Genomic DNA, 288,358 nt, shown 5'->3' with positions numbered 1-288,358 from the left:
TGTGTGTGTGTGTGTGTGTGTGTGTGTGTGTGCTTTATACTTCTTTATTCATTCATCCATCAATGGACATCTGGGCTCTTTCTATATTTTGGCTATTGTGGACATTTCTGCTATAAATATTGAAGTGCTTGTGGGCCCTTCGAATCACTCTTTTTGTATCCTTTAGATATATACCCAGTAGTGCAATTACTGTGTCATAGGGCACGTCTATTTTTAACTTTCTGAGGAACCTCCAGATTGTTTTTCAGAATGGGTGCACAAATTTGCATTTCCACCAACAGTGTAAGAGGGTTCCCCTTTTTCCACATCCTCACCAACAATCTGCTGTTTCCTGACTTGTTAATTTTAGCCATTTTGACTGGTGTGAAGTGGTTTCTTACTGCAATTTTTATTTGTATTTCCCTGATGCTGAGTGATGTTGAGCTTTTTTTCGTGTCTGTTGGCCATTTGTATGTCTTTTTTGGAGAAATGTCTGTTCATATATTCTGCCCATTTCTTGACTGGAATTTTTTTTTGGCATTGAGTTTGAGAAGTTGCTTATAGATTTTGGATGCTAGAACTTTATCTGATATATCATTTGCAAATATCTTCTTCCATTTCATAGGTTGCCTTTTAGTTTTGTTGATTCCTTGCTGTGCAAAAGCTTTTTATCTCAGTGAAGTCCCAACAGTTCATTTTTGCTTTTGTCTCTCATGCCTTTGCAGACATGTCTTGCAAGAAGTTGCTATGGCCAAGGTCAAAGAACTTGTTGCCTGTGTTCTCCTCTAGGATTTTGATGGATTCCTGTAGAAAAGCTTTTTAATATGAAAAGAATTGGGGATGCCTGGGTGGCTCAGGGGTTGTACATCTGCCTTCAGCTTAAGGCATGATCCTGGAGTTCCAGGATCGAGTCCCACATTGGGCTCCCTAAAGGGAGCCTGCTTCTCCCTCTGCCTATGTCTCTACTTCTCTCTGTCTCTCTCATGAATAAATAAATAAAATCTTGAAAAAAATATAAAAAAGAAAAGAATTGAAGAGTCCTGGAGGATTAACTAAAATGTTCCAACATGAGAATAATTAGAATTACAGACATAAAGAACAGTGATAATGAATAAGAATCAACAACTGAAAAGGCAATGCTGATAATTTTATGAATTGCAGAAAAATGTAACCTCTACATAAAATGTGCACAATGACTCTTGAGTAGCATAGCATAAATAGAAGTAAATCCACACATGAATACACCTGCTATAAAGACAGACAAATATAGCAGTAAAACAGATAAAAAGGGCCCTCAAACAGTTCCATTCCTACGTGGGCACTTGGTATGTGCCCATAGGGAGTGGTACAAATCAGCTAATTATTTCTAGGCTTACATAGTTTGGCAACAGTTCTATGAAGAGAGGAGCTTCCCTTCCATATTTCAATAGATGTGCTTTCAGAGCTTTTTGAGATTAAAAGAAATGAAAATAAATAGTACAGTCACTTTCCTATAGCCTCCCTGTAATACTCATTATGAGAGCCTTTTAAATACTTTATGAAACAGCCATCCTAAAATTAAAAAAAAAACTCACATCAATAAAACTCTTTGAGTCATCTGAGGAAATATCTCCTGTTTTTCTAAATGATGATTAAATAGAGGGTATGATGCCTGGACACAATTGTGAGTAGAAGAAATCTTAACTATAAGTAAAAAAGATAAAAACCCATTCTGTGTGTTGTTAAATGTTATTATACTTTCTAAAAAAGAAAGATAATCAATCTATGAAAATGTAAGTCCCAATTAAAATAATTAAAGCATCAAATTATTCTAACTAATGAATAATTATTTTCATTAGAAAACTACTCTAATGAAGCATTAATCCTAAAAGCTAAAACAAATAATAAATTTCCTTTCAATGGGACAAAAATTAAACTAACAGTGAATATAGAAACTTCATTACTATACTAGAAAAGAGCAAAATAAAAAATAGAAAATTATAGACCAATTATACTCATAAACATAAATGTAAAAATCCTTTTAAAATATAGCAAACAATTGAATTCAGCAGTTTTAGAAAAAAATAAATAAATAAAATTTGCCCAAAGAATGCAAAGATGGTTTATCTTCAAGAAGCCTATTAAATTTAATATACCCCATTAACAGAATTTTTTAAAAGTAACACAGACACCTCTCAATAGTTGCTCATGTATAGCACCTCAATACCAAAAAGTATTTGGTAAACATAATGCTTAGTTTGTTATTAAGACAAAACAAAACAAGTAAACAAAACCATTTAAAAAGCAAGAACTTTACTAACTTGATGTACTAGTCAGGGTACAGTCAGAAATATAGTCCTATTTAAGGAATTTAACCTAAAAAACTAGTTACAAAGATGTGGGAAGAGCCGAAAGCTGAAAAAGTGACAGAAATTAGTGAAGCAGGCAGTTATTACATCCCTACAGGAGGAACAAAATGAAGAAGTGTAAGTTGAGTCCAAGACTTAATGCCATCAAGCAGCTAGATCTACATGGAAACTATCTAGTTTAAACTAGGATCACAAAACAAGGGACCGTCTAGTAGGAGGTGATACCATTGAGTAGATGGAGCACAAAGAGTACATTTTATTGGCCCAAAGTAGCCAAATGCTAGTTGGGAGTATCTGGGATATGTAGGTTTACAGGAAAGTGGTAGAGATCTGAAAACAAAGACACAGATGACCAGCATACCTGATATTTATCAACAACACAAACTTTAAAGATCTTCCTTTAATGTCAGAAGCAATACAAGAATACACTCACCACAAAACATGAGAGACACCTAACTCCGGGAAATGAATAAGGGGCAGTGGAAGGAGAGGTGGGCAGGGGGTTGGGGTGACTGGGTGATGGGCACTGAGGGGATCACTGGCAGGATGAGCACTGGGTGTTATGCTATATGTTGGCAAATTAAACTCCAATAAAAAATTAAAAAAAAAAAAAGAAATTGTGGCTAAAAAAAAAAAAAAAAAAGAATACACTCACCACCACTTCTATTCAACATCCTATTGAAACACCTAGAAAAATAATTAAGAATGTAATAATTGGAAAGAAGTATACAAAACTAGTCTTATCTACTGACAATATGATTGTCTACATGGAAAATCCAAGAGAAAGAATGCCTGGGTGGCTCTGTTGGTTGAGATCGCTTTGTTTAAGACAGAACAAAACAAGCAAACAAAGCCATCAGGAAAACAAGAATGGACTGGAACTTCACTAACTTGATGTATTGGTCAGAGTACAGTCAGAAATATAGCAAGAAAATCTAAAAGGTATCCAAAATAAAACTAATAAAAATTGTGCAAGATCTTTATGGAGAAAGTTGGAAGTTATCGTTAAATATCTGAATAAAAGAACAGCAACACTATGTTTATGGGTGCCAAGGCTCAAGACCTAAAACAGTGTTGTGTCCACAAATTCACATTTAAATTTAATGTAATTCCAGTCTAAATCCCAACAGGGTTTTATTTTAAAAAAACTAAACCTGAAATAATATGAAAAATCAAAGGAGGAAGAATAACAAAGAAAATTTTAAAGAATAAGGAGTAAAGGGCCAATATTAAGATATTTATTTTAAGGTGTTATTCTTTAAGGTAGAAGAGCATTACCACAGGGAAAAGCTAACAGACCAGGAACAGAATACAGTCTAGAAACAGATATAGAAACATATGGACTTGATATATGATAGAGGTGGCATTGTAAATAATTCCATAAATGGGACTAAATGGTTATCCAAAGAGACAAAATGAAACCATATGCCTGCCTTATACCATATACCAAAATAAACCCCAAAGGATTAAAAAATATATCTAAAAATTTTTGTAAATATTTGACCTCATATTTAGACCTTATTTTAAGAAAATATTCCTTAAATAAGACATAAATTGCACAAAACCTAAAGGAAGTTATGAATAAATTTGACATTAACAAAAACTTCAACATAACAAAGGTTAAAAGCTAGAAGAAGATTATTAGCAATACACATAACTGAAAAAAGGCTGGTATCCAGAATAAATATGAGAATTCCTAAAAATTAATAAAAATGTTATTAAAATTCAAGCCTAAAAATAGGTAAAAGATTGGAACAGATACTAGTCACAGAATAGGAAATTTAAATGGCCAACAAACACGTGAAAAGATAAACTGACAAACAATGAGAGAATGCAAACTAAAATAGTAAGATTAACAAAACTTGCTAACTACCCATCATATTAAAAATGTGACAATCTGGGCAGCCTGAGTGGCTCAGCGGTTTAGCACCGTCTTCTGCCCAGGGCCTGATCCTGGAGACCAGGGATAGAGTCCCTGTGAGGCTCCCTGCACGGAGCCTGCTTCTCCCTCTGCCTGTGCCTCTGCCTCTCTTTCTCTCTCTCTCTCTCTCTCTCTCTCTCTCTCTTTCTCCGTGTGTCTCATGAATAAATAAATAAAATCTTAAAAAGAAAAAAGTTTTTAAAAAATGTAACAATCTAAATAACAGGTTTTGGCCAGTATGCTGAGAACCAATCAGAAGACTGTAAAACAGGTACAAACACCTTGAGAAGCCATTTGGCAATAAAGTTAGTGTACATATCTTGTGTATTAGTTAGCTATTGCATCATAAGGCTGTATAACAAACAAACCACCCCAACAGCCAGTGGTATGGAGTGAAAATTATTCTCATGCTCACAGCTCAATGAGAGAATGGATGAATGTCACAGTATATTCATATAACAACAGCCTAGTATGTGACACTTTAAATGAATGAACTAAAGCTACATGCATCAATATAAATAAATGTCTATCACACAACGTGGAGAGAAATAATCAAGTTACAAAAGAATAGCATGTAGTACAATAGCATTTATACTTAATGAAATTTTAAATTCAAACCAAATATGGCAAGAGCATTTTTATGGCCCTGCCTGTTTATTACAATAGTCTGTCCGAAGAGTAGATTAGCTGACACAGAAACATCCCTTCCAGAAACGTTATTTTGAGAAAGCACATGGATATTCTGATGGTTTCAAATTCCACATGTAGTCCCTCTAGACAGTTAATCTGCAACATATTTTATGTCATTCCTTTAGGCATCTGGACTAGAACCTGCAAGAAGCCAAGAGTCTGTTTGCTTTTATAAAGACCTAAGTACTAGTTTGAGGTCATGCTGGGAAAACTGAGAGCCAATAAATTGCAGCCCCACTGTACTTATGTCATAGCCTCCAGATGATTGCACTGGTCTCCGGCGCCCATTTAGAGTCCAACTGTACAGCAGACACATAAGAAAATACTGCAGACCTAAAAATACCCCTACTGTTATATGTTTTCTTACAACACAGTCACCACACTTGAAAAGTCAACCATATGGCAAAGAGGAGACTGCTTAGTTTGAAACAAGTACTGGGTGTGCCCAGTGGCACCGGGCTGTTACCAGATGGGAAGCTGTGCCTGACTTCAGAAAAAAAAAGTCTGTCAGGAATTAGCAGAACCCTCACTAAAGACTGAGATTCAAGGGCACAGCTCAAAGCCCAGTGATGGAGCCAGGATCTAGGAGAAGAAGAAAACTGAACACCAGGCGGTTTGTAAGGCACAACTGGGGTCCAGGTGTGAAGGCACTCAGGCATCAGTCATCTTACATCCCCTGACAGGCCTACTATGTGTCAGGCTCTGCGCTGGGAGTTAGGCACCAGGGCCAGCACTCATTGCTACCTGGGCCGAAGAATTCCCATGCTAATCTATGCACATAATATTATTGAAAGTGTACAAGTTCTTGGTAAAAAGAGATTGTAACCGGTGAATAAGAAATAAGAATTGGGGACTAAAGAATCAAGTATTTCACCTTTGCAATTTTAGTACTACTTAAGTTTATTATTATGAGTTTACTTTAATAATTTATAATCGTGTAATTTCTTAAAAACAAAGTAATAGAATGGCTGTTTTACTATCAGCTTTACAGATATAAACGGAGGCCCCGAGACATTAAGTGACTTGAACAAATTCACGTGTCCAAATAGTACTAGAGCCAGTGGCATAATTTAGGTCTCCCATGTTTCAATAAGCGTTTTTGTTTTTTTTAGGCTATATTTTCTGATCAGGATATATACTATAAACACACATACATACTTAACTGGATGTAGCCAGAATTCCAAGAAAATATAACCACTTTAAGTTTTGAGAATTAGTGAAAGAAACTACTTGATTGATAAGTTTGATAAAAAGCTTTTAAGGCATATTTTCACAATGTTCTCTTTCACAGCCAAAAATCTGCTTTGGGTTTAATAACCATACTGCTATCTAAATTCTATAAATACTCCAATGTAATGGGGACAGCATGGAGCCAATGTTTCAAAAACATATTATTTAAGATTTGATAGCTTTGATTTTATAAGAAAAACATAAGCAGCAGCATCAAAGTCTAGTTCACTAAAATTTTTTTTTCCAAATTGCTTCAAAAGTTATCTCTAGGGCAGCCCGGGTGGCTTAGCGGTTTAGCGGCGCCTTCAGTCCAGGGCGTGATCCCGGAGACCCAGGATCGAGTCCCACGTTGGGCTCCCTGCATGGAGCCTGCTTCTCCCTCTGCCTGTGTCTCTGCCTCTCTTTCTCTCTGTGTGTGTCTCTCATGAATAAATAAATAAAATATTTAATTTTTTTTTAAAGTTATCTCTAAAATGACAGAAACAAGCCTAGCTGACCAAGTCTTGATTCCAGCTGGGATCTCACACCATTGTTTTCTCCTGACTTATCCTTCCTGGGACATATCAACCTTCATACTTTCCCCCTGGACTTTCCACTCTACTTCTTCTGCCGAATTCAGTCAATAACTATTGCATTCAAGAAACCCTGTCCATATTAGGTTCTTAGTAATTAGCTATTGATTTGAGATTCTTATTACTGCCTTAGCTTTATATCTTTAGTCTTAATTTACCTACTCTTTTGTTGCCTATCTCATCTTATTTCTTGATTATCACATTTAGTCAGGTGAGATTATAATTTTGATCATCTATATTTAACATTCACAATAATAACATTACATTTTTCTTTCACTCAGTATTGGTCAAAATTAAATGGGGATATTAGAAATGACTAGAATGTATAAACTCCTTGCTCCACAGCCAGGCAATCAGAAAACTCCAGCAGAGAGCAAGAGATGACACAAAGGAAACATGGCAAAAGGCAACAAGTAGGAAATCTGGCAAGGAGATAAACTTCAGTATCAGAGTTTTAGTAGCCAGAAATAGAAATAGCAAAAGCCAAAAAAGATAGGATGTCAGAGATATTCACTGACTATTACACCAAAGATATGACAGTACAATATAACAAAAGATGACTGTCAATATTGGCTGCCTACTCAATATCCATTGGTACCACTTCCCTTACAAAAAGAAGAAGGGGGAAGAGAAGAGGAAAGAGAAGGAAGAGGAGGGGAAAGAAGAAGAGCATGAGAAGAAAAAAAAAAAGAAGAGAGAAGAAAGAAACAAAGGCAGAAATAAGTGTTATTTCAATGTCAATGTATCCAGCTAAATACTTTTATTGTCCAGCCTCCCATATAGCTAGGAATAGTGTGGCATCTTTCAATCAGTGGAAAATTTCATTAAAGGCTCCAATTCTTCACTCTCCCTATGGCCATGTGATTTTCCATGTACATTTGCTGTGCTCTCTTATTCCAACTTTGAGCTCATCCATGTGATTTACTGTGGCCAATAAGATGATCCTTGCCACTTCTAAGGCTTGGCCTCAAGAGTTCTTGAACATTTTTGCTTATACTTTTTACTCTTACACTTCTGTTCTACCTGTGATGGTTCACTAGTTCCAAAAAGAGGAAAATAAAGCAATGATGTAGAGCTGCCTCAGCGAAGGTGCTCTGCCTAACCTGCAGATACATAAGTGAGCTCAGCAAAACTTAGCAGAACCACCCAAATGAGCCCATTCCTGATTAGCTAAGTCCCATAGCATGATAGATAAGTGTATGTACTCATTGTTGTATGCAAGTAAGGTTCTGTAGTTATCTGTTATGCACCAAAAACCACTACACTAACCAGCGAGACACATGTTGATGTCTGAAGGCAAGGAAAGGAGAGACACTGAGAAAGTTTCTGCTTTCATAAAACAACAATACCTTATTCATTCTCCTACCTCCCCTAAGCTTAAAATGAGTAAATGAAAGTGTGACAGCTATCTCGCAACCAAGTAGTATGCACATAAAGATGCTAAAGATGCTCAAACAAAAAGAAAAGGGCTAAATGTCTAACGCATTGTTAAGCAACATACCAGTCCTAGATTGTCTCACTCTGGATTTCATGTTATGTGAGGCATGATAGACATAATACAAACTCCTAATTTTCAAGCCATTGTATTCAGAAATTCTGTTATATGTAGTCAAAATTGTCCTTGATACTAGAACCGAAGAATGGCCCAGTTTCTAGAGCTGGACGTATAGGAGAAAAACATGGTAAGATTTCAGCTAGTGGAAATAAAGACAGACTCAGGATACAGTAAGAAGCAGGGCTGACCTGAAACCTGACCATTGCTACTCTCCTAGAATTCATCCCTTCCAGTTTACAATAATGAGATTAAAGCCAGAGAAAGAAAGGGGTTGAGTGAAAACGTTGAGAATCCTACAGTGATAGGATCCGAACAAATAGTGGCAATGACATTTTAAGGTTTAATTTGACCCAATGGCCACATGTTTTAGGTTCCTAGACATTTGGAGGGCTTCAAACTTTTCCATTTTCTTTTTTAAAACATTTCATTTTTCTTTTGTTTCTAATAGTCTTCCTTTCCATATTTTTTTATATCTATACCCCTTTGAATTGGCATTCCTTTCATAACATAACTTTTGTAGCCATCAGCCTTGTTAACATCCAACAAAACATCCATTTTTGCCTTGAAATATATACTTTACCAAATGGGATTTAACTTTTTAAAGTAAAGCCAAAATTGCACGAATTGTTTCTAAAGTAAGTTGTAAAAAGGACAAACCAACTTATAGTAACCTTAGAAAAGATACATTCTTCTGAAAAATCAGCTGAAATTTCACATAATCTTTGTACAAATTATAGCTATCCATTATTCCTAAAAAGCAATCTTAAGATATCACCAATGTGGTGTGAATGTGTGAAAATACAAGTTAAATATAGAGAAACATCTGAGAAATGCCACAATATAAGGAAAACCTTGCTTGTCCCCTTTACAAACAAGGTATGTTTACAACATACCTTCCTGGAATTGGCTTGCCTGAAACTAATGGACAAATATTTCTAACTTTCAAATGTGGTACTAGTTTTTCAAAATACCAAATGATTTAATAATTCCTTTCCAAACATGGTTAACATACAAAAAACATGGAGTTGACCTCCATATCTTTTTGTTGGTGATGGTCAAACCTACTGTTTGGTATTTCATTAACACAAAAAATAAAATTTATTGAAAATTCCCTTTGTGTTACCATTTGAGCACTGATCAGTTATCAAAACAAGTACTGGGGGCAGGGGTAACTTGGCAAAGTCCAGCTGAATTCTTACTGCCTAGGGACATCAGGGCCTTTGAGGATAGTAACATGATAAATATAGGATAACTTTAGTGGATATAGAATTGAATTTAATTTGTATATAGTTAAATGAATACGTCAATTGGATTCTTTGACTGCAGGCAAAGGAAAGTAACTTGAAGGGTAAAAAAGAAATATACGGAAAGCCTACAAGGAGAGTTCAAATTGAAGGTAAAGCTGAAGAGCAAGGCAACAGCAAAGGCAGGAACCTGGGACACTCTAGAGATCTTAGCAGTAGTAATTATTAGGCTATTTCTTAAGAGTATCAGGACCAGGAATAAATCAGTCTCAACTAGTTTTTGTCCAGGAAGAGAGCATCTGATGCCTTAAGGAAGACTAAGGCACTGGTAAAAGGTGTGAGGGAGCTCCCCAAGGGAAATTCAATGATTATTGTGAAAAGAACAGGCCATATATGCTGGGGAAAGTCAAGAAATGCTCACCACAATGACAAAATTACAAAGTCCTAGGTTCCATTTCCCTGGGAAGAATAAGGCACCAATTAGGGGAATTAAATATTACAAAGAGATTCAGGGTCAAAACAGAGCTTGCATTCTATTCAACAGATTCATCTACTTTATTCCTCCTAATATAATATGGATAGGAAGTAAAATAGATAAGAGAATTTCCACTTTTTAAATTAGCATAAACCATCTTTAGAGAATAAAGGGTAAAAAGTTAGGTTTCTGCAATTGTTCTTCCTTGAAAAGTAAAATATTATTTTTAAAAAATTGTCCTTTGGGCACAAATGGTCACATAACTTTCACATTGGACATGGCTAGTGTTATTATTACATCTATATCATGAAACTATTTCTGAACCTTTATTTTTCAAGTGTAAGTTAAAATGCAAGGTGGTTTTCCTTTTATAAAAGCAAAGTTATTTCATTCAACAAATGGGAGGGAATTAAATGCAGAGATTAGCACAATCAGAATCAATTAATAATTATTTAATATTCATCTAAATCCAAATCAGTATTTCCATATAATAATGGAACACAAGTACAATCATGTATTAAATGGCAAGTCAATTAATCATGTTAGAAGTGCTGATTTAAATGCCAAAAGCATTAACATGACCTTTTATTTATCAAGAACCGTTGGCATTTTGAAAAGAAAAGATTTAGCAACATTTTGTACATACTTCAAGACTCTTAGTAACTGGGATGCCTGGTGGCTCAGCAGTTGGGCATCTGCCTTAGGCTCAGGGCATGATCCCGGGATCTGGGATCGAGTCTGACACCGGGCTCCCTGCATGGAGCTTGCTTCTCCCTCTGCCTGTGTCTCTGCCTCTCTGTGCATCTCTCATTAATAAATAAAATCTTTTTTTTTTTAAAGACTCTCAGTAACCATTTGAACCTATTTCTGTCAATAACAGTCTTCTCAAATGCAATATTATAAAAAGAGCTTAAAGTTTTTATAGAGGAAGATTTAAGCACTCCTCTAAGTAAAAGAATCATATTAACACTCAAAAACTCTTTTGACATATGTATCTACCTTCATATATATGAAGTATATGTCTCTACTATAGTGGAATTTGCAATCCTAATACATATGGAAATCTTCAAGCCAGAGGGGAAGAGTCCACCAGAAGCCTATATTTCAGAACATTTTTAAAGCTAACTCATCCTAAAGGCAAAAGTGAAGTAAAACTAAGCATGACCATGATAGTTATGACCCTAAGATGGCTCCTAAGAATGTCTGGACCCTAATCTTCACACGTATAAATATGAACGAGTACATCTGCCATTATGTTATTTTATGTGGCAAAGGGATTGTGCAGAAGTAGTTGAAGTTACTCGTCAGTTGGTTTTGAATTAATCAAAACTAAGGTCAGCTATGTGGGCCTAATCTAATCATATAAACCTTTAAAGGTAGACAAGTTTGTCTAGTAGTGGTAGGAGAGGAAGTCAGAGAGATTCAAAGCACAAGCAGGATTTTAAGCAACACTGCTGGCTGTGAAGATGGAAAGGATCATGTTTGAGGTCAAGAGAGAGGCCCCTAGGAGTGAGAGTGGCCCCCAGCTGACAGCCACCAAGCAAATATGGACCTCAGTACTACAGTCACCAGGAACGAAATTATACCAATAGTCTAGATGATCTGGAAGTGGATTCCTACCTACAGCTTTCAGATAAGAGCCCAGTTTGGCTGATACTTTTTGCAACTTTGTGAAACCTAAACAGAGAACCCAGTCAAGACTGCCTCGGCTCCTAATCTACAGAACCATGAAATAATAAGTGAGTGTTGTTTTATGTTACTAAATGTGTGGCAATTTGTTATGTAGCAATACAAACTAGTATATGGACCTAGGATGAAAATGTTCTTTATCAAGGAGGATCACAGCCTTCTGGACTGCTGAACTCATGTTTCTGTAAGATATCCCATTACACGGCCCAGATAGTACATATTTATACAAAAACAAACAAATAAACAAAAACCTGCATACCATTTGTTATAAAATAATCCAGAAAAAAAGGTTGGAGTGGGGTATAAAACAAGATTACCACAATTCTTGAATATATGTTAAATATACATTTAAAATTTCCATATGATTACATAAGACATATTTCTTTATGCTACCATATTATATATTTCCAAATGACAGTATATGTTTCCATATGATAACATATACATTTAAATACATATTTTATAGTAAACACATGATATGAATTTAAAATTTCCAAAGGAAAAACAGGAATAGTAGAGGACCAAAAATAATAAGTTACTGAAAGGTAGAAGGTAAATATGATTGAATTGAAAGATGAAAGCAAAAAAAAAAAAAAAAAAAAAAAAAGAAAGATGAAAGCACAACCCAAAAGAGGCAAAAGAGAGATCTACTACAAATAATGCTTCCCCCAAGCTTCCCAATGGTGAGCTAACTCTGGGACAATGATCAGAGCAACTGATTGGGAGACTGCTGAGGTACCAACCAGCCAGTTTGCTACGTGCCACCATAGCCCTCACTCCTCCTTTTTGCTTGGGCCAATCATGGGACAGTATGCCACAGACACAGGTAGGAATGAAGCCTGGAGATGCTAGGACTAAAATGGCAGACACCCAGGTGTCTACTAAGACCCATAAGGAAAATGGAAATCTTTCTAGCTCCTGGCATATCATGCCCTGCTGTATATGCTGTATCTGCCCACAATTACTCAAGATAGGCTGAAGTAAGCAGTATGGCGCTTATACTCACAGTATAAAAGGGAATCCCCAATACAAAGATGAGTTTTTGTTGTTGTTGCTGTTGCTGTTTTAAGAAAATCAACTATGGAAGTGAAGTATCAAAAAAAAAAAAAAAAAAGTAGAAGAGGCTCAGCAATTGAGTGTCTGCCTTCAGCTCAGGCCCTGATCCCAGATTCCGTGGATCAAGTCCCACATCGGGCTCCTTGCATGGAACCTGCTTCTCTTCCCTCTGCCTCTTTCTGTGTCTCTCGTGAATAAATAAATAAAATCTTTTTAAAAAGAAGTAGAAGAAATAGTACCTGATGCAGTAAAGTTAACAGAAAAAAGAAAGAAAATTTTAAATGAAGTATAACATTCTGAAATGAATATGAGATGATACCACTTCCATGAGAAAATAACGTTCATTATAAAAACATAATTATTACAAAATAACATAAAAATATACATAATTTAATGGTAATTTTGGAATAAATATACATGATGGGAAAAGCAAATCAGAAATTAAGATAATGGAATTAATAATTAAGATTTTAGTGGAAGAGAAAATAAAACCAAATAATTAAGTTAAAAATCTGTAGTATTCTCCTAAAAAATATCCAGTAAAAATCCCTTTTAAACTGGAAATATCAGTAGATACATATTTTTTACCTCTTTCTACTGAAGATCATGGAAGCAATGATAAAGCAGTAGCAATGAGTACTTCTAATACCAGATCATGGTCTCTAAACTAGATCTTTTCCTTGAATGATGCCCAGTATAAGCCTGGACAGAAAATACACTAGATAAGCCTGGGACATCCTATTGTGCTAGAAAGAATGGCAGCTATCCGGGGTGATTAGTGTCATTTTTAAAAAGAAACAAAGCCAGCTTTGAATACCACTAGCTAAAGAATAGAAATTTGAACATGAAAAATGAATCATGACTCTAATGGATAGAAATATTTCAAATATATAAAAATCCATGAGTTTGTAATAAAACTCCTAAAGTCTACGCCTAACAACCTTTGAACTTTGTTAGTGCATCATTTTTTTTATCCCAAAAGCTGAAAAATAAAGTGAAATAATTAGCATTTATTTTATCTTTTATGAACAAACTATTTTAGGGTAACTAAAATTTGATGAGGGAAAGTTCTCTTTGTAGAATAATCATTTCTATTATTAAAAAAATCAACATCTTTTTGCCCCTAATAATGGTTAATACGACATTCCTTAATGGTTGCTAAAAACACTAGATAAAGGGTTGATAAGGATCTTTATAATGGGTGGATCAGGCACACAAGTCCTGCACCCATTAAATGATCTTAACTTCACTACAAGATAGTGCACTTTCATTACATATCTAATACAACTCATGTATTAATCTTGCTAAAAATTCTACCTAAATCTCATCAAAATGCTATATCAAAATGTTAATTTATAGGAAATTCAAGTGACAGAAAAACATATTAATACCATGAGGATACAATCCACAAAACCCAAAATATAGGACGTTCTAAAGGATAAACAACTTCATTTCTTCAATAAAAAAATAGTATTTTTAAAATAAGTGGGGACTTTTAAAATGAGTTCTCATAGCCAGTGGGACTTAAAACCTGGAATTTTAAAAACACAGCAGGCTTGGCTCTGGGAAAGCTGGTGCACAAAAGGAAACTGAGTCCACCCTTAAAGAGACAGCACAACAAACAACCCAGGGAGATACAGCATAGAAGCAGAAGTTTGAAAGGGACCTGGGACATCCTGGAGGCAGTTATTTACTCTTCCCCATGTTCTAGAGGATGTCCTAGAGGGTCAGAAATCTCTAGGGAACTCTTCCAGGGACAAAGAACTGGCAGGAATCATTCTCTTCCCCCATCCCCCATCTTTAGCATGGCAACCTACAGGATTCACACCTAATTAGCTAGCACAGCCACCCCCACCACCATCCATCCCCACCCCCCAGCTGCCCTTCCACCCGCCTCCATGCTATGCTTTCTCTAGTCCACCCCTCCCAAGAGCCCACCTCAGTACAGGAGCTGCAGGTCTCCTCCTACAGAAGACCAGGGGCATGAAAAGCTTGCTAGTACTGCCACCTCAGTGCACTATGCTTCCAGGGATCCATCCTTCCCGATGGCCTGCATCAGTCCTGGCACTGTAGAGCCTTTCCAGCACAGGACCAATGGCATGCAAAGCATGCTAGTACCCTTTCTCACAGTGTTGGCCATTGCAGAGAAACCCGGCCCTTCTTGGCGCCCTCGCTCCCCAACCCCCATCAGTTCCATTTGGAGTTATTTTCAACCACAGTTGCTTCATCAGTTTAGCAGAGTAGAACCTTGCATCTCATTCATGACCAGCTGTGGCAATAAGTGACACAACTGCCCAAAGTAATTCCTCCAGAAGGATTCTTTTATTTCTAAACCCATCTCCTCTATTTGTTTGCTTGAGGTCATTATGGAGCAGCATGTTACTTAATTAATGCTGTTGATTATTTAGATCCTAAAGCTTATCTAAGGCTTCAATGGCTGGAAAACATCTCCCCCCCCCCCCCGACCCAGGGACTAAAATTCTAATTTAGGTTTCATTTGAGATCCTTGCAAGAGAGTAGAAGAACTTGGTATCAAATGCTATTGAAGGAGATTTCTAAACCCATCTCCTCTATTTATTCAGACAAATAGAGGTACACTCTCGTACCATGAGAAGTGTATGTACTGGAACTGATAAAAGGCATTTTAAAGAGACTTTTTATTTTTTTATTTTATTTTATTTTATTTTATTTTTAAATTTCTTTTTATTGGAGTTCAATCTGCCAACATATAGCATAACACCCAGTGCTCATCCCATCCAGTGCCCCCCTCAGTGCCTGTCACCCAGTCACCCCAACCCCCCGCCCACCTCCCCTTCTACCACCCCTTGTTTGTTTCCCAGAGTTAGGAGTCTCTCATGTTCTGTCTCCCTCTCTGATATTTCCCACTCGTTTTCTTAAAGAGACTTAAGAAAAAAAAAAAATTTGGTTGCCCCACCAAACAGCCCCACTGTGCTTTGGCAGATCCACCCTCTCCACTAGGCTCTGGCCACCATCCATAGAGGGCAGTGCCACAGGCCTGGCAGTATGCAAGTAGCCCCTACAGTGGCCAGCACCTCCAAAGGGACTCAGCCCCAGAGAGAGGGAAAGATAGCTACACACACCAGTGAAACAGAGGCCCTAGCAGTGGACTGGCAACAGACACCTGGTCTGACTACAAGCTCCACCCACCCCAATGAAAGTTTCTCAGGGGACAAAACAGAAAGAGTCCCCTGCAGTTTGGCACTACTGCATCTCTGGCAAATGACTGGTCTGACTCAACTCAAGCCAAGGCATCCCCAGACTGGCCCACTAACACCACAGGGACCTAACCCTGTCCACAACAGGCAAAGAGAGCCACTGCAGATGACTGGACTAAAGGAAAATGCAGCTTAGTCTCAACAGAAGGGCAGACACATCACACATAGGGGACATTCCTGAAATACCAGGTTCTGGTGAAAAGGGGACAACACATAGCAGGGCATACTGGATCTCCTTTACAAGGTCATTACTTTAAAATGCAGGAGACATAGCTGTCTATTTCAGCACACAGAAATAGACACAGAGAGACAAAATTAAAAGCAGAGGACTATGTCCCAAAGAAAGAATAGGAAAAAAATCACAAGACCCAAGTGAAACAGAGATAAGTAATATTTTTTTATTTTATTTTATTTTTAAATTCTGATAGAGAATTTAAACAAATGATCATAACTATACTCACCAGACTTGAGAAAAGAGTGAAGGACATCTGTAAGACCATAAACAATGAAATAAAAGAGAACTAATCAGAGATGAAGAACACAATAAATGAAATTAAAAATACAATAAAGGGAATAAATAATAGACCAGAGGAAGCAGAAGAATGAATCAGCAACCTGGAGAACAGAGTATTGGAAAAGTAATCCAGCTGAGCTGATGAGAGAAAAAAAAAAAAAGTGTGTGTGTGTGTATATATATATATATACATACATATGTGTGTGTATATATATATATATGTATGTATGCACATAATGTGTGTATAATATATATTATACACACATACATAGAATGAGAACAGACAGGGATCTCAGCAACACCATCAAGCACAACATCTGCATTATAAGCATCCTGAAAGGAGAAAGAAAGAAAACGTGAAAGAAAATCTATTTGAGGCAATAATAGCTGAAAACTTCCCAAATCCGAAACTACAAGAAGGAAAACTACAAAACTACAAGAAGGAAACAGGAATCTAGATCTAGGAGGTACAGAAAGCCTCCCAAAAATCAACACAAGGTGGTCCACACCAAGATACATAGTAATTAAGATATAAAAACTAGTGATAAAGAATTTTAAAAGCAGCAAGGGTTACATACAAAGGAAACCTCATAAGGCCATGAGCTGACTCCGGCAAAAATGCTACAGGCCAGAAGAGAGTGGAAAAATATATTCAAAGTGCTGAAAGGAAAAAAGTCTGCAACCACGAATACTCTATCCAGCAGAGCTATCATTCAAAATAGAAGAAGTAGTTTCCCATACCAAAAAAAAAAAAAAAAGGTTAACAGAATTATCGACCACTAAAGTCATACAAGAAATGTTAAAGGGGACTTTTTAAATGGAAAGGAAAGATCATAAACAGGAGTAAGGAAAATAGGAAGCCAAAAGCAATAAAAATAAGAATTTCTGTAAAAATCAATCAAGGGATTCACAAAATGAAAAGATGTAAAGTATGACACTATATTCATAAAACATTAGGGGAAGAGGATTAAAAAATGGGCTCAAAATTAAGTGACCATTCATTTAATATAGACTGCTATATACAGAAGATATTATACACAAACCAAATGGTAGCCACAAATCAAAAACCAGTAATAGACATGCAAAAAATAAAGAGAAAAAGTACATCACTAAAGAAAGCCAACTCATGGTGAGAGAAGAAAGTAAGAAAAGAAAGAAAGGAATGAAAAGAAAACTACAAAAACAAGTATAAAACAAGTAACAAAATGGCTATATATATACACATATATATGTATATATATATTTATCAATAATCACTTTCAATGTAAATGAACTAAGTGTTTCAATCAAAAGACATAGGGTGATGGAATGGATATAAAAAAAATACTCATCTACATGCTGCCTACAAGAGACTCACTTCAGACTTAATGACACATGCAGATTGAAAGTGAAGGGATGAAGAAGCATTTGTCAGAAAAATGGGTGTGAAAAGGAAGTTGGGATAGTAATACTTCTAGCAGAGAAAATAGACTTTAAAACAAAGACTGTAACAAGAGATACAAGGATACTATATAATCATAAAGGAAAAAATCTAACAAGAGGATATAACAATTATAAATATTTATGCATCCAACATGGGAGACTCAAATACACAAAACAGTTAACAACAAACATAAGGTAAATCAATACTAATATGATAGTAAGAGACTTTAACACTCTACCTCCATCAAGGGGCAGATCATCCAAATAGAAAATAAACAAGGAAACGGTGGCTTTGAATAATAAACTGGACCAGATAGATTAGCAGACATATTTGGAACATTCCATCCCTAAACAGTAGAACATATATTCTTTTCAAATGCCCATGGAATATTCTCCAGAATAGATCATATATTGGGCCACAAAACAAGTCTCAATAAATTCAAAAAAATCAAAGTCACATCATGCATATTTTCTAACCACAACACTATGAAACAAGAAATTAACTACAAGAAAAGTCTGGAAAGATCACAAATACATGGAGGTTAAATAACGTGCTACTAAACAATGAATGGGTCAACCAAGAAGGGAAAGAGGAAATCAAAAATTACATGGAAACAAAAGAAAATACAATGATCTAAAATCTTTGGGATATAGAAAAAATGGTTATAAGAAGAAAGCATATAGTGATAAAAGCCTAAACCAAGAAGAAAGAAAAATCTCAGATAAACAACTTAAACTCATACCTCAAGGGCTAGAAAAAGAAGAACAAACAAGACCCAAGCCCAGCAAAAGGAAGAAAATAATAAAGATTAGAACAGAAATAAATGATACTGATACTAAACAAACAAATAAACAAACAAAAACCAGGAGATGGTTCTTTGAAAAGGTCAATAAAATTGATAAACCTCTAGCCAGACTCATTTAAAAAAAAAGTAAGAGAGAGGACCCAAATAAACAAAATCATTAATGCAAAAGGAGAAATAACAACTAAAACCACAGAAACACTAGCAATTTCAACAGAATATAATGAAAACCTACATGCCAATAAATTTGACAACCTGGGAGAAATGGATACAATTCCTAGAAACATATAACCTGGCAAAACTAAATCAGGAAGAGGCAGAAAATCTAAATAGAAAAATTACCAGCAATGAAACTGACTCAGTAATAAAAAATTAAATTAAATTAAATTAAAAACAAAAACAAAAACAAAAAAATACCTCCAAACAAACGAAAGTCCAGGACCAGGCAGTTTCACAGGAAAATTCTACCAAACATTTAAAGAGTTAATATCTATTTTCAAATTATTCCAAAAACTAAAAAAGGAAGGAAAACTTCCAAATTCATTCTATAAGGCCAGCATTACCATGAAAGAACCAGATAAAGATACCATGATAAAAGAGATCTAAAAAAAAAAAAAAAAAAAAGAGAGAGAGAGAGAGATCTATAGGCCAATATCTGTCATGAACATAGATACAAAAATCATCAAAAAATACAGAATCCAATAATATTCTAAAAAATTATATGCCACAATCAGTAAACCCAGAAATAAACCCACAATATTATGGCCAATTAATCTTTGACAAAACAGAAAAGAATATGCAATGGGAAAAAGACACTCTCTTCAAAATTTGGTGTTGGGAAAACTGGACAACAACATGCAAAAGAATGAAACTGGACCATTTTCTTTTACCACATATGAAAATAAACTCAAAATGGATTAAAGACCTAAATTTGAAACTTGAAACCATAAACATCCTCGAAGAGAAGACAGGCAATAATAATAATCTCTCTGAATCAGCCACGTTTACACGTAGTTAGATATTTTTCTAGATATTACATAAATTATTTACATGAAAAGGCAAAATATAGTTTCAGTTATTAAAATGTAATTCTCACAAACCTTGAAAAATTAACCAGGGAATTAAGAAAAAAATCAATAATGAAATAAAAGCAGAAACAGTAATTGTTCAGTATTGTTTACAAGGAGTAATATTAATAAAAATATGTAACTAAAATCTCTGATGATCTCCATTTAGACAAAAAGGGGGAGAAATTTGGATGTTATGGATAGGCTTAACCCAACATTTATAAAACTGTTTAAATAAGTGTTAAAATTTTAAGATTTAAAATATAAGTGCTAAATAAAAAAAAAAAAGGACATGCAATATCAAGTGTTGACAAGGATGTGGAACAACTAGAATATACAGTTTGGTTGGAGTTCAAATTGGTACAATCACTATGGGAAATTGTCCATGTCCAATGTTGAATATACATATAGTATACAACCCAGTAATTTCATTTATAGAAATAAAATCAACAGAAATGAGCAATAAGGTAAGTCAAAAGATTTGTCTTAAAATATTCAGCTGCATTGCATCTAATTATCAAACCCTGGAAACTACCCAAATGCTTATCAACAATAGAATGGAAAAATAAATTTTGATATACAATGAAGTACTATACAATAGTACAAACTAAAGCTGCATGCAATAGTATGTATGAATCTCACAAACATTAACGTTAGCAAAAAAAAAAAAAAAAAGATACTGCATGATTCCATTTATACAGAGGTCAAAAGGAGGCAAAACTATACATTATAAGTCATTATAGGTTGCTATTCCTAGTAAAGAGATTGGAAATGCAAGAGAAGCTCAGGGAACCTCTGGGATGCTGGTTGTTTTCAGTCTTGCCCTGGCTGTGAAAAATCAAGTTGAAGAACTCTTAAAACTCAACAATAAGAAAACAAACAATCTGATTGAAAAATGGGCCAAATATCTTAAGACACCTCAAACAAAGGGCAAATAATCATATGAATCAATGCCCCACGTGATACATTAGTGAATTGCAAATCAAAACAAGATACCACAACACACGATTAGAATGGCCAAAACCAGAACTATACACCACAGCCATTTGGGAAGCCAGCTGGAAAACTGGCTCCTTACAAAACTAAATATATTCTTAATATGATTAAGTAATCATATCTCTTGGTATTTACCCAAAGAAGTTGAAAACTAGGGTGTCTGGGTGGCTCAGTCTGTTTAAGCATCTGACTTTGATTCAGGTCATGATCTCAGGGTCCTGAGATCAAGCCCTGTATCTGGCTCTGTGCTCAGCGTGGAGTCAGCTTGTCCTTCTGCCCCTCTCCCAACTTGTACACATTCAGGCACATGCTCTCCCTCTCTCTCAAATAAATAAAATCTTAAAAAAAAAAAAAAAGTTAAAAATGTATGCCCACACAAAAACCTGCACATGCATGTTTATAGCAGCTTTCTTCATAATTGGCAAAATTTGGAAGCAATTAAGATAACCTTCAGTAAGTGAATGGATACATAAACTGTGCTATATTCAGAGAATGAAATATTCAGTACTAAAAATAAATGAACTATCAAGCCATGAAAAAACAGAGAGGAAACTTAACTGTATATTCAATGTAAAAGAAGTCAATTCAAAAAGGCTACACACTATTTGATTCCAATTATATGACATTCTGGGAAATGCAAAACTATGGAAACCATAAAAAGATCAGTGGTTGCTGAGGGGTAGGGGGTTTGAAAAGGCAGAGCATAAGCATTTTAGGGCAGTAAAAAATACTCTGTATAATATTATATTGATAGATATTAGTCATTATACTTTTGTCCAAACCCATAGGATGCAAGACACTAAGAGTGAAATCTAAAGTAAATTATGGACTTTAGGTGATTATGATGTGTTCTTATAGGATACATCATAATAATCCTTGCAATAAATGTCCCATTCTGGTAAATGATGTGAATAATGGAAAAGGCCATGTGTGAGACGGGAGCCATATGGAAAATCTCTATACTTTCTCTACTTAATTTTGTTATAAACCTAAAATTGCTCTTTAAAAAATTATCTTTCAAAAAAAATCACCAAGTTGCACGTTTATGACTTCTTGCCTTAAAATTAGTAAAATTTTGGGGGTACTTGAGTGGCTCAGCTGGTTAAGCGTCTGCCTTCAGCTCAGGTCATGATCCTGGGGTCCTGGGATCCAGCCCTGTGTCAGGCTCCCTGTTTAGCAGGAAATCTGCCTTTCCCTCTCCCTCTCCTCACCTCACGCTCATGCACGCTCTCTCTCTCTCAAATGAATAAATAAAATATTTTTTAAAAATCAATAGAGTTTTCAAAAATTTAGGGAGCCCCTAAAAAAATAGAACTTATTTTTAAAAATGTAGAACTTCCAAGCTATGGATGGCAGTGAAAATAGAATAACTGATCAACCCAAAAATAAGTAGATAAGGAAACATCAAGGAATAAAAAGGGTGGTAAACAGACTACAAAACATGATGTGGCAAAAATAAGTCCAAACCTAAGAGTAATCAAAAAAAACAAAAAAAACAAAAAAACCCACTTTTTAAAAATGTGAGTGATTTAAATTTACATCTAAAAGACAGAAGTTCTCAGTTTTAATAAAACTGAATATATATATTGAATATAATTCAGTTTTAAATTTAGTTTATGATTTATAAAAGACCCATTTAAATAAAATTGCACAAAAGATTTGAGATAGTAGATGAAAAATGTAACAGGCAAACATTAACAAAAGAAATCTGGTATATTAATATTTAATAGCAAAAGAGTAGATTTCAAGACATTAAAAAGGACCTTGATATTTCAGACTTCTTAAAGGAAATAATCCACCAAGAAGTAAAGACAGTCAAATATGTCTTCAAAATATAGAAATGAATAGAGAAAATGACAAGACCATAATCATATGAGGAAACCTTAATATAGGCTCTCTCAAACAGAAAATATACATTCTGTTCAAAAATAAATGGAACGTTTACAAAATGTAATTATACCATACATAATTTTATTTCAAATCCTATAAAATGAAATTTAAAAGTCCTTTACTAGAGATAAGAAGACAAATTATCATAAAATTATAGGCGGCTGTATCAATCATGAGTGAAAAATTTATTACCATAATAATTACATGAATTTTTCTGTTATACCTACAATCTGGTTTATTAAAGAATAAAATTATGCAAGACCCCAATAAAGCTCCAGTTATTTTTGCTCAAGGAAATCTGTGTGAAAAAACAACAAATGTTGAATGAACAGAAAAATGACCTAAGTCTTACAAGTTTTCTTAATAAACAGCCCAGTGATAGAATCTTGGACTGCAGGGCTCTGTGTATCAATCCAGAAGTCGCTAAAATCAAAGACTTTTACCATGTGAACTCTGGGTCAGAAGAGAGGCATCTCTGCATTAACTTCCGAAGGTTATTTAGGGAGACTAGCTGCTAATGTCAGCTACTTCACACAATCCTGTTGCACCTAACTGTCCAGGCAGCAAATGTGTTCAGCTCGTACTACCACTACCAACACTGGCTCCTTACTTTCCTTGTGAGTGTATTACATCGGTACAATAGAGGCCCTTATAACTGGGGACAATATAAGCAACAGTATTTGGAACAGAGTGCCTTGAGGCTAATTCTATACTGGCAGAGTAGCGCTACAATTATCTTGCTTTGCCAAGAAACATTGCCTCACATTAAATGAGAATTGAGTCTAAGTTTGGGTTCCTTTTTGAGGCAAGAGGAAGAATCTTATAAGACATTTCCCCGAAAAAAAGGCAGTTGCTCCGTTGTAAATGGAGCCCTTGTTTACTAAGATAATAAACCAGTTATTCGTTTTCACTGAACATGATTTCAATTGGAGAGAAAATCTAGAACTGTATGTTCTAATACCAATTCATAAATTTTCTGTTAGACATTCATCTTTTGTCCAGTCTTCATCTTTTTCCTCCAAAGAATATAGTGTATTTGATTCACAACTTGTAGGGAATTTTAATAGCCAGTTGAATATTTTTTTTTTAGCCAGTTGAATATTAATCATTTACCCAGTCATACAAATTCTGTGTGTGTGTGTGTGTGTGTGTGTGTGTGTGTGCCTGGTACACATATAGGTAGTGATATTCTGGTTAATGTTTAAGAACTGGCCTATCTGGGGGAAAAAAAAAGTCTTGGTTTGTAATGTTTGCTGGTTTCCATGGTATAAATACCCCTTCCATGATCAATGTCAAGCTACCCAGATTCCTGAAAATGTAACAATCAGCTCTCACAAGCCAGAGCCAGCCAGTTCCAGCACACTAGGGGGGCGGAAATGCTTTTGAACCATCAAAACTGAATTGGTGGCAATATCTGTGTCTTGCTATTCTGAGGATGTAGTTTAGGATATATGACTTATGGTAAATGTTATGTTTGATGCTTTGGTCAATTATATTTTTACTTATGCAAAATTCTGGAGCACAGATATCATCCTTTTAAACTATCAGACTTCAGAGACAGATGGCTAAATGTAATAGCACAAGAAAAAAATTAACACTTAAAGTAGTAGGCAACATTGCAGAATAAAGGCAGATTTTAAAGAAATATTTCCAGGGCTCTTTAAAGCACAGCCTAAAGACAATAAATAGGTCTTTGTACTGGTTTGCTTCATTTTTAAAACTGTGAAGTAGATAATAACCATTACCTTCGTGCTCTCTTCAGTCCTGAGAAGAGCTTTTCAAGCTGTATTTCAGAAATGCAACATTAAAGTCATGCTGAGAGCTTTTCCTTTTAAAGCAGACAACAGCTTTTATAGATGTGAGAAGTCATTGAGCTGCACTCCTGACTCCTGGCCTATGTGACTCTGAAAAGCTTTGTATGATTTTCACATAGGAGAAATGATCTTACTGACATTTTCTCCCAACCTCAAAATGGGCTCCTTTTAATTAGAAAACTAGAGAGCATGAAGCCTCATTTTTTCCCTAAGTTATTGTACCACCTAATTGTTATTCAAATTTTTGAAATAAGACATCACTTTCCAAACATCAGTATATTTTGCTCTATTCAGTTTTATGCATTATACCAAAAAATACACACACATGAAAAAAATTAGAATTCTTTCTATTCACATTAACTCTCCAAAGAAATTGCAGTGCTTAAACAATTTTAAGAATGAAAGGAATTCAGATGATGCCTCAAACATCAATCAGCACTCCCAGTTCAACTGACACAGCCACGGAAATTTGGTCATTAGGACAATAGCCCCCTAAGAAAAGAACAAAACAAACTAGCAGGTAAGAATCACAGTAAATGATAACTAACACTAAACACTTTTGCATATTAATTTGCTTAAGGGTTTTTAGATTATATTTTATAAAGTTCATTAATTACAGTTATCTTTCACTAGTAAGAATACTCCACAGTACTGGCAATATTAACAATCCAACTGAAATAAAACAGCTTATATAACGGTTATCAAGCTTTTGTTACTAGAGGGCCCTTTTTTCAGTTTCTCATTATGTTCTAACATCTTCCAAGTAAATCTATAAAAAGAGTTATTTTCATGAAAGTGATTTTTTTTTCAAATACCCACAATCATAATTTTGAGTACTTAATACTTGAGAATCTATTTTGCACTTCTAATCAATTCATCAGATGTTTATAAACTCCCACCATGTGTCAAATACTATGCTAAGTCTGGGAGAAATCTTAGTCTATAACACAAAAAATACTTGGGTTAAGTGTCATGAAATGTTATTTCTAACCCTTTTCCTGACTTATGACTTGAAAGACAGTTTTCGGTTCAATGTTGCACCAAATAGTAATTCCAAAGCATAACTTGAGGCAATTACTCAGGTCAGTGTGATGTATCAAGGAAAAATATGTAAAGATGAACAATGAAGTTGTAAATGAATCATAAGGAATTTGATCAAAGAGCTCAGATTTGCTTAAATATGTATAACTTAATATCAAGAACATCATTAATACCATTAAAATATCACTTTTCAAACAAATGATCAGCATTGATTTTTCCTTTTTCTGAGCTTAATCATTTTAGTATACTTGATTTCTGCCATAGTCAAAATGCTATCCATAAATAAGTAGCAGGAGAAAAAATATTTAAGAATGTACACAGCAAGATGGTTTACATCAGCTGTTTTCAGACTAGGATATAGCAGCTCTAAGGCAATACCTTCCAATAAGGTATTAGAACAAAAACAGTTTTACCGAAATCCATTTAAAATGGGTTTCCAACACCAAAAAAAATGAATAATCTGATTTAAAAATGGCCAGAGGACATGAATAGATATTTTTTCAAAAGACACAAATGGCCAGCAGACATATGAAAAAATATTTAACATCACTAAACTCCAGGGAAATGCAACTCAAAACCACAATAATTTATCACCTTAAACCTCTCAGAATGGCTAAAATAAAAAAGATTAGAAATAATAAGTGTTGGGGATCCCTGGGTGGGTTTGGTGCCTGCCTTTGGCCCAGGGCGCGATCCTGGAGACCTGGGATCGAATCCCACGTCGGGCTCCCGGTGCATGGAGCCTGCTTCTCCCTCTGCCTGTGTCTCTGCCTCTCTCTCTCTCTCTCTCTCTCTGTGTGTGTGACTATCATAAATAAATAAAAATTTTAAAAAAAAGAAATAATAAGTGTTGGCAAGGATGTGGAGAAAAAAGGAACCCTTGTGCACTGTTGGAGGGAATGTAAATTGGTATAGCCGATATAGCCATTGTGGAAAGCAATATGAAGTTTCCTCAAAAAGTTAAAAATACAAATACCATATCCAATAATTCCTCTACTGGGTATTTATTCGCCCTCCCCCCAAAAAAACCAAAAATATTAATTCAAAAAGATAAATGTACCCCTATGTTTACTGCAGCATTATTTATAATTACAAGAATTGGGAGCATCCGAAGTGTCCATTGGTAGTTGAATGGATAAAGAAGATGCTATACACACATGTGCGGATGCACGCGGGCAGGAGGAATATTACTCAGCCATAAAAAAGGATAAGATCTTGCCATTTGCAATAACATCAATGCTAAGTAAAATAAGTCAGAAAGAGAAAGACAAATACCATATGATTTCAGTTATATGTGGAATCTAAAAAACAAAACAAATGAATAAGCAAACAAACAAAAGCAGAATCAGACATATAAATACAGAAAACAAACTGATGGTTGCCAGACAGGAGAGGGGTAGGAGGATGGACAAATGGGTAAAGGGGAGTGGGAGATAGAGATTTCAAGTTAGGGAATGAATAAGTCACAGAAATAAAAGACACAGTGTAGGGAATATAGTCAATGGTATAATGGCGTTGTATGACAACAGAGGGTAGGTACACTTGTGAGCATAGCATAACATATAGAGCTGTTGAATCAATATGTTGTACTCCTGAAACTAATATAACATCATATGTCAACTCTACTGAAATTAAATTAAGTTAGGGACGCCTGTGTGGCTCAGCATTTAAGCATCTGCCTTCGGCTCAGGGCATGACCCTGGGGTCCCAGGATCAAGTGCTACATCGGGCTCCCTGCATGGAGCCTGCTTCTGCCTGTGTCTCTGCCTCTCTCTCTCTCTCTCTCTCTCTCTCTGTGTGTGTCTCATGAAGAAATAAATAAAATCTTTAAATTAAATTAAATTAAATGGTTCTCTTTCATGACAGTCCTCCTTCTACTTCACAATAACATTGCCTTAGGGATGTAAAAACCTCTGGGGCACCAAACACACTATTTGGAATGTTGGTGTTAAGAAAGCTAAGAACTGGATAAAAAATCTTTTTTTTTTTTTAATCAATGAGTATTCAATTCTTTGCCTTGAAAAAATTTAAGAAGAAATTAAGCCAACTGTCAAATGGTAGATGATTAAAAATATTTTTAATAAGAGATTGTATTAGGCTCCTCCAGAGAAATAGAATCAATAAAATCAAATTGAGTGACACTGCTATCATAAGACTTCCATTCCCATTTATTTAAATAGACATAATCTTTCCATCTGTAAATATAAAAATTAAAGCAGAATTAATACCCAATATGGTCTTATTCTAGCGGTAAGTTAATATTCATCCATGTCTATGTAAGATCATTTGTAAAAAATTCCATCCATCTCCCTAAGAAATGTATTTCCTCAATAATTTCTTGTCAAAATGTGCAATATATTTGTGCTATTTATAGTTCAATTACATAATAATAACTGTAATAAAAACTCACTTCAAAAAAAATTTTAATAGAAGCTTATGAACACAAATCTTTTAAAAAATTTTCCAAATAGTACACATATTTTTATTAAAAGTAATCTAAGGATTAATAAAGTATTTTGAAGCATAAAAATGTAATTTAGGATGAAATTCTGTTGAGGAATAGAACTACCGGTAAAAAAAAGAAAAAGAAAAGTGAACCTTCTGGTTTGAAAAGTTTATAGATCAATTTTGGGCAGGGAAGGACAGAGGGAAAAGAAGAGTGAGATAATCCATGCTGGACATGGAGCCTGAAGTGGGGCTCAATCTCACGACCCTGAGATCATGACCTAAGCTGAAATCAAGAGTCAGATGCTTAACTGACAGAGCCACCCACGTGCCCCTATTCACCAATTTTGGAATGGATTATAGTTGGTAACACACTCTTGTGGCCTTTAGGTAATATTGAGGGCTTTTTAAACAGTTTTTAAAGGTCAATATTTACATTATGCTGGAAATTATACCGTTTGTGACTATTTATAATTATGATAAGATTTTTAAAATGTACATTTAGATGGGCAAGAGGATATGTAGTTTTCAAAAATTCTTTCAGCAGATATTTAAGAAAAAAAATATTAACCCACTAGTGTCATGTCTTGAGAACACAAAAGATATTTTTGTCAAAAATAAGTATATTACATCAAGGAGACTTCAAGTTTTCAACTCTACATATTCTATTGCTAAAATATGACTGAGCCTTAGATCATGTAAGGTTCTAATAATTCAGTTACATTATTACAAATGAAGAAACTGGATTGATCCAAAAAGGGTAATTAGAGGGTCACTCCACCTACTCCAGTATCTTTGACTACATTATGTAGAGATGTCTTGACAAGGCAATTTGACACATCATCTCATTATTTAGACAAAAATGTAGAAGCAAATATACAACATAATGTTAACTATATGAAAAATATCAATATTACAATGGTTTCTCATTAAGAAATTATTTTTAAGTACTTTTAAGATTATCTTTTTATCTAAAGATAAATTTAGACTTTGACTCTGGATTTTCAGAATTTAACAGATATTAACATGAACTTATTTGACAGCCTAACATATAAACTCTTGAAGCACTTAAAATAGCTACTGAATAATCATTCATCTTAGATCTGAAATGCCCTGAGAGCCACTGAGTTAGTGTGAAAGGAGAATATGAGGTAAAGTACCCCAAAAATAATTAATAGGTTTTTATTAAGCAAAAACATGGAAACAAAATAGATGAAACAGTATATTTGCTTACAGCTATTTATATCAGGATAATGCTATTATGGGTAGTATTTTTTCCTCCTTTTTTCTGAATTTTCTACAATGTGATATTATTGCTTTTACAACGGAATTCTGTTTTTAGGAATGCTCAGAGAATATATACTGTTCCAGGTTCACAACATTTTTGGAGTTTAGATAAAAGATCGATATCGGTGGGGTGCCTGAGGGGCTCAGTCAAGTTTAACATCTGCCTTTGGTTCAGGTCATAATCCCAAGGTCCTGGGATCCAGTGTCAGGCTTCCTGCTCAGCAGGGAGTCTGCTTCTCCCCCTGCCCCTCACACCTGCTTGTGCATACACTGTCTCTCTCTTTTTCCCTCAATTAAATAAAATCTTAAATTAAAAAAAAAATTTAAAGATCAATATTGGGAGGAAAAGGACAGATTTCAGAGTTTTAAATAGAGCTACACTAAGGGATATAAGGTATGGTAAGAAATAAATGAGTACTAAATGCATTTATGTCTTCAGTCTTCGTTTTTTTTTTTCTTAATACAATTATTTCATGCATTCAGTTGAAGAAGAGATGAAGTCTAACTCTGTTGGATTGTAATTTATGAGAGTTAGCCCCAGAGTAGCATCTGTCAAAGATTCACAGTTCAAACTTACAAAAAGAGACTTAAATGGAATCCTATTCCTTAGTTAAACCTCTGTAAAGACAGTAAAGGCAATCCATTTCCAAGCACTCAGCAAATCATCCCATCTTTCCTCTCCAGTTCTCTTAAATTCTATACCTCCAAGAGTCTTTTATTTCCTCCAGGGAGGGGGAAATCAAAACAATAAACAAAGAAAGAAATATTTTCTCTTCAATTTCTGGTCCGCAACTATTTCTGTTTCTGCCCCTAGTCTTTAGAAAGTAGAAACTCTAACTTTTCGCTGGGTCCCCTACCTTCCTCATAGTAGTGATGGATATAAGTATGGGTAGAAGAGTGAAAGCAGGTTGGGAGTTCCAGGATTCTTGAATAGTTTTGTTTCAATTGAAGTCATTCAAGTTTACCTTTAGAAAAGAGGGGTACGTGGGTGGCCCTGCTTGTGCTCGCTCTCTCTGTCAAATAAACAAATAAAATCTTTAAAAAAAGAAAAGAAAAACACTAAATGTTAACTTGCTAAACCATAACAAATGCACTTTACTTACCATTTTTGCAACAAAAATAAAAATTTGTAGTGAACATTTACTTCCTAAAAAACAGTACTAATAAAAAAAAAAAAACCCACAGTCATTGAAGCTCTATAAAGTGTGTACTTTGGGAGAAGTGTGTCTTGATGTGCACATGCAATGTGCCAGAATCACTTACTACAGGAATATAAATACATCACTACAGAAGCCTATGGAAACCATGATGCAGTTCTTGGAAAGATCCAGCAGCACCAGCCATTTGCTCTCCCTCACCTTTGTTGAGCAAATTTCTCCTTCCGCTTCGACAACTGGGGTACCTCTGCTCGTGATCTGTCACTTTTATTTCATAAAATGGCCTCTTAGAGTACCTTTGATCTATGCGTGACAATCTGCTTAATCACACCCATGTTTTGAAGGCAATGACACCTGCTGTGTGGTTCTCAGCCTCCTGGATGACACCATTGCCTGACACCACCACAGCTACACAGGAGCAAATAGCAAACCAACTTACAATGATTTAAAAATTTTCACAATAAAAAAAAATTTAAAACTTTTAAAACAATTTTCATCTTCCAGATAAATGATCTCTCTATATAAAATTCATGGTTTGTTTTTAAAGATATGGAGAGTATGTATGAAAGAGGAGGTAGTTCTAAAGAGAACTATTCAGGCAAGACATTCTGTAGATTGGTCCTTTGACCAAAATATAGTCCTCCAGTCTGCCTAAACTCCACTATTCGAGATACTTTCAGATTAATATATACCTTCCCCTAAAGTATGCACAATCTTGGAGTATAGTATTTAAATCAGATTACTACTGTTATATTAAAATGTGCATAGGAAGAGTTTCAAAAAATATGGATTGCATTGGAGAAGTTTGAAGAATCTGAGTAGGGAAGAAATAGTCAAGAGTGAAGGAAGGAGGCCTTCCATGAGAAAGATAAGGTTAAAAAAAGAAACTATGGTTAGGAACCTAGGAGGATACTGTAGAGAGGTCTTGAAGAGTTTGAAAAGAAATATACATAGGGAGGTATGATACAAAAAACTTTTGTGAGGTGCCTGGGTGGCTCAGTGGTGGAGCGTCTGCCTTTGGCCCAGGGTCCTGGGATCAAGTCCCGCATCAGGTTCCCTGCAGGAAGCCTGCTTCTCCCTCTGCCTGTGTCTCTGCCTCTCTCTGTGTGTCTCTCATGAATAAATTTTTAAAAATCCTAAAAAAAAAAAAAAAAAGACTTCTGAGCATTATAATTTTGCCAAGGGTCAGTGTTTTGCCCAGGATTAGAGAAAAATGCTTTCTAGCACTAAATATCATCGTCAGATCCCCTCTGTGGACCAGCCCTCCTTTCTGCCTAATATGTATTCAGCTATTCGCTTATGCAGTATTTATTCAAAGTCCTGTTTATATAGTACAAGAAGAGTTAAATGGGTTTGTTTTTTTTTGTGTTTTTTTTGGGGGGGGGTACTGATTTATCAGCTAATAGCCCCTCTTCATGAAGAAATGCACACCAACTACCCCAAAATATAAACTGAACTTGTTTTAATAAATTAATATAGGAAAATACACTTAAGACTCTTTGCAGAGAATATGAAAAGAAAAAGCACTATAAGTAGCTAAATAGAATGCATAATGTGATTATCTTATTCAAACAACATAATCAATTAGTCATTTATACAGTAATGTAAATTAATTAAATCTGATTGTTTTCCTCTCAATTTTTAGCTGATACCGTTGTCAGGAAAGACAATTCGTCTTTGGGAATGAAATGTAGGTAAAGAACATTATTTTGCAACATTATCACTTGTGAGGGTCCTACAGGCTGAGATGCAGGGATGCAGGGATGCAGGGAAAAAACCAACCCAACAAACCATATAAATCTTAAGGGTCTGCTGAAGACCCAGTAGGAATTCAATCATGTTTTAGACAAATAAGCTGTATGTGAGTAATTCAGGAATTAATGTTAAGTGCCGAGATGGTCCCTCTCATTTATATTTACTAGGAAGTATTCCATACAAGAAGGGAAAGAACAATTAAGGGAAAGAAGGACTGTCAGTTGGCAAGTTTGAGGAAAAGGTGCACCAGAGTGTTGTGGAAAGGGCACGTATACTATGTCCTGCCTGATGCATTAACCCAGACAGGGCAAACAGAGAAGACAGAGGTGAGAGGGTTTTTACTGGGTTATATTTCTTAAAGTAATTCAATGCTGGTATTAAGGCCTTAAAGGATTTTGTTCTTAAAGGGCATGAGAAACTGAGTTGTAAAATAACTTAACAAAACAACATCTCGCACCTTGAACTAGGCCTATCTATTTCAGACAAGTTGTATATCCCTCAAATTGTTCCCATTTATAGACAGAAGAACACACTGAATTAGGTCATTAGCAAGACACACCCAATGCAGTGCCTCCCCATCCTACAAAACCATGAAAATTCTTTCTGGGAAAAGTAACCCTGTCCTTCAACATGTGGGTTGCTGGACGTTGTACTGGATTAGATTGCAAAGATTACATAATCTCTCTGAGGGCTGCAGGCCTTTCATCCTCTCAGCTGGCATAAAAGCAGCTCAGCACTGTCAAACAGCACTGGAAGAAATATGTGGGTATGTTCTATCACTTCATTTATACCACAAATCCTTGGCTTTTAAAACATGAACTTGATTTATCCTTCCTCTGAGTAATGTTCTATCATGATCCAAGACTGAGGGGGAAGTAGGTTCTGATTTCAAGAGCTTTTAATCCCTTGAAAGAATAATTCTTCAGCAGGATCAGGATTGCAGACTATCAAACTTCAATAGATCTTGGAGTTTTCTAGTCTAAGCCCTACTTTCCTATAGACAAAGCCATCGAAGATCAGAAAATTACTTATCCAAGATCACACACCTAGCTGATGGAAAAAGAGAGACCAGGTCCTGGGCTTTTGAGTCTCGGGTTTACATACATGAAAACTGAAACTAAAATAGCTAACCTCAAACTAAGGTGTCGTGTTTCTCCAATCTGGCTAATGGAATGGAATCACCAGAGGAATTTTTTTTATATTTATTTAAGTGGAATTCCCAGATCCCACCATAGACAATTCAATCAAAATCCCTGGGTGGAAAGACCTGGCTTCTATGTTTTTATTGTTTTCTTGAATTTTCCCAGACAAATCCAAGATGGAATCCGTTTGAAAACTACTAGTCTGGACAAAGAGCCAATCGTCTTTGGCTAGAAGGACCATCCCAATGACATCCCAAAATGTTCCTGGTGTGCATCTGTGGTCCCAGGTCTAATTATTAATAGAAGCTCCTTTCACTTTTAAAAGTGTCCCAGAATGTATGACAAGCTAACCTTATCTTTAATTCATCTGACTTGTAAGCACTGAAATAACATCTCCAATGGCAAACGCAAAGTTCCCCCTAAAGTATTAAAAACTAGAGCTAGAGATCATGGGACTGCCCTAAGAAAGTGAATCTGTTCAGCTACTCGGCAATTCTCCCCTTAATAAAGAGACATGTCTGTTTCCATAATGATTTTTTACTTAACGTGACCATGTAGCCAAGTTATAAAAGACTTTGGGAAGGCTGTTTTACCAGGATCTGATTAAACTTAATAATATAAGAATTCCCTATATCTCTAATCAAGATATAGCAATTTATTAATGTCAGATACATGAGGAGTAATAGAATCCTGACAAGAAAACTAACTCATTAAAGAAAATGCCTAGGCCTGCAACATATCCAAAAAAAATCATTTATGTAATTTAAGGGATTACTAAACTGCTGCATTTTAAAAAAATCTCCATTTCTGTTTGTTGTTGCTGATTTTAGTCTGGACATTTTGAGCTACAAGTAATGGAAACCCAATTAAACTAGCTTAAAGTAAAAAAAAAAGAAAAAACATATTGACTTATATACTTGAGAAAGGAAGGAATGGCCCCAGCAAGCATAAATATATCCAGGACAAGGTCAAGATCCTTACTTACACATGGGCCTCATTCCCTCCTATTGTTCACAGACTCCATCAACATTATAAGCTAGACAGTGGTCAGTGGTCTAAACTTCGTATCCTCCAAGCAAGGGGACCACAGAAGCAAGAGACAATTTTCTACACTTGTCCTAGTAGAAATATACCAAGGAGTCTGAATGGTTGGCTGATATCATTAAGTAACCTTCTGAACAAATCTATTAGCCAAGGGAGTGGTTGCTCCAATTACATAAGACTGTGTCTCATTCCTACCCACTAATATCAGAGTGAATAAAGAAGGGGTCTATTATATGAAGTTAGGAGGGACACAAAGGAAAGCTATTGTATGACTAAAACCTGTAACAACCATTCTTATAGACCCTCAAAAAGTAGATGCTTCAATTCAGTAGATTAGTACAGAAAATCTTACAACAGCTTTGGGGAAACACTTGCACCTTTTAACACTAAAATAAGAAGATATACTGAGTGAAAGTGTATACTTTACTCTCCTAAATGCATTATTCCAAATTCAAGATGCAGTAAGAATGACCCTTCTTCACAAAAGCACCTACACCTCTATTGGGAAGTTGCTATTAGAAATGCAGTTACATACCAATGGAAGAGAGTGACTGAAATATCTCCTTTATTCTATATAGGACACTGAATACAAATGGAGAAGCATAAAATTACACAGGAAGTCTAGAAAACAATGAAATCCAGATTCAGGATGTCCTACCCCTTTACTGACCCCTACAAACAAAATATTTGCAAACAACACTTTAATGCTTTTTATTCAAGTATCAGGTGGTAGCAAGAATTTGTGGATTACTGAAATGGAAACTCAGAAAACAGGTCAACAGAAAATAGTCATGAGGTTAGGTAGTTAATTTTCTTTCTGATCAATTTTAGAATATGTTTCTTAGCCCTCTGTTTCCAGGTTGGGACTATATTCAAACGTGAAAAGAAATAAATATTGATTGAACACAGATGGTGAGTATATTAATACTGCAAATCCAAGAGAATGAAGCATGTCCCCATGAGCTCCTCTCCATTGTAATCTCTATTTATTATCAGATGTTTTAATGTATTCAGTTCTGCTCCAGGAATACACTTTTAGCACTCTGTAAACATGAAATAGTAAGTATGAGTACATAATTTATAACAAAGAAGAAAATCAAGGCATGAAGATGTTGGGCTTTTTCTGGAAATTCTAGTCATTATGAAGGTTAGAAACTGGATGCTGAAGGAGAATATACACTGGTCAGTGTAATCACAATTTTCATAGAGGAAAATGTTTTCCATACTCAGCTACTAACTACTCAATGCTATGCTTCAGGGAGCAAATTGTTATTCTTCAGACCAAGGTTTTCCAAGTTTGAGATGTTAGTATAAAGTGTACATTACTGGGTATCACTTCATCTTTGGTGACTTAGAATCTATGAAGAAAAGGACTGACCAGGAACCTTTATTTTATTAAGCATTCTCAGGTAATTCTTAAAAAACTAAACTTTTAAAGCTTCTGCTTTACTATTCACTAATTACTAGTATAATATTCACCAGCTGTAATAGATCACTGTTTTTCCCCTTTATACTTGAATCTTAATAAAAACAATACATAATCAGTCTTGACTTATATTCCTTAAGGAACTCAGAAAAGCATTCCTTAAACAGATTTGAACCTACAACTAGCCTCTCTCAGGAACGCAGATTAGGTCCCCCATCACTCCCTTAACAAATATGACAGCTGCCACTTTCTATGTTGAGGGTAGAAAAATGAGCACAATAGAAAAATGTCTGCTTCCGTGGACCTTACATTTTAGATGAAAGAGAGCCATCAATTAAGACTTTTTATACAACGAAAATATACAGTGGTTCAGATAGTAATATTTGCTATGAAAAGAGATGAAACAGAATACAGGCAACAGACAGTATATCAAAAGAGAGGGAAACAGTGTTTGAAATTTCACGTGACAGCTGACTCCCCGAAAGCAACAATGGAAGCTTAAAGAATAAAGTATCTTTAACACACTGAGAGAAAAATAACTGCCAATGTAGAATTTTATACACAATAATACTGTTCTGTAAAAACAAAGTCAAACAACTACATTCTCAGGTAATAAAAAACCCGAGGGGGTATTCAAGGTTAATTCAAGCTCAACTTTCAGTAATAGTGGAAGAAAGAGTGGTGCCATAAGCCCACAGCAGATAACAAAGATAAAATAGATAAAATATGGAAAAAAATATATAAATAAAACTATTGAGATTCACTAAGAAATATCTAAAAATACAAATAAACTCAAAAACCTATGCCGGAAAGGCTAAGAATTTTGAATTCACAGCATGAAAACAACAGAACTAAAATCAGAATCTAAACTGCCCTAAAAGTCCTGACAGCTAAACTATGTATTACTGGATGCCAATGGACACTACAGAGAAGCAGGTGGAAAGCAGACAGAAATCTGTTCTTGAAGAAAAGCAGTGATGCAGAGCTGAATATGTGAATTTGATATTCTTCTTAAAAAAATACATTCCAAACTGTGGGAAAATCAAGTAGCAGAAAACCTAAAGGTGAGAATACAGGGTAGCAGAAAACCTAAAGGTGAGAATACAGGGCTCAAAGTAAACAAAACAGCAGTTAATTGCATGTATCCTTAGAAGTTACCCTTGCTTTTTTGCTCTGTTTTTATGTCATTGTTCTGCTTTTCAAACCTGGTCCTCTGTGGGTTTCCCCTATACCTAAAAACCTTGGCAGTGAACCAAGTACTCAAGCATAGATGGGGCTCGCCACAGTGAGGGTTATCATGTCTATAAATATGTTCAAAGAATTGAAGAAAATATGGTATCAGTGAATAAACAGATAAGTAATCTCCAACCAGAAATAAACATTATTTTTAGATGATAATTTTAAATCTGTAGAATTTAAATATAAAAGTTCTATAATCTCTATTTGGGCACTACAATAGACTGGAGATAGCAGAAAGACAAGGAGAATTTAAAGGCAGCTACCGAAATTACCCTATCTGAAAAAGAGAAAAAAGTAAGACTGAAGAAAAGTAAACAGAACCACAAAAACGTAGAACAACAAAAAGCAGTCAAGCACATGAGTAGTTGGAATCCTAGGAAAAGGCAGAAAAAAAGTATTTGAAAAAATATTGATCGAAAACTGAAAATTTGATTAAAAATTTTTCATTACATATCTACAAAACTCAACAAGAAAATACAAAGAAATCCCCTCCCACATACATCATGGTCAAATTGCTGAAAGTCAAAGATAAAGAGGAAATCTTGAAAGCAAACTGACCCCCTAAATAGGATAATAATATGAAGAGCTGACTTCTCAGAAAACCATGAAAGTCAGAAGACATTGGATGACCTATTCAAAGGGCAGAAGAAAAATGCTATTAACCAAGAATTTTAAGTGTAGTGAAGCATTTCTTTAAAACTGCAGGTTAAAAACCATACAAATATCTCAATCATTGCAAAAAAAGAGAGAGAGAGAGAGAGAGAGAGAGAGAGAAAGCCCTTGATAAACTTCAATATCCAATCAAAAAAAAAACTATTTGCAAAGTAAAAGTAGAAGATGACGTCTTTAATCATATACAGAAAATAATGCACATAATGGAGAGGAGGCCGTGTTAAGAATACAGCACTGTGTCATATTCCAAAATGGTCCTTTTTCCCTCCCACTGCTGGAAACATGAGGAGATTTTTCTCTGACATTTACTGTGAAAACCTGTGTGAGCTCCTGGAGGTAAAACCACAAAAGTATGTCCCCCAACTATGACTGAGTCCCCTGGAGTTTTTAACTCTCAGATTTGTCCACTGTCCTAGCTGCCAGTAATTCACCAATGACAGTTCACATTTTCCTTCCACAGCTCTGGTTCCCAGAGAGATTTCTGCTCTGGTATGTTGTGAGTCTCTGTATCCTTCTGTCTGTCTCCCCAATTTGGGGGAGAGTCATTTGCCTTGTGGCTCTACTTTTCTTACAGATCTAAGAACAGTTGTCAATTTTTCAGTTTGTTCAGCTTTTACTTGTTAGGACAGAGTGCTGACTTCTAACATCCTTACATGTGGAACTGAAAGTACACTTTCTTTTTGAAATTGACAACAAGACAGAGGTATCTGCTGTCACTGCTTCTATTTAACAGTATTTAGGCTGACCTAGTCAAAGTTAAAAAAAGAGAAATAAATAAAATAAAATAATTAATAAATTAAATGAAGAACTTCCATTAATAAAAAAAAAACTCCATTATAGAGCAAAAATGCTAGTCATAGAGTGATAAAAAAAAATGCATAATTGTAACCAAGGGCTCAGATCCAGAATACATTAAAAACTTCTGCAAATCCATAAGAAATGAGATGACCACAGTAGAAAAAATGGACGGGAGACTTAAACAAAAATTTAAAAATAAACTAAAATTAAATTAAATTAATATTTTAATAAAGGACATCCAAACGGCCAGTAGATAGAAGAAAGTTTCTCAACCTTATCAGTAATCAGAGATATGGAAATTAAAAACACAGTAAGTTCTCACTACATATTTATCAGAATGACTAGAATAAATACAATGAAAAACTTACACTCCATCAATAGGAATATAAATTGATCAACACTTTGAAAAATCAGTTGACATTATCTAAGTTAAGCATACATATATCTTGTCACTTAGCAATTCCACTCTTAGGTATGTCCCCTACATGAACTTCAAGAGACATGTGCCAAGTGTTCATAGAAACATTATTCCTAAGAGCCAAATACTGAAAACAACTCAAGTGTTCATAAACAATAAATGGATGAATAAATTGTAATATTTTCATTCAGCTGAATAGCAAAAAAAAAAAAAGAAGAAGAAGAAGAAGAAGAAGAAAAGAAAAAAAAAGAAAAGAAAGAAAAGAAAATGAAGAACTGCAAAACAATTACAATTCAATGAACTAAAATTCCAAAGACAGAAGAGTCCTTCCTAGGTGAGACGTTGATCATGGTCATTGGCTATTTTCTGCTCTGGGGGCTTTTGCCAAATCCTGGGAGAACAAAGCCTGATTCAGGGAAAGACTATTAGCAAAGATGCTGAGAAGGAAATCAGGAAAGGTCCAACGGTTTTGAAGTACTTCTGTAAAAGATTAAAAACTACAGGAGCCCAATTTTTAGCACATGATATTTTTTAAGATACATCCAACTTGAACATGTTTTTGTATTTTTACATTATGTTTTTCACTTTGCTGGAATCTGTTTGCTGGAGTTTGTTTAGTAGGAGTTTTTGAACATGTGTTCTTGAACGAGATTGTCCTATAATTTTCTTTCATTATAATATCCTAGTCTGGTTTTAGTTTCAGAGTTTACTAGCCTCATAAAATGAGTTGATGAGTGTTCACTCTTTTCATATTCTCTAGAAAAGCTTTAAATTGCATTTTTAAAAACATCTTAAATTGCATCACAATTAATTCCTCCATGAAGGCTTGATAGAATTCACTAAAGTGTTGGTGTCTAGTATTTTCTTTGTTGTTGTTGTTTTTAAAATTTTATTTATCTATTCATGAGAGAGACAGAGCAAGAGGCAGAGACACAGGCAGAGGGAGAAGCAGATTCCTTGCAAGGAGCCTGATGCAGGACTCAATCCCAGGACCCTGGGATCACGACCTGAACCAAAGGCAGATGCTCAACTACTAAGCCACCCAGGTGTCACTAGTATTTTCTTTGTGAGGACATTTTTTTAAACTGCTGCATCAATGATGGAATAGTTATATACTAAGGTATTATTATTATTATTATTTTGAGTTTTTCCAAGTTATGTTTAGTTTTCTAGGAAATTGTAATTTATTTATTTATTGGCATGGATTCGTCCACAGAAATCTCTTTATTTTAAATATCTGTCATTCTTCTGACAATATCTTTTTTCTTTGATTTGCCTTTTTATTATGAACATTTTCATACAATCACAAAGCAAAAAGACTGGTGCAAACCAAAATGGTTAATCATTTTGCAATTGTTTCTGTATTTTCATTTTGAACTTTTTGTGTCTTTTGGCTTTTGAGATTCCCCTTAGAGATAGCATATATTAGACTTTTTCTTTTTAACTTGACAATCTCTGCCTTCTAATGGAAAATTTAACCTCTTCTTTTTTAAGTTTAATTTTTTAAATTCTATTTTTTACACAGCTTTGAAAAATATATATGCTATTTCTATTAATTGAATTGTTAATCTTAAATTTTTAACCTGTAAAATTATTTTAACATCTAAATTTTTTTCAATATTTCTCTCTCACAAACTCAAATACATTTAACTCCTATCACATCCCTCTCATCCTATATGTTAATTTTGCTAAATAGTTATTTTCTGTCTTAACTACCCAAATCAATATTAATATTTATACCATAAAATTATATTTTCTAGATTTACTCACATATTTGCCAAGTTCCTTGCCCATCTGTCCATCCTTGCATATCAGAATTCCTTTGAGGTCAATTTACTTTCTTCTTCAAAAATATCATATATATTAGTTTTGATGAGCTATAATTCACAGACAGGGTTAGTTTCCTAGGGCTGCTATAACAAATTACCACAAATTTCATGACTTAAATCAATGGAAATTTATTCTCTCATAGCTATAGAGGCCAGAAGTCTGAAGTCAAAGTATTGGGAGGGCTGCACTCCCTTCAAAGGCAGAAGGGGAGAAACCTTGCTTGCTTCTTCCAGCTTCTGATGGCTTCCAGCATTCTTTGGCTTGTGGCAACATAACTCACTGTCTGCCTTAAGGTCTTCTCTCTGTGTCTCTGTTGTCTTCTCTTTTTATTAAGACACCAGTCATTGAATTTGAGGCTCACCTTAAACACAGAATGATTTCAGCTTGAACTCTAATTACATCTGAAAAGACCCTATTCCCAAATAGCCACCTTCTGAGGTTCCAGGGAAACACTACACAAACCTCTACACACACCATATAATTTACCCATTTGTAGACAATGGTTTTTAGAATATAGATGTGCAATCATGACCACAATCAACTTTAAAACATTTCTATCAATCCCCTGCCAAAAGGAATACCATACTCCTAAGCACATGTTCTAAATCTTTCTATAGTACCTATTGGTTGCAGTTGTTTTCAGGGGTTTTCTTTGTTTGTTTGTTTTAATGTCTGAAAGGGTCTTTATTTTGTATTCATTCTTTAAAATTTAGCAAAGTTTAAAATTCTAGATGAACATTTATTTTCTCTCAAGTTTAAATAAATTATCCCACCATTTTCTGAATCTTTTACTATTGTTGAGAAGTCTGCTATTAAAATAATTGTCATTTCTCAACAAAAAGAAAAGACATTCAAAATTGACAAAGAAGTAGTCAAACTCTCCCTCTTTGCAGATGACATGATGTCATATATAGAAAACCCAAAAAACTTTATCCCAAGATTGCTAGCTCTCATACAGGAATTCAGCAATGTGGCAGGATACAAAATCAATGCACGGAAATCAGTGGCATTTGTGTACACTAACAAAGAGACTGAAAAAAGAGAAATTAAGGAATCAATCCTATTTACAATTGCACCCAAAACCGTAAGATACCTAGGAATAAACCTAACCAAAGAGGTAAAGGATCTATACCCTAAAAACTACAGAACACTTATGAAAGACATTGTGGAAGACACAAAGAAATGGAAAAACATTCCATGCTCATGGATTGGAAGAATAAATATTGTAAAAAATGTCTATGCTCCCCAGGGCAATTTACACATTCAATGCAATCCCTATCAAAATACCATGGACTTTCTTCACAGAGTTGGAACAAATAATCTTAAGATTTTTAAAATTATTAGTTTTTAATTATTATTTTAATTATTTAAATAATTATTATAATTATTTTAATTATTATTATAAATTTCTTTATATATAAATATATAAACATATATTTTTATATATTTATATATAAATTTAATTATTATAAAATAGTTATTTTAATTATTATTATTTTATTAAGATTTGTAAGGAATCAGAAAAGACCCCAAATAGCCAAAGGAATATTGAAAAAGAAAACCAATGCTGGGGGCATCACAATGCCGGATTTCAAGCCATACTACAAGGCTGTGATCATCAAGACAGTGTGGTATTGGCACAAAAACAGACACACAGATCAATGGAACGGAATAGAGAACCCAGAAATGGATCCTCAACTCTATGGTCAACTAATATTCAACAAAGCAGGAAATAATATCCACTGGAAAAAGCACAGTCTCTTCAATAAACGGTGTTGGGAAAATTGGACAGTGATGTGCAGAAGAATGAAACTAGACCATTCTCTTACACCAGACACAAAGATAAACTCAAAATGGTTGCAATATCTAAATGTGAGATAAGAATCCATCAAAATCCTAGAGGAGAACACAGGCAACAACTTTTTTGAACTTGACCACAGCAACTTCTTGCAAGATACATCTAATGCAGGCAAGGAAACCAAAGCAAAAATGAACTATTGGCACCTCATCAAAATAAAGAGCTTCTGCACATCAAAGAAAACAGTCAACAAAACTAAAAGACAACCTACAGAATGGGAGAAGATATTTGCAAGTGACATATCAAATAAAGGGCTAGTATCCAAGATCCATAAAGAACTTATCAAACTCAACATCCAAGAAACAAACAGTCCAGTCAAGAAATGGGCAGAAGACATGAACAGACATTTCTCCAAAGAAGATATAGACATGGCCAACAAACACATGAGAAAATGCTCCGCATCACTTGCCATCAGGGAAATACAAATCAAAACCACGATGAGATACCACCTCACACCAGTGAGAATGGGGAAAATTAACAAGGCAGGAAACCACAAATGTTGGAGAGGATGTGGAGAAAGGGGAACCCTTTTGTACTGTTAGTGGGAATGTGAACTGGTGCAGCCACTCTGGAAAACAGTGTGGAGGCTCCTCAAGAAGTTAAAAATAGAGCTACCCTACAACCCAGCAATTATATACTGGGTATTTACCCCAAAGATACTGACATAGTGAAACACCAGGACACCTGCACCCCAATGTGCAGCAATGTCCACAACAGCCAAACTATGGAAGGAGCCACAATGTCCTTCAACAGATGAATGGATACAGAAGATGTGGTCTATATATACAATGGACTCGTTACTCAGCCATCAAAAACAATGAATACCCACCATTTGCTTTGATGCGGGTGGAACTGGAGAGTATTATGTTGAATGAAATAAGTCAATCAGAAAAAGACAATCATCATATGGTTTCACTCATATGTGGAATGTAAGAAATAGTGAAAGGGATTATAAGGGAAAGGAGAGGACTGAGTGGGAAAAATTAGAGAAGGAGACAAACCATGAGAGACTCCTAACTCTGGGAAACAAAGGGTTGCAGAAGGGGAGATGGGCACTGAGGAGCGCATGCATGGGGTATTATGCTATACGTTGGCAAATTGAATTTGAATAAATCTAAAAATTAAAAATAGAAAAAAAGAATCATTGTCATTTCTTTGTGTCATCTGTGGTTCTGTTTTAAAAATCTCTTTATTTTTAGACTTCTTCAGTTTCCCTGTGATGTATTCAAGTATGATTAGAATTTGTTGTAATTATTAAATCTGTAAGTTTGTACATTTCATCACCTTTAATGATTATCAACCATCATCTTTTTACATAGTGATTCTTTTTCATTCTTCATACTCTCTGCCCTTCAGGAGATTTACATCAGAGGGAAAATTTAACTTCCAGTTAGTTCAAAAGACTGCCGTGTTCTGGTCCCTTTCTTAGTAGAGAGACTTTCAGGGACAGCATTATGACCTACAGCCAACTCATAGATATGTAAGATTAGTCACAGGAGAAGCTGTGGGGAAACATGAATTTCTCAATATAAAGCCATTTCCATGCCATCTGAGGAAAAACTCAAAGTCCATGCCTTACTGAGAATGGTGAGTACATTAAGCATCATTTCATATTAAGGACTGTGCTGCTATATCATAAATTTTAAAAAAGTATGTTAATTATTTAAAAAGACTAGAAATAATTGCCTAGTTTGTAGAAAAATATTTGAGCTTGGAAACTCTCTATTATTTCCTTAAATGTTCCAGAGTAAAGGTGCTACAGAAATCTAATCAATCATACTTTGCTGTTTTCAAAGAAAACACAAAATACCGATTGAGCAATGATTGTAGCCAATAACCTAGTATATAATTCCAGTTAATTATAATTTTTGACAATACTTTTCTTTCAGTGAGCAAAGCTCAGACTCCAAGTTAAGACATTATCTTATTCATTATGCCAGAAATGGATTCCTAAAATAGATGATTAAAATAAACTACTACAAATCCAACTGTCTAAATGGAAGTTATGTCTTTGTCATAAAACTTACTCAGGGTATTTGGAAACTATAATTTGAAAAACAGAAATCAAATATGTCCGAGGGCAACCGCGCATTTATCAGAGTATTTCCACATACATACTTTAATTTGCTCTCCTACACAGTAAAATATATATGTTTGGCAGAAGTTATTGCTGCACCAATGTGTGGTTTTTTTCTTCTGTATTTCCCTTCCCCCTTTCCAAGAAGGTAGACAGGATCTTTTTTTAATATTTTTCCCTCGGTGTGGTGGCCACTGCCAGGCCTGTCCACAGAAAGTCCCTAAGCAGACTTAAATGAGAAATTCAGATAAGGAGAGAAAGTCCCCATGCTGGCAAAGCAACAATTTCAAGGCCTGAAACCCAGATTTTTTTTTTTTAAATCTGGTTCACATGGCCTCTTGGAGAAGCCGAAGTATGGCCTTTTATGGTAATAGGTTATTTCAGGGTGCTGATGTGGCTGGAAATATAAAGGGCAGTGAGCCTACATCCCACCTGAAGGACATTTCCCTTTCCTCATTTCCTTTTTCAGGGATTGCCAAGACCCCAGAGATTGGCTGTATGGCAGTTAGATACAAGGGAGTCAGGAAAGAGCCATACCTATATACTCGTATCTTTGTATTTATGTTTATACCCTGCTCCAGGAGCAAACATAGTCCATATTATAGTTTTCATCTGCCCTTAAACCTGAACCAGACTCCATGGGGATAATTGTAGAAGCAAAAGCTATTTGAAGGTAATCTTTTGTGAAAGTCTACACTTATCACATATATCATACTAATTCTTCTGAAGTCCCTTTGAAGTATGAGTCTGTGTGTTGGGAGGTAGTGCATGGATTTTGGGTGGGTAGCTTAGGTGGAGAGAGAGTCTAGAAGATCTACAGCGGGCTCCCTAGGGCAAGTGACAAGCCTATGGATGATGAGTTTTGTCCAAGACATGGCATAGAAGAAAAGAACTGTGGATTTTCAAGGGTCTGTGGGTGCTTGGGTCATGAGAATATCAGCAGCAACAACAACGGATTAGAGAGTCAAGACCCTGCCTTTGTTTCTAAGCACTGTATGAGACTCTGGATTTCTGGATAATTCTGGAGAGGGGTGAGAACTGCCATCAGGATTGATACCGCATTCCTCAGCAACTTCTCAGAGTGGGGAAACCAGGTTAGGGTCTACGTTGATTTAAAGGAAGTAAAGTAATGCATTATTTCTGACTATGTGACTTAATATTAATACCTACTACCTATGGTATATATTTACAACTTAGCTTTCAAACTGAAAACATTTCAAAATATTATCTTTCACTTTCTTATAAAACACACATGTATACCCACCCAAAGACATATACACACATGCACACACATATTCCTCTTATTCTATTTCTCTTTCATACATGTATCACTTTTTGTATATTTTTCATTTTCTACAGCATTAGATTTAGTGTAATTGTGATTCTCCTGTCGACCTTTTTCTCTTTGTTTGGCATCGAATCTTTACGAACTCTTTGCTGATGCATTTCATTCACCCTATATCCATACTTTTATCTCTACCTCTTTCACCTAGCTCCACTGTTTTCATCTTTGGCTAAGGTACAGTAAGAATTCTAAGTCTTTAAGAAATTAATTAATTTTTTTAAAAAAAGACTTTATTTATTTCTTTGAGAGAGAGCAGGAGGGGCAGAGAGGGAGGGAGAAAGAATCTGAAGCAGACTCAGCACTGGGCATGGAGCTCCATTCAGGGCTCAATCTCATGACCACCATCAGACTGTGTGACCTGAGCCGAAACCAAGAGTCAGATGCTTCACTGATTGAGCCACCCAGATGCTCTGAATTAATTTTTAAAAAATAAATGCTCCTGAATCATATCCTTTTCTTTTGAAGTACGACCTTTTTATCTTCCCTGCTTTAAAACTTTAAATATTTAACCTGTGGATAGAATAGACTCAGACTTCTTTCGCAAGCATAGCAGAGAAATGAAAGAATAAAAATGTATAGTCCTTAATAATAGCAAATAGAGGGACAAGATATTTTCAGCACAAAACAGACACAAAAGTGATTCTCCTCAGAAGGAAAGAAGTCAGAAGAATAGGAGGCACTGAATAGGTGAGAAAGAAAATGGATAAAGAAGCAATTGCTACAAGAGGCAAGAAAAAGTGGCATGAAGGGTACCCTGAAAAGGAAGAGACGTTTTATAATTAGAATAAAGAAAGGAGACATTACAAAATCCACAATCTGATATATACTTGAAAAAAGTGAATGGTGCCACTCACCATCTTATTCTTCACAACAGAACAGGAGATGCTGTCACTGGCTCAGGACAATATTGAAGCTCAGAGAGTAAAAAAAAAATAAAAAAATAAAAAAAATTAAAAAAAGGTTTGAAGTACCTGCTCTGGACAAGCACAAGTGACAATAACAATAAATACAACAATAAAAAAAAGAATGACACTATAAACATAATAACTAACTGTCAGTCCTCTATTTTGCCCCTCCAGATAGCTTCTCGGGCCCTCGATCTGTCTGCCCCATCCTGTTGGCCTCCCTTGTTCTGGTCTTTCTGTCCACAGGTTCCTCTGGAATCTTTGCCCTCTTCCTTCCCTCTCCTATTCACAAAGCTAAGTTTCACTGTTTCCTTTTACCTACAGGAGCTGCCTTCTTACATTCTTGCTACATCTCACATTCAATTCCACCTTCGCTTTTCCCCACGTCCATTCCGAAATCCAGAACTTACCTGTATTAATTCTTAGAACTAAATCTACTGTTTTTCTTCCTTTCTCTTCAAGCCACAAAATAGTGCCTCTCATTCATTTGGTAGCTGTCAACAACTTGGTTGTTTCAATGTACCTTCCATTTTACATTCGTAAAGATAGGCTACCTCTTCCTACCGCCTCTCTTTCCAGGGAAATCCTGAGCGTTCATATAACTAGTCCTCTCTTCTCAGGAGTTAGCACAGTCCCATCTTTTAAAGAAGACACTGGAATATGTTTTCCTCCATATCAAGACCTCAATACTTGACAGTTAGGTAATTCCTTAACCCACAGTAAGAGTATTTACCCCTCAACTTTCTCTGCCCTAAAATGATATATATCTTGCTCTTCTGACCTTGCCATAGTTATTTTATTCAAGCTAGTTTCCCACTTTCCTTGGGACTAGTGATTTCTTTAAATAGGCCCCTGCATTCCCTATATTCAGATTTTCCTTCTCAAAGATAAAGAACAACATTCATACTTGGTTGATGAAGTGAATCGCCTCATAAATCCTCTAGCATACGAACTTCTAAAACTAGAGGGGAAAATATGAATCCAGACTACAACCCATTTGTGCTTGCTTGCCTGTGCTCTCAACTGGATCTGTGGAAGGTTAAAGATGGCCTCAGATTATCTGATACACCTTTTATCAAAAGATTAGATCTATGTTCCCATCTCTTGAATGTGGGTAGGTCCTATGACTGCTTTGACTACATTAAATATGGTAGGAATATTGCTGTGACTATTTCTGGGACCAGGTACTAAGAGACCGATAGTTTCTACTTCTCTCTTAGAAGACTCACATATGGCACCCTGAGTGCACCATGTGAAAAAAGCAGATCACTCTGATGAAGAGACCGAATAGAAAGACCTGAGGCCACATTGAAAAGGAGAAGGATTCAACTGGGTATCACCTTCCAGCCATTGCTAAGGCCCCAGGCATATTAGGAAAGCCTCTAGGCCAGACCACCAACCTCCTGTTATAACACTGAGTAACCCCAGTCAACACCATGTGGAGCATAAGAATCACCCAACCAAAGCATGCCTAAATCCTCAAACCAGAAAGACATGAATATATAAAATTATTATTGTCTGAAGCCACAGAATTTGGGGGTAATTTGTTATGTGGTAATAAACAAAATCTATGGGCACACCCAAAGGAATACCATTCATGCATAAATAGACGAAGTTCATTTGTTCCTCAGTGAATTTAAAATATAGTATATCCACCTTTTACAGATAGAAAAAAAAGATAGTAGTACCACTGCTAGATTCAGTATTAGTATGTGGTTAAGATTATGGGCTCTGGAACCAGATAGTCTGGTTTGTTACTCACCAGTTGTTTAAACTTCTGAAGCAAATGGAGCCTCAGACAGTTCCAAATAAGCTTGTTACACTGAATTATAGAACATTAAAAGTAGAAGGGATCTTGGGATCATCTAGCCCAATAACTTCCAAGCCATGTTCCCAGGAACCCCTCAAGGGGAAGAGGGAAGTTAAATGGGTAGAACACAACCACACTCCCACTGAGTTGACCAAAGTAACTACCCCATCCATGTTAGATTTCCAGACAGAATTTCCTCTAAAAAAATGCTGCTAAAATATTAAAATACACACATATATTCTATGCTAGTTCTCAAACCTTCAAATTCAAACACAAAAAAATTTTTAATTCATCAGAATCTCCAAAGGACTGCAAAAACTGTATTTGCTTAGTTACAATGGCATCTTCCAAGGGACATCTACTTTTATCTTAATTTTAACAAACATGTTTGCAGCCTGTGATGTTAAGAATAAGGTCATTTTCATATGCTGAAAGTGTTTCTTAAGTCTTGAACTTGATATTTTCTTAAGCATGGCTGAACATCTTTACACAATCAATGGCTTACATTAAATTTGCCTACAAGCTTTATGCTCATAGGCCTTATGCACATAGGTGAGGATAGAATATGTCAACTTTTATTAAAAATGATATTTTATTTGTTTTAATGTGTTAATGTGACCTGTAATTTCATCCCAACTTTGTGCCTTTCTATGATGTCCTATGATCTTGCTAGTACCATGTAGGATGTGGCAAGGGTAGTGCTTTGCAATGAAAGGCCCAGACTGGGAAGTCTGATAAATCAGAAGAGACATGATAGAATTTGGAGTAGACAAGTAGTAGAATCCAGTGAGTTTTGACTAATGCAGAACAGTCAGGAAGTAGACACTTGGGCAGAGTCTAGAGTTCAGGTCATGGGGGTAAACAAGAATAGGTCTGTTATCCAAGATGATAATTTCCAATCCAAACCCACAGACTATCTTGTTTCCATTCTGCATACGCAGCCTTAGGCCTCCAGGCTTTCACCATCAGAAAAAACCCTAACAGCATAAAAATATTATTTTATCCCCAAGTACAAAATTTCTAGGAAACTAATGAGTTTGGAATTATAATCTTTCAGGTTTGAATTTTAATCCAGCTCTAAATTCCACATCTGCACTTTTATGAATTAAAACTTTGTATATAGCTTAATTTTGGCATCTACAAAACTTACATAATACTGGTTCTAAAACAGTTAAATTCCTGAACTACTGCATCCAGGAAGGATGTTTAACAGACACAGACTGGAATGATCATGACATTACTGTTCTTGCCCAATGGGGATCTTTTTCAGTTCAGACTCAACTGCAAATTATTTTTCCCTCACAGAGTAAGTGAAGTAAATCTAATACTGAAACATGCAGGTGGAACACAAAGGTAATAAATAGAGAGTATTCAAAAGGAAGCCAAAAGTTGCAATCCAGTAAATGAAAAAATAAATCATTTTCAGAGTAAGTAAAATTAGCAGAAGGCATTTAGCAGAAATCCCTGGATAGAAGCCACCCTCTTTAAAAATTATTAATAGTATCCTTATACTTAAAGAGAACTCAAAGCAATAATACTTTTTTAAAAAACCCTCTATACTAAGTAATTAAGGCACAGACCCAAGAATATAACTTTCCTAGCACAGACAGGCATGAAACAAGAGATGTGTGTCAGACCAACATAGGCAACTCAAGGAAATAAAACAAGATCAAGGATAAATGTATAACTTCATTTGTTAAAAGTTTCAGCAGTAATTTTTTAAAGAAATAGGAATATTAATTTCAGGATTAGTTCATTATTCATGCTTTATCACTAACTCTACAGAATACTTCATAGAGTTCTCTTTCCAAAATACAGGCTTGGTAATTTCCAAATGTTCCCTTCTCCTGCTAGAATGTTGCAAGTTAAGAACCCTCCAACCATTGGTGTAGATAATTATTATGATTATATGGACCCATTTCTTTATTTTGGTCAAGACCCTGCTGCCCAGAGAGCCAGACAAGGTAAGCAAGCAGTCACCTAATCATACATGTTGAACCGCCCTGGTGGGCAACAGAGAACACATTTCAGGTAACTCTGGTATGTGTATAAATCTCTCCTATTACATACCAGACACTTGACCTACAGCAACTAAACTAAGTCAAATCTCCACCAAATGCTGATCCTGAAACTCTGAGTATACTTCTTGACCCGATTATGGATTTTTGTGTTGTTTCCTGACTCTACTTTGAGCCCATATTCACCTCCAGCTACTTTCCTATGACTATTCTCCTTTACACAAAATGTTGGCAAATTTGTTAGACTGGAGTAAACTGAAGAATAAATGGGAGATACAGAATAGGATAAAGAACACATACAAGACATTTTGCATGTAGGGGAGCATCAAAGCCAATCTGCTGTGTTATGATTCAATAGTGGCTGCATTCTTCTCTTGAGGCCACACAAAATATGGCCTTAAGACTCACCACTGCATCAATACTTACTCTTTCTTGGCCTTTCATATACTCCTCAACTCACTCTAATATAAAAACTGTAGACATTAGAAGAATGAAGCTACTGTAAAACTACAGCATAAAGGAAGGGAGCCAGGAAAATGCATCTGATCTCTCTGTTTTCTCATTGGCCAAGCCCAACATCAAGCCAGGGGCAAGAAAGCCTGTGTTATACAGCTCATAGCAAGGAGCCTCCCATGGCACAGAGAGGCATAGAGAAAGGCAGAAAGAGAAATGGAGAAATCCAGTATGCTGTTCTTTCTTGGATTTCTCTTCATTTCTCTGGCCATCCTTCTCAATCTCTGATGATTCCATTTTCTTCTTTATCACCATTAAATGTTAGAATACCCTAGTCTTCAGTCCTAGGTCCACTTGTCTGACTTACTTCACACTGTCTCCTTGGGAGGACTCAGTTATAGTTATGGATGCATTTACCACCAGGGATCCACAAATGTAGAATTCCTTTCTAGATCACTCCCTTGAAGCTGAGACTTAAATATTCAAATGTCTACTGGACATCTCTAGTTAAATGTCTCCAACTCAAAATGTCCACAACTGCCTTCATAATCTTCTCCTTTGCATGGACCCTCTTCCAGTTCTCCCTATCTGTGAATGACTACACTAGTCAGAAAGCTCTCTAATCCCAGAATCCTCTTCTTCACATTCCATGTGCGATATGTTACTAAGCCAAATGGATTTTCCTTGGAAAGTCTCTCAAGTCTATCCACTACTATTTGTATCCACCACCACCAAGGTCTAGAAGTCTTCGTCTACACCAAGACTACTATCACCTATCTCACTCCTTCCTCTACTCTAATCCATTTTCTTTTTTTTTTAATTATTTTTATTTATTTGTTTATGATAGACACAGAGAGAGAGAGAGAGAGAGAGAGAGAGAGGCAGAGACATAGGCAGAGGGAGAAGCAGGCTCCATGCACCGGGAGCCCGACGTGGGATTCGATCCCGGGTCTCCAGGATCGCACCCTGGGCCAAAGGCAGGCGCCAAACCGCTGTGCCACCCAGGGATCCCCTCTAATCCATTTTCAATATAGTATAACCAAGTGGTCTTTTTAAAAATTCATAATGTGGTCCTTCCACCGTCATGCTTTAATTTTTTTTAAAAGTAATTTCTACCCCCAAGGTGGGGCTCGAACTCACAATCCCCAAATCAAGTTACATGCTCCAAGAACTGACCCAGCCAGGTGCCCTTCCAACTGTCAGGCTTTAAAGGCTTCACTCATTTCTCTTAACTTACTAATCAGAATCTTAGTCATGATCTACAAGGCTTCCTTTAGATTCTCTCCTATTGTTTCTTTTTGTTCCCCGTGCTCTTGTTCTACTGCCCTTACCTCATTTCCTGGGCAATGCGGACCCTCCTCCTGCCAGAGGAGCTTTGTGAGTGGCCCCCTCCACATGAAATGCTCTCCTTACCCCCACCTCACTCCTTTGGCAACACAACTCCAACTCATCTCCAACAAGTTGGAATTTTTCCAGGAGAAAGCCTTGCTGCCCATCCTCCCCACTCTCCAACCTGGTATCCTCTTGCTTAGCACCATCCACTTTGTCTTCATAGAACTTAGCTCATTTTTAATTGATTGGGGGTGATTACCCCCTACCCTCAGTAGACTATAAAATCTGTGTAAACAGGACTGTATCTCCTTTTCCTTACCACTGTATTCACAGCTCTGTGCCCAGTATATGGTGCAAGACTTTCTTAGTCAGTTTGAACTGCTCTAACAGAATACCATAGACTGAGTAGCTTATAAACAACAAGTATTTATTTCTTATAATTCTGGAAGGGAGAAGTCTAAAATTAAGGTGTCGACATATTTGATATCTAAGGAAAGCCTAGAATCTTCTTGATTCATAGACTTTTTGTTGGGTGTACACACAATAGAAGGTACTAAAGAGCTCTCTGGGGTCTCTTTATAAGAACCCTAATCCCATTTTTGAGGGCTCTGCCCTCATGACCTAATCCCAAAAGGCCCACCCCCAAATACCGTCACACTGAGAAATGGGTTTCAACATAAGAATTCTGGGGTAACATAAACATTTAGTCTGCAGCAATGATTAACAGATACATTAGTTAAATAAAGATATGGATAGATAACTGGATGGGTGAAGAAATAAATGAATGAATGAATGCTAATCCTACAGCTGGAAACCACTATGATTCCAGCTGGGAGGTCTTGGGTGGAGGCTAACAGTACAAGTCTGAGCCATGAAATAGAATGTAGAAACTGGATTTTTAATGATTTCAAGATCTGTGTAAATTAGAAAGTCTATTTAGCAATCCCTTGGGTGGGCCCTGCCTCAAGGCATTCTGGGATCTCACAACTGCAGGCCAGAAGAAGAGGGGAGGTACCCAGGACCTGAGAGAATATCCTGCCCACAGCACACAATAGTGGAGGGCCTGATGTGAGGCGAGGAGCTCAGGAAATCAGTCTCGGCTTCTCGGTTTAACGCTCGGATGCTCAGAGTTGACGGAGAGGTTAGCACAGAGCTCAGTTTCTGTTACAAAGAGCTGTCCTGCAGGTTTGCCACACCTGTCAGTCGGCTGCTAAGACTTTCCAATCAGATAACACACAGGAGGGCCTGGAGAGTCCAGGGAGGAAGAAACCGGTCCGGCTGGCTGGCTGGTCAAACCAGCTGTCTTCACATGGCTGAGCGCTCTTGCTTCAAGGAACCCACTGTGCGCATCTCCACGTTCCCCACCATGATGCCAGCACTCTTTTGCCCACTTCCAAAAGGTTTTGTAGCTGTCATGTAAACCTAGCCTATGATTCAAAATCACCACAAAATTATTTTTAGAAGGAAACACACTATTCAATGTTTAACCTAAAGTGAATGAAAATATTTAAAAACCGGTTTTGGAAACAGTACATCTTGGTATCTGAATATAACAAACCACCACGGTGAGAAACAAAATCTGCAGCTAACAACTATAATGCACAAGGCTGAATCATTAGCCTCAGGAGTCACCAAGGATATATGGAATTGGGTATTTTTGTTTTTTTTTATTTTTTTTTATTTATTTATTATTTTTTTGAATTGGGTATTTTTAAAGGCCATGACAACTGGCTGTTTTATCCAGCTTCAGAAAATATCAAGTCTCCAACTCCCTGGCAGGTTGGGTTTTGTTTGTTTGTTGTCTGTTTAACTTTTAGAGCATTTCTCCATTTTTTAATGTATGTAGTATTCCCACTTTGATACAGTCTTTCCAGTTATTTGTAGAGCCTGACTGGACACACACAGCATGCATACAAAGAATGAAGGAAAGAAAGAACAGACCCAGGAAATGCCTTCCCTTAGAGGCATGCTAATGCCAAGGCTCAGACTTGACTTTACAGTTTTCCAAACTTGTCTCTGTTTCCAATGGCAACTGTGAAATACAACCAGCAGAGTGTTTCACATTTAGATTGCTTTTGTCAGTAGGTTGCATAATTATATTGAATGTGCTTAATCTCTCTTAGAAAAAAAAAAATCTCTCTTAGAGCTAAAACACGGAAAGATTTCATTTGGTGAAAGAAAGAAGAAGAAAAAAAAAACAGTGGAAAGTATTTGAAACCAAAGCATTTGTGGATTTCTAACATTAATATATAGTGTCCTTTTCCTGGTTTGGTTGCAGAGGTTGCACACTGGAACTACTACATCTAAATGGAGAGGTTTATAGAAAAATTTGTTGTGGTTGCTTCTTACAATCAGAGCCAGAATGAAGAAGGATTGCATCATATCTCTTATTATTGGGTTAGGGAAAGAAAACAGAATTATCCCTTTCAACAAACCTTTTTTTAAGGACCTATGATGTGAAAGCATTGGGTTTGGTCTGCTGGGGAAGATAGGAACAAAGTCCTGCCTCTGTGAGTTCGCAACCAATTAAGGAGAACTGTATTGTTAAAAATAATAAATAATGTAACAGTGGCTATTTTGCATGTCTTAAAATTGTCAAAGTCCTCTGTGCTGGCATGATCAAAGAAAACTTCCTAGGAGAAAATGCCAGTTGAGCTGAGCCTTATATAAGCAAATGCATGGAAGCGAGAAGCACACATCGCCATGCAATCCCTCCCCCAGCCTGAAATCCCACTGAAATAATGATCAAAGTACCCGTTTTGAAAATAGCAAGCAGCTTTAGCTCTCATATTTATCTCCAAGGACTGCTTGACACACTATCTGTCCCTCTCTCTCTCTCATTCATTCATTCTTCTTCCCCCCGACCCCCAAATAAACTTAAATACCAGAATTGGATCTAACAGAAAGAACTCTGGAAAGCACCTAAACTAATACAGAGATTCCCATCCTTTAAGACAAGTAGAGTAGTTTGAGTTTTGTTTTGTTTTGAATTTCATGATCCCATAGACATATTTGTAACCCCAGGTAAAGCTTAGATTAGGTTCAAAAATGCTGGTTTTAAAAGCTTTTCTTGTCAAACTTTGATCTATCTCCACTACCCCAATACCTCAAATGTTTCCTATTCCACATATTTAAAGTGTAGGGACCTCCTATCAGATCCATTTCTGCCAAGAAACTGAGGCCCTCACTCTTTTCAGATCTGTTTCCTACAAACATAGCCATTCCTACACATACACATATACACATGCACACACACACGAGTGCATGCAGAGGCATCACAGGAGGAACAATAAAATTCTGTCCTCTTATATCTCCTCATTGTCATGAAATTATCTCCAGAAAGCCCAAAGAAAAATTCATTATGAAGAGGGGCTATCTGCTAATTTCATACGCTTAAGATAAATTCGTAAAACCAACTCCTAACGTCTGACTCTGAAATACATATATATATATGTATATATGTATATATATACACATGTTATTCAACTAGCTGTCATTCAACAAATACCAATATCCATTGTGAGCTCATATTTTTCATTTTAAAATGGTAGTTTACATCCTCTTTTATTTTTTAAATGTATTTAAAATGTATTTATATTATTTTTTATTTTCACTGTTTTGCTTCTTTAATATAAATATATCAGACATATAAGCTACAACTAAGCAAAAATAATAGAAATCTCCTGCAATCTAGCCATCTCTCTCCATTGTAAAATAGTTTGTGGATGACTTTTTATTATTTTCTAGATTATAATTCCCCTGAGTTCTAAGAACATATCCTGTTTATCTTTTTAGCCTTCAAATTTATTGCACATGGTTGGGAATTTGTAAATATTTAAACCATGAATTTCAACCTGGCTGGTGGGAAGGTATAGAGAATCACAGGAGAAGCTCTTTCCAAATCACACAGCCTGCTACAGATCCCTCATCCACCATAACACTCCTGGGAGATTCTAGAACAGTGATATATACCCTAAACTGCACACTAGAAACACCAGGCCAAACCCTACAGCAAGATTTCTCAGCCTTGGCAATGCTACCATTTTTCACTGGATAATTATTTGCTGGGGAGCTATGCTGTGTATCGTTTAACAGCATCCCTGACCTCTGTTCACTCCATGCTAGAAGTACCATTCTCCCCAGCTGTAAGAATCTGAAATGTCTCCAGATATTTGCCCTTGGGCAAAAACATCACTCTATCTCCATTTTGAGCTATGGCTCTAAACCAATTAAATCAGATTCTCTGGGTGTGAGACCGAGGAGCATCAAGATTTTGAAAACCCTCTGGGATACTCTAATGTATGTCCATGGAGGATCTAAGACAATGGGACCATATCTACCATTCCATCTTGTTCACTGCTCTACCAGCAGGCACAATATCTGGGCATGGTAGGCTCTCAAAAAAGTAACATTAATCAAGTGCTAATTAAAATAGTACATGACTAGTTAATAGTACTTAATTGACTAATGCCATAGGAAAAAAAAAAAAAAACTCAGCAGAGTAGGAAAAAAAATGGAAATGTCTCAGAATCCTGATGACATAATCAACATGTACATGGGTACAGCTGAGAATCACTAGGTTGGACTACACAATGTTAGAACTGGAAGGGCCTAACAGATCATTTAGTCATTGCTGTCAGGCTGTGCTCTGTTAACCCCTGAAGTACCTTAGTGGATCCTCAAGGGCCCACTTCCCTCAGGAGGCCTCATTCCTCAGAAGGATAAGGGAAAGGCTAAGCGAGTGGGGGTCCAGACTTCATGGCATCCCTTCAATGCAGAAGTTCTTTTATTTATCTAGCAACTATTTGCAAGACACATGCATTTTGCCAAAGATATGGCAGTGCTACAGATGTGTAGGAACAAGAAAAAGTAATTAACCTTCTTGGGGTGCCTGGGTGGCTCAGTTGGTTAAGTGTCTGCCTTCAGCTCAGGTCATGATCCCAGGGTCCCAGGACTAAGTCGCTGCTGAGCAATGAACCTACTTCTCCCTTTCTGGAGCTCTGCCCCTCCTCCTTGCTCATGCTCCCTCTCCCTCTCCCACTCAAGTAAATAAATAAAATCTTTAAAAGCACACGTAACTTTCTTGCAACTCACAATTGTATATTTTATTTGTTGGGGTTCCACATAAGATTTCTTCTGAAAAAGGGTTCTTATTCGATTCATAGGTAAAGAAATATGGTGAAAACCCACTTCCCCAATTTGTAGATAAAGACACCAAGGTCAAGTGAATTACACAATTAACCTGATCAAAAATTATCAGAACAAAGACTAAAACTTACTTTCCCTAACAGAAAACCCAATGATCTACATAGCATTCTACATTCTAGAAGTAATGGTTCCAGGCAAGAGCTGAGATACATGCAAGAGTAGACCTCCTAGCATTTCCAGTTACCTCATGGAGCTGTTATGTAAAATGGAATTCCCTAGGGCACCTGGGTGGTTCAGTCAATTAAGCCTCTAACTTTGGCTCAGGTCATGATCTCAGGGTTCTGGGACAGAGCTTTGCACTCAGCAGGGAAGCCTGCTTCTCCCTCTAACCCTCCCTCTGCTCACTTTCTCTCTCTCAATTAAATAAAAAATAAATAGAAAAGAACATCTTTTCAAAGCTGGAATTACCTGTAGCTCAATATATTTGTCAGAATGACTTTGGTAGCAAGTCACTAAAATTCCAACTCAAACGGGATTAAACAATACAGAGCATGTATTGGCTCACATAATCGAAAAGTCTAGAGTAGGTCTTGTCTCAGAAGAAGCTTAATCCAGTGATTAAAACAACGTGACTGGAATGTAGTTGCTGCCTCTCATTCCTCAGCAATATTTCCTTTGCGGTTGTTCCATTCCCAGCATGCATTCCCCTTGAAGTTTTAAGGTCTCCAGGCTACATGTTTCCAGCAGAAAAGAGAAAGTCTGCTCTCCACAACTGGTATCCAAGAACATAGGCTTTTTTTTGGTCCTGATTGGCCTCACTCACCAGTACCCAATGGGGCTCATATGCTGATTGGTGTATGGTGACCTACAGCTACTAAAACCCACACAGGTACGGGAAATTTGATTTTTTTTTTTTTTGAAAAAAAAAAAGGAGGGGGGAGGAAAGAAGGGAAGGAAGCAACCAACAAATAAACACACTATGCTGGCTATTCCAAGGTGTTGTATCTGAACCAAACTGTAGCCCAGTAAGCTAATGAGAATATTAATGAGAAACTAGAGTTTAACAAACATTCAAATGAGGATGTGCAAGTATTAATGGTGGTAAGGTTTTGGGTTATGTCTATCTCTATTACAATTTTCTATATTGTCTGAATTATTTATATAGCAATATTGAAATAATTAGAATGAAATACATGACAGTGTGTGTCTGACTCTGGTCTATCCAAAGATACTTTGATTATGCAGGCAAAGGCAAATAAAAATTGTTGGCTTTTTCACAACATTGCCTCAGAAGTAAACTTGATCTATTTGCTCTGTGAGTGCTGAATAACCACAAGCAAAATATGCTATTTTTTGCTTTAAAGTACAAGGGATTAGGGGCACCTGGCTGGCTCCGTTGAAAAAGCATATGACTCTTGATCTTGGGCTCTCGAGTTCAAGCCCGACATTGGGTGTAAAGATCACTAAAAATAAATAAATAGACAAACAAACTTAAGGGGAAAAAGTACAATCGATTTAATGCTATACTTGGTGTGGATACTTAGTTATCGCTTCTAATTAAAATATTCATATTTAAGGTATTTTTTACAATGTGTTGATTCGACATAAAGGTAATTTGCTTTCATAAGGCTAAAATTCAACCTACACTGATTCTACTGACAGCATCTGGCATGTCTTCTTACTTCTGAAGTTAGATCTGAAACTGCATAAATTGGTAGAAATTATTTTATGTGTGTGTACAATAATGATATTTTTATTTTTTTAAGATTTTATTTATTTATTTATTTATTTTTAAGATTTTATTTATTTGTTTGAGAGGGAGATGGAGATGGAGAAGCAGACTCTGGGCGGAGCAGGAGGCCCAGCACAGGGCTCGATCTCAGAACCCTGAGATACAATCTGAAGCTGAAGGCAGATGCTTAACCCATTGAGCTACCCAGGCATCCCAACTGACTTTTAAATTTTATTTCCTCCTTTTTATTTCTCAGAAAAATAGGAGAAATATTTCTTAAGTCAGTGTTTTGAATCTGTGGGAAAATCATTATCTTTGGCTGTTCATAATTTTTCTGAAGATATTTATAATAATGGAAATTATGAAGAAAATAACCCATCCTTATTTTCTCTTGCCTCTCATCCAACTCTTTTTTTTCCTCGTGGAATTGTTTGGCATTGTCACATAATGACTAGAAAAGTGCCCATTATGATCTTCCCATCTGATGAATGGGTAAATGGCCAAACTGCGGAACACAGGGAATCTGGGGAGGGCTAGCACAGCTCCATGGAAGAATGTACACAGGAATGACTCTTCACTATTTGGTAGACTCACTGAAAAAGATATAATAATAATAGTTGACATTACAAACATAATGTACTTTGCATGTCTTAACACATTTAAATCCTCACAACAGCCTTACAAAGTATTACACTAATTTCATGAATGATGACTTAACTCAGAGGTTAAGTAATTTTCCCCCGCAAGATTTCTTTAAATGTCAGTCCTTATTCTTATCTATCTATATGATTTTCTCAGATTATAAGATATTGGTTTTCACTCCTGCTCCTGATAAGATACATGATATTTTTAAAAATATTCATAATCCTGAACCAAAAAAAGACATGATACCAGCTGTTGCCGAGGATGTAGAGCAACTGGAATTCCCACACACTGCAGGTAGGAATGTAAATTGGTACAACTACTTTAGGAAAAACACTTTAATCTAGTAAATTACTTGGCATATTGTAAGTAACTGCTAGATGGCCTTCACTGTTTTGGTTTTCACTTACTTGATTTGTGGATAATATCTGGCTCTCAATGGCAATTCTGAGCTATCAGATTGGCTCCTGCTGGCATCCCAGGAAAGTGGGCTTTCAATCCTCCTTCTATTTACATAACTAACACCCACTCCCTTGGTCCAACTTCTTCCCAATCCTTCCCAATCTCTTCTCAAAACTAATTTCCTATTTACTGCCCTAAGCTCCTCCAGACCTGATGCTCAGCCCTACTGTGACTTCCTTTTCCTCCTTTAACTATGACTTATGCTTCCATCGTTCCTGGTAAACATTCCTCCCATTCTCCCTACCGTGGCACAATCCATACATAAGCAAGGTTTACCTGAAATAAATGTACCCCTGGCAATGGGACTGAAATATCAGGTTGTCAATCCCATGGTTTCAGGTCTGTCTTCTCAGAACTCAACTGCAGGAAAAACAGCTGAATCTCACAGTCATTTCTTGGTATTACTTTTTCCGATAACAAGAATCATCTGCCATGCTCTATATGAAAGCTGGGTGTGCAGTCTATTATTTTGGAACTAGCACAATCTCTGACCAACACAAATTACTCAAAAGTTTGTAAAACTGCATTAAACACCATTGTTTCTCATCAGAATCAAACAGAAAGTCAATTTCTTATGCTTTAAAATGATTTGCTGTTTTTTACATGAAATATCCTGGATTGTGTATATAAATACAAATCAGTTTGAAGCTGTTTTTCAATTTGAGTAAGTATCGTGAAAATGTCAAATAGAAAATTAAGCAGTAAATAAACAGGGTTTTATAGGAGCATATTGCAAGAATTATAGGAATTTTCTATTTAACAAAAGAAAAAATTTAAAAAGCCTCAGATTGTAGGTAACAATATCCTCAAGCTATTTACTTTTTAAATTTGTTCCCAATAGTCAACTAAAGCAAAGCAAAAAGAAGAAGAAAGGGCAGGAATGTTTATCTTTAAGATGTCATTGTGAAGTATTATATCATAATTTTAAGATGATAAATACATAGTAAAACAACTGCTCAAAAAATATGTAGAACACACAAAAGCCAAGGACACATAATGGATACAAAGCATTTCTTGATGGACTCCTGCCAACCCTGCGTACTCTGACATCCTAAATAAAACTTGCGTATAAAAGCCACCTTTATATGTGCTAGACCCAAGTTCTTCTGAAGGATTTGCTCTTCTGTAGACCACAACATTCATGTCATCTTTCTTCTATTCCTAGAGCAGAGATAAGATTATTTTCTTCCCAGCTGTTAGTGTGGATGAGGTGTGTATGGCTCATTTTAGGATTCTCAGCCTCCTAGAATCTAATGGTTGCCCTATTGCAACCAACTATTTGGCACATTATAGAACAAAATATGTATATGTGTGTTAGAGAAATATACTTCCATTAAGTATATTGGATATTAATATACTAACATCCATTAAGTATATCAGTTAGTATTATTTTGGTTGTGAGATAAATCTAATTCAATCTAGCAGACGCAAGGGGAAAAAAATGGAGTTGGCGAGGAATAGAGTGGAAAACTGATTTCCTCACTAGATTGGGTAGGTCAGGGGTATTTTCCTGACAGAACCAGATCAGCCTGATAGAATGACTTCACCTAAAAAAAGGCTCAGTCTTGTCTGTCATTGTTCACTCCTCGGTTTTGCTTCTCTCTGTATGTATTGGCTTAATTCTCTCCTACTATAAATGGCTTCCTCCTTGTGGCCAGGGAAGGAGAAGCGAGGCTACAGACAACTCCAGGTATGTATAATTCAGTCAATGAAGCCAGAGGAAAGAGAGATCTTCTGTTCCTCTCAGTGTCCACATATAAAATTCTAAGGCAGTAAGATGGAACCCAGCAGTCATTGGTTGGCAGACATCGGATATGCGTGGAGTGGGGGAGCATTAGTTTACCAAAGGAAGGGGAGATGCCATGGCCTCAAGTGGGCAAGTGATACTGGCCAGATAAAAACAGATATCCTGACTATCAGTGTGGTAAATGCTGTTGGTCTCCATCCCATACCCTCTTGGCGCACCTCTGAGTTCACCTGTACCTGTGAGAGATGGCTCCTGGCACACTGGCAGCTCCCCACATCAAGTTCCTGGCTCTCTCCGTTCTTCTGCCTGAGGGCTTTCTCCACATGATAGGAGCTTGCACCACTGCAGACAGGCACAACACGTAGAAGTACTGGCAAGTTAACCTCTGGGCATGCAGTCAACCTTTACCTAGTGGAGAACGGGGTATGGAAGGTAAAGTCCTAGCTTTCTCACTGTCCAGGGGACAATTCTGAGGCATGTTCCACAGTGTTCCTCACAATGTCTCCACTGGGACCGAACTCCTGCTGCCTACAATGACAGCTGGCTTATTAGCACACCTTTTATCGGTTCTTCTCCTTTCCCTGTCTCACTTTCCTCCTGCCTTGCTTGGCTGCCTAAGCTCCACCCCAAATAAACCACCTATACCCGAGTCCTTATGTCAAGGTCAGCTTCAGGGAATCCATAGGTAGACAACCAGGTTATCTATTTAATTTGCCAAACAATAACTGTACTAGATACTGGAAATATAACAATAAATAAAATAGGGATTACCTCTCTGGAAGAGGATAGCCAAGAAACTTAACCTCTAACTATAACTGTCACCATATTATTCCATGTGCATTTTCAGTGCCAATTAAAAAGAGAATAATTACATAGATTTGTCTCACTTATTGGTATAGATATTAGCTATATAGAAAATCCATTTTTAAGTATTCAATTAATTAATATATTTATATGCATTTATGTTCTCCTTTGTCCTACATTATAAAAATAAAGTTTAGGTCCTACTCAAAAATTTTGTTCCCGATTCCAGGAAAAAGTCAAATTCAAGAGTGCTATAAATGGACTCAGGCCGGGGCTACTTCTTAGCCCACCTTGCTCCTATCAAATTTTTTGTCATCTCTGCAGGTTCAATTTTCACTTTAAATTCTAGAACCAATCCTAATCTTCAATCAAAGGAATGCATTGGTCCAAGCAACTAAAAGGTCCTGGGGCAATGTTGTTTTTAGGCATCAAAAGATTCAGATTGACTGTATCCTGAGGGCTTTGTCTTCATTTCCTGGCTGATTTACAGTTCCACCCACCCACCTGCTTATATCAGCTTTTTCTTCATATGGCTCCCCTCATGATACTAGCACTAGGTGACAGCGTCAGAGAGAAAAGCAGATCTGCATTCTAGCAGTCTTTGTAGAAGTTCACTATTGATCCAGCCCATGTCATGGATAACATGCCTCTTGGTTTAAACTATTCAGGATTCACCCCAAGACCAAGATGGGATCAATTCCAAGCTCACCATCTAGTTGGTTTTCCAAAGAAAACTGTGGTAGGATAAAAAAAAAAAAAAAAAAAAAAAGAGAGCGAGTGGAAGCTAGGCCCCATGCTGATGAAACTAGAACACTACTGAATAATCTTTCGGGTCCTTCCAAATAAGATAGGATTTAGAATAGGTTTAAATAATTTGCACATGGCTCATCTGTTTAGGTCCACACTTCTAGAATGTTTGAGAACAGCTTGTTCTTTTTTCACCATTTTAAACATCTCATCCATTACACTCATTTCTAACAGTAAGCTGCTTTAAAACCCTTTCACCCTCTTCTAAATGGTTCAAAAACAAATTTTACCCTATTCACATCTGGTTTATTATAAGCTGCTAATTAGCTAAAGCCAGAATTACTAACATTTTATGGTACCAGGAACTGATTCTGTAAGTGGTTAAGGCATATTAGGTGGTTTACCACTCCCAAAGACGGTTTCTCCCCTTCAACTGAAGTTAAGTATTCCCTTCTAAAATATGACTCTTTTAGATCTTTCATCAAAAGAAAAATAGAAAAAAAAAAAAAGAAAAAAGAAAAATAGAATTTAAAATAATCTATTATTGTAACTGACTTAAAATAATGTGATCCTTCCATTTCAGATCCTCTAGACTGTTCACATTAGTGATCAATAAAATGCTAATTAAAGAAATTAAGCAAGTTTGTGATTTCACTTGTATTCAGGTTTCATTTTAATGGGATATATCTGTATCAAGTACAAAATATTGTCTTTTTCATAAAAACAAAAAAAAACAATTTCAGATTTCAAAAAGATCTTGAAAATTTGCAAATGCAACCATACATGTGAACTATTTCCAAAATATTTGTTTCACTGCTGAAATATGCATATAAAAGTTCTCTATTGTCTCCAGAAGATAAAATCTGTGTCTCTTACCAAAGAAAAGGCAGTTTTATCTGATGATCAGATAAAGGCCCACCATATTTTGCAAGTCTGAGAAGCAAATAAGAAAATAAATATGTCAATCCCCTTTAATGTTGGCTGAGTATGTACTCATCATTTTGAAATAATTTTTCCTGTCAGATAATGTGGTTATTTTCTAGGGAAATAAAATATTTCACTGTTTGGCAATCTTCTTCTGGTTGCTCATTTATAATACGAGGTGAAAATGTTAATGTATTTATTGTTTACCATAGCATGAAGCTGAAAAAGGTACAGATTTACTAGAAATTTCTGTAAATTTCAGTATTTTTTTAATCACCTTAAATGATAAAGCGAATATTGAAAAGAAACATACGTCTGATCTTAGGTTTTATTTACTGTTTAGCTTAGAGCTGTGTCACCTTCTCTAAGAAGTCTTATTGGATATAGTCTCTTCTGTGCTCTGAAGATATCTTGGGCACATCTCCATCACTGAATTTATCATACTGTAGTATAATTATATGCTCACGTGTTTGTCTCCCATCTAAGTTATAAGGGAGGGATCCTATTACTAATATCTGAGTCAGTTAGGTTCTATTAATAATGAGTATACAGGGATCCCTGGGTGGCGCCGCGGTTTAGCGCCTGCCTTTGGCCCAGGGCGCGATCCTGGAGACCCGGGATCGAGTCCCACATCGGGCTCCCGGTGCATGGAGCCTGCTTCTCCTTCTGCCTGTGTCTCTGCCTCTCTCTCTCTCTCTGTGACTATCATAAATAAATTTAAAAAAAATTAAAAAAAATAATAATGAGTATACAGATATTAATAAGACATGGTTTCTGTATTCTAGGAAACCACAGTTTTATAACCTGACCTCTGTGCCTTCCCAGTCCTCAAAAGGATCGCAAATTAACAACCATGGCTTCCAAGAGGTCTTTAGATAGATTTTTTTCCAACTTACATAATAGAAAAATTTGAACCAACTTTAAATTGTGGATGATTTCATACCAATCTCAGGATTTCAGCTACTCTTGAAATATCAGAAAACCTGGCAGCATTTGGCCTGAGTTCTCATATGGTATTAATCAACTGCTGCTAAGCAATAGTTATTCCTTTACACAGGACATGTAGTCTCCAGTTTCCCTCGATTCCTACTGCTCCCTATTATTCTCTGATCCCAAGACTGAGAATCAGTTGCCATTTATACTTGCATTGATACTCTTGGTATAGAAGTATTTTTGTGGCTTGTGGTGGTTTTTGTTGTTGTTGTTCTTGTTTTTTTGTTGTTCTTGTGGTTTTAATAAATAAAAAAAAAAAGAACATCAAAGACAGATCTAAAGGCCCACATGATTTTTTTTAAAGATTTTATTTATTTATTCATGAGAGACAGACAGAGAGAGAGGGAGAGAGAGAGAGGCAGAGACACAGGCAGAGGGAGAAGCAGGCTCCATGCAGGGAGCCCAACGCAGGATTTGATCCCAGGTCTCCAGGATCACACCCTGGGCTGAAGGCGGCGCTAAACTGCTGAGCCACCTGGGGTGCCCTTAAAAATATGCCAACCTGCTTTATTTATCTGCTCACCTGAACTATTTCAATAACTTTCTGATTAATTCATTCAAATGTGCGCTCCTGGATCTAACGGATCCCTCCATCTCCACGTTCTCCCTCATTCTAACCCATCCTATGGGTTAGTGTGCTCACTCCTTTCTAAATCCTTTAGTACTAGTAGTCGTAGAAGTAGTGACAACGGCAATAGTTAACATCTACTAATGCTAATGCTAACTAGCTCTCCTGCCCTGCTCTGTGTACTTTAACATTTACCTTAACATTTACTTCTTATGTCAGCTGTTACGGAGGTGGTATTAGTACCTCCTCTGCATGAACTCTGACCAGTTGCACGCAGACACAACTCAGTAGTGCTCACTCCGTGCCTGTACCATGCACTTCTCCTCTGCCCAAGGCCGCCTTGTGCTTACTGATACTGTGACCTCCCTAGGCAAATATGTGGTGCAACTCAGAGGAGCAGAGCATCAATGCTCCATTAGGCGCATCTCTGACATTTAGGAAGTAGGAGTCAGTGGATAAACTCCTCCCCTGGGAAGTTAGAAAAATCAGTGTCACTGAATACGAAGGGGCGGCCTGCTCAATGCTGCATCTTCCTTGCATCCTTCTCCTCTCGTCTCTCTCTCCCCCCTCTCTCATGCCTGCCCCCTGGGACTGCACTAATAAATCGTAATACTGATGCAACTGCCGCAGGCTCTGCTTTCTCAGAAAACCAGACTGAGAGATTCCTTCATACTCCCTCCCTTTTTTCTTTTTTTTAAACTTAAATTTATATTGCCTTCAAAAAGCACCTACCTCATCATCGTGTTCCTCCTTCCCGTCTCCCTGTCTCCCTCTCAGCACGGCTCTGACTGGCATATCAGCATCGGCTTAATTTTCTCTTTGGTCCAGCTTCCGCCACGTGGAGAGGGCCATGGTGTCTGGAATTCCCAAAACGCATTTCCCACGGCTCCTAGCACCCGATGTGATTGCTTCTGCTCCTCAAAATTCCTCTGGAGGATTCTCAAAAGGAGACTCCAGCTGACCTTAGGACAGATCAGAAGAAAGGGAGGGAAGGAAGGTCCTAGAGCCCTGACCCCAAGGGGAAACTTCGCAGGGCAGGGCCTGTGCTATGTACAGAGTCAGTAAGGCTCAGCCCCAATGTTATACCTGCGGGAGCCCCTCTGAGCCCCAGAGCCTCCCGGGGTCATTCCAAGGGGCCCAGAGCCCCCGGTGTCATACCTGCGGGAGCCCCTCTGAGCCCCTGAGGACTCGTGGGGTCATTCCAAGGGGCCCACGGCTGCAGTGTCACACCTGCGGGAGCCCCTCTGAGCCCCTGAGGACTCGTGGGGTCATTCCAAGGGGCCCAGAGTCCCCGGTGTCACACCTGTGGGAGCCCCTCTGAGCCCGAGGCCTCGTGGGGTCATTCCAAGGGGCCCACGGCTGCAGTGTCACACCTGCGGGAGCCCCTCTGAGCCCCAGAGCCCTCCCGGGGTCATTCCAAGGGGCCCAGAGTCCCCGGTGTCACACCTGTGGGAGCCCCTCTGAGCCCCTGAGGCCTCGTGGGGTCATTCCAAGGGGCCCACGGCTGCAGTGTCACACCTGTGGGAGCCCCTCTGAGCCCCTGAGGCCTCGCGGGGTCATTCCAAGGGGCCCAGAGCCCCCGGCGTCACACCTGCGGGAGCCCCTCTGAGCCCCTGAGGCCTCGTGGGGTCATTCCAAGGGGCCCACGGCTGCAGTGTCACACCTGTGGGAGCCCCTCTGAGCCCCTGAGGACTCGTGGGGTCATTCCAAGGGGCCCAGAGCCCCCGGCCTCACACCTGTGGGAGCCCCTCTGAGCTCCTGAGGCCTCGCGGGGTCATTCCAAGGGGCCCAGAGCCCCCGGCCTCACACCTGCGGGAGCCCCTCTGAGCCTCTGAGGCCTCCCGGGGTCATTCCAAGGGGCCCACTGCCCCCGGCGTCACACCTGCGGGAGCCCCTCTGAGCCCCTGAGGCCTCGTGGGGTCATTCCAAGGGGCCCAGAACCCCCGGCGTCACACCTGCGGGAGCCCCTCTGAGCCCCTGAGGCCTCCCGGGGTCATTCCAAGGGGCCCACGCCCCCGGCGTCCCACCTGCGGGAGCCTCCCGGGGTTGGGTCACAAAAGGCCCAGCGCCGCATCGCAGGAGGTGCCGGGCTCGGGCCGCGGCTGCAGGAGCGCGGGGATGCCCGCCGCCGGCCCGCGCAGCCTCCCTACCTGGCGGCTGAGTCCTCCCGGGTGAGCCTCCGGCCCGCGCGCAGCCGTCCTCGGCCTCGGGGCCGCCCACCGCGTCGGGCCGGGAAGGTCCTTCGCTCGCCTCCAGGACGCCAGGCTTCCTCCTCGGGGGTCTCCTCTCCCCTGTCCCGTGGAGGAACAGACGCGCTCCCGACACGTGGCCTGCGCTGCGGCGGGGCGAGGCGGCCGCGGAGAGGTCCCGGCCTGCGGACGAGGGCGGGGTCGTTCCAAGGGGCACCGGCAGCCGCGTGAGCCCGACGACAGGGCCGCCGCCGCCCCGCGAGGCCGCAGCTCGGGGCGCTCCCTCAGGGGGTGCAGACGCGGCCCCCACGGCGCGGCCCCCGCGGTGCTGAGGCGCGACCTGCAAGCCCGGGGTCGCGGCGCGGACGCGGCTGTGGAGGCCTGAGGTGGTGGTGGCTGTGGTGGTGGCGGCGGCGGCCACGCTCCGGGGGGCGCCCCTCCCCCCACGGGCCGGCTGCCCGCGCCTGCGCAGTGTCCCCGCCGAGGGCTCGCCCCCCGGGGCGCTCGGGCGCACGCGCAGCCCGCGGCCTCTGAGGGGCCCTGGGGCGCCCCGGCCCCCGCGACCCCCGCCTCGCCCCGGCCGCGCACCCCGTGGAAGCGGATCCGCGTTCGGCCGCCCGCGGGGACGGCGCCGAGCTCCGCCCGGGCGTGCCCTTCCGAGCCTCAGTTTCCTCACCCGCCCCCGAGGTAAGAGCCCATCCTGCGAGACGGAGGATTTCCGGCTAAACGCCTAGCGCACAGTAAGTAATCAATAATCAATAGTCGGGCGAGCTCCCCTCTGTGGGCCTCCTCAATGTATTCACGCACACATGGGTTTCCAGTGTATTTACACCCCCTGTACCTTCAGGCACCGTCTCCATCCTTTTGATCAAGGCAGTCACCACAGTTCGCCTGACCTGCGTTAGCGCGGGGACCTTCCAGTACATCCCAGTACATCCCAGTACATCCCAGTACGTCCCAGTACGTCCCAGTAAGTTCCAGTAAGTTCCAGTACATCCCACTACGTCCCAGTACGTCCCAGCATGTCCCAGTACATGCCAGTACATTCTAGTAAGTCCCAGTACGTCCCAGTATATTCAAGTACGTTCCAGTCAAAGAAGTATTTGCTCAAAGAGTAACTTCCACGGTGCTCGACACATGCATACATCCCAGTACGTCCCAGTACATTCCAGTACATTCCAGTACATCCCATACATCCCAGTACGTCCCAGTACATTCCAGTACATTCTAGTATGTCCCAGTACATCCCAGTACATTCCAGTACGTTCCAGCACATCCCAGTACGTCCCAGTACATCCCAGTACATTTCAGTACATCCCAGTACATTCCAGTATGTCCCAGTATGTCCCAGTACATCCCAGGACGTCCCAGTACATGCCAGTATGTCCCAGTACATTCCAGTACGTCCCAGTACATTCCAGTACGTCCCAGTACGTCCCAGTACATTCTAGTACATCCCAGTACGTCCCAGTACATTCCAGTACGTTCCAGTCAAAGAAGTATTTGCTCAAAGAGTAACTTCCATGGTGCTCGACACATGCATACATCCCAGTACGTCCCAGTACATTCCAGTACATTCCAGTACGTCCCATCCATCCCAGTACGTCCCAGTACATTCCAGTACATTCTGGTATGTCCCAGTACGTCCCAGTACATTCCAGTACGTTCCAGTACGTCCCAGTACATTTCAGTACATCCCAGTACGTCCCAGTACATCCCAGTATATTCCAGTACGTCCCAGTATGTCCCAGTATGTCCCAGTACATCCCAATACATCCCAGGACGTCCCAGTACATGCCAGTATGTCCCAGTACATTCCAGTACGTCCTAGTACATCCCAGTACATTCTAGTACGTCCCAGTACATTCCAGTACGTTCCAGTCAAAGAAGTATTTGCTCAAAGAGTAACTTCCACGGTGCTCGACACATGCATACATCCCAGTACATCCCAGTACATTCCAGTACATTCCAGTACGTCCCATACATCCCAGTACGTCCCAGTACATTCCAGTACATTCTGGTATGTCCCAGTACGGCCCAGTACATTCCAGTACGTTCCAGTACGTCCCAGTACATCCCAGTACATTTCAGTACATCCCAGTACATCCCAGTATATACCAGTACGTCCCAGTATGTCCCAGTACATCCCAGGACATCCCAGTACATGCCAGTATGTCCCAGTACATTCCAGTATGTCCCAGTACGTCCCAGTACATTCTAGTACGTCCCAGTACGTCCCAGTACATTCCAGTACGTTCCAGTCAAAGAAGTATTTGCTCAAAGAGTAACTTCCACGGTGCTCGACACACTGCTCTGGTTCTTATTTGCGAGTTTTTACCCTTTTTTGAAAATGATGAGTTCTTCCACAGATTCAGGCAGTTAAGCCTTTTCCCGACTGTTTTATGAGGAAAGACTTTTCCTTCCTCTCCCAAAAACGTACCAAACACCCTTTGGGTGGTAGCAAGGACCGTTGGAAGTATTGAGAATTGGAAGAATGAGCAAAACCATCTCTGCCCTCGAGGGCTCGAATATTAACTTGTTGATGTAGCTATTTAACGTTCAGATGTATATTTCTGTATAGTTAATTCCACATGTTCCTCATGTGCTGGAAAAAAATACACATCTTTCAAGTTGGCTCCTTCCCGACTGCATGCTGCCTTCGAATCCACGCCTATGATGCAAGTGGAAACTGTTCATGTGTATTTGATTACATGAAAATAGCTTATGTATTTCCTTCTATTAATTACAGTGACTCTGAAATTTATAAACCATTTCCTTCTCCATCCCATTTGCCATATTCTCACAATATTAGTTACATACCCTTGATTTAACTAAGCACAGAAACGTCTGAGATGTATAAATGTGGGGCTTTAGTCACATTGATTTTCAGAGTTTTATATCTGAAACTTACTTCTCAAAATTAAAAAAAAAAAGGGTTTGTTTATATGAACAATTTAAGGGACTCCTATACTGAGAATGACAAGAGTTAGCTTTTCTTTCATATGAAAAGAAACAGATTATTCTGCTATGGCCTATTTAATTCTATAAGGCTTAAGCCATGTTTCCTTTGACTATTGCAGTGAATCCACTGCGATCTAGCCAGTTGTGTGTAGTTGAAGGCCCCGGATGAAATAAAGAACTGCACCCACTCTGAATACCCAAAACCAAATGTATCTCACTTTGCTCGCCAAAATTTAGTCTGCTCAAAGCTAGGACACCAGGCTGTTTTCTTTCCTTTCTTATATCAGCAGGATCCTTTGTCACTTGTAATGAACAGAACCATTCCAGACATCTGGTCTGGACATCACTGGCCTCCCCTGGGCCTCAGGCAACCGCAGAGGCTCCCACCTAGAAACACATACCTGCGTGGCTGGAAGGAGCCACGGACATCGAGGAATCTAGGGCCTGCACTTTGCAGATGAGGACAAAACTCTGGTTGGCACCAATTGAGTGACTTGCTCAAGGATGCATATAAATTAGCAAAGGAGCTTGGATGAATGACCACGTGCCTGTTTTAGGAGAAGGACCAACTCACCTTCTTAACTAAACCAAAGAGAGCAAGTGCTCCTTGGTTACTCCTTACCTGTGGCAAAATTCTGAAATGAAAAAAAAACATGTCTTGGGGGCTTGGTCCCACTCTTCCCCCAGCATTTTCATACAGCCCCAAACAGGCTTGCTTTTCCAGGTGCACAAAGACTCACATTCTTTCTTTTCCACCACCAGAACACCTTTCTCTTCTAGCCTTCCTAACCAGATTGGTTAAACCAATCCATCCTTCACTGCGCATCATTGATGTAATCCTTTCCGGAGGGCTTGCTTGTTAAAAGAGTTTTGTTAGCTCCAAAGAACAACTCTAATGATAGCACCAGGACAAGTTCAGGGTCCGGGCTTGGCAGCGGCTTTACAACTTCTGTAAAATGAATTTTAGCTGGTGGCTGCTCCAGAGTTTTTATGTAAGAGGCCCTCAGAGGAGTCATTCTGGTTGGAAGAGGGTATTATGGGGTTTTTTGTGAACCTGAATTTGCCTAGAAAACCCACCCTTTTTACATAGATTTTTCCAGGAAATTTGTTTATGGTGGCTTTGGGAACAATGATGGAAATCAGACCAAGTGCCCCCTTGAATACAAAAGCCCCCTAGCTGATTACAGCACTTTTCAAAATTGGTGGCACTTGGGGGAATAGGAGATGATCTACAATCTTGTCTCACTTTCTCACGAATTTCTGGCTTCCCAATGCTGGTCACAGTTGCCTCAACCTTTCCTGAAGTAAAAATCAGTCAGCATAAGCCATGAGTACTGCCCTAAAAATACTCTGTGTAGTTTTAAAAGCTGTTTTAACAGAAGTAGTGTATAGGGCCAGTTTATGAAGAACTGGCTCAACCATTTTCCATTTTATGAATTGATTAGAAAAACAGGAATTTAATATTATAACTTACACATAGTTTGCACACTTTGAAAGAAGGGAGTGCAAGATATGGCTTAATGTATCAGACTGGAGATCTGATGCCAGTTCAGGGTTCTGTCCAATTGCACCCTGAGATGGCCTATAGTGTCAGGTAAATCGGGGAAGATATTCTGGGGCAGTGGATCAACCCATACTTTGGAGTAGGTGATTATCCACCTCAAAACAGCCAAAGTAAATGTTAGTTGCTGTCATCTGGCCTCAGATAACCTGGAGCAAATTATAAATTCCTTGAAGCCTGCACTAAATCTTAATCACATCACCTTTTTCTTTCTGCCTCCCACCCAAATCCCAGCACAAAAATCAGCATTTAATAAATATTTTTAAGTGGAAAAATAGAGTTCTGACCTTAATTTATTATCAACTTTTCCAAAAACATATCATAGCAAATAAGCCACTTCTCTAATCCATATCTCACTTGGCCAAGGTACTACAAAAGACTGTATTTTCCATTGAAACATATGCCCCATTTGCCTTTTATGATCACATAATTTTTAGATAATTTTCTGTACTATATTTTTCACAAAAGGAATAAAAATGAGAGAAAAAAAGGAAAATTATGATAAGGAAAATGCTTACATATATGTTTTAAGAAAAATAAGCCCCTTGTGGTTTTATTTCTAAGCTTTTTCATAGGTCATAAGTTCCTGAAGACTTATGTACATTTTTCCATATTAAAATGCATTATATGTTTTAGATATCCACAGTTAATAAGTCAGCAATTTAAAATAGTCATTAAGCCCTCAGAGCTCCATTGGCCGGAAGCATTCTGAATAGTCTTGTACAAACAACTTGTTCACCATAGTTGTAAATTTGATTTGGTGTGTATACAGCAATATCTGACCTGCCCAACCTCTAGTGCGGATCCTAAGTTGTACTCATACAAGGAAAGGGATAACATTTGTCTAGTTTTACTGTGCTACCCTTCCCCCCACCTTAAGCTGTCACTCTGGCTTCTATTCCCCCCCTTAATTCATAAATCTTTTTCAAAGACTTTCTCATCCTATCCCTTAATTCTTCGTTACCATTAGGACTGCATTGGATCCCTCCTGCTGGTTTAATAGTCGACACGGGGAATCACAATAGCTGAAGATTTTCTACCCAGAATTGGAAGTATATTGATTTTCTTCATCCTTCTCAAGGCCATGATATGCTGATCATCATTTTCCTGCGCACCTAGAAACAACTAGGCCTTTCCCAAAATTCACTAAATGTCTTGTTGAGGAACTTAATGAGTAGAAGCACTAGCTCTGGAGTCAGACTGTTGAGTTCAAATCCTCACTTACCACCTAGTCACCTATGATCTTGAGCAAATTAGCCTCTCTAGGCCTTTACTTCTCACTTGTCACATGGAAATAATGATAAAAATAATTCTGATGTTAAAGGTTGTTTTGAAGATTAAACAAGATCATATATACATAAAGCATTTAGAACATACTACACAAAACAAGCTCCTAAGCCTATGGATTCATGTTACAGACTCTGTATGAGATCTACAGATTAACAAGATTTACAAATGGAGGAAACTGGAAAACCACACAATCCAGGACTAAAAATATCCAAATGTGTATAGGGCCCAGACAAGTAATATGATTGATATACTTTTGAAGCAAATGTACATGACGAGAGGGGTGGGGAGGCAAGACTGTGGTGACCTTGCTGGAGGGACTGCTTCTACTCAGGGCGAAGTACATCAAGTACATCGCTGCTGTATGAGATCAGGAGCCTAGTCTTACTGGTTCTTCGAGTTTGTCAAGAAAAGCCAGAAATGCAGATTTGTGTATAGTCTCAATGTTAAGATGTTGACAGTTAATTCAATTTTTTATAAAATTCTTTATCGGTTTCTTTTTTAAAAATATAGTAAAAGATGGTAGCTTCTACTTGAAAGCCTCTATTCCAATCTAATTACACTTCATTTGAAAATGGAAAAAGCAGGATTACGAAGAAAAATGTCACGTCAAAGGTACACACAACCAGTGAATAGCAAAAGTCTAGCAAAGCTCATATCCAGACAACTCTGACATCCTTCCCCATGATGGCTTTATCTCTCTTATATGCATTTCTAATCTGTCCCTAAATGCTGTTATTCTGTATCATCTGGTCCATTTTCATGGCCACCCTACTTTCTGGGAGCCTATTGCCTCAAAATCTCCACACCAAAGTATGACCTACACTGCCCGTTTGCTAAAATCACATTGACCTTCTTACCATTTGATCACAGCCCTGCTTTAAGTCCTTCAAAAGTTCTTATCACCCACCGCATCAGAGCCAAGTGCACTGGCCTGAAAGTCACTCATCCAGCCTCAGACCGATTTCCTTTTGCTGGCCTGCTTCCTGGTTCCTCCGTGAACAAGCTGGGTTGCCTTGGGTGAGTTCGTCGCTTTACCTCAGGCTTTCTCTATATCAGCTGAAAATAATGGGAGAGTATAATGGTAGCACTAGCCTCACGGTGTTGTTATAGGTATTACATGAGCGAGCCCCTGTAAGGAGCTTCACGTGGAGCAAGCAGTCCGCAACGCTGCTTATTCACGTTCCTGTGCTATCTTTGCTACCAGATTCTAAGCATCTCTGGAGCCGAATCTATGTCTCATTGGTGTTTGTTCTTCCCATCTAAATATTAAGCATATACTGCATATTTGTTAAATATTTATTCACAGGGTGAATGAATACGTAAGCCAATGAATTATCTATACAATCAGATAAACCCGTCCCTCTGTGAAAAATGAAAAGCAGTAAGTGGTTTCAAGGCCCGCTAGACTTGGGACAGAAGCAGGCAGGGACTCTGGGGAGTTGGGCAGGTAATGGTGACTTAAAAATTTTTTCACATCAGTGATGAGTGGTGGATGCAGCAACCAGAGCCAGGCTCACTGCTTAAATGAGGGTCATGGATGGGGGTCCCTTCACTTGTAAAAGGAAGCATTAAAAAGTTGTCCTGCTGCCTAAGATTATAGCTTAGCTGAGACCAGGGAGATGAGAGAACACAGGCACAGCCTTATGGAACGGAACCAAGCCACTGGCTATTTCTGTGGCTGGCCCCTGGGAGTTTTCAGAGCACTGGAGAGGAGGAGTCCCAAATCACCACCATAAAACCTAGTCCTGGATCGTGGGTGCAGCAAAGCCATTGGATGTTTGAAACAGAAGCGTGCCATCAGCTGATCCCTATCTGAAGACTTTGTCTTTTGTTTTCAGAAGTTTAGTTATGATGTGTCTTGGAGTAGGTTTCTTTGCATTTATCCTGTTTATATTTGACTCGCCTTCTTGAGTCATTTTTATGTCTTTTGCCAACTATGGAAAGTTTTCAGCCATTAGTACTTTAGGTAATTTTCAGCCCCTGTCTCTCTCTCTCTCTCTCTTCTCATTGTGAGACTCCAATAATAATATAAATATTAGCTCTTTTGTTATTATCCCACAGGTCTCTGAGACTCTGTTCATTCATTTTTTTTTCAGTCTGTTTTCTTTCTGATCTTCAAATTGGATAAGTTCTGTTCACTGGCCTCAATATCACTGATTCTATCCTCTGCCATCTCCAATTTACTATGGAGCCCATCCACAGAGTTTTTCTTTTCAGTTATTGTATCTTCCCGTCAATAATTTCCACCTGGTTCTTTTTTTAGGACATATTTATTTGCTGATACTTTATATTTTTCATTTGTTTCAAGAGAATTTGATGTTGTTAAGACATTTTTATGATGGTTGCTTTAAAATCAGTGTTAGATTCATCTAACAATTCATCTAATTCATCTAATTCATTAATTCTAATTCATCTTGGTGTAATGCATCTGTCAATTTTCTTTTTTCATTCAAGTTGTGATTTGTTGGTATGACAAGTGATCTTCATTTTCAATTACATCCTGGATATTTTGGGTATTATATAATGAGACTCAGGATCCTATTTAATCCTCTTTTGTAGCCAATAGTCACCCTGTTGAGATATAGTGCAATGGTTGAGTGGTTATGCATGCTTAGCTTTGCCCTGCCAACAGCGTCCCAACCAAAAGTGGAGTACCCATGTGCACTACCTCATTGCAGATGGGGAGGTGGAAATCCAGCTCCCCCATAAGCCCCATTGACATGCTCCCATTGAAAGCAGGGTACAGGGAAGCCTGGGTGGCTCAGTGGTTTAGCGCTGCCTTTGGCCCAGGGCATGATCCTGGAGACCCAGCATCGAGTCCCATGTCGGGCTCCCTGCATGGAACCTGCTTCTCCCTCTGCCTGTGTCTCTGCCTCTGTGTGTGTGTGTGTCTCATGAATGAATAAATAAAATTTTTAATAAAAAAAAAGCAGGGTACACACTAGCTTTGTCTTGTTGCATCTATGTGGGAACATAAGCATAGCTCCTTTTAGGCCCTGCTGATACCAGGGCAGGGGAAAGCACAGAGGACTGAGTCACACTGCTTTGTGCTGTAGCATCTGGGCAGAAGCTTGGCCCCCCACTAAGCCTTGCTGATACTCAAGGGTGGGGGAAAATGAAGTACTGACTCATTCAGTCTCTTGCCAAATGGGAGTGGAAGTTCAGCTTGCCACTGGACCTCCCTGATACTACCTTGGCAGAAGAATTGGAGCAATGCCTGCTTCTGGTGAAAAGATCAGCTCCTCGTTGAGTCCCGCCAACGCAACCCAGACAAGGGAATCAGAGCACCAGCTGCTTCTGCTGAGTGGGAGATGGAAGATCAGCTCCCCATTCAGTTTCACTAACTTTGCTCTGACTTTACCCCAGAGGAAGAATCAGAGCACCAGCACCTGTTTTCAGGGGGTGGAGGGTGGGGGTGGCAAGGACAAAGGAGGGATGGACGGAAGATCAGCTTCCTGCTTGGCCTCACTAAAACTACAGGAAGACAAGCAGTTTTTCTGTTGGTGTTTGATTGGAATAGAGCAGGTATTACCAGAAAGGTTTTCTGCTGTGAGGCCACCCTTTTCCTGATCCTTTGGTTATGGGAACAGGTTTTTCTTAGAGCTTTTTTGTCAATGCCTATTGACAGTTCCAGGTTGGAGGCAACAACCTGTCTGGAACACAGGAGAGGCAAGAAAGAAACTCAGGAAACTCCTCACCATGTCCTTCCACAAGTCCTGAGGTCCCTAGGTCATCTGCCTTTTTCTTTCCTCCTTTCAGTCTTCCTGTGCTTGTTTGGTTTGTTATCTCCAGGGTTTTTTTAGTTGTAAAAGGGAGGACTTTGAAAGAATGGAGCTATTTCATCTTGAACATGGTCCATATTTTTAAGTGATTAGTATAACAAGCAAACAAAGTGTAAAAAGACACTTATGAGATTAAGAAATTTGAATGTGGACTAAGGAAAGGATGATAATTGAGAAATTATTTTTAATTTGGTTTAATTTGCCTTGCTGTGATAATGGTATTATGGCAATATAAGAAAATATTCTTTATTTCTTTAGATGTTTTCTAAAACATTTTGTGTTGAAATGATACAGTATCAAGAATTTCCCATTAAAAATACATTCACAGAAATGAGGGAGAAAAAGCAAGGGAGTTAAGGAGGAAGGAAGGAGGGGCACCTGGGTGGCTCAGTGGTTTGGCTCAGGTCGTGACCTTGGGGAGACCTGGGATCGAGTCCCGCATCGGGCTCTCCGCAGGGAGCCTGCTTCTCCCTCTGTCTGTCTGTCTCTCTCTCTGTGTCCCTCAAGAATAAATAAATAAAACCTTTAAAAACAAAAAAGGAGGGAGGGAAGAAAGTAATGAGAGAGGATAGAAAAAAAGATTAAGCAAGGTAGCAAGTATGGCAAGATGTAGGTAATTGTTGAACCTGTCTGATGAGTATCTGGCAGTCATTACTCTATTTTTCTACCCTTTGATGTAAATCACCTATTTAAAAAACTTGTTTATTTAAATAATTTCCCTGGGTATATTGTGGAGAATAGACTAAAGGGGGGAGCAATATAAGAAGCGGGGCTGGAATTTAGGAGACCACAGAGTCAACCAGGAGAGACATAATGGAGGTTTTGACTGGAATAATAGTAAGTGAGATAGAAAGATGACAGAAACAGTAAGCAGAAGATAGGATAATTTGTGGTGATGGTTGGGAAAAATATTTGAAAGAAAATTAAGTATGACTGGCTGGTTTGGGTTGGGCAACCTACCTATGATGGAAAAGATGGAAAACGGTGAGTTTGGGATGAAAGTAGGAAGTGGGAGAATTAAAAATTGGTTTTGAACAGGTGAAACAGCAAATGGAGGTTTATAGATAGCATGTGCTATAAAAATCTGAACCCTAGAAGTGAGGTCTATTCTGAAAAACCCAATAGAAAAAACTTAATAGAAATCTAGTGTTGGGGGCAGCCCAGGTGGCTCAGCGGTTTAGCGCTGCCTTCAGCCCGGGGCGTGATCCTGGAGACCCAGGACCGAGCCCCGCATCAGGCTCCCTGCATGGAGCCTGCTTCTCCCTCTACCTGTGTCTCTGCCTCTCTCTCTCTCTCTCTCTGTCTCTGTGTCTCTCTTTCTAATGAATAAATAAAATATTTTTTAAAAACAAGAAATCTAGTGTTGCAAGTTGGGCATCTGGGTGGCTCAGTCAGTAAAGCGTCAGTTAAGCATCCCAGGGGCCTGGAATTGAGCCCCAGGTTGGGCTTCCTTCTCAGTGGGAAGCCTGCTTCTCCTCCATCCTCTACCCCTCTCCCCACTCATGCCTGAGCTCGCACGTGCTTTCTCGCTCGCTCTCTCTCAAATAAATAAAATCTAAAAAAAGAAAAGAAACCTAATGTTGGATATTATTATAGAGATGTTCTATGAAACCATGAAAATGGTTGAGAGTTGAAGGGGAAGAGGCAAGGGGGCTCAGGACAGAGCTCTAGGGAACTAAAGCATCTATAAGTCAGGCAGAGGAGACCTCTTTAAAGTGGCCAAACAACAGGAATGCCTAGCACCCAAGATCTTGGTTTCTAAATTTTATTCATTTACTCATTTCTTAATTGGATGTGATTAGTTAAGTTAGTATGTGAGCCCTTAATCCAGTATGACCGGTGTCCTTAGAGAACAGACACAGATACATAGGAGGAACAGCCCTTGAGGACAGAGACTGAGGTTTGGCTTATGCCTCCAAGAGCCAAGCAACACCAAGGACTGCTAGCAGCTACCAGAAGTTAGGAAGAGCAAGAAGGAAGGACCCTCTTCCAGAACCTTCAGATAAAGCACAGCCCTGGCAATACCTCAGCATCCAGAACTGCAAGACAATCAATTTTGGCAGTTTTAAGCCAACCTGCTTATGGTAATTTGTTACTGCAGGCCTAGGAAACAAATACACCATTCCCTCACTCAAACACATTGAAAGAAAACAGAGAAAAGCTCTTTCCCTTCCTCCTTCCTTTCCTTTCCTGAAATTTCAGTCCTAAAGCTCTAGGGATCATTACTAAGTCCCCCTACAACTACAAAGTGTAGGAACCCAGCTGGTGTGAGGAGGGATCCCCGCAGGGCAGTGAGGTGGTGCTTGGGACAGGTGTCAGAGACTGATCAAGGTGAGCAGTGCTTGCACTCGAGGGGGAAAGCTCCAAATGGAAAATCAGAGTGCCACATAGGGGCATGGGGTATGGGATCCGGGGTTAGGAAGGCAAACACATAGGAACACGCAGATGCAGAGTGGGCTGGCAGGGGAAATGTAACTCAGCAACTTTCAGGTAAATTGATTAAATATATCAAGAAAGACAAGGACTAAGTTTGTCACTCTCAGAGGAATTATGAAAAGAAATTGAACTGTGACAGACTGGAATTGGAGGTATTAGTACGAAATCATTGTTTTGAATAAATATGGATGTGTGTGTTACACGTACATACGTCTAGTCCTTAGCTCAGTTTTCTAGGAGGGCAACAAGAATGCCTAGCGCCCAGATGGGTTTCTAACTCCCATTCTCTACTAAAAAGATCCAAGAATTCCTTGGAAAAATGACTGATTCCAGGGCTGGGTTGGGGAAAGTATGAGATGATCAATACATACACACATACACACAAAACAAACAAGCAAAAACTCAACAGAAACATGTCAAAAGGACACAGAAGTCAATTTGGAGGTACTTCCATTGGCCAATTAGGGAAACTTTGAACAAAATAAATAATGATATTAAAGGGCTACCGAGTAAGAGTTCAATTGAATTAAATCTAAACCATGAATCTAAAGAATGGCATATTTACATAGTCTAAAAGAACTCCCGACAGTATTTATAAATTAACAAAGTGAAAAGAGTAACTCTGGAGGAGAGAGACACAGCAGGCATAATTTTAGGTCAAGTGATGAAAATGAAAATCATTAAGAATAGGGGAAACTGAAATCATATGTCACCCTTCAGGATGCAGTGAGAATACAGCGTCACTCCTATGATATCCCAACCAATGACATATAACCTAAATCTAATCCTAAAGAAACATCAGAGAAACCCAAACTGAGGGACATTCTACCAAACAACTGGCTAGCTAATCTTCAAAAGTTATCAAAGTCATGAAAGTAAAAAAAAAAAAAAAAAAAAAAAAAAGCTAAAAAATGGTTTCAGAATGAAGGAGACCAAAGAGAAACAACTTAATGCGACACATGATCCTAAAATTGATCCTTTTGCTATACAAGACATTATTAGGGCAATTGGAAAAACCTGAATGAACTCTAAGGTTTGGTTTAATAATATATCAATGTCAATGTTTTTTTTTCTAATTTTGATGGCATTGGGATTATGTAGAAGAATGTCTTCATTTGTAGGGAATGTGCATTAAAATATTCAGTGAAAAGTGAGCATTACATTGGCAACTTTCCCTTAAGTGGTCAAGGGGGTGGGAAAAACCCTGCTTGCTTCTTTTCTCTAAGCTTATGATTGTTTCCAAAAAACATTGGAACCTTCTGTATTTAAGGCATACTTTGAGATATAGTGCAAAATGCCAAGTTCTAGAAGATACGAGGCCTGCGTACAAGGAATTTACAACTGAGCAAAAAAAAATGAGACACCTCCGCATAGATTCCTGGTGAAATTAAATTGAGCCAAGAGTCAAATTTGACTGAAAATTCTTCCAGACTGACAGAGTTCTTGCCAAATCATATGTGTGTGTGTGTGTGTGTGTGTGTGGATAGATAGATCACAACATGTTTTAAGGAAGGTTAATATCCCTTTTTATTTATTTTTTAATACCCCTTTTTAAAAAATGATTCCTCTAACTGGATCCAACTTATTTGGATATTGTATCTGTGAGGAATTCTTTATGCTTAAATACAATCCTCTGGTAACTAGTGTCGTGAATTGAAGATGGCACTGTCACTAATGACCCAAATTTATAAAGGAAGTTATAAGTGAAGAAAAATGGAGCTCCAGAGGACAAAAATAAAGAACTTTTTGTTTCACGTTCACTATTCCTGTTTCCTAGCAGCATTTATCTCCAGAGTTGCAATCATCCCCTACAGAAAGCTAATTTCTAAGATAGAAGAGGCACCCAGAGTAAATTTGTTTTCAGTGTTTTCCAGGTCTCCTAATAAAGCAACAGGACCCCGTGATCACTAGAGGGCACAGCTGGGTTGTTCTCAGGCATGTGTATACAAAGGAGTTTCTTCAATTTTATATCTAAAAGGAGTTTTTACCATGACTTCACCTTTGAAATACGGCAGATAAATGAGTTCATTTCCAAGTAGGTGGCATGTCCAATACAGATGATTTGGTGGTGGAGGGGAGAAATGCTATAAGCAAATTAAAACACTCTCTCATTTCTGGATTTTAATGTCATTTTTTTTTTTATTCTCCCATCTGTTGTGTTGTGGCATTTAAAACAGGACAATATGTCTATTTGCCTGTGATTTCTATTTTATGGTGAAAATTCATTTGCTTTTCATAACTTTTAGTTGGCACAGCAGACACCATTCCCTCACTGACATCTTTCCGTGTGTTTTACTTTCACCTTTGTCCTGGGAATTAATCTCGAAGGAGCTTTTTTTAAAGACTTCCTCAGTAACTCAGAGCGATCACTTCTGTACTGTTCCCACTACTGAATAGCAGAGTCTTGAAATCCTAGTCTCTAATATTCTGTGGAAGTTTCTTTTTCAAGGAGACACTCCTGTTAGGTTAATCAGAGCAATTGGGAACAAGAGTTTTCTCCATGGCTCCTTAGTACCAGGCTCAGCAGCCTGTGCTGTGTGGTGTGTGGAGAGCGGACTGAGGATAGGCTCACTGGAAATGAGCTCCTACATCCTACAGCTAGCTCCACCACCCTCACACACCTTCTCTTCTCCGTCTCAAAATTATCCAGCGGAAAACATTTGCTAAGCATCTGAATCAGGTAAGGGAGGCTAGGAAAAAAGTTATCATGGACATAAGCCTTACAGTCTAGCTAGAAAAAGCATCAAGCTAGGGAAGATGTCAATAATACAAGGCTGCCTAATATTAATTTGCTTAATTCTAAATTTCCCAGAACCGCATCCACTTAAAATATTAGGATGCATTTTCACGCCATATGCTAAAATAGTCCACAGCATAGTATCCCGCCGAATTAGAATGTGATCCTTGGCACCTATTGCTTGGCTTTAGGCACTCATGATTTCTCTGGACTTCAGATTATTCATCCGTAAAATGGGAAAAGTAGTGCCTACCTTTTAGAGTTCAACGTGAGGATTACATGTTCTGGGATAACGTGCAGCAAGTACCTAGCTATAAAGATGTGAAAATGTATGTCCAGAATTTTTTATTCAAGGTAAATGAAATTTTTCATTCAGGATTCATTTAAGAATCCTGTGCCGCAGCACATACCAGGCCCTGCCCTGAGCGCTGGGTAAAGATGACACACAGCCACGGCCTTCAAGGGGCTCACTGCCTGACATCCATACTCACTTTAGCATTTGAACAAATAATGAAATGCTTATTTATAAGTATACATACATATGCATGTACTTATGTATATACTTATAGTAAGTATAAATAATAGAAATGCACATTGTGGAGGCTGCCCCCAGAGTTTTGAGCAATCGGGGTGCATGATCAGCAAAGTTGAGGGACCACTGACAGGTGCGTTAACTAATTACAGCGATGATTTAAGAGTCTCCGCAGTGAGGGGTGGGAATTAAGTGTAACAGGAACCCCGAGATGCGTGGTTGAGTCTCCATAGTCTTAAGTGTGATTGGGAAATCACCATGGGGAAAAACATGAAAAGGAAATTTCAGGCAGAGGTAATGCTTTTGTGGGCTTTGAGTAAGCAAAGCTTTGCTGAAACACCGACTCCGCCACTTTTACAGCTGTGTGATCTTCCATTTCCTCACATGTGGATATGGAGGTACCACCACCTACCCCAGGGGTGTCTGAGGACCCATTATTTTTTAATTAAATGACATAATACTCATTAGTATAATACAGCTCCCCCGCCCTAGGTCTCTTCCTTGTCTCAGGAGGCTACACCTGCCGAGGCTTCTCTGCACACACCAGACAGGTGAAGCACCTCAGGGTTACTGGAGTTCTGAATATTTTTGTTATTGCAGGTTCGAGCATTTGTCTGTGGTTTGTGCCTGAATTTTAGCCCCTTAGGACTATTCACTTTGTGTGGGTTTCTGGGACCTGTTGTCTTTCTACATGAACTTTTGACCTTCTGTTCAGCTTTGGACTATAACTCACCAAAGAGAACGTTTCTTATTTTGTGTCCACACCCACATATTTTTTTCTCCTGACTGCTGGTAGCAGCAGCCTGCATCCTTCAGCAATCCATCTATCTCTCTCTCAGTCCATATGGTTCTGGGGATTCTAGTCAGTCACCACAACGTATCCCTGTGGCTAGAGCAGTTGGGTTCAACGTGGAGCACAGTGGGAATCAAGGAGAGCCAGGTCCAAGGCTTGTATTGGAACTTGGCAGGCAGGAGAGACTTTCTCTTTCTTCCAAACATGGAACTTCAGTTGCCAGAGGCCACTATTAAAGAAATACCTGCTCGAGAATGAAGCCAGTATAATAAAGCCTAACCAAAGGATAGGAAAAACAATAGCAACAACAACAGCCACCAGTTTTCTAAGCACCCAGATCCAAAAGTACCTGAAACCAGTAGGTCTACTATTTGAATCTTTTCCCCAGTGAGCCAATAAATTCTCTGTTCTGTTAGCCTGGTTTTGATTTTGTGTCACCTGTCACTGAAAGAGTTCTAACATCTCTGAAGTTTGTCAGCCAATCCAGCCTTCTAAGTCACTTCTGTTAATGCTGGCTGCCTCCCCAGACCAAACTTCCAGCTTCACAGCCATAATTGATCATTGAGATTATTAAGTACATAATAAACTCCATTGCCTTCTTAGATCCGTTATATTTATGGTAGTTGTAGCAATTTGCCTTGTGTTTGTGGACTGCTTCCTTACTTTGAAGCATATGGTAAGATCCAAATAAGTTGCATCTCCCACTCACCTCCTGTTTTTAAAAGATGCTCCCTTTAACCAGCTCCTCTCACAATCTCAATGCTACTACCAATAATAATAACAACAACAACAGCAGCAAGAAGAATAGCTGCCATTTATTGAGCATCTATTGAGTACCAGGCATGATATTGTTAGTGGGTTATACTGGGTGGGCTATAGCCATCATTAAAAAATAAAAGGAATAGAATAAAGTCGATCAGAAATCTACAGAAAATAAATATTCAGGATGCATGCAAGTTTGTAAGAAAGAGCATTAATTGGCAAATTTTTCTCTCCATTATATTGTGTCTGTGTGTGCATGTGAGTACTGATTGCAATATTATAAAGCATATATTTTTAGTGTGGGTTGTGATGAAAAAAATAACTTGTCCAAAGCCTCATGGATAATAACAGAGCCAGCTCTGAATCCAGACACGTGGCTGGCTGCTGACTGTCTCAACCATATGGCATTTATAGATAAGGAAATGAACTTCTGAGAAGTTAAAGTAATGTGAGAAAAATGATAATGCCTCCCATATAGAATTGCAAGGATTAAATCAAAGAGTATAACTGGCTAGTATATAGTAAAACATAATGAAAGCTAACATCAAACCATTTTGGAGGTCATTTTTTTTCATGTAACATGATATTATGAACAGATCTCCATTTCTTTAAATACTCTTGTACAACAGCATCGTAGATGTCTACATTGCATTCCTTTGTATTTTTAATGATGTCTTTGCTTCCCTAGTCCTATATCGTGAGACCTTTAGGTTGTTTTCATGTTCTCACTGTTTATAACAGCATTTCACAAGTTAAAGCACAACCCCCATGTGTAAATGTTTCCTTGGGACAAATCTTGAGGTGAGGAATGGCTAAGTCAGAGGGCATACACTTTATTCTAGCAATTGCTCCAAATCTGCATCTGTAAAAATGGGGTGTTACTTGTCAGAAGCTTTCTAATAACTTAAAAACCCATTCATAGAACAAGTTACTGCCATCATGGTAAGACCAACCAGCTGGTTTTGTGCAAAACTCATCAAAGCATCTCCGTGCCTTGTCTCCAACTCCCATCACCCTCATGTCATCCCTGTCCTTGATACAGCCCTCCGTCTCTCCTTAGGGTGTTCCATTTCTTCACACCAGTAACATTCCTGCCATCGCTGGCTACACTCACCTGGACCTCAACTTGTCTCCTGGATGCACAGGAGCTGAACCAACACAATCATACTAGGGCACAACAATATCAGTTGCTTAATTACTTTAGTGGACTCTGTTATTTGTAAACAACAAATAAGAATACTCTTGCCTTGACTCTAGTCTTCTTTTAATAGCATCCTACTCCTTACCCTCTTGTTTCTTTCAGGGAACACCTCCCCAACTTCATGTCCTCATGAGGGTTTTCATCACAGTAACTCATCCTTTCCCCTGGCAGGGGTAGAAACAGGATCCCATCTGGATGTGGACGATAGTGGCATACTTTTCTGGACAGTAAGTCCAAGGGGCAGACACAATCTCTCTCTCTCTCAGACCACACAAAGTTGAAAAGAAGGTACTTCTTTTCGTGTGGTTGCTAAATTACAACTAGGTAGCCTGGTGCTGCTGGCAGTCATCTTCCTAAATGACACAGAGGAATTTCTCAGGTCCAGAAGGGAAAGAAACCAGCACACCAAGAGACCAAGAGGCCTGAGCTTCTGCTTCTGGCAGTCTGTAAAGTCCGTGCCATCACTAGGCTTCTGGGTTTAAAAGAAAAATGTTTTGGCTAAGGCAACTTTGATTTTTTTTTTTTTTTTTTTTTTTTGCGTCTAGTAACTTAAACTCTTGAATGACACGGTGGTAAAATGAGTGGTGTTAACGTGTACCTTGAGTTGAGAGAAGGTAGGCATACAGAGATGAAATATGGTAATACTGCAGAGATTACATAGAGTGATAAATAATAATAGTTACAAGAGAATGGTCAATGCAATTTGCCTCAAAGAAAGTTGTTTATAGAGTTAATGGCATAATGAGGTTAAGTAGAAGGGGGAAGAGTAAGAAGACTGTTTATGGTCTCCGTTCTGCATCTACACAGCTACGCGTACTGACCAAATACACATCTGCCGGGGGGTTCATTTCCTTGTCTGGAAATAAGTGGACTGAACTGGTTGAGCTCTCAGGGCTCTTCTACTCTAAAATCTGGAAACCTCATCCAGTAAAGTCACTGTGGTCTGGTCCCTGTGTCTGAGAGATGGTGTCTGCGGATTGGCCCCAGCCTGGGTGTCTGTTGATGTGGGCAAAGGAGATGCTGTGATGGAAGGGTCTGTCCCACCCAAACCACCTGGTTTTTACACATTAGGGGAGGGGCACAATAGATGCTTAGAACGCCACCACGATGATCATGTGGTGCCTTTAAAGGGCCTCTGTTGTGCCCCAAAATAACCACCGTGATGGACAATGTGGCTGTTCAGCATTTCTTGAAATTATTCTAGGACATGGGTGAGTAAACCTCAATTTACCACCACCCTCTCTGAATGTCTGGCCTCCTTTGGAACAACTCTTAGGGCAGAGGTTACACACTGGTAGGCCACAGATGGGTTTTGTTAGGACCACACAATATCGGTCCACGTAGTATTGTTAAAATTTAGAATTAATTGCCAGCATTTTAAAAATTGGGATATTCGCATAAGAAATCTGGATTTCTGGCCTCTCTTGAATCAGAAGCTCTCTTTGGCAGTGCTGAGCCCACATTCCCACGTGGCAGCAATAGACTGGGTCTGAGTAGCAGCTGTTCCTTTTCAACCAGGCAAGCATTTCCCAGGTTTCCACAGATCTCTGTGGACTATTTTGTCCAGGTAGGTTACCTTTTGGCCTCTGTAGGCTTGTTAATCTGTGATCATTGTGTGAAAGTCTGCTCATGAACTTGCCCACCCACTAGGCGGGTGCTCTCAATATGGTAACAATCGAGCCTACCCGGGTGCTGACCCTGGACTCCATATGGCAAAAATGCTGTAAACTGTGGCTAAGAAGTAACTATTTTGTCAAGAGCTACTTTCCAGAATCCCCATCTGCAGAGTCAACTGAATACCCAATCTAGCAGAGAAAAATGGAAATTCCACCTTCTCTTCTTCTATGAACTATGATGTTTAATAAGACAAACTTTTTTTAATTTTTTTATTTTATTTATTTTTTTTCAAACTTTTTTTTTTTTAATTGGCAAATTCTAATCTGGGACTCATTAAGTATGAGTAGGAAAAAAAAATCCATAATCGAATAAAGCAGCCAAACATTCAAAGGAAAGGGATTATTCTGAAGAATCATAACAAACATTCTTTGGAAAACAAATTTATTCTAAGAAGTCAAAATTTAAAAACCATCTAATTCATAATCTCTGTAAGGGTCAAAAAGACATCATCTCTCTGAGTACGTTTTGAGGTCAGGAGAAATTTTAGCAGATGGAGAAGCAACTACCCCATTTTCTGTATCTGTTTTCAAAGTCAAGTTTATTCAAGTATAATGTACATAGCAAAATTCACCCTGTTTAAGTGCACAGTCTTCATGAATTTTGACAACTATATATAGTCACGTAATCACTACCACAGTCAAGATGTTGAAAATTTCCATCATCCCAAAGAGTTCTTTCTGGCGACTTGGTAGTCTGCTCCCTGCCCCACACTGAGGCCTCTAGCAACCACTTATCTTTTCTCTGTCTCCATAGATTTGCCTCATCCACAGTATATAGGCTTTTTTATTTGGCTTCTTTCACTTAATGATTTTGAGATTCATCCGTGTTGTTGAATGTATAAGTAGTCTGTTTTACCTCACTGAATGCACTACAATTTGTATATTCATTCACTGGTTGATGGAAATTTGGATCATTTCCAGTTTGCTGCAATTATGAATAAAGCTATTATGAATGTTCATATACAAGTCTTTGCAGGAACGTCTGTTTTCATTCCTCTTGGTTAAATACTCAGGAGTGATATTGCTAGGTCATACGGCAAGTATGTACTTAGCTTCATGAGAAACTGCCAAACTGATTTCCATCAGCAGTTTATGAGGGTTTCAGTTGCTTACAACCTTGTCAGCACTTGGTATTGTCATTCTTTTTAATGTTAGCCATTCCAGTAGGTGCATAGTAGCATCTCACCATGGTTTTAACTTGCATTTCCCTAATAGCTAATGGTGTAGGATATTTTTTCTGGTTAAGCATCTGTTCATATCATTTGCTCATGTTTTTACTGAGTATCTTAACACATTGGCAATTTATATATTCCAGATACAAGTCCTTTATCAGATGTGTTGTGCAAATATGTATAGATACAATCTGATGGCAAAAAAATCTTGTATAGATTCAAAAGCAACCGTCCAATTTTAAAATAGTGTCAGTAATGAAAAATCTATTAGATATTGCAAAAAACATGGTGATTTAGAAGGTGATTTAGGGAACTCTTCAGACCTTGATCAAAGGATAAAGACCTGAGCTATAGGGAGTGGAGGAGAAAAGAAACTTTGATTTATAATAAAAAAAAAAATGGGACGCCCGTGTGGTTCAGTGGTTGAGCGTCTGCCTTCAGCCCAGGGTGTGATCCTGGGGTCCTGGGATGGAGACCCACTTCGGTCTGTCTGCGTGGAGCCTGCTTCTTTCTCTGCCTGGGTCTCTCATGAATAAATAAATAAAATCTTAAAAAATAATAATCATGATAAATTGAAGAAATTTATCATAATAAATTTTTCTGAACTCAGAAAACATGTCACTCTTCAAACTGAAAGGATGCATGGAATAGCTAGAAAATTAAATTACTTTCAAGGGTAACAGAAGAAATTTCCTAAGAGTACCCAGGTGGGAAAAAACCAGGTCTTTTCTCTAAGGAAAAAGAAAACAGATTGGACTCACATGTATCTTGCACAGCTCAAAATGCTAAGAGAGAGAGAAAGGGAAAGAGAAAGAAGCATAGTTTATAGTCCTGTTTTTCAAACACTGACTTATTAGTCAGTTATGAAATCACTTTAGTAAATAGTAACCAGCATTTATTTCTAAGTCAAATAGAATAGAATAGGGGACGCCTGGGTGGCTCAGGAGGTTGAGCGTCTGCCTTTGGCTCAGGGTGTGACCCCAGGGTTCCGGGATTGAGTTCCGCATCAGGTTCCCTGCGAGGAGCCTGCTTCTCCCTCTGCCAGTGTCTCTGCCTCTCTCTCTGTCTCTAATGAATAAATAAAATCTTTTAGAAAAACCCAAATAGAATAGAATAGAATAGCAATGTAAAAGTATATAGCACATATTAAAGGTAAATTTGGCGTGTGTGTGCATGTATGTGTCTTTAAGTGTATATGCCACTGGGTAATAAAATAAAATGCATTTCTTAGTTTAAATTGTATTTGAAAATGCTTGAGGAAGAGAACTACAGAATCTATCAACTATATATCATTTTTTGAAAAAGCACTCCAGTGAAGATGATAGTTGACTAACAGGAAAAAATGAGACTAAACAAAATGTACTAAACAAAATGTAGTAAGCATTTATTTGTATCAGCCAAGGTATAAGATACCAAAGAACAAAAGTTCAATTAGGTTAATTTAACTCAGGTAGATTTAAATAGAAAATGAATCTATTGGATGTATAGTGGGTACTATATTAAGTATTACTGGTGCATAACAAATTACTTCAAAAGTTGGTGGTTTAAAACATTTATTACCTCACAGTTTCCATAGTGGCACAGTTGAGCTGGGTTCTCTGGCTCTGGGCTGCCATCAAGGTTTTCATCCAGGACTATAGTCATCTCAAGGCTTAAATGCTAATTAAAGAAACACAAACAAACAACATAAGCCTTTAAATAAATATTTCAAAGGGGGACACAATAGAGAATTTTGGATGAATATTAGAGAATACTGGATGTCAGTTTGCATGATGAATGTAGCCCAAGCCTTGCATTGCTATGAAGTATTCTCTGACTCCAAACAAAATAATTCTAACCTGAAATCATTAGAAGGAATAGCCTTTTTCATCCTACAGAGGAGAGAATTAGTAATTGTTTTTGCATAATTTTGAATTTTTTTGCTATGGAAAATTTCAAGCAACAAAAAAAGGAAAATAGTATTCATTCTCATGGATCATCATCCAAGTTTAGCAATTGTCAACATTTTTGCTGATTTTGTCATCTCTTGCATATACTTTTTTTCTGGTTAACATATTTTAAAGCTTACTCTAAGCAATATAAATCATATGATATTGATGCTAGTAAACAAGTAGCATTCAAAAATGATTTTTTAAGAAATTAAAGACTATCATTAGATAAGTATTAATTTTCTGCTTTGTGCCAGGTATCTAGGCCAATATACTATGACAAAAATTGGATATGCTCTTCTGATCACATTAATAAGTGTTTATGTATCAAACAACAACGCATAAAAATATGCAAGGGGCGCTTGGGTGGCTCAGTCGGTTACACGTGTGACTACTGATTTCAGTTCTGGTCAGGATCTCCAGTTCTTGGAATCAAGGCTGAGTTTGGCTGCTTGCTCAACAGTGGGTAGTCTGCTTCTCTCTCTCCTCCTGCCCTTCCCCCCACTCATGCATGTGTACCCTCTCAAATAAATAATCCTCCAAATAAAATCTGTGAGAAATTAGAGTAACAAACTGAAAAAATCAGAGACACTAATCTAGCTCTCTCAGCTTTCTACAGACCAAATTAACAACTATAATATACATTATATAATTTTGAAGCTTAATTAGTCTATGTATTGAGCTTTTTGCCATATAGATATATATTCTTTTCAAAACCCCTGGAGCATTTACTAAATGTTGTAAAGCAGACCTTAAGAAATCTTAAAAGTACAACTAGTAAAGACACATTGTTTATTGCAATGTGATAAGTAAATATTTGTCTAGCAAGAAAAAAAATAAAAATCCGCCTACTAACTTAAAATAGAATGTAGGTAACTACTGAATCACAGAAAATGAAAGCATCAATAACATTCAAATTGGAAAGCAGCAATAACATATAAACATGACAACACAAGGTTCAATGAGAATCGCATACAACTGCACTCCGAACAAAACACGTATCTTTAAGTGCTTTTGTTGTTCAGTAAGAATTAGTGAAGCCATATGTGCCATTTACCTATTAATTGACCCGTGTCCAAATTTATCCTTTTTGACTGCTCTGTGAAAATGGACCTGAGCCCTTTAAATATCCTCGGCTAGCTGGCATTTAAACTGTATCAGCAAAGAACTGGAGAGACATTGCAGAAAGGATTTGCTTAGGGCACCTTGGTGGCTCAGCGGTTGAGGATCCGCCTTCAGCTCAGGCCGTGACCCCAGGGTCCTGGGATGGAATCCCGCGTCGGGCTCCCTGTGGGCGGCCTGCTTCTCCCCCTGCCTGTGTCTCTGCCTCTATTCTCTGTGTCTCTCATGAATAAATAAATAAAATATTTAAAAAATTTTATTTATTTATTTTTAAAGAAGGGATTTGCTTCCTGGTTCTGGTGTAGTTGTCAGGCTTCTACAGCGTCGTGGGTGGTTTTCTGCAACACTTATCGCTTTTCGAGGGTTCAGCTTCTGCAGTGCATGGAGGTCAACAGCACCCAGATCTAGTGACAACGGCACCCAGAGGTCAGCAGCTCCCCACCCCATTCCCTCATTGCACCCTTCCTTCTAAGTTTGGTGCCTACAGGTTTTTCTGCCTCCTGCAGAGTTGTTAGCATCTCTAGCACTAGGCTCCTGCATTACTCTCAGCTTCTCCAGTGCTAAGGTCCTGTAATGTGCAATTGACAGAAGCTTGCCCTGGCACCTCCCTTGGGTAGTTTTAAAGCAAAGTGCCTCTGGTAAGGCGCCTCCCTATGAAAAGTTTTTTTTCTGACACACTAGAGGGCAGATTTCCAGCAAAATTCACCAGTACGGTGGTGCCATCCACTAAGCCAGGACAGCACCCTTTTCAACCAGATCTGGACCTCAGCACTAACCATCACCACTCTGGCCATAAGAAGTGTCCCAGAAGAAAATAAGTAATCATGTTTTATGTTTTTATGTTTTTTATAATCATAGAATGGGATAGGCCTTTCCAAGTTTGACATAAAAGAAAATGCTGTAACATTTTATTTAGATTTTTATAGCAATGGACACATAGTCAAAAGACAACAAACTGGCAAAACATATAATCAGCAAAGGGCTGTTTGTCTAGATATGCCAGGAGCTCAAATTCAGTAAGAAAAGGATCAACCAACATGCCTGGGTGGCTTGATGGTTGAGTGTCTGCCTTTTACTTGGGTCGTGGTTTCAGGGTCCTGGGATCAAATCCTGTATGGGGCTCCCCACAGGGAGCCTGCTTCTCCCTCTGCCTGTGTCTCTTCCTCTCACTCTGTGTCTTTCATGAATAAATAAATAAAATTTATGGGACGCCTGGTGGTTCAGAGATTTGGTGCATGCCTTCGGCCCAGGGCGTGATCCTAGAATCCTGGGATTGAGTCCCACATCAGGCTCCCTGCATGGAGCCTGCTTTCCCTCTGCCTATGTCTCTGCCTCTCTTTCTCTCTCTGTCTCTCGTGAACAAATAAATAAAATCTTTAAAAAAAACAATAAATTTTTAAAAAGGCTCAACCACTCAACATATTTCAAATCATGAAATATGTATGTAAGTAGGTATATATGTGCATATACACACATACACATGTTAGAGTTTGTGTCAGGAAATATTTTTTTTTTTTGTTTATTCAGATTATATTTATCATGTCCTCCAGAAAGCTTTCCAGTCTTCCAAAAGAGCTCCTTTGGCACCCCTTTTACTCAATATTAAACCCCCACCATTCATCTGGAAATACTAAGAATTTCTTTGAACAAATAATGTATGCATATGAAACAGTTAATATTACCCAGAGTGAAACCAGCATTTCTCTCAAAGTGAGGTCAAAGGGTTACTTACCTGCATCAAAATCACCTGGACACTTTATAAAATGCAAATTCATGGGTCCTGCTGCAGACCACAGAATGAGATCTCCAGCAGACCCAGGTGGCCCAGACAGAAGCTGACCTTGAGTATGTTGAAAATTCTTCTCAGGTGATTTCTATGTTCACTTGACCTTGAGAACCTTGCCCCTGTGAATCAATAATAAAATGTCTGCCTTTGTTCTGTAGAGTTCAGAGTATTTTCCGTAAATACTTTCTAGTTCGATTCTCACACCTAATCTGGGTGATTGTTGGGAGCCATTAGCCCCGTTTAAAAATAAAGACATAAAATTCAGGGAGATGTAGGGACTTGCTTGAAGACTCACCTCAAAAACGGTGAAGCTCCGATTTGATTGTCTTTACACAACTACAAACTCCAGCTCCACCCCCACTTTCATAAACCCCCTAAAATTCACGTTTCTTCATGTTTGTTGAGCAAAGTCACGGTGGTTCAAAACAAGCTGATAATAACAGGCAGAAATAGCAGAAACAAAAGATGAAAGCATCTCGGGAACTCATGGCTCTCTGATGTGGGAAGTGATGTCCAGAGAGGTGCATGATCAGAAGGCACAGCCAGGAACATACCCCTATAACAGGAGACATCCACAGGAGTTAGAGGCACTTTAAGAAGATGATAGTCAACTTGGAAAGAAAGGGAGGTGCTGGCTGGAACATTTGACCTGAGTTGAGCTCAAGTTCAGATGGGGTTCAAGAACACTGGGCCAAAGACATTCAGCAGCAGAAGCAACAGCAGTCATTAGAACAGCAATGAAGACCCTAGGCTAGAGGCAGGGAGCCGAGCATGTCACCTAGAACTTCTGCCTCTATGGTTTCCTTAGTCTCAAGGACCCCAGGTTGCTGTCACCCCTTTCTGCCTAGATGCTTGACAGTCCCCACCACAGCAGAACAAGCTCTCGATCCACAGCCCGGCCTGGGAGCCCCACTGCACAGACCTCAGTAGAGGTTCTGGTAGCCTCAGTCCAAGACTTACTTTTTAATTTCTATGTCAGGGACTTTATGCCATTGTCTGAATGTTTCTCTTCCTTCATCCACAAACTCCTTTAGCGGGTCTGTATGTACCTCTTCACCCAACCCCTGTGACACTGCAGACCTTAGGTGAAGCAGGCTGTCTAGATGGGAATATCCCAGTGCTGGGACATTTCTAGATTGCTGCAGGAGTCTGTCCACTGAAATGACCTGCTAATCCTCTAAAGAAATCATAACAAAACTCTATAACAGCTCTATGTTGGTGGGTTTTATTCTGAAGATGTCATTTTTTTTCATTTTCATTGCTGTGTAGAATTCCGTAATAGGACTATATCCACATTTTAAATCCATTCCTCTGTCGGTAGATAATTGGGTAGTTTCCAGTTTGGGCATGTTACAAACACTGCTGCTATGTTAATAAATTTCACTTGGATACCTGGGAGTGGAATTGCTGTGTATTCTAGCTTTAAAAGATAATGCTAAGGAATGATTTCTACTGGATTAACCTGTTTATTCACTCACAGACAATATATGAGAGTTCTTGTTGCTCAGGATCCTTACCAACATTTAGTATTATGACACCTCAATATTTTTTCCAACCTGGTGACTGGGTGGTTTTCATTTTCATTTCTTTCATGACTGAATGAGAAAGTACTTTTCATATGATTATGATCATTAAGGTTTACCCTTATATAAAATGTGTGTTCAAGTATTTTGCCAGTTTTCCTGATTGGAATGAGTTCTTTAGTATTATAGATACTAGTCCTTTGCCAGTTAAGCAAATCACAGGCATTTTCTTGCATTCCATTGTTTTCTGCTCATTCTTTATAGTATCATTTAATTATTATTTTTTAAATTTTATTTATTTATTCATTAGAGACACACAGAGAGAGAGAGAGGCAGAGACACAGGCAGAGGGAGAAGCAGGCTCCATGCGTGGAGCCTGATGTGGGACTAGATCCCAGGACTCTAAGATCACGTCCTGGGCGAAAGGCAGGCACTAAACGGCTGAGCCACCCAGGGATCCCCAGGTTACTAGATTTAACAAATAAATATACATGGGACACCTGCACCCCAGTGTTGGAGGCAGCAATGTCCACAATAGCCAAACTGTGGAAGGAGCCACGATATCCTTCAACAGATGAATGGATAAAGATGTGGTTTATACACATGGAATATTACTTAGCCATCATAAAGGATGGATGAACACCTACCATTTACTTCTATGTGTTTGGGACTGGAGGGTGTTATGCTGAATGAAATAAGTCAGTCGGAGAAAGATAGCTATCATATGACTTCACTCACACGTGGAATATAAGAAATAGTGAAAGGGACCATAAGGGAAGGAAGGGAAACTGAGTAGGGAAAAATTAGAGAGGAAGGCAAACCATGAGAGACTCCTAACTCTGGGAAACACACAAAGGATTGAGGAAGGGGACGTGGGAGTTTGGGGTGACTGGGTGACGGGCACTGATGAGGGCACCTGATGGGATGAGCACTGGGTGTTATACTATATGTTGGCAAATTGAATTTAAATAAAACAAACAAAAAAAGTAAAATAAATTAATTATTAATTAATTAACAGAATGCCCAGATTAAATGTGAACTTCAGATAAATAACAACTAATTCTTCAGTATTAGTATGCTTGATGGGATCTTTAATCTGTATTTAATTCACCAACCCTATTCCAAAACCCAGTTGAGCAGTTATATTAAACAGTCTTTCTAATCTGCATGTCTTTGCCCTAAAAACAAAGTTCTAATCCTCTCTTCAATGACTGTGGCCAATGCACAACAAAACACCCCACCAATTTCAAAATTGAGCATTTTGAGTAGTCTCAGGCCAGCGCAGGAAGCATTTCAAAGTGGTTGCTAGGTGGCGGATCTCAATTCTGGAAAGCATTTTTCAAATTCTATTAGTACTGCTTGGTGAGAGTAGGTTGGTAATGAGGCCAAATGTGTTTGGTTTACCATGTTTCTTCCAATTTAAAATCTATGGCAAAACTGAGTTTAAATAACACTTCTAAAAAGCTTTGCCTTTTGAACCAAATGCCAGAATGTCTAGGTAAACACACAATTTTGTAATCATGGGCTTAATTTATTTCAGCTATTTTTTTGTTTCCTGCTGAATTTTTGTGCTAGGTAAGACTGGATTTCTTCCAAACAAATCTGGGCAGGAGAAAACTTGAAAGTATCGGCCAGTTTTAAGTGTCCCCGCATGATTCTTGATACAGTTTTACCTGAAAAATGGAGTGTACCCAGCAGATTTTTTTTTAATCTCAAGTTCTTTTGCAAACACCAAATTCTTCACACAAAAGGAACAGTGTGGCCTATTCAGATATCTCTTCGTTCAGATTACTTAACAAACTTGAAGAAACAAGAGTTGTGATTCTACATTCTGTCTTAACGATCCAGAGAAAGAGCGGGATCCGGGAAAGGACAGAAAAGAGAAACAGACACTGGGACCTTATCACAGAAGGGAATCAGTGATAGTGATGATGGCACCCTTCATCCAATTTCCCCCAAAAGGAACAGAACTCTGCTTAGAGTGTGTTCATCATATTTCACCACTACGATTGTGCTAAGAGCAGACTCCAAATTACACATAATAGAATTCAACCACACCTGGATCGTTGTTCAGTAGAATGTTCTCTTTCACTGCCCTGCCTATTCCAGGCATCGAAGAATGGGAACAAAGCAAACAAAGCAAAGAATTATGGAAATTTAGAGTGAGAAAGAACTTTTTTTTTTCCTTATTGGTGCTCAGGTTTTACAAATAAATGTTTTAAAGATTTAAAACATTTAAATGTTTTTTATCATTTATCATTTATCATTATGATTTATCATTTATCATCAAAAACATTTAAATGTTTTTTAAATGTTTGTTATCTCAGCGTACCCCAGAGATACAGATGCAATGAAACCCTGGGACACCTGCACCCCGATATTTCTAGCAGCAATGTCCACAATAGCCAAACTGTGGAAGGAGCCTCGGTGTCCATCGAAAGATGAATGGATAAAGAAGATGTGGTTTATGTATACAATGGAATATTCCTCAGCCATTAGAAACGACAAATACCCACCATTTGCTTCGGCGTGGATGGAACTGGAGGGTATTATGCTGAGTGAAATAAGTCAATTGGAGAAGGACAAACATATGGTCTCATTCATTTGGGGAATATAAATAATTGTGAAAGGGAATAGAAGTGAAGGGAGAGGAAATGGGTAGGAAATATCAGAAAGGGAGACAGAACGTGAAGACTCCTAACTTTGGGAAATGAACTAGGGGTGGTGGAAGGGGAGGAGGGCGGGAGGTGGGGGTGAGTGGGTGACGGGCACTGAGGGGGGCATTTGACGGGATGAGCACTGGGTGTTATTCTGTATGTTGGCAAATTGAACACTAATAAAAAATAAATTTATTATTAAAAAAAATAAAGATTTACCAGCAGCAAATTTGCTCATCAATGATACAATATTAGGTTTCAGAACCATATGGAATCTCTGGTATGTGACTTACAAAAATGACCATTCCGTTTGATTCTAACTAAGGCTAAGCAGACATTAAGAAATACAGGATAGTTCTCTAAGTACTGGCATGATATGGTATAGGATGATATCCAAGGGAAATTATAAGGTACAGAATGCTGTTATAGAATATTTGCATGTATGTTTCTACACTATGTGGGGGGTATATAGGCTTATTTATGTCCCACCATAAATCTCAAAATTTATAAAATACAACAAACTGTTTACTGTGGATGCCTCTAGAAGGCCAAGTAGGAAACTTTTTACTTTGTACAACTTTTACCCCATAAACATATACAAATTTATTTTATTTTTTAACGATTTTATTTATTTATTCATGAGAGACACACAAAGAGGCAGAGACATAGGCAGAGGGAGAAGCAGGCTCCCTGCAGGGACCCCAAATGTGGGACTCAATTCCAGGACCCCGGGGTCACCCCCTGAGTCAAAGGCAGACGCTCTACCGCTGAGCCACTCAGATGTCCGCATATTCAAATTTTAAAGGGAGGAAAAAGCCAAACCACCAAGGAAAGTACTGTATAAAGAAGTGAAGCGTCTATTCAAGGCATGCAGTGATCTCACACTAGAACCCACTGAAGAAAGTAGCTGCCCATTGCTCCTCTCATTCCTACAATTCAAAGAACAAAACAAAAGCTCCTGGGGTCTGATCAGTTCTGAGAAGCACTGTCCACACTGACCTTGTGGTTTACCTGGGATCTTAACCTCTCTAGTTAAATGAAGACCCTCACTGGAGGGTCAATATATTAAGTGTGAATCATTCTCACTGTAGTCACAGATGAGTGGATTGGATGCTGCCTGCAAGGACTAGGAACAGAAAGAAGCTCTTTCTTGAGCAAGTCTTCCTACCATTTCCTTGGGTTCTGACAAGAAGAGTCCTCAGAGCTATTATCACCAACTTCTAAACTTGCTGAAACCCTTTTCTCATTATGTTATATATTTTGTTTAACTCTAGAGTTAGAATCACAGAGTGTTATTCTAATGAGTGGCTGTTCAAGATAAAGGGCAAGTTAATTAGGAGTTAGTTTTTGTACAATTATCTGTCCAGGTCCCCCTACAGTCCCCATTCCACCTCCGCGTCTCCCTTTCCTCCAACCATTAGACTATTATTCTGTCTTTACCAGTGTTTTCCAAGGAGGAGGCACAACTTCAATTTATAGTTGAAGAAACTATGGGCTTAGAGATTAAGTGACTTGTACTCATTCCCAGAATAAGAAAGTGGCAGGCACCGACTGAAACCCAGCTTCCTGACTTCTGGCCAAGTGTCCCCAGTCTTGAAATAAAACTGCTTATTTCTCCTTTTCCCTCAAGTGACTGCCCTTTTCTTCTCTCCTCCCTTTCACTGTCAAAATTCCCACACTTGCAGTTAAGTGCCTTTGGTCTTTCCTGATAGACTGTTAGCAGGACCATGGCAGGGACTTCCTTTTCTCCTGTATCTATAGCCAGCCCAGGGCCTGGCATCAACCAGGAGCCGAATGAACATTAGTTAATGACCAGGACTGTCGATCTGACTTCTGTTGCCAAAACTCTCCCTTTTGAAGGCTTTTGTGTTTGTCTTCCTACTTGGATGATCCTTTGAAGGAGTGCTGACCATACGGACTCGTCACATCTTGGGCCCCCCCATCCTGTCCATGAGCGTGCAATGACCTCCCTCAGGGCTACGCGTTCCAGGCTCCGTGGAGATAACTGTGTGCCCCGACCGGAAGGCAGGAAGGCTTGTTCTGATCTTTCCTAAAGTGGCACATGGCACACTGCAGGTACCACTTTAGGCAACTAGCAGACATCCCTGGTGCATAGAATGCCCCACTTCAGCTAAGTGGTGGAGACCCTCTGGTGCACAGATGCTTTGGCCTCATCACCATGTCATCTTGCTCTGTGGATTAAGGTCTGAATGGGGTTAGGGACTAGGGGCCTAGTGCCATGGATTCCCTGTCTGATACTTACTCTGAATAAAATTGTGATTAGTATGAAATGGCTCACTTTATTTCTCACTCTCAAACTTTGTTTCTCAGTCTGGAGGATACTTTACTGACCCTCCTCCACCTTCTAACAGTCTCCTTGCTCTAGTTCCTTTCCCTGGACGTTATCATCAATTGATCAATCTGTTCATTACAGAAGAACTGTAGGAGACAGAGAAAGAACTAGTCTGACATTGGGGCACTTATATTTTGTTTGTGAAAAATGTGAATATAAATGAATAATAGAGTCACACACAGTATGATACTAGTGTTACAGCTATGAGCAGGATGGGAGCAAGACTCCATGCATACTTAGCCTCTCTGTGCTTTAGATTCCTCATTTATAGGATGGAGATGGTGGTAGTTTCTACTTCATAAGATGATTGTGAAGATTAAGTTATTTAATACATTTGAAGCACTTCAGAGAGGGTCTGGTATATCGTAAGTGCTCGACAATGTTTTAAAATATAAGTGCTGTAGAAAGTCTCCTTTTAAGAACCTTTTTTTCCCCCCAGGGAGAACTGGGAATCAATTCTCCAAAATTCCTTTCACATATCCTCTCCAGACTTTTCTTTATCATTTTGACTTTATCTTTTCATTGTACCAGGGCTACTAAGCCAGCCCCAAATGTTTTAAGGTCCTAGAAAGGGAGAATTGAAGAGCCCCCGATAACAGCCAGCACCAACCATCATGTATGTGAGTGAAGCTATCTGTGTCCTTCTGATCCAGCCCATCCCTCAGCTGGCTGCAGCAACAGGAGAGAGCCCCGGGAGACCAGCAGAGGCACCAACCACCAGCCCACAGGAGGGGGAGAAACCATGAATAATAATAGTTGCTTTTCAAGCCACTAAGTGGTAAGGTGTTTTTTTTTTCACAGCAAAACACAGTAGAAATTTTGCGGTTCAGAGATGGACATGCTAACATTTTAAATATTCCGAATCCAGATGTGAAGTCTGTACACATAGTTATTTGCACTTTGAAAAATGCAAAGTAGGGCATGCTGCTTGATGTGCTTTAAAGCAATTTTTTCCTATGTAACATATTATGAATTTTAATGAATATTTATATATCTATGGTATAATTTTTGGTAGCTGCATTGTACATCGTGATTTATTGATGCATCTCCTACCAGTAAACATTTAGTGTGCTTCTAATTTTTGCCATGGTAAGAAGTGCTTTGATGAACATCCTTGAACATAGTTCTTTGCACACCTCAAGGATTATTTCCTCAGGATTATTTTTCCTGCCATAATGGAATTAATAAATCAAACATTTATTTTCAAGGTTTTGAGTATGTATCATCTGACTGCCCTCCAGAAAGGTTGTACCAATTTACATTTCACCATAAATGAGTCAGAACTCTTTTCTGCCTGCACTTTTACCAACAGTGGGTTTTTAAAATACCTTTGTATTTGGATGGAAGAAGACCTATGATCTCATGACTGTTTAATGGTATTTTTACTGTTGGGGCTGAATATATTTTCTTTTTTAAAAAAGATTTTATTTATTTATTCATGAGAGACACGGAGAGAGGCAGAGACGGAGGCAGAGGGAGAAGCAGGCTCCACGCGGGGAGCCCGATGTGGGACTGGATCCCAGGACCCCGGGGTCGTGCCCTGAGCACAAGGCACACGCTCAACATAGATACAGGCGTCCCTATATTTTTATAGATAGGATTCATGTCTTCTCTAAAACCTGCATTCTCACTCTTCTGATTTTTCCATTGTTACCTTTTTCTTACTGATTTGTGAACGATATAGATATTAATGCTTTGTCTATTCTGTATATATATCAATATTTTTCTCTAAGATTTCCCACAGAGTTTATGGGCTTAGGTGGATTTTTTTTTAATCCACAAACAAATCTGTTTATTTCTGAGACTGGTGTTGACAGATTTATCATTTTAAACAATAGTGAAGCTTAAGTGTTTTCAGGGTGTCAGATAACATCCACGTAAAAATCCAGGTCCCTCAGTTTATGCCACACACCACATTCTGTTCTCATCGTATTTAGCCATGTCAGTCTCCCACTACTTCTAACTACAAACGCTCGGTTCTTGTGAGTTTAGTTTCTGGTTGTGTGGAGCTTGTAGGCTCTGAAGTCTGAGTCTGACGGACCTGAGTTAGGGTCTGACTCAACTACTCACCAACAGTATGAGAAGAGTATTTTGAACCTCAGCACTTCATATTTAAATGGAGACAGGATTAATGAGTTTGAATTATAGGTAATGAAGGACAATGTTTGACATATAGTTGGCACTTAAGAAATATGTTTTCCAGTCATCCCTCCATGTTTTTGCTCATGCTGGGACATGTTTCTGGGTTACCCTTCTCTTGTTCTGCATATCACAATATTTTTCCTATTATTCTGGCCTCGTTCTAGCCAGACTTCTTTTCAAAGGTGTTCAAGGAACAGGGAGCTTACCACGTGTCTTATTCAGGTTGGGTGCCTTGTATTATTATTTTAATGTTTCAGATCTAGTTGGCTAACAAATGACACTTAAGAATAGCCTAATTATTATGCCAGGCATGTAATTAGTGATCAAGGCAAATTGGTTTCATAAATACAGCAATAATTGGTATCTCAGCCTCTGGTATCTTATACCATTGAATATTTTTAATATCATTGGGGGAAAGGAGTGAAGATGGTCAAAGGTGCAAACTTAAGAGTTGTAAGTGAATTCTGGGGATCCAGAGTACAGCTTGGTGATCATAGTTAATACTTTATTGTATATTTGAAAGTTGCTAAGAGCAAATAGAGAAAGTTCTCATCATCCACAAAAATTACAACCAACGTCATGCATGTTACCTAACTTGTAATCATTTTGAAATATATACATATGTCAAATCATTATGCTGTACACCTTATAATAGTACAACAGTATGTCAATTATAACTCAATGGAACAGGAAATTTTAATTTTTAAAAATTAGAAAAATATATATATGTCACTGGAATGTATCTTTCCTCATTAACACACTATACGCATTTCCCCAGTTCTAAGAAATACTCTGGCCCCACATTTCAATGTATCTGAAACTGGGATATGTTTTGCTTTAAGAAATAGACATTGGCCAAATGGCAGTCACATGTAGTTGGCCTTGCCTCTGTATTTGTGAGCATGGCCCTAACCGTTCTAATTGTCATCATTTCACTGAGTTCTATGCAACTCAATACTACATGTGTCAAAGTCATATGATAAGAGATGCTATTGAAGGCAGAAGTAACCGCCCAGTGTGTCAGATTAGGTGTAAGAAATTTGGCCTCTCTCTGTGTCTCTCATGAATAAAATAAAGATTGTAAATAAATTTAAAAAAAGAAAATTTAAAGCAACAAGAGGCTGATATAAGCCACTCATGTATCATACAGGAAGGACTATAGTTAAGGCACGGAATTTAATTTGTCAGAAACTTCCTTGTGGCCATTAACAGAGAAGCTGCAGAGCTTATAGTAGCAGATGATTTAGTTGAACAATAAAACTACGCTTTTGGTCAAATAGGATAGCACCAGCATCAGACTTGCATGCAGAATGAGTGTCATTGGCTAGGAAGCAAATTCCAGAGACAAGACTAGAATATTATTTTAAGAAATGCTGCCCTATCAATGATATTGAGAAGAAAACCACATATATTGATGCTCTGTGAGAAAAGGGATTCAGAAGAGTTAGATTGAGTGTACAGAATTTTTAGAAATACTTACTTTATTTTGCCTGCCTTTCCCACTGGCCTAAATGCATATTACTGTAAAATATGATATCTAAGTCTAAAAGCGCTCTTTAAATAAGCAGAAAACAAAAATCCTACATGATAACATGTTGTGTCATAGTCTAATTGGCAACTCTTCTTTTTTTTGGTGGTTCGTACAACTGAAGATGTCTTTGATTTGGATATGATAAATTGAATGGAGGCTAAAATAGGCAGTAAGTCTGTGAATTTCCAAACTTCCCCTAGTGAAGGAACAGAACTTGGTGTCTTGTTATTGTTTTGGCGGGCATGAATAATGCTGTTGCCTAGGAATGAGGAAGGAAGATCCTGGGACTTCTTTACAATCCTCTGCTATACTTGTTTGCAGACCCACCATAGGTTTAAGAGAAGCTAGTTTCTCTTAGCACCACGTATAACTTAAGTCACAGATTGCATTCTGAATCAAGCAACACTTCATTTATCATTATTTAAGCATATTTATTTATTTATTTATTTATTTTTAATTTTTTAATTAATTTACCCATGAGAGACAGAGACATAGGCAGAGGGGAAAAGCAGGCTCCCAGCGGGGAACCCAATGTAGGACTCGATCCCAGAGTCCCGGGATCCGACCTGAGCCAAAGGCAGATGCTCAACCACTGAACCACCCAGGTGCCTCTAGTTAAACATTTTAAAAGTATACTTTTCCAATATAAAAGTAATATATGTGAGTAAAGAAAATGTTCCGTATTAAAAAGAGGGTATGTATGAATGTGTAACCCGCTGTATTTCTTCTTTAAATTTCTGAAAAAAATGTTTTTAAAAATTTCTTGATGCTATTTCTTCTTTACAGAAATATCTCTGACCGAAGTAGTATATATTCAATGCACAGCATTGGATAATACAGTAAAGTATAAAACATGAAAAACCTCATGCTTTATTCACAACCTGGAGCTTTCCTCTCAATACTTTTGGCCATTACATTCAATGTAGGTAAGGCAAAAACGAGTAGCTTAAGTTGCACACAGTGGATGCTCACTATATCTCTGCTGGATGAATGCATGCATGCTGAAAGAGAACTTGGAGAACAGCCCATATGTCTTGCTGATAGAATTAATTACATAGATCTTAAGGTCATTTGTCCTCTCAAGTTTGCCTTATTCTTCTCACATAGCAGGAGCTTGGCCAGGATACAACCAACTTTCCACTATTTGGCAATGGAGCACTCTGGAAAGATGTTCTCTGTCCTTACTTCATTCCTTTCAGAAATTCATTCAACAAATACTTACTAAGTGCCCACTCTGTGTCTGGAATCCAGAGGGGCAATAAATCGACAGCTCCTGCCCTCTTGAAGCTTACAGCCTAAAGAAGATAAAGCAGATAATAAACATGAACACAAAAATAAGTGTGTATGCATGAAGATTCTCATTAAATATAGAAAAGGAAGAGAACAGGTGGCTGGGAAAATAAGCAGGGCGGTGGGCTGATTCTGGAGGGCTCAGGGAAGTCGTCTTTGATGGGGTAACCTGTCAGAAGGTCAAGGAGAAACACAAGGGCAGGTTCTAGGGTGGTCAAACTTAAAGGCGGCTGTGGCCTAAGAAAAAAAATGAAGGATAAAGTATTGGGAGAAAAGACTGCTGCAGAGGTAGGCAGGTTGTGCAAGGCCTTGTAAGTTACGGAGGACTTTGAACTTTTATTCGATGTCTGCTTAGAAGCACATGTACATATACATTTTAGTTACATTTATCTTTGATTGGTAAAATTCAGGATTCAAAGCATAAAATATGGGCAGCCCGGGTGGCCCAGCGCTTTAGCACCTGCCTTCGGCCCAGGGTGTGATCCTGGAGACCTAGGATCGAGTCCCACATCGGGCTTTCTGCATGGAGCCTGCTTCTCCCTCTGCCTGGGTGTCTGCCTCTCTCTTTCTCTCTCTCATGAATAAATAAAAATCTTCAACAACAACAAAAGAAAGCATAAACTATTCTGGGCACCTGGATGGTTCCTCTTTTCCTCCGGAGGTCTGGATGGAGCTGAGTCCTGGGATCCAGCCCCATAGCGGGGGGTGTAGTGTAAGATTCTCAGTCTCTCTGCCCTTTCCCTTCTCTAAACACACACACACACACACACACACACACACACACACACAAACACCCCCCCCCCACCCCGGCAAAGCCTAAGATATCCCAAATCCCTGAACGCAAACGCCCGCTGGCCTCAGTTTCCTCGCACGCAGCGCCCCCCCCACCCTCGGGAGCTCCGCTACGGCCGGGCCGTGGCCCGCGGGGGCAGCGGGGCCCGCACACGCGAGTTCGCAGGCCCCGGGAGCGCGGCGAGGCCCGGCTGTCACCCGCAGGCCCGCCCCGGGGCTAAGTTGCAAGCGGCCGCGCTCCCACGCTGGTTCCCACGCTGCGCCCCCGGCTCCCCGCGCGGAGCCCCGAGCCGGCACCCAGCCCGCGGGCGGCCGGGGCGGGGGGGGCGGGGCGGGGCGGGGGCGGGGCCGCGCGGCGGGGCGGGGGCGGGGGGCGGGGCGGGGCCGCGGGGCAGCGGGCGGCCGGCGAGCTCGGCGGGGCTGCGGCTGCGGCTGCGGCGACTGGGCGCGACCCCGGCCCCGAGGGCGGGGATGCTCGTGGGCCCTGGGCGCCGCGGAGCCGCGGAGGTACAGCGGCCGGTCGGGGCGCGGGGGACCCCGGGGGCCCGGGGCGGCTGGAGGGGCGCGGGCGCCCGGAGCAGCGGCTGGCAGCCCGCGGCGGGTGGCGGGCTCCTGGGGGTGGGGTGGGGGGCTGCCCTGCCCTGTCCTGCCCTGCCCGCCCTGCCCTGCCCCGCGGGGGGCGCGCGGGCTCCACGCTCTCTTTCCCGCCCAGGCGAGCCCGACCGACCGCGCCCCGGCGACCCCGCTATGGACAGCGAGAGCCGCGTGGACTTCCCGGGCAGCCTGACCCCGCTGTGGCGGAGGCGCTCCACCCCTCGGCCGCCGCCGCTGGCCCGGAGCAAGCCGCGGCCGCAGCCCTGCCAGAGCCCCGGCGGCCCGCCCCGCGCCGACTGCCCCGCGGAGGCCCGGGGCGCGCCCCCCGCCCCGCAGCCCCCGCCCCCCCGGGCGCGCGGCGCCTCCGCGGGCAGCCCCGGGCAGGGCAGCCCCCCGCCCCCGCGGCCGCAGCTGCAGCGCGGGCCGGTGCCCGACGGGAGGACGCTGCGCCCGGACCTCGGAGCCGGCTCCCCGAGGCCGCCAGGGCCCGCGCGCCCCCCGCGCACCGCCAGCTCGCCCTGCAGCCCCCCGCCCCCGCCCCCGGCCCAGGGGCCCGCCCCGCGCCCCCCGGGGGCCCCCGCCGCGCCCCAGAGCCGGTCCCCCGAGCGCAGGGCGCCCCCGCCGCGGCGGCCGGCCCAGGACGGCGCGCCCCCGGGGGGCCCCTGCGTGGTGCTGAGCACCAACAGCCCCGCCGCGCTCAAGGTGGGCAAGCAGCAGCTCATTCCCAGGAGCCTGGCCTCCGAGGTCCGAGCCAGCAAGGCCCCCCTGCAGAACGGGGAGCCCCACAGGAGACTCCTCAAGGTGCGCAGCATGGTGGAGGGGCTGCGGGCGCAGGACGCGCAGGACGAGGCCGAGCCCGAGCACGACGCCGGCAGCCCGGGCTCCCTGCGCAGGGGCCTGCGCTCCACGTCCTACCGCCGCGCCGTGGTCAGCGGCCTGGACTTGGACAGCCCCACCACGTCCAAGAAGAAGAACAGGATGTCCCAGCCCGTGCTCAGAGCGGTGATGGAAGACAAGGAGAGGTTTTCCAGCCTGGGAAGGATAAAGGTGAGAGTAGGCAGGTGTGTCTCCCTCCCCCCTCCCCCCCCCCCTACACACACACCCTCCTCCTGCTGCTGCCCCTGGAAGCCAGGGTCTTGGACGGGGTTGGCGGTGGGGGCCAGGGCCACGCAGGAAACCTGAAGCTATCCTTCTCTCTTTTTTTTTTTCTTTTTTAGGTTTTATTTATTTATTTATTCATGAGAGACACAGAGAGAGAGAGAGAGAGAGGCAGAGACACAGGCAGAGGGGGAAGCAGGCTCCATGCAGGGAGCCCAATGTGGGACTCATCCCAGGACCCCGAGGTCATGCCCTGGGCTGAAGGCAGGTGCTAAACCGCTGAGCCGCCCAGGGATCCCTTATCCTTCTCTTTTAATTCTCTTTGTGGGTCAGACCCGTGCACACCGACCTCTTGGCCCTCCCAGTGCTGGCTGTCACAGCCAGGGTAATAATGCACCTTCGTGGGAAGAAGGGAAACGCTTAGTGCTGTTGTAACTTTTTAGGGCAACACGTGGGGGGACTAATGTGAAGAAAGAAATACAGCGAGTCAGGTATGGGCTGAGTGCTGAACGCTCTGAATACAGGGGGCTGAACAGAGGGTGGAGAGCAGCCCCGGTGCCCTGGGCCCTGTGCTCAACCTGGTGCTCATCCAGAGGTGTCACTTAGGGACACCTGTCAGGGGCACCGGCGACTGACTCCTGATTTCTTTTGAGCGTATTGATTACTTTATTGAAAGCGGCTTATCTACGTGAATCAATTACAGAATGGTTTGGTCAGTGCTGATAACATACTACATAGCGTTCAGGCAAAATGCGATTTTTATTTTTTTATTATTTTTTTAAGACTTTATTTATTTATGATAGACATAGAGAGAGGCAGAGACACAGGCAGAGGGAGAGGCAGGCTCCATGCAAGGAGCCCGACATGGCACTCGATCTCGGGGCTCCAGGATCGCACCCTGGGCCAAAGGCAGGCACCAAACCTCTGAGCCACCCAGGGATCCCCAAAATGTGATTTTTAAAGTTATTTGCCAGAATTACAGAAGATACAGAGAGTTTGTCATCTCTGTTGTTGCTGGTGTCTTTCGCCACCGTCTGTGGTTGTGTTTTATGCCCATGCTGTGCCCGTTTATTCTTGGATGCATTTAACAAGTTGGTAGCTCAGAACTTCAGGTTCAACTGAGCCGTGTGTATTAATTACTCCCTGATAAAGGCCTGGGAGTTGTGCGTATTAAAATACTGCCAAATATGACGAAGGGACGGGGAAAACTAAAGAAGGATATTTTGGAGTGTGCATGTGCCGCTTTCTCTGGGAACAGTTTAGACAGATCTCAGCAGAAATTCATTTTGGCAGCCACCACTTTTCTTGATTAATCAGAGAACTGGAAACAGTTTGTGTAAGCGTCAATATGTAATACGCAAGTCAGGCTATTTTATTTTTGCTCTCATGGCCTTAAAGAAATGACATAACATTTTAGGGGTCCCCTCCCAACCCCCTCACCTCTGCAAGTATAGCAGAGTTCAATTTAACAGTGATTGGTGAACCCTGAGTAGTGAAATGAGCTGAAGTGCTGGTCATTTGAGGATTCTCAAGCTGTTTTGCTGGGGTGTGGGGGACATTGTACGTTTTATTTCACCGTTTAGTGGGTTGTACATTTTATTTCACCATTTTAGTGGGTTATAGTCAGATGAGTGAACTACTCAAGGGATCATCTGCTGTATGCTTTTGGAAATCCAATGAATGTAACAAGTACTTTTTCTTAAAATAGCTGTATTTTTTTTATTTGGCTCATTCATACATAGTTTGCTTTGCTTTTTCCTTTTTTTTTTTTTTTTTTTGCTTGTTTCTTAGAAAAAAATGCTGAAAGGACAAGGAACATTTGATGGGGAAGGTAAGCATTTGATTTTCCAGACTTTTATTGCTGCTTCAATGTGGAATATCAATTATAAGTTGAAATCCAACTGCAGTAACAAAAACACTTAAGATGAGAAAAATGTCCAACTTCTTCCCAAATTATACAGTACAAAGCTCTGCACTAAGCTAAATTTTCATCCAGTAATACCAGCAGTGAATGGAATTAACGGCATTCTTTGTAAACTGATAACTTTGTCTGCCAGTGTCCTGGATTTTTAATTCTTATCTACTCTGACTCTATCCTCGCCTTCCTTGAAAAATGGAAAAAGGGTGAGAGCTAGTCTAGCTTTTTAGTTAAAAAATCCCAATTTTGGCATTTAGCTGTTAAGTCATATTCCCTTTGACTTCATTATTCCCTTCCCCATATTTCCACATTTTAGTGTCACTTCTGACTTCCTGTTTGCTTATCAAGTTTCAATTTTAGGGAAATCTAACTCTCCTGGCTGCTAGAAACATAGTCCTAAGAATCTGTAACCCGTATAGAAAAGCTGCTTCAGCCAGGTGTTCAAGCCCTAATCAGATTAGTGGACTTTGGTAAACAGAGGGGTCAAGTGTCAACCGACTGGAAGAGCAGTGGGAAGCGAGTGAACAGCCCCACCTGCAGAGCACAGTGGAGCTGAAGGTAGTCACTTCCTATCATACTTTGAAATGTTAGGATTTTCTGACCTTTAAAGAGTCATGAAGAAGGGTAAATAAATAAAGAATCACCCAGAGTTGTAAAATACGTAAATCTTAGGTGATTATAAACTATTTCCCAATAATAATTCTTATCAACATCCGATCCCTTGGAGTAGTTACACAGGACCAGATTAAAAAAACAGTTTTCATTGCACCAATCTTAGGAAACTATATGGAGAAGAAACCCTGATACAGTATTTTAGCTGGTTTGGATAAATTCATCTCCCTGGTTTTATAATTAGAGGAAACTGGGAACTTGGAGAGGTTTAGTGCCTTGCCCACTGTCACACAGCCTGTCCTAGGACATGTGACTGGTTCTTAGTCCAGGTTGCTTCCTTTTTTTTTTTTTTTAAGATTTTTATTTATTTATTCATAAGAGACACACACAGAGAGACACAGGCAGAGGGAGAAGCAGGCTCCCTGCAGGGAGCCCGACGTGGGACTGGATCCCGGGTCTCCAGGATCACGCCCTGGGCTGAAGGCGTTGCTAAACCGCTGCGCCACCTGGGCTGCCCCAGGTTACTTCCTCTTATATCCCTTTGTGACCATGAAGTGAACAGAGCATCTACCCAATAGGTATTTAGAGAGGTGTTTTGCATCTTCTCGAATTTGACGTTGATTCTGGGATCTTTGTCTCAAAGGGTCAGAAATGTTGAGGGTTTTTGTTTTTTTTTTTTTTTAATGTCAGAGGACACAGCTTTTTTGCAGTTCTGTGTTGTCTCCTTTTAGATGGAGCTGTTTCTGTGCACTCTCGTGTCTCTTCTCAAATATAATGACCTAGAAATTTTTCTCACACATGTGTACATGAGGAATACAGAATGCCTACAGTTAATGACTAACAAGAATGTAGCTCTGGATCAGGTGCAGTAAAGTGGTAAGAACCTCTGATGGTGGAGCCCGGGACCTGGGTTCCTATCCTACTGCTTCTGTCCATCGGTGGAGTGACAATGAGCAAAGCATCGTAACCTCACGGAGCCTTAGTTTCATCATGTCTGAGAGGAGGCTAACGATACTATTGCCTGCGTTGTGGGAACAAACGAGGAATCTTATCAGCAGTGTATCCATGTGTTTTGTGTCAACCACTGAGGACTTCAAAGAGCCCTACAGAGGTGTGGTAACCGGGTCTTTACCCTCATAATCGGTTTTACATGTGCAAAACAATCAGAGGACAGTAAAATCGCGCAGTTGACTCCAGTATTATTTTAGTCCTGGTGCCTGCGGAACCCGCAGCAGTTGATGAGAGAGAAGGCGGATGTTTGCCAGCTTTGGTAGGTGGGAAAGGCGTTGTGAGCTCAGGATGTCCTAAACCAAATTCATGGTCTTTCCCTCTAAAGGTGAAGGTCTTCAGGGGTTGCCATCTCCTGCTGTGCATTTGTTGGCGCCTGCAGACTTAGGGACCTAGGGAACATCCTTACCACATCCCTTTCTCTGACACCTCCCCCCCCCGCCCCACCTCCAGTCCATCCCTAATAGCCCAATTCTCTATTCTTCCATAGTAATCCTCGTCAGTCCCCTACACAGTCAGTATTTTGCTCCAACGATAGAATCAAACCTTTCCTTTCCGTGGATTCCCACTGCCGGCAGGATAAAATACAGTCTTGGCTGTGTGAAGGAAATCCAGTTGTTTTGTACTTGGGATAAAATCCAGTTTTTTACCATTGCCTGCAGACTTCTGCTTGATTTAGACCATCTGGCTCATCTCCCTAAACTCACCTTGCCCTTCTGTCCGCCAGACACCCATGCTCTCTACCTATGGACTTTTGCCTTTGTTCTTCTAAGGTATTGTGTTTCTTCTTGCCTCAGGGCTTTTGCATATGCTCGCTCCTTTATCTCTGTAGCTTCTCAGCTTTCAGATCTTAGATTTTTCTTAGTAACACCTACCTGTCTGACTCCCAGACTGGGTCACACCCTGCTGAGACTGTTCTCAGAGCACCTGTATATAGATCATTCAGTTTATAGGTAGGTTTATGTACAAGATCATTGTGTTCTCAATCCAACGATAACTTGCCTTCTCACTCCGAGTGAAAACCAGAGGAGCCCTTTGAATGGCATTGAGGCAAGGGCCTCCATGATCTCCCCCTGTACATTCCCAGCCCTTATGTCTTAAACTTTCTCCCTTCCCTCACCCAGTTCATCCATTTAGGCCTCCTTGCTGATCCTTGTACGTATAGAGTATGCAACAGACTCCTGTCCCAGGACCTTTGTACTTGCTGCTCCCTCCAGTGGTGTATTCTTTCCCCAGCTGTAAGGTGGATTGCTTTCTTACCTCTTTCAGGTCTTTGCTTACATGTCATCATGGTGAGGCCTTCCTAAATCACCCTATTTACAATCTACATTACCCCCTTGTAACGCTCCCCTGCTTTATTTTTCTCCATTTTATTTTATTTTTCCCTCCTTTATTTTTCTCCATGACGTACCAGTATCTGACATAAGTTCTTGGCTTATTGCTTGTCATTCTCTGCTCACCCTAATGTCTGCTCTATGTAGACAGAGATTTTTATCTTTCTTGTTCATCGTTGTATTCCTAATGCCTAGCCATTGTTGGCATCAAGTAGGCATTTTCTAAACATCAGCCGAATGAATACATGATTGAGTGACATGGACTAATAGCTTTTCCTACTTTTAGCTCATGAGGGCACAAGAAAAGTCTTCTATTTTCCATTTACTCCCAGCCGTTGGCACATTGTAGGTATACAGTAGATGTTTGTAAAATAGGTAATGAATGGTGATGGACATTGAAGGAAAGGTAGGGTGTGAATCCAGTTTAACCACCACCACCACCCCCCAAAATAGTGATTTAACAGGCACAGCTCTCCTCCATGAGTGGTAGACAGAGACATGGGAACTTTGCTTCAGTTGCTATTTCATGTATGGATCCCTCCCCTTGCCCTACCCATGAATTTGAGGCAGAGCTAAATGAGTGAGAAAAGTCATTTTTTGGTTAATAATTCTTCAGTGACAAAATCCATTCAATTCTTTGTTTATTAACCTGGAGACCAAACATTGTATAAACCTGGATGTTTGTTTAGAACAAGTAGCATGATAATGGCAGTTAGTGACATATGGGGTTTGTATTTGTTGCAGAAAATGCTGTCCTATATCAGAACTACAAAGAAAAGGCTCTTGACATTGACTCTGATGAAGAGTCAGAGCCCAAAGAGCAGAAGTCAGATGAAAAAATTGTGATTCACCACAAGCCACTGAGGTCCACATGGAGCCAGCTCTCTGCGGTAAGTGTTTACCTTTTTCTTTCCAATCTGTGGGCAGGAGAAAACCAAGTTGTGGAAATTAGGTCTGGATGTGGTTTTAATTTTTTCTGCTAATGATCCTATGACCCGAAAGAGAAAGATTCTTCATTTTAGGTCGTGAAATGTTTCTTAAAACTCTTCGAGCACTAGTGAGAATATGGATTTTGACACTTCTGATTAGGAAAATTAGATTTTGACAAAATGGGGTGCCGTGACACCGATATACTATACTCTGGAACTTTTTCCTGCTTGATAATCTTTTCTCATATTTTTTTTAATACAGTGTATATAGAGAGGTAACTTAATCTATCCTGAACTTTATCATAATCATGGCTCTATATATACAAACATGTATGCTTGTCTGTGGTCAATAGGGAGTTTATGATGGCTCTTCCTTGGAAATTTCATTTAATTTAGACACATGTATGTGTTCTTGCAGCTGATTTCCTTCTGTGCATCTTTTGTGTGAGCGTGTCTGACACTTACTTTGTGTTGATGAGTAATTTATCTTCTCTGCATCAAACCTCTTTTGTTTGTAGCTATAATTTCTCTTCCTCCTGGCTTAACAAATGTCACAGTGTGCTGCTGAGTTTACTTGATAGGAGTTTGGGCACAGCATCTGTGGGCATCTGATGCATTACCAAGTAGAAAGGAATTTCCATGGCTGGCTTGGGTGGTGGGAGCATTGCATCAAAAACAAGCCAGTACACCTCTGTGAGTCCCTTAGGCAACATGGGTGCAGAAGTGATTCCCTCTTAAGCTGAAATGAGCATTGTTCGGAGTCCGGAATCTCATATTCAGTCAGGGGACACGCCGGTTTAAGGAAAGGAGTTGGTCTCGTAACCGGGCCATGGGAATGGACGGACGCTGATGATGGGAATGACTTCTGGTCGGATTCTTCCTCCTTTCGTCTCCCCTGCGTTAGAATTCAGAATTGTAGAAACTGAGCCCTTTCTCTCCATCTCCGTCTTAACCCCTGATTCTGTTCTAAGGAGAGTTTATTCTTTTCCAAAGCCTCCAAGGTGTGGCATGCTTAGTATATGCCACAGACTGCAATGCCTGCAGGGACAGGGCAAGCAGCATTATAAGGGATGCTGGGGAGTGTGGATGCTGAGACCTGGTGGGGATTGTGGTGAACAGACCCCATATAACCTGAGCAGCTGCCACTTAGCTCGCACCAGCCCAGTGTTGCCGGACCTTCTGATATTTAGAGAAGAGAATGCAGAAATCCAGATTAGTTTTTAGTATTATTAGTATTAGGACAATTAGTATTGTCCTAATTCAAGGGTTAGAAAAGTGACGTGTGAGGCTAACAAAGTATTTATGGGCCGGTCTTGTCTCCTATGCCAACAGTTTGGAACTCCTGTGATATTTCTAGGTTTTGCATATGTTCAGGTGGTAACACCTGTTCACAGAGCTGACATAGTGGTAGCCTTGTAGCCTTGTATCCTGATCTAATGATCTCATGATATTATATACCGAAGCACATATGTGGAAGAGCTGGGGACAAGGCCCTTGGAGGCCGCGTTGGCTCTAAATGGCTGTCATTCCGTTGTTGGTGTGGACCATTTGGCAGAGGATCCTTGAGGAGAAAGCTGTGGATTTTTTGCGCTTTCTCCATGGCCAGCAGCTGCGTTTGTTAGCACGGGCCTAAATCTTGCTGCTGTTCTCTGAATGCTAAACAGAAATGTATACTTCTGTGCCGCTTACGCTCTCATCCTACCTGGCTTTAGTGCAGACAGGCAAGCTGCCTTCCTTAGGCCCCCTCAAGTTTGGCTTTCATCTAGATTAACAAATGCACATTAGACTAATACTACACTTCCTTCAGTACATTATCAAATAGGGGCATGCATGTCGTTTGGCAAAGGGTAAGTGTACCAATGGTGCCTTTTGTTAACAAGATTGCTATCAAAAGACTAGTGATAAGATGTAAGACTATAAAGTGGGTTCTAACTTTGGTGTGTGTTATCTCGGATGTTAGTGCTCCCAGGAGGCTCGTGTGTATTTATTGTGTTGCTTGGCAATTACATTTAATCAGAGCAGCTTTGGACTTTGCCACCTCCCATTCTTAGACACCAGCCTGCGTTTTCTTTGCGCTTTTCGTGTCTCCTTTTCACACTTAAAACATTTTACCTTTTTAAAAAATATATGTAAAGTACTTCAAACATGCAGAAAAGCTTAAAAATAAATGTGTGTAATAGATTTCTGGGTACCTGCCACCCACATTGAACAAATGTTAACATTACAGTATGTTTACTGCAGATCTCTGTTTTTTTGTTTTTTTGTTTTTTGTTTTTTGTTTTTTAAGGAATATCCAGTTAACCACCCTCCTCTCCAGTATGTTTCTCCTTTCTGCCTTCCCAAAATAATCACTGTCCTGACGTTCTCTTCTGTACTTCCCACGTGGGTTTTCTACCCACTAAAAAGATTGCAAGCAGCTCTGGCTTTTAGGAAAGTAGATATTTCAACACAAAAAGTGGTCATTACTGTTCTAGAAGCCTGGCAGTTGTCATGTCTGAGTTGCAGTTAGGACCCTGAAGAGAGGAAGCTTTGCGAATTAGGAACAATGTCAGGATGTTTCCATAGGGATCTGCACCTCTGTTTCTCTGTGTGAGCTCATGTCCTAATCCTCCTTCGTGGAGGGGCTGCAGCAGTGAGCGTGGATCTCAGAAACATCCACTCTTCCCATGCATACTTTTAATGTGCCAAATTAATAGGGTAGTCCCCATCTCGTCTTGCATCTTGTCATGTCACTTTAATACAAAACCCTTATTTGAGTATGGCCTCCATCCCAGAAAGAGAGGAGGATGCTGGTGGTGGTGGTGGTGGTGGGTGGTTCTGGGTGTGAGGGTATGTGTGAGCCCACATGTGCATTAGCTCTGGTTGATGGTTTTATTTTCTAAAAATCTATTTGTTGCAAACCCCTGCTTGCCTCCTGGAATGATGGAACTTCTCTTACCAGCTGACTGTGAGGAACATTCAGTATGCAGCAACTTGCAGTAACTTAGGGTTGTTACATAGGTCTTTAAGCCTCCAATCTGTCGTATAATGCCTTAGTGTGCTTGTTCATACATCTCCTTTGGTTCCATTGGACAATCACACAGGTGACAAGTGTCCCCACTTACATGGCTGGGAATAGGTTTCACGGTAGTGTTGGGATTATCTCACAATCAGGGAGAATTAGAACGGTGTAAGAGGCGTTTATTTGGACTTCAAGAAAAGGGAAGGTCTAGCTGCCACACACTTCTGGAGTCAGATTAAAGCAAATTAATGGTGATGTACTTCGCAGGGGTGCCTCCTCCAGCAGGTTCTCCCATCTAGCCATGGCTCTTCTCCAATAGTTAGGAATACAACCCCAGGCTCCTTAGGATCCTAAGACAGTGACAGGTTTACTCTTCATTCACTTGATTGTCAAAGGAGGTAGGATCCCATCTCTTCCAGTCGATACAAAGTAGGTTGGTGGGCAGTAGGATGTCTTCATTCCAGGGGATATAATGTTGTGCTGCTCTTGAGTCCTGCGAGAACACTAATTACACGAGAAATCATTTAAAATGATTATGGTTCCCAGTTTTGAAGGGCATGGGATATGAGGTTTTGAATGTGTAAAGTCATTGTTGACTTCCAGAGATCTGTGCCCAGAGACTCGGAACCTGCCACCCACGGGTCAGTAGCCCAGTGACTCACCTGGAATGGCAGCATGAGGACTAAGTCAACAGTTCTTAGATCTCTGGGAAAAGCCTGTGGGTTTGAAGAAAAATATTGATATTATTATTCTGGAATGGAACACTAAGGACTTGTTACGGTGAGTGCCAGGTGGGCAGGCACTTGAGTCCTGGATGCAAAGTGATCTCCCTAAAGTTCATCCTTTAATGGGATTCTGGAAGCATTTACAGTATGACAGAAAATAAAAGATAGATCTTGACTGGAGTCTTTTTGTTTTTCCTCCTAACCACACCTCCTCATCCCGAGGTCTCGAGATCACGTACTGTGTACTGTGCATGTACTGAAAAAATCCTGATTGTGAAACCAGTGTTTGTTTTGTCAAGATCAGCAACAGCACCAAAGCCACACTTGCCAGCCATGCCCTGACCCTATTTTTTCTTTTCTTTTCTTTTCTTTTCTTTTCTTTTCTTTTCTTTTCTTTTCTTTTCTTTTTCTTTTCTTTTCCCTTCTCTTCTCTTCTCTTCTCTTCTCTTCTCTTCTCTTCTCTTCTCTTCTCTTCTCTTCTCTTCTCTTCTCTTTTCTTTTCTTTTCTTTTTTGCCATGGGGTGCGTTTGTGTAATTTCCATCACCTTGACATATCAGGTACTTTTGAAAAGGGTGTTCAGACCCCAGAGGCAGCAACAAGCACGTGGGCAAACTGCACTGGAATTGAGCACCTGATACGGTCATCCTCTGCTCTGCTCCCCTTTGGCACTTGCTGACATGGGGCTTTATCAATAATCTTAGATCCTTTTGGGTATCTCTTCAGTTTGTTCAGAAATTTGAAATTCTCTAGTTGGGATCCGGTCTCTCTGTTTCCATCCGAGTGTTCCTGCAGCCGTGCGTAGTGTGGCTAACGGTCCAACGGGCCATCTGACGTTAGGACCTGGGTCTCTGAGTCCTGGCTCCGCTCTTCGGGCGCACATTGTTTGCCTCTGGATGACTTTCTGGAACTGCCAAATGAGACAGGACGATTTGAAAAATGGTGATTTTTCTATAAATACAATTTCATTCAGTTGAACGTATAACAGACACTTTGGAGACTTAGCCGTTGGATCTGATGGGACTTATTCTTTTAGAATTTACACTGTGTTTATTGTGAAAGACCTACCGTGTTCTACTAAAAACCAGAGCTCCACGGATGTAATAAACCTGAATATCATCCTTTTGGCAGAAATGCTTTATGCATTTAGAGGTCTTAGAAAATTGTGTCCCTTTTCCTTAAATTTTCACACTTGTCTGAATTTTCAGGGGTTCAGTGACTTGCTGCTTAAAATAATCTCTTCAGTCACATCACATAACTTTCCACTCATGTTTTGCAACATTGTGGTCTCATAAAATTATTTTTTTTACCTTACATGGTGATTAATGCCTTTTACCATATCTATCTTTTGTGTCTGTGGTTTTTTTTTTTTTTTTTTTTTTTTTTTTTTAATACTCGTTTTTCACGTCTGGCATGCTTTTAGCACTCATAGTGGAAACAGTCAAGGCTTTAGATATATACTTGTCCACACTTTTAAATTGGACAGTAGGTTTCCTGGAATGTTTATATCTTTGTAAACAGAAATAGAGATCATGTGCCTACACCTGAGACCCATGCAGAGATCCTATTCTAGCTAAGAGGGCTGGAGCTGGGGGCCTGCTTAGCTGAGCCAAGGATTGGCCTTTATGCTCCTGCCCTTTCAGTATTATTAGATTATGGTGTTCTCTTAACATTTCTGAAAATTAATTTTGATTTAATAAGTTCTCCATGTTAAAAAAAAACATTTCAGATAAGACTAAAATCTCTTTTATCATATCTGCGATCTCAATCTCTTTCCCCTACCCTATAGGAATGCTATTCTCAATTTGGTAATGTTCTTCTCAAAATCCCCGTATATACATTTAAGGGAAATATAAAGATTGCATGTGTTTACTTAAATATATACTCCACGGCTTTTACAATTTCCTTTTTTTCTGAACTATGTGTCTTATAAATAATTTTGTGTCCATACATGCTGATTTTCAGGGTTCTTTCTAGTTTCTGCATTATTCTGTACAATGCATATAGTTTTTTCCCCTTTCCTTTTGGGAGTTACACATACCTTGAGAATATAATAAAAACTTGGAGGAATGCATCTTTAGAAAAATGCACACACACGTTTATGTTTATTCATTTATATATATTTTTTAATATTTCAGTTTGAGGATTTTGTTTTTCTTGACTTTATCTCCAAATATGGGGAACACCTTACTGGAGCTTTCTATTTTTTTTTTCAAGATTTTATTTATTTGGGGTGGGGGTGCAGTGAGGAGGAGAGGGAGAGGGATAAATAGACTGTACTGAGCACAGAGTCCGATGCAGGGCTCATTCCCATGACCCTGAGATCATGACCTGAGACAAATCAAGAGCCAGATGCTCGACCAACTGAGCCACCCAGGTACCCCTGGAGCTCTCTATGTATTACGTATAATTTCCATGTTGTTCATATCACCTTTAGAAGTTTTCCTTTTTTCTGAATTCTAGCAGAGTTGGAACTTGAACTTTATAAACCTTTCTGAATAATATATATAGATTGAAGGGAAAAACTGCTCAAGCTGCAGCTGAGTAATGAAAGGACAATTGAATAATAGATATGCCAATGTTTATGTTCTTGATTCTCCAGAGAGAACAATAGGGTGTGAAATGTAGGTATGGGTGCACCATGCCCCTAGGGAGGCAGAGCACAAGACAGGTGCTCCAAGAAAGTGGGAGGAGATGAGCACAGAGTTATTAAATTTTGATTGGCATAACTACAAAAAGACATTTCAACCAGAAATCTAGATTTGAGACCCAATACAAAGAGGGTCTCATTATTTCATTGAGCAGAAAACCAATGAGAGAGATGGATGAATGATTCCTTCATTCATCTGGTCTTTATGGAGAGCCTTCTCTGTGCTAGATGCCCGGAGATAGAGCAGAACAGACTCCACCTTGCTTTCATGTCCTTATAGACGCCCTTCGTGGTGAGACAAGTATCAAATAACCCCACAAATGAAAGACTTATAACTGTATTAATGCCATGAAGGAATGTTTGTGTTGCTCTGAGATCCTGTTCGGGGAGGGCACCCGTCTGGGCAAGGTGCTGTCAACCGGCAGATGGTGGCAAAGGAAGAGACAAAAGCCACCATCACTGGCATGTCAAGATAGGTGTCTGGGTGCAGTTGGTGGTAGGGGCCAGGGACAGAATTGAGGAGCTCCAGGCAGAGATACTGCCCTGTACGGAGACCCTTTGGGGGTAATGGTGGGTAAGTGGAATTAAAAAAAAAATTGGTGTTGGGGCAGCCCGGTGGCTCAGTAGTTTAGCACCGCCTTCAGCCCTGGGGTGTGATCCTGGAGACCCGGGATCGAGTCCCACGTTGGGCTCCCTGCATGGAGCCTGCTTCTCCCTCTGCCTGTGTCTCTGCCTCTCTCTCTCTCTCTCATGAATAAATAAATAAAATCTTAAAAAAAAATTGGTGCAGCTGGGGGTTCTTGCACTACTTGGTGGGCACTTCCTCCTCCCGTCTCTAAATGTCAGAGGTGCCCTGGCTCCTACTTGGGCTTCTTCTCCGTGCCTATTTAGTGATCTCATCCAATCGCGTGGATTTAAATACATCACATACTCTGATGACTTCCAAGTTTATTTCTCTAGACTGGACCCTTCCCGCAACTTTCAGACAAGCATGCCCAGCTTCTTTTCTAATATATTTGGCATCTCAAAGTTAACCTGGCCAAAAGTTTACTTTTGCTAATTCTCTTCTCTCCCACCCAGACCTGCTTTTTCCCACAATATACTTTTTTTTTTCTAAGCAAATAACAATTCCATCTTTCTAGATGCCAGGGTCAAAAACCTTGGAGCCATTCCCCACTCTTCTCTTTATCCCTTAACCTCTTACAGTTTGGTGCAAAGCCTGTGTGTTGCCTTTACCTTCAGAAGTGAATTATCCACACTGCTTCTCAGCTCAATTCCTGTATCTACTGGGGTCCCCTCTACATCCCCTGTCCATGTAGCAGCATATAATTATATTGTTATTTGTGATGCTGTTAAAATATGCTGAGATACTGTCTCTTTGTTCTGAACCCTCCGGTGTTTGCATCTTCATTAGAGTCAAGACCAAGCCTTACAGTGGCCGGTGAGGCTATGGGATCTGGCCTGGTTACCTTTCTGGACGCATCTCCTGCTTTCTCCTACATCTTGCTCATTTATTGCTCAGTCACACTGATGTTCCTCGAATACAAGGTGTACTCTGTGCCAGGGCCTTGGCATTAGTGGTCTGCCCAGCTTATAGTAGCTCTTCTTCCAGAGAGCCACATGGTTTTCTCCCTCACCTTCTCCCTAGCACCTTTTGAATATTTCTTATCCTCTTCATGACGCTTACCTCTCTTACATACTGTGTGGTTTCTTTTTTTTTTTTGGTTAATTGTCCATCTGCTCTGCTGGAATAAAAGCTGCCTAAAGGTAGAAGTTTTGGTTCATTTTGTTTCCTATTTGCGTAGCACATGAAATAGCATCTGACTTACAGTAGGTGTGTAGTAACTATTAGCTGAGTTTATGAATGGATCTATAAATAAATGAATAAATGCAGAATCCAATCCCACAAATGAAAATTAATAGAAAGTTACTGAGCAGTGAAAACAGCGAGGAAGTTTCCTATTCAGGGACCATTTGGAGGCTGATTTTAATTTTTATATAAAAAAAAATCCTTAATGGTTGGTTAGCTATATCCTAGGTTGATTGATTGATTTTTTATTTTATTTATTTATTCATGAGAGACACACAGAGAGAGGCAGAGGGAGAAGCAGGCTCCCTGTGGGAAACCTGATACAGGACTCGATACCAGGATTCTGGGATCATGCCCTGAGCCCAAGGCAGGTGCTCAACCACTGGGCCACCCATGTGCCCCTGCATCCTAGATTTAATATATGTCTTTGATACGTTGGGGAACTTGGCATCTTCATAGTTTAAAATTATGTTAGCCTGTGGTAGGTATTGGCTACTATGAAATCAAATTCAATGGCTGTCTGGTTTTTCACTTGGTATTGCTTTTGGGGAGGTAAATGAGATGCATTCAAGAACAATAGCACTCGGTAAGAATAAGGTGCAATTAGGTAAAAGGACGGAAGGTTCTGCTACTTTGAGGAGTTCTGAATAACTGTGCGAAAAGGCTCCATCATACTGAGCTTTGGATTGTGGAAATCATCTATCAGACTCTCGAATTTACCCTCTCGATCTTGAGATGTGCCCTTGTGGCGTCTGCTCCTATAGTCCGATGACGGCACTGTTGCTTAAGACCACAACCTCGGAGTGATTTGTCTCCATGACGAATTGAGAAGTCGTGACTATAAAAATTATTAGTGAATCTTTAAATACAGAACTTGTGTTTAAAAATTTCTCAAAATTTGTAGATTTATCCAGCCTGTTGATTTTCTACTTTAGTCCGTGCTCTGTCTTAAGATTATCACGGCATTCGTTATCTGAATGCCTATTACTTGAAGAGGTAAAGACTATAGAGCCCACGGGTAGCTTCTACAGAAGTATGGTTGCCAGTGAAAGGAAACGGCAGATTATTTTCCCTTTTGGTGTGGGAGATAAACAAACACTGCCACCCATCCAACCCAAGTCACCCGAACATGGAGTGGTTCCCATTTTGAAGTGGCAGGAAACTCTGTTTCAGATGGTGATACGCAAAGGAGTATGATTGTTTGCTCAACTGAGCAACAGGGAGCCCTTATATCCTTATATCCGCAAGGGTTCAAGGTCTCAGGAGGAGCATGCAGTGCAGCAGCTGACTTGCGGGATAGCTGTAGCTCAGGAACTCTACCATTGGTCATTATGAGGATAATTTGTTGACATGCAGTTAAATTATTGACCAAATATTTGCAGAGGACTTACTGTGCACCAGGGACTGTGCTGGGTCATGTAGCCCTCAGGACAACAGCATGAGGGCAGTAATGTTTCTCCACCTTGTATCGAGGCAGCTGAAACTAGGAGTGTTAAATACTGTTTTCCTCTCCTATTTTTGTTAGGGTTTGGAGACTACCTGGAATGGAGCCTCTCAAGTTTCTCTTTATCATGCATGGATACATGTGCCCAGGGCTCTGGGAGAGCAGGAACGATATTTCCCCTCTGATGTTTGGCTGATGATGTGGCTCAGTAACTGTCTCTTCTTGTCGTGAACTTCTTTCCCCTTTTTACCATGGCTGTCTTTTCTCCTGAGAGCTCCTGCATCCTCTGTTTCTGAGTTCTCCTAACGTGGACTCGAAGTTACCTAGCGTGGGCCTAGCCACCTCATGTTACCTATTGGCTTCCAGATACAGCCACCCGTTCAGTTTCTTGAGAGATAATCATATTGGATTAGATCAGCTCAGCACTTTCCTGCCACTTACTAGGCCACTTTTTGTTGTTGGGACAGGTGCCTAACTATTACTCTATTCCAAAGCTCTATTCAGCTTTGGCCTCCATGATGCGTTATGGTGCAAAATGTGGCCACCTTAGGTTCTTTATTTTATGGATCCTGTGAGTAGAACAGCTTTTCTTTTTTTTTTTTTTTTTTTTTAATTTTTATTTATTTTTTCACGAGAGACAGAGGCGGAGGGAGAAGCAGGCTCCATGTAGGGAGCCCGATGTGCGACTGGATCCTGGGATCACGTCCTGAGCCAAAGGCAGATGCTCAGCTACTGAGCCACCCAAGTGCCTCTAGAACAGCTTTCCTTGTAGGGGTCTGTGTGACCATTCAGTGACGTGGCTGACTTATCTAGTTGTAAATTTACACACAGTGGAGTCGATGTTGCACAAGTGGGGTATATCAGAGGCTTAGCAAATGAGAAATACACTTTTGCCTTGTCATCGTGTGTGTGTGTGTGTGTGTGTGTGTGTGTGTCTCAAACAAGAGTTAGAAGTTACCCTTAATACTTATATTGTACTATGCCTTTTTCTGTCTTTTCTGTTTCATTGCATTTAAATAGATGTTGACCAGAAATGCACGGACTTGGTCGTGTCATTCACTTGTAGTTTGGAAAGCGCTGGTGTCCGATTCGGGAATGCATTGGTGTTGCGCTGCATCGTGGTGGGTGTGGCAAACAAAGCAAGCCTAAGTCCCAACACCTGCACCGTAGGAACTCAGGAGCTGGTTCAGAAGACAGTAGACGTGAAACATCTAAATGGTGATTCTGAAAGGGGCCAAAGCGAATGACGCAGGTAGACATCCCAGAGAGCCGTAAGGGTCAGGGAGGCTTTCTCTAGAGAGGTTGACTAAGACTAGGTAGGCAGATGAGTAGGAAAGGAAAGCTGTATGAAGTACGGCTGGATGGAGTTTGATATATAGGTCACTGGACGTGACCAGTGTCTCAGATCTCCGTACGTTGAGGTGCTCCCTGGCCAATGGAGCCATCACATGCTTTGTCCATCTAACAAAAAGCATCAGTTCACTTTCTTCTCCGATTTTCCAGAACAGGTTTTGCTCAGGTTAGACTGTCACCGCACATCTCAGAAACCAACTTTATTGTCAGTGATGCTGTAAGTTGCTTACTGGTTTGGAGTGCGATCGTTCCTCTCCATCTGCCACTTGACAAAAACAACGAATAAAAATGAAACGGCCACCAAGGTGTTGGCACCACCTTCACAAACGGGGGTCCTCCTCTCCTGCAAGAGGAGCACCGCAGCCGTGCTCTGCCCTCCCCAGGCCTTGCTGACTCGGCCTTTCGCTCTGAGTCAGTGATGCCAGCATGCTCACCCACCCCGACGCCGGCCCGTCCTCGCCGCTGGCACACCTGCACACCTGCACACCTGCCCGTCCTCACACTCCCGCACGTGCCTCCCTGCCTCCGAGGCCACCGTGTGGTTTGGGCTTGACTGAGGTCTTCTTTCTTGTTGCCTCTCTTGCCCTTAGCTACTTGACTTCTTTTATCTGCTGGTGGTCACTTGCCGTGTCTCTAGATTTCCTTGGGGGCGACGACAAAGAAAATGCAGGTATTATGGGCATCCTTAAACAGTTCCATTTGTCTGTCCTGCTCGCTGTCTTCCTTTCTTGAGAAAGGACTTTAAAACCTATTTTAGTTTTTGTTAAAAATGAGGCTTTAGTTGCACAGCCGAGACATGTTTCCTATGCAAAAATAAAAAATTACCAATAGATAAAAATAAGAAAATAAAAATTAGTTGAAATCTCTTTCTCTCCCCATCACTGTTGACATTTTCGTATAGATCTTCTCAGACTTTTTTGGTCTGTATGTACAAGTATAGAGGTCTTTTTTGTTTTTGTTTCTGTTTTGTTTTGTTTTTGCACGTGTGTGTGTAAATATAAAAATTTTTAAAGCAAAACTTCAATAATATAATATTGTCTTTTTACCCATATGTTCCCCTTAACAGTGTTGTAAATATCTTTTCATGTCATTAAACCTGCTACTTTGTCACACATTTCTTTTTCTCTTACCCATGTTGGGAAATGTCATTAAACTTTCTTCCATAAGAACCTTTTTTTTTTCTATTTTTTTAATTTTTTTTCATAAGAACCTTTTTAACAATTTTTTTTTTTTAATTTTTTATGATAGTCACGCAGAGAGAGAGAGAGAGGCAGAGACACAGGCAGAGGGAGAAGCAGGCTCCATGCACTGGGAGCCTGACGTGGGATTCGATCCCGGGTCTCCAGGATCGCGCCCTGGGCCAAAGGCAGGCGCCAAACCACTGCGCCACCCAGGGATCCCCATAAGAACCTTTTTAAAGCCCGCATTGCATTTCATCAAATAAGTGGATGTTTGGTTCCTTTACCCAATTATTTATTGTTGATGATTAGTTTGTTCTTTAGTTTTCAGTTTAAAATGCAAGATTTCAAGGTGATTAAGTTTATTAAAACAATATTTATGGGGCACCTGGGTGGCTCCATGGTTGAGCATCTACCTGCAGCCCAGGGCATGACCCCGAGGTCCTGGAATCGAGTCCTGCATCGGGCTCCCTGCAGGGAGACTGCTTCTCCCTCTGCCTCTCTGTGTGTGTCTTTCATGAATAAATAAATAAAATATTTTTTAAAAAGTAAAACAATCTTTATGAATCACAGAAGTAACACAGATAGGTTCTCCTTATTATAACATCAACCACACCCATTCAGATGGAAATCTGCTTTGATTTTATGACCATTCCCAATCCCTTCCCCTGTTCACCACTATTAACACTACTCCTCAGTGTTTCATTAAGCATCCTACTTTTTAAAACTGTTCATCTTTTATTAAATACTTGTAGAGGATTGTCTAGTCTCTTCTAAAACTGGTTTCTTGGGATCCCTGAGTGGCTCAGCAGTTTAGTGCCTGCCTTTGGCCCAGGGCGTGATCCTGGAGTCCCGGTATTGAGTCCTGCATTGGGCTCCCGGCATGGAGCCTGCTTCTCCCTCTGCCTGTGTCTCTGCCACTCTCTCTCTGTCTATCATAAAAAAAAAAAAAAAAAAAAAAAAAAAAATCTTAATAAAAAAATAAAACCTAAAACCGGTTTCTTTTTCACCCTTTCTACTCCGTGTCATTACCTTTCCATGCCTGCCTCACTTCATTTTCTTCTCTTAAGTGCTGATAGAAGCAGGAGAGCTGTTTCCCTAACTTCTGGGGGGTTGGGTGGGGAGGCTCGAGGTTGAGTACCTGGGAGTCGGGGCTTAGTAGCCCACGGGGAAATGAGGCCAGTAAGAGCTACAAGTGAAAGAGAGGAATGTGTTTAGGGGGAGCAATGTGGAGACTAATGAAGGACTTGAATTGCCAGGGCACCCTGCTGACAGCTTAGCTTTCACAGCCTCAGAAGCTAGGAGCCCGGTGGGAGAGGAAGTGTCTGGGGCATTCGGGAGGAGGGCCCTGGTGTAGGGGAAGAGCAGCTGCAGCTCACAACTCCCAGGAATTCAGATGAGTTAGAAGGCAGTTGTCTGGGAAGGTTAAGAGCTTACAGCCTTTGGGGATGAGTCTCAGGCCTGGGTTTGAATCCCAAGTTTACTGCTTACAGGGGCCAATGACTTAACTCTTCTGTGATTCAGTGTGTTGTTTGTAAAATAGGGACAGTGCCAGCTTCCTTGTGGGGTTGCTGTAAGGTTCTGGTGCACGGAAGCATTTGATGCAGTGGTAGTTGGAGAAATAAACGTATAGAGGACTGACAAGAACTCTGAATCAGGAGTGGGCTAGATGTGGAGAGTTAACTAGAAGCGGGCTGGTTGCAATGAAGTACTGCATGCTTATCTCCTCAACTGTACAAAGGACGACAGTTTATTCTTGTGCCTTTCTTCTTCTTCTTCTTCTTATTACCTATCTGCTTGTGGTTTGTACTTTCAGCCTCATGTCTGTATTGAAATAATTTGGGTTCATTCAGGAATTCTGGCTCTGTAGAAGGTGACGCAGGCCATCGAGGAGCAAAAGCCTCAAGCCCTGGCCTGCCTTATCTGGGTTTGCCACTAATTTAGCAGACCTGAGGTTACCTCCAGGAGGCTTGCTGCTTCTTAAGATCCAAGAACGTTGGCAAGGATTACGGAATTATCATGAGTATAGATCAAAGAGGAGATCAGTTTTTTTTTAACTCAAAAACAAATTAGGAGGTCCCTGGCATGGTTGTGGACATATTTTAAAAATGATTTTATTACATGGGCCATTGTCCTCTACCTCTCCATTTTTTTTTAAACTAGTATTTTATTTATTTACCTACCCCTCCCTGAAAGTGTCGACACTGTCCTCATCATCTCATTTATCTGATCTTTGGTGACACAGATCTCTATTCCTTTTTTTTTTTTTAAGAGTTTATTTATTTATTTGAGAGGTAAAGAACTCGTGCTCATGAGCAGAGGGGGAGGGGAGGGGAAAGAGGTAATCAGAGTCCCCGCTGAGCAGGGAGCCTGATGCAGGACTGGATGCCAGGACCCCAGGATCCTGACCTGAGCTGAAGGCAGATGCTTAACCCACTGAGCCTCCCTGGGGGGGCCCGTATCTCTGATCCTTTAGACTGGTGTCCTATGGCAGCTCATAGCTTAGCTGAAGGGGTCTTGACTCAGGATTGTTCACCGTGGAATGCGGTGGGCTTGGAGAGAGCCTCCAGGCCTTGGTTACAAGGACACGTTCCGGATCCTGGCAGATTTTTAGTTTTAGGGACTTCAGACATACTCTCAGGACGGCTGTCCCCATGTTATTGACAGTGAAAGAAGTCTAACTCATTTGTAATTCAGGGGCTACTCGGGTTGTGTGAAGTCTATAGAAAGGCCCCGGGAGTGATTGTGTCCCATGGTATAATTTTACTTGGCAATTCATTCCCTTACCACTTTTGAACTCTGGAGAACAAAAGCCCGTGAATAGGGAATCTCCAACAGGCATGAACAACCAGCTGATTTTCAGCAAGTGGTTAAACTCCAGCGAGTTTAAAAGTCTTAGCTCAGGTTGAGTATTCAATATACATTAGTGCTTTATGGAGCCAGAGTGATCTTGGATTATAAATATCTGATCTGATTTTTAACTAGCTATATTTCTGAGCCTTTTTGGACGGTTAGTCCTTTGGGGCCCTCCCCCCCTGGTTTCCGTGGCTGATGGGGAAACATGGAAGGAATGTGCCAGCTGCCCATCTCCTCTAGAAACAGTGTCAGCTCACGGAGGGTCTGAGAATACGGAAAATGATCATCTGGGTGGCCGAGAGACTGGTGTTATTAAGGTCGGTTCCCTCCACAGATATAGGACTGGCTCTATTCTATAGATAGGTTCTGTGTAAGTGTCGGGACCGGGGCTCTGTTTGGCCCTGAGAATCCTACTGGCTCATAAATAAACACTTGCAGTCGGTGAAGTCAAAAGCCAAGGAATAACTGTACAAAGTTTATGGGTGTCCTGACACAATTCTCTGCAAAGTGAAAAATCCTGTAACTGTGCTGAGTGCAGGAATGGAATGAACTGCCCAAAGTCTGCCTGTTACCCTCATAGGGTAGTTCTCCCAGAAGCTCAAACTTGCAAGATGTCAGGAAGGAGCCAGGCACCGAGTTTAGGTGGAGTAGCTAATAATTAACTTTTGGCTTCATACTTCAGGGAGTTTACCCTTTTATCAGTTTCAAAATTTTAGTTCTAACTAGATAATATCATATCCATAGATAAAGTATCTTATACTATTCTTCATGAGTTTTAGCCAATTGTGAATTTCTATCTCATTTGAATATGCAAAATATCCCATTACAAAGATCATGAGTGAAGAGTTTCCATACTGATAACAACAGTGCATGTATATAAATATTATAAATATATACAAAATATAAATACAATATATAATATTAAATATATATTAAATATATTAAATATATATAAAATGGCATATATTATATATATTATATGTTATATATTTTTATATAATATAGTGTATTATCATATATACTCTATTATGATAATTATTAATTACCAATAGTTATCACATATAATTTATATATAATTTTATATAATATACATTTATATATTAATATATAACATATTATACACATATATAATATATATAATATGTATTTAATGTGTAAATGTATATTTATAATATATGTGTATATATGTATATAACATATAAATGTATGTTATAAATATACATTTATATGTTAATATATATACATGTATATGTATAATATATAATATTAATATATATAACATGTATAATATATATAACATACATTTGTATATTATATATAAGATATCATATATAAATATATGCATATATATAATCTATAATGATAAATATAAAACTATTAGAATATTAGTGAGTTCTCTGTATCCCCTATCTTGATAAGTTACATATCTGTGTATGTTTTTTAACTTATGTTGAAACTGTAGTTGTGGGCTCAGGCCTGTTGTTTTATTTGAATTAATTTTTATCCACTTAAAATGTTGAAGATAATGACATGCATCATACTTTCTCCTTAGAGTCTAGAATCTGCCGTGGTAGGATTTGAACACTTTTAGTGAATTGGTTAGATTATATAAAACCAAGAACCCCAAGTTGAATCCAGTTGTTAGTGTTTCGTTAAACTACTTTTGCAGGTCTACTCACCGATGACATAGTTAAATAAAAATTTAAGTCAGTGTGGAATAAGCAAGCTCCAGTGAAGTCAGACGAGGCTTTTAGAGGAGTGCTGCTCTGGCTCCCTGTGGGCGCCCAGTTGTACTCAGCCAACAGAGCTACCGATACGAAATATAGGTTATTAAAATGTAGAAGGAGCCTGTACAGTTTTAACTTTTTTTTCATATAGAGTAGCAAATAGGAATCAGGTGTTAGAAGCTGCTGTACTATTTTTTTTTTCTTTTCCACATATGGAAACAAGAGGAACACCCAAAAAAGCATGATAAACTTGGTAATATTTCAGATTCTCTCTCTCTCTCTCTTTTTTTTTTTTTTATTTCAGATTCTCTTAACAAGAATGTGCAAACTGCAAAAAGCAGGTCAATTCTAAAACTATAGGTATAAACATAGGCTTTTCACACATTTTTCCCCCCTAGGGGAAAAAAAAAAGCCTGAGCCGTCCAGGTCCAGTGAGTTAAGTTTACTGATAAGGTTTGCTGTTTTTGAATTAGAATGTTTCTAGAAGTTTTTTGAGAGAGAGAGAGAGAGAGAATGAGCCTAAGCAGGGCAGGGGCTGGGGAGGGGCAGAGAGAGAGAGTCTTAAGCAGGCTCCGAGCTCAGCACACAGCCCAACATGGGATGGGGCTCGATCTCACGATCCCGAGATCATAACCTGAGCTGAAATCAAGAGTTGGATGCTTAACCAGGTGAGCCACCCAGGTGCCACTAGAGGTGTTTTGTATTAAAAACTTGGCACATCTTCTCCTTTTTTTCCTTCTTTCTTCTTCCTTTCCTTCCTTGTTTCTTTCTGTTTGATATTTTTCTCCAGTGTGTCTGTTTTACCCTAATATTCTGTTCTCTGCCTTTCACCAGTCTCCACATATCATTCTCTCCCTTGTCTTTCTTGGGTTTCATTTCTCCAGTCTGCTCAGTCTCTGGAAGCATCTGGCCTGTGCGTGACCTTCTGCAGCCAGGCACCTGCTGTCAGGTCCTGCCGAACTTAGAGTTGACCGTGGAATGAAGTCTCCAGTGGACATAACGATCCCTGTTGGTTCTGCAGGGAGAAGCTTGCAGCCTGCCCTGCACAGGATACAGAAGGGCCGAGAGGACAGGCCTCGGAGCCGTGGCCTGGCCGCCAGCCAGCAGGGGCTGGTCTGTCAATAACTCTCTGGAGCAAACTTTCAGGCTCCTCCCATGTGCTGCACTTCAGTTTTCTTAGTGATGATTCAAGAATGCTCCCTGGGAATCTTTTCCTTTCCTGTCTCAGTAGTTTTGTATGGGTTGCTGGTTTCTTACTGATGACGTTTTGGTTACAGGGGCGTTTTACCATTGTTTGTATTAAGCATTAATGAAACATGATGATTCTGGGAGTTCACATTTTTGCCTTTTTCAAAACTACCTTTCTTCCCTTTCAAAAGAGAAACTTTTTTGTTTTGTTTTGTTTTGTTTTGTTCTGTTCTTCTTATTGGGATGAAGTACTGTTAATCCCTCAGTAAACTTGCTGTCACCTGCGTAGGTCTCTTGAGTCCACACAGTTCATTCTCTTTCCCTTCTGATTTCTGCGTCTGAGCTCGTGAGTAATTCTGGATGACAGCGCCGGTGTGTGGAAGTTCTTGCCAGGTGATCTCACCTGCAGAGACTGTGGGCATGGTGCCCCGATATCGATCTGCCAGGACTGTGTGTCAGGAAGGACATCCTGTGAAATTCCTGCTCGGGGTTAACCAAACGGGAGCGGTGCTGAAGGGTTTCATTCTTCTGGCCTGTCTCCTCCCTTATTAAAATGGATGAAGAAGCCTTTTTAGCCATGAATTCTTGCTGACAGGCTGACCCAGGGTCAGGATGGTGGGTAAGGCTAAGAACATTCCACAGGATGGGTGGATGAAAAAGAACATATGGAGACTCGATACAGGCCTGACCTAGAAGGGGTTTCAGTAATGATCACCTGACCCTAGAATGGGGTGCCCCTCACAGGGAGCAGGGGTCCCTCAGCACCTGGGGCACCTGAGTGGTGCAGTCGGTTGGGGGTCCCACTCGTGGTTTCGGCTCAGGTCATGATCTTGGGGTCATGGGATCAGGCTTCTCATGGGGCTTTGTGCTCAGTGTGGAGTCTGCTGAGGACTCTCTCTCCCTCTCCTTCAGTCCCTGCCCCCAGCTCTCTCTGTCTCTCTTTCTCTCTAATAAACGAATAAATCTTAAAAAGAGAGAGCCTGAGCTCTGGAGTTAGACAGGCCTGGATGCAGATCCTGCCCTCACTCCTTGTTAGCTCTGTGATCTTAGACCTTACACTTTGTTATTCCCACCTGAACTGGGGATAAGAGTAGTATTGACTTTCTTGAGGTTTTTTTTTGTTCATTTGTTTTTGTTTGTTTGTTTGTTTGTTTGTTTTTACTTTCTTGAGGTTTTAGGAAGATTCAATGGGAAAGGGGGTATAAAATGCTTACCACCCATCCAGACACACAGTAAATATTCAGTAAATGATCGCTGATTTTACCCCCGGCTTAGGACTCTTTCTACACTTACTCTGTTGCTTCCCATCCTTTTCCAAAAATCAGGTTAGAGACTGTGACATATGTGTCTATTTCCGCACAATGCGGGGTGCTATGCACCAGGGGCCTTCGCCTTACAGTTTACCCCGCCAAGGATCCGTGAAGACTATGCAAAGCGGACAGGGATAGACTTAAGGGCACCGTTTTTCAGATCTTTAAGTTCCAGGTATCCTCCTTTCTGAAACTGACTGCATGTGCTAAGTGTCACCCCAGGATTTTTTTTTCCAGTCTCCTCTCTCACAATTGCCCTTTTTTCAGTTTTACTAAAGAAAGGCATCTCGGGGCACCTGGGTGGCTCAGTGGGTTGGGCATCTGCCTTCGATTCAGGTCGTGATCCCAGGGTGCTAGAGCGCTGGGCCCCACATCGGGCTCCTTGCTCAGCGGGGAGCCTGCTTCTCCCTCTGTCCCTCGCCCTACTTGTGCTTGCTCTCTCTCTCTCAAATAAATTAAATAAATAAATAAATAAATAAATAAATAAATAAATAAATAAAATCCTTTAGAAAAAACAGAGAAGAAAGGCATTACTTTTACTCATCTCAAATCGTAGTGTGGTGTCTTGTTTCAAAGTCTCTAACTGGGCAGCCCGGGTGGCTCAGCGGTTTAGCGCCTGCCTTCATCCCAGGGCGTGATTCTGGAGACCTGGGATCGAGTCCCATGTTGGGCTCCCTGCATGGAGCCTACTTCTCCCTCTTCCTGTGTCTCTGCCTCTCTCTCTGTCTCTCATGAATAAATAAATAAATATTTTTTAAAAAGTCTCAAACCACTGGGGCAGAAGATATTGGGAGGGTCAATTAAAAAAATTGGTTTCAGTGAAGCCTCTTTTAATGAAGCCACCATACCCCCTCCTCCTACCCTATTAAAATTGCATTCTCAGGAAAATTTATTTTTAGGGCCTAATGAATTAGAATTGGAAGCTGTTTTATTATTTTGGTCATACATTATTAGTGATATTTTTGGTGATTATATAATCTGAAGAGTCTCTTTTATACTTAAAGCTCAATGGTCACACAGGAAATTTCAGTAAATTGAATCGAAAAATGTATTTTTGCATCAAAGTATGCTAGGGTGATTAATAAGATACCCTAAACACATAGAATTAAATTAGGAAATTCGGGGGGAAAACTGACATAGAAATGTGTTTTTTTAAGGAGAAAGAAAAATAATCTCCCAACTGTTAACGGAAAGCACATTTATCTCTAAATGGAATATGGTAGATATCAAATCACTGCTTTTTATAAATGTTTGAAGACCCCTGTTATATTTTATCGTTATTAATTTCTCACAAAAGAGGAGGGCACTTAGAGCCTTTCTTGCTGTTCTTTCTGTTAAGCACAGAATTTAATTGGTCGATATTTTATGTATGCCTTACCTTTTGCTGATTTAATCTTTAGCTGAAAGATACATGGGTATCTTTCATGTGCCAGACTCAGTGCTGAGTTGTACCAGAAGATATACCAGGCCCTGCCTTCATGGAGTTTATGGGTCAGCCTCTACTCTGGTTGAAAAGCTGAATCATGGTAGGCATTGCAGTTAAAAAAAAAAAAAAGAAAATGTGGTCATTTAGGTAGAGATCGCAGTGATTCCGCTAACGGTGCCCCTGCATTACTCCAAGTAATTATTCTTTTCTTTTGTTTTTTAAAGATTATTTATTTATTCATGAGACACACACACACAGAGAAAGAGAGGCAGAGACACCGGCAGAGGGAGAAGCAGGCTCCCTGTAGGGAGCCCGACATGGGACTCGATCCTGGATCTCCAGGATCAGGCCCTGGGCTGAAGGCGGGCGCTAAACCACTGAGCCACCCGGGAATCCCCTCAAGTAATTACTCTTGTGGGTACTGTTGCTTCTCCAAAGAATGTCGGGTTAGCATCCTTCTTTGTCTAATTAATTAATTAATTAATTTTGAGAGAGAGAGAGCATGCGTGTGTGAGCCAGTGGTGGGGGTGAGGGGCAGAGGGAGAGGGAGAGAGAGAAAATCTCAAGCAGACTCCCTGCTGAGCACAAAGTCTGGTGTGGGATTCGATCTCATGACCCTGAGATCATGACCTGAGCAGAAATCAAGAGTCTGGTGCTCGATGGACTGAGCCACTAGGCGTTTCCTCTTTGTCAGATTTCCATGTGCTGGAAAGAATGCTGAAATCGGGGCTGAGGAGACTTTGTTTTCTTGTTTGATTGGGTTTCTGTGAAGAGCACGAGTATTCCAGGAAGTCTTGGTGAACAATGGCATTAAAGTTATTTCTTCAGAGTGCGATCCTGGGTGGTAAACTCTCAGAAGGGTGGCTTCGCTTTCTTTATTGTCAGCGTTCTTCATTTATGATTTGGGAAATTAATTTGATAAGCACTTTAGAAATATCTAGACCTAGGACTAGCGCAGATTAGCACAACCTGGTGGAGTAGAGTTGTAGACACTTGGCAGTTCTTTTGTGTTGATGCTAATTTATTAAAGTGATTAAATATTTACATGAGGGACCCCAAATTGCATACGTGCTGAAGTCACACATTTTACATAATTTTCATTCCTCCAAGGGCACGGAGTTAGGCCTTATGTAATAAATTGCTTGTTGAAGTAAATGAGCTCAAGCTTATTTTGCTTTTTCCTCTAGGTGAAAAGAAATGGATTATCACAGACAGTTAGCCAGGAGGAAAGAAAGAGACAGGAGGTATGTTTTCTACTGAGCAGAGGCTTTAGAGCTCCAAAGAGTGTGTGTATGTGCTTTTTACCCACTGTGTGCACTGGTTCAGTGTCTTCCTTGAAAATGTATTCATTTTGTTCTTTTTGCATAAGAGGTATGTGATCATTGTCAAAGGAAACTACACCTAAAAGCCCAGAATCTCCTGTGCCTTTTGGGCCAAGGGCTTGAGGGGAGTGATGATGGCAGTGTTACCAGGGAGATCTTCTAGGAAGGATGTGAATCTCAGGCCTGCGAGGATATTTATTTACTGTCCCTACCTGAGGAAGAGATGTAAAATTGGCCAGTGTTGCCAATTTTGGAGGATCCGCAGTTGATTTTGTTAAGGAGCTAGATGAATTCCTTACACAGGATGTTGGTGCCTATCAGCACATGTGGGTTGGCTTTTCATCATTAATGAACATTTATCAGGTAAAGGATTGTGTGCCTGACCCCAAGCATTTCTGCAAGAGTGTCCTTCGCTCCTTCTTGAGACACTGATGGAAGCAGACTGGGCGTCTTGTTGAATGAGCAGAATTACTTTCAGTTGTCTGAGTTTAATATAAAAGAATTCCTGTGGCTGATAAGAACCTTTTGTGGCTAGATACAGTCACGCTCTTTTACTACGCCCAGACTCTTTGCTGTAATTGACAACAAATTTGTTGGATTAAAATATGGGGAGAGAAGGGGCCCTCACGAGAGGAGAGCAAAGAAATGTATTTGTGAGAGATCTTCTCTGAATCCCAAGTGATGTCTGTAAATCCTTAGTGTCCCAGAGCAGCATACTTTGAAAATAGGCCTGAAGGAGGTGACCCTAGAGGTTAATTAATGTCTCACTGAGATTTTATGACATGACCTAGCTTTCCTTCCATAAATTCTACCCCTTGACAAAGCATGACCTCAGGATGCAATCTCAAGCCATCTGAATGCTTTTGCTTTTTCCTTTTTACACTGTGGGCATGGACTCTTATTTCTTATGGTTTGGGTGTATGTGCCTTATATAAACAGTATTTTGATGATGCATTTTTCTTCTGCTTATCTTTTTGTGCTTTTCAAGGTAATGTTTTTTTTTTTCTATAGGAGAATCATGAAAACTATTTAGTTCTTCAATTATCATAATTAATAATACGTCTCTTTTTCCTTCATACCAGGCTATCTTTGAAGTCATATCCTCTGAACATTCCTATTTACTTAGCTTGGAGATCTTGATACGAATGTTTAAAAACTCTAAAGAACTGGGTGACACAATGACCAAAACAGAGAGTCATCATCTTTTTTCCAACATTACAGATGTCTGTGAGGCAAGCAAAAAGTAAGTTCAACTTGGTTGGCCTTTGGGCATTCTAAGACCTTTACTTACCAACAAACGTCTATGTTACCTCAAAAGGAAGACCTTTAAAAGTATGAGGTCTCTCATTGATTCGGTGACTTTCATCTTCATCTTTTGAAATAAATATTAAGCTCTATTTCGGGTTGTTGATGTATAGATGGATGGCAGGTGCGTAATGAATCGTCACCGCGGATAGTTTTATCTGAGGTCCTTCAGTCCTTCTCTGTCCCTGCCTCTTCTCCTCACACCTGTCCTCTTCTTCTTCCTTTTAAATATTTATATGAATAATAGAATGACCTTTCATCATGAGGGAAAATAACTCATAGTAGTACTATTCAGATACAAAAATTATTTTTGTTTACACCTACATGGTTTTTTGTTCATATATTGTAAATACTATTTTGAAAATATAGTCATAGTGACCATAATGGTTTCTTTAGGTTTTCCCTATCTAACATTCCGTAAGGCACTATTAGAGAGGAGTTTGCATTATTAGGTTTTTTTAAAATTTTTATTTATTTATTTATTCATGAGACACAGAGAGAGAGACGGAGGCAGAGACACAGGTAGAGGAGAAGCAGGCTCCATGTGGGGAGTCCAGTGTAGGATTCGATCCTGGGATTCCCAGGACCATGCCCTAGGCTGAAGGCAGGTGCTCAACCCCTGAACCACCCAGGCGTCCCTTCATTATTAGTTTTAATGAGCGTAGGAATCTCAGTTCATATACCAATAGTGGGCTCTTACGTTCTTCTGAGCGAACGACGGAGCCTACAGGGGAGCTGTGTGCCATCCTAAGTTGCTGCTTTGTTAGATCAAAACGGTCGAATATTGGCAGTTTTCTATAGTTGGGTCCAAGGTTTACCGTATCATTAATGAAGGTTTAGTAGCTTCAAAGCTTCTCATTTGGAAAGGTACCTCTTAAATATTTGCTTTTGTGCCTGCTGACTCCATCGCTGTGTGCAGGTAGGATCTACCTTTTGAACTTACAAGATGGAACATTCATGGTGAACAGCTGAGCATGCACGTTGGGGCTACTTCAGAGAGCTGGAGTTTGTGGTCAGATCAATGAGATCTTCATATTTGCATGATAGTGGCAGGACTTCAGAAGCCAGACTCTGCCACAGGAGAAAAGTTCCTGGAAATCTTGATACCGACACGGATAATTAAAAATACATGTTCAGAGGACACACTGGGCCTCGGGGCACACTGGGCTCATGGTGTGCAGATGGTGGCACGTACCACAACTTGGGAATCCTTGTTTAGAAGTTAAGCTGTTACTTGTGTTCAGCCCCACTGGTCCTTTTGGTACCAGTCTTGCAAGTTTCAGTAAGAGAAATGAAAATCTCTTTCCTCCTTCAGTGAAGAGGTTCAGAACAAGAGCCTTCAGTGATGTGTCCCTGTTTGAAAGGTATTCAGATTTCAAAATGGGTCTCTTTCATTTTATCGTGTGCTTTGGTTGATCTACAGAAACAAAGCTCTGTATTAGATGCACAGCTACCAAGAATTATTACTGTTTTGATAACTGTAAAATGTAAGTCATGATTTTAATTGGAATATGTTTTCTGAGAACCACAGTGGCATGCCTCCACAGAATTGTGCTTTGAATTGTGTTGGCATCAGTCAGCTTCTTACAGTGTATGAATGACTCCAGCGAAAGCTTTTAGTAAATTCTGTTGTAAATTAATCACAGTTCCTTGAAGAGAGGATACTTTGGGCCCTTATACTTTGGGTCCTGATAGCACTGCTTGTATCAGTGTGATTCATAAGGGACCTGGGCTCAAGCAGTCGCTTCTCCTTTTGGTAGTTGATTAACCTTGAGCAGGTTGCTAAACCTCACCCCCTCAATTATTTATTTATTAAAAAATAAATTTAAAAAATCTATAGCTGGTTCATCCGAAATAACTCGTTTTTTTTGGATTATAGATTAATATTTTATTTTTAATTTCAATCTTTCGCAAAATCTAAATCTTTTACGATTTTGTAAAAAGTTTTCATTTCTATACTGGCTTATCGTAAGACACCATTCTGGACATTTCTGTTTATTTTTTATTTTTAAAACAAAATTCAAAATTCTTAACTCGATCGCACAACCCTGAGATCATGACTTGAGCCGAAATCAAGAGTTGGATGCTCAAATGACTGAGCCCACTCAGGTGCCCCAAGAGGCGGTGTTTTGATTTGGATCGCTGCTGATGTGATCCCCAATCTCTCTTATGATGTATTTCAACTGAGAATGTTCATCTTCTGCATGATAATCTGATGTCTGTATCATAGAAACATATTACAGAAATTTTCTTTGATTTAGTTTGAAACACTCAGATACAGCATTTTAAAAATTCGGAAATGCTCAGCTTTGCAAAGCTCATCTCATGACATAATGCCTTCTTGCTGAACTTCTCATATTCGGTCCCCGAGTGACTGACTCTAAAGGGACAACTGCTTACTGTGCTACCCACAAAAGGGTTTGCGGTCATCAGAAAATGCTAAGATGTTGAATGAAGCCAATGACTGGTGTTGAATTAGTGACTACCGGCGAAGCGTGGTGCTGTTCAGTGTGGCATAAGGAAGATGCACACTGTCTTCATTGTTGTACTTTCCCCTGCTGGAAGATCATAGCCGGAGGTGATGGCATGTTTAGAGCAGGGTAAGGTCAGAATATGTTCGATATTCAGCTCTGGGGATTCACTGATGCGATGTCTGGTCCCCTTTCCATCGGCAGAGGTTCTGCTTGCTGGTAAGTAAGAGTCAGAAGCCCTCGGGAGTCAGAAACAGGAGCGCTCGGATGCTGGGCCCATCCGTGGGATGTCCCCGCTCCGTTCTTCTCTTTGTGAAGAATTGATGCCCGGTTTCTAGAAGGTGCATTTCTGCCGGCCTCCGCCCAGGGGCTGTTGTCCCCCGGGGTCAGCTGCTGGACATGCACAGTGTGTGCAGAGGGTCCCCTGCGGGCCACCGGCCCTGGGGTGCGCGGGCCTGGCTCCCTCTGAGGTGGGATGGTGCAGGCCCCCATGTGCCCACCCAGGGGTGTCCAGGGCTTCCTGGAGGCTGCGGGGACCCTCGGGCCGCCCAGGCAGGCGCTCGGGCTTGCCCTGGGGACGACGGGACGACAGTGAAAGAGCCCGCCACGCTGGGAAACTGAGGCAGGGCCTGCGAGGAAGGTTTGCGGGACATTTGGCACCTGGAGTCGCCAGGAGCTGGCAAGAAAGAGGAGTTGTGTTTGCCTGCCAGGCGTCTGCCCAGGTGGCCGCGGCCTGTGCTAGAGAACGTGCGAGATGCTTGCTTCTCCTTTTTCCCATCGCCAGGTTAAAACTGCGGTATTTCTTAGGAAGTCAGTTTAAAGCTACAACTGCGCTGTCTTCGGTTTCTTCAGAGTAAAATAAAAACATCCCTCAGTGTGCTTTCGAGTCCTGAGGAACTGAGTCTGTTCCCCAACCTAGAAAGAGCAGCCAGTGCCAGACTCTTCAGTTTCTGCCTTGCGTGGAAGAGTAAATGACGGAAATCATTAACGTGCAAAGTAGCCCCCAGCACTTGGTGCCCAGAAGACTCTCCTTCCTGATTTTCATCAGATTATATTAACATCCAAATATCGTGCGGCACCGAACCCTGCTCTAAATGCATATGCTTTAATATTACCTGTTGAGATTATAGTTCAAAAATTTTACTCAAATAAGGGTGCATCGTATCTGCATTGTAAAATGCATTTCCTACTTGGTCATTAAAAATTCCAAGCTCGAATGCGTCAACAGGAAACCTTCAAAAGCTTTCTAGTATTAATATCAGCATTTCTTCCTTCCTGACTAATTTTTGGAGCTAAATTTTAAAAGAAAAACATGTTAAATTTAACTAGGCGAGAATATGGAACTCTTTATGTTGTAAAGCCTGAAGTATTGGCTGTTGGCATTTTTTTTTTTTTTCATTAGCAAACATTCTTCTCTTAGGCAGTAGGCAATACGGGTTTACCACAGAATCTTTGGTAAATAAAGCAGCTGGCCCATTACTCTGCATGTGACAGAAAAATGTCCTTTTCAAAACCAAACTTCTTCAGCTGATAGCTGAACGGCAGTGACTTTCAGAAGCCCCTTTTTACGATGTGCTTTGCCTTTTTTTTCTTTGTCCTGAAATAAATAGTGGAAGAGGCTGATTGGAAATTTATCAATATTTTAGTCCACATGGTTCAGCTTTTATCAATAACCGGTATCTGAAGTCATAGTAAAAGAAATAAGTCGTTATTTAAGTTACCATTTCAAGTAAGGGAAGAAAGACTACAGGTGTCGGAATAATAGTCCCAGTCCTTTCAGCTAAGACTGTGGAAAAGCAGTGGGTCTGGAAGTCTTTATAAAAAGTCTCCGTAACTGATGCCACCCGTGAAAGATGACTCATGAGACACATGCCCTGAAGTTCATTTGCTTCTGAAATCCCATTAAAAAGGATCAGATAGTCAATGCACAAACCCCCAAGGATTAAAAGAAAAACAACAAGAAAACAAGAAAAACAAAAAAACAAAAACAAGAAAAACAATAAAACAAGAAAAACAATAAGAAAGAGATAACAGCAGCAATATTTTGGAACCTGAAAACAGATGGACTCCTAGTAGCTAGTTCAGGCAATCTGGGAAGGTTACCTGTAAGCCGGTAGTGAGGAGAGCCAAGAAAGAACCAGATTTGAACCCCAGAACCTCTGGAAGGTACAGGAATTGATGAAGTTGGAGTAAAGGTGTGACTAAAAAGGATTTTTGTGAAAGCCAGTCTGAGAAGTAGAGCCCAGATCCCCACTTCAACTCTACACAGGTGGACGATGCCCTGCTTCGCTCAGCAGTAGGGCGAAATAGGTGCACTCTGGCCTAAGGGATGAAGCAAACCCCCAAACCAGGGACAGTGACAGTTGACACCTTGAAGCCCCCCTCTCCCTTTGGAATACCAGTAGCCAGGTACAGGTATACCCTTCATTCTATTTTTGTCAAATGGCAATTGGCATTGCTTTGAGTTAAGTAATATTTTATAATTTTTGTCAACAATATTCATGTTAAATCTGTTATTACTACCACTACCACTATTAACTTTTGCAGGAAGCTGGCCATTGAAGATTATCACACAACATGTAAAGCCTCACACTTTGAAAGATATATCTCGGGATCCCTGGGTGGCGCAGCAGTTTGGCGCCTGCCTTTGGCCCAGGGCGCGATCCTGGAGACCAGGGATCGAATCCCACATCGGGCTCCCGGTGCATGGAGCCTGCTTCTCCCTCTGCCTGTGTCTCTGCCTCTCTCTCTCTCTCTCTCTCTCTCTCTCTGTGTGTGACTATCATAAATAAATAAAAATTTTAAAAAAATTTTAAAAAAATAAAACTTATAAAAAAAGAAAGATATATCTCGGGCAGCCCGGGTGGCTCAGCGGTTTAGTGCCTGCCTTCAGCCCAGGGCCTGATCCTGGAGACCTGGGATCGAGTCCCATGTCGGCTCCCTGCATGGAGCCTGCTCCTCCCACTGCCTGTGTCTCTGCCATTCTCTCTCTCTCTCTCTCTCTCTCTCTCATGAATAAATAAATAAAATCTTAAAAAAAGAAAAATATATCTCGTTAGCAACATGGTCGGCAACTACGTATTATCTCTAAATCTTCATTCTCCCTATAATGGGGTCCCTAGATTATCTAACCCGTAGGGTTGGTGTGAGAATTAGAGGAGCTCATACTTAGCACAGGGCGAGGTAAGCTCTCAAGTCGCACTGATTTTGTAGATATTATCACTGTCATTTTGATCATCTCTGCCTGGTATTCCGAAATGTGTCTGGATTTATGTAATGACTTCTGCATGATGTCCTGTCTATATTTGCCTCTGCTTGCATTGTTCCAGGACTAGGTTCAAGCACTGGTCTTGTCTTATAGACTCTTCCTCAGTGGTTGGCATGAGTTTGTTTTTAAGGCTGGTTGTGGCATGTCTTACAATACGGTAAGAGCCACCTTCGTTTTGTCATTGAATGAAGTCCAGATAAGTGGCTTTTTCCCTAATCATAAATAAAGCGTGTTAGTCCTGACTTAGGTTAGGACTAGAATCTGAGCTGTTGGCTTCCTCTCAGCCTGGTGTTTGCCTTGCAAGCAGTGGAATCCTTGGACCAGTACTTCAGAACAGGCCCTGACATGCGCCAGCTGCCAATTAGGCCATTCTCCTGGTTAGTTTTTGCAGACATCTGGGGCTACTACATGCTTTTTTGCCTTCTTGCATTGCTTTTGCAAGCTCCAAGACTCTGTGGATTCCGAGTTGTCACATGGAGATTTAAACTTGGACAATGATCCTGGTGGAGACCGATGAAAGTGTTACCCAGCTTAGTCATTAGCTGTTATCAATCTTAAACTAGGGTAGGACTTTGGAAAAAGAAACAATGGCTGGGGTTTAGTTGCAGTATTTCATCTGCATTGCATTTACAGCTGGAGATTTTGAACCATTACATGGGTTTTTGACTCTGCCAGTTGTGAGTTAAACAAGCAGGACCACACAGTTTTTCTGGCTGATGGAAAAGATTTTAACGTAAACTTTGCGATCTAGCCAAGTTAAATCTAGCACTTGATTTAAGCATGAGGAAGATGGTTGATGAATTAGATTTCAAAGGCAAGCTCTTTTAAGCTTGCAGATTGCTCGCTTATTGTGGGATGCTGCCTCTGAATGCTATGCATTAATTATTAGCACCTGGGCATGAATTTTATGTTTTTACAGTGGTTTTCTTATTTCATCTGCTTTAATCCTTTAAAGCATCCTGTGGAGTACCATCATTTCTCTGCTACAGGTAAGGAGATCGAGACCCAAATTCTATGAATTGGTCTAAGGTCATTCACTTCTAGGGAATTGAAAATAGTAATTTTTTTTTTTGATTCTCCAGAATGCATTCCTTGAAGCTACTCTTTCTAAACTACACATATATTTTAAGTACAGTTAAAGTTAAGTCTTAAAAACTTAAGTCTTAACTTAATACAGTTAAGTATTTTAAGTACTGTTAAAGTTTCAGTCTAAAAAACTAAATTTCAGTTGAGGCCTCTGCTAAGGGTTGCGCATTTGGAAAATAATTAGGATTTGCTCTTTGGTGTACATCACCCTTCGAGCTAGTCATAGAGCATGCATGATTATTAGACTCTTTTCTGGTATTTGGATGTCTTTGACCTCCTAGAATATGGAAACCTTAAAAGCAAAGAGCATCTAGTTCTCTGACACTGCCTCGTGCACGGCACATCATAGAAATCATCTTGTCATTTCCCCGTGGTCATTGTCCACAGGCAGTCCCTGAATGTGGCCCTCTGGTTGAAGTGTTGACAGTGTCCTCTAGACACAAGCTACTTGATTATGAAAGTGTCCTATAATTTATATCTTATCAGAAGCCTTAACATGCAACTATACAATAAAATTTAAAAGACATCCAAGTCAACTACGTGAAAGTCCTTAAACTATTTTCAGAATGATTTGGGGGAAGAGAAGGAAATGTATGTTTGCAAAGTGGTGTCTAAGTTCAGATTAAAAAAAGAAAAAGAACTAAATAAATTCAGATTATTTGCTGCTGCTTTGTGAGAAGTCTAATGTTTTCAAAGTAAATTTTCATAGAAAATGAGTTTGCAAGTCCCTCTTAGGACTTAAATGAAAGAATTCTTTGTCCCCTAGGTGGTAATGTAAATACAGAGCAACCTTGCAGGGAAATACTTTAATTTTTAAAAATGTCAACTTTATGTAAAAGCTGTGAAAATATGATTTTATTAAAAAAATCTGCACTTTCTATATGCTAAGAAGACAGGTGAATACTGTTTTAAATATTAATTCCGTGTATTATTACCATGTTCTTAGCCTATGTTTTAAAGGATGTGGATTAAATCATACAAACCTTGCGATTTTAGATTTTACAAGTATATTTATAGAATAATGTCTTGAGGAAAATGCGTATCGTGAATGGTATTTCTGAAAGAACCTAACGGATACTTTATCTATACAAGTGTTTTCTTTGGATTTCAAAAAGGTTTCAGGAAGTGATTTGCGTTTAGAAAAAAATCTGGTGGAAAGGTTCCATCGAAATGTCAAGATTGGCTAAGATTGACCTTGTCACTTGTGGGGGTTTCAAACAAAGGTCCCTTTGTAGCAAGAAAACTGTCTCTGTATCGGGAGCTCATTGGAATTTCTTTTCTAGCAGAGGAGAGTGATACGAACAACCAGAACAGGGCACAATAGCAGTGCTTGTGTTTACCCGCTGAAGCTGTCCTGTCATGGAACTCCTACTTCTGAGTCTCTTGTGTACACTTCATGCACAGCACTTAGTTATACATTCGTGTATATGTTTGCATACGTAGGTAGGGATCTTTGAAAAATCTGCAAAGAATAACATGTTTTCCAGGACATCTCTGATAGCCGCTCTCGTACGTTGAAATTTTTCTTGAGGTTTGTTCTGTTGAAAAGAGAGCAGACATGATCAAGCCATGAGATTATTCTCTTGGATTTCAGTGTAATAAGTAAGATCTTTAGGAAGACTGTTCTTCAAAAATCGATATCACAGATTTTGCTGCCTTATCCCTGATTTTTGGAGCATCTGGAGATTTGAGAATCTGTGTTTATAGGTTTTAAACCATATTACGTATCAGTGAGAGTTTGGTTTGCCTTGTCTGTGCCATCCGTGGGGATCACTGTATTAGATAGAATGCCTTTAGTTGGACCCTTGTATTTTTTTTTCCCTTTTTCTTTGTCAGTCTTTCTGGCCAATGTCCAGTTTACTAACACAACACTAGTTTTGTGATCAGACTTTAGTTTTATTAATTTAGGATATCAGACTATCAGTTAACCAATTTATTAATAAATTCCAAGATGGGGATATCATTTTATTAACATTTCAGAATAGTATACACTAGGGTAGGGATCTGCTTCTTTGCTTATTATGTATCCTTTCCAACTGAGAGAGAAGAGAAAATGTATAATTATTTAAACTCAAAACACTCAAAAAAAAAAAGAAAGAAAGAAAGAAAGAAAGAAAGAAAGAAAGAAAGAAAGAAAGAAAGAAAGAAAGAAAGACTCAAAACACTCTTCCTCCGGCATATTTTTAAATAAGATGTATTCCTCTGGACTCTTTGAAGACCCCTGTGTTTGGAAGCTCAGATGTTCACACTGGAGAAATTTTGGCCTGCCTCTGTCTGTTTCATTGCAGACTTTCTTGGCATGAACGGATTCCTAATTTTGAAGACTGGTTCTTATTGATCACACACACTCATTCTCTCTCTCTCCTGAGACTAGAGTAAGGAATGCTAATCTCATCTGTAGGCAGATCACTTCATCCTTCCCCAAGTCAGCTGCTTAAGTGAGTTTTCCATCAGCATGGAGCTGATGTCTGTTAGACTAAGGAATCTAAAAACGGGAGCCCTGAGGTCCTCGTCCGCTTGGGAGTCTGTTCTCCCCACCTCACACTTGGAGAATTACTTGCTCCTACCAGTGCTTTCCCTAGGCCGTATATTCTCCCCATGGTATGAATTCAGGAAAGTTGGTCTCACGAGGGTGAGACCTTAGGCTCAGGAGTCTGCAACCTTTATCTTAGGCTCAGAAGTCTGGCTTCCCTTAGGGCCTGGATGTGGTGGGAACCTTTTGGGGATGGTATGAAAAAATGTAGCTGTACACGTTGCCAGTGTTTTGTTTTGTAATGTGGGGAGGATTGGCTAGAAGCAGTAAAGATGTGAATAACCTGCTAATAAGATAATATGTGAAAACGGTCTTCCAAGAGTCAACATCCAAGCTATGAAAACCAGATGGGGCGGAGGGCTCTGTGAGCATAACTGCATTCCCTTTCCTCTGCAGACTGTTCAACACCATGTTTGAGGAGAATGAGGCATAACATTCTGATTATCTTAGTGGGTGTATTTCTTTTTAAGGAGCCTGGAATTCAGTAGTAGGCCATAGTGTGACGAGGTAAAAGATTAATTTGTCTAGACCTGCTTTGATCCGTTTGAAATGCCCACTTTTTCCCCCCGTGAGCTGCGTATACCCCCGAGAAGAGCTGGCTTAGAGGCGGATCCATCTGGAGAAGGCTGCTCTGTTAGAACCCAAGAAAGAGTGGGTGGGAGGTCCTGCCCACCACCACCCAAAATAACCCGCACAGATGGTGAAAAGTTCAAATTCTGCCAACGGGTTTGCTGCGTGGCTTCCAGAGATGTTCTCTGCACGTGCAAGTACGATTTCTCTCCTACGATGATAGCTTTCTGCACGCGCTGTCACACACCAGTACCTGTTTACTCTCCTTTTAGTTTGTCAAACAGCCAGAGTCCTAGATGAAGACTAGCACGAGGTATGTTTTTCTTTTTTTTTTTTTTTTTCTTTCTGTACTCCCCAAATAAGCCAGGGCTTCCTCTGTTTTTTGTTTTTTTGTTTTTTGTTTTCCCCTTACTTTAAATGAATGAATGGTTCCACATGAGTTATAGAATTTATTTTCCTGGGGAAATAGTCATTTCTATGAATATGAGACTTTTAGAAGGAGGTTTTTTTTTTTCCACTAGCATAATTTATAGAGCACCTACTGTGTACCAGGCAATGTGCTAGGCATTGGAAATGTAACAATGGATAGGACAGGCACAGTTGCCATCCTGGGAAACAGGGTAGGGACTCAGCATGGCCCCCGGGAAATCAGGAAAGTCACTTTTCTAACCCTTAGTTACTCTTCCTTCTTTATGCTTCTTTATTAGATTAATCTCATAAGATGAATAGTCTTTAATAGATGTTTTAATTTGCATATAATTTAGTTTTGTCTTTATATGTAGAAATACCGTACTAGTCATATGTTGTTAATTATTTTATATTAGCAAATAACTTCATTAAATGGGCAACTGGCATATATGAAATGGGGCTTAGCAAACCGACCTTTCTGTAATGTTATAAATTGATCATGTAACTGCAGTATGAAGATTTTTATTTAAAGAAAAACAGAGCCTGGGTTCTGTCACAGTTCAAAATACAAAATATGCTTCTAGTTTGAATGCATAATTCTTCAATTTCCTTACTTCTGAGTGATTTATAAATCTGGGGGATTTGGATACTGTCAGTTTATCTAGCTTCAGGGAAAGGCATCTGATTTATGCATTACTAGAAACTCCTTTCATATCACGTCCTTAGATAATGTTTACTTTTGTTAAAATTTCTGTAACTCATGATTAGTTTTGTTTTTTAAACTTCCAGATAATTTATTTGGTACAGGAAACTGAAATTGTAAAACCTACATGTTAGATAATTAGCTTGACTAAGATCTAGCCCACTTGCTGTTCATTTGTGTCTCACAGTAAATGCTATGGTACTACTGAGCTCGATGAACACTTTTACTTTGTTTTGTGATTAATAAACGATTTCCATGGACATTTGGGATTGGAGGGGAGCTTAGAGGCCATGTATCCCAGTCTGTAACTTATAGTCTCCCAGGCCTCACAACTGATAAGAATCAGAGCTAAGTCTAGAACCCAGACTTCTGACCCTTGCTTGGCTCATTGTTTTACAGGAAAGGATATTTCATTGTGTTAATACGTTCTTATGTGTACATGGCTTTAAATGCAAACAATATCAGTTGTATAGATTTATACTGAGATGCCCTCCACACCCTCCTCCCCGTTGACCCTGTTACGGCTCACTCTCTTTAACCATGAAAGATATCCTGTTTGTCCTGCTGGCATTTCTTTATGCAAGTATAGGCAAATATAAATGGTTTCTTGCTGTCCTTCTTTTCTTAAGAAGGAGCATATTGATTATCTACTCTATTCTGCATCCTTTTTTTCTCTCATTGGAGTTTAAATTTAGGCTCCCTTAGAAGAGTTGGTGTACCTACATCCCACTTCATTTACTATAGTTAGATCAGAGCCAGCTTCCTCTATTTAGCCTGATTCCATAGTATATATGAGAACTATGGGGGTTTAGCTTTGTAAAGACCATGTAGTGAAAAATTATTAGAAGTGGAAAATAAAACTCAAGATGAAAAGTTACTAAAATTACTATTACTTGACCCAAAGAAGAGATGGTTTGGGCATGATTACCTTGTAGATAAGACAAGAAGGCTCAGAGGGAGGTAAGTTACCCCACTCACCCAACCAGTGGGCATCTGAGTGGGGACCAGCCCGCACATTTGCCCGTCCGTATCGAAGTCCTTGCTGCGGGACTATGATACCTTTGTGAGTGACATGTACAGTTGATACCTGCGATTTGTGGAGTCCATATTAGCAAATTGGCCTACTACTTACTAACATTTATGTGTAACCCAGAATTAATACTTGCTGTGCTTTTGCAGTCATTCAGACATGTAGGCTATTTAATGGCACTTTTTTTCCCCACATTTTTGTTGGTTGATTTCACCAACAAAATTTCAAAAATTTCACCTTTTTGGTTGGTGATCCTGCTGTTTAAAATGGCCCCCCGAGAGGTAGAGTACTGAAGTGCTGTCTGGAGTTTCTTGGTTCAAGGAGGCCGTGCTGTGAGTTCTGGAGAAAATATCTGCGTTAGATAAGCCTTGTCAGGCATGAGTTATGGTGCCGTTGGCCACAAGTTCAATGCTAGGTAATTATGTTACCTAATAACATAAAGGTAAAGACAGGTAAAGGTAAAGACAGAGACATACGTAAAATGAGGTTATGTGTTGCGCAGTTGATGAAAATGTGGTGACCAGAGGCTGATAGGAAGCTAACCCCATATTTCCACTAGGAGCAATGGTTCCCCGTACTCACTAATTTAGTGTTCACAGTAACTTTATAGAACATTACCATAAATAATAAGAATCGACAACACATGCAAAACTCAGGTGGCCAGTTCCTTGCTAGCTAGCTCTCTTTGGGTTTGTCTTCTCTCATTCAGCCCTAAGGTATATCAGGAGTAAAATCAATTGGATGTAAAAGAAAGGATATTACACAGCAATGAAATAATTCACGATTATGAAAACCTGTGATTAAGATTGAATTGCTTGTTTTAAGACACGGTAAAGATCGAGACTTCTAGAATGTCACCGAAGTAGTGGTACCATATGGCAAGGTGACTGATCAAGAGCATCATCGGTCGGCGTGAATTCCAGTCCCTGTTCTCCCTCTTGACCTGTGTGATGTCGGGCAAGCTTTTTAACATCATCCAGCCTCAGAATCCACCTACATAACATGGAAATGATCACGGCACCCGCTTCCTCAGGTTGTTGTGGAAATTAAATTAGTCAGTACCTGAAAAGGAGTTAGAATAGTTGCCGGTATGCAGCAAGTGCTCTTTAGATTATTAGGATAATTGCGCATTCTCATCTGCCCAGGATAAGTTCAGTTGTTCAGGTGTAATTATTATTTGTCCCCGTTCACTCTCAAGAGGTACCCAGTTTGGAGGGTAAATTATGCGTTGATGCCAGCCAGCTGTGAGGATGATTCTTCATTATCAGACGATACCTCATCAGTGGCTACTTCTATAAATAGAAGCCGGGATGATTGTTTTCTTGTTTTCCTCTTCAAGAACCAAGGTGGAGGCTCCCTTCTAGTTTTGGAGGGCTGCTAGGTGAAGAGGAAGTGAAAAACAGGTTGAAGATTCCGGTGTGGCAGGAAGGTGTGTGACTTTTACTTATTTTGCTTCCTGCTCCGTGGAAAAGAGTAGCCTGGAGTCTAGTTCTGGTTGGAGAGTTACGTCTTTCCCCCTGGTCAGCTCTTTCCCCAGTAGCCAGGAAGGACTTGTGGGAAACACTACTGGTCAAGGGGTCTAAGAGTTCGGCGTTGGTTCCCATTAAAACTCGTCTTCATATTAACCCAGATGAGAAGATTCAGGACACCCACGGACTCCACTGATGGAGGGAAGTATAAACTGGTGGCTGATGCTACTGCTACGGAAGGATGACGAGGACCCTTATTCCTCTTGAAATCTTTAGAAAAAGTATTATATACCATTCTAGCTAGGAGCCTGTAAATGCGCCCTGTTACACAGGAACAGAGATGGATTGATGAGCTTTTGGATGTCCCTCTTCACGTGGCTCATTTACTGCCGTTGTTTTAATATACCTTTTTTTTTTTTTAGAACAGTTTTAGGTTACAGCAAAATCAAGTGCTAAGTACAGAGACTTCCCACATACTCCCTGACCTCCCACAAGCACAGCCTCCCTCTCTATCAGCACCTTCCACTGGAGTGGTACGCTTGTGACCATCCAACCCATGTGGATCCATCATTTCACCCAAAATCCTACTTGACATTAGGGTTCATTCTTGGTGTTGCACAATCTGTGGGTTTTGACAAATGTATAAGGACACATACCACCATTATAGTATCATATGGTTAGTTTCACTGCCCCAGAAATCCTCTGTGTTGTATCTCTTCATCCCTCCCCATCCCCAAGCCCCTGGCAACCACTGATCCTTTTATTGTCTCCCTAGTTTTCCCTTTTACCACAATGTTGAGATTTTAAGTGGTTATTTGTCCTACATGCCCTTTTGCGATGGCTGTGAGACCTGAGGCACAGCTGAATAAGCAGTTATGTACGTACGTCTGGATTTGGCAGTTCGATGGTTGGGCACGTATTTGGGAGTGGTTGGCATTTAGGTGGAATTTCAGGCAAGGGTGACTCACTGAGGTTACTGGGGAAAGGATGGAGATAGAGAAGTGAGTGCTGAGCACCAAGCCCTGGGACCTTCCAACACTAAGACATTGGGAAGATGGGGCAGGGGCCAGCCAGCAAGGGAGACTGAGAAGGAGCAGCCGGTGGGGGTGGGTAGGAGGAGGCCCAGGGGAATGGTGTGCTCTAGAAGCCAAGTGGCATCAAGCTTGCTTTTTTTTTTTTTTTCCTATTTATAAAGGAAACAAATCAACCTATGTTACAAAGGACTTCAATCTTGTAAAATCCTTTGGAGGGCCCGTATTTTGCCCTGTGTCTGTGAGTTGCAAAGTTCTGCACCAGAAGCACTTGCTGTAGGGTCACTTCTCTGTGTCATGGGCGTATAACGGAGGCATCATCTTCAGAACCTGTTTGTCTCGGTGCGGCTTTTGTGCCTTCAGAGGATCATCAGAGTAATGGCGTTCCTGCCAGATGGAGAAAGGAGGGACTGAGCACTCGATTCAAAATGGCAAGATGCCTTTTAAGTTTCCCTGGGACAGTCGGATGTAGGTGTTTCTTCCTGGTTTAATTTGCTTTCTGAATGCAAAGACAGGTGTATAAAGGCAGGTTGGCCTAAGATACAGACATATAGAATAAAGATCTTCTAAGTGGGAGCATCTCCATCCCCAAATTACCTTTTTACAAATGAACTATCCAGGGTTTGGGTTTTTTGTTTGTTGGTTTGTTTTTTGTTTGTTTGTTTTTTGTCTGTTTTGTCATTTGTTAGTGATTTGATTTACAAAAAGTATTAGCTTTATACAGACATCTGTGAGAGAAATAAGGTACCTGTTCTTGTAACTTCAAATATTGTTGTGTAAACGATAGGCTGTGCTTTACTGCTATTGACTTTGAAGTGAAGTGCTCATAAGGATCATAGTTTCGTCCTTGTTTATACCAATTCTCACATACACAGTAGCCAAAACCAACATTTGGGACATTGTTAAGGCTTTACAACACAGCTTACTTATCCTCAGAATGTCTGCCTTCAGCCAGGTGCTATTAATACCTAAATATGCCATCGCAAGAGAATTTATTAGTAAAGTTTCCATGGATTCTTTTTCCTTCCTTCCCCAGCCCCTCTGAAAATACATTATGGTCCTGCCTTGGGCTTTTGCCAGCATGCCGTAAATAATTGGATTTAGCTTCTCATCTACTTTCTTCTGGCTCAGATTATGAATATGAGTTGACAGGACTTTTCTACTGATTTTTGCTCACTAGGATTGCACTAAGATTATGAAAAAAGATGGCTGAGTATAATTTTTCTTCCTTTATTCCTTCTGTATCTGAAGCGTAAAAGTTCCCAATTAATCATAGTTCTTACAGAGGTATCAGTTACTGCAATTTGCAAACCCCAAAGTGTTGATAATGAGGGACATTTTACAACCGTATATATTTTTTCAAAATTTGATGCTAATTGCAGCAATTAATTCTTCCTCACAGTTTAAATAACATTTTGTGGGTTAATAATAAGCGCTTGTTTTCTTTCTTTTCAGGTTAATGGAAACTTTTAAGGTATAGGGAACAATCTGTATGTGTATAAGACTAATTTTTCAATATTTTATTTATCTGAGAGAGAAAGAATGAATGAGATGAGTGGGGGGAGGACAGAGGGAGAAGCAGGGAGCCCGACAGGGAGTCCCACATGAGCCTGGATCCCAGGCCCCGGGGATCATGACCTGACCTGAAGGCAAGATGCTTAACCAACTGAGCCACCCTCGTGCCCCCTATAAAACTATTTCTGATCAACACCATGTTGCTTTTCTTACGAACTGAATGAAAACCAGAGGTTGCAGAGGTTTTTGTTTTTTCTACATATGTGGAATTTGGCCTTGCACGTTCCTGACAAATGGAAACAGAAGCTTAATAAGCCCCTGAAAAGTCAGCTTCTAATCATACATAAGTTTGAGGAGGTAGAAATAGTGATTTCAGAAACGTTTTTCGACCTGAATGGAAGTTAGCATCTTTCTTTCTAAGTACCCTTTGGATGCTTTGTCATCTGGTGATAACACTAACCACCATTAATTCAGCCCTGTGTGCCAGGTGCTGTGCTAAGTCCTTTCTATTTTTGTGTTATACGATCCTTGCCATGGTCTCTGCGGCAGATCGTATTATATCCTTTTTTTTTTTAGTAGATGACTGAGGTTAAGTAAATTGCTAGAGTGATGAGTACTCAGATACTAAGTGGCAAGCCAAAATATAGACCAAAATCTGATTCCAGAGCCCTCTCTAAAGGGGGTAAATTCAAATCCCTGCCCTGGCAGCCAGGTCACATAGCTGAGTACAGCAGGATGGGTGTGAGATGGTTCTCCGTGGTGGTGGAGTCGCTGTAAACAGGGGTGTGAGTGCAGCTCCAGCCACTGTGGAATTTGAGCTCAGTGTTGTGATCTGATATTTCAAGAAAAGTGGAAAATCTGGATGTGTGGGTGCAGTATATCTTGATTTTTAAATGTTGGGAGCTAATTCTGATTTTTTTCTAATATATGTGCATAGCGTGGTTTCAGCCCATTGGCCACCCATTTGAGAGCTCTGATGCACGTTTTGTTGGTTTAAATTAGCCTGATAAAATCAATTGGCCTTGTGCCCGTGCACAAAGTCACACTCGTGGAGTTCCTCGGAGACTTTATAAATTTAGCAGCATTGGAGGACAGAGGAAAGGGAAATATGTTTTAATCTATTAGGGTACATGCTGTCACCAGGACTTAGGGAGATTAAGCATAAAGAACTCCAAGTACACTTCTGTCTAATAGTATGTAATTTGAGGCATTAAGAAAACACACTTGTATAATTCTCAATAACACATGCTTGTCTTTATTCCTCACTCTGTTAAACTTGGATGGGCCCTTGGTTAAATAATACGACTTTGTCAAATTTTTGACAATTGAGCAACGGAAGGGTCAAGTAGACTCGCCTTTTTTATGGTGCTAACATAGAAGTAAACACAGTGCCCGTGGCCCGGCTGTTTAAAAGAACGGGGAGGGAGATGTGTGCAAACATGCGCATGCACACAACTGAGTTTTTGCTTGTCTAATCCAAAGAGTTACTTGAGTTGATTCCCAGGTGTTAGTCTGGTAAGAAGGTGAGGCAACCACAGAAAACTAAGAAATGCTTAAAATGAGAAAATACATAGGTAAGAGAAATCTACCTTGTAGGCACGCAGAGAAGGACGACAATGGAGACCGTCGTTACGTTGAATCCTGGGAGGTCCTAGACGTGGTGCAGATACCCACGGCGTGCGAGTCATGACTTCCCGGTGAAGGGTCTCCTACCCAGAATGCTTTCAGCATCTACTTTTTCAACAATTAAATTTTGCTACTCATGTCACGGAGTCGAGGATAAAGTTCAGGTTTTGAAAGGCATCCCTTTCATCTTGTTTTAAAGGTCTCTAGGAAAGGTGATGGTTAGATTTTTTGACCTCTGCCCTCGCACCTGCAGCTCTACTTAAATCAAACCATTTGAGTCTGACTTGGCCTGCGTGCACAGCTTGGAGCGGAAGGCAGGGTATCCTGCGGCCATGGCCAAATCGGCCGCTGGGGAGGGAGGGCAGGCACTCATTCATGTGTCGTTAACCTTCCAAGGCAGTAAAATACTTCTTCTTCTTTCTCTGTTGTTTATCTTCGAGCTGACCTTAAACAACAACAAGAACAAAAGCATACAAGGAATTAATATACAGAAGCCTGAAAATTTGTAAAAGAAAAGTAAGCCTTATTAAAATTATATTTTTCAATAGTCTTGAGTACTTTTAACATTCCTAGAGATAACAGTAAATTCAGCCTGGCTTATTAATAGATTGCCAATTGGTAATAATAATAATAATAATAATAATAATAATAATATAATTCCCAATTGAGTTATTATTTCAGAAACCACTTCTCAGGGGATAATTCTCTTTAGCCGAATTTGGGATTTTTTTAGTTTGCCCCAATTTTTTTTCCTGCTCAATGTCTTGTTTAGTTTTGCTTTAGAAAGAAGCTGGTGGGTATTTGTTTGGTATAGCTATAATGAGTTCTAAGGAAAGCCCTTAGAAAAAGTACTCATGTTTAATAGAAAACACAAAACCACTTGGAAACTGTGAAGCACTCTGCAAAGTCTAGTTAAGCTCTCAGGTATAATAGCAGATGATAATTCTGTAGTTGAAATTCATGTTGGCTCTGTTAGCACAGGGGCCAAGGCGTCTCCAGTTCTTGATGCGTTACAGAAACTAGAGAAGCTGCTGACAACTTGAGCGGTGGGTCGCGTGCCGCAGGAGGACCTAGACCCTGCAGTCCTGCGTCCAGTAGCATGTCCCTTCCCCTTCCCTCCCAGGCGGTCGCCTCTTGCATTCCTTTGAAGTGGAGACCGTCACCCTACAAAGGGAATCACAGTGCAGTTTCCCCTTGAGTAAACTACAGATAGGCAGTCTCTTTTTCAAATTCCTACAACTGGCCGAGAGCCGGCTCTGCTTCTGTGGCAGGAAGGGAGGATGGAGAGTATGGTTGGGAGCGCCTGCTCGATGGACAAGCCACCCAATGCAAGTGTGTGTGTACGTTGGCCAAAGTCCAGATTAAGCTTTATGCAGGAGTTTCCACTACAGCGATTAAGATGTCAATAAAAAAGGAAGAAGGCTAGAGGATGACAAACTCCCTGCAGACTGTAAGTGGTCACCGCTCTATGGTCCAGCTGCTGCATCTGCTGGCGAGCAACACAGGTGTGGTGATTTTGTGTGAACATTCTTAGCAAGCACTGGAAGAAGATTCTGCGGTGATCTTGTCCGTCCACAGTGTGCAGGTGGCTGCAGGCATGTAGGCTGGTTTTGTAAAGTGGCTCAGAGAGCAGGTGGGGAAGGAACAAAGAAGAGGTATGCGTCCATGGGCCTTTCTTAGAGGGAGTTGTGTTGTGAAGCCAAAGTTAGAAATTTAGTTTGGACAGCTGGGTATCATCAGTGGTTTAGAAGAAGGGGATGATGGGACCAGAGGTTTTTTTTTTTTTTTTTTTTTTAAGAAAGGGTTTTGGTAGGTCCTTAAAAGTAGATTGAAGCAAAGGCCAAAAAAAAAAAAAAAAAGAGTGGAGCAAGAGGAAGATACCATTGCAGAAGATGTGTGTTTTGGTAGGGAAATAAGAGAAGGAGGGGGTGCGTGCATAAAAGGGAACACAAACAGTGGGGAAACGGGACTGCTCGTGACTAGCAGCAGCAAATGTAAAGTTAAGATGTACACACATACTAGAGAAATTTCTCTGAAGGAATAGATCATGTGCCTTACAATCCTAAATTTAGCATCATTAAAAAGAGTAAGCATCTTCCTTGTGGTCCAATGCTAGGTGAAATTTTTGGAACATTTGGATTCTTCTGGACTTAGATTGCCATCACCGGACCTCTCCGAAAGTCTTATGGGAAGGGTGTGAAAGCAAACCTTTGTTAGCTTTCTCTAAAGGAAACCATTATCCCCTCTGGTTGGGGAATCTTGTATGGTGAGGGAGCAGAAGGCTAACAGTTGTTAGTTGGGCCAAAGGCCCGTGCAGCGGGGCAGGGCTGCTTTGGGGTGGATGTACTGTCTCCAATTGCCTGGTGTGGCTAGGGAGATTTTGGCTAGATTCCTTCTCCATGACCCTATAAAGATGCTTAGCATTCCCACATCTCTCAGCCCTTTTGGATATGTGGAGTGGTTTCAGATTGTGTTCCACGGGGCCTGGAATTCCTTGAAGGCACTTTCGGGTTGGCCAGCTTGGGTGTCAGGGAAGCCAAACAACAGAAACTCTGGGCCTCCTGACCCTACCTCAACCAGGACAGCTCGCTTATATTGTTTAAATCCTGGAACTTTTCATGAAAGTCCCTTGACAAGAGATGGAACACATGCAAAATCACTCTCTGGGAAAGTAGGAAAAGAGAGTGCTTTATCTCTGAATGAAAGCTCCTGGATATCGGCTTTTGAACCCTGCTGTCTATTTCCCAGCTGTTGCCCTTTTAATTAAAGAGCTTGATTAAGAGAATAATTCATATGCCATACAAATAGTCTGTTCAAGTTGTATAATTTGGTGATTTTTAGTATAGTCACAGGCTGAGCAAAGATCACCCCAATCAGTCTTCCAAAATTTTCATCACCTCGGAAGGAAAGGCTGTATCTATTAGCCCTCACTACCTATTTTCCCCCAAACGTCTTCATCCATAGACAACTAACACTCCACTTTCTATGGATCTGACTCTTCTGAACACTTCATATTAAGGGACTCCTAAAATATAGGGTCTTTTGTGACTGGCTTCTTTCTGCCTAATGTAGTGTGTTCACCTGTGGGTTCATCCTACCACATTTTATCGATCCATTCATTACTTGGTGGACCTTGGGCTGTTTCTCCTATTTGCCATTTTAAATTACGCTGCCGTGATCATCTGTATGCAGGTTTTTGTGTGAACATGTTTTCATTTCTCTAGGGTGTTTGGCTACGAGGGGGTTGGTGGGTCATATGGTAACTCTGACATTTTGAGGAACTGCTAGATTCCTCTTCTACATGGATGATGCATGTAGAGGGTGGCTGGCCTCCTTGCTTTCTTCGTTACACCACAGTTCAGTCTTCAGCCCTACATTGTGTTCCTTATCCAGCTATTTGACTTCCTAAAATATAAGAAATCTCTGTAGTCCTCTATTACATAAGGCATTAAGACTCCTTGCCATGGGACTCTAAGTTCTTCACAGTCTAGGGCTGGGCTGCCTTTATAATTTCATCTTCTAGTAATTTCCCGAGTTTTGAGGATCTCTCTGTGTTAACCATTTTCATTATCCAAAGCCAGTGGTTCTTAAACTTCTCTGCGTCATGGACTCCTTTAAAAGCCCGCCATTAAAAAGAATTTAAAAATAAAAATAATAATAATAATAATAAAAGCCTGCCATTAACAAACCTGAGCTCCACCACCCCCATTCCCTGGGCACAAACCGTGCGTTCCCATCTTTGGGAACTTTCATACCATTCCTTCCCTCACTGCCCCATCTCCCTCCTCCTCTTTGGTAGTTACTTAAGATGAACGTAGAAGAGAAAGTGTTTTGTTCTGGTTTTCATCGGCAGCGCTAACAGCTGTTTGTCCAGGCCTCCTGTAGGTCCTGGAGGAGTGGAGTGAGCTCACCTCCCTAGGAGCTATGCTGTGAGTGCCACGAAGGTGGGGACTTTTGTTGGAACTGCCCTGGGCTGTCTGGGTACATAATAGGTGTTCAGTGAAAAGTCAGTGAGTGAATGAGTAGGAGAGGGAGCTGGGTCTTTCTGGAATTGGTAAAGCTCTAAGGTCAGGGTCATGAGTCATGGGGGAGCCTCCATATAGAAACTGGGTATTAGATATTAGAGAAGAAACAGAGGTTAGAAGATAGAGATTCCCAGATGGATTAAGGGGATATATTCCTTTTGTAACAAACTGTTGCAAACTTAGCGGTGTAAAACAACACATGATTTTTTTTTTCCTCTTACAATTCTGAGGATCAGAAGTCTGTGATTTTTTTTTTCCTCTTACAATTCTGAGGGCCAGAAGTCTGAGGTCCATTTCACTGGGCTGACATCAAGGTGTCACTGGGGCTAATTCCTTCTGGAGGCTCCCGAGGATGATGTGTTTCTGAGCCTTTCCCAGCACCTGGAGGTCACCTGCATCCCTTGGCATCTGACCATCTCTAAAGCCAACTGCATTGTGCTTTCTCTCTTATTTTTTTTTAAGATTTTATTTATTTATTTATTTTTTATTTATTATTTATTTATTCATTTATTCATGAGAGAGAGAGAGAGAGAGAGGCAGAGACACAGGCAGAGGAAGAGGCAGGCTCCCTGCAGGGAGCCTGATGCAGAACTCGATCCCAGGACCCCGGGGTCATGCCCTGAGCTGAAGGCAGACGCTCAACCACTGAGCCCCCCCCAGGTGCCCCCTTTCCTTCCTCTCTGATTTCTGCTTCCATCCTTACATCTTCTCTGTGATCCTGATCTTCCTGTCTTCTGCGTAGAGGGACCCTCCTGATTGCATTGGGCCTGGGTAATCCAGGATGACTTCCCCATCTCCAGATCCTTAATCGAATCTGCAGAGTCGCTCTTACCACATAGGAGAACATACAGGACACGAACATCTTTGGGGGCCACGATTCAGCCTGCCACAGGGCGCTCTACAGGTAAACACAACACGGTGCCTTTTGTGTTTTTGCCCACTGTGACACTTTTGCCTTTGTGTCTGTGCCTCGCCTGGCTGCAAGCCTCTTTCTTACTTGTGACATGACCTCTTCCTCACAGCGTAAGGGAATGGTCTATCCCTTCTTGGCAGAAAAGTGTTGGTTTGCCCTGGTCTGTTGTTTACCCATTTGTCACTCCCTGAAGAGGCACCAAAACACAGGACCTGAAATGGACCAATTAGATCCTCCTTTAATTTTGTCATTGATAAGTACCCATTAGAAACATTTTTAAAGTTGTTGGGAACGTGCATACCCTGTGATTTTGAGCCTTTTTGGTGGATGGCAGGATTACATTATACCTGCCACCTGAACGTCATGGATGGAAACATAGGAGCTGGGCTTTGTTGTCCTCGAGCAGAATGGACTGGAAAAGCAAGACCACTTACTGGCATTACTTAAAAGAGGTATGCGTTGCCCTTTACATGATAATTAATGTTAATGAGCATGAACCATGGGCTAGATCATGTTCTAACCACTTAACATGTTTTAATTCATTCAGTCATCATGAGAACCACATGAGGTCACACCATTATTATTCCCATTTTACAAATGAGGAAATAGGACCGGCTGATGTTAGGCAAGTTGCCTAAGGTTACGCTGCTAATAAAAGAGAGGACCTGGGTTTGAACCGAGGCCATTTGGCTTCTGAGCCTGCACACGTTTTCCAGAGGTGTGTCGTAAGGGTGCACAGTGGGCCTTGCCGCAGTGCATGTGAGATTGACTTTATCTGGAGGTATTACTCACGCACAGCTGTTGTTATCTAACAGGGTTTGCTTGTGAGATAAGAGATCACAGAACCCCAATACCGAGAAAGGGGAGAGCAGGAACCCTGGTGTTTGGTAGTGAGGAGGTGATTTGGAAGCTAATAAGCTGGCGTTCCCTCTTTTTGTTCTTTCGTGCTCTCCTCCCATTGGCCTGTGGACTCTTTTTCCTTCCTTTCCGGAGTGTTTCTCCCTCTGCTGTGTTGCTGGTGGTCTTTCTTGGGCTGGTTGCTGTGGGTGGCAGGACCAAAGGTTGACCCGGTCATCTTCTCTGTTCAGTTGTTCGTTTTGTTTTACTGAGTGAAGAAACAGAAAATTCATCATTATCCACTTACAGCCAGGATGAGAATTTGTTTATCCCATAGATCCCATTCTTTCGGATACTTTAGCTAACCAGTGCTAATAACCATCTAAAAGGAAAGCTTTTTAAAAATCCTTGATGAAGATCCGAGGGGGCAGTGGGGAGAGGACGGGAGCCAGCTGCTGCAGCGTAAACTGGAACAGGTTTGAAAAATGTCAGAGACGATATGAAATTCTATTTCCCTTGCATAGACAAGCATCATTTTTCTTAGGGCCTTATGCCTTAGGAAGCTGACCTTTATGGGTTTTTTTTTCCAAATTGTGTCCTGGTCCCTTTGTCTTTTTTTGATGAAATTGATGGGATGCCAGAGGAAGCATTTCTTTCTTTAGGAAGACAACTTTTAGGGGCATGATTAATAAAGAAAAACAGAGATGCAGAGATTTGGGGCTTCCTTTAAACGTTATTCTTCTCTGTGGATTGAATTTGGATTGAAAGACTGTGGGCACCACCTAAAAGGATCTGGAAATAGTGCCTGAAGACAAATGTGTTCTTTCGTGTGCTGATTTTATTCCAGAATGACCAGCGCACAATAGGAAAGGGGGCTTCAGCACGAAGACCGTTGTGTTTGACTTGACTTCGTTCCAGTGTTCTATAAATTTACTCTTGGTGCTCTTTCCCAGCAGCCACCAAGCATGCACATTTTCCTGGTTGGTTTATAATTGATAATTTATATTCCCAACTGCATCCACAAAAGGCTCAAGGCAACTTACAGTAAATGACATGTTTGAGTAGGAAATGAATGTGGCCGTTTAAGTGGGAAATAGAAAAGGAGGCAGTGAGGAGGAGAGCCGACGTGCTCAGCTGCCTCTCCTGCTGGCGTTTCTGGGAGCGAGGGTTAAACACAGTAATGTTTTTAGAAGTAGCCAAGGTAAAGGGGCCACAGGATTGGTTATGTAACTGTCATCCCATGAAAGGAAACAGTTCCTCAGAAGTCATAAATCTTGCCTAGGTTCTGAGTTCTTGAAGGATTTTTGCCAGGCAGTGGATTAGCAGAATTATTCTTGAGGTCACAAGCCAGGATCTCAGATGCCACATAAATGCGCACGTGCGCATATTTGCCACCCAGCCGAGCTATGCAGAGCCACCTCGCCCCTGCCCACCCCTGCCGTGAGCACCCTGGTGATCTAAGGGCATTATTAAATCAGCCCTGGTGGATGCTTGCTTCATATTATAACTCACTGTTGCTCCCCTTGGAAGATGGAACTTGAACAAAGAGGCAAAGGAGGATAGCAGGCATCTCGTATCGATTCATTTGGCACATTTATCGCGTGCTTATTCTTTGCTAAGTCCTGGAGAGCCAGTGGTGAACCAGGAATACTTGGTCTCAGTCTCCAGGGTCCTATATAAAATTTGGAAGTGATTTTTCCATTGTGTGGCAATTAATAGTTATGCTCCAGGAAAAAAAAAAAAATGAAAACTGTAGAAATTGTCCCTAATAAGCCAGGGCATCACAGGCCCACTCATCTAGTGGCTTTCATCTCTTCTAAGGACGTCTTGATAAGAGCACTGGCACTTGCTCTCCGTCATTCATTAGCATGAGACCCTCATTCTGGAAGGATTTGCAATATGGGTGAAGGCACGTGAGCGGTGCTGAAAGAAACCAGTATGCAGTGAGTTACCATGGGAACCGGCTTCTTCTCCAGTATATTTTTGTGAAGCAGATTCACATGATAAATACTTGAAATTCTCATTTTTAAGTGAAAATAGCCTAATGGCATTAATGTCGCAGGAACTTTTAAAATACTGTTTTCCTATCTCGGTATGGTCCAGTTTACATTCCTTTGAGCATATACATTCTCGGTGAGAGGAAGAACTAGTTAAAGGGGAGCCTTGACTGATGTGAAGGGGTCTTGCGGGGGGCACTTAGCTCTCTAGTCTCTCTTTGCCTTTCTCTTCCCTGGCCCCCAGCTCCACCTTCCTTTTTTGGGGTTTGCTGGGTGCCTTGAACTGAAGGTATCTGGAGGAGTAGGATTGAAACCCAAGCATGCTCTGTGTTGTGCGGGATGGAGGTTTAAAAAAAAAAAATCCTTTGTCCGTCTCTTTCACTCCAGTCTCTTCTGTTCTATGCCTGGGCTGATCTTGGAGGTTTCGTGAGGATGATAAGAATCTCTTAACAAAATCCATCCTAGAGATTTTAAGGATCGAGCAGGAGCTATCTGAATGGGAGTTAAGGCTACCAGAATATTTTTATTTGGAATTTTGTTTTTTTTAATCTCCCATTCCCAGCCTCTCTTCATTCCAACTCTTACCCCTTGCCAATTCAGAGGCAAAATTTCAGAAGGAAAAGCTGAAATAGAACAGGACAAGATATATGGTCTGCTGAGGAGGGAACCCTCATGAGGCCTTTACCAGATCAGGATGTTGAGAAGCAACAGCCCTCTGTCTTTGTCAAAGTAGCACATTTTCCATCATGGCTAGTCTGGTGGAGGATTCCTAGGTGGACTTCATCTTATTCATCCATTGTGATTGGTCGGTGATGTCCTGCTAGAGTGCGGAGCATGCCTCTGGGCAGAGCGCCACGTAGGTTAGTGGCATCCTCTTGTCACGCACTCCTGTCCCCGACCCAGCAGAGTATTAGCAGAACTTGATGCTGATCTTTAGCGTCAACATGACCACCAACAAAAAGCCCCAAACAAATGCTCAAAGCCCCAAATCTCCCTTATCTGCACAGAATATGAATTCATTTTTGGTAGAGTACAGAATGTTCTTCTGTTGGTGCTCTGTTAGGAAAAGTACTTCCAGCAGCAAATAGTTTGCTGCCACTTATCTGGACTATTTCTTTGTTTAGTGGAGATATTTTATGATACAGCAGCAACTTAGACATGTGAAACCTGCCTGGTATGTCACATGGCTCAGCATAAGGGAATATGACCCTCTCTGGTGGGATCCTGCAGCTGTTTAGTTGACGGCTCATTCGAGTGAGGAAGACGTCCAAGAATGGTTCGGAGTTTGCTTTAGGCAGATGGATATTAATGAAGGAAAAGTACCTTGAAAGGATGCCATTCCAGGAAGGGCACAGGACAGCGCTGATTATAACCAGAGCCCTGCTTTCTGGGCTTCTCCTGCAAGAGCGCTGAGAGCTTCCTTAGCGGGGCTAGAATCTTCCCTCGGCTGCATGCGTGGGGGAGACGCGGGTCCTGGCAGGTTTTTTGGAGAGTGCAGCTGGCACTGAAGAGACTTGGGGCTGGACTGGGTCTCATTTCGGTGACCCCGCGTGATAGGATTATAAAAGGCGTCTGTGTCTTCATTGGTTGGTGACCCTCATTGTGTCTTGCATAGTTCTGGGAACCCAGTTTGTGGTTAAAAAAAAAAAAAAAAAAACAGTACATTCACTTGATTTATCAGTGAGTAAAGCAAAGATACTGACCAATTTATGGGTGTGACATGGTGACATGTTTGGTGAAATACCGGTAAAACAAAATTACTTGAACATGTTTCATCTTTAATTTTTCTATTTAGAACACAAATTTGGTTTATGCACATCAAATATTTGACTGTGTTTCAGGTACCATGGCCAGGTTTTTTTTGGTCATACCCTGGTTAGGGTCAGGTAGTTGAACAAAAGAGACACGGTCCCTCTTCTCTAGAGTTTGCTAAGAGAGGCAGATGTAAACACAATCATAATATAATTAGTAAGGATCACAGGTAGGACTATCAAAGGAGAAGCATAGGGGTTTATAAAGACGTAAATTAACCCAGTCCAGTGGGGCAGGGAAAGCTTCTTGAAGGACTCTTGAAAGATGAGTGGGGGGTTGCGAGGCAAAGTGGAGGGCCCCAGGGTGTAAGGCAGCCAAAAATGAATGACTCTGAATTTCGCAGGGCACCTGGAAAGCAGCATTTGCTTATACTGTGTCAGCCAGGACCAGAGCACATCACTGGCTGTGGCCTTCCTGATTGTTTTCCCTGGAGGCCACACACAAGGGGTGGTTGACCACTCCCGGGCCGCCCTGCAGATCTCAGCACAGCATAAATCTACTGTGGAAGCCTTTACTGTGTTGATGTGTGTGATTTACGTGCTGAGATGATTCGACAGCTGGTCTTCTTGGAAGATACTGTGGTTCCTTCTCAGCTCCAGCTGCTCGTCTTTTTGCTGGATGTCTCGGTGGAAGGATGGCTGGTCGTAGCAGGCAAGCTCAGCGGGTGTCTGTGGGCAGAGGCGTTGGTGTGGTTGGATCACAGGCGTGGGGCTCTGGTTCAAACTGAGGCTTGGTGGTTTTGAGTTTTGACGTAAGCTCTCTCAGCCTTGGTTTTGTTATCTCTAAAGTGGGTATAAAAGCCTTCCCATAAAGCAGGCTTGAGGGTTAAATTAAATGAGGCGGTATATGGGAAGCATGTAGCCCTGAGCTTAATGGTCATAAATATCAGTTGTTTGCTCCTTGATGTTTACCAAAGCCTGTCACTTTGAGGGAGACACATAGGAGGAGATTTCGCTGGTTGACTGATTGAATCAGATTCATTGTCTGTATTTAATAGACTGTAATCTCCTCTATAGATTGGTAGATTTACCCTACAGTAAGCTATCAGGAACTATCAGGAACTCTCATATCTGACTTGCCAGTTACATTATCAATCGAATATTAAGAAGGCTGTTAATATGATATGGGTACGTATATAGCTCACATCTGTCTTTTCTACCCATTGCAGAAGGGAGAAGGTGAAGCTAACAAAAGTACAGGTGCTGATTATATCAAAAACAGCTACCTCCTTGTTGGCTTTTTTTTTTTTTTTTTTTTTTTAACCCCACAGTGCAGCTCTGCATTTAAGATTACCGCTTGATAACGCAGCCACACAGAGCTTAGAGACTATGCAGTCCTTGCAGTTCTAGGAAATATTAGAGGAAAGGATATAGGCCATGATTAAGCTTTTCTAATGTAGTTTCGTCTTTTTTTTTTTTTAATTTTTATTTATTTATGAGAGACACAGAGAGAGAGAGAGAGAGAGAGAGAGGCAGAGACACAGGCAGAGGGAGAAGCAGGCTCCATGCAGGGAGCCTGGTGTGGGACTCGATCCCAGGTCTCCAGGATCACACCCTGGCCCAAGGCGGCGCTAAACTGCTGAGCCACCCGGGCTGCCCTGTAGTCTCGTCTTTCTTGAAGACCCAGCTCCCGAGAGGCCACCATGGTGTCCTTGAAGGTCTGACCACTCTCTGCACAGCTGGGGAGCTCATCTGGGCAGGTTGCAATCCTCTGAAGCATGGGTGTGATTGTGCCTGGTGCCCGAGAGTCAACAGTCAAACAGGGCTAACTACTAGGGTTTCTGGTTAGGAGGCAATGTTTCCAGGAAGCCTTTTCTGGTCCATCAGAATCTTCTCAACATCTGGACTTTAGCGATGGGATTTAGAATTTTGTTGGAGAAAAGAGACATGAGAGAAGTTGTAGAGCATGATTGTTTATAAAACATGATCATCTGGGTGATGCTACACAGATGAAATAATGAAGGTATTGTCCCGAGGTGGGGGGGTGGAATTCACAGGGCTGACATGTATTTCCATTAAAATGTTGTCCTTCCAATAAGCCAAATTACTTCCCAAACTCATTTAAATTTCATTGAGGGAACCGGAATGCTTTTACTTTGGCTTCAGGTTTGATTTGGATTTCCAGCATTCTCGGTTATTGAAATAATATCTCATTCTTCAATAATAACTTTCTTGGTCTTTTTGTAGCCCAGCTCACTTAGTAAACTATGCAAATTTGCCAAAATAACCAATAGATAATTTAACATAGGAAGCTTTAAATTATGTCTTAATTATGCTATTGTCAAAATAAAAGATGGGTGGCTCAGTTTATGTTATATTAAAGTAAGTAGCATAAACACATATTTCATTAGTACTTTGTTTTTAATCTTATACTTTGGCAGGGCTTGTACTGTGATAAATGAATTTTCCTTTTCGTTGGGAAAAGCCAAGTTACTGTTGTTTTTGGTTATGTAGTTGCATTCCTTCAGACTACAATGGTTAGTTAAAGACAAGAAAGGGATATTTGCCTCTGAGACATTTATTTCTTAGATTTACATGATAATGGCCTTTTGAATGGTTTTTCTTAATTTTTTTTTTCAGTTTTCTCTGAACATTTTCCTGAAAGACACATGGAGTTAAAACAATGAGTAACTATTTTGCATTTATATGAAAACCAGCTAAACGTGAACCTGTCCTGACTACATACTACCCAGAACTCCCGTGGCTCTGAATTCTCACAGACATGTATTTTTAGCTGTCCTTTTGACACGTCTAAGACAAAATCAAACTGCTCCTTCATGCTCCTTGTCACTCCTCCTAAATCCCTGTCTTTGTGATTGTTTCTTGGCCCACCTTGATGCCCAGGCGGAAATCTTGAATAGAAACCCCAGCATCTTCCTTGATTTCCCCTCTGATGAGGTTTTTTTTTTTCTTTCTGTTAATTTTTTCTCCTAATTGTTTCCCTAATCTGTGTCCCCTCTTTTTTGACTTCCCCATAAAGCCAGGCTTTGTGCCCACATTAGCCATTTCATTGGCCTGCTTGCAGTCTCCTCTCTCCCCATTTGCACTTCTCTGCCCCAGTTTTCTCTGATCGGATGATGTATTGTCCTCATCACCTCCAGTGGTTCTCATCATCCACAGACGAAGTGCAAGCTGCTCAGCATACAGTCAGACCTTTGCAGTCTGGCTTTGACATGCATTTCAACCCTCATTCTCTGCCGTTGGTCCTCCCATGGTCAACATCTCAGCCTTACTGAATCCCAGTTTCCCAGTTTGTGCCTGTACCTATGTTATTTCCCGTGCCGCTCTGCTCCCACTAATGCCATCCTCATCACTGATGACCCTCCTCCCATTCTTTCCTTGCAGTCAGTCACCCGGCCCTCTGGACTTTGCACTGTATGCCTTTGTTACAGGTCTTGTATCGTAATTAAGTGGTTCCATGCCTCCTATGGGCTGCTCGTCTATGCGTGTTGGGAAGGATCATTTCCTATTCAGCTTTGATTTAATGAAATAATCTCTCCTCGGTATATAACCCAACTTCTTCTGTACTGGTTCTTGGCAGGATACTAGCCCTTCTTGATACATATATCATTTTTAGCAGAGTCAGTGAAGTTAAAGGTCCACCTGTAGGTATATAGCCCCAAAGACGTGAAAACAAGGACTCAGACAGATGCTTGTGGACGTATGTTCATAACAGCATCATTTATTCACAGTGGCCAGAAAGGTAGAAACAGCCTAAGTGTCCATCAGCAGATGAATGGATAAGCATAATATATGTACACACACACAACAGAATATTATTCAGCCATAAGGAGGAATAAAGTTGTTACGTGTGTTAGCATAGATTAACATGGAAAACATGACACTAAATGTAATAAGCCAGACAACACAAAGATTTTATGATCACTTATATGAGATATCTAGAAGAGGCAAATTCATAGAGATGGAAAGTGTTGGCAGGGGCACCTGGATGGCTCAGTCAGTTACATGCCAGACTCTTGATTTCGGCGCAGGCCACGATCTCAGGGTGGTGAGATCGAGCCCCACATGGGGCTCTGCACTAGGTGTGGATCCTGCTGGGATTCCCTCTCTTCCTCAACCCCTCCTCCTTCAATCCCTTCCCCCCTCAAAAAAGAAAAAAAGGTGATTAGAGGCTGGGGAGAGGGGGGATGGAACATTATTAGGTGATGGGTATAGCATTTCTGTTGGAGGTGATGAAAATATTTTGGAAATAGAAGGTGCTGAAAATTGTACAACATTGTGCATGTAATATCCTTGAATTGTATACTTAAAAATGGTTAAGATGGCAACTTTTGTTGTACATATATCTTACCCTAATTAAAAACATACATAGTTCTTGAAATTAAAAAAAAAAAAAAGATACTGACACCACCACCACCATCATCTGTGTAGCCTTACCTTCCCAATATAACATGCAGTTCTTGAAGTCAGGGACCTGTCTATATAGAAAATATCCTTTAAGAAACATGGCTTTTAAATATCCTTTAACAGACATAGTAGGGGTTTAGAGTAGGTTGTTTTTACAATTGCTGAAACTCTGAGGAGAGCATTTGATATTTTACTTGAATGTTAATAGATTCAGTCCTGACAAAGTGATATGAAGCTTTTTTGGAACATAATTTGGTATTTCTGACCTACTATTTAAGATTGTGCATATTAACCCTAATACCTTTGGAAGGAAAACCAAGTAGCCCAGCCAAGTGTGCTTTATGTTTGTTTGTTTGTTTGTTTGTTTTTCTTGTGTTTTAAACAAAGGGCTTGGATAACTAGGCTGCTTACAAGCTATGGATGAGAATCCTACTGATTATTTTCCCTAAATCCTTCTTAAAGGAAATACAGATTTTTTTTTAATGCTTTCTCCAGCGTAAATAATTTTACTCTTCTAGGATTTAAGGTATATTTCATTTTTTTAAGCTCCTATGGAAATATTAAAAAATAAAATAGGTAATGATGACAAACTAATACAAATACAATTTATAGCACAGTGTGTTTAATGTACACATAAATATATAAATTCAAGACCTCTTAAAATTTGGATTGTTTTATTGCTGGGTGCCAGGATATTCTTTGAAAATAATTGAGATGCAAATGTGAGAAAATGTTAGCCCATATTTACTATTAACCGTCTTGTGTAGATTTCTGCTGTCTCATTCACTGTCTGCCTTGAATTTTGTATTTGGAGTCCACCTAGCAAACTCGTTAGGAGTTATGATGTGATGAATGCTAAAGAGGTTATTGAAAACTAAATTTCTCTTGTAGGACTATTTCAGAACTCAACATTAGAGAAACTACTGTTACTTTCACCTTCCTTACATTTGGAAGATGCTTTGGCCACCCAGTGATAGTTCTTTCTAATAGATTTTCCTATTCCTCCCAACTTGGACAATAAGTGTGCTCTAGGGTGATTCATCTCAACTTTTACTGTGTATTCAAATCATCTGAAGATCTTGATAAAATGCAGGTTTGGCTTGGGGGACATAGGCGGTGAGATTCTGCATTTCTAGCTCTTAGATGCTTGGTTTATGGACTACGTTTTGAGCTCCATGCTTTTGGTAGAAACCTAGTTCAAATATTTGATTTTGATGTGCTGTTAAAATTGAATGCCGTGTAGGATTGCCAGATAAAATACAGGTTGCTCAAGATGTCCCATTCACTATTTTTGCACATACTTGTACTATAAAATAACTCATTTACCAGAAATTTAATTTTCAAAGGACTAGACACTAGATAGATAGATTCAAGCACACCCTAAATCTGGCAACCCAAAAATGCCATCTTAATAATTTCTGAGTACATTTAAATGTCTTAAAATAGTATTATTTGCAGAGAAAGGACACAGAATTAGGTTTATTTCAGACTTTTTTTTTTTTTTTTTAAAGAGAGTGCATGCAAGTGGGGGAGGGACAGCAGGAGAAGGAGAGAGGCTCTTAAGCAGCATAGAGCAGCAGCATGGAGCCAGACACAGGTCTTGATTTCACAACCCTGAGATCATGACCTGAGCTGAAATCAAGAGTGGATGCTTAACTGACTGAGCCACCCAGGCGCCCCTCCGACTTGTTCTCTAAGTACTTATTTAGTTGTTTTGCTCATAGGCTTTTCAATACAATGAAATACGGAAACATGACCCCATCTCCTCCAATATCTAGGGAATTGTTACCTGAAAGCAGAGAAATGCCCTATGTTATCAGTGTTTTCAGTTGAACATTTGAAGTAATAAGATGTTAATACGATAGATTTGAGTTCAGACAATCTTTATAGTTTTTCATTGTATCCCTTTGAGTTGGTATTGTGCACTGTTGATATTTCCAAGCCATGTATAATAAATAACATGAAATGAGAATGATCTTCAATGTTTTTCAGTTATAAATAAGAAAATGTAAATGAGTTTCTTTTTCTAGATTCTTCACGGAGTTGGAAGCAAGACATCAGAATAATATCTTCATCGATGACATAAGTGACATTGTGGAGAAGCACACAGCATCCACATTTGACCCGTATGTGAAATACTGCACAAATGAAGTCTACCAACAACGAACACTACAGAAATTGTTGTAAGAGATGTTGAATGTTACCCTTAATAGCCTAACCACGTTTTAATTAGGTCACATTGATTGAAATTCATTGATCTCTTACATCTTACTTAGAAATGACACTTGGTGGGCTATTTTCCAGGATTGCTTTCAGGGTGAGGATGTTGCAGTAGAAAAATCTATTCTGTGGACAACTTTCTCTCTAAAGCAATTACAAAATTATAGGTTTCTGTTATTTTCCTTGTTGTTTTAGCTTGCTGCGAGCTATGGGAGTGATCATCATTCTAGAACTCCCCAGTTTTATAAGCCATTGAATAGTTTGCCTGAGGCCAAGAAAGTATTTGAGTTGAACTCCTGTCTGAGATCCAGAACTTCTCTACTCTTCTAATCTTCTTCCATTCGGATGACGAAACAGAAGTTTTTTATAGGAATTTTTGATGTTCCCCTTCTGGGTAGTTAGAAATGAGGAGAGCAGGGAAGGACTGAAGGAAAGCAGAAGAAAAAAAAATGTTCTTAAAGGCATTAAGAATACAACAAAGAGGCTTTAAATTTCCCTCCTCACTTTTTCTCTTTGTCCTCTTTAGGTTTAACCTATAGTTTGTGTTTTCCTTTTTTTTTTTTTTTTTTTTTTTTTTTTTTTTATGTGATGTATATGGCTTTAGCCTTAAAAGTCAGCGATTGTTCAGTAATGTTTTATTTTGGGAGCCCTGTTTATGTCAAGTAGCTATCTGTTTTACACCACAGTGTACATTGCCATAAACTCGGCTTGGGGGCTGACGGCTGTTATCACTCACAGGCCCTGTATAGGCTGTGGCATTTATGACCACAGCAGTGGAGCTCTGCTCAGCTTCTCTGCAGGGTGTGAGCTCCTGCAGGGGGATTGGGGTTGGTGCTGGGAGAGACAGCCCACTGAAGCTCCCAAGTCAGTGGGAAGGGCTCCTTGAGCCGCTCCTCCCTCCACAACCTCATGAAACTCTTGAATGGGCAGGGTGGAAAATTAATAGCTGGCAACCGCAAATGAAGTTTTTAAGTACAAAGCAGGGTTTGTTGGCACCGTTGACATTTTGGCCTGGATGAGTCTTTGCTGTGGGTCTGTCCTGTGCATCGTAGCATGTTTTATAGCATCCTCGGCCTCTGTGGACTAGATGCCCCTCACTCCAGTGGTAACAACCAAAAATGGTGCTAGACGTTGCCAAATGTTCTTGGGAGCATAATCTCACCCCAGGTTTTCTTAACCTCCCAACAGCCCCGGGACTGCCGATAGAGAGGGTGCTGTGTAACTGCTAGAAAATGCAAGTTACGTGTTTGAAAACAAAGCCTTGAATCAGAGCTAAGTTTCATTTTGTGTCATTGCAGTTTGCAGGATTTTAAAAATGTGAATAGGCACTGCTGTAACTTAAGAAGTAAAGGTTCTAGGGGGCCCCTGGCTAGCTCAGTCAGTGGAGCATGACTGATCTCAGTTGTAAGTTCGAGCCCCACATCGGGTGTAGAGATTACTTAAAAATAAAATCTTTGAAAAATAAAGATTCTGTCTAAATTAACTTAATGATACCATTTGAGCTTTCACATGGAAAATAGTAGCTGTGTTTTCAGGGGTTTTGTAGCAAGTATCGTGAATTCACACACTGGAAATGCTTGAGAATCTTTGAAAACAAACATATAATAGATCCCCAGGGACCATCCCAGACCAGACTATTTAATCAATATTTGGGGGAAGGGGTCCTGGGACCTGAGTGATTTTAAATATGCAACTGATTTGGAGTTTGATTTTTTTTTTAACTTACTTAAACATCTTTTTAAAGCTAGTAGGAAAGGAAACTTAAAATTCCTCATTTGAGAAAATGAAAATAAAACATTTCTGTGTAATTTCTTTTAATTGACTATTCTGGGCATTTACTTATTTGTGAACCAGAACATCTAATTTTCAAAATACAATTTTTTTTTTTTAAGTTGGAACCGCAACTGCCCTGCTTCTTGGCCTCTTGCTCCCCAGCATGAGATTACAGTACCCAGTCCCGACCCCTGTCTCCTCCTTGTTGTAAGTCACAAGGGAACTCCTGGGAGTCCCTCTGGGGTGAAGTGAGCTGCGAAAGCAAGAGATATGGGGGTCCTGGCCCCCCTGAAACTCAAAAGGCCTTGATTTGACCTCTGTCTTCATCAGATGCTAGGGCTGTTGCTTGGCCAGTGGAGGATCCTTCTGAGACTCTGTTCTTATTGGAATCCCCTTTTGGCCTTCCTTAAATATTGTCTGAATGTTTCCATGTGAGGTCCTATATGTTGGTATGTCTGGCTAAGTTCCATAAAAACGTTGTGGCAGTATTATCACTGTTGTTATGTCACCAGGAGGGGAGAAATACTCCAGCTGGCATGGTCAGAAAGTTCTCTGTCCTAGAAGCTTTGAAAAAGGCCAGAAACCTACTAGTAAATAAATATGATATTTCTTTCTGGGATTATAATTTGGGGCTAGAGAAGTGACTTAAAACACCATCTGTTATCTTTTTAGTGGAAAGTCTATAGATTATCAGATTGCAGATCTAGCCTGTACGCGTTAATAATTAATATATTCACAGATATGTTCACCGTTAGATCATCGCCTCTTCATTTACTTCCCACTTCTATAAATTTCTAGCTCACACATTTCTTATTGTTCATATTATCTTAAAGTCCTGTTATATTTAGTCTTCACTATAAAAGGCAGGCCGTCTGTGTCTGTCATTGTTTGTTGTTTTATATATTAAAAATCATAATATGTGAATTTATCACAGTGTTTTAACAGGCATACCTAGGTTTAGTGAGCTCCACTTTATCTCACTTTTACCAGATCTGTTTTTTTACAAATTGCGTCGAGCAAGTCTGTTGGCACCATTTCTCCCAACAGCATTTGCTCACTTGGTATCTCTGTTACATTTTTGTGATTCTCACAATATTTCGGATATTTTCGTTATTATATCTGTTACAGTGATCTGTGGTCAATGATTATAACTCACTGAGAGCTCAGATGATGGTTAGCATTTTTTTAGCCATAAAGTATGTTTTAATGAAGGTATGTGCATCATTTTTTAAAATATTTTATTTATTTGAGAGAGAGAGAGAGAGAGAGCAAGTGCATGCGAGTGAGCAAGCAAGCAAGCACAAGCTGGGTGGGGGGGCAGAGGGAGAGGAGAAGCAGGCTCCAAGCTGAGCATTATGTGGGACTTGATCTCAGGACCCTGGGACCATGACCTGAGCCCAAGGCAGGTGCTCAACCGACTGAGCCCCCCAGGCACGGTGCATCTTTTTTTTTAAGACACGATGCTATTGCACACTTAATAGATGACAGTGTGGTGTAAACATGACTTTTACATGACCTGGGAAATCCAAAATTCCTTTGACTCACTTGATTGCAGTATTTGCTTTATCGTAGTGGTCTGGATATCCACAATATCTTCGAGGAATGTCTGTAATATGTTTTTGCTTCTTACCTTGAAGAGAAAGTATTTTGAATTTCTTCTTTCTTTGTTTCTTCTCAGAGCCACCAACCCATCTTTTAAAGAAGTACTGTCACGAATTGAGTCCCACGAAGACTGTAGGAACTTACCCATGATCTCCTTCCTCATCCTCCCCATGCAAAGGGTGACTCGCCTGCCCCTGCTAATGGATGTAAGACATGGTCTGCTGGCTCTTTCCTCTGCGGGTAGCTGTGCTGCTATAAATCTGATTAAGAACATTATTCTTATTTCACTTGGATCAATGTACTATATCTCTTCTATAAAATCCTCCACCTAAATGAGAAGGGGCCATTCAGTTGGAACATCTCACTGTGTCTAGTATCTTTGGAAATTACCTTCAACTTAGGCTTGTCTAGGCACCCTGAAGATTTCCGATCACGTCACTCACTTAACATTTTTCGAAATGGGAAACATGGGCTTATTGGAGACACGAGGCTTGGATGCTGGTTCCAGCTGAGCCGCTAGCCATGTGGCCTTGGGCAAGTCACGTAATGTCTTCAGCCTCAGTTTCTTTGGGTTGATCACCAAGATCCCTTCCCTAGAGAGTTCCAAGATGCTGTGGTGCTCCCACTGCACATGGGAATGAGATACTGTTCAGCATTAGAAGGCATGGACTTGCCTTTATTTTGCACAAAGGAGGGTATGGAAAGGCCAGCATCCTTCATACTTCAGGGAACATTCACGAAGAAAACAAGGATTTAATTTTAAATAGTGACAAGACATGGCTGGGAGAAGTGAGTAGAGACTTCCTGGTCTGAAGTGCAGCTGGGAAGACAGCTAGGCGGCAGGCCAGGGGTCCTGCACACCGGCTGGGCCGGATCCACAGCGGCAACAACGAGAGAAGAACCAGGTGGCCCGGCACAGCTCCCACCTGGCTAGTGGGCCAAATAGTGTCTCTTTTGATCAAGTTAAAATATTTTGCCATAGTCGTACTTCACAATTGGATCATAATGTTAGTGTCAGTTTCAACGAACGTGATTTTTGCATGTCAAAACACAGGATAAAAATACAGCAAAAAATTATGATTGAGTAAGGTTACAAAATAAATTCCATTTCCCATATTCCATCATAAATTCAGAGATTTTCTAAAAGCACTGACATTTTGCAGTGAGTAAAAGCATGCGATCACAGTCACTTTGTTGGCTCTGCTGCCTGGACGGGGGTTGGTAGTTGTTTTTTCAGAATTCCCAACACCCTGCTCCTCTAGCTTCCCCTCAGTTTCCTGCCTTTGCATGCTTCCCTTGTGATTTAGGGGCGTCTCTCCTTGTAAATATTGGAAAACTTGCAGAATTTTGAAAATTCAGCTCTCTGATTGATGGATTGATTGAGAAAAACATTCGTTGGGCCTAAGGATAGAATGCAGTCAGGTAATCAAAACCAGATTTTGGCTTCAAGAAGGTTTATTTGTAGGTTTCAACCACCCTTGTTTCCTGACTTTCCCACTGAGCATCTTTGTTCACATTGTCGCCGGCTGTCACTTCTCAGCTTCACAACTAAAACAAGCAGGTCTTTCAAGCACTGGCCCTAATGCTCCTTCTTTCATAAAGCCTTGCTCAGTGCCCTCCCTCGCAGATGCATCTTCCTCCGCATCTGAACACCCATAGCACTTTGAGAGAAGGGACTCTGCTATGTAAGCTTGGTGTCCTACAAGTCCTGTGACTTCTGGAGTAAGAACGATCTGGGCACAAATTCTGGCTCTTCCCCCGATAGTGTGATCCCAGGCAAATTGCCTGATTTCATCTGAAGCCTCAGTATAATATATACCTGCAAGATTGGCATGAAAACGGGTGAAGTAGTAAATGTTAAGCCTGACAATAATAGACGCTCAGTATTTCTTAACTAAATGAATGTAGATACTATACAGGCTTGTGCTGAGTCATGTAAACACTGAAGTTTTCAAAGATACATTTGATATTGCACTTTCTTCCATTAGATTTTATAAGCAGTAAAAAGTCATTAAAAAATGAGTTTATTTCATAGGATTTCTGGCATTTTCGTAAAGGACGAAACTTTGAACCGTCTAGAGAAATGCTGTTTCAAATTTTGCTATTTTTAAAAATGAGAAATGGGTGCTTTCTAAATATAGCATTTCTCGCAACGTTACAAAGTTTCAGGGTTCTTTCTCTTCAGAAAATGTATGTTAGCCGTATTTCTTTAGATCCTGTATATTCTGTGATCTCTCAGCCTTCTATATTTTCTGTTTAATTTTGAGAAAATTGCTTAAGTAGATTGGGACTCACAGAAGCTAGTGTACCATGTTGCACCATGTTGGAGGTTAATGCCGTGAATGTCCAGTAAGCTCAAAACTTTCTGGGTCAAAGACCCTGTTGATATTCTGAGTAAAGCTACAGTCATTCGCCCTAGAAAGTTCAGCAATGCACAAAATTTACATAAAATTGAAGTGTGCAAAGACCCTTCAGGACCCAGGATGCCTTCACGGACATAAACCAGTATTTCTCACACTGCCTCTGTACACATTAGTGGGTCATGAAGCTGATTTTTGATCCTGAGCTGTGTTTATTTAAAAAGTGACATAGAATAGAATGATATGATATATACAGAGTTCATAATGTGATTAAGTAATATTTTTTAAAAAAAAACCTTTTCATTTCCACGTACATATGCACTGGTAGCTAATGTAGATGTATTTCTTACCGTGGGTCTTAGTCCAAAATTGGAGAACCATTAACAAAAGCCCACAGATGAGACACTCTCTGCTTCTCACATAGCACATAAGACAGTCCTGACACCTGACTTTCGGATCTGTAGGTCTGGTACTCACCTACGTTCAAGGTACCAGTTCCCTACTTACCCCCTCAAACAGTTCCGCCTCTGTTTGATGCCTGTTGCTGTAATCGGTTTCCCAAATGTGAGAATCTGGCCACCTGGGTAGAATCTAAATGTACCTAAAGCGTCGTCTCTTCAGTCCTGCTTCATTTGGGAAGTTAAACTTGTTAATTGAGATGGACATTTTTAACAATTAAAATGACTCCATCGTCCTTGAATGGATGTGGTTTCACAGAGTATTTGTAACTCCATAGGAATCGATCCTCTTCGAAGTTCATTTTAGCATCGCCAAAACTGCAGTGTACCTATATCAAAGGAAAATCCAGTAGCTTGTTTTTCTTGATCTTTTTCTTTATTCAGTGGTATGGTCTACAAACATATTTCTCTTTAGTGATGATGATGGTAATAATTAAAGTAGTTTTGGGCAGCCCGGGTGGCTCAACACCACCTTCAGTCCAGGGCGTGATCCTGGAGACCCAAGATCGAGTCCCACATCAGGCTCCCTGTATGGGCCCTGCTCCTCCCTCTGCCTGTCTCTCTCTCTCTCTCTCTCTCTCTCTCTCTGTGTCTCTCGTGAATAAATAAATAAAATATTAACAAAATAACTGTACATGTATTATCATTTAATCCTGGCAACAGCCTTGTGATGTAGTTGGCTTTATCCACATTTTACAGATGGGAAACTGAGGCTGATAGAGACAGAGTAGCCATCTTGCCCACAGTCAAATACCTAGTAGGCAACAGGACTTGGATTTGAAACCAGGTTCATCCACCTCTGAAGTCTTATCTCTTATTTCATCATTTGCTGGCTTTACTTGGATCCTGTTCATTTAAAGACTGTTTCCAGATTTTAATGTAATCCATCATGTTGTGCTCAGCATTGTTAAGTTTGCTATGAGCAAGAGGATGTGGCTGGACCTTGGTTTTATTTCACATAATAAAATAAACTGATTGATTTTTGTTTTGTTTTTCTTTTACTTTGCTGCAGACTATCTGTCAGAAGACACCGAAGGACTCTCCGAAGTATGAGGTCTGCAAGAGAGCCTTAAAGGAAGTAAGCAAGGTAACTGTTGAACAATAGCGAGCTAGTCACACAGTAAACTGTTCAGCGTCTCCGAAGAGCGCGCATCTGGATCTGATGCTGAACATTGGTGGTTCTCAAAGCCATTTGGCCAGCATTCCTTCGGGAGCTGAAAAACAATATTGTTTTCTGTACTCAAATGAAATTAGTATTTTTATTGTCTTGCTATAAGGCCCAACAGACCTCTCATTTTCTTTTGGTGTCTGAATAGTCGTTTATTCATTCTTTGATCAACCAGCTACTTACCGAAGTATCAACTACCGTGCCAGGCATGATGCCAGTCCCTGAAAATATGGCGATGCGCACGTAAGACAGTTGTGGTTAATACCTTCATACACTGTGCTGTATAAAGGGGAAGGCAGATGCTAAATAAAAATTACATTACAAGGTGATGAATGATATGGTAGCGAAGAACATAGTGATGTTGAGGCTGAAACCTAAATCAAGCTTAGCTCTGAGCCAGGGCTTGGGGAGGAAAGAGAGTGTCTCAGGTATGGGTAGAAACACAAAGGCAAGAAAAATATTTGGAGGATTTGAAGCACTGGAATGTTCTTCATGTAGCTGTAGAGCCCAGTCTAGGAAAGAATGCTGGGGAGCCATGTAGGGAAGTGTGGACCTTCTCTTAGGATGATGGAGAAGCTATAAATTCATGTGTTGTGAAGGGGACAGTGGGGATGGGACCAGTTATGAGGCTTTTGTAGTTGATTAGTCTAGTGGTGACAGTGGCCTTTATGGGTGTGTAGTAAAGGGAGAGAAGCAATATATAGTATTGAGGAGGCAGGCACAGAGAGTGAGTGAGTGTGTTGGAGATCAGAAGTCAAGGAGTATGGTCCCCGGCTTCTTGGGCAACTAGCTGGACGCTTACTTACATACCTTTGCAATAGAAACCTAGGGAGAAACGGATGAGTTCCACTTTGGATGTGTGATGATAGAGGTTCTTGCAGAATGTTCAAGTTGGCCGAAATAAACAGGTCAGGAGCTCACTGGAGACACTGGAATTGGGAGACCTGGCTTTGGTGATCCCGGGCACGCGATGATTTCTGAAGCTGGGAGAGTGGATGAGATTACCCAGAACGAGCCTGTAGACTGAGAAAAGTAGTGAGTCTGAGCCACAACCGTCACGAAGAACACTACCACCCTTCATCTCATTTAGGGAGAGGAGTCCTCCCAGGGGAGACTTAAAAAACAAAAACCATCGATGAAAGGAGGAAAACCATAATGGCCCGGCAAACGGCAGATGTTTTGGTGGAAAGACGGTCAGCCCTGTTGAGTGGCTCCTGAAAGAGCGTGAATAACGAGTGAGGCGGTCATGGGTTTATCATCGGGTGGGCCGTGTCCCCGCGGTGGTGGGTGGGGAAGCTGGATTGCAGTGTGTTGAGGAATGAGTGGGAGGTGTGGACGTGCAGCTGGCCAGCAAGGGTAGCTGTTTCAACACGGGAGCTGTCAGTGGAAAGAGAGGGCTCTAGCTGGAAGGGCGGTGTGGGAACATCTTCCTGTTTGTTTGTTTAAAAATTAGAAGGACGTGGGCGCATTGAAATGCCGATAGGAATATCTAGCTGAGGGAAAGCAGTAGAAGGTGTAGGAGTTAATGAAGATACTGTAGAGCTGGGCAGAGGGGCGCAGAGACGATGGTAGCGCCAGGAGCTTCCTAAACCCACTTGCAGCTACCAAACCATCTTCGAGTCTGGTACATCTTTGCACCACTTTGCTATGAGGTAGTTTCTTTCCTTTTTTTTTGAATATTTATTTGTTTTAGAGAGGCACAGAGAGAAAGTGAGTGGGAGGGGCAGAGGGAGAAAGTGAATCTTCACACAGACTCTTTGCTGAGCATGGAGCCTGGTGTGGGCTTTATCCCAAGATCCTGAGATCATGACCTGAGCCAAAAATCAAGCATCAGCTGCTTAAGTGACTAAGCCATCCAGGTGCCCCTGTGCTGCTGCTTTTTTTTTTTTTTTTTAAGATTTTATTTATTTATTCATGAGAGAGAGAGAGAGGCAGAGACACAGGCAGAGGGAGGAGCAGGCTCCATGCAGGGAGCCCGATAACAGGGCTCAATCCTGGGACTCCAGGATCAGGCCCTGGGCTGAAGGCAGGTGCTAAGTCACTGAGCCACCCAGGGATCCCTGTGCTCCTTCTTTTAATCAACCTTCAGTGACTCTATTTTCTGTATCTTTATTCTTGCTAATAGTACCTACAAAATCATGGATTTTGTGACCTCATTGTCTATTTTTCTACTATGCATTTTTTTTATTAAAAGTAAGTTTATCTGTGTTTTACTTCATTTGGGCTGCTGTAACAAAATACCACAGACTGGGTGGCTTATACACAACAGAAATTTATTTCTCATAGTCCTGGAGGTTAAAGAATCCAAGATTGGGACCCCTTGGTGGCTCAGTGGTTGAGCACCTGCTTTTGGCCCAGGGCGTGATTCTGGAGACCTGGGATGGAGTCCCACATCAGGCTCCCTGCATGGAGCCTGCTTCTCCCTCTACCTGTGTCTCTCATGAATAAATAAATAAAATTTTAAAAAATCCAAGATCAAGGTGCCAGCATGGTCAGGTGAGGGTGTCTTCTGCGTGGCATATTTCTCCTTGAGCCTTACACTGAAAGGAGCTGAGCCTCTCTTGTAATGTAAGAGCACTAATCTCATCATGGGGGCCCTACCCTCATGACTTTTTTTTTTTTAAGATTTTATTTATTCATGAGAGAGAGAGGGAGAGAGGCAGAGACACAGGCAGAGGGAGAAGCAGGCTCCATGCAGGGAGCCCGACATGGGACTCAATCCCAGGACTCCAGGATCACACCCCGAGCTGAAGGCAGGTGCCCAACCACTGAGCCACCCAGGGATCCCCCCTCATGACTTTTGAAGCACCCCCCAAAGGCCCCACTTCCCAGTACCACCATCTTTGGAGGTTAGGATTTCACCATATGAGTTTGGAGGGATATAAAAATTAAACCTTCGCTGTCAGCCACTTATACTCACCACTTGCCCCATCAGTGATCTGCACATCCCACTTGGGGAAACACTTAAGTGAAGAAAACTTAGTGTGGCAGGTGTAAAGTTTCCTAGGGTCCTGCCACCAGAGGGTCTCTCCTCCGGGATCCCACAGCCTCTGTTGCGTTCCTGGAAGCAATAGAGGGAGAGTCTTTGAGAGAAGCTACTAGTGAAGTTCTAGCGTTGGACTGGCGAGAAATGTCATCACATTCTATCTGGTGGTTACTGAGAAGTTAAGAATTCACACAGAAGAGGCAAGAGGAAGGCTGTGATCACTGTCGAATTGAGCTAAGCATGATATTTAGCGTTTTTCAAGAATTTCACATCCCAGTTACAGTAAACCACCACATTCCTTCAGGCGTCTCTTGTTCACTGGATTCGACACTGGTACCCGTAGGAAAGGCTGGCAGGCACGGACCGGATCAGAGAATGGCTTTAATCTGATACGATAAGCATATAAAAGGCCCTCTGTGAGGAGATGCCGTTCTGGTGACTTGTTTCCTCTGCATTTCTTTCTCTCTCTTGAGCCCAAGTTATGAACATCAGGATTATTCCCCGAGTCTCCTAGTGGTTCGACTGATAGAGCCAGCTCAGGAGTTGACCTTCTTTTTCATTTGTGAAGTTTACTGATGGGATTTTATAGATTCCGGGAGGGACGGTATCAGTATTTGCAACAAACAGATTGCGTAAATAGAGCATTTGTCGTTCACAACTACAATGCAGAATTTCACTTGTTTGCTTTCCGTGAAAAGAAAGATACGGGGAGATCCCAGTATTTATTTTAGAAAGTGAAACCTGGTCTATCAGCGTCTAAGTTTTTAGAGGCAGACTCTTTCTGCCTCAGGCCCTTGGGCAAGCGTCTCTAGATGGTTATTCATTCTTGGAAAAGAATGAGTAATACCTTTTCTGGTAATTAAAATGCTAATGAAATTTATTTGCAATAGTGTGAATAATATGTCACTGAAATTCCTCATACATGTTGCTGCAACGAGTGTAAGTGCTTACTGAAATCGGGGCCTTGGAAAAAAGACTTATTGACCTCGCCGAGCAACTCAAAAGCAAGATGTTTCTGTTAAATAAAATGTGTTTACTTCCTGATGTTCTGTTCACATGCTGGGGTGGAGCTGCAAGGAGGGCGATTTGCAGGGAATCCGAAGTTCGGCGGGTGCAGAGCGCTGTCTGGTGTCCAAGGAGCGAAGGCCAGACTGTGGTTTCTTAGGCCAGTGAAGTCTTTCCGGCCGTTCTTTCATTTACTCTCTGCTGAAGGGAGTTAAGCGTTCACTCTCACCTCATAAAAATGCTATTTGGACATACTGTTAAGTCCTCAGCTTTCCTCCTGGTAGCGAAAGAGCCAAGTCTCTTTAATCTTCTCCTGTAACCTATTGCTTCTGCCATTTGCAGAAAGGTAGACATGTGTATCTTTTACCATGGAAAGATCCCTAAGCTACATTATTACGGGAGGAGCATTAAGTTGCAGAACAGTACAAATACTGTCATGACGTCCGGATAATGAAGTGTGTTGACGCTCACCATGCGTGTTATCAGTATAGAGAAATAGTCCCAGAATCCTGCGCATCAAGCTTTGCGCTCCGTGGAAGGGAGGGATTCCCAGGGTTTCCATTTCCACTCTGAGTTCTGCTCAGTCAGTGCATTTAAGGGGGACGCCTGGGGAGCTCGGTGGTGGAGCGTCTGCCTTTGGCTCAGGTCATGATCCTGGAGTCCTGGGATCGAGTCCCACACCGGGCTCCCCGCAGGGAGCCTGCTTCTCCCTCTGCCTGTGTCTCTGCCTCTCTCTGTGTGTCTCTCATGACTAAATAAATAAGATCTTAAAAAGAAAAAAAAGGAATGCATATAAGGTTTGCAAACGTATATTCTTAAATAATATGTGTACGTCAAAGAAAATTTGGAAAATGTAAGAGAAGATAAACCGTATTGGTCGTTTTATCAAAGGTAATGATTGTTGTCACCCTGCTAACATATCCTTCCATTGGGATGTCTAATCCAACACCAGTGTATGGTATAAATGTACAGAGAAACACGGATTTGTACGGGACCCATTTCACTTACTATTTCTACTAGTGCTTCCTGGAACATTGTCTTGCACAAATGATTGTGTTCGTCTGATTATTTCTAAAGACAAACTTTTATAGGTCAGTTTATTGGAACAAAAATGTAAGATATTTCTTTTAAAGGCCCCCAAGTACCTTCAGAAAAAGTTGTTTCCATGGCCACCAGAAGATCTGTAAATGTCTGTCTTAGTGCATGTTTCCCAGCTCAAATATTATGTAAGCTTTGTGGTTTTGATAGATTGAGAATATTTTATTTTTAATTTATATTTCTTTATGTAACAGGTTTTTGTTTTTTTTTTTTTAAAAAAAAAAAGAAGAAACATAAGTTTGGCCTAAAAATACCTAGTGAGATAAATTTAATCAAGCGTTGGCAGCTGCTGAAGGAAGGCATTATTTTAATATACGGAGCCTGATTGTAATAAAAACACCAGGGCACACATGCAAATTAATGCTTGTCCCTTCGAAATGGTTTCAAGTGGGCTCCACTGATGAGACCATTGCTTAAGACAGACGTTTGGGGAACTTTTCTGTTTTTCCTATGCCTCCTGAAGCCCTGTCTTCCCACGTGGCGGCTGACTCCATCTCTTGCTAATAGAGTTGATATTTGGAACTTTAGGAAATAAGATCATAACCCAAACTTAATAATGCCATTTTCCCCCTCTTTTTAAAACAGAATAACTATAAAGGAACGATCTCCCCCCTACTACTGCCCACCTTTATTACTATTTTTTTTAAAGTGACTTATACACTGTCTCTGAGGGCCGTTTACGCAGAAACATTTGCCGAGCGTTCGCTGCATCTGTAGGTGCCGGGCTGTGGACACTGGGTTTATAAATACGGACATTTCACCGTCTCTGCCGCCCCTCCTCTCTGGAAGGACGTGCCGCAGATAAGTGCTGGCAGACTTGGAAGGCGGGAGGACCCCAGATCCGGCCGGGCGGGCCGCCCAGGGGGTGCTGCAGGGCCTTCGGGCGGAGGAGGGCACAGGTGCAGAAGGCCCGAGGCCCGGGCGACCGTGGAGCCCCGGCCGGGCCGGGCCTAGAGCAGCTGCCAGGTGGCGGCGGTGCCAGGACTGGTCTGAAGGCTGACAAAGGGGCCTTCCAAGCCGTTGGAGCCGCGGCGTGTCCTGCTCGATGTGAGCTGAGACGGCCCGTGACCCTCGGGGCGCGGGAGGCCGGGTGGAGGCCGGGTGGAGGCCGCGGTTGGCAGACAGCAGGTGGGTCGCAGCCCCGGGGACACGCTGGGGCCTGAGTTCGGGCACGAGGCACGCGGACGGAGGGCCGAGCAGCGGGGCTCGGCTTTGGGAGGGCGGGTGACCCGGTGCTCGGCCTGCAGGCGGGGGCGCGGGGAGCCTGAGCCCCTGCGTCGGGGGCTCCTTCGGTGCAGACCTGCAGGAGGGCTGGCTCGGAGCACGGCTGGCTCGGAGCACGGCTGCCTTCCTGACCTGGAGCCCTGGACGCGGCCGGAGTCCTCTCAGGGCAGCCAGCGGAGAGCGTGCGAGAGCGGGCCATGGCAGCCGCGCCGGCCGCGTCCTGTCCCTGTCCCTGTCCCGCCGAAAGGCCGCCTGCGAGGCGTCCGCTTGGGATGTGGGGCGCGGTCCGAATGCTCCAGGGAGCCGCGTGCCCGGCCCCCGGCCTCGGGGAGTCCCACGTGCCGCCCCCCGGTCCCCGGGTCTGTCGCTCAGCCACGGCAGCGCCGGGCCCGTAGGCCCTCGGCTCGCGGGGTCCCCTCCGCCCAGACTGGCGCCGGGCTGGGCGCTCCGACCTTACGTGGTCCGGGGGTTGGTACGAGGCTCCCTCCAGTCGGCGTGATGGAGGACGCCGGTGGCCATCGTGGTCAGGCCAGCCGGCGGCCTGCGCTGTCCCCCCAGAGGTCGGTGAGCGAGGGTGCGGGGCCTGGAGGCCACAAGCTCCCCCCACCGCTGGGCCGGCTCCCCGGCGGCCAGCCTGGTCCTCAGGGGCTTTCCGAACGCTGCCTCACCAGCGTCACCTCAGTCACCGCAGGTGGGTTTTCCCGAAGCTTTCAGCAACCGGGAACAAAATGGAGCATCACAACTAGGGAGCCCCCATGGCTCTCTCTTTTTTTTTTTTTTTTAAGATTTTATTTATTTATTCATGAGAAACACAGAGAGAGGCAGAGACCCAGGCAGAGGGAGAAGCGGGCCCCATGCAGGGAACCCGACGCCGGACTCGATCCTGGGACCCCGGGTCACGCCCTGGGCCAAAGGCGGCGCTAAACTGCTGAGCCACCCGGGCTGCCCCGCTTGGCTCTTATATAGGAAATTACAAGGGCCGACGGGACTGTGTGCCGGGAGCTATGGAGCGAGCCCAAAGAGGTATTTCTTATCAATCACAGGCCCTCATCGGAGAGAGGACTCTGAAGTCATTCGGTTCCTAAATAATTAGTTCTGACTAACCTGGATTCCCCTTAGCTCGGCCACTCTCGAAAGATCATTGAGCATCAGGCTGTACCTGAAGACTCCCCGCTCTTGGCGTCCTGGGTGTTGGCCACATGCCCCGCAGGTAGCGCTCGGCTTGGAATCTGCCTTTGAAGTTGGCCGATGCCCAGCCACGACTGCAGCCGCCTGCCCTGACGCGGCTGAGGTTTCCCTGGCGGAGGGGAGAAGCAGGGGCCGGAGGAAGGGAGCAGAAGGCCGAGGGGCAGGCGGTGGGAGAGCCGTCGGGGGACACGTGTCCTGGGGACTTCAGGACCTTTTCCAACCCTGAATGACACCGTCTTTAACTGGGTACATTATCTTAACTGTGGGATGGTCAGAAGGGAGTCTCTGGAGCTTCCAAAGTGCAAATCATGTCTTGCATGAGAGAGAGAGAGAGCGAGAGAGAGAGAGAGAGAGAGAGAGAGAGAGATGTGCATTTGAAATTGAGATTTCCCTCCCTGACCTCTTAACCCTCCTTATTATTCTGTGTCCTCAGTTGGTCCGACTGTGCAATGAAGGCGCTCGGAAGATGGAAAGGACTGAAATGATGTACACAATTAACTCCCAGTTGGAGTTTAAAATTAAGGTATTCTTGCATTTCTTTGAACAGATTTATTACTGCTCTTGCTTAGATCTTACATAAATAGAGAAAGATAGTTGAGGGCGACAAAGCAGATAGGAATTTGCTTTTCAAAGAAGGGCCATAAATCGATTGCAGAGGGATTGGACTGGCGGAGGGAGTCGCAGAAGCTCCAGGCAGCTCTGTTCCTGCTTATGGTCACCTTTAAGATAAAGTTGCCTTTCTCCAGGCCACAAGGTGTTAGGTTTCTCTAACTGGCACATTTCACCCCCAACAACATTTAGGGGGAAAGGGTAGTTTAAAAAAAAAAAAGCAGAACAAAAACAAAAAACCCAGATTTTTAGAATGGAAAGGCAATTCTCAAAGCATCCTGCAAAAAACGGTGATATCCCAGGAATTGGACCACATGTTCTCCTAAATCAGATAAAGACGCTCCTCTTCCAGTTTGCAGAACAAACAAGATTAGTAGTGGGGTGTTCTCTTCAACTTTGTTTTTCTTCCATAATTCTTCTTTGAACATGTGCTCCCTATTACTGCTTTGTCTGATACTGCTCCGGAGCGGATGGCAGGATGTATAAAGAGGAAAATGCCTGTTCATGGCAAATCTAGGTCGTAGTCCCCTGTTGGCTCACAACCGAGTTCTTAATGGATGTGAGTGCTCACAAGTGGGATTCTATTTTATTTTTTCTGCGACTTGTACATTGAATTAAAGCAAGTTAAAATGACGGGTCATTTTTTTCGTAGTAAAAGCGTTCCTGAATTGTGTGGGGGGTCTACACTGCTGTGGTGGATCGGCGCTTCATGGTTATAGTTGGAGGACCACGGGTGCGGGGTAGCTACATGCTTTTATTTTATAAATGAGGAAAATAAAGGCCAGAGAATATTCGATTGTTAAGGGGGTCAGGGGCTAGTGGTGCGGGAATCAGGCCGAGGGCCTGTATGTCTTGACTCGCAGGTCAGTGTGAACCCTTGGACTTAGAACATCCTGACTGTAACGGTTGAGATGCGGGGACGTGACACGTAATTTCTTAGAACGGAAGATGATGTGTGCTTGCTAAAAACACACACACATGCACTTTGTTAGGTCCTTCTACAGAAATTTACAGCAATTTCCAAACCCGTCTTCCCCTTATACCTCAAAAAGAAACTTGTCCTTCTCTGTAATGAGTTTCTCAGTATTTTAGAAAACGTATCTAGACATCTAAAGTTTTCTCTCCTCTTTTTTAAAGGCTAAAAATTCCTAACCATTTTGATTTTTAAAGATGATAAATCCCTTCCCTAGCCATTTTTTTTTTCTTCACTGAAACTCAGTTGGCTTAAGATATCTTTAAGCTGTTTCTCTAGAACCCCAAATTAATTTGTAATTGAAAAATGCTTACCCCAGGACTCCTTGAAAATAAGTGACATTAATTGAGTTCATCAATTTTGGGTTCTTTGTTTTCTCCTGGCTCAACGATGAAAATATTTGCAAGCCTAAAGGAAGATATTCTATGTTTAGATTTATAATGAGGTGCTTAATTCAGACCACTTAGAAATACCAGTAAAATCTGAGGATCTTATTTCCTTAACACTTTATGGACAACCGTGGACATTTTTATTCAGTTCATTTTAAAGATGAGGAGACAGATGTCCGAAGAAGTTAAACGATTTGCGCAAGCCCGTGTGTTGTCTCAACAAATTTTGTGAGTACTTTTTTTGTGGAAGGCAGCCAGGAAACCAAAACATGATCCCTGCTCTCAGGGACCTTACTGTCTGATAGGAGGCTACAGAAGCACAGAGCTGGCTACGTCTGCAGCTGTCACTGTAGATGGAAGACAACTGAGAACACTCTCTCCTTTCTTTAAAAAAAAAATTTTTAGGGGCGCCTGGGTGGTTCAGATGGTGAAGTGTCTGCCCTCGTTTCAGATTGTGGTCTCCGGGTCCTGGGATCGAGTCCCCACGTTGGGCTCCCAGCTCAGTGAGGAGTCTGCTTCTCCTCCATCTTCTCCCACTGCTCATGTATTTTTTCTCTCTCTCTCTCCGTCTCCCTCCCCATATCCCTCTGTCTCAAATAAATAAAAAATACATATATATATATTCAATTTTTAAAAGAATTTAGTGATTCATCACTTATAAACAACACCCAGTGTTCATCATGACAAGTGCCTTCTTTAATCCCCATCACCCATCTAGCCCATGCCCCACCCGACTTCCCTCCAACAACCCTCAGTTTGTTCTCTATAGTTAAGAATCTGTTTTATGGCTTCTGTCTCTCTCCCTCTCTCTCTCTCTCTCTCTCTCTTTCTCTCTCTCTCTCTCTTTTTATTTTATTTTATTTTATTTTATTTTATTTTATTTTATTTTATTTTATTTTATTTTATTATTTTTTTTTTTTGAGAACAGGCTCAATGGGAAGGGGTGGTCAGCTCTCCCTGTGAAGTATACACAAGCTACTGGGTGCTTGTAGCAGTCAGGTAGGTCTTCATGGATGTTTGAGCCAAATCTTGGAAGGTGAGTTAGGAAGGGTCTTGTAGAAGTAAAGAGTAGGAACAAATGCCCAGAGCATGGCTTCAGCTGCTGTAGCCCAGCAATTGTATGCATCTATGGGTAGGCATGAGGTGCAAGGGGAGCAAGGCAGAGCCGAGCAGTAAACAGCAGCTCATGTGGGGACCCTTGTGTGCCAAGAGGAGCAGCTGAGCAAGGTCATTTGAGAGCCACTGAAAAGTTCTAAGCAGGGAAATGACACTTCAGCAACATGGGAGAGGCCTTTTGAACTTACTCCAAATCCAGAAGTCATTTAAGAAATTTGATAAGAAAAAAAAAAAGAAAGAAAAGAAAGAAATTTGATAAGCTCATTTATCTGAGAAATTTAAAAAATCTCTCTCTAGAGGGGAAAATAAGTTGAAAAAAGAAATAGCAAACTGGAAAAATATTTGCAGCTCATATAGATCGGAGGTTGATATCTTCGACATGTAAGCTCAAAGAGATAAGAAAAAGTTAAGGGGAAAAAAAAAAGAACCAAAACATTAGCAAATTGCAAATTAGGAAACAACTCCACCACCTCCTAGATGTGTGAGCGTGGGCATTGCACTATGTCTTAGTTTTCTGAACCTTAGAATGGGACTCAGTACTTTCCCTTTGGGAGTTATAGTGAGGATTAAATTAATTACTAGACGTAAAGGACTTGGAACAGATCTGATTCATGTAAGCAAGTAGGAAATATCGATCAGAGTCTTAGTTTGACAGGCCCGGTAGGCATGTTGCAGAGTGACGAAGAGTGAATAGGATGTGAACTGTTTAAACAGATTAGACTTTTCATCCAAGAACCTTGGCAGGAGGAAGGAGGTCAGGGCTGGAGAGAAAACGTCGGGCACCAAACTAAGGTCAGTTTGTGCCTCAAATCCAAGTGTTTTTTCCACTAGACCACAGCTTTCTCTAAACGTTGCGTCCACAGAGTTAGGGAAGGTTATTATTATTATTTTTTTGTCTTGTCGTGGAAAGTTTGGCCTCATGAGTAAGCATGTGGGAAAGTTGAGGCTTGTCAGCCTCTACCATGAGCCATGAATTAAGGGTAATGGAGTGGGGTGGCGTATTGGAGGGTGGATGGATTCGCGGATCGTGTTTGGGAGGAGCCTTGCTAATAAGTAGAAGTCCACGATCTAGCGGACAAAATGAAGAACTCTGAGGTATTGAGACATCTGTACATTGTAGAAGACAGTTTGGTGGTTTCTCAAAAAGTTAAAATGAGATTGCCACGTGACCCAGAAATTCCATTCCTGGGTATATACATGCACTCAATTGAAGACAGTCGTTCAGATGAAAAGTGGTATGTGAATGTTCATGGCAGTATTATTCATAATAGCCAAAAAAAGTGGAAACAACCCAAAAGTCCATCCACAGAATAGGTGACTTGATAAATAAAATGTGGTACATTCATACAATGAGGTCATGTGTAACCATAAAAGAGGAATGAAGGTCTGATATATGGTACCCCAGCAATGAACATCAGACTTGAAGGTCCCATATTATATAATTTTGTTGATATGAAATGTCCAGAATAGGCAAATTTATAGAGTTGGAAGGTAGATTACTGGCTGTCAGGGCCTGGCGGGGCAGGGGAGGGCAGAATGGAGAGTGACTGCTTGCTGCATGTAGGGTTTCTTCTTTTCCTTCCATTTCTTCCTTTTCTTTTCTTTCTTTTCTTTTTTTTCTTTTCTTTTCTTTCTTTTTTTTTCTTTTTTCTTTTCTTTTCTTTTCTTTTCTTTCTTTCTTCTTTCTTTCTTTCTTTCTTTCTTTCTTTCTTTCTTTCTTTCTTTCTTTCTTTTTCTTTTTCTCTCTTTCTCTTTCTCTTTCTTCTTTTTCCTTCCTTTCTTCCTTTCTTTTTCTTCAATTGGCCAACATATAGTACATCTTTAGTTTCAGACGCAGACTTCAGTGATTCATCAGTTGCATATAACACCCAGCGCTCATCGCATCACATGCCCTCCTTAATGCCCATCACCCAGTTACCCCGTCCTCCCCCCACCCCCTCCACCAGTGACCCTCAGTTTCATTCCCTGAGTTAAGAATCTCTCATGGTTTGTCTCCCTCTCTGATTACTTTCCATTCAGGTAATGAAAATGCGCTTGGAATGGTGGTGGTGATCACTGCACCGTGTTGTGAATGTAAAAAGTCCGTAAAAAGTCACGGAATTAATAGGGTGAAATGATTAATTTTATCTCAACGAGAAAGATTATTCTTTAGCAGCTCTTCTTTGTCTCACTGGCCTGTAAAATTAAATTCTATGCTGAAACTAGCTTTCTAGGATGCTGCTTAACACACAAAAAAAAAGAATGAAAAGTCTTTTCTCCATAGGACTTCTATCAGTGTTTTTTATTTGTGCATGCATTTCTTTTCTGGTGTTGGTTCTAGTCAGAATTTCTTAATTAGAGGAATTCATTTATTCCACTTTAGATTGTTTGGATTCTTTGGTCATTTTCATAGTTTCTTCTTTAAAGAAAAAAACAACCGAAATGAGTTTAATCTTTTAATAATAAATTTGGAAACAAAAAATATAATACCAGATTTTTTTTTTCTTTAAAAAGCACTGACATCTTAAAAACTGTCCATTTTGGATCTGTATTAGAAGTTTATTTTTGCCTAGTGGGATATGAGGAATCCATAGAAATCCATCTATTTTAAAAACAATGGATCTTAAAAACCTCTCTTCCCCTATCTCGTAAACCAAGAACAGTTGTAGGCTGGCGTGTACACAGGACCTTAACCACAATACCACCCTTGGTTTATCCCGTAGGCTTACACGCACCAGCAAGATAGCACTGTGTTCTCGGTAATTATAGCCCTTCCCTGGGACCAAACCCGACACGTGATCCCTTGTGGTGACCTCTTGGGTGTGCTGGTAGGGTTGTCCTGAGTTATCCAAGCGTCTCCGTCTGCCATCGGCCTTTTAAGTCTCAGCCATCCCATTTGGATCATCATTTGATTTGAGATTTGGGGGCTGGAAATCCCTTAATAGTCAGCTTTGAAAGGTTGAGGTCAGCCATAATCTTTCATCTTCCTTTTTATAAACCTTCAGGAAAATAGTATATAACTGATGAACAACCCCCTTATAAAAGTCCCTTTATAAAGAGAAAAAAATAGATATCTACGTATATGAAATCCTTTTTTAGCTTTCTTATTTCCTCTCTAGTATCCTCAGTTTCCTCTAGCTATTTTTTAATCACTGTTCCCTGAAAAGGATGACATTTGGCACTACTATGGTTATGTTTTATGTGTCTAAGACCTTTTGCTTACTCTAGGGATACAGTTTTTATTTTACTTATTTTTTGACTTTTAAAGATTTTATTTATTTATCCATGAGAGACACAGAGAGAGAGAGAGGCAGAGACACAGGCAGAGGGAGAAGCAGGCTCCATGCAGGGAGCCCGATACAGGACTCAATCCCAGGACCCCGGGATCCCTGAGCCAAAGGCAGACGCTCAACTGCTGAGCCACCAGGTGTCCCTGGATAGAGTTTTTAAAATCATATTTTTGGCAGTAAGCATTTCTGATAACTTTTAAAAATAAACAAAATAAAAAGCGCTCCTAAAGGTAAGATTACTCTGCAGTTTTGAGAGTTTTCCAGTTGGAAACTGGGCACTGAATAAAGAAAAAGCAGTATGTAATTCCTTGGATATCGCCTTTTCCATGAGATGAAGATGGATTATTTGTGGAAGAGCATCGTTTTCACGGCCAGAAAGTGACATGATGCTTTCAGGGATGAATTTCCGTGAGGAAAGCGGCAAAAACTTCAGGACACGTGTCCTCCAGAATATAGTTAAGTAGATAATCAGTAGACAAAACATAGTTTGTGGGGAGCTTTTCCTTTTTTTCCAGGTTGGGGAGTAGCTTTTCCTTTTGAGTGAAGTCTCTTTAGTTGATAAAGTGACCTCAAACTTTTTTGTTTCTTGTTAACTCCCAATTATCAGATTCTGATTTGTGATATTTAAAACAGTAGCAGCTGATACCGAGGGATTTCGTGTTGAGGCTTTTCAGTTTTAAGTGACTCCTCGCCAGTCTTTTCAGAGTTAATGAAAGGATCATTTTCGGCTGACGCAATAATATTTTCTCGTTGAGTTTTCGTTGCCCTATAGACAAGTTAATAGTTTTTTTTTTAATAGGAAAATAATTGTCCTTTTTTCATTTTCTCTTGGAGAATGTACTGTACTTCTTTAATTATATTTCACTGTGGCATACTTTTAAAATAATGGTGTACACCCTGATATGTGCTGTTTGGTTAGCTGTGAGTTTTAATTTTCCCTTCAATAATCTTAAAAGGAAAATGAAAGCATTTGGCTGTGCATACTGAATTTTTCTTCTTCTGTAGCCGTTTCCTCTAGTCTCCTCTTCCCGGTGGTTGGTGAAAAGAGGTGAGTTAACAGCCTACGTAGAAGACACTGTGCTTTTCTCAAGAAGGACGTCTAAACAGCAAGTCTACTTCTTTCTCTTTAACGACGTGCTCATTATCACCAAGAAGAAGAGGTAAGCCATTTTCTGGTGCTGGTACCTCCAGCTTTTAAGCTCTAAGATTCAGATGCCTTTTAGGGTTGATCATCCTTTAAAAGCTTGTGATGGGGGGGCGGGGTGGGCTCCTGGGGGGCTCAGTGGTTGAGTGTCTGCCTTTGGCGTGACCCTGGGGTCCCGGGATTGAGTCCCACATCGAGCTCCCTGCATGGAGCCTGCTTCTCCCTCTGCCTGTGCCCCTCATGAATACATAAAGATAATTTTTTAAAAAAAGCTTGCAATGATAGACGCATAGTTTCTGCATGTGGAGTCATAGTAGCATCCGTGTTTTGCTTTCTTTAAATCACACACACCGTCAGGACTTACATCAGCAGCAGCTCTGTTGAGCTTTTCTGGCATGCAAGCCACTCTTCTGAGCATTTTGCACATTTATATCCTTGGATTCTCCCAACATCCCTGGGGAGGTAGCACTCGTATTATTCCCCTTCGGCATTTTTCCGACTTCATCTACCGTACAATTTTTGTATAAAGCAGATCAAAGTTGCTCCAGTTGAGAATGAGCTGGGATGCCATGCTAGTGTGTGCAGCTGAATTTAAAACCCACTGCTCTTCATGGTCGCTGGTCTAGGAAGTACTGGTCGCTGGACCCAGTACTTCCTTCTGAAAGGAATAAAGTAAATCCGTGGGCAGCATATTCCGCACCCGTAAGTGCAGGTGCACGTGCACCTGTATGCTCCCCTCAGCTCTTTCTTTATGGAACATTCATTAGGTGTACTCAGTAGATTGAGGATTGTAGAGTATTTTTCAACTGATCCTTCATAAATGTCCCATCTTTCTTTTTTTAATATTTTATTTATTCACGAGACACACAGAGAGAGAGAGAGGGGCAGAGACGCAGGCACAGGGAGAAGCAGGCCCCATGCAGGGAGCCCAACGTGGGACTCGATCCCAGGACCCCAGGGTCACCCCACTGAGCCACCCAGGCGTCCCATAAATATCCCATCTTTTCTAGAATATGAACTTGGAGAAAGAACATAAATCTGTGGGATTTTTTTTTCCACATAGGCAGGCAATGATGGTGGACTGCATTTATCTGGAAAGCGGGAGAGAATCATGGTAACAGGCTTCTAGAATATATAAGATAAATGTATAAATCTATCATGAGATAGTTGTTTAGGTGCTGCTTTTGAGTTGCTGATATTTTAGCTTGAAAGCTCCAGCTAAATGAGAGTTTGAGCTTTTCTTTTTGTTCCTTTTAATCGAGCTGCATTAGGAGCTATTTCAGCTGCTTGGCTGTCCAGCTGAAGTGAATACTGTGTAGGGTCGATCCTGAAAAGCCGTAATTCGACTACAAATCAATACATAAAGGTGCTGATGACTGTTTCTCCTACTATTTAGGAAAATAGTGTTGCCATAACTTCAAGAAGAAAGAATTTCTCTTACCTGGCGCAGTTTAAGTAGTTCTAATAGCTAAGTGAATTTTATAAATAAAAACTGGAGACGGATTATAATTTTGTATTCTTATGTTTTGTTGGTTTCCTAGAGATCGCCTGTTTCCTTGGCTTTTTTTTTTTTTTGAGATGTTTTGTTTTTAGGGGAAAGTAATTATATATGACTCTTCAAATGCAGTTACTCTGGACTTTTAACATCTTCCAGCTGCTGAAATGCTGGCTCTATCTCGATGGACCAAAAGCTTGAACTAAACTTCTCGTTTTGTTGATAAAATATACATTGACTGTTGATAAAATATACATTGACAGGATGAGGCCAATTTTAAATATAAATGTAGCTTTGATTAGGATGTCTTCAGTTGAGTTGATGAAAACGTTAAGGGTATTTAGACCAGTTTATTTTTTTTTTAAGATTTTATTTATTTATTCATGAGAGACACACACACAGCGGAGAGAGAGAGGCAGAGACCCAGGCAGAGGGAGAAGCAGGCTCCATGCAGGGAGCCCGATGCGGGACTCGATCCCGGGATCACACCCTGAACCCAAGGCAGGCGCTAAACCGCTGAGCCCCCCAGGGATCCCCTTTAAACCAGTTTAGTACAAACTTTTGCTCTCGAACTGGCCTAGAACCACCCTGTAAATCCAGGCTTTTGGAACTTGAGAATTAAGGCATACACCATTCCACTTAGCCGTGTACTCTGCCCTCCACGGCAGATTTTGCCATTATGCGGAACGTTGCTTTCGAAACTGTCCCGCATTTCTTTGCTCGGCTGCGCTTGAACTTGAAATATCAGTAAATGAAAGAAAAACAGAGCTCCAGTGAAGAGGGCCAGCTTGGTGCTTATCTCTGCCTTTACCCAAAGAGGGATTGTTTTCCCCCCCTTACCCACGAGCTCACCCTATTTCTAAGGTGCTCTTGACTAGGAGAATAGCACCGAAGGCTCAAGTTGTTTGCAGCCCGAACACGCGGTGCAGGTGACAGGCAGAGCGCGGAGACTTGATAAACAGGCCTGGTCAAGAATGTGCAGAACGCGCAGCCCTATTTACACTGGAGCGTCAGGGAGGCGACGGCGAATGCTTCGCATGCCGGGGCCGCAGGAAGGAGCTGCAAGGGCCGGAGCGCCGGTGACTCAGGCGGTGCCGGGTGCGGACGGGGGCATTGCCTGGGCCCGCCTGGGCCCGCCGCCCTGTGGCTCCAGGGCGCTGCAAGGGAGGCCCCAGCCCGGGGGAGGCCGCCTGGGGGGCCGCAGGCCCTTCCTCCTCCGTCCTGCAGCAGGTGGCCGGGGCTGCGGCCACACAGCTCTGCGGTGCGGGTATTGGTGCGAGGCCTTGTACAGCGGGTTGCGACCCTAGGGCTCTCTTCTAGGCCGGGGATGTTCACCCTTTTTTTTTTTTTTTTTTTTTTTTTTAATATTGGAGTTTAAAGTCTCCCATTAGCTCCGGGCTGGTTGCAGGCCCCTGTATTTAATAGTCTCTTCTACCAAATTTCTGAAGGATGGGTGACCAGTCCGACTCTTCTGGATGAGAACGTGAATTCTTTGGTAGTTGAAGCTCTGACGGTAGGTTATGTGGGCACTTCTAGGGCACGGTTCTCACCACGGCACTTTTTTTTTTTTTTTAAGATTTTTTCTATTTGAGAGAGAGCGAGCGAGCGCATGAGCGAGGGGAGAGGGAAAGGGAGAAGCAGGAGCCCTCCTCGGGGCTCAGTCCCAGGCCCTGGGGTCATGACCTGAGCCCAGGGCACAGGCCTAACCGACTGGGCCACCCGGGTGCCCCCGCCTCGGTCTTTGTCGCGGGGGCTGCCCTGTCCCTCGTAGGATGTTTTTAGCAGCCCGCCTCGTCTCTATCCCCACTCTTTGCCAGTAGCATCTCCTTCTTAGCTGTGACAACCCAAAACGCCTCCAGACATGGCTCTCTGTCCCTTGCGAGGGCCAAATGGTCCCCATTTGAGAAGCGCCGTGCCTCAGCTATGGCAGACTGGCAGCCAGTGCTGCCTTGAGGACGGTGAAGGTGCGCCGATGTATCAGACCTGACGTGGCAACGATAGCAAAGCCGTGATAGGGGACCAGATTGCCAGGTTTTACTCCCCCATTAATGGCAATTGATCCGTGCCCTGTAATAACTTCTCTGTAGGTATCCGTTACCCTTACACAAACCATACCCTGTGTCCAGCCTTAGGGGCCACGTACTGTCGTGTCCAGTTCTGAGATGCGGAAACTGAATCGAAGACCCAAACAGGTTCAGACTCTCAGAAACCTTGTTCTGTCAGGTAGTCCACTGCCCTGTTCTCATGCAGAGCCTAATATCTGGCTTAAGTCTTCTCTCCCAGTTTCTTCTTCTGAAGCAAAAAGCAGTTACCCCTCTTTTTCTCCCCGCTCCCCACCTCCAGCTGTTAGAGTAAAAGGCTCACAAACTGGGTGGCTTAAGACAACAGGAAGGGATAGTGTCACCGTTGGGAGGCCGTGGTCTGAAATAAAAATGTTGGCAGGTCCGTGCTCCCTCCAAAGCCTCTGGAGAGATCCTGCCTCACTTCTTCTGGCCCCTGCGATTCCTTGGCTTGTAGCAGCGTAACTCCGACCTCTGCCTCTGTCTTCAGGTGGCCTTCTTCTCTCTCTGTCTGTAAATCTCTCTCTCTCTCTCCTTACAAGGACACCAGTTCCTGGATTCAGGGCCTCCTCCACTCCGGGATGATCTCACCCTACCTTGATTACGTCTGCAAAGACGTTATTTCTCAATAAGGTCACGTGTGCAGGTATCAGGGTTTAGGACTTGAACAGACTTTTGGAGGTCACGGTTCAATGCCCTGCGCTCCCCCAACCCGTCAGCACTGTGAAGTTACGATTATCATCACATAATGAATAAAGGTGCTTAGGAATAGCGTTCTAAGCCAGCGGTAGAGAGCACACCTTTTTTGTAAACAATGACGGATGCTGTCTTTTCATAGTTTTAGATGCCATCATGGTCCTGTGACTCGAGCGCTTCTATCTGGAGGGCCCATAGGTTACCTTTATCTACTTCTTCTGCTTCAGACCTGTTCCTTCTCCAAGGTCTCTCCTGTCCTGTTAGGGCCGCCTCCATGCATCTGGTTGCTCTGCAATAAACCCAGAAGGCTACTTTGGCTCCTTGTCCTCATTGCTCTCCCCCCTCCAGCCAATCACTGCTTCTCCCGTCTCTCGTTGGGAGTGCCCGTGTGGCACCACTTTGAATTCACCTGTGAGACACACCTGGCTGGACTCATGCCACCATCCCTCCATCCACTTTACATCCCACGGTGCAACGTAAAAGTGTGCTTTTTAAAAGACCCATCTACTCAGTCCATCCCTTGCAGATGGCCCTTGTGTGGTCTCACCTTGTACTCAGCCTTACTGAACCACCTCTCTAACCTGTAGGGCCTGGCACATGTTTCTTTCTTTGCCTGAATTGCCTCCCTTCCCACAGATCTGTTCCATCCAAGCCTTTTCGATCGAGGCAAAGTCCTTTTTTACTCTTATTGATTGATTTACTTTTTTTTTTAAGATTTTATTTATTTGTTCATGAGAGACACAGAGAGAGAGAGGCAGAGGGAGAAGCAGGCTCCATGCAGGGAACCCGACGTGGGACTCGATCCCGGGACTCCAGGATCACGCCCTGGGCTGAAGGCGGCACTAAACCGCTGAGCCACTGGGGCTGCCTGATTTACTTATTTTTTAAAAGATTTTATTTATTTGAAAAAGAGAGCATGAGTAAGAGAAGAGAGATCATGAGTGGAAAGGAACAGAAGGAGAGGGAGAAGCAGGCTCCCTGCCGAGCAGGGATGTGGGCCCCATCTCAGGACCCGGGGTCACGACCTGAGCCCAAGACACGCTCAACCACCGAGCCCCCCAGGTGCCCTCGTCCCTTTCATTCTGTAGGTCTTAGATTAATTGTCACATGCACTAGCAGTTCATATCCAGTCCTCTGTAGCGGGTCATTTCTGTGGCTCTATGGCCCCATAAAACCCCGTACTTTCTCTGCCGTATCATTTGTGTTACTGTGTTCACGTCTGTCTTGCTGACCTTTGTACCCTCAGCGGATGGCCCAGCACCTGGCCCATGACGATCACTTATAAATGTTCGATTCGAACCAACTGTGTAAATATAAACAGTTTGAGTGAATGCACTGCTCACTGGGCGGACCCCTCATGCTGGCTAAAATTTCTTTGAATTTTCCTTATATTTAGAGGATGTAATTTTTGTAATTCTGCTCCATTATATGCCCATTTTTAATTAATTTTGGCAAAACCAAGTCTGGACCTTTGTTTATCAACCCCGTGCTCCACAGGGGAAGTGTGTTTAAGGCCTGTTTTTATTTTGTACTGTCCTATCAACTAATGTTTTGAGCTGCAAGTGAAAGTGTAATCAAACCAAAGGATTTAAGTAATAAAACTAGTGAATCATCATCATCATCATCATCATCACACACACAAGTCCGGTGAGCTCAGGAAACCCTGCGTGCTCCGTTCCTCTTTGGGGGATTCCCAGTTGGGTCACTTGGGAGAGCTCTGGTCTGTATGTAACAACGTGCAAAGAACAGTGGCTCGAATCCTAAGGACGGCTCCTTCTCTCTGCAAGGATATTACCAAGGAGGGCAGCTCGGGCCCAGTGGCCAGGAGCAGCCCAGCCCTTGTCCGATCGTCCGCTGCCCTGTGCTCCGGCCACTTGTACCCCCACGCGTGTAGCTCCGTGGTTGCAGATGGTTTCTGCAGGCCCAGGCATCAAGATTCATTCAGAGACCCAGGATGGAGGCACGGCTGAGAAACAGAGGCTGACCGAGGGGGCACGTTCCTCAAGTGGCTTTTCTTTTCTTTTCTTTTTTAATCAGCAGAGGAAAGCCTTTCCAGACAATCGCCAGAAGACTTATGTCTCATGGGTCACGAGACGTGTCATCATAGGGGAGGCTGGGAAAGCCGACGTGTGACAAAGGGGAGCAGGAGAGGCACGATTGTTTAGGCTCAGCCGTGCTGCGTCCCCCGGGGCTGGACACCATGGGACGTGGTGGACCAGAAGCAGGGGAGGCTGACGGCTGATTGGATGGGAGACCGCTCCAGCCGCAGCCAGGAAGCCCGCTTGTCCACGGAGCACTAATTAACGTCCAAGTCGCCTGGGAAACAGAAAGAGCTCCGCGAGAGAATCCACGCTTGCCTTTAGGATAAACGCAGGACAGGGTGGGCCGTTGAGTTTCAAGAAGCCGGAGGTGATTGGAGGTCTCGAACCCACTGGTTTGGCTGGTGCTGGTCACCCGGCTGTGGTTCCCCTGAGTATCCTGTCGGTCGGTCATGCCTCTTGGTTGCCATCGGGCCACCTGTGTCCTTCACATTTGGAGCACACGGATCCGTGGGCCTGGGTGTTGGGCATAATGCAGAAGGGATGCAGAAACCTCATCTAGTCTTCTTGTCTGTGCCAGAATGTATATCGTGTTCTTTTTATTTTTTTATTTTTTTTCATTCTTCTTCTGAATTCTCCAACCATGATGTTTTCAGGTACTCCCTGCAGTTAAGTGAGTAGTAATAGCCGTGATGATGAGACCTGTGCTGGGGAGCAGGTGCCTTTAGCAGCATTCAGAGTGCGGACGCAGCGCACCATTGGGTTGTCACAGCGACCTAGTAGTAGTAGGGTTTCTGTTCTATGGCTGAGGCCTCTGACGTGGGGGAGAGAGAGAGAGTCAGTCAATGGAAGTAAACCCGAATGTGAGGATTACTTACTCATTTGTAATGATCCTGTTACCAACTTAGGAAGCTGCTTGCTTGCTCTTCAGAGCTTGTCTAGTCCTGCTTATGCCGGGGAGAAAGCTTCGGTTCGGTGCTAACAGCCTCTCGGAGCCGCCCGTTTCCCCTTTTCAAGGACCAGGGGTTCAGGGGTTTGCACAACAGGGGCCTGCGTTGTGGGATGCGGAGATCTGTGGTGAGAGGAATGAGGCCCGTCTAGTCCATGATGGGCCACGAGCCACATTTCTTGGCAACAGTGGAGCCCGTTAGATCCTTATCTGCCCCACAAATGTGGTCCTTACAACCATTTGTTAAATCGTTGACAATGAAATAGGAAGCATGTGGCCTGTTTGTTAGTCTTCAGAATTATTTTGATGAACTGAGCGAGTAAGCCTGGCTGAAATCAGTTTCTGAATAAATACCGTGCCTTGTTTTGTTGGAGTGCCTGCCAAATCCCGACTTTCTTGACCCTAGGTATTCAGTTCAAATCATGCTTGGTCCACTTGCCTGCCCATTGGCAAAGTGCCTGTAATTATCAAGCCTTTAACAAAACGTCAGGCCATCAAAATGCATTATCTGTCAGGAAAATTAAAGAGAATAGCTGACGTCTGCTGAGTGGTGCGCTAGGCGTGCGTGCAAGAGCTCCGCGTGCAGAAAGAAAATAAGTGCATTCTCTCACTTAATCCTCACGACGGTCCAAGGAGATCGGTACCGTTATCCCCATTTTACAGATGGGAGAACACAGAGGGTCACTAGCCCGCTCAGGATCACAAAGTGAGTGAGAGAGTTGGGATTCTTACCAGACGTTCTCGTCCAAGGCTCTACTCTTACCTACTCTACTGCACTTCAGTACTTTAAAATCATGTGTCACTTGACTAAGAACTTGTTTGTATTAATCTGAAACCAAGCCTTAGGATGGAAAGCAGCATCAGTGTGTGGCGACGTAGTGTTTCAGCCTCTTCGCTCAAAATAAGTTTCGGTGCAGATCAGTGGTCTTCGTCCCAGAAGTGTTAACTGGAGTATTTGTTTTAAAGATTGACTGATGGGTTGATTGATTTGAGGGTGATATCAAGAGAGACCGTGCACGAGGGCAAACATGCACAGGGAGAGGGAGAAGCGGACACCCTGCCGGGCCGGGAGCCTGATGGGCCCCACGCGGGACTCGATCCCACAACCCTGAGATCATGAGCTGAGCCGCCCAGGTGCCCCAGCTAGAGTGTTTTTATTCTAGTGAAGCACAAGATCCAATATGGGGATTTAGAGAGGGAAGAGAAGCAAATTGAACTCTGCACCCGAAGACGTCTTATCACCTGTCTTGAAGGAAAGTATTAATCTTTGATCCTTTGATCTTATAAAATCGCATCAGGTCGTGTGAGTCAGCGCTCCAGCAGAATGGCAGAGCTATTATGAATCCCTGAGGGAAAAGCAAGGGGCTAGGAGAGGATCCTGAGAATGACCCGAAAGAAGGTTGACGGAGAAATGACGTCACAGGGTCATTAGCAGAGGACGATAGAGTTCCAGGGTGCCACGGGAGCTCAACACCATCCGATTTTGTAGATGCCAAGAATGGTGCTGAGATCCAGGTCATTGGGTTCGGTGGGGTGCTCGGCCGTGATGGCCTTGGGGAGCGATCCCACCGGCATGCCGGGGCAGGGTCTGAGGAAACAGAAAAGGCAGGCAGCCGCTAGCTCGGGAGGCCTTTGTCTTGGCACCAGCCAAGTAAATGGCTTTCACAACAGGGAACCTGTGCACACATTTTAAACGAAGTCTCTGGAAAGGGAGCTACTGCTAGTAAGAAAGATACACATCGCTGTCTTGACATTTGCAGAAAATCGTGTTTTGTTTTGGATGATTCTTGATAGCGTCTCCTAAATGTCGCTCTTTTATGAAAGGAAGGATTGGAGGCGCTGGTTGGGATTCCATCTGTCAGGTTTTGGCACCTGGTGGCTCAGTCAGTTGAGCGTCTGCGGTCAACTCAGGTCATGATCCTGGAGTCCTGGGATGGAGCCCCCATGTCCCAGGGGATGGGCTCGCTGGGGAGCCTGCTTCTCCCTCTGCCTCTGTCACTCCTCCTGTCTCCTCTTTCTCTCTCTCTCTCTAATAAATAAATAAAATCTTTAAAAAAAAAATTCCAGAACAAGGCCACGGTCAAATGGGAGAGGACTCACAGTTAGGCCTGAGGTGCAGTGAGGTGGTGGGAAAGCTGGCCTTCACAGTCTAACCTTCCCCCCCGCCCCACATCTTTCCTTTCCCATGTCTGGCTCCTTCGTGGCCAACTAGCCTGTTTCCCAGGACTGGGCATCCTCAGCAGGTACTGGAAGTAAAACGTTTGCTAATAAGGATTAAGGTAGAAACTCTCCTGAAGGTATTTGCATGTTTAAAAGCACCTCCCCCCCCCAAAAAAAAAAGCACCTCCTTGCCCAGTGACAAGGCAAGCCCTGATGGTCTGGGCCCAGGAGAAAGACCTGTCCTGTGCCCATTCTTCCTCATGACTCAATGTCCACAGAGCTTGGGTCTAAGGAAATATCCTTGTTGCTGAATGAGATTGGGTCCATTTTTTTTTTTTTTTGACTTTTTCACATTTCTTCAGATGTTCCAACATTATTTATTGACTAACCTGTTAAAATGCCCCATAGATTTGCAATGTAACCTTTACTATGTCCTAAATTCCCAAATGTGTTTGGGTCAGTTCATGAGCCCACTGTTCCGTTTCACTAATCCATCTGTCAGCTGAGGCTCCAGGCTCGGTCTTTGACTCACTGTCGTTTTACAACATGGTTTGAGTATGTCCTAAGGCTGGACCACTCTCATTCTTTTTTATAATTCCTTCTGACCGTGCTTACGCGTTTATTTTTTCTATGTTTGAGAATCAGCTGGACTAGTCCCCCTCTTCAAAAACATCCCAAAAAACCTTGTTTGTATTTCATTGGGTTGTGATAAAATTGTATTTTAATTTAGGAAGAATTGATGCGTCTGTAATATCAAACTTCCCTATCCATTCAGGCCTTCTTCTCAAGTGTCTGGAGGCTTTCTATAGCAGCCTGTGAGGTTTAATCCTAAATGTTTTATGGCTTTTGTGGCTATTATAAATAAGATGATTACTCTGATTACGCTTTCTGAGCGTCATTCATATCTAGGAAAGTTTTTTTTCTTTTCTTAACCACTTTATTGAATTAACTCTCACTTCATAAGAGCTTTTCAGGCAATGATGTCATCTGCAAATAATCAGTTGTTTGTAGGGCCAAAAAAAAATTCCATTGTGCAATAGTCACTTCAACTCGACCCTCACACATCCACAGACATGATGCACTTATTATTCTTTAAGTTTTTCTTTATAAGCGTGGCTTGTAAAGTATTTCAAACATACAGAAAATTATCAAACACTGAGATACCTATCACCCAGATTTAAGATACTTTTTTTTGCCATAATAATACTCTCAGATCATTCCTCCTTCAACAAAAAAGCCTGATGTAATCCTGCAGATGCATCTACAGTATCTCCATCCCATCTTCCTCCTCCTCTCCCCAGAGTAACTCCTGCACCGAGATGGGTGTCGGTCATCCTGCACTCACCAGTGCATGCGTCTGTATATGGTTTCGGTGTTTTCAGAACGTGTGCACGTTGGATGCAGTTGGAAAATGCCGTCCTGATTCCAAAGTAATAAATATAGGCCCATTATGAAAAATTCCAACCTTTAGAGAAATTCGAGGAGACGGAAAGCTAAAAGTGATCCATAGTAATGTTTCTAAGAAAGCTACTACACACAGTAAGGTAGGTCATGTTTAACCCACGCTGTGAGGCCGCAGATAGTAGGACCCAACACTATCTGAAGTGCTTAAGAAAGGAAGGCCTTCCTGGGGGAAGAATGACTGAGGTATGTGTTTACCACCATGTCCTGTTCTCTACCGATGGTTCTCTATCTGGGTGAAAAAAAAAGCGAGAAAGGAATCTCAGCAGAGGCTACTGGGACTCTGGGTAGGGTTCAACAGGGAGACCCGTCCTTGTTTACACCACAGAGCAACAAACTTCTATAGATTTGATTGCCGCCCCTGATAGCAGCCGCTGCTTGCACAAAGCAGACAGCCTTGATGAGCAGCTGGCAAACTTGGAGCACGTATAAGACAATCAGAGGAAGTCTACATATAAACCTCCCCATGCAAGGAAAGGTGGTTTTTCCATTTGCCCTTTTCTGAGCAATTTAACTTCCTAATTACATGATCCAGATTGTTTCAGAGACTATGTAAACCATATGTTTGTTAAATGATAGAGACAAACATGGGGAAGTCTGATTAGCATCAACTTCCCTCAGGAAAGGGGTGGCTTTCCCTAAGCCTGGTTTAGCCTGCGTTATCCTTGTTGGACGCGGGTAAGGAAGCGGAGGAAGGGAATAGTGTGCAAGTAGCCGCGTCTGGCTGTGGGTTCTCTCCCCTTCTTTCAGCTGAGGCACATAGTGTGATGCAGAGCTATCCTTTGGTAGTAGCATGAGTGAGTAGGTGCCGGCTGACATCAGTGGAATGAATGTCCTCCAGTATTTTTTTTTTTAAGATTTATTTATTTATTTATTTATGATAGACAAAGAGAGAGAGAGGCAGAGACCCAGGCAGAGGGAGAAGCAGGCTCCATGCAGGAGCCCAACGTGGGACTCGATCCCAGGTCTCCAGGATCACGCCCTGGGCTGCAGGCCGCGCTAAACCGCAGCGCCACCGGGGCTACCCGTCCTCCAGTAGTTAGCAGATTCAGAGAGGAGAAAATACAGTTATTTTGAACCTTTATGAGAGTGAGTGTGGGAGTGTGTATTGGGGCGGGGAGAGTGTGGACGTGCTAGCCAGAGGAAGTTGCTTTTTAGTTTCGTTCCATTGGGTTTGAACAGTAGAGGGTGAGAATAAGTAGTCAATTTATTTCGCTACTGTTAAATGAAACCAGGGTTTTTTTCTTAAAATATAAATTTGTTGAAAGAGTAGTGAAGATGTCGCAAACATTATTGATTATGTCATGAAGACGTTTTACAGGTCTAAATGAAATAATGGTACTGGGTGATGGCTATTGAATCTGTTAAAAACAAAACCAAACCACGTTTCCTGCATCCTATTTTGGATTCAGGAGTGCAAACAGTGGGACAAGTTCCCTGTTCGGGCACAGTCCGTGACACAGATGTGCAGGTGTGTAGAAGCGGATACCTCGAGGTGAACTCACATAGCTATAAATAAAGTGGCCACAGTTCGTCTTCCCAACTGGACATTTGAGAAGGCAACAGGCATAAATGAGGTCACACGGTCACCCCAGCTCTTAATGCTGTTGTGGTTGTCATTGCTTAAGAGAACAATGAGAAAAAAAAAAAAAAACACTTGATTTTTCTACTTTTTCTGGCTTTCATTGTTCCCAAAGGATAAAGATTCAGAGCATCAGTGAAACACACTCGCAGATTCAGAGCATCCGTGAAACACACTCGCAGAATATTATTTGTATCTATACAAATTCTGAGGAACTCAAAAAATTAAGAGGAAAAGAAAGACTGAACTAGTTTATTACATGCTCATTTACGTAGCTTTCCTGGGGCCTCTGGGTCTTGAACTCTACTGGGGACCACCGAATAGATGGAACCACTTTAAGCTGATGACAGTTTGGAACTTGAGTCATCTCGAATGATGGCTTTATGGCAGATACAGCCCTTTACCTTTTATTTTTTTATTTTTTTATTTTTGGAAATATGAAGAATATTTGTGCAATGTCATTGGTTAGGGCACTGTCTGAATACTCCTATTCACAACATTAGGATGCTTGGATTTCTCTGAGGAAACAAAAAACTATTTTTACCTGGAAATGAGTGTCTTTGACTAACAGGTCATCTTGTTTAACTTTTGTGAGTTGGACCAAAAGAAGTAACTAGGAGGTAGAGAAAGAGGATGATAACAAAGAAGCCCTCATTCATCTTATTCTTTCTCTTGTTTCAATGTTGTTGAGGTTTGCTTTTTGGTTTTTTGGGGTTTTTTTTTGCTTTTGTGTTTGGCAGTTCGGTTTTTATCCTGAGTCGTGTGCTATTAAATCCATGCTTAAGAGATCTAGATAATATTATAAACTTTTCCTGCTCTGCCAAAAATTGACTGCTTTGTTTCTGGTAAACAAGATTTTATTTATTTATTTATTTATTTATTTATTTATTTATTTATTTAACCTGGAGTTGTCTGAGTGGCTCAATTAGTTAAACGTCAAACTCTTGATTTCAGCTCAGGCCATGATCTCAGGTTGTGGGATTGAGCCCGCATCAGACTCTGAGCTCAGCGGGAGTCAGCCTGAGATTCCACCTCTGGCCCTCCCCATGCTCATGCTCTGTCTCTCACTCTCAAATTTGTGTGTGTGTATATATATATTTAATGTTTATTTGTAAAATATATTATCCTGCTTTCTTCTTTTTATAGAAACCATGTGAACTTTGATAAACCGTATTGTGGTGTGAGAAATATTTTATATATCCTAACTCCTGGCTTTGTTGCTCTGTAGGGAATCTCAGAAGAGCTTTGGAAATGATCTTGCCATGTGAACTTTTAATTAATACAGAGAATTACTGTAGCAACAAGTGAGACAATCAGAAGTCAGGATTTTGCTTACCGTTCATAACTGTGTTTGCTGTTTTTTTTTTTTGCGGGGGGCAGGGGTATCAAATTAAATTTTGAAAAGATTTTATAAAGTTGTCTAAGGAGAGTCACAAGGAAGTGGTTGACAGGTGGAAATGTATACCACTGAATGAAAGAAATTTTAAGAAATCTTTTTTTTTTTTTTTTAAGATTTTATTTATTCACTCATGAGAGACACAGAGAAAGGCAGGGAACCCGATGTGGGACTCGATCATGGATCCCGGGATCAGGACCTGAGCCCAAGGCAGACGCTCAACCACTAAGCCACCCAGGTGTCCCAAAATTTAAGAAATCTTGAGCAAAATAGCCTATCTTGAAATTCCTAGTATAATTGACTAGGCACAAAGAGTTTCCTTGGAGTTTGTACATTTACATTGATTCTTAAATAAGGTAAATAGTCACTTTTGTTCTTAGAATATATTAGAATATATTGAATAATCATCCATTTATTCAACAGTTATTCCTTGAGGTCTCCCATGTTCAGCTGCAAGAGACAGATGCAGGCAGAGTAGAGGGAGGGCCCAATCTAACCAGGGTTGGGATTTGCCAAGGAGTGATTGCAAGGAGTGATTTTAACTACGTACCAAGAAATCCAAGCTGGGTAAGCTAATAAGCATGAAGGAGAGGACGCAAAGTGAGTGTTTAAGAACAGGGGGAAGGTGGTAGAGTCTGTAGCTAAAGAATGGTTGGGTTGAGGATTAGAAGATGAGGAGGCGAGTTGTAGAGACAGATGGTTGGAGAGGGTGCTTGACATTGGGATTGCAGAGAGGTTGCGGTCGATGGCAATGACAAGGTCTCAGGTGTGATGATGGTCGGGTGGGAGGGCAGAGGGTCAGATGGTTGGGAAGGGGGGGAGTAAGGAAATGAGAAGCCAGGGTAAGGGGAGGCTCCCCTCCGTGGAAATTCAAGAAAGTAGTGGTGGAGAGAGACAGTGAGCCAGTGACTCATAAGGGCAGACGACTCCTAACCCATCCAGGAGTCTGTCCCCAACTTTGATTATGAGATAGAGCCGGACAGCATGAGCTTCAAAGCTCAAGACTTTTGGGGAGGAGGAAGTGATCCTTTTCTAGCAGCAGCGACGAGACGCAAGCCCACAGAGAGCCTCCAGGGGAGGCCAGGTTTTCTAGCGAGAGCCAAGTTTCTGTTAAGGCAGGACGGTGAAGGGGAGGGTTCAAGGCTAAGGCTGAGGATTTATAGGATTTTGCTGGATTCCCCACAGGGATCCGTTTTGGGAGGACACAGTAGAAAGGGTTCAGAAACCAGTCGGGGGGTGCTCAGGGTGGGGGGTGGAGGCAGATGAAGCACGGTCACAGTGTGACAGGACGAGTCAGGGGGAATGAGGACTACTGGGGCTCTGGGGTGCAGGCAGGGAGAGCGAAGTCCGTGCCGCTGGCCCCTGAAGCAGGTGGGGGGGCGGCGTGTGTTGGGAGAGGAGGAGTCTCCGCAGACCCCTAGGGCTCTTCCGTCCTGTGCCTAGTGGTTTGGACAAGGCTGGGGGTGAGCCCTTGGTACCCAGAGCGTGGGCAGGTCTGGGACGCCCTCCCTGCTCCGTGGGCCACGGACCCCGCGTGTGGGTCTCACTTGTGATCACAGCCCCAGGATAACGGAAGGTGAAGCTCGCGCGTTCAGATTCCCTTTTAATACTGCTTTTAACTTAGCATATGATGGGGAAATAGTAATTCCCAGGCTGAATTTGGGAAGGGGCTATTGATTCATAAGCAGCATACGGAATTCAGATTCCGGGTCCTGGTGTGGGTTTTTTTGTTTTGTTTTGTTTTGTTTTTGTTTTTTAAATAAATCCTCTCTTCCTTTCCTTCCTGCCTCCCTCCCCATCACGTTCTCCCCACACTTCAAGTCGCACGTGACTGGAAAACGGACAGTGTCACCGTCTTGTCCACGGAGTCGCTGACACGTTCTTTTCCCTTTTCCCCGCAGCGAAGAAAGTTACAACGTCAACGATTACTCCTTAAGAGATCAGCTGCTGGTGGAGTCTTGTGACAGTGAAGAGCTTAATTCTTCTCCAGGGAAGAACAGTTCTACGATGCTTTATTCAAGACAGAGCTCTGCTAGCCACCTCTTCACCCTGACGGTCCTCAGCAACCACGCGAGTGAGAAGGTGGAAATGCTGCTCGGGGCCGAGACGCAGTAAGTCTGTGCAGGGACTGGGCTTCCGAGCACCTGCTCTCACTGTTCCCTGCCTGTTGCCCTTGGCCTGAGACGCCCTGAAAACAGCGACGGGAGCTACTGGCTCTGTTGTGCTGAGCACCTACTATGCGCCGAGCACTGGATCTCTTGCTTCCCGAGCACTGGATCTCTTGCTTCCCGTAAGCTCATCTTTCCCTTGCGATGCCCTCTCCGTCTTGAGAGATGGAGGTTACTACTTTCATCTTCTTGAGTCCTGACGGATGCATTGTGGTGCTTGAGGTGGTGTCCTTTTGTATTTAGAGAGTGCTTTAAACGTCCCTTCATTTTAATCATCGGTGAAGACATGACCCATGAGCCATGGGTAGTTGACACCTGGTAGTTTGAGTCTAGACCATGAGTTTTCCTAGATAAGAGGCCGTTTTGCAATCCCCTCCCGTCAGCCAGACAGCCAAGAGCCCAGTGATTTCTATCAGAAGAGACACCCAGTTTGGGGAGACCTTAATGAATCCACTTTCCCATCAGAGTTGATGCAGAGGCTGACTAAGCTTGCCTGCTGTGTGCATCTGTGGCGGCCCCGGGGGCGGGGTGCCGTCCAGCCTCACGCTGGACAAGGGCAAGGCAGCTTCATCTTCAAATCCACTCCTTTGATTTGGCCCATATTTGGCCCGTTCGGAGGCAACGGTTGCCCTATGTATTTGCTTAGAAACTGGAAACCTCCCCCGGAAACAGTCCTCACAGGCAGGTGGAGCAGGAGGAGAGGAGAGGAGAGTCCCCTGCTCGTTGTCCCCAGGGGTCCTGCACATCCCTCCCACTCGGGTCGGCCAGGGTGTAATCAGAGTGGGTCAGCAGCTGGTGGGTAACAACCCTGAGGCTGTAGCAAAGTCTTAGCGAAAGTAGAGCCACGAAGGCATCTCTGGCTCCGGCGAGTATTTTAACAGCCTCCCTCAAAGAGAGACACCAGAAAAAGAGTGAAATTATAAAGCGTCCACCGAAAACGTTTCAAAAGGGCCGTTTCATCTCTTTTGGCGCTAGACGTGACTCTTCAAAGGCTGAAGGAGACCGAGAGGGACAGGTTGATGTAAAATCTACTTGGGATGTGAAAATAGCCAAAACAGAGTATTCCAAATGAACGTGAGAGGTAGCAGAGGGAATGGGCAAAGGAGCTTCATCCTCTGTGTGTATCCATAAAACAAAGAAAGGCCTCTCTCTGAGGTCCCACAGCGCTTCCATGGAATTGCTAGAGCCCCGCCGCGTTCCAGGCGCGCTCCTCCGGCGGGTGTGGGTGCGGGTGCTTGCGGGTCTGTGCAGGTGGACAGCAGGAGCCCCGTGTAGCACCTGGGCTCGGGACGGCCCTTCTTCAACCCCGAAAGTGATTAAATCCCTTGGCCAGTGAAGACAGACCCGGCTTTCCTCTGTTGGGGGGAAGCCTCTCTTAAAGAGAATTTCATCTGTTTGAGCTTTGGATCTTCTAGGATTTTTTACTTAATTTTATCTTTTTATTTATTTTATTTTATTATTTTATTTTATTTTTTAAATTTAAAAAATATTTTATTTAAATTATTTTATTTTTTATTTTATTTTTTGAATTTAAAAAATGTTTTATTTTTATTTTATTTAAATCATTTTATTTATTTCATTTTATTTTTTATTTTATTTTTAAATTTAAAAAATGTTTTATTTTATTTAAATTATTTTATTTATTTCATTTTATTTATTTTATTTAAATTTAAAAAATATTTTATTTTTATTTTATTTAAATGATTTTATTTTATTATTTTATTTTTTCTTTTTTAAATTTAAAAATATTTTATTTTTATTTTATTTAAAATTTTTTATTTCTTTTATTTCTTTTATTTTTTCTTTTATTTTTTAAATTTAAAAAATATTTTATTTATTTTATTTTGTTTTTTTAAGTAGGCTCCATGCCTGACTTGGAGTCCACGGTGGGGCTTGAACTCACAAACTTGAGATCAAAACCTTAGCGGAGGGACGCCTGGGTGGCTCAGTGGTTGAGTGTCTGCCTTGGGCTCAGGCCGTGACCCCGGGGTCCCGGGATCGAGTCCCACGTCGGGCTCCCCACAGGGAGCCTGCTTCTCCCTCTGCCTGGGTCTCTGCTTCTCTCTGGTCTCTCATGAATAAAGAAATAAATTCTTAAAAAAAAAAAAACCTAATCTGAGATCAAGAGTCGGAGGCTTAACTGGCTGAGCCGCCCAGCTCCCCTGACCCCGCACCCCCTTCATATATGACTTTAAGGATGAAAACGTCTTAAAGCTTTGGAGGTTAGTGCTTGTCCAGACCTGCTAGGGGAATCTCCGGAACAGGCGTGGGCCGGTCGGTCGTAGTTAGCAACGGTGGAAGCGGTGGAAGCGTTACTGGTTTCGCTTTGCGTTTTCCTTTTCTCTTTATTGAGGGTTGCCTGTTCCCTATTCCGGTCTTGCCGGATCAGCAGAGCCTCCCCTGTCCCTCTCATACCCGATGTCACCTCCACCTCGTTCCTGACGTCGTCCCAGGAGCGTAGGCCGTAAACGGACACGCCGGGCCCTTCGTGCATACCACGGTGGCTCCTTTCCGGGCACCTGCCGTAGCATCTGTTCACCCTCTTGCCTTTTGACGTCGGCGTGGACGGAGAGGATGTCGGCCTCCTCGTCACGGAGGTGCTCAGGACATCGCGTCGGGCCGCCCGCACGTGGGCTGGGCCGTGGGGCTCTCTCGGATCCGTAGTTCTCTGATTGCGGGCGAAAGGGGCCGCGGGGCAGGTCTCCGTGGGTGGAGGAGCCCCCGCCTCCGACTCCAGCTCAGTTGCAAAGTGAATAAACGGGCCCTTCGGAGCGCACACGGCCTGGGACCTGGGACGGCAGCGCTGCGGACGCGAAGCCGGTTACGGGCCAGAGGCACTTCTCTCCGAAGCAGCACCCGGCTGTTGAGGGAGCCCGAATCATGTGGCGTGTGGACACGTGCAGGTCAGCCCTGGCCTCACCTCGTCCTGAGCCATCAGGGTTTTGGTCTGTGTAGACTATTAATTCTCTTTGCTTCTCCGATTTTGCAAAAACGTGTAGGCGAGGATGGTTTTTAAGTGTCCCCTCTTTTACGTTGTATGTGGTTCATACGGTCTGTCAGCAAACTGGTTGGGAGAACAAGGTTTTCGCCCCATTCTGGACTTGTCATACTTGCAGAACTTTGGTCACGTATGTCCTTTGGTTACTTATTCTTCGGTTGGGAGAAAGGGAAAAAGGAAAAAAAAAAAAGACATAACTATTGACCTTCTTGGAAAAACTGTTGTCAGTAGGAAGGGTGTGGCCCTTGGACCCCAGGCCAGGTCACGCATTGGAAGAAGGTGACATTGGGGAACTGATCGCAGCTTCGATTAGCTGAGAATGTAGCAAAGGGCAGCCCGGGGGGCGCAGCGGTTTGGCGCCGCCTTCAGCCGGGGGCGTGATCCTGGGGTCCCGGACCGAGTCCTGCATCGGGCTCCCTGCATGGGGCCTGCTTCTCCTCTGCCTGCGTCTCTGCCTCTCTCCCTCTCTCATGAATAAATAAAAAAAGCGGGGGGGGGGGGGCGATGCCTGTGGAAACAACAGGGCGGTGAATTTCGGGCGTCCCATTGTTTGAGATACTTTTGGAATAAAGTACCGAGTGGGCGGTGCGGGCCACTGGCCTGAGGGGACGCTGGGACGAGGCCTGAGTGGCCGGGCTTGACCGTGACTTGGCCGGGTCAGGGTCGCTGGGGGTGTCCGACAGGTGGGTGCCTGGGTCTGCGACTTGCGGCGAGCGGCGGACACCGCAGGCCAGGCGGCCCCTCCGCAGCCCCCCCCCAGCGGCCCTCGCACCCTAGCCCCTCCCGCGGGGCCCTAACCTGTCACCTGAGCTCTCTTAGCCTCCCCTGGTGGCGGCCAGTCGTGACCGGCCAGCCCCCACTGCTGTCCCTAAGCCCGCAGGACTCTAGGGGAGCCCTGGGCACCCGTGTGGTCCGCGCGGCCCCGAGACCTGCTGCTGTTCAAACGAGCCCTCCTCTGCAAAGCTGCTGCATCTTTTTTTTTTTTTAAAGATTGATTTATTTGAGAGAGGGAGGGAGGGAGGGAGCAAGTGTGCAAGCAGTGGGAGGGAGAGGGAGGGAAGGAGTGTGCAAGCAGTGGGGGGCCAGAGGGAGACAACCCGAGGGAGGCTCTGGGTGAGAGCACGACCCCACAACCGAGACTGCGCCCCGGTGCCCCCCACACCCCCGTCCGTTTGCGGGGTGGGAGGACTCCTCCGTGCGCTCAGCTGTGTCCGCCTCACCTGGCGTAGCAGGTTCCCAGGACGTAGGTTTGGAGGCGAGCCCCTCGCGAGTCTTACACACTCGCGCCCAGAAGCCGGCCTGGCCGCCGCCCGTGTCCCCGCCGTGGCCTCTGCGCTGCCGGACACGCAGCTGCCTCTGGGTTCCGCCGGCCTGGCCACGTCGGCGTCGGGGCTGGGGTGGCTTGGGTGGCGGTCCTCCGGTCACAGGACGTGCGTCCAGGGCGCCGCCGCCCTCCCCACCTGGGCCCTCCTGGGACACCTGGGGGCTGGGCACGAGGCCCCGAGGGCAGCGGCAGGTGGCGCCCCGGCCGCCTGGGTCTGCGGTGGCATCTGCGTGGCGTTTGGGCCCGAGCGGCCACGGTCCTGAGACGCGGGGACGGGCCCCGGGAGGGCCGCCCGGGTTCTTTGCCCTTCATATTGCAGCTGCAGCATAGGGTCCCCTCACCCCGTCCCCAGGGACCCTCCTCAGAACGTGTCCCTCCGCAGGACCTAGCGGCCTAAGGGCTGTGGGCCCGACCCCCGCGTCCTGACCAAGGGCCTTGTCGGGGGAGCCTGGCCTGGCCGCCGCGCCGCCCTTAGGGATCTCGCTGGCGACGGGGAGTACGTGGGATGGGGTGACACTGTCCGCTGTCTTCGTGTGTGACACGCTCCCAAGACCTGTGTCCGCCCAGAAGAGCCCAGGAGAGATGCTCATTTACCTGGAGCAAACCTAGGTCTTACCGGTGGCAGCATGTGCCCCTCGCGGCATCCAGAATCCGCTTCCAGGAGCCCCGTCAGGGAGCTCGGGTCCTCCGGGGACCGCAGCACCCACCCCGGAAAGACAGGCAGGCAGGTGACACTAGCGGGTCTTTGGTCATCGAGGAAACAGGGATTGACCCACTTTCAGGGTTTTTCAGGCTTCCAAGGTCCTGGGGTCCCCAAGCAGGGCTCCTTGAGGTTCTGGGGTCCCCGAGCGGGGCTCCTTGAAGTCTTGGGGTCCCCGAGCGGGGCTCCTCGAGGTCCTGAGGCCCAGGGTCCCCCGAGCGGGGCTCCTTGAGGTCCGGGGTCCCTCTGCCCCAGGAGTGGGACCCCTGGAGGAGGAGGCGGCGCGTGGGCAGGTGCGCGTCGGGAGCGCCAGCACCGTATCAGCCGCGATCCTGCTACGTGACTTTCCAGATCAAAAACCGGGGAGGACTCTATCCTGGAGAGATGCTTAAGCGAGACTTCTGACCTCTCGTGAAATGACTACCTTGTTCCGTATCATCGCAAAGCTTATTATTTAAAAAGTCTCAGTTATTCCTTGAAAAAAAAACTTTTGGCTCTGTTCATTGGAGCACTTGCACACGGTCCAAAAAAAGGTTAAAAGAACTTAGTTCAGGAAGGCTCAGGCTGGACGGTATTAGCTGCAAGGGGAGCTCAAGCACCTTAAGGTCTGGATTCGTCGGGTCTGAAACGGTGTGGCTGGGGGGGGGGGGGCAGCGGGGAGGATGCAGACAGACCGACCGCCTCGGAATTTTTTAAAATGGAATTTACTCTTTTGAAATGTGAAATCGGATCAAGTGCACTGAGTATCTCCTGCAACGAGGTGTTGTGCAATCGGCTCCTTATTAAACGTTGCACCGTCGCAGGACAGATCCCAGTTGACCAGTAATTAGCCAACTTCATCCAGAATCTTCTAACAGGATGACCAGTGTTCCGCCCACAATCCCCAGATTATCTTTTTAAAATAAGATACCCGCCCCCTCGGCCCCAGCGCCCTCCCCGACCCTGAAGGCCAGCCCCGTAACCCGCCGGGAATCCCTGTCTCGGTTCCCTCCTTCTTTGTTCAAGGGCCCTGAACCTGGATGTCCCCTCTGTTTAGGAGCGAGCGGGCCCGCTGGATCACCGCCCTGGGACGCAGCAGCGGGAAGCCGCCCCTGGACCGAACCTGTGAGTACCGGGAGGGCAGCTGTGCCCCCTGCTGGCCGCTGGCTTAGTATGAGTTTTAAAGATTTTATTTATTTATTCATGAGAGAGACACAGAGAGAGGCAGAGACACAGGCAGAGGGAGCAGCAGGCTCCGTGCAGGGACCCCGACGTGGGACTTGATCCCGGGACCCCAGGATCACGCCCTGGGCCGAAGGCAGACGCTCAGCCACTGAGCCACCAGGCGTCCCAGGGCCGCTGGGTTGATAGTCACCGGCCACCACCCCTGCTCCCTGCTTGGGAAGCCACGGGATCTGAATCCAAATCCAAGGTTCACTCTCTTGTATAAACGTGGCAATTTAGTCACCCCCAAAGGCAGGTGCATCACCATAGAAAGTACGGGGTGATTGCCAGGATTAGGTTAACCTGTATGGAAAGGCCTCCTGCACTGTGAAGCTCTTAGGTTTTCAGCGGTCGGTAGAGGGCAGGGGCCGCACGTGTGAGCCTTCTCCAGACACTCTGAATCTAAGCGGAAATGTATTTTTTAAAAAAAATTGGCCATCCCTTGTGGCCTTATTTATTAAAGTGATAGCACTGAGGACATGGATTATTTACATCAAGTAAGAATATCCAAGAGGATCCATTCTGCTTGGGGAGTGGAACCGCTGCAGTCGGGCGGGGTCACGTGCCTGGATGAGCGGCTTCCCCCCGAGATTCCTGCCTCTGGATATTTCTCCCCGGAGGTCAGGTGGAGAGAACCAGGGGCAGCGCCGCTGCTCATCCCGGAGCACCGCAAAGTCACAGCTTCGCGCTTAGAGCAGCAGCTACCGTGGTCGGTTTGAGCGTCGCCCACAAAGCAGGTTTCTTGTTAAAACACTAAGAGCTGCCGTCCGTGACTCCGTCCCAGGAGTCCCTGGGGTTCCGATGGCCGGGTTCCAATTCAGCATTCTGGGGGAGTCCCTGGGGTTGGCCGGGTTCCGATTCAGCATTCTGGGGGAGTCCCTGGGGTTGGCCGGGTTCCGATTCAGCATTCTGGGGGAGCTGCAGAGCGGTGCCTCCCTGTCCGGGCGGCGGGGGGACAGGTGTCCTGCAGCCGGGCCGGGCCACAGCCTGTGTCTGGCCTCGGTTTCCCCACGCACAACGGCTGTTGTGTGCTCTCTGGCCGGGCCCGCGGCTCCTTGTCGGGCTGCTGGCTGCGGGGACTCGGGCACCGTGGAAGGCCCCTGGGGCTCCTGGGCGTCTGAGGCAGCGTTTCTGCCTGGGCCTGAGGTGCACGGCTGTCCCCGCCGCGCTCAGCGTTGTCGCCTTCCCCGTCGCAGCGCTGACCCAGGTGGAAGTCGTTCGGTCGTTCACCGCCAAGCAGCCCGACGAGCTGTCCCTGCAGGTGGCCGACGTGGTTCTCATCTACCAGCGGGTCGGCGACGGTGAGTGGCCCAGCTTGGCACAGGTGTGCATCACCCGCCTCCCCGGGGCTGCCTTCCGGGCGCCGGCTTCCCCTTGGCAGCACAGCTGCCTGTAATGTTCTGTAATGTTCTTGTAATGTTTTGGAACGTGAAGCAGTCACAGTCAAAAGCGACTGGAAGAGTCCCCCCTTCCCCGTCCCTCGGTGACTCCGTGCTGCTCTCCAGAGGCTCTTCCCTCCTCACTCCTTCCCTTGCCTGCAGGCCCTGTGCCCAGCACCCCCCTCCCCGCCCTGCACCACGGGCTCGCCAGCCGCCCCCGATGGCGTCCCACCTCGGGGTGTCGCTCATTCTGTCTTGAGGCCTTCCCCCGTTGCCCTCTCCTCGCCTCCGTCGGCGGCCACACGAGCTGGGGGCGGGTGGGGGGCGGCCCTGCAGTCCCGGGCCCAGAGCCGTCCCCCGGCTGCCTCAGGAGGCCCCTGCTCTCGTCTGCAGGCTGGTACGAAGGCGAACGGCTGCGGGACGGGGAGAGGGGCTGGTTCCCCATGGAATGCGCCAAGGAGATTACCTGCCAGGCGACCATCGACAAGAACGTGGAGAGGATGGGGCGCCTGCTGGGGCTGGAGACCAACGTGTAGGCCAACGCCGCCTTCCTCGGCCGCAGCCTGCGTGCAGCTCGAGTGAGAACAGCTGCCGACGCGGGGCCGCGTGGCTCAGCGTGTGCACGGCCAGTCACTTCCACACGGGGCTCGCGGGCTGCATGGGGGCCGGGTGTGGGGGCTCAGCTGCTGCCGGGTACTCAGCAAGGGTGCTAGATGCCGGACCCTGGTTGGCGCCTTCCCCGCGTGGCCAAGAACGCCACTGCCCCCCTTTAAGGGCTCCTTCGTAGGGTTCTCCCAGGATGAGCAGGAGGTTCGGTTTGGGAGAAACGCCCGGTTTTGTAAATACCTGTGTCGCCTCTTCTTGGTTCGGATTCCGATGCGGAGGATCTCGCAAGGCAGGGCTCCAAGGGGAGCTGCTGCGTTGTTCTAGACCCTTCCCAGGGCAGGGAAATGGACACTTGAATTTTTGCCGCCTCTTCCCTCCTTCGTAGGCGAGATGCTTGCCGTAGAGATTTTCGTTTTAAATCCATCTCACCCGATATTGGTCTCTAATAAAACCCAAGCTACTCAAATAAGATAGAATTTCAATGGTTCACAGAAGTGAAAAAAATCCTGCCTACAGGAGAGGGTCCTACTTTTTTTAGATCGTCCCGAATGAGCTGATAAACTGACACGAGGCTGCTTTCTCCGCCTTTCACCATCTCTTTATTAAAGATTTTTGGCTGTTCCTACTCCTGTTCCTCAACAGGAAGTTGGCTAAAACCCAATCTCAAGGTCAAAGTAGGGCTCCCCAAGGTCTCCAGATGCCAGCATGGTACCTAACTGAAACGTACCATTTGGTCTTTAGGGGAACCCACTTGATGTGCACTAAAGGTCTTGCTGGCAGGATTTGGAGACCTTAGCTGTGGATGTCCACAGAACTTCATCTGCTCCACTGGGGCAAGGAGAGACGATTCTCCGTGTTCTTCTACAAAGGGAGAAAACCTGGCAAAGGGCACGTTATTCAAGGACTCAGATCTGCGTGTGGCTCGTCCCACCTGCCTGCCGCCTGCCAGCCAGGTACCCAGATCGTGGATGAGGCGAGCGAAGTAAAGCCCCGCGCGCGTGGCTGCTAGGAAGTGTGCTTGGCTCACACCCCGTGACCTGCCCTCTCAGCAGTGAGCCGTGTGGCGCACCCGGGGCCTCTCGTCCCCGGATCACTCTCCTTTACTTACGTACACATTTCCGGGTGTAAAAGACAAGCTAGGCCCCGAGTTCCTTGAGATCCGGGCCCGGCAGCGAAGTGATAGCGGTGGACGCGGTAGGAGAGGTCTGCAGGTTGGTAGAACGAGGTGTGGGTCTCCTGTCTCAGGTCACAGGCCTCTTAGAGGTTAGGACGTTGTAATCTGATCTCGTGACGTTTGCATTTAGGAAGGAGGAGTAAAGGTGTTGCTTGCAGAGGGATCGTTTTGTGTAATTTCTGGCTAATATCCATTTGAAGCTAAAAAGCAATGATATGAATCCTGTGAATTAATTTATAAGTAGAGATGTTAAACAGTCTTGGAAACGTGTGCATTTTACAAATCACAGCCTTATGGAGAAAGCAGGCCGGTACGGTTCTCGGGTAGAGTGGGGTCACACGGCGGGGGTTTAACACATTCAGGGTCTCCTTCCCACCCTCAGTTGTCCTCTTTCTCGGACAGCGCTGTTTTCAAACCTAGTTCAGTTCCTACGGACGGAGAGCTGCTTGGAGCTGTCCAAGGACTTCATTCCGTGGCCTGCGGAGAATGAAAGTACTCCTTTTTGTCCCAACGAATTGATACTGCTTGTATACTTTTGGTGAAATAAGTGAATTTATAAAGATTTTGTATATAACTGTTCTTGTGTATCTGTGTGATTTAATTCACTCAAGCATATGTTCATTTAAATATGTAATTTGCTGGAGATCCACTCAGGAGGGACCTACAGCTAGCGTTAAAGGGCACCGACCTTTCCTTGTGGCGTCCCTGTTGGCATCAGCTGCCCTGAAGGCTGCAACATTTTTAAGAGCTGAGCCCCGGTGTTTCTTCCAGTTTCCACCAAACTGCGCAGACGGAGCGAGTTACCTTAATAGTTCGTGGTTCCCGAGCTGCCAGATCGGACTGACTTTGGCTACCCACTGTCCGAACCTTTGTGAAGTTTTCATCACCTTGTGAGTCTTGGTGGAAGGGGTTGGGTTTTCTGCGCACAACAGATCACCCCAAACGTAAAGGCTTCCAGACCAACACCCACTTCCGGTCCCTCAGTTCCACCCGCAGTGGGAAGGCCGGCACGGCTTGCAGCTTCTCGCCTTAGAGCGTCCGTCGGCTGCTTGCTCAGCCAGCGCTGGTCTTTCCTGCTCATGCCGGTTTGAACCTGTGCTTACTCCTTGCCACGGGGTCCTTCATCTTCCAGGCACCGGTGGCATGTTGAGTCTCTCTCACACTTGGAATCTGACTCCATCTTCTGCTACCAGCTGGAGAAAACTGCTTTTAAAGAAATCGTAGAATTATATTGGGCCTCTAGGATGGTCACCCTTAGGATTAGCTCAAAACCAACTGATGTGTGACCTTAATTAGATCGTGAGATTCCTTGACCATGCAGCAGGACAGGATCACAGGTTTAACATGGGGGGCGGGGAGTGTGACATTGGGGATCATCTTATAATTAATTCTGCCCTCAAAACTGCTGTAAACTTTAAATGCTGGATACTCAGTTTCCCTGTATCTCCTATTTACTAACATACGGCATGTGGTAGGAAACGCCAATCAAAGCCCTGTTGGATTTCTACTCAAGTTAGTGATGGAAGAGGGAAAAATATGGGTGCACCTTCTCTAGAACTAGCAAGATATATTCCCCTCTTGGCGGCCACGTTTTCCTGGGCCTTTAGAAAGCAGCAGCGGCAGAGCTACTTGGGGCCTGGAGTGCTACATAACGCAGGGCAGCGTTTATTAGTGCTGCGGTAACCACCCTTGTGGACTGAATCCCCCTCAAAGGGCTTCTTTTGGAGGACATGACCTTGGGGGGGGACCTCCAGCTTTTCCCTTTGGGCTTCCAGCACACTCCAAGGACCTGACAAAAACCTTACTCTGGAGGAAACTGGCATTATCTTAGTTCTGTTGTTTCCAAAAACAAATTCTCAAAAGGTTCAGCAAATTGGCAAACATCCCGCATCAGTGATAGAGGAAAAAAAATGGACACTTCAGGGACTCTAGATATTGAAATCACTTGATACACTGAACCATTATAATGGCCATTTTTTATAGAGCTAAAGCCAAACTTTATAAGGCAATACAGTGCTAACAACTGTAAGAAGCAACAGATAAAACTCCCTGACGGTGGAGGTTACAGGACGCTGCTGAAGTGGGGGAGAGGCCAGAGGAAAGCCCACAAGGAAGCGTGGAGAGCAGAGATACAGAGCACGCAAAGATGCAGGTGGAGTCCGCAGAGAGCAGAGGGAGGGAGCATTGGCAAGGGGACCTTTGTAACCTGTTCTGACCGGTCACAGGAAGCAGGCTGTCCCCAGGGAGGGAAAGTGGCCTTGAGGAAAGTGGCTCTCCCCAGCGGAGGACAAGCCCGGCAGAGGGCTGACCGGTGAAGGCTGTCCTGTGACTGCACTTGTAGTCAGTGAGGGAGAATCTGGGCGGAACATCACAATATTCACTACGTGGAGCTAGAGAGAGCCTAGATAATGCTGCAAGGTTTATTTAACCAGGAAGAGATAACAATCCCATATATGTATTTCCTCCCAATAATATGGTCTCAATATACATAAAACAAAATTTGGGAGAAATACAGGAAGTAAATCCCAAACCATAGGACACTTTAACACTCGTTTGCTACATAAAAGCGTAGAAGTAGATAAAAAAAATCAGTAACAGTAGGCAAGACCTGAACAATAATAGGCAGATAGATATAGGGCACTGCAACAACTTTAAGCATTTACATTCTTTTCAAGAACACACAGCATATTAAAACATTTGACCATTTCTTGGGTCATAAAGTTTGAACAAATTTTAAAGGCCTGAAGTTACAGAGCTCTAGGGGCTACGTTTAGGTTAGAAGTTAATAAACAAAAATAAATAACCACTTACTTGGAAACGTAGACCTAAATGTAAAATACAAAACTATAAAACTATTAGAAGGTAACACAGAAAATCTAGGTGAACTTACGCTTGGCAAGGACTTTTCTTGACATCAAAAACATGATACATGGAAGAAAAAAAAAATTGAACTTTTATTAAACTAAAAAATATCTGCTCTGTGAAAGAAGAATGAAAGATAATCCACAGAGCAGGAGGCAATCTCGCAAAACAAGTATCTGATGAAGGGTTGGCATCCAAAATACACAAAGAACTCTTAATTCTCAACAATTAGAAAACTCAATTAGGGCTCCTGGCTGGCTCAGTCGGTGGGCATTGTGGGTTCCAGGCCCATGTTGGGTGTGGAGATTACTTAAAAAATAAGATCTTTAAAAAACAAATCAATTAAAAAACGGGTTCTTTGAAAAGATGAATACAACTGTCACACCTTTCAGCAAAATAAAAAGAAAACCAGGAGTGTCAAGAATGAAAGAGGCGATTATCATTACAGATTCCTTAGACATTAAAAGGATAAAGGGATATTTACACTCCTAGAGACTCCTAAATTCAACTTGGATAAAATGGGCAAATTCACGGAAAACCACAAACTATCAAAGCTCTAAACAGTCCCATAACTACTAAATTGCATTTGTCTAAAGACTTCTGAAAAAGAAACATCCAGGTGCAAATGGTTTCACAGGAGAATTCTTCCAAACATTTAAGGAATTAACACCAATTCTGTATAACCTCCTTCAGAAACTAGAAGAGGAATACGGCCCAACTCATTTTAGGAGGGGAGCGTTACCCCACAAAAAGGAAACTACAGATCAGTATCCCAGACTATTCATTATACGAATAAATACAAATTAAGACCACAATGATCCATGACCCCACATCCACTGAAGGCTAACATTAACCACCACTAAGTAACAACTAAAAATACCAAGAAACTGCTGAGGATTTGAAACACTCGGGACCCCTCCTATATTGCCGGTAGGAATGTAAAAATAGAAAATCCACTCTGGAAATCAGTTTGGCAGCTTCTTATGAAGTTAAACACACTTACCATAAGCTACAATGGTCTTAATCATACGTATCTGTATGAAGCCTCACGTACACATACATGTTCATAGCAGCTTTATTTGAAACAACAAAAACCTGAAAATAACTCAAAGGTCCATCAGTTACTCAGTTACTCAATGAATAAACACAACTAAATGATAAAAGCGGAACTACCAATACATGCAACAACGTGAGTACCTCAGAAGCATGTTAACCAGAAGAAATGGAGACCAGAGACTAAATATGATTTTCCATTTATTGGAAATCCTAGAAAAGGCAAAAGCAGTGACAGAAGCAGATCGATGGCTGCCAATAGGTAGATGTAGAAGCAAGGGATTGGCTGCAAAAGGGAACAAGGGAAACATAGGTGATAGGAATGTTCTAGATCAAGACTGTGATGGTAGCAATTACATGACTTTATACAATTGAAAAAATTCACTGAATTAAACACTTAAATTGGCAAATTTTATTATATATCAAATAATATCTTAAAGCTTAAAAAAACATGGAAATACATCAAAATGTAACAGTGGCAACATGCTTTGTTCAATTCCCAAGTATTCTACAATAAGGGGGTTATTTTAAAATCAGAATAAAAATGTCATTTAAAAACAATTAGTATATTATATAATTATACCACATGATCATTAATTACTTAAAAATAAATATACACAAACTCAGCTAGAAGAGTGGAAAGGAAATGTACGATTTACTTTGGTGAGGGGGTAAAATAAATTCCCTCTAAAGCTTCTCAATACTTTCTACCTTTTAGGATAGACTCTGTTTTAAAACTGCAGTCAGAACAGAAAATTACTTGTTGTAATAGGTATAAATGTATCGGGAGCTTTGCCCAAGTTAATGAATTAGGAGGCATTATATGTACTCACTTTGCAAAGACATTTTTGAAAGACTACTTGGTCGTTTCTTTGCTCTTCCCCCCTCTAAGTTTCTACTTCAGGGTTTAAGAATTGTTCTAGGTATCACAAAGAAAATGAGGCAAATATATTTTTCTTTTTAACGTCTTAAATAACTACTACTAAATAACAAATAGTTCTTAGACTAGGAATAAATTCTCCACTCAGTAATACACTATTTTGTAAACAAAAGAAACAACACAAATAGCACCTTGAATCAAGATTTCCATCCGGATCGGCTATACAGAAGACAGAAACTGGGGGTGACAGGGACTGCTTTAATCGCTCTCAGGAGTTCCTTTAAACAATTCTTCAGGAACATTTTCCTCATTCTTCTGGAGGTTAAATACTGGTTTGGGAACATAGAACCAATTAACTAATAATCCCCCCCCCCATTTTTTTTTTTTTTTTTTTTTTAAGTTTCCTTAAAGGCTATCTTCTAAGAACAGTCTGGCCCACTGTGAATTTAAACTGGAGAGTAAAGGGAAGAAAACACACAAACAGACACATACTTACAGAGCAAGCAGGACCTAATGATCACCTTGAGTTTAGGGACAAAACCACAATATCGTGATATGACTTGATTCAAGAATTCAGTAAGAGATCACTTTTGGGAGACTAGCTAAGAGAATGGACTTAGGACACACAGTACATTCAAAACCTTTAGAAGGCAAGGATAGGTTGACATACATTCCCAGAAGTGGGAGCAGTACCTGAACCAGTGCTGTTACATAAGATCATCATAGCATCATCAATAAATCCCAGTCAGTTTGACACTCTTCCTTTGGTTTCTTTGCATTGTTGGAAGGCACAAGAAAATCTGTATTTTTAAGGATGCAGCAGGATGTTCTCTTCCTACATTTCTTTTTGCAGTACGTTCAGGACTACTTTTACACCTTTTGTCAGACATGTGAGTCAAAACGTTAGATCACAAAAGAAATGGTAGAAACAGGTCTCAGCAAACACTCAATGATGGAGCTGATGTTCAGTTAATAAGCTTTCTGCCAAGTTAAACAAAACACACTACCCAAAAGTGGCCAACTCAATAAAGGAGGGTTTATTGTATCAAAACAAGTCCATGTGCAAAGCAGGTTTGGAACTGCGTAATTCAGCAGCTCACTAGCATTATCAAGGACCCTGGTGATTTACATCTTTCCACTGAGCCAACATCATTATCCTCTGTAATCCTAAAGTGGCTACAGCAGTGCCAGACTCAGAGAAGACAATGTCCAAAGGAGAAAAACTTGCTCCTCTGAATCTACTAGTGAAGAAAATCTTTCTCAGATGTCCTCTTGCAGAGCTCTTGTCAGTTGCAATCGACAACACAGGTTCACATCCTGGTGCCTCAACAGTTACTTGTAAGGAGAGAAGCCCATGCACGACTGGCTTAGAACAATCTGATTCACCCTTGGGGTAGAGTCCAATATCCCTGGGCACCAGGCTACACAGAGGAGGAACACTTGAATAATCAAGCAAATGAGGAGAGACAAATGGCTACTGGATAGCAACCAACAATTTGTCAGTCTGATAAGCCTGAAACACTAGCCTATTGCTCACTGGCCCTAAAATCACACTAACTTCCATTGTCTGAAGAGTAAAACAGAGCATGGAAATGAATATAATGGATTGTTATAAAAAAATAAAAATTCAGCGACAAATAAAAACTATGATTTAGTGAGTACGCTTTGTGTGCCAGACACTAGTCTACGCATTTTACATCTATCAACATATTTAATCCTCACAATTGTTACCTATATTTTACAGATAAAGAAAACAGAGACGCTGAGTAACTTGCCCATGGGAGTTGTTAAGTCATAGCTGAAATCTGAACTTAGGTGGTCAAGTCTGGCCTCATTTTTTTCAACTGCTACATTATGCTGCACAGGGAAATGCAAAAGGGGTACAAATATATTCTAAAAAGATTTTAAAAAATCAAATAAGCCAAAGGATAGTGATGTAGAAACCAAGCCAAAAAGTTAGCTGACATTTATACACTGTACATTTTATTAAATACTGGGCTTTATTACAACAAATTAATTTACTTCTGATAGAAGTTTCATTTAAAAATGTGGCTGTGTTCAAATTTTTAACTTGACACTGCCTTTTGCGCCTAACCATTCTCTTTTTACTGGTTTCTATACTCAGTCACTGTGGGCAGAAAGATTAACTTCTCAGAACAAAGGAATTTCTCCAGTGGTACAACATTCAATAGATGTAAGAGCAGTCCTCCCAAACTGTGGACATGGCCACAACAGAATATATGATCAGAGAACATATTGCTTTTTATGGTATATTTATGATAGCTACAGATAACATTGTTAAATCATGCACATTACGTCTTTACTACTTACTGAAGGTTTCTACCTTACATATGGAAATTATTCATGTCCCATGGTTTGGCATCTAGCCCCAAATTAAACTATGATAGAAAATGGCTGTCAAATTGTCAGACCACCACAGAAAAGTCGTCAGCTGTAATATCCATCCTGGATTCGTGGTGGTAAGTTCCTGGGACTTGCTTTTTCCTGTGTTTTGATCAAGTCTATAATAGCTGACAGTACTGCACAGTCTCTGGATTTAGTGTCCTTCCAATCTACAGGATGCGGACTTTCGATCTTCTCTTGCAGAAGGGTATCTAGCTCCTTTCTTAATTCCTAAGGTTGGGAAAAACCACATGTTCAACAAAGGTAGATACACTATTAAGCATCATAATAAATAAAAGTGACTTTAACTGTTAGAAAGAAATTTCATAAGCTATTATACACTGAAATATCTAGTGAGCAACTAACTAAAGTGTGGTTATGAGAGTAGCCAACTCAAGGGTAGTAAAGTTAAAAAATTCGAACTTTAATCACATTGAGCCATTTAGAATGGGTAGTCTATAAATCCCTCAAAAAAAAAATTGAAAAAACTACACATAAATTTCTCAATACTTTTTGCTCCGCTGAAATAGAGCAAGAAATGTTCCATATAACATACATAACACTTGGCACAAAACCACAAGACTATATGCTAACTTGCATGTAGATTCAAAGACAATCATGTAAAGTCAGTCACCTTAACAAGATGGGCAATTCTTGCTGGAGACTGAAAGACAATCCATTCATCTACAGCAATAGTTTCTTGATCGTTATCCTTCTGGATGGAAATATCACCTCCAAAGAACAAGAGACAGTATGGAGAAACCTCTGTGCAGTCATACAAGTATATCTGTAATGAGAATTAAAGCAAATTAATACTCACAAATCTGAAAGGATTATTGCCACATTAATTCACTAGCACCAGTGTTCATCTATCATTAGTGCTTTCCTTCTAAATTAGGTATTATCCTCCTACTACTGCAACTACGGAGACTAATTTTAAAGATAGACCGTTTAATGTTTTTTTAAGATTTTTATTTATGTGTGAGAGAGAGACAGAGAGAGCGCGCGCACGCACACACACAAGCAGGGGAAAGGGGTAGAGGGAGAAGCAGATTCCCCACAGAGCAGGGAGCCAGATACGGGGCTCGAGCCCAGGACCCCGCGATCCTGAGTGAAGGAAGACCTTAACCAAGACTTAGTCACCCAGGTGCCTCCAAAAATATACCATTTTAAACTAGCCTGTATTCATTAATTCAGAGAACAAAGGAGTTTTATATTTTTGTTTCAAACAGCATTGTTCTTCAAACAAAATATTTTGATTGACAAAGCAAAAACACTAATGTATCTGCAATTACTTTTATCTATACATAAACAGAATCTTAGTGTTCTCACCAGTACTAATAAGGTACATTGACATATCCATAAAATTCTCCATATGGTGTAAACTCCTGTATACCCTAAATGCCAGTATTTCTTGAAAGCAGGCTCTGAAGGAAAACCAGGCAAATCAAATAACTGTCCCAATTAATTAAAATACAAAGATCCATCATCATGGACCAGCTGCACATTAAAAGTATAGATTTACTTCAAGAAGTTATAATTCATATCAGAAAAAAATACTTCAGGACAAATTTTAATTGTGAAAAGTATGTAACAGCAAAAATACATCAACACTGATGTTTAGATTCCGGATTACTTAAAATATTCACTTACACTACTTGTTCTCATCTTCAGATGATAGATAAGCCAGTTGTAGTGAAATTCTGTTTGCTCCACATTAACAGATTTAGGATGAATAGCAACTAGTCCATCAGTTTTTGTGTAAACCTTGACCCTTAAAAAAAAGGCAAAATGTAGTTTTTTAAAAAAATTCCAGGAGATTCCAAACCAATCCTAGAATCTAAAAAAAACCTCCCCAGTTGAGGTCAGTTAATTTTTGTGAAATAAATGTACAAATCTATATTTGAGAACAAAAAAAATTTACTTCAGTGTGTAGGAGTCTTTAATTAATAGAATTCAGCAGAGAGATGTTTGATTGTTTAAATGGTCCATGGTAATTACCTGTACTAAGTGACAGCATAAAAGGCTGGTAATCTGTTAACCCTTTCTACATTTCTAAGAGCATCTTTTCCATAGTACTAGGAATTCATAAATGCTACTAACCAAAATGAATCACGGTCACGAGTCATTATGCAGAATAAAATCAGAAATTATTTTTCCTCGCCACAGTCTATTTAACCAATGCCACCCTAGAATCCTACATCACTTAGAGCAGCAGGGTTTGGCAAACACTTTCCGTATCGGACCACAGAGAAAATACTTTGTGGGCGGGCCCTGAGATCTGTCACAGCTACCCAACTCTGCTGGCGTAGCAGTAAAGGACACACAGACATGTAAATGAATAGGTGTGGCTGTGTTCCAATAAAAATTTACACAAACAATATTTTGGCCAAGCACAGTAAAATTTGCTGAATCCTGGTCTAGACCAAAATAAAGCACCAAATACAAACAAAACTACATTTTTCCCATAAATCCTTCCTAGGAAGTCAGAGACATATAATATATATTTCAGAGTCTCTCTGTTATACTACCTGTAAAGTCAGGGAGTAGACACAAAAAGAAATGTGACAAGGACTGGTATCAGAGAAGTACCTGGATCACTTAGAATGAGGATAATCCAGCCACCACGATTAAAATTCAGGTAACCCACAATTTCGTATGTTTAACAGGGTTTCTCAACCTCTGCACTTTTGACATATTAAACTGAGTAATCTTTGTTGTGGGTGCTGTCCTCATTACTGAAGGTTTGATAGCATCTCTGGCCTCTTATCTACTAGACACTAACAGTACTGCCCCAGCTGTAACCACCACAGGATCTCCAGACAGAGCCAAATAAAATGTCCCTTGGCAGGTAAAGTCACCCCAGTTGAGAAACACCGCCCTAAAACATTGTCTGCACTTAGCTTATCTGAGATCTTGTACTTTTTCATGTTTATAATCATAGGGTATCCAAACTTTTTCATTTAATGAAAAATGAAATTATTTTGCTGAAATTACTTTGAAATTATTTTGTAAAACTATTCTGTTACTACTATATAGTAACTTTCATAAGCCTATGAGCTTAAATGCCATATGATATTATCAAATAATCTCCCCACTGCTACTGGACATCCATGTTCTTTATAGTACAGCTTTTATTTATTTATTTTTTAGTACAGCTTTTAAAAAACATTTGGAATTACTTCCTTAGGACAGAGTGCTCAAATTAACATACTCACTTTATGACTCCACTGAGCCACTATTTTAATGACTTGACAACTGATTCTATCTAGTGTGCCTCTAAAAGGGTGGTACCAATTCACATACTACTAGTCATTTGTGACTTCTAGTTTCTCTGTTCCCTCACCAGAATGAACTCATTTGTTAGGCAAAAACATGCCTTACACTCTCCAATTACTACTAAGGCTGATTATCTATATATACAGTAAAAGTTACAGCTTATTTCTCAAAATAGTGAAATCACCACAATTTTCATCAAAGAGGTAAATTACAAAATTATGTCTTAGAAGAAATCCTAAAAAAAAAAAAAAAAAAAAAAAAAATCTTCTCTAGGTAATATCCATCCACCTCTGATTTTTTAGTAGTTGGCTTACTTTCCTAATATTTACCTTAGTATTATATTTTACTAACATTTTGTGTGAATAATAGCTGATGCCAGGTATGTGCTATGAGGGGAAGTGATGCCTATATTAAAGAGTCGGCCTTCTCTTAAGTGATCAAAAGTAAAGAACAAAGAATAGGGTCCAAATATAAATAAGAACAAGTTTACAACGTAAGTTCTGTTGCATTAAGAGTATTTCAAAAGCTTAAGGAGAGCATTAAGTAACTCATAATAATCTTCAATGCTTACATTTTTCTTTTTTTACCCAAGTTTAGTCGGATTTTAGCAACTTTGGGATATAAACCAGCACAGATGACCGCTTTAATTATCTTCTCATTATCTATTAGGGGGTAGGAAGATTTAAAAAAAAAAAAAAAGTAAAGTACAGATACAACAATGGCAAATGGCAACAAGCTTTTTACACTGAATTTTCTGCTTTACCTGAATTTATATTAGATTTCGGATCTTTAGGATTTCTACTGCTTACAAATCCAGCTCCAAGAAGATGCTCAGCAAACTGTCCTTTCATGTTATGCAGCATCTAGAGATCAATGGTAACAAACGGAACTAGAAGATCTTTCACACAGATTTATAGAGGCATATACTCATCAATAGCTAGTTCTCCTTGCTTTATAAACACTTGCAAAAATGTGGTGTTTTTAGAGCAGAGGTTGCAAAAACCTGTTTTTGTCAATAAACTATTATTGGACAAAGTCACATTTACCTATTACATATGCTTATTTTACACTATAAAGGCAGAAGTGAGTGGCTGTAATAGAGACTATATGGGCTATAAGCCTAAGATATTTACTGTCTGATTTCCTTTCAGAAAAGATCTACCTGCTATAGGGAATAACCACTGGTGTTTAACTATTTTTGCCAATTTTTGCAAAAAAGAGTCACTAATTTTAAAAGTTGTTCTCCAATATTTTGAAACAAAAAATACAGAAAAGCATAAATAAAATAACATCTGTATTTCTACTGCTGAGAATGAACTACTGTTTCACATTGGCACAAAGGCTTAAGGTCTGTTTGTTTTGAAGGAGAATTATAATTTGAGTACAAATGATGCATTGTTCATAAAGCACATAAGCAATGCAGAAATGTACATATGAAATTTCCCTGAACTCAGTACTGTCAGAAGTAACCATTAACTAAGGAAATACTGTAGACACTTACACATATTTACTGACAGAACTGAACAGAAATGCTACGGTAACAATGTGATAACAGTATAAAAGTTGTTTTAATAAAAGTATGAAAATTAATTTAGTTCAATTTGGGGGGGGTGCCAGGTAATTTTAGTTCAATTTAAAGTTTTTTTTTTCTTATGGGTGCCTTGGTGGCTCAGTCAGTTAAGCACCTCCCTTCAGCTCAGGTCATGATCCCAGGGTCCTGGGATTGGGCTCCATGCTCAGTGGGGAGTCTGCTTCTCCTTCTCCCTCTGGCTCCTCCTGCATGTGTGCTCTCTCACTCTCTCTCAAATACATAATTTTAAAAAATACTCATTTTATCTTTTTTAAAGATTTTATTCATTTATCTGGGTCAGAGAGAAAGAGAGTGCGAGCACGAGCACAAATGAGTAGGAGAGGGAGAAGCAGGCTCCCCGCTGAGCAGTGAGCCCAATGTAGCAGACTCCTGGACCACAACTTGAGCCTAAGGCTGACACTTAATCAACTAAGCTACCCAGGCGCCCAATTTTAGTTCAATTAAAAAAAAAAAAAAAGGAAAAAAGGAAAACTAAATAGGGATAGAAATTAAATTGATGAATCCTAAATTTTCATGATTATAGTATAATAAAGGATCCCTGTAAACTTAATAAATGATGAAACATAGTCAGTCTTATTTAAGTGTATGCCCCTTTTATGAACTGTGTGACTTTAGCTTCCCCAACTAATTTCCTATCACTGACTCTCTAGACCACCCTCGTTTTTTTATTATATTGTTCAAGGTAATCTTTATATTCTATTCTGGATCTATAATTCCCAATACTGTTTTGTATTCATTTTGTGTTTAAACAATATTAACACACTTCGCTCAGATTTAGCATGCACTCTCCATTCCTGAAATTCTTTTGATTTACCTCTTAATAGGCAGCATTTCACTGTTGGTGAGTTTTTCAACATCAGTTCATGGGTCTAGTATTTCAAGCGCTTGACCTGACCTGACCTCTGTCTTTATAGTTGAATTAATATGCTGACTGGATGTAATATTCTCAACACTTAAATTAGGCCACCTTTTCATACCTGTAGTTCATTTTATTTTTTCTATTTCAGGGAAATGTTCTTGCACGTATCTCTATGTACACATTTGTAAATACACCTGAATTTTCTTTGGAGAGACATCTATTATCTTCATGATGGATCAGTCCAATCTTCCGGTCTACAATTTTTTCTTTTGCAGCTGAACCTACAAATTGTGATTATCTAAAGCCTTTCTTCTATGGCAATATTTTAAAGGGACTTCTACTTTGCGCCTTCTGATTCTCTTGGTCACTGTGTCTTCTTAGGTCTACCTGCAGTCTTTATATCCATTCTATTGGTTTCTTTTCTTTGTTTTACTGAATTCAGAATCTTCTTAAACTGGTTTCTACTATGAAGGAGTTGAAAGGTATTTTCTGTTACGATATGTTCTATTTCATTCTTTTCCCCCTCTGATTGTAGTAACTTTCAGAATTTTCTAACTCTTCATTCTGTTAATCTTTGAGCAGTTTTGATCAGATTTGCTAGTTTCTTGATTATTTTACCTCCTTGGGAATTTGTTAAATGTCCAATACCAGGGTTCATGCCACATAGCTGGAACGTACACGTAATAGGGGAAGGTGAGGAATTCCTATTCTTACACTTCTCCAATTCAGTATAGCCTTCAGTCTGATAGCTGTCCTATTGATTATCTTCTGTTTCACAAATGCGTCCTGTCCAGTGTTTTCTTATGACACAAAACAGTTAAATATAACCTACCCCAAAATTAACGTACAGACATTATCCAATATTTTAAAATAGATCCTCGGAGGTTTTTGTTTTGTTTAAGATTTTTATTTAGTAATGAGACACACAAAGAGAGAGAGGCAGAGACATTCGAGAGGGAGAAGCAGGCTCCCCACGGAGAGTCTATGAAGGACTCAACCCCAGGACCCCAGCATCATGCCCTGAGCTGAATGAAGACACTCAACCACTGAGCTACTACCCAAGTGTCCCTAGATTCTCGAATTAATGAAAATTTTCAGGCTAAATCATCAAAACAGCAACTAGGGAGTCGGGGAAAAATGGGGAGTCAAGCTTTACTACATTTTCCTGCTATACTCTGGAATCTTCGTTCTTTCCTTAGCTAATAGTAGCTTTATGTTTATTATAGTGTAAACCTTGTTTTGTTGCAGTTAATTTAATAGATTGCCTCTATTATTTTGTATAATCATTCAACTTCATATGACAAACTAACACAATCAACATTTTGCTACAAATCTAATAACTAAACAAAACGGATACATATATACTCTAACATATTTGGGAATCATTTCAAAACATCACCGTTACCTGCAATGTATTTGAAGACAAAAAATATTCCCAGCAATAGTCTTTTTCGTATCTGAAACCACGTCGCCTAGCTTCTTCCCAGCCCTATGGGGCAAAGAAATAAAGAGAACTATTCTGATATTTCATTTTCTTTGTAAAAGAAATTCAAAGAATTTTGAAATTTATAAGCAAAAAAACAAAACTCAAGTTTTCTACAATTCTAATTAAGTGATAGCTATTCAAAATAAATTTCCAGACCTTTTTTCATATAAACAAGTACAAGTTATATAGTAATATATTGGGTATTTTATACTAGATATAAATATATAGAGTATATATCAATCAAAAAGAATACTCTGTTGGACGAATTCCAATGCTATTGTATATTTTTAACTTCATAAATAGAATATAAACTTTCCCATAATATGTAGTACAAAACTGGATCAAGAACTATAGTAAAAAGATGCTATCTCTAAAAACCAAATTACATTTAAATTTTGCAAAGATGGGTGATAAATGTTTTTCTCAAGTAAGCATGACTTTTGGGAGAAGAAACGATCTCTCTAAATAATGTACAGGATTATAATACGCTATCAAAATGTTAAATCTAAAAGCAGTTATAGTTTATTAATGAACAAAATGAGATTATCTTTCATGAAAGTCAAAGATACAAATGAATACTATCAAATAACATCGAATAGGTTTCTGAGACAAACTCTCCACTTGTCTATTGTTATCAAAACAGACTTTCTTCCCAAAAGGATAAATATAACAAATTACCAGAAAATTGAAAAAACCTTTTTTCAATTTTTGAAAATTGAAATTTTCAATTTCAATTGTGTAAACACAATTTGAGTGTTCACCTAATTTTAAACACTCAGTAATTTAATCCTAATATCTATAATAATAGATACCTATAATAACATAGATTTTTAAAAGGGAGTATGTTCCTCTTCTATCAGCTTTTCACTTGAATGAATAGTCACAATCTAAGATAAGTCATTGTTTACTTTTTACCTCAAATGCATTTACAACTGTCAGGTGGTCACTTTTGGTGTCTTTTGCCAGTTCTTTTCTTCTTGCATCAGCAATCTTTTCTTTGCCCTTCAGAAAGGAGGGGAAAAAAATTCATGAAGGCAATTTAAAAAGCTCTGATGGTAAGTAAACACAGAAAGGCATCCTAATATAAAAGCTAATGAAAAATGGACCTAAACAACAACTATTCTATGTATATAAAAATGTCCAGCCTTTTATTTGTATCTTTCTTACCAACGGAATGACAAAGGGATCTTTGAAGCTGAGACTAGCAGCAATGGTGAGTACTGGGTCTAAACAACAGAATAGAGCTCCAAAAAGAATCATTTTTCCAATGTGTGGCTCAACTGGTAATCGTGCTAAGTGGACTCCAAGGGGTGTTAATTCTTCTTGTTTATCCAAGGCATTCTGTAAAGCAAGTATTTATGTTTAAAATAGACATTATAAAGCATCATATTCAAAACTATTTTAGCTTGCTTTAAAATAAATAAATAGCAGGAGAGTCCTCACCCTCTTAGGCCCAAATGCCCTAATATCATTCAATATTGTTTTCTTCATCAAAACTTAAGTTCTGAGGTCAGCAAAGGTTAGAAACTTAGATTAAAACAAAACAAAAAAACCCCACTTTACTCTAAATGTTAGAAGAGAAATACATTAGCAAACCTTCAATCAAATAAAGATAATCACTCACCAGATTTGTGGGGAAAAAAACAACAAAAAAGAACTATTATATATTTGGAATATATAATACAGAGCCTTGATTCTAGTAATTTAAGAGACATCAGACAGGAAGGCAAGAAAAAATGGGCATATCTAGAACACTGAAAAATGGGTGTGGACTACTGCTCTGATTACCTAGGGAATTTGGTCCAATCATCCCACTGAGCATAGCTAGAAAAGCTGCTTGAAGACACTGAGGAGTTAAAAAAAGTACAAGAATTATAAAAATAGAATTTAGGGAATAGAAGTCCAGGTTGGTGAGCCCAGCATCGGGGCTTCTTTTCCTGGCAAAAGCAATATAAATCCTCTTTGGAGAAGTTATCACCATCCCAGGCTTCAACTTTGTATCTACAAAGAACTATGTAAATACGATATCCAGTATATAATTAAAATACGTCTACAAGAAGGTATCAACAAAAAATTTTAAAAAATAAGAACTATAACACACATGTATCCCATTAGACAGACTTCTACTACACGTTTATGGCAGAAATAACCTTAATCTTACAAAAACTCTTTCAGAAAATAGAAAAACAAAAAATATATAATGCTCCCAACTTGTTTTTTTGTCCCTGGCATAATCTTAGTCATCAAATGTGACAGGGACATCTGGAGAAAGGAACACTATTGAAAAATCTTACACATGAGAAACCAAAGGAAAATAGCAAAGTGAATCCCAGCAAGTCAGATTTGTTTCAGGAACGTAAGTTGGTTTAATATTTTAAAAATCAATGTAACCCAATACATTTGTCATGACAAATTAAGCAAGAAAAAAAGAATCGTATCATAATCTTATCAGAAGCAGAAAAGGGATTTGACAAAATCAATTATCCATGCATGATAAAAATCTTAGTAAACTAACAATAGAAGCTTCCTTAATTTGATAGTTTCCACAAAAAAATCTTTTTAACAAACATGCGCAACAAATTGTTGACAGCTTTCCTGTTAAGAACAGAGACATAAGAATGCACACTATCATACCACTTCAGCTCGGCATTGTACAGGGGGCCCAGATATTGGGAAGGGATGTATAAAACTGTATTACAGGGGTGCCTGGGTGGCTCAGCTGGTTAAGTGACCGACTGTTGATCTCACCTCAGGTCTTGAGCTCAGGGTGGTTGAGTTTGAGCCTCACACCCACTTAAAAACACAGAAACTGTATTTATAAATACAACTGTGCATGCAGAAAAAAAAAAATCTACATATAATCACCAGAATAAGTGGGTTTTAGTGACTGATTACAAGATCAACATTCAAAAACCAATTTCAGAGGTGTGGCTCTTTCAGTGGGTAGCTCAGTCGGTTTTAAGTGCTTGACTCTTGATTTTGGCTCAGATCATGATCTCAGGATCGTGAGATCAAGCCCCTTGCTGGGCTCTGCACTTAGCGGAGAGTCTGCTTGAGATTCTCTCTCCCTCTTTTCTGCCTCTCCCACACTCTTTCAAATAAATAAATCCTTAAAAACAAAACAAAAACCGGTTTCAATTCTGTATGTCAGAGTCATAAGAAAACGAAAAATCTGCTACATAGAATCCAAAAATACCACTAACTGAGAAGTAAATCTTTAAAAACTCTCCTAAAACCCCTACAAAGAAAACACCAAAATACCAAGAAATGTTAAATACCTAAAAAAATGGGATAAATCATGTTCTTGTCTGGTAAGACTCCATACTGTTCATTAAGGCAGCATGGCACTGGTTCCACAAAGACATACAAAAGCATTATAGTAGAACAGAGTCTACAAATCCAGACACTAGATGTAGGACAAAAGCTGCAGAACAAAGAGGAAATGATAAACTTTTCCATAAATAGGGCTTAAATTTTGCATCCTACCTTACTAAACACACACAGAAAATCAACTGCAGATGGGTTAAATATCTAAATGTGAAAGACTAAACACTAAAGTTAAATAAGTATTATCTTCATGACTCTGGGGTAAGGACTTACTAAAGAACAAAAATTACTAACGTAAAAAAAGACATGTGACTACATTAAAGTTGGAAATTTATTTATCAAAGCACAAACATACAGACACAGCTGACAAAGGCTCAGATCAAGAATACACAAGAAGGATAAAAGGAACTCCTTAAAACCTAACAGAAAAACAGGTATTGGCAGTTTATAAAAGAGGCTATCCAAATGAGCAATAAACCTACGAAAAGCGGTTGGCAAATTAAGTCATGATAATGCAAATTAAAACTACCATAAATTAAAACTACTGCAAACCTACCAGCAACCTCAGAACAAAAGATTCCTAAGGGCTGGTGCAGCAACGAGAATTCTCACCTACCACTGGCACTGGAAGAATATAAAGTGGTTCGACAACTTTGGAAAACTATTAGTTATTTACCAAAGTTGATTATATATATGTCTATAAATACATACCTTAATAGCCAGTAGATTCACTCCTAAGTATATATCCATGAAAATACATATAAGTATGTGCATCAAGAAAGTGAATATTGAAGATTACTCATCTCAACATTATAGGTAATAGCCTCAAACTGGAAATAAGAAAATGCCTTTGAGTAGTCGTGTAATAAAATATGGTAAAGAAATAAAATAAATTTCAGCTAAAAGCAATAATGTGGATGAAATCCACAATATTAAGTCAAAGAATCCAGAACTCCATCGTCCCCTTCAAAAACATCCCCCATATCCTGTGTGAGTTCATGTAAAGTTCATGAAATAGACAAAATTAAGTTGAACTCTTTATATATAGAAATGTACGCTTATATGGTAAAACAATCAAGAAAAACTCAAGAGATTACCATTAAGGTCAAGATAGAGGTTATCTTTGGGACTGAGGGACAGGGGAGTGCTTGGGAAAGGGTAGGAGGGGGACCTTTTAGGGATACTGGGAATGTTCTTACTTCTTTAAAATGCAGGCTTCACCAGCAGAAGAAAGGAAATAAAGACTGAAACAGAAATAAATGACATAGAAAGTAACAACAACAACAGAACAGCTCCATGAAACCGGGAGCTGGTTCTTTGAAAAAATTAATGAAACGGATAAATTTCTAGCCAGGCTTATCAAAAAGAAAAAAGACCCAAATAAATAAAATCACAAATAAATTATAGAGAAGAAATGACAACCATTGTTACAGAAATACAAACTATTATAAGATAATTTAATGAAAACTATATGTCAACAGATTGTACAACCTGGAAAAAAAAAACCGGATAAATTCCTAGAAATATATAAACTACAAAACTGAAACAAATAGAAAACTTGAATAGATGGATAATCAGCAAAGAAACGGAATCAGTAATCGGAAATCTCCCAACAAACAAATTCTACCAAACATTTAAATAAGAGTTAATGCCTATACTTCTCAAACATTTCAAAAAATAGAAAAGGAAGGAAAACTACCAAATTCATTCTATGAGGCCAACATTAATTACACTGATACCAAAACCAAAGACATCACAAAAAAAACTACAGGATAATATCCGTGATGAACATGGATGCAAAGGTTCTCAATAAAATACTATCAAACCAAATTCAACAATACTTTAAAAGAATCATTTACCATGATCAAGTGAGATTTACTCCTGCATTGCAAGGGTGGTTCAATATTCGGAAACCAAGGACCATGATATACCATATTAATAAAAGAAAGGACATTAAAACCGTATCATTTCAACAGATGTAGAAAAAGCATTTGACAAAATATAACATTCATTCATGATTAAAAACCCACAACAAAGTGGGTTTAGAGAGCAGATATCTCAATATAATAAAGGCCATATACACAAAACTCACAGCTAATATTCTTAAAGGGGAAAAGAGAACTTTTCCTCTCCCCTCAGGAACAAAACAGAGATGTCCACTCTCACCACTGTTATTCAACATAGTACCAAAAGTCCTAGCCTCAGCAATCCGACCGCAAAAAGAAATAAAAGGCATCCAAATCAGCAAGGAAGAAGTCAAACATTTCACTATTTGCAAATGACATGATACTCTATATAGAAAACCCAAAAGATACCTCTAAAAAACTGCTAGAATTGATAAATGAATTCAGTAAGGCTGCAGGATACAAAATCAACATACAGAAATCTGTCGCATTTCTATACACCAATAATAAAGCAGCAAAAACAGAAATTAAGGAATCAAAGCCATTGATAACTGCACCAAAAATGGTAAGATACCTAAAGAATAAACCTAACTAAAGAGGTGAAAGACCTGTACTCTGAAAACTAATAAAACAGTGAGGAAAGAAACTGAAGATGACACAAAGAAATGGGAAAACAGGGATCCCTGGGTGGCGCAGCGGTTTGGCGCCTGCCTTTGGCCCAGGGCGCGATCCTGGAGACCCGGGATCGAGTCCCACGTCGGGCTCCCGGTGCATGGAGCCTGCTTCTCCCTCTGCCTGTGTCTCTGCCTCTCTCTCTTTCTCTCTCTGTGACTATCATAAATAAAAAAAAAAAAAAAAAAAAAAAAATTAAAAAAGAAATGGGAAAACATTCCATTCTCATGGATTAGAAGAACAAACATTAAAATGTTTACACGACCCAAAGCAATCTACACATTTAATGCAATCCCTATGAAAATATCATGAGCATTTTTCACAGAGCTAAAACGATCCTAAATTTTGTATGATATTGGCACAAAAACAGATACATTGATCAATGGAACAGAACAGAAAATCCAGAAATTAACCCATAACTATATGGTCAGCTTATCTTTGACAAAGCAGGAAAAGAATATCCAATGGGAAAAAGTCTCTTCAACAAACTGTGTTGGGAAAATTGGACATCAACATGTAGAAGAATGAAAATGGACTACTTTCTTACACCACACAAAAAACAAATTCAAAGCAGATTAAAGTCTAAATGTCAGACTGGAAATCATCAAAATCCTAGAGAACGCAGTCATTAACCTCTTGGACACTGGCTGTAGCAACTTCTTACTAAATAGGTTTCCCAAGGCAAGGGAAACAAAAGGAAAAATAAACTACTGGGTCTTCATCCAATAATTCCTTATCCTATACAGCAAAGGAAAGGAAACAATCACCAAAACTAAAAGGCAACCTTGAAAGTGGGAGAAGATAATTGGAAATGACAAATCTGAAAAGGCTTAGTATCCAAAATATATAAATAACTTATAAAACTCAACGCCCAAAAACCAAATAATTAAAAAATGGGCAGAACACACAAATACACATTTTCCAAAGACATACAGATGGCCAACAGACACATGAAAAGAAGCTCATCACCACTCATCATCAGGGAAATACAAATCAAAACTACAATGAAGTATTACCTCAGACCTGTCAGAATGGCTAAAATCAAGAACGCAAGAAACAAAAGGTGCTGGTGAGGATGTGGAAAAAGGAGAACCTTTCTGTACCATTGGTGGGAATGCAAACTGTACAGCCGCTCTGGAAGACAGTATGGTGGTTCCTCAAGAAGTTAAAAAGAGAAACACCCTCGGATCCAGCCACTGCACTAGTAGGTATTTACCCAGAGAATATACAAAAATACTAATTCAAATGGATACACACACCATCCCTCAATGTTTATAGCACTATCTACAACAGCCAAACTACAAAAGCAGCCCAAGTGTCCACTGACTGATGAATGGATAAAGAAAATAGTGCGTATTTTATATGGGGGGGGGGGGGGATACTACTCGGCCACAAGAAAGGATGAAATCTTGCCATTTGTAAGGACATGGATGAGCTAGAGAGTATTATTGCTAAGTGAAACAAGTCAATCAGAGAAAGGCAAGTACCACATGATTTCACTCATATGTGGATTTTAAGAAACAGACCAAAGAGCCTACAGAAAAAAGAGAAGCAAACCAAGAAACAGACTCTTTAACTACAGAGAACTGATGGTTACCAGAGGAGAGGTGGGGAGGTAAGATGAACAGGTAATGGGGATTAAGGAGTGCACTTGGGATAAGCACCAGATGTCATATGTTAGTGCTGAATTGCTATACTGCACACCTAAAACTAATATGACACCTGTATGTTAACTGTAATCAAATAAATAAATACATATACATACATACATACATACATACATACTTAAAAAACAAAACCAAACAAAACAGGCTTCAGACCCTACTGTTGACAAGGATTTATTTCCTCGCCTCTTCATGATTCTGCTGTCTGCAAATGGCTAAGACTGGCTCTAAAGTTCAGTTCAGAGAGAGGAAGTCACATCTACTTAGGCTTCAGAGCCCAGCTAGCCTCTGGTTGTCCATCTCTAACATAAATAGTAAGTTGGTTCTAATTGCCACCTAGCTCTATGCTACTAGATAAAAAAGCAACAAAGCTCTATTACATAAAAGCCTGGAGGGGAAGACAGACAAGTCAGTGGTAAAACTACACTACTCCCTAAAATACAAGTAACCTCACTAAATCTAATACAAATTCCGAGATAGATAATTTACAATACTTTTTTATTTAAATATATTATTACTCATATTAAAAGCTACTACAATGCTGATATGGCCCAAATTCTCAAAATTAACTGTATAGATGGCTTAAATAAAACTGAAATATGTAAAGTACACCTTCAACAACCTCTAACAAAGAACTAATCATCAGAATTTGTGGCAATGACTAAAATGTTCTACTTCTGTGCAGTCCAATGTGGTACCCCACCAGCCACATGGGCCTACTGAACATCTGAAATGTACAACTGTGACTAGAGATACTGATTTGTAATTTACTTCAAAATTTAAATTTAAATAGTCACATATGGTTAGCGGGTACCTCACCGGACAGCACAGTTCAAACCACTTTCTATTTTGAGCACTACCTCACAGAGCCCTTCTCTGGGCACGGACTCACAGCCAGTCCTGTGACTCTTGTCAACATGGTCTTGCGCAGGGATGGCTACCAACTAAGTAGTCACTTGCCTAAGACACTGAAACTAGTTTCTCAAAACACTGACTTCATCAAAACCAACTAAAACAAAAAACTTTAAGAACAAAATGAAAGGCAGGGATATGAATATAAGGCACCTATTAGTTTTCTTTCAAAAACACAGGAGTTGCCTTTATAAGATATCCACACTGTCACTAAATTACTTGGATTTGACATTACAGTAATCAGAAGAGTCAATAAACCAACCAAAGTCATTTGAAGAATACAAATGAAGACAAAGACCAGTAAATTCAAAGATTTCAAAATTTTATGTAATTGTAAAACAAGCCTGGAATGAAAAATTATGTCGGAAGGGCCCAGAAAGAGAAAAACATCACAAAGGTATCATTTCCTATCTTTCTAATTAACATTTCATATACTAAACTGAACAGCCAAAGGATTTATCAAATTCAGCACGATGTATTCTTCGGTCTACCTTACAGTAATGAATAAAAATTTTAATGAGGTAGCTTACTTATTATTTTTTTTTTAAAGATTTTTATTTATGAGAGAGAGAGAGAGAGAGAGAGAGAGACAGGCAGAGACACAGGGAGAGAGAGAAGCAGGCTGCCTGCAGGGAGCCTGATGTGGGACTCGATCCCAAGACTCCAGGATCATGCCCTGGGCCAAAGGCAGGCGCTAAACTACTGAGCCACCCACGGATCCCATATGTGCACTAACATTATATATCTAAGTTAGAGTTTTTAAAAATAAAGTAAAATTTACCAGTTCCATCAAGTGTTTTATGGACAGTGACACTGCTTCATCTGATGGTGGATCCATTAACCTACTCAGAAAATAAGCAATTCCACCTAGCCTTAAAATCTGGGGGAAGACAAATATCATTAAACAGATATATTGACATTAACAGTTTAGTCCTGCCTGTCAATCACTTGAATAAAGCATTAAATCCATACATGATTTTTAAGTCACTACTTTGTAAATTACTCACCAGCTCTATATTGATGGTAAAAGTAGCTGGTTAAAATCTCATAAGTTAAGTTGATTACCAATCATCTTCAAAATAAGATTAATTGTATTAGAATATATAGAAGGTGGTGAAAAATGGTGAGTAGTTTATCATGTAGTAACAGTGCACAAAACTAACATTTACTGAACACTTACTATATGCCAGCTACTGTTCTAACAATTTTATATAAGCTTAATTTAAATAACTTGTCAACTAATAGAACTAGCTTGTCAGGGGAGGAGCTGGGATTCAAACACAGGCAGTACAGCTCTAGAGTGTACATGATAAAAAATGTGGTTAATAAACATGTGAAGGAAGTTTAAAACCAGTACTAACCCCTCCCCCCCACCCCCATTCCAGATGATATGGAAGGAACAGGGGCCTATGGCAGGGGAGGGGGCTGGTGTCCCTGAATCTCATGCATGCCCAGAAAGGCCTGGAAACTTCCATTTTGTTGAGGCTTTTGGTTATCACACACACACAAAAACACTAATGCATGGTAATAATTCTTCTTCACAGATTAATATGATACTTTCATCTCTATTAATGTTGAAAATTACAACCCTACCCTCCATTTATTTTAACTCTCCCACCTAATTTACCTTTATTTGTAAACAAAGTTCTTCTAAAGGAGTTCTCAAAATTTCTGGCAGTTGATAGTCATCCAGAAGGCTTGCTCGAAGCCCATTATACAGATGATAGCAATGACCAGGTTGAACTCTTAAAAAATAAATAAATAAGAGGAGCATTACTAATGATTTTCTAGAACTCCAGAGAATAAGTAGGGAAAGTAGCCAATATCTATATTTCAGTAAGCTACACCATAACTTACTTAATACTTCATTTTTATTAATCACATATTCTTTCTCCCCATTTGTTTAATAACCCTAGATCCACTACCCCTATGTCCTAGTTTAAGAAAGAGAAGATTTTCTCCTCCAAACAACTATTTGGTTCCCTATTTCTAACTTACAGATTCCAGATTGCTGCACTTAATAACAGCAGTCTTCTGAGGTTTACTTCTGTCCTGTGAGTATTTTAGGATTTTCTGTAACATATCCTAGCATTATGTAACCTGTCTGTATTATTTAAAAAGCTTTTAAGTATGTGCTTAGTGAACTTTCAGAGGGATGCTGGAAATTTTTTAATTGTTAAGTTTTTCTTTAGTGATGTGAATGGACAATGTTAAGGATAGATGTGCAGGGGTGAGGGTATTCATAAATTTTCAAGCAGAATAAATATTTTATGAGCTCTTGCTGCTACAGAAGGGGAATGCCATTTTCCTATGTTAATAAAAATAAATTCTAAAAATCTTAGCTATTTTTGTCCCAACTCTATAATGATCCATCATTCATTAATATAACATGCCCATAGAAACTAAGAGTGCCTTCACTGAGGACCATATAGTTTGCCCTGGCATTTAAATAATTATCAATCAGGCTTTGCTAAAGAAATTTACACTTATGGACCCTACAAGGAACTATGTTCCATCTGAACTAAAACACTATAATTCTATAGTTAACTTCTATCAAGCTAGCAGGAATGAAAAATTAAATGAAATATAATACTTTAATTTCTCTAATTGTTTTAAGGATAAATCTAAGACTAATATGTTTACTAATCATATTAGAAAAGTGTACCAAACAGTAACTACTTCTTCAATCAGTATCCAGTAGTAGTAAGTCTGAAGGACAAAATCTTAGTCTTGGTAGATCCCGAAATTAAGTTATCCCCCGACAGCTGATTAGAAGAGTACAAATTCTTAGAGTAAGCCATGACTTTGCCTCAAAAGCACCAACTGTATAATCTAAATAAACGGTCTCCGAGTTATAATGGGATAATCTGCAAAGATTACAGGTGAGACAGCTTTACTACATACAAATATAAAACAAAGCACTGATAAAATGATATATAGTTTTCTTCCAAACAAAATGATCTATAAAGTTTTCTTTCAATTCTTCTTTCCTTACTTAAATCAGTATCTGAAGGCTGATGGAATACTTTAGCTCTAAGAGGCAAAAGAACAACTCTCTCCTACAACTCCAGACAAGATCCTACCAGAGTAACAGGTGTGAAAATACTGTGAAGTATGCATTAAAATGAGTAAGTGCAGTTCTCTGAGTTAAGGTAAATCATTTTTCCACCATTAAGAGAGACGTTATTTCTTATGCCTACCACATCAAGGGAGAAAAGGTATGTTCCCTGTGTTTTCACTGGTAACTGAGTGAAAAATCAGTATAGCTGTAAAGTAAAAGACTAGGAGCCCAGACTGGAGCCAGACCAACTTTTAATTTCTTTATACCTTAACTTCCATACCCTTAAAAAGGGCACCATACCATACCTCACTGCACTGCAGTGAGAAGAATGGATATTCAAATATTACTCATTCTCATGATTATTAGTAATATGTGCTTTCAAAAAAGAATACAACATAATTACACATAACAGAGTAAGAATAAATTAAGAATAAAGAATAATTTTACTTAACTAGATGGAAGAATTAAAAGCAGAAGAATCATGAAATAGCAAAGAAATTATGATTAAAAGCACTTTCAGACAAATGTTCCATCTTACCTTCCAGCTCGACCTTTCCTTTGTTTGGCATTAGCTTTACTAACCCACTCAGCAGACATTGTACTGATGTTGTTTTGTGTGTCAAAGTGTGTTTCTTTTATTTTTCCTCCATCTATCACATAAACTACATCATCTATGGTAATGCTGTTTGGAAAATAGATATATTAAATATTAAAAATACATCAAAAGTACATAACCTCTAACAGGCCTACAGATAGGGATTTTATAGCATTTTCTTATTGGTCAAACTGATTTAGCAGTTTGGGATTTTCCCTATTGTTCTCGTATTTACCATTACAGGAATTAAGCAGTTAATTAAGCAGTTGATGCTGCCTCAATAGGCAGCATCATGGAGCTGCAGTGGCAGCTAATTCTATAGATGACATGATAAATTTTTATTTGCCCACAAACTTCACAGCTTACTTAATGACTTTTGTACACCTAGCACTGTGGGCCCCCGTGCCAAGGTTTAGTATCAGCTTCCAGAGCAAAATTTGGACTGTACAGACATATTCGTACTTCCAAATGAATATAAAAAAATTTAAAGGCTATTCACAACTGATTCAAACATGACCCCCAACCAGAAAAAGGTAAAAACAAAATTGACCTCAGCTCCCACACTTCTTTAAGAAGGCTTTAAACAAAAACACTAAAACGGCAATTTGTAAAGAGGGCTAAAACATTATGGGATTAAAAAACAAAAATCAAAACCTATGCTCTCTTCAATGCCATGACTAAATTAAAATGAATTTATGTAAAGAAATTATGAAAAATCTTTTAGAGATAAAAAAGTATAAGGTATATTAACAATCTATGGGACTCAAAACTAACAATTATCAGTAGTTGATATTTAAAACAATCTTTACCTAGTCTCTGCAATATTAGTAGCAATTACTATTTTCCGAACACCAGGAGGAGTTTTTTTAAATACCTGTAAAAACAAATCAAAACCCCAAAAGTACATTAATTTCTAATACATTATTCTTGCAATTAGAAGAATTACTTCACATAATATACTACTGACTTTTTAGCATTCTGTGTTCACTCATTTACATATGCATCTAGTATCTACAGATATATTTTATAGGTATACATCATTTTCAATACTATAGAATTCCCTTCTGGTAACACAAACTAAATCTCCCAGATTCTGGAACCTTATCACAAACAAGATTTCAAATGAAATATTACTTGGGCAACCCAGGTGGCTCAGCGGTTTAGCACCGCCTTCAGCCCAGGGCCTGATCCTGGAGACCTGGGATCGAGTCCCACGTCAGGCTCCTAGCATGGAGCCTGCTTCACCGTCTGCCTTTGTCTCTGCCTCTCTCTCTCTCTGTGTCTTTCATGAATAAATATTTAAAAAATCTTAAAAAAAAATCATTATTTAAATTTACACAATGTTTTTTAACAAAAGCTGAAAGTGGGATCCCTGGGTGGCGCAGCGGTTTAGCGCCTGTCTTTGGCCCAGGGCGCAATCCTGGAGACCCGGGATCGAATCCCACATCGGGCTCCCGGTGCATGGAGCCTGCTTCTCCCTCTGCCTGTGTCTCTGCCTCTCTCTCTCTCTCTCTGTGACTATCATAAATAAATAAAAATTTAAAAAAAAAAAAAAAAAAAGCTGAAAGTATATGTCTTTTTATGTAGTTAAACTTTTGAGAGAGAGAAGAGAGAGTTAGTTTAGCAGTAAGAATTAGGAATTATCCAAAACTATGAGTAAGGGCACCAACCAACCAGGTAAATGCCAAACTCATCAGAATGGATGTCTGGTTATACCATCACATATAAGCTTCTGAGATCAGACTGAATTAAAAAAAAAAAAAAAAGTCTTCAAATACCAAATCCTACAAACAATGGCACCCTTTACAAAGCCAGCCAAGTAGCGATTCTCTCTCTGCCTATGTTTCTGCCTCTTTCTGTCTCTCATGAATCTTAAAAAAAAAAAACAAAAAAAAAAAACAAACAAACAAACAAAAAACCAGGAGCCAAGTAGAAGACAAGACATATAATCAAGTACCACCTGCCTATAATGCAAAGAAATGCATAAATTCATCTCCTCATTTATACAAAACACAAGAGAAAATGTGTTTTCCAATCTAGTCATATAATCTCTAGCAAAGGAAAATGTAATTTACTATTAGGGTGTCAGAGAGGAAGTACTTCCACCCTGGATACTTTTCTGTCTGGTCTTCTGAACGAAGTCTTTTCTCTTTCCTCTTGTCTTCCTTTAGGTATGTACTTTGTATCTAAATAAACTGGCAGGGCCTTACTTGGCCTATGGTATCAGCAGAAAAGATATTAAAAGTCCCTCAATAAAAAACGTCTTTCTCACAACCCTGAGATCACGATCTGAGTCAAAATCAAGAGGTGCCTACACGACTGAACCATCCCAGGCACCTTGTCTTGATATTTTCTTACAAAGGAAGTGGAAAAGGTAGAAGGGAAGATGGATTTTCTTCTGATCCATCTCATCTTACCTGGGCCTACAAACACTGCAGTCCAGAAAACTACCTTGCCTTTGAGAATGTGGTGTTCATTCTAACTAGGGATATTCCTGAATCTGACGAGATAGAACATTCAAAGCCATACTAATATATTATTAATAAAAGAGGAAATCTCATACCTACAAACATACTAATTCTGTTAAATCAAAATCTCAAACATCAAGCTGTAGTATGTCACAGATAACTGAAACCCAAGCTAGTTATTGGTGAAACCAATCTTTAAACTTTTCCCTAGGAGCACCTGGGTGGCTCAGTGGTAGACCATCTGGCTTTGGCTCAGGTTGTGATCCTGGGATCGAGTCCCGCATGAGACTTCTTGCATGAAGCTCCCTGCAGCAAGCCTGCTTCTCCCTATGCCTCTGCCTCTGCACCCCCACCCCCGTGTGTCTCATGAATAAATAAATATTAAAAATAAAAAATAAAAAAAAATTTCCCTAATGTTGACAAAACTATCATCTGTTAATTATCCTCGGTAATTAAAGTTTTTGTCCAATTATACCCCGAAGACTCATTTGCAAAAGTTCTTAAAAAGCTACTTTTGTATAAATTACTACTTGAAAACTCACCTTTAAAAACATAAAAGATAATAAAACACACAACCAGCAGCCCTTAAAGCTCATCTCAGTGTGAAAGACAGAGGTTGAATAAACTTAACAACATACCTGTGTCTGGTTAACTGTAGGCATCAGTGAATGTAGAGGTATAATAAGAAACCTGTCTGAAAATTAAAAAAGAAAATTAAACTTTAAGATATATAGTTGCAGAAAAGCTCCAGCAAACAGACATGGAAAAATGAGATGAGATGCTAAGCCACATAATTCTTATATTCCTAGTATAATTAGAGTAACTTTATTCTTTTTATTTTCTTCTTTCCTTAGTGCTCCAACAAATTCTTGCTCACATTTTATGCTGTCAATTTATTTCACATTGATAAGTACATTCCCCAAATTCCTAAAGAATGCTTAAAGTTAGGAATATCTTTTCAAATTGTGATAGAAAAACATCATTAACTCCATTCCCATCACTTAACTGAAGACCAAAAAATTTTCCCTTAATATTAATGTAAGTTTATAGACTCTGGGTGATCCTTATTATTTTAATCAACAGAGAATATGTGAATTTTTAGAGCACATTACTTATGAAATTTCCACGTCCCTTTTTAAGTTAAAAAAATAATGAAACAACACTGGGTAAATATAATGCATTCCAGAAGTGACCCACATTTTTAAACATAATTTCATAGAAATGTAAGAAATCATATTCCTATTTTTAAGTTCCAAAATGAAATAGTCCATTCGTGATTTTAGCCAATAGGATTTGGTATAGTATTAGTGATGAAAATGAGGGAGTGTTAATTAAGGAAGGGTAGATTTCACGTTTAGCTATGGTTAGAAAAAAATGCAACCTGACTTAAATATCTAGCAAGTATCCAAATGACTCAAGATAGCTGTATTTCCCCAGGAGAAAACAAAACAAAACAAAACAAAACAATTTTTCTTCAAAGGAGCTATGATGCTCCCCAACTCTCTAGGACCCTCTGAATAAGGGTTACAAATCTTAAAAAGTAGTAAAAAGTGGTCAAGCAACTGATACTACTAAAAGGATGCTCTGACTTACTTGTCTCTGTGACACAATATGAAATACATCAAATCAGTCAATACTCAAGCCAAAAATATTTACCTTGAATTGGAACCGTAATATGTAACTTCCAGTTTATAAAAAGTACAGGTAAGAAAGGATCAAATGAAATGACACTATAATGATTCAGATTCAGAAAAATCTAGAAAGTATAGGTGGACCTAGTTTTTTCCACAAGTCATTACCAGGAAAGTGAGGAGGGTATGAAAGTGATTATCTAGAGTAAAAGATTTATGTGGTTTACATTTTTCTGTAATTTGAACAAGTTAGCTCTAAAAGACACTTTCCAGGAAAAACTGGAATATAGACTGGGTTACTAGACAATGCTTAAGAGTTAGGTATGATAATGACATTGTAGTTAATAGAAACATTGTGGTTATATACAAAATTTTCTATTTTTATTGATGCATATTTTTTGAGGATAATGTGATATCTGCAATTTACTTTAAAAAGGAAAAAATTAGAATACAAAAATAACTGCTGCACTGAAGTCAATGGAGTATGATACACATGATGACTCTCTAGCTGTCAGTTTAAAATGTTTCATTACAAGTTAAAAAAAAAATCAGCTGCCAGGTAAAACAATGAAAGTAAAAATAATTCCACTGAAGACTATAACTGGGATAAAAATAGTTTATAGTGCTGATATTGTGAACTACAGTAGTTAATGGGAACAAAGTCTATACTCTTAAGAAATAAGATAGTTGTTAAGCATTTGATAAATTGAGTTTTAAGATTCACCTTTCAGTCAGTATAGAGTTAGACCAATTTTTTGCCCCTTCAAAAATGGCTAACAGTGTAACCAAGTATTAATATTAAGGCTAAATTTAAAAAATAAAACTTGAGAAAACATTAAACTTTGGAAAGATTTTCTTTAAAAAGAATTGAGCTGGTAGTGAAAGTATAAAGTAATACTTCCTTCCTTGAGAATTACTAAGTTAGAAAATTAATAATCAATTACAATAATCTATAGTATCACGTCCTTTTCCACATTCCCTCCAAAATTATAGTATTACATTTTGGTATATCTGTATTTTTCTTGGTAAATACATACACATATACTCAAACTTTTTTTTTTAAACTTAAAGTAGATCATACAGTAGCATTTACTTTGGGGGTAAGAGAGGCCAACATTAGAAGGTTCAGCCAAAAAAAAATCCAGTTATTTCAAGAAAAAAAAAAATTGTTTAATCAAGACTATGCTTTTTCTTTAGAGAAACGTTATCACTGACCAGGAAAGAGAAATCAGCATTTCATTACAGAGCAATCAAAGTAATCAAACAAGAACATTTTCCAACTAGAGAATAGTAAATAATTTCAATTTTAATGTAGAGGGCATTACTATAGTGGGATTTAACGAAGAATGAAAAATACAGCTCTACTATTTCAGCCAATAGAATCAGGTAGAAATATTTTTAGTGTTTTTGGAAAATATGTGTCAAAAGCACTTCAATAGATTAAGATTAGAAATTATAATCAGAACTATCAAATACTACAGAGAATATGCTTAATATTTTACTGACTTAAAATAATTATTCCTGAAAATGCTCTGGCTGAATTTTATGGGAGAACAACGGCCTCATGTATTTCTCTAAGAAGAGATTGTTTCTCAAACATGCTACTAAAGCATCAGAATCACCTGACGAATTTCTAAAAACTACAGATGTTTAAGCCACATTCTTAGATTTGGAGTAAGGATAGGGTCTGAGTATTTGAATTTTATTTTTTTTAAAGATTCATTTATTTATTCATGAGAGACACACAGAGAGAGGCAGAGACACAGGCAAAGGAAAAGCAGGCTCCTTGCAGGGAGCCTGATGTGAGACTCAGTCTCAGATCTCGGAATCACGCCCTGAGCCGAAAGCAGACACTCAACCGCTGAGCCAGCCACCCAGGTGTCCCTAAGTATTTGAATTTTAAAGAAGCACCACTAGCAACTCTGTTGTACAGTCCCAGATGAAAAACACTGGGCTAAGGGATAAATTCAGCCTTTTCTGCCCAACTAAATGCAGCAGTGAGTGAAAAAAACAACCTCAAGCTCCCAACATCTTAACTTTAAGGGCTCAGTATTATTAGGCAAATTTAGGAAAAGAGGTAAAATATTCTTATCATCATACCAAATAAAGAACTTTACCATATACCTAACACCTTCATCTTGTGACTCAGAACTTTATTTTTAAAAGAGAAATGAGAGTGAGAGTGAGAGAGAGAGAGGGAAAGAAACAGAGAGATACTCAGCCTGGGCTTAAGATCATCAAGATCCTACAGTGAGGTAGCCTTAGAAGTTAATACAATTAAAAAGAACATAACCATGCTACAAATGATTTAAATGCTATTCTTGAAATTGCAATAAAATAAGTTAGTACCTGATTTAAACATCACTTGTGACATCAAGAGATCATGTAAAGTGCTGATATTGTCCCAGCCTGGTAGAAAGACCAATATTGCACCATCCTGTATGGAGGGGAAATAACCATTACAAAGGATCAAGTAACAAACACCCTAAAAGTAAACTTCTGTGCACACCTGAGTATCCATTAAAATTCTATTAGCTCAGGAAATTTAGTTACTGATTGTAACTAAAGAATACAAGTTCACTTTTTAAAAATAGGATTTATAATCCAAGTATTCCCATTTGTTTAGTCTTTCCTTTAAACAGATCAAATGCCTAAATCTTGGTATTTTGATATTTCTACTTCTAGTGTCAAAGGATTTTCTTCTATATGCTATTTTTAAAAAACATGTAAGAAAATTATTCTTGTTACATTAATAAAATTAAAACTATTTCACCAAAAAAAACAAAAAACAAAAAACTAACCTCTTCTTCCAAAACAATGTGTCGGATAAGGGCAGCAATCAAATTCAGATCAACTTTATCATCATCTATCATTTCCATAACATCTACAGTACTTGCAGAATATCTATCAAAGTTAAATAGAAAATCATGAAATTACCTAATAGAAGTTTCTTAAGGTCCAACCTGCTATAATATCTTAAAATGAACTCAATCAGCAAATGGGGAAAACATATAGAAAAGAATTACTGGAATAACAACAGTTATGAACAAATTCAAGAGGACAATCTCTGCCTTTTTGTTTTAGTCATTCATCCTCTGGGCTAATTAAAAAACAAAACAAACACCCTACTTACCTTTTTCGCAGTTCCCTTACATAATCTGGCCAGCGTTCTTTATAGATTGCTTCTTTTTCTTCTTTTTCTTGTCTATTTACATGCCCTTGCATGAAACCTCTCTTAAATTGAGACCTTTGTTCTTTTTGTTCTGGAACATATCTAAAATTAAAATATTCTTAAATAGCTTCACTTTTTGGAAACTCTCTGGTTTTAGCAAATATGACATTTTACATTCAAATTTTTCTTTACATTCAAATTTTAAAGAACATTTTCATTATGTTTTCTAGTGAATGCTATTAAATACTTGTTTATTTGCAACTATTCATTAACATACAAAATGAGATAAAATTTTTAGATAAAAATCCTTCTCTACCGAAGTATATAAAACCTTGTAGATCATTAGCAATGGAAATAAAAAAATTTAAGAGTCACTTTTTACACCTTTCAAGTTTGCTCTACAAAATTAACATTAATGTAAGTCCAAAATAATAGTAAATGCCTAGTGGAAGACTCCGATTTTGAATATAGTTTACAAACCTGAGTGCACATAAGAATCCCATAGAGAACTTATAAAATACAGAATCCTGCATCCGATCTCTGATGATTTCGATTCAGTAGGTCTGGTTGGGGTCTGCTATCTAGGAATTTTAATTAGTGCCCCAGGAAATTCAGATAGTTTATAAACCCAAACTTGAGAACTGTTTAATTCTGCTCAGTCCTACTGTCAAAGCTAAACAGCATAGCCAGAATCAGTAGTCAAGTCTCTTATGTGTCAGTCCAGTATCATGTCAGGACTCCGCCATGCTGTGGTGACTGCTAAAAATAGAGGGTGTATCTGCCTAAGAATGCCATCTCCTTTTTTTTTTTTTTTTTTTTTAAATTTTTATTTATTTATGATAGTCACACAGAGAGAGAGAGAGGCAGAGACATAGGCAGAGGGAGAAGCAGGCTCCATGCACTGGGAGCCTGACGTGGGATTTGATCCCGGGTCTCCAGGATCGCGCCCTGGGCCAAAGGCAGGCGCCAAACCGCTGCGCCACCCAGGGATCCCCAGAATGCCATCTCCTAATGTAAGTGGGTTTGGAGAGGCATGGAGGTGGGAAAAGACCAAAAAAAAAAAAAAAAAAGAAAGAAAAAGAAATTAACTGATTTGAACTCCAAAGCCTCTCAGACTTTGCCTACGGGAGAGCACTTAGACGCAACAGGAAACTGGGGAGTGTGGGCTTTAGAATTAAACAGAACTGGACTGAGGTCCTTGGTCTGCCACTGACTACCCTGTGTGGCCTTGAACCAGGTATAAATCTCTGTCCTTTGGTTTGAGAAATTAATACTCTTATAATAATATTGGCATGAAAATAAAAGAAAAATCCAATAAAAGCACAGTGCCTGACACATAGTAGACACCCAAAAAAATGTTAATCCCCTTCCCTATTCAGTACCTGTGACCCAGGATTCCCCTAAGTCTTCGATACATATAGAGGCATCAACTTGAGGTAGGACAACCTGAGACAGAGATTAGTCCTAGTCAGCAGGATGGACCCACAGTTGGCTCCCTTCCCAGCAATTCCAAGAACCAGAGGTAACCTTCAACCCTCCAGCCCAAGTGCCCAATGACAACCCTCTGTATCATCACACTCTGTTTCCTTTCCTCTTCCTTCCCTGTATTGCAGCTCTTTTGTGAAGGGAGAGCTGGGGGCTACTGCCTGAAAACTTCTGTCCCAAGGACTACCCTCTTTCAACTTCCCTCTTACAGCTGACTAGGGGATGAGAAGTGCAAAGACACCATCCTTCTGCCTCAAGAGACCCTTTAGCTACAGTTCCCTGAACATTCTCTGGCTTCTAGGGAGCTTAATAAAGCAATTCATCACTAAGTAACTTTAGAGTACTGTTTCCTGAAACTTCATTTTCACTGCTGTCAAGCTGCCCCCCGTTATTCTATCAGAAAACAATTGGTGCCACAGTAGGAAGTGAGATGAATGGTGGAATCGAAGAAGGAATGCATAATAGAACTTATTGATGACAAAACCAGAGCATGGAAGACCAAGATTCTCTCTTATACTTTCAGTATGTTCTACCCTGACATACATACTTCCCATACTTGCCTTCTCTGAGTTTCACTGCTTTCCTGACTTGCCCAGTCTATCCCTACTATATAATCTCATTCCCAATGTTCTTTACTTCCCGCATAATGGGTCAGTCATACTTTATATGACAGCTTGTGTGTCTCCTTGTCTACAAGTAAGCTCTGAAGAGATGTGCCAAGTCTTTCCTTCTTTATGCTCAGACCCCAGTGCACAGTGCCAAGACATAAAATTTAAGAAGAATCTGTTAAATACATGTTCACACAAAATTCAGCTGACTTTTCTCCATCTAAAATATACTACAGGGTCTTTGTTTTCACCTTCCCATTATCACTTCCTGTTTTTTTCTCTTAACAAGTAGGCTGTGGAATACTGAAAGATCTCATCACAAATGTTTCTACATCTGTCTATTTATTCACGTTTACTACAGGCCAGGCACTGTACTGTGCACTTGGTACAGAGATGAACAGGACAAAATCCTTGACACTGAATAATCTGCAGTCTAGTGCAAGAGAAAAATATAAAGATTTATTACATGACAATATGGTTAGTATTTTGAAAGATGATAAAAAGTGCTATAGGAATTGAGATAAGAAAGCGACTCACTCTGTGAGAAGGAGGAGAAGGCAGTGAAGTTGGGATTTGTTCTTACAGCCCTGAATTTTTATATAAAAAAATGGAAAAGGTAGCATATGTAAGTCTAAAAGGAGAACACAGCATGTAATAAAGCACAAAGTCATGAATGAAAGAGAGTACTGGCTGGCATATTAGGGAACGGTGCATTTAGCATTGGGTAGGCCATGAGGTGCATAAGGCTAGAAAAAAAAGGATGGGGCCAAACTGTAAAGAGCCTCGCAATGACTAGCAAGGGACTAGAACCTGATCCTATGAGCTGTGTTTTCCCAGCCCTTCTCTCATCAAGAAATTCAAATATAATTTGGTTATAGGTCCCTGGAGGAGGCTGCTGATAGCTAATCAATAATTTGGTCATACCAGCTGAGGTATTTGGCAATAGATCATGACAAAGCATAGAGGTCCTTAAGTTTTAAAGGCACTCTCACATGTGACAGTGAAGACCTCAGTGACAACAGAGGAAATATTAGCCCAGGAGAGATAATAAGGACCTTAAGTAGGAGAAATAAATATAAGACAGCAAGTTCAAGGAGAAAGATTTCAGGGTTTGCGTTGTGGGGGCAGGTGAGAGCACAGAATGATTTAGACTACATTAGTTACTAAGCACATAAAGCAGCTAACATAACCTGCTTGATACTAGCTCTTCTGATTCACAGCCTAGACACTGGGTAGAGGATAATACTAGTAACCTCTATTTTTTCCTTTTAAATTTGGATATAACAATTTTAGTTGGGAAAGATGTGAGGTTCAGGGTATCTAAGGTGTTAGAATGCTGCTGAGTATAGGGTTAAATCCCAAATTTAATGTTCAGGAAGAGCTTCACTTCTGAAGCTGTGAAAATATAGAACTATGGTCCTGGAAACAGGACTGCACAGTGAAACCACAACAGACAGAAAAGGCTAATTAAGAACCCTCAAGGGAAATCCTATTTAAAGGGTAGGCAATGGAAGCCAGCAAAGAAGAATAAAAAGCAGGTAAGAGAACCAGAAGAGAGGTTTAAGCGCTAAGGACAAAGGTTCCCAAACTCTGCTGCCCAGGGATATTTAGAAAACTCTGAGGTCTGGCTGCCAGCCCAGAATTTATAATGTAATTAAGGTAGGGAGTGTGAATGGGGCATCTGGATTTTAAAAGGCTCCAGGTGATTTTAATGTGCAACCAAGTTTGGGAATTACCAATTTAAGGACAAACAATGTTGTAGAAGGAAGTGGTTAAAAAAGAGTTTCTGAGACTACAGTCTGACAGTACAAAAGGTTACATATTAGTATTTTTTAACATTTTTATTTCCTAATATTTACTTACCTTATTTTTTCAATTATATCTTCCAAAAGATACTCCACAACCGGAAAGGTAAAACCAGGTATGTGTATCATTGGACAGTTACCTATTATGGCAGACAAAACATAAATCTGTACTCAAATGTTGAAAAAAAAATCAGAAACTGTAAATAGGCCAGTAATGCTTTTCCTAAGCTCAAAAAATGGTCCTGGCACTTTGAGTTCTACCCTATTTTTTCATATAAAGAATTTAATGAGAACTAGCAGTCCACTCTTCCACTTGCTATCATTCTACTGCTACCACACAGTACACATCCCTCACAGTCCTACAAAGTAACCCAAAATATCAAAGAATAGAGCATTTTATTGGACTCAAAACCCGTTACTGGAAATCTACTTCCTCTCCATCATTAGCCAAGATGGTACCATCAGAACCCAATTTTTATTGAAATTAACTTAAAAAGTACTACTCCTATGTCACCCAGAATCAGGAAGAGAAAAAATAGTTAAAACAAGACCTAATGAAAAATTAAATTGTTCCTACCATTCTAGAATCACTAGTTAAAATAACTGTCTCTAGTGCTTAGTTACTTACGCTACTACTTCTATTTCATACCAAGCAAACAAGCACTAGACATGGTAAACAAAGATCAACACTGCATCACAGATAAAAGTATCTGAAGCGGTATCACAGCTCTGCCTCTGACTTGAAAAAGTTTGAGGGAGTTACTCAATATTAGTTCTGGATACCTCGTAACACACACAGAAAGAAAAGACATACAACTAATTTCATGGGTCTGAGGATCAACTGGGTTGAATATAAGAACACTAAAATACAGCTCTTCTCCATTTCAACCCCCCACCCTGATTTTCCTCTACTTCCCCCATGAGTGTAAGCAAGAGAGGTGTAATTTAAAAACAAATCTATTCTACAGCTAGTCAAATTTAGTTTCAAATCCTCTTACCACTCTTATGCAACCATTATAAGGAATACTGGGAAATAGCTATACAAATGGGAATTACAGCACCTACCTCACAAGGTGTTATGAAGATTAATGAAGACAAAGTGACAAATATAGCACACCTGGCATACTGAAGGTGTTCCCTAAGTGGTATTATTATTATTGGCAAACTGCCACCCTAGTCTGTGAAAGTACATAAAAGCCACGAAACAATCACAAAAAAATTATTCAAACCTGTGCTTTGACTTCAGCGATGCCACCTAATCCGAAAGCACCATAAATTTACATGTTTTCATATAACACCTTAAAGATAATGCCACCTTTAAAAAAAAATAGGCCCACTTCTCTAATCTGCTGAGACTAGGATAGTCTCAACTATTTAAGACAATTTAAATATTTTTCTGAATACCTAAAAGAATTGCTTAACACTCATTTTAACTACTTTCTACCTAGCAATGTTATTTTTTTTTTAGCTTTAAATTCAGTGGCCTTATGACAACTTTCTAAAACAATAATCATAAAATTTACTCACCAAAATATTCTGAAAATTTCTCAGCATTCAAAGTTGCACTCATCAATATTACTTTCAGGTCAGGTCGAAAATTGAGAAGATCTTTAATAACAGTCATTAAAACATCTGATTGCAGATTTCTCTCATGAATTTCATCAAGCACAATATGACTAACACTGGACAAATGCCTAAAACAAAAGTGTGAAGTATGTAACTTAGTACAAAATTTGAAAACTGCATCACTCTACCTTACAACTAATAAAGTCCAATTTAATAATTACATCTCCTGATAATGTTTAACTAAATGTCTGTCCTGAAGTGAAACATACTCACGAGTCTGACTGGAGCCACTGTAGGATGATTCCTGTTGTACAGTATAAGATAGAACCCTGCTTCCTTGGCAACCGGCTGTGAACAGAAGACATGAGTTAACAGTTTTTGGTTTTCTTTACTAACAAATTACTCACTGCCACAAAAATTTAAAAGAAATCTTCAATTTAAAAACTTACAATTTAAACAAAATTTTCAGTTAATTTTTTGGTTCTAGGAATGCCTACTGCAACAGAGTATGTGAAATACCACATTCAAGTGCACTATACATTACTTTCATGATACATGAAATGACACATTTCATGACATAACTTTAATGTCTTTTTAAAGACATAACCATTAACATTCAGAAGACAACTTAATACTTAGGGGCCTAAACTCTTGGTTAGTAACTGGAAAGTCAGTTCACTTAAAAGAGGTAAATTGAATCTTAAGCTCCAGAAAAGGACCACAGAAATATGGTGGAGTGAATGGGGGGTAAAAATACCAAAATCAATAAAGTCAGTGTTGGTACCAAAAGATAAAAGACACCAACTCCTTTTGAGTGTAGTGATGGTCTAATGATGTACATCCCGGAAAAAGTAATTTCTCTCATCATTTCATAATGTAAAGTTTATCTTAAAAAGGCAATCCAAACATGAATTTGGATTTTAAAAAGTTGCAAGCCTCCTCTGCTGTAGTTACTTTTAATGTTAATTTTAATTGTAATCAACATTAAAATGGGGGACATATTTCTTTTGAATATCTAACTTCAAAGTTTCACTGAAATCTACCTGTCCACAACAGGTGAACATTCTTTACCTTTGTAGACGAATCTGGTATCCAGTACTGTTACCATTGCCACACGATTCCGCCCTTTCTGCAGCCACTCTTTCTGCAACCTTTAATCAAAATGAAACATATTTACAAAGAAAATAGTTTCCTTTAGGAAAAAATCTTGAACATCCATGAAATCTGAGATTGTTGAAAAAAATGTTCATCAGATTTTCCTGAGTTAAAAAAAGAGAAGCAGATACTAAAATCCCAGGGATTTAAAACTTGTTTCTTAAAAACTGCAGACTACTTCTTAAATTTACTTTTCACTTCTTAGAAAGCCCTCCAAGGCCAATTCTCTCATTATTATTTTCAAAGTGCCTTTCTAGAGCATCCTTTCATTGATTCTTCCTTTCTTTGGACTATTCTATAAGAGTTAATTAAAATCATGGTCTAAGCTTATAATACTTTTGTGTAATTTGAGGGTAAATACATATTGATACTTTTTTTTCCCTCCAGTTTTTTATTGGTTTCTTCTTGGTATAGATTGGTGTTGCTTAATTCCTGGTTCTTGGTTGTGTTCTAAAAGTTATGGATGGCAAAGATGAACTTGGAATTGATGAAATGTTATTATAATCCAATACCGATTTATGTAACTAAAAGTAACCCACAGTCATCTCATAGAACAGTGGATTTATGAGATTAGAAACAGAAAAATCGGCACAATTAAGAAACAATACTTCAGAAGTAAAACTTTCCCATCAGCACCTCTTGTATTCACAGACTTAGATCATTATTTCACTCTTTATTACTTTACCCATTCAAGTACTAATAGATCTTGGAAAAATACACAAAACACAACCTAGTGCACATATCTTCCTACTGTCTATATATTGAAATCCTGTATTACTGAAAATAAGATTGTTTTTAATTTACTTAAATCTAGCTATATAATTGTATTATGACAAAAGTGGTTAATTTTCACTGTTCTTTGATTTTATGTAATTCCTAGGAATAGGACTCTATCAAAAAGATTGCTATTATACTTCTTTAAAACAGTATTTCTTAGAAAAAACAAAACAAAACAAAAAAACAGTATTTCTTAGAAATTAGTTTAAAATGTATACTCTATTCCCTCCAAAACACTGACATAATTGGTAATGCAGTTCCTAACCAGATTCTGTATTAATGAGTTAAAGATAATAAACAGCACCATCATATAACTAAACATAATCATAAACCTTTATAATTGAAATCTGCATATAAAATTATGTAACACTGAAATTAATTTACTATACTCATCATATGCTGCCAGAAACCCAAACAACTTTAAAGAACATATACCCATATATTAACTAAGTCATCTAACTAAACAAAAATGCTGTTTGCACTAAACATGTAATTACAACTGTGAACAGAATTAACTGCTAATTTTTCATGATAAATTCCCTCTTACTGAATAACTGCATTAGAAAAATTTTTAAATGCAACTTAAAATATTGCAATGCTTCCTGCTTTCACCACCACAGTACTCATGTACCGAAAAAACAATCAGAAAGAACCAAAAAATGATACTAAATGAATTAAGTAGTAAAATTTAAAGCATCTATATGGATGGACATTTTTTGGAACTTACAATCCTATAAAAATTTATCAGTTTTCTATTCTTCTAGTTTTATACTACAATTTGTCTGGATTAATAATTGATCTTAAACTCAAACACCTATTATCAGTAAGAGGTCATTTAAACTTTTTGTGTTTACTACCAAGTACTTACTTTCATAACAATATATCCTAAACCCAATTAAGAATCACTACAAACCTTCAAAATGAGTTTATTTCTAGCAAGACTGGGAGAATGGAAAAAAAAATGGGAATTTTAAAAAGTGAGACATTACTTACTGAAATGGCACTAATTCTTCTTGGCTGGGTGCAAACTATCCTGCATGCAGATCCTTTTCCTCTTTCAATGTAGTCATCCAAAATGAACTGAGTAACTTGAGTAGTTTTTCCACAACCAGTTTCACCACTTATTACGGTCACTTGATGGTTATCAATCATATTTACCAATTCCTATTTCAAAATGGAATATAAGTGAAGGATATCACATGGTGAAGAAATTCGATAGTGATCACAATTCTGTAATAACTGAAGTTAATTACTTTTAGCAAACATATTAATGCTTTTAAAATTTAGTTAAATGCAATGCTGGCAGTTTGGATATCTGGGATCTACCAGTTTTCAAGAGAAAACCAGCACTGGGGATCCCTGGGTGGCTCAGCGGTTTAGCACCTGCCTTCTGCTGCCATGATCCTTGAGTCCGGAGATCGAGTCCCACATCAGGCTCCCTGCATGGAGCTTGCTTCTCCCTCTGCTTGTGTCTCTGCCTGTCTCTGTCTCTCCCCACCCCCAGGTGTCTCTCATGAATAAATAAATAAAATCTTAAAAAAAAAAAAAAAAAAAGCAGCACCAAATTATAAAACAAAGCCAGGTGTGGTTAAAGAAAAACACACCAACAAGAACAAGAAGAGAAAGCAGGTAAATTTTATGCATAAGAACAAACATTAATTAAAGAGAATGTTGATTGTCAGGCTCCCTGCATGTAATCTGCTTCTCCCTCTGCCTCTCTCTCTCTGTCTCTCTCTCTTGAATAAATAAATAAAATCTTAAAAAAAAGGAGCCACCTGGGTGGCTCAGCGGTTTAGCACCGCCTTCAGCCCAGGGCCTGATCCTAGAGACCCGGGAACGAATCCCACATCAGGCTCCCTGCATGGAATGCTGTTGATATGTAGGGTACTGAATAAAGACAAATCCCAATACTTAATTAACACTAAGGACATTAAGGAGTTATATCATAACTCATACAATATGGTTTCATCTGCAGAACTTCTACATACTGTTTTTAGAGATCAAGAATATGACTTACCTTAAGATTATTTCCTCTCAAGTAATTATAATAAGGATTTTAAATATCTAAATAAAGATTTTAAATATCTAAATTGGTAAACTTCAATTATCTGGAAAATCTTGTATTTGGGAAAAATCTTTCTTAAAAATTTTAGATAAACACTAATTTTTAATAGTAATATTCCTGCATTAATAAAACCATCCTACTTCTTCAAAGAGATATGAGAGGTTTTATCTACAGACAGTATTAGAAAACCCACCTTTAAAATTTTTCCCATCTACTCTTAACACATTATTTATACTAACACTAAATTATAACACTAAATTATAGCTTATAAACACAGAGAAGCAGCATGTGCCTCATTCATTCAACAAGTATTTACTGGGGGTCCACAGAATGTCAGGTATTGTTCCAAGTAACACACAGAGAACACTCTGTCCTCAGGAACTTACAATGGCCTAGGAGGGAAAGACATTGTGGCAGGTGGTGGTTAAGTGCTTTGAAAACCAAACCAAAATCAAATTAAGGCTGAGACAACAGAGAGGGATGGGAGACTATATTCTCCAAGATAATGGCATAATAAAGCACAATGAATTAATTTAAGCATTACTTTCAGTAGAGCCTCAATTTTAATTAAAATGTTTGGTCTCATATTAAGAGCAAGGTCATTTACCTGAGTAATTTCCTTTTTAAAGACTTTACTTATTTATTTGAGAGACAGAGAGTGCTTGCAGGCACAAAAGCAGGGGGCACGACAGAGGGAGACAGAGAAGCAGTCTTCCCACTGACCAGGGAGCTCAAAGCAGGGCTTGATTCTAAGACACTGGGATCAGGACCTGAGAGGAAGACAGATGCTTAACCAACTGAGTCACCCAGGGTGCCTCTACCCAAAGTAACATCTATATAAAAAATTCAACTACAGACAGAAAGGAGAAAACCTCAAGAAAATTGTTTCATGACCATTTTTTACTTTTGGGCTTCCAAAAATTCAAGACTAAAAGGAACTTTCAATAATACCTTTTAGGGGAAGGTTGTTTATTTTTTTTTTCTTCATACAGAGGTTTAAAAAAATTATTTTACAAATCAAATTAAATAGTGTATATTCATTTTACCTTTTGCATTCCATATGAAGGCAGCTTTTCCCTGAAATGCTGAAAATTAAAAATAGTTTTTAATTTTCACAAAAGCAATTAATCAAATTATAATCATGGTAATCAGAATATATCAAAAATATGCTAGAATCCACAAATACTTTATTACCTCACAGCTTATGTCAAGTATCAAGACTTAAAAAAGAATTTTTATAAAAAGAACTAATGTATTTGGCAATCCCCTTTATTTCTGAAATACTGAATTTTATTATATTCAATAGAATGGAGACACTTTCTTGAAAGTGCCAGTAAAATGAAATCTGATCTGTCATTTAATAGCATTTTTATAATCCCCATTTTTTTTTCATTTTTTTGTTTCTTTTATATATGAATCTTACATTTGTTTTCTTTATCACATTCATTTTCCCACCCAATGATCCACCATTTACTAATCCATTAGGCACTGGAGAAGATTAATTATTTCTGTGTACTTGCTTTTGAGAATAAAACTTGAAACAAGTAATATCTGAAACAGGAAAATCTGCTAATGCCATTTAAGAACTGTGATCTTAAATCCAACTTGGATCCTACATCCTTCAAAGGTTTTATCTCATACGGTTGCCATGAAATCTGAATGAAAAACCTTTATTTAAATTAAAAAAAAAAAAAAGCAAATAGCAGTTTTTAATACATAAAAGCTACTCAACAAATTTTTCATGAATTGCAACTGGAATACCAAAGAGGAAATGATTAACTCCTTTATCTTTTATTTGATAATGTCTAATTTTGAAGACTACGGAATCCCAAACCTACGCTACATAAAAATGACATACATTTAGGAGTGCTATGGTTTATAATAACCTACATAAATGAGAAAATTTCAATGGTAAAAAAATAAATAAACCACAGGTTTAACAAACTCCCTTTATTTAAAAGAAAAAAAACACACAAAATTAGAACTGTCCTAAGTAATCTAGTATAACTGCCGTATTTTTAATTTTTATTTAAAACATCATCCTTATTTTTTGCCTATTTGTCAAGATAGAAGACTGAAAAAAATCCTGATTTTTTTAAATTAAGATATAATTAACATATAACATTGTATCACTTTCAGGCGTACCACCATAATGATTCAATATCTTTGTATACTGTGAAGTAATTATCACAGAAAGTCTAATTAATATCCATCATCACACAGTTTGCATTTCTTTTCCTTGGGATCAGAACTTTTAAGATCTCTCTTAGAAATTTTCAGATATAAAGTGCAACATTATTAACTGTAGTTACCATGCTGTACATGCCATTCCTGTTATGGCCAATCAGGTAATTCTTAACAGTACCAAAAAAATTGAGAGTCAATCTGATGATTTTAATGAATTCTAGTAATTTAAAAGATCAGGTTGCCATTATTTTCTTAGTAATGTCTTTTATTTTAACATTATTTAAAACCATTTAACAATTTCTAAAAGTACTTCACGTACTCAAATGTAACAATCTCAATATTTAAGTATATATAAGCTAACCCATTAGATTTGAAACATTAATCAATTTGCTTTATAAATATGTAAAGCTGATAAAGACAGTAATAACCCAATATTCTTTCTCAAGACAGACAAACCTAAATTCTAATTTCCTAATTTTAGGCTTAACTCTGAGATAAGGAACAATGAGATTACAATCTGAGGACACATGTCTTTTTTAGTCTTCAGAAACACAGCACAATGACATGCATCTAGTAAGTGGAAAATTAACGTTTGTTAAATGAATGTAAGCAAAAAAGAAAAAAAGATGGAACATTACCAAAAAGGATTAAAAAGTTGAGCTCTTAAACATCTGAATTTTAGGCTTGATTCTTTTACTAACTGTACAACCTTTAGATAGGTCACTTAACCTAAGATTCTTTTTCCTCCTCTGTAACAGAGGCATAATCTCTTACACAGGGTTGTTGGGAGGTTTAAATGATGTAGCACAAGTGAAGTGTTTGCAAGTGTCTAGTCAACAGAAAGATCACCAACTTTTTTTTTATGTTTTACACATTTCTTCTCCTAACTTCTTTTGACTCTGATCACTTACTCATTTTCAGTAATTTGAGTTCTGTCCTCTATACAAAGCAGACAGTAACTAACTCTCCTTCCAAAGGCTATAAAAGAAGCTCTTCTCTCAATCACAACATTATGAAATAACTCAACCTGAAATTTCCTCTCCTCAAATCTTATTTTCACTAAATAGGCACCAAAATCTACACAATTCCACCCCTGGACAACCTCGCCTCACCTGTTTTTTTTTTTTTTTTTTTTTTTTAAGAAACTCTCACCTCACCTGTTCTGATACCCAATCTGATCATCAGCTACAGTCAATGGATCCTTTCTTTTTTATGGAAGATGTGATATCCTGCCTTTTTTTTTTTGTTTTTACAAACGGCAGCACATATGTGCATATTAAAGATATGGCCTCAAAGTTTCCTCAGTATTTTTCTCTTAAAATACATGAACATTTTATTACATCTATCTCTAGAATGTCCACAAAACAAATTTCATGTGTTAACAGGAAGAAACCTTAAAATATCTTGTCTAGGGCAGCCCGGGTGGCTCAGCGGTTTAGCGCCACCCTCAGCCCAGGGCCTGATCCTGGAGACCTGGGATCAAGTCCCACGTCAGGCTCCCTGCATGGAGCCTGCTTCTCCTCTCCCTCTGCCTATGTCTCTGCCTCTCTTTCTCTATGTCTCTTATGAATAAATAAAATGTTTTAAAAAAAATATTGTCTAGCATGGAAAGAACATGAAAGCCTCCATGAATATCTACTCTTGTCACAGTCCTGTCTTTAAAGTGTTGAAAATAAGCACATCATAATTTGGGATTTAGTATTATCATCTGTAAAAGGAAGGAGTTGGATTAAATGGCCTAGAAACCTTACAATTCTAACTACCTTGTTTATGACATCTCACAAAACTGGCCTAAAAAACTAATTTTTTCTCACTATATAAGCTGCCATAGATGAGACAGGCTACCTTAGGTTATATTGTGCAATCCCATTCCTACTGCTTTTCTCTAGTATATGAGAAAGAATTCCCAGAGGATGGTCTACTGAAATACCACTGATCTGTATCATGTAGTACCCTCTAAACACAAATGTGAGAAGAAATGACAAGTAAAAACTTTTTCCACATCTTGCTTTCCATTACCTGCATTTCTATATACCGAAGGTCACTTTTTTTCTTTCGTAAGTCTTCCAATAGTTGTTGGTCTAAGGCTACATCTGGTTCATTTTCTTGCAAGAGATACTCAGAATCTCGGTCAATATATTTGTCCCTGATTCTAAATGTTCTCTTTTCTTGACTTATCAATTTCTTTTCCTGGTTCTCCAGCTTCTTCTCTGAGTTTGGTTTGTTCTCTGCAGGAATTTCAGTACCATATCTATTTTGACAAAATAAAAAAATGAGCCGCTAGAGCCCTGAAACAAAATACGCTATTTAAAAAATCATCAGCTTTTTTCTTAGATTAAGGAAATATTTAGATTCTTACATTACCAGATAAGTTATTCCTTGTGATAGTTAAAAAAATTAAAATTCACACAAGAGTCATCTCTCCATTGCAGTGAGTTACAGTATTTTTCTTTTTCGGATTTTCTGAGCTTTGTTTTATTTCACAACTTTATCTTCTTCCTGCCACCCTTTCTGAGAGCTATATACCGGCTGCTATAGAGGCTGCTCTAAACCGGCTGCTACTTTACATAGTTCCAGAAAACCCACTACTACTTTTTCCACTAAATGATACGGTTCTTGTGATCATCCTAAAAACATCAACAATTTAACTTCTTGCAGATCTCTCTCACTGGAGAATTTTGGAAATACAAAGAGGATGAGTAGGAAAGCAATAAATAATAACTTAATAAATCTAATACCCAAATAGACTGTTCTTACCACTTAGCTTTCTGTGTAATGAACATGTTCAATCTTTCACCAAATATGCTCAGTCTACATAAGGAAAAAAACTTACTTCAAAGTTGAATTTCACTTACTGAAGAGTCTAAGGATGTTACTTTCATTATCAACCTTTCCCTAGCCACTGCTATGGAAGAAGTGTTACTCTGTCCATTCTGTAAAAGAGTATGTTTTGTTTTACCCATGATCTTCGGGAGCAAACCAAGAGATCTGTGCTTCTGAATCTTTATCATTCTTAGCTTGGACTGAATGTAGCAGCTGCACAATCTGTTCTTCTCGACGTTCATCCATGTGTACAACAGCTCTCTGTTTTGTGCAAAGTAAAAAGTATTCTGATCAACACTAAAAAGCATGTGCAAAATTATTTCATAACAAGAAGGTAAATATATGTTCGACAAACATATAGAAGTTAAAATTACCCCACATTGCCCTCTAGCCCAATTTCACTTCATAAACCTAATTAATGTGAACATTTTTGTATATCCTTCTAAACCTTTTTCTGTTATCTATAAAGTTACTTCTAATATGATCGCAAAGAAGGTACATTTATGTCCCTTACTAAAACTTTGGTTACTTTATCTTCTACCCTCTCACACACTGATTATTTCAATTTTTCCCTATCTTAAGTTTTCAAAGACACTCACAATTAAAGTTATTAAAACACAAATGTTTAGCTCATAAAAAAAAATCAAAAAGGCCAAGTTGAAAACTGGAAATAATATTTTGCTCACAAAAAAAAAAAATATTTTGCTCACAATGAGCATTTTAAATGCTCACACTAAAAGGATGAATATTTGGGGAAGAAGGTGGAGCTGAGACAGAATGAATAAAACTGATCAACACTCTGCAGATGGTCCAATGGGCCTGATAGTTGCTTCACAGAATAAGAAAAACAAAACAAAACAAAAAAACAGAAGATAGGAGTTACACTGTACACAGTAAGAATAAAATTTTCTAAAACTGTTCTTTTACAATTGTATGTTATAATTAGTTGAATTTAAACCTAGTAGTTACGAGAGGGTAGATTTTTCTTTAAGTGTGCAGACAGAAAAAAGAACTAATGTATTAACTGGAAAAAATCCAGCTGCAGAAAATACATGCAGCAGGATCTTATTTTCATTATTATTGATATTAAAATAGGTTATTCATTTTACATTCTACATTTTTGCAGTATTCCTTCCAGTTATATTTATGATGCATGGTAGATGCTGCAGTGAACTTTGTCAAATGGATGAATGGTTGAACCTATCTTTTACAATGAGCATGTGTTACATTAGTGTTAAAACCATTTTTCTCTCAAAAGAAATACACAAAAATACAATCAAAGAGTTTACAAAAACCGTCTTTATCATACAATTAAAAGTCCAATATAGTAAAATTCTGATAGCCTCATGAAATTAGAGATGATAGCAAAATACGCTTATTGACAGGCACTAAAGCCCTTTCTCTCTCTTTTTTTAAATGTTACAGCATGAAAATCTTTTTGAATTGGCTTCTAGATCAGACTAATGTATCTCTTCTCATGGCATAGGTACTTCACTAGGACTAGGAGCTTATACCCAGTTTCTCCTAGGCTCTCCCCTATGTATCTTTTTTACCTCTGAAGATTTTCATCTGTAATCATCTATTAAAAAAAAATTACTGTGAGAATACCAGAATTTGCAAATGGTCTTGGGGAAACCCAACATACAGGATCATTAGAACATTTTTGTCCAATACTTTAAATTCTGCAATGTTTTCAGCACTCATTAACATTTATTGCTTTCTGTACCTACAAGAGATGATTATCAAGTAAGTTTTTTCTTGGTTAGAATCTACAGCGACACTTTAATGATTAAAGACTACTCTGGGAAAGAGGCCCCAGGACATAAAGTCATTATCAAGCAGTTTCCTTCATTTTTCCAAACACCTCAAGGGCTCAAAGGCACTGTTTCTACCATTTACTTTCAAAATGGGAAAGACAAGATGAAGTACTTTTTATCAGAGAACTATTTATTTCCAACTGAAATTCACACTTATAGCTTTACTTCAACCTACCAAAACCTTACATTTTGAAGTTTTTACCTCTACTAGCAGAACACAAGCTCTCCTCACCCTACAGTATGAATTTTAGATATTCACAAAAAGGATGATTAAAAAACAAAATAGCCCCTGAATACATAATTTACACTTTCTATAAATTATTTTTAACAAGATTCCTCCCACAATGAGGCTCCAGAAGCTCCGGGCAGTGGAGAATTTAGGAGTGCCAAAATTCCAAACCTGGACCTAGCTTTTTTTTTTTTTTGGGGGGGGGGGGTAGGTCACCTCCCCTAACCTTCCAGCTGTGTCACCCTTCACTTTACCTGGCCCCAGCATGGAGAATAGCAGTCATGTTTTGTGTTTCATGACTATTTTATCATGCTATTTAATTTTGTTGTTTTTCCCTTTTTTGGACATCCTTAAATATTCCTCCTGCAGCTTCGAGTCACAAATTCCTGGCAAAGGAGATCCTGTGATTGCCTGCAAATTGTCTATGTTTATCAGCTTCTAATTATCTACAAGTATTTTAAACCCATACCACCTTTCTGTTCACATTTCACGAAATACAGTAGTCACAAAGAAAACAAAAACCCAAGGAAAATCAAGTGCTTGCCACCAAACCTAAGCCCACCATTATCAGAATCTTTTTGCTCTCTTCCTTCCTGTTAAAAGGGAAGTGGAGTCAGTTTTCCTGCTTAAGGCTAATCTCACCACCTAAACTCTGCTGCCCAATCCCTTTCATCTCCTGAGGGCTAATCCTATCTAGATTTACCTTCCTTTCCTAAATCTCTCTCTCTGGTAATCATTAGTGTGCTGATCAATATTCTGATTTGCTTCTTTCCAAATATATGGTAGAACTGGATTTTCCCACCCATGAGTTAAGCATGGGCATGTGACTTACTGGCCAGAGAAACATGACTGAAGTCTCTAAGAATCAGGGCAATGTACTGTATTCCTTCCCACTGCTACCAAAATCTGCTGCTTCTCAGATGGGTAGAGCTCTGTGAGCCATTCTCTTAAGGAGGACTCTCAACCTAACTCCCAATGGCCTAGTAAAGTGAGTAGAAAAACCAACCCATTAAGACTTGGAGACTATTTACCACTGCAGCATAATTTAGTCTACCTGGTGTTTCCTCTCCACTGACTCCTTACCACCGGTCCATGAACAAGACTATAGTCGAATATCTTACTTTTAAAATAAACAAAAAATCCTCTTTTGAATTCTCCCAAACCTACCGGCTACTGCCCTTTCTTCTTCCTCTTCACAGTAGAACTACTTTAAAAGCATTCCACTTCATCTCCTCACTAGCCACCCCACTGCAACCTGGCTTTTACCTCCACTGCTCCACAGAAAGTGCTCTCATCAAGGTTACCAATGACTTTGTTGCTAAATTCAATAGACATTCTGAGCTCTTACCTTACTTGACCTCTCTGTACCATTTGCCACCACTGACGACTTTGCCTTTTTTATATACTTTCCTCCCTGAAACACTGTCCTTGGATTCTAAAGGAACACCCACCTTATTTTCTTCTCTGGCTGCTCCTTCCTAGTTACGAATCTAAGAATCTTCTCTTGCTCCATCCCTTAAATTTTCTTGTGCTACATTGAACAACACTAGTGATCCACAAGCTAGCAACTCTGACACCATTTGGGTGTCTGCAAGGAAAACAGAATCTTTGGCGCTACCTGAGTCCACATTTTAACAAGGTACCAGGGGCAAGTTTGAAAACAATAGTCTATAGAATTTAGGCTTGCACCCACTCCTTATCTTCTCCAGTCACTAGCTAGTATTCAAAGGACCATGAACTGCCAGTCTAGATTTTTCTAGATATCAGATCCACATGGCCTTCTACCTCCCTGAAATTCTCGCCTTTTTTTTTCAGATCTGTGAGAGAGAGCACGCATGCAAATACACACACACACACACACACACACACACACACAGGTGGGGGAGGGAGAGAGGAAGAGACAAAATCTCAAGCAGACTCTGAGCTGAGCCAGAGCCTGACGAGAGCCTAGATCTCAGCTAAAATCGAGTCGGATGCTTAACCAACTGAGCCACACAGGCGCCCAGAAATCCTTCTTTTTATGCCCTATAACAAAAATCAAACTCTCCTTAAGCTGAGTTCCATCATCTTCCTTCATCAAGTCTGTTCCTTATATAGCCACAAACATTCCATTTATTAATACCTGGTTTTCCCTGCCTCCAGATAAAAGCACTAAATCACTTTAACCTGTCCACTTTCCTCCATCTCTCTCCCAATGTCCTAATTCAAGCTATCATTCCTCACTTTAATTATGCAAAGGCTACTCAACTGCCCCAGGATTGTCTCTTATCAACTCTTTCTCTATACTGCTGCCAGAATGAATTTAAACACAAATTCAATCATTTAATTTTTTTTGTTTCAAATGATTTAATGGGTTATAAGAGCTCTTAGGGAAAAGTTAATGAATTTCAAGGCTCTGCTTATTTTTCTACTCTTAGGCTTTTCATATTGTAATTTTAGAATTACAAGATCATGACCAGTATTAATAAAAAGAGCAAAACAGGTACCAACAACACACCCTGACCAACATACAGATAATTAAGTATTATTTCATGAAGATTTGGTTCAATTATATGCATGTGTGTACTGGGCTGCAAATTAATATATACTCCTTTTCGTGGGAAGCAGTCAACATTTTGAAAGTCACTGCTCTACCTTCATCTCAGGACACGCCACCCCCATGCTCTATGGGTTCCTCTTGAATATGGAATATTCAAGAATATGAATATGTTCCTCTTAACCTCTAAACTGTGGCACATGCTGCTGCCTCTGCCTGAAAATCCCTTTCCAAATCCCTCAATTCCAAACACACCCACATTTTGCTATCTTTCAACTTTCTGCTTAAGGGTTACATCTTTGGAAAACCTAGAATCTTCTTAGTTTGAGTTAGGGAATGGCCCACATTCTCATTTTAATACTTTAACATTATATTCTATCCCTCTAACAGCCCCTAACACACCACAATTTCTGTAAGGTAATGACTACATTCTATTAACACAGTGCTTAAGGCTGTGTCTCAGATATATCAGATCCTCAATTTAAAAAAAAAAAAAAGGAAAAAGAAATGAAAGTTGGAAGGAAAAGGACACATCCTTAGAAAGCAATAGCTTGGCAAACAAAGGAATTAATTAAAAAGTAACTGAAGCTAAGGAAATTGACTGGGAAGCAATCACATGGGCTGAAGGTGGCTAAAAAAAAAAAAAAAAGTGAGCCAATCATTGACAAATGGTCTTATTTAGATTAAGATGGAGATGCATTTCAGAGAGAATGGTCTGAGACCTGTAATAAAAAGCAAAACTGGAAGTATATCGGGATCCCTGGGTGGCGCAGCGGTTTGGCGCCTGCCTTTGGCCCAGGGCGCGATCCTGGAGACCCGGGATCGAATCCCACATCAGGCTCCCGGTGCATGGAGCCTGCTTCTCCCTCTGCCTGTGTCTCTCTGCCTCTCTCTCTCTCTCTGTGACTATCATGAATAAATAAATAAAATCTTTAAAAAAAAAAAAAAAAAAAAACTGGAAGTATATCTACAAAAGCTGTAATTACATCAGATTGGGGACACAGGCTCAGTACATGAAGAAGGAAACCTGGTATACTGAAGCTATATTACCAAGGTTTCCTGTAAAACATGTTAGGATCCAAGTGAAATGTATTCAACTCAGAAGTGATCTGGCTTCTAATCTCAGGTTGTGAGTTAGAGAATGAGATGATCTAATTTTTGCTTTTGAAAGCACCACAAATGGTTCTGCAAAGGACAGATTCAGTAGAAAACAGGAGTGGAAGCTAGAAGATTTCTTAGAACAAAATAATGGCTTGATCTATGGTAACTGCTGTGGAGACAAGAGGTTGGATTTGGGATATATTAAGAAGGCAAAGCTGGCAGATTTTGCTAAAATGAAAGAGAAATAACAAAGATAAATCCAATTTTGGCCTTTTAAGTAAACAAATCATAGTAACATTTACTAAAATAAAGAAGGTTTGAGGAGAGGGTAGAAATCCAGAGTTCCATTCACAATGATCCATCACACAACTAGCTTTAGATGGAATTAACAATGAACGACTTTTCCTGATCAAATTTTTCATCTGTTTACGTCTTATTTTCCCAGGCAATGTCTAATTTCTTCAGATCCCCATCACATCATGTGGGAAATGGGCTAAATAAAATGTGAGCCCGTTTTAACTTTCTAGTTACAGCAATCAGCCAATGATTCTTCCAATTTCAAGATGACTTAGATGAGCTTCATTTTAAAAAAAAAAGTTCATCCAATGAACAAATTTGGGCTCACAAATACACACACACACACACTTTTTTTCTTTAAGAGAAGAATGTGATAAGGTGTGAAGATAGATGGATGATATCAAAAACACACTTGGAGGGCAGCCCGGGGGGCTCAGCGGTTAAGCGCCTGCCTTCGGCCCGGGGTGTGATCCTGGAGACCCGGGATCGAGTCTCACGTCGGGCTCCCTGCAGGGAGCCTGCTTCTCCCTCTGCCTGTGTCTCTGCCTCTGTCTAAATAAATCTAAAAACAAAAACAAAAACACTTGGATAAAAATGACACGGGTCAAAGACAAAGAAATAGAGACGCCTGGGTGGCTCAGCTTGAGGCTGGGCACCTGCCTTCGGCTCAGGTCGTGACCCCGGGGTCCCGGGATCGAGTCTCACGTCGGGCTCCCTGCGTGGAGCCTGCTTCTCCCTCTGCCTGTGTCTCTGCCCCTCTCTTCTCTCAGTCTGTGCCTCTCACGAGTATATAAATAAATCTTTAAATAAAGAAAGAAACGGAAGCCTAAGCGAGGATTTAATTGCATACATTCTGTGTCTAATACGAAAGGTGCTTCTAAAGAAGTCACTAAAAAGCTTTCCACTCCTGGTAAGAAAGCTTCTGTTTAACAAAGAAAAAAAAAATTTTCTTTTTTCAAAGACACTTATGCTTCCCTCGCTACAGATCTTCGATACAAAGCCTGAAGAGACTAAACCAAAACATCTTTTGGAATTTGGAATTTCTTCCTTTTTTTTTTTTTCTTTTTTCTAGGATCCTAAGTTTGATGCCCAAAGAGGAGCTTGCTGATGAACCGGAACTCCCCCCGCCCAACATAAACAGACAGACAGGACAGAACACAAAAGCCCTGGATTTGTGGTTATTTTGATAAACGTGAATGAAAGCTGGACCATTTTTTCCTCAACGACCTACAAGTGCCAACGGCGCTTTGGCAGCTTTGATTCTGCGCAAACCGATGATGGAGGAGGCCGCGGTGCGGGCCGCAGCTCCCGCGGTGCAGCTCCCACCGCGCAGCCTCCGCACCGGAAGTCCCCGCCGGCACCTCGGCGCAGGCGCAGAAACCACAAAGCAACCGGAAGCCAGGGGCGGGGGGGGCGGGGGGCCCAGAGTCGGCCCCGTGCCCCCGTGTGCGCGACCGAGTCTCAGGGTTACCTCCTGCCTCTCCGCTTCCTTGTTCTTCTGACCCTGCTTCTTCGCGTACCACAGGCCGATCTCGCGGCCCTTCAGGTGCCCGGGGTGTCGGCCTCGGCCGCCTCGACCGCCGCCGCCGCCGCCTCCGCCGCCGCCGGGGCCTCGGCTCCCTCCGTGGCCTCCTCCGTAGCCGCCGCCGGAGCTGCGGGGCCCGCCATCCCGGCCCCAGCTCTGGTGGTAATCGTAGCTCATGGTCCCAGCCGACCGCAACTCGTGAGAACCTGCAGCCGCTAGAAATGGCGCCCGGGCCCGGAAGCGGGTGCACGTCCACTTCCGCTTTGCTTCCGGCGCCCGGCGCGAGTGGGAGGGCCGTCGGGGCGTCACAGCACCCACTTCCGGTGACGTCACGGGCGGGCGGGCGGCCGCGGTGGCCCGCGAGGTGGCTCGGGCGACGGCGCGTGCGTCCCCAGGTGTATGCCTCTGCACCTGCCCAGCCTCGCAGGTGCCCTTTACCGACGCGCAGCGTGTGAGGAAGTGGGGTTCGCTTTGTACTTTATTACCCGTAGTGAAGTCTGCAGTTTGCTTCCAACGAGGCGCTGGACAGTAAGACATCTCTTGACACCATGAGACAACCTGTGCATGGTTCCACTTTCTCCTAAAAGTCTCCAAAAGAAAAAAAAAAATGAGCTCACCAAATATATATTTTTATGTAGCTACCCCCCCAAAATGAGCTCACCATATATATATTCTTTAATGTAGCTGCCCCCCAAAAAATGAGCTCACCATATATATATTTTTTATGTAGCTACCCCCCCAAAATGAGCTCACCATATATATATTTCCTTTTATGTAGCTACCCCCCAAAAAATGAGCTCACCATATATATTTTTTTATGTAGCTATCCCCCCAAAATGAGCTCACCATATATATATTTGTTATGTAGCTACCCCCCAAAAAATGAGCTCACCATATGTATATTTTTATGTAGCTATCCCCCCAAAATGAGCTCACCATATATATATTTTTTGTAGCTACCCCCCAAAAATGAGCTCACCATATATATTTTTTATGTAGTTACCCCCCAAAAAAAAGAACTCACCATATATATATTTCTTATGTAGCTACCCTCTCAAAAAAATGAGCTCACCATATATATATTTTTTAATGTAGCTACCCCCAAAAAATGAGCTCACCATATATATATATATATATTTGTAGCTACCCCCCAAAAAAATGAGTTCACCATATATATATTTATTTTCTATAGCTACCCTCCCCAAAAAAGAGCTCACCATATATATATTTTTATGTAGCTACCCCCCAAAAAATGAGCTCACCATATATATTTTTATGTAGCTATCCCCCAAAAAATGAGCTCACCATATATATTTTTTTTATGTAGCTACCCCGCAAAAAAAATGAGCTCACTATATATATATATATATTTTTTTTTATGTAGCTACCCCCCAAACAAATGAGCTCACCATATATTTTTTTTATGTAGCTACCCCCCCAAAAAAATGAGCTCACCATATATATATATTTTTGGGGGGGGGGTAGCTGCATCTTGAAAACAGTTCGACACTTGTTTCAAATAAGTATAAGACTGTCCCTGCATCTCTTACAGAGCTGTCATTATTTATTGCCTTTATCCAACAGCATAACAAGGAGCGTGGATGCCAAAAATCAGTACAGAAACTCTTAGGAAATTTGAATAAAAAGGCAGCCGAAGATTCACATGTTCCTGTGAAGCCATGTACAGTTGGTTGACCAGGTCACTTTGTGTTGAGCACAAACTCTTCTTGAATAAATCAAGCGACTGGGCCACATAGGCCCAGATATTCACCAGAGGACATCCAGTTCATTTGACATATTTTTAACAGGTTTAAATTAAAGGTGCCAGGGATACTGAACAAGACAAATGTGGCATCAGCTTTCATTTGTTTATGCTCTTGAGACAGTAAAGGCCAAAGAAGTGATTGTGCGACGAGCAAAGAAAGGAAGATACTGTATGCTCTGAAGGGGTCCAGACTACACCCCTGTAGCATACAAATTATTTTGAGCAGAGACATTTGAGTTCCTGAAATATTTTAACTGCCTAAAAGCAGAGCCTCCCAAAAGAATTCCATCATCATAAATCCCTTCCCCTGAGAGCTTGCAAGATTGACTCTTATCTCTGGAGACTAGAAATCAGCATCACACCTGAGCAGGAATTGTCACAAAACTATTGTATATTCCATCTATGCTCATAAGAGCCCATTTTTCCTTCCTAGAAGTCGTTTTCCCATGAGTACTTTTCTCCTCCTCCCCTTCCCCTATTAAGACAGTAGATCAGCCCCAAGTTCCAACCATCTCCTTGAATCACATTTTTATGTGAAGTCCCACAGGTATGTGATTAAATCTGCCCCTTCTTTTGCTAATCTGTCTCTTCTTGGTTTAATTTGCAGGCCCCAAAAATAAACCTAAGATTGGGGAGGAAACAATTTTCTTTCCCAACAGCCATAAGAGGTTATGGCAAAATAATTTGATTTTGATGTCAGGTAAGTCTTTCTTAAAGAATGAGAGATTAAGCAGTGACTTTTGAGCGAGGGAGACTTTAGCCAAACTAAGCGGGAGGGGAGAGAGATGCTTAGCGGTGGAAGGAACAATGTATAAGAAGAGAAATAAGAAGATATTGGAGAGTGAGGAAAGTCTACCCTTAAATGTCAACACTGTTGGAGAAGACCAAAGAGGTAGAAAAAAGCCTAATCATGGAGACCTTATATGCCACATAGAGAACAGCAGTAAACTTTAGGCAGGAGAGTGATTTTTTTTGGCTATTTTGAGGAGAAAGGAATGGAGGATGCAAGAGTGGATATGGAGAGGCTAGTTAAAAGGCTCTGGTTTAGGAGAGGCAAGATGACATATGGAAAGAACTAGAATTAAGAGATACTGACTGATAAAAAAAATGTCAGATTTGATGTTTCACTGAACGTGGACAATAGAGGAAAGCATCAGATAACTCTTGAGTTTAAGATTTGATTGACTACCAAATAAAGAGATACCATAACCAGAGATGAAGAACACAGATGAGGAGGGTTTTTTTTTTTTTAATTGGGGAAGGGTTGAGTTAATGCATTTAAATAATACATGTGGAGTTTGAAGAGCCCGTGAAACAAAAAAATTGAGATGTCTAGATAGTGGTTGATGATGTGAGTTAAAAGCACAGAGAGAGCAGACTGAGATATATTTTGGTTAGTCCTTGACAAATAAGATTAAGACTATAGGAATGAATAGTTCCAATAAATGTATTGAAATTCACTGGACATACCTGATATGACAAATATGTTAATTATTCAACAGGTAAGATTGAGTAGGCTTATTGGGGATGGTCGGGGCAAAATTCGAAGGAAATAATGTGGATTGTTAGGTGAGAGTGTTATGAACTGAATGGGTCTCCTCAAAATTTCTGTTGAAGACCTAACCCTCAGGGTAGCTGTATTTGGACATGGGACCTCTAAGGAAACAAATAAATGAGGTCATCACATTGGGGCTCTAATATTACAGGATTAGTGTCCTTATAAGAAAAGATATCAGAGAGTCCTTCTCTCTTTCCTCAGAAGAAAGACCCTGGGTGGACAAAGAGGCTGTCTATAAGCCAGGAAGGGTGCTCTCGCCAGGAACCAAATCTGCCAGCACCTTGATCTTAGACTTCCCAGCCTCCAGAACTATAAGAAATTTGTTATTTAAGACAGAAAAATAGCATAAATAGATGGTACTTATTTATTCATTAATAGTGTTTATTTATTAGACCAATAAAGTAGTGTAATACCACTAAAATATGTAGTGTTTTATTAGGACAGACTGAACAGACTAATGGAATAATAAGACTAATAGTAACTGGGGAAGAAAACTAGCATTTATTTGTTGCCTACCATTTGCTAAATATTGGTCTAGGCAATTCACATTTGTGGTCAGCAAAATAATGACCGCCATAGATGTCCATATCCTAATCCCTAGAATGATGAATATGTTAAATTACGTGACCGAGGGAAATTAAGGGTGCTAATCAGCTGACCTTAAAATGGGGAGATGATCCTAGATTATCTGGATGAGCTCTATGTGATGAAAAGCATCCTTCAAAGTGGAAAAAAGAGGCAGAAGAGAATTTCATAGTGATGGGATAGGACTCAGGCAACTGCTGCTGACTTTAAAGTTGGAGGAAGGGGGCCACAAGTCATGGAATTCAGGCAACATCCAGAGCTGGAGAAGGAAATGGATTCTCCTTTAGAGCCTCCAGAAAGGAACACACCCTACCAACCCCTAGATTTTAGCCTAGGGAGGACCCTTATCAAAGCGTCTATGCTATAGAATTGTAGGGTAGTATATTTGTGCTAATTAAGACTCTGAGTTTCTGGTAATTTCTTATGGCAGCAATAGAAAAGTAATCTATTCCAGATTTCACATGATCCAATGATAACCCCAGAGAAAGGTAGTGTTATCTCTATTTCCTGATAAATTCTATTATTTCTCTTCACCTCATGTTTGTTGGTCCTAAACAGAATCTCAGTTATAAATTTAAAATTACTGATTTTTCCTAACTTCTTCAGCACGAAGTAATACGGTATTGCTTGAGGCTATTGCTTTAGGCAGACACTTTGGAACAAATGACCCTGTAGTAAAAATCTGGGCAAAAGGAAGATTTCTAAGCAAAGACCACAAAGATATTAGTGGGAAGAAAAGTTACCAGTTAGTACTTTCGTTAGTGTGTGTGTGTGTGTGTGTGTGTGTGTGTGTGTGTGTGTTTCTGCTTTGCTTAGAATCTGCAAGAATTCTTAAGTTTCCTAATGACAGAAAGCAAAAGGATTGACTGGCTCATTGTAATTGCCATTGTCACTCTTTCTGATGCTCTGCTTTGTCCTGTGCTCTGGGCAGGCCAAAAGATGTCTTTCATAAATGTGGTCTCCACTGATCATGGGCTGGGCACAGAATGCAGAACCATTGCTTTTAAACCCACTGCGCTTGGTCTCTAGGCCTACAGGCATGGGCCTCCCAATCCAGCCACTTCTAAAATGCAGCAAGGGTGAGCCACACAAGACCACACCACTATGGGAAACCAACCACAGATTTCCCAGTCTTAGGGAATCTCTTATTCTCCATTTTCGTTACCCCAACCCCATGAAACAACTTTAGCATAATTTTTTCATGGATCTCATATTCTTGAGGGACTGGGTGAAAATTCTTTTTAGTGTTCCTCTTGGAAAATGGAATCGTTAATGGACCCTTACCTATTCCTGGTGACATAAAGAAGGGACCATGCTGATAAGAGTAATCCTAGATATATAAAAATCTGGCTGTTTTGGGGTGGGGTAGGGGACATGGAGGAAATGGCTCTTTTGAAATCAGGAAAAATACAAGAGGATTAATAAATAACTCAGAGTATCTTGTCACATAAAATTTTGGAACTCAAATTGGGAAATTTTAGTTACCTTGAAAGAAAATTTGTGGAGAACATTTCCTGACTATAACAATTATAGTAAAATTATAAATTTACTTGAAACACAAGACTTTGGTTACTAACAAACTAACATCTTAGACTTCCCAGCCTCCAGAACTATAAGAAATTTGTTATTTAAGACAGAAAAATAGCATAAATAGATGGTACTTATTTATTCATTAATAGTGTTTATTTATTAGACCAATAAAGTAGTGTAATACCACTAAAATATGTAGTGTTTTATTAGGACAGACTGAACAGACTAATGGAATAATAAGACTAATAGTAACTGGGGAAGAAAACTAGCATTTATTTGTTGCCTACCATTTGCTAAATATTGGTCTAGGCAATTCACATTTGTGGTCAGCAAAATAATGACCGCCATAGATGTCCATATCCTAATCCCTAGAATGATGAATATGTTAAATTACGTGACCGAGGGAAATTAAGGGTGCTAATCAGCTGACCTTAAAATGGGGAGATGATCCTAGATTATCTGGATGAGCTCTATGTGATGAAAAGCATCCTTCAAAGTGGAAAAAAGAGGCAGAAGAGAATTTCATAGTGATGGGATAGGACTCAGGCAACTGCTGCTGACTTTAAAGTTGGAGGAAGGGGGCCAAATAAATTTACTTGAAACACAACTCACTTAGACAAAATGTAAGGTTTCATTATTATCATAATTTTTTATTACTGATCTAATGTCTAAATTCCCTTCTTGCTAGGCAATAATGGCAGAAACGTCTTAAAATTGATAGTTAATTTTCCTTATTTCAGGTAATTATGAAATTCTTATATTAGGCCTTTTTCTCTCTTTCTTCCCCCTCTCTTAGGGGAAGACTTGGTAGCTGGGGGCTGGAATCATTTGGAGGCCTCTTCATTGAAAGAGGTGGCCATCGATCCTGGTTTTTTTCTGGAACTGTAGCTGGCTATGGGCTGGAACACTTAGTTTAGCCTCTCCATTTAGTTTCTCTGTGTGGCCTAGTTTTAGTCTCCTCACAGTACAACAGCCTGGTTCAAGAGCAGTTGTCACAGAACAAGGTGGAAGTACGTGACATTTTTAGTAACTAACCTCAGAAGTCATATAGCAACGAGTTACTAGTTGAGATGGTTATAGATGTCCACCCAGGTTTAAGGGCGGTTAGACCTCATCACATGATGGGAGAAGAGCATGTGGGATGAGAGATATTGTGTCCATCTTCACAAGATACAGTTTGCTGTACGTGCTAACTTAGGCCCTCTTCAAACCATGTTGCACCACCGTTTTGACAGTTTTACAGACTTATGTTGTATGACAGACACATCTGCTATTATCCATATGACAACTAGAAGTAGGAAAAAGAATGATAATACTATAAGTAACATTTATTGAGTGCTTATTAAACGTCAGATACTATGAATAGCCATATTTTTTTTTCTCTATGGCTTCTTTTTATTTTATTACAGGTAGAGTAAGAAACTCAGGGATGGAAGGACTAAAAAGAATGAGACCTACCCAAGGCAAGGATACCATTGTACCTGATATATTTCATAAGAAGTAACATATTCTTGTGAATGTCAGAAAAAGCTAGGTGTCAGCAGCATTCATTATTCATTCTTCCTTGCTTTATAAAGCTTCCATTTTCAATCACTGAAATCTCATTTATCTATTATCAGAGACACTTTTGAAATAATCAACCTATTTTTGGTTCTCTCCCCTCTAAATCATGTCCCCCAGCGGACATTTCAGTTATAACTCCAGAGAGGAGAGAGTGTGAAAGGCTTAGGAAAGATGATATGAAGGAATGAAAATCCCTGATACATAGAAAGTAGAAGAACAAGGAAGTCTTACTAGTGTGAGAGAATATGGGTTAGGTGGGGGAAGGAGAGGGAAGATGTGTTTGAATTTTGACCTCCCTCCTTCATCTCAGCTTTCACATTTCCTGCTTACAGATCTGAAAGCACACCATATTTTGAAATAATTTTTAAAAAATCTCTGGTTATAGTTTTTTAGTGTATCCAGCATTTGTGCTAAAGAAAAAGTTAATTATTGAATTCCTGCATTCCCCTGGAATTCTGGGAGATTTTACTTTTTTGTTATCTCAAATTGATCTGTCTTCCTTTATGCCAATTTCATCAGCTCCCATCACCAGTTTCCTTGCTTCTCTGACCTTCGCAGAATCTTTTGGACAAGTCAGGATTTTGTCCTGGTTTTCTTTCTAAAACTGGTAAACGCTGAGGTCTCTTGATCAATGAACACCAAACCTGTGTCTTACCCAGATCCACCAAGGGTATTCTTCTTGAATGTAGAAGAGAATCATATGTTCGTCATAGTAGGGTTTTTATATAACACAGAGAAGTTGCAGATTCTTAACTTTCATTTAGTATTTTAAAACTTTATAAATAATGGTATGACTAAGAGTTTTTACAGGTAATCATATCTGCCTGGGCTCTCCTCATCCCTAATCTTTCTAACATCCACTTGAGAATAACTGAGCTCTAGAGAATTTGAGTGTAGATCACACAGTAGTAGAGTCAGAATTAGAATCAGAGATTGAAACTAAGCCTTCTGATTCCTAGCCCAGTGCTCTTTCCTCTGTACAGCTGAAGTGGAACACACTTAACACACTTGAACTGTTATAGATGGTGGATATGTCATTTAGAGTCTCTATAGAAAATAGATGGCAATCTTGGGGATCCCTGGATGGCTCAGTGGTTTGGCGCCTGCCTTCAGCCCAGGGCGTGATCCTGGAGTCTAGGGATCGAGTCCCACATCAGGCTCCTTGCATGGAGCCTGCTTCTCCCTCTGCCTGTGTCTCTGTGTTGCTCATAAATTAATTAATAAAATTCTGAAAAAAAGAAAGAAAATAGATGGCAATCTTAAAACAGGGTAATTCATTATTCAGGGGACATTTGTACATATACATATTTAAAGTATATATGCAGGGACAAAAGATCTTTTAAAGGGACTATAGAAGATTTCGTTAAGCTGGAGTTAGTAGTAATAGAGATGTTACTATTTCTAGGCCCAAGTGGATGAAGAAAGGGAGTACCAGCCTCCGGAAACAAAGTGGCAGAGTCAGCTTTCTACAAGAATCAGTGACTGCTGATAAAGGGTAAGATCCTGTCCAAGGTAATTTTTCAGGGAAAGAGGAATAAATACCCTGACCTCACTCTCTTCCTTGTTTCTTGTCTCTTGCTGGAAGTCCCCAGTGGCCAAACCTAGCAGGAAGCAGAGAACATTTGCTTCTGTCTGTTGCCATGGTTTGGTTCAAGTCAGGCTTTTGGTGCAGAGAGTAGGATGAAGAGTAGAGAAATTTGCGGAAGAAAAGTTAACATAACACGCTCTGGTCCAGAGCATACCTTTGATGCTTTTAATTGCAGTGAACTGTAAATATTTCAATAAGAGGCAGAAATCAGAGAATTTTCTGTCCCTTTATTCTCTATCAAATGAAGATATTATCTGTTTTCAGCCTCCTCTTTTAATTTAATTGTCCAAACATTCAGTGGCTCAAGAAGGCACTGCTTTCTTTGTGACTTGGGGTATTTTACAGTTAGCAGTAGGAGTGGGGATGTCCTCACCTTTAAGCTAAATTTCTGAAGGTATGATGTACTTGTCCCCCTTTTATTACCTTCTTTAAAGGTAGGTCTTGATGATATACAATCATTATTTTCTTATTTCACTCAAAATACTGAAAGAGAATTTTTAAAATTCTGTAATAGAAAAATAAAAAACAAATGAGTACTTTTAGCAGGAAATTTATAGGCATTACCTAGTTTCCTTTTTATTTACTATAGGTATCCTGTATTTGGGGAAAAAAACATACAGATAAGGTATATCTTGCTTCACAACTCTAGAGTGAGTGTGTAAATTATTGTGCAATTCTGTAAAAGTTAAAGAGGACATTATAAATTGTTATGTTAAGGAAACAATTGTAAATTGGGACTATTCCAGGCAAACCAGACATTTTGTCATTGTAACTATGAATTATTGTCAATGTCTGCTAATTCCATCTGTTTCTCATGAAAAGAAAAAAAATGGATTCTAGGATCCATGTTAAAGATCTTGAGTGTCTTACATAGCATACTTTCCCTTGAAAACCACATAATTTCATTAAATTGGTCGATTTTTCTCTGTCCAATGTAAGCAATTTCTGAATTTAGAAAAAAATTTTATGAATGAGTACTAAGAAACAAATTTTAAAATCATTTAATTTTCTTCTAAATAATGAAAATACAAAGTCTTAAAGCTTCTATTAAGCAAGTAGGTATATCTTACTACTATAACCAAATGACTATGGATTTGTCTCAACCCTACTATTTTTTGACCCTCATATTTTAAAGCTTTTGGTAATTGTATTTCTGTCAAGTGGGTAGAAACTAAAATTTGCTTCTGAGATATTTTTTTTTTCTGAAAAAATTACTCAGTGAAACTATGCTTATATGAAGGTAAACATTCTCCTCTGTAATGAAGTGTTTCAAGACCATGTGAATCCAAGAATTTAAATTGTTTTGCATAATATTGCAAAAGATTGTCATTGTGGTCATTTTGTATTTGGATTTTGATTGCCCCATGCCAGGAAGTTCCTGCTTGTTCTTGAGAAGAACATGTGTTTTTTTTTTTTTTTTTTTGTATATGTGAATGTACATATGTTCTTTATACATTTTAAAATGGAGATCCCAAGACTGTAGGAAAGACATACAAACATGATTTTCTTTGTATCTTAAGTTGGAAAAAAGATCATATAAACAAACTGACCTAGGGTTTGGACCAATATAATCTGTTCTAGAATCAAGACCAAATAACTCAAACCTTGGGAAGAGGTGCCATTCTTGGATTGTGGTATGCAGTATCTCTGCATCTCATGACACCAGGGGGGAGGCACTATTTACATTGTATTATAGTTTGGCGTGTGATTATCTAGTGAGGGGTCATAGCCTGTGGCACAGACTGGCTAGCTAGCCGTTTACCAAATTTAGGTGTCTTCTTCCTATGCACAAATAGATATTTTTCCCAGTCTCTGTTGAAGTTAGGAATGGCTGTATGTCTCCACCATAGCAAAAGCTGCAGTGACTGAGGTGCTGTTCTTACAGGCCATCCCTGGAAGTGTCCTTGTAGGATCCTCCATGCCCTTTCCCCTCCTGCCAGCTTACTGTAAATGAGGATAATGATCATAAAAAGGATAATGATCATGAAAAGTTGGACCTACAAGATAGAAAGAGCCTAAACCCTGAACCGTATCTTAAAGGAAGAAGCTCAACTAGTAAGGAACATTCATTTAACTGCCGCTGCTTTTCTTCAACTCTACCAAATCTTGCACAAATACCTCTCTTTGGCAGGTCCTAAACCTGAAAACTTGCCAGCAAGAAAGACTGGAAAATAGAGTTTTCAGGCTTCTAGCCTCTGAAAAATCGAGGACATTAGAAACATTGGGATTTTCCAAAGTAGTAACAGAAAATAGACGCCAGAGGTAATTTTTTTTCTCTCAAGCTACAGGCTCCATAGAAAAACGTATAAGAAGTTTGTAATTTATTTATTTACCAAGGAAATCCTTCCTATTTATTGACTCAGAATACAATACCATCACCATCTCCACTGCTAAACCCTAATCCTAGCAAATATCTCAACCCAAACTACTAAAATATTTCCTCCTGTTTCTTCCGTAATCATGTTTCTACTTGTATAGTCTTTTCTCCTTGACAACTAAAGACAGTAATTTTGTATTCAAATATGTCACTCCTTTGCTCAGAACCCTCCAATCACTTCCCACCTCATTTAGAATTAGATTCAAAGTCCACAGGTACCTGGTCTGCAAGGCCCTAATGAACTGTCCCTCCCTGCCCTTATCTGGTTTTATTTCCAATCACTATTTGTCTTTCTTACTCATTTGCATTTACATTGACCTCCTCAGTGGTTTCACAAAATACAAAAGGCATACTCTCACTTCTGGAAACTTGATGTTCCCTTTGCTAGAACTATGATTTCCCTAAACACATAGCATGTTTCATCACTGTATTTGACTGATGAAATATTGCCTTATCAGTGAAGCCTTTCCTAGCTGAAGTATTTGAAAAAGCACTCCTTCCATCATTGTCCTGTTATTTTTCTTACCATTTTTATTACCTCTGGTACCTACTTTCTGTCAATACATTTAGCATTACCTGAGATATATACATGTACACGTGTATGGTATGCAAATGTGTAGTGTGGAACTTAACCCCATCCAAAGAGAGGTCTCTCCCCTTTGAGGAGGTTGGAACATCACGCTTTATACGAGTGACTTTGGCGTGGTGGATCAGCTAAATAGTAACGTGTGATTTCAGGTGGGACTTTGCATCATTCCTAAAGAGCTTGACTTCTTGAGGAGCTGGAAATCAATCAGGTGAGCAGTCAACCATTGCTTGCCTCTGCTCCTACCATGATGGAGCCCCAGTAAAGACACCAAGTTTCAAATGAGCTTTTCTTCTTGGCAATATTCCCTGTATGCTGTCTTACACTGATGGCTGGGAAAGTAATGCTGTCTAAGACTTCATGGGGAGCAGACAACAGAAGCTCCACATGTATAGACTTTTTCTGGACTCTGTTGTATGTGCTTCTTCTCTTGGCTCATTTTAATCTGTATCCTTTCCCTGTAATGCACTGTAAGTAAGAAAACAGATTTCTGTGACTTTTGTGGGTCCTTCTAGTGAATTATTGAAACTGATCATGGTTTTGGGGATATCCCAAACTTGTAATCAGTGTCAGAAGTGAAGGAAGTCAGGGCACTGCATGGCTCAGTGGTTGAGCATCTGCCTTAGGCTCGGGCCATGATCCCGGGGTCCTGGGATCGAGTCCTGCATCAGGCTCCCCACAGAGAGCCTGCTTCTCCCTCTGCCTGTGTCTCTGCCTCTCTCTCTGTCTCTCATTCTCTCATAAACAAATAAATAAAATCTTTAAAAAAAAAAAGTGAAGGAAGTCTTGTATGGATTGTATTCTCTAAATTTGCACTTGGCTCAAACTCATTATGTATATACATTATACATATATAATGTATATTTGTGTGTGTGTTTTGTTTTTGTTCACATCCATAATCCTAAGTACCTGGAACAATTTCTAGCATATAGTAGGCTTTCATTAAATGTTATAATGAATAAATGAATGAAAGTAACTGAATAGAATGAGAAATTAAGAGAAAATCTGATAAAATCCAATATTAAAGAACCGTGTTGAGAAAAGCTTCCAAATAATGTATAACCAAATGGTTTTTATATTCTGAATAATGCTGTGGATTTCAAAATGGTTGCCTCTGCCAATCACAATTCTTTGAGATTATATCCATGTTTATATTAACTGGGAGTCTTAGGTATTATGTCTTTTCAGTTTGTAGAAGTCACCACCAGATGGTGATATTTTTATTAGGTAATAGTTTTTGTCTTCAGATTGATCAGTTTATAGAGAAAATAAATTATGCAGAGTATAGTACTACTAATAAAGCCTAACAGGGTAAGGTATTTAAATACAGCATAGGATATCTATAAAGGTATTTCCTATACCAGAAACACATTTTAACAATCATAATCACTTTAAATAGTAAGTAGACTTTATACTGATGTAGCTTACATACCCTTACTCTTTCTTAACAAGGATTGAGAGGAGCCATTCATGCTTAGTCGTAGCCCCTGTAGATTTTTCTTATAGCTTCAACTACAATTGGATTGGATGACGATGATGATGACGACACAATGACCACATGGGGCTCAATCCCAGAACCTTGAGATCATGACCTGAGCTGAAGGCAGACACTTAACTGACTGGACCATTCAGGTGCCCCTAATACAGCAAAACTTTTACGTGTATCTAGTGTATAGTTAATAGCTAAGGGCACTTAAATGGAAATATCCTAGTTTTTTTGTTTTGTTTTTTCCAGTTCTCTCAGCATAGGCCCAAATCCAATGAAAAGAAAATAATGCATAAGAGGGAAAAGGAGTATTACTGTCTTCCAGTTGAGTTCTTGTGCTCTTTAGATCTTGATTTCCATCATCTTCTCCTATGCATTGAAGAGCTGTAGCAATTATAAAGGATTTGTTTCTGTTTAAATCTTTATTATTTTCTTCACTTTTATTATGATTCTGTTTCTAATTTCCTTGCTGCCAAAAACTGTACTTTAAGGCAACAAAAATCACCTTTCTCTTTTGTAAAACTATACACCTAATTTAATATATCAAAGCACTATTAGAATATTCAACTT

General features: G+C 40.5%; 2 protein-coding genes and 1 long non-coding RNA gene across 9 annotated transcripts; 1 reads left to right on the top strand and 2 right to left on the bottom strand.

The window, feature by feature from the left end:
- Nucleotides 1-53,430: 53,430 nt before the first annotated feature.
- Nucleotides 53,431-68,702, bottom strand: LOC140613805 (uncharacterized). 4 transcript variants are annotated; one of them, XR_012014694.1, is made up of 6 exons: nucleotides 68,471-68,702; nucleotides 67,053-67,282; nucleotides 62,521-62,692; nucleotides 60,814-61,698; nucleotides 59,829-60,026; nucleotides 53,431-53,980 (listed from the first exon to the last, which is right to left on the bottom strand). It is a non-coding gene; the product is annotated as an uncharacterized lncRNA (long non-coding RNA). The 4 variants fall into 4 exon arrangements; XR_012014695.1 differs by having other exon boundaries at nucleotides 53,431-60,026; nucleotides 60,814-60,897; nucleotides 61,617-61,698; XR_012014693.1 differs by having other exon boundaries at nucleotides 53,431-60,026.
- A 38,581-nt stretch (nucleotides 68,703-107,283) lies between these two features.
- On the top strand, nucleotides 107,284-217,846 carry ARHGEF26 (Rho guanine nucleotide exchange factor 26). The gene is made up of 14 exons (XM_072792095.1): nucleotides 107,284-108,177; nucleotides 110,020-110,059; nucleotides 113,845-113,990; nucleotides 135,883-135,939; nucleotides 137,100-137,260; nucleotides 171,014-171,166; nucleotides 174,655-174,784; nucleotides 178,409-178,483; nucleotides 186,499-186,588; nucleotides 193,427-193,581; nucleotides 209,305-209,514; nucleotides 215,630-215,697; nucleotides 216,993-217,097; nucleotides 217,569-217,846. Exons 1-14 carry the CDS (start codon nucleotides 107,284-107,286, stop codon nucleotides 217,709-217,711), a joined length of 2,427 nt encoding a protein of 808 aa, XP_072648196.1. The 3' UTR covers nucleotides 217,712-217,846.
- A 5,212-nt stretch (nucleotides 217,847-223,058) lies between these two features.
- Nucleotides 223,059-287,821, bottom strand: DHX36 (DEAH-box helicase 36). 4 transcript variants are annotated; one of them, XM_072792211.1, is made up of 27 exons: nucleotides 287,735-287,821; nucleotides 283,713-283,844; nucleotides 275,236-275,338; nucleotides 267,382-267,506; nucleotides 266,442-266,673; nucleotides 263,282-263,320; nucleotides 261,164-261,334; nucleotides 259,310-259,389; nucleotides 258,512-258,586; nucleotides 258,200-258,366; nucleotides 256,731-256,812; nucleotides 252,736-252,876; nucleotides 252,404-252,506; nucleotides 251,952-252,039; nucleotides 248,610-248,665; nucleotides 246,313-246,377; nucleotides 245,447-245,590; nucleotides 243,475-243,592; nucleotides 242,629-242,727; nucleotides 234,536-234,709; nucleotides 234,284-234,370; nucleotides 233,288-233,371; nucleotides 230,196-230,295; nucleotides 230,004-230,094; nucleotides 227,807-227,927; nucleotides 226,788-226,940; nucleotides 223,059-226,384 (listed from the first exon to the last, which is right to left on the bottom strand). In XM_072792211.1, exons 3-27 carry the CDS (start codon nucleotides 275,314-275,316, stop codon nucleotides 226,199-226,201), a joined length of 2,862 nt encoding a protein of 953 aa, XP_072648312.1. In that variant the 5' UTR covers nucleotides 275,317-275,338; nucleotides 283,713-283,844; nucleotides 287,735-287,821; the 3' UTR covers nucleotides 223,059-226,198. The 4 variants fall into 4 exon arrangements, with proteins under 4 accessions (XP_072648312.1, XP_072648311.1, XP_072648310.1 ...); XM_072792210.1 differs by having other exon boundaries at nucleotides 275,236-275,330; XM_072792209.1 differs by lacking the exon at nucleotides 283,713-283,844 and having other exon boundaries at nucleotides 275,236-275,330; nucleotides 287,735-287,789.
- Between the last annotated feature and the right edge of the window lie 537 nt (nucleotides 287,822-288,358).

Source organism: Canis lupus, chromosome 22, assembly GCF_048164855.1.
Source record: "Canis lupus baileyi chromosome 22, mCanLup2.hap1, whole genome shotgun sequence".
Classification (NCBI taxonomy): domain Eukaryota; kingdom Metazoa; phylum Chordata; class Mammalia; order Carnivora; family Canidae; genus Canis; species Canis lupus.
The sequence above is the reverse complement of the archived record's forward strand: the minus strand, read 5'-3'. Positions and strand labels throughout refer to the sequence as shown.

Bases quoted from the DNA above. Each gene is read 5' to 3' on its own strand.
- ARHGEF26 (XM_072792095.1), top strand. From the start codon at position 107,284: ATGGACAGCGAGAGCCGCGTGGACTTCCCGGGCAGCCTGACCCCGCTG. The intron at 178,484-186,498 runs GTAACTGTTGAA...CTGTGTCCTCAG, and splicing joins CCTTAAAGGAAGTAAGCAAG to TTGGTCCGACTGTGCAATGA. The intron at 193,582-209,304 runs GTAAGCCATTTT...TTTTCCCCGCAG, and splicing joins ATTATCACCAAGAAGAAGAG to CGAAGAAAGTTACAACGTCA.
- DHX36 (XM_072792208.1), bottom strand. From the start codon at position 274,927: ATGAGCTACGATTACCACCAGAGCTGGGGCCGGGATGGCGGGCCCCGC. The intron at 256,813-258,199 runs GTGAGTAAATTT...CTGCCATAATAG, and splicing joins GAAATTTTCAGAATATTTTG to GTAACTGTCCAATGATACAC. The intron at 227,928-230,003 runs GTAAGCATTGAA...CTTTTTTTTAAG, and splicing joins TTGGGTAAAAAAAGAAAAAT to GGTCAAGGTTTACACAAAAA.